Raw genomic sequence first — 288,358 nt, forward strand, 5'->3', positions numbered from 1 at the left:
AATTAACCTCATTGAAGACGATTTGGGGTAAAAAATGTCCCGTCAGTTTGAAATCACCTTTTTTTAAATAACTTAAAAACCACGCGTTCTTGTTTTGATGTAGAAATCAAAATAATCACAAACTTCAGCTCTATTAGTGTAAAATTGTTAGCGTGCACGTTTGACTGGAAGAGAATGACAGATTACATTCTACTTGCATTTTGATCTGGATCAGTGTGTTAATGACTTGTTTTCATTTTGCTCTCAAATCATACTATAAAATAGATTTCAATTGGAATATTTAATTAATTGAGATTTGGGGCATGCCATTTATTGTGTGTGTGTGTGTTTTCAATGGCACTGTGTGTACTCTTCTTTTCCACTGCATGTTTAAATAACAGGGCAGTGTCTCATCTTCCCAAAGGCAATGAGTTCAACATGATTTTTAAGAAAGAAAACTTTATTTGTGAATTGAAAACAAAACACATTACCACTGTTTCCATTTAGGTCAAATAAAAGGCAGAAAGGGAATGAAGGTAAATGAAATTCACTATTTCACGGTTACAATGGCAGGTGTACCCAAAAGGGGAAAAAAGGGGTGGGGAAGGGGGGTTAAAACAGATCTTGGCTGGTCCTCACTTGGACTGCACATTGCCACCAAAGTTCACCACCATACACTGGGAAAAAATGACAGCATGAAAGCTCACTAAATACAAGCATACACTACAGGTACATATACTTTTTCCCCACTGTTTTTTTTTTTTTTTGTATATTTTTTGCAAGAATGATAGGGAAGTGGTAACTCATCATAGGATCATACATATTTCACTTACAATATTACAGTGTTAGTTCATGTCAAAGCCGGACAGAATTTTTTTTTGTCTTTTTTCTTTGCTTGTTTTCAAAAGCATAACTCAAAATTTGGGGAAAATGCATTAAAACGTATATTTCACACTATAGCATTACAAATATTGAAAGAGGTTTAGTGGATGCCATAACACATCGGTAGAGCGTGACAATTGTAATACATTGATGTGTGGCATAGACAAGAGAAGTACATACAAATAGATCCTGTGTGAATAATGAAGAGAAAAAATGATAATACAAAAAAAATAAAATTGTTGCTATCTATTTATATATATATTTCTCTATATAGTATGTGTTTCCTTAGAGCAGTACATGCAGCAGCCACTTAATGGAGTGACATCATACTGAGCTGCAAAACCTTGGGGGAAGGTGGTAACGAGTTACAGGCAGGGGAGGGGGACCAACAGAAGCATGGAGGCAGGTTTCAGCCTCGTAATTATTGCCCCATCAGAGGACTGGTGGGATTTAGCTGTTATATTTCAGATGCCATTTTGTATTTTTAGCCGGTTCAATTACTAGTGTAGAGACAATCAATCAAACGCTACATTTACAGCGTACGTAAAAGATAGTATGCGACTCCATGATCATAAACAATCAATCAATCTTGCAAACTTGAGGGGGGGGGAGGGCCAGCCCAAGGCACCCGGGTCCTCGCTTCCTGTCCGGTCCTGTGCCCCTGCGATTTATCTCAATCCCACCCGATCCCGTCTCACAACAGCAGCAGTGAACATCATCGTGTACTATTCACATGTTAAAAGCACTGAACCGTTTTGCACTTTTCGAGACAAGAGTTCACGGTGTAGGGCCCCCCCCCGCTCCACTCCACCCCCTGATGGGCCACATCCACATTACTCCATGCTGTTCTCAGCACACCACAATGTTCAGAGCAGGCCGTTTTCACAGGAAGGGTCCTGAGCAGGGGGTGTGGGGTATCGTCTGAGGGTGTAGACATGCAAGAATTTGAGGAGGGTGGTGGTGGGGGCGCGGGTCTCTACATAAAATGGCAAAAACATGTACTGTGAATCTCTTCAGAGAATTAAGGAAAGTAGGTTTACTTCATCTTGACTCGGAGAGGCAGTCAGTGGGGTGGGGGGGGGGGACATAGTTTGTGGTAGCATGGGGGAGCGCAAGCAGGTGGAAAAGGTAAGGACTGCTTGCTACCAAACATTCAAAGCAGAAAGCTTTCAGCTTTTGCTGCAGCATGGGGACATAAGAAGGGGCGTTATCAAAATCTCAAGATTCTACGAATAATATTCTGCTTATTTTCTTCAGAGTCCACCAAGTGATAGACGGACTCTTCCTCCTTGGTGATCCTCAGGAGAGTGTGAGGGATCTTCGCATCTCCCCAACTTGCCGGTGCTCTTTGACTTGAGTTTCCGGCCGGAGCAGTAGCTCTCTTGGTCCGTTCAAAGCAGGAAGCAAATGCAGAGTGATAGCAAAAGGATGCTCCTTCCATCCTGAGAGTTGATACCCCATCGGTGACAGAAAGCTTGCTGTGTCGAATTTTCAGCACATTATTTTCTCCCTCTCGGTCTTTTTTAAACTTTTTTTTCGAGTGCTGCCGGTGTCCGCATCGCAAAGTTTGTGTTAGCATGTTGGACTGTGTGAGCATGCATGTAAGTATGTGGATTGTTTGAGATCACAGGAAACACTGTTGGTAGTAAGCACTCTGCAGCAGACTGTTGGCCTTTGTTTCGGTGACTCTCCCCAGTGCTATTTACAGGTTGCGTGGATATATGCGTGTGTGTTACATGTGTTTGTCCAGCCCCAGATTGTATACATCTGACTTCTTTTCCTTGGCTGGCACAAAGTTATTTGTCCACTCTCACGGAGCATGATTCATCATTGTTGGGGAGGGGGTAATACAGAGGTGCCAACATGCCCAATGGGTTAAACAATTAGGACTGATGTTGCGTTTTTGCTAACAACAGTATAGTTAAGTCGGGGTGTATAGGCACATGGGGGCATGGGTGAAAATCAATCGTTTTATTTTTTGTCAAGGCAAGAAAATTTACCTCAGTAAGGAACTGAAGGTAAAGGCCAGGTTACAAATAAACCCAGTGGACTTTGGTTGGTACCTCTGTTTTAGCAACACCCTTCTTTTTTCTTTGCCAATTTTCACCTCTCGCTTCTTTACTCGTCATCATCTTTTCCCTTATCCTTTTTGTCCTTCTTGTCCTTCTTCTTCTTTTTCTTCTTCTTGGCCTCCTCCTTCTTTCCAAAGGTGATGAAGTCGCTCTTGTCGTCATCTCCCTGGTTCTGCCTGATGGATATGATGGCGGGGGAGCCAGGGATGATGAACGCTTCTGGGGGAACCTCGCCGGGCTTCAGGTGCTGCGGGGGTGCACCGGGACCCCCGGGGCCGTAACGAAAGTGCCAGCTGTTACTGTCGACTCCGGCACCCATTGGGGGTGAGACCTCTCCCCCTTCAGCATCTGAAATGAGAAAAAAAGAACAAATGTCATTGTTTGCTATTCCTGTGACTCATGCGGAAAAATTGTGATTTGAAACTGGTGCCTTCATCACATTCAACGTCACTCAGTGGAAATGTCTGTTTTACTAAATGTGATTTTTTTCACTTTAAATGCACCCTTGACAGTCCTTAACATGCCATAAAGGGAAACACTGATTAGCTTGAGGCCTGTGGCAGGTCAAGGGGCGCAAAGTACATATTTAATGAACTGCAAGCAGACCTTCACAGGCGCTTGATACAAAGTTGGATCATAGGGAGTTGACAAATCTGTGAAGTGACCACTTGGAGACCTCCTTCCACCCGGATCATACATGTTTTTTGTGTTGGAGAAGGAGACCCTCCTCTTTTCTGCCAAATCTACCCCCGTGTTGTTAGCCCTTGTGATGTGGTATTTCGTGATGGTCTGAACCTATTACACTTGCACTCATCTGCACTGTCTACAAATATCAAGCCCTCTGTCTTCAATGTTAAAGTGCATGACGACTCGAATGCATTTCTTTTTGTCTTGATATTCTTGGTTGAATATCACACTTGCGCTCACTCAAAAGTCAGGTCTGCTTACTGGGCAAATGATTCTGAATCTAAATCTGTTCTTAACATGACATGTCCCACTGGACAAACAATCCTAATCTGTCAGAGGCACGCAAAGTCACTATTCAAAGCACACAATTGAGGATGCAGAAGCACTAGTTTATAAACGTCAAACTCTGCAGTTAAAAAATCTTTATTTGGGCCACACAAGATGATAAATGACTATTTACGTACCCTAAATGTAAGACAGACACTGACAACAAAAGACCAAATAAAAAAAAGCCACCAAACTGTTTTACAGGTTACGCTTCAACTCGGTTTAGCAACTAGATGATAAGAACAAGTTGAGACTTAATGATTATTGTCTTCATTGTCCAAGGGAAGAAAAACACTTCAAAATCCAAATCAATCGGAGGTCGACCAGCGTCCCGGAACGGATTATGTTCCGTGCGGTGACATCAGACTCGCCTCATTCAAAACTAATCCTGACACAGCCTTTGCAGCTTTGATAACTGCTGCAGAGCAAAACTCTCTCTTTGCCTCCCTCCAATCTCTCCTACCCATCCTTTCCCATCATGCAGCTGTTCTGACCTTTCATGCAGTCTACCGTGAAAACACAATAGTTGCACAGATAAAATTCTTAATCTATGCCATCATTGTTGATTGTCAGTGTGATTGAGTGGCGTTAACGCTTTGCATCACTTCATGATGTGCACATTGCAGATGAGGATAGCCACCTCATTACTCTTTCCCTCTGCACAAAAAATGACTGCCTGCGACGTCCACTGCCACCCAAGATTTTTACAGCTGCTTAAATCAGCCAAGCTCTATTTGGCCAAGTCTACTTAATATTTTTTCTTTGTCAGACTGCTGGACAGAAGAACAGCGCAGTGTTACATAAAGTGAGGATGAAGAAGGAGAATAATGACGAAGCGGGATTTTGATGAGCAGATATGAAACATGAATCACGAGGAAAGAAGGTCACTTCATCAATCCATTTTTGTATTGCTTAACTGCAATGGCTTGTGACTATGTGACAGAATGTAGAGTACACGGGGGGCCACACCCTGTTTTAAAATGGTGCCTGAGCAAACAAAACAATGATGCTGCTTACATCATGTCAATCGTGTGTGCCAGGCTGACTTTCACACGTGTTAAGCATGGTGATTTAGTCCTGTCACCCTTCATATCTGTCATCAGAAACAGCATACAGGTACAGCCAGACACAACTTATACGACCTTTTTGACCTAATTTTAACCTTTTAATATACAACCAAAAAAACACCCTTAAGGTTAAACCATTTGTGTCAAGATATGAGTGGAGCAGGGCAACCAAATGCAGCTTGAACCAGGGTTTATTGAAGGGAAAGGGAGTTGGAAGGGAGTCAGGTGGGGAAACGAAGACACATACGGGACAGAGACTTACGGCCAGCAAACAGACAGACAGAAGTCCACTTGGACACGGATAAAATTCTGACCGTGAGCTTCCAGACAAGACCGGGGGAAAATTAGACGACAGGACCACTGGGCGCGGACAGGGACAGACGACAACAGTAGACACCGACAGGGAGAAACACACGGGCAGAGCTTAAATACACAAGGTAACAAGAGGAAGCAGGTGACAGGCATTACGGTGAAGAAGGGGTGTGGCTGAAGAAAGTCGCCGGCCGAGCGTCTCTGGCACGAGCGTGACAATTTGTAACATGACAAACATTTTTTAGAAAAATATTAAGCCTCTAAAGTTGCACAACACTTCAGCGTTCGGACCACAGAGATACATGATGCACACAAATATCTTTCATTTTGTGCCAACTGTTATACCCTTACAAGACGGAGCAGTTTGAGAAAAAATGAAATTGCTGTAAACTGTGTGAGTGCTTAATGGTTATTATTTTATTTTTACACTTGTAATATGTCATCATATCACATCAGGCGGTTCTTGCACATGTTTTATGATGGCAACAGTTTCCACAAGTTTCAATGGGAGAATATTTTCCAAATGTGAACACTTGAGGGCAACCAGCCTCCCACAATGAATTGTGTTCAACCTTACCGGTCGTATTTCTGGATACCATCTCCCTGCATTTAATATTTTCTTTTAACAAAATTAATTTTCTTATATTGTTATGGTGTAGATTAGACATGAGTGCGTGACGGATGATAGAGAAAGCATCGAACATTCATCCAGGTCTGCAGCGTATTTCCTCCCTTGTGAATGTAGGTCATTTTCCTGCTATTTTCCTCCCTTTCCACTTCATACCTGCAGTACTTTCCCTCTGCAACATGCCCATTCTTCCCGTTCTCTCTGCAAACGCATTTCACCTCCCTTTGTCCTTCCACCCTCTTTCAGCATGCTTGGGCCAACACCATATGTTCACACCTCCCTCCATCTGACAGCTCCCTCTCCCTTCTCATCGATAATTGGGGCCCATGAATGGTTGCCATGGCAACAACATCCTCCGGTAAAGCAGCGGGACACTGGTAGGACTCACGGTGACAGTGGCTGATAGAGAATAATGCTGCAAGCGCTCGCTCACCCCTGCTTTCTTTCACCGTCTGTCCTTCACTGACACAGCAAGAGTCGCTGCATTCACCATCTCATTTCAGTCAGCTTGTCAAATCACCACATTTTGCATGAATATGTTCATTTTCTCACTGTCTTGGTCTCACCACCGGGCCTCGACTTGTTTCTCCTACCGAGGGTTGTGCACATCTTTCTGAATCCCTACATGCCCTTGTTACAGAACGAGATAGAGAGAGTCAGCACAACACTGATTCTATTTACGTGGATCTGTTAAGCTGGGCGTGGACCATGCTCCATCTGTCACACAGGCGCAGCATACGACGTAGGCAGCCCAAACCCTCTCAAGCCCCCACACGCATACAACATACACTAAAGCACACACACAACACTAATGCACTAATGAATATCAAAAAGTAAATCTAAATGTGATAAAATACTACGATTTAAGGTTTTGTTGGTCTTCGTGTCATCACACATATTGATTCAAGTGTATGGCTGGTCTCCACCTGAGGGTTGCTGCTCGCCTGACAAACAAGACAGCTTAGTTATAAATAGCAGCGCCGATGAATCATGCTGATGTGGCAGGCCACTTTCAATCAATATGTCATTCCCTCTCCTACCTGCAATACATTTGAGAGTGTTCTTTCTGCATACCATATCACGTTTTTTTTCTCCCTCAAGCAAGGCCACGCAAGGTCTGCTCTTTAAATCTTCTGCCATACTCAGCCTGAACGTTTTGTTCATCCAATCGTAAGCATATTTAACCCGAAGCTGGCTTTCGAGATAGCAATGATTAAAAAAACTAAAAACGATTTAAAGGCAAATCAAGGTGAGCGTGTGCACGATGAGTCATTCCAAAATGATGTAGGTATAAAACGTACAATTTTTATATGCAATTCTCGTTAGTGCGGCTAAACCTTATTGACATTGCAATAGTCTGATTTGCTGCTTCTGTTCAAAACCAAGTTTCTCTTCCTTCATGCGTTGAAGTGCAACCATGCTGCAGAAAAATCGGCATATGTGTGCATAGGAAGGACCGGTAGTTGGGCAGTGTCATTCCCCAACCAATTGCCTCTTCCACAGCACACCAGGTCACAGGGATGTAAGCACAAAAGTTTGCCTTTACATCATGACTGTTGAAGCGTATTAGCAATAAGCATTGCGTTCTCAAAATTGACAGACAAACTGAAGATTTCCCCCGCAATAATGCTATATTTGACCATGCTTTCGTTTAGGATTTCACAAGATTAGGATTTCCATTCATGAACTCGACCGTAGCCTCTGCAAAGGTTGATTAGGTGAAAATGGGCCGATTGATTCTCACCAGCAGCGCTTGATGCTGTGGGCCAGTTCTGAACCAGAACACCTTGGGCTCCTTGCATCACAGAGGACTCCTCCATATGTACTGAGCTAGAACACACAAATAAACATGTTCAATACATCACTACACAAATTATATAATAAAGTCAATGAACATTCACTGAATTCTTCATCAAAAACAAAAACATTGGGTGCATCTTTCAGACTGAGATTTCTGAATCACTCCTAAATTCACACATTATTTAGTGGATTATGGAATATTACACATAGCTCATGCAAGTTAACACGTTATTTTGGATTTTGTCACCATCCCCTCGATGAAAGCCGAACGCGAAAGAGAGGCATTTTACAGCATTCGCTTGTAGATAACTTTTAAAACTGTGCTAAAATTGTGTTGTCTAACTAATTATGTTTTTAATCGTTGGGAACTATTTAAAAAGTTACTGCGACCACGGATCTGGTCTTCTTAATTATAATACATACAAGTGCTACTTACAGTCGCTAGACCAGCCCCACACTAAACCTTTTCAAAGTCACCTACAACTAACTCATTGATTATCTCATTAACATTATCTCAACACTGACAACCAGAAAATCTACTAAAGTAGAACACTTTATTACTGTCAAATCTAAATGAATGATTTCAAATCTAAATCAGCACAGGGAAATTATGATTTAATATTCTAAATATAACGTAATGCATGGGATTACATGAAATAGGTCAGTGCCATCATGCAGCGATTGGGGTTATCCAAAATCTCAGTGCGACTCCATGACCATTCAGGGAGAAGTCGCTAAAATACATAATAAATGCAGAATACATTGATACGATTTACACAAGCAAATCCTTGCTGTAATTATGAGGAGATCTGCTTAATATTAATGATAACTGCTGTATGTAGGCTTCCTAGTTTTAATCTGACCCGGTAATTACAGTACACATTCAGAAATACAAAATATTTAAAAAAAATCTGCTTCATGCTGGAGTAGCAATATGCTCTAATTTATTATTCATTCATTTGAGTGAGGTTCATAGTATTATTGGGTAATGTGTTTGTTATTTTGTAAGCTTTTATAAGCTTCAAAACAGGCTCCTAGAAAAAATGATGATTCATGATTATGAAACAAAGAAAGAGCAAAAGGAAGGACAGCAAATGCTTGAGTGCTTACCTCTGCATTACACCACCTGCTCTCAGGGAGGCTGAATATCTCCAGTCAGAATTTGGCGCCTTTGGCTGTAAAGAGAGTGAGAGGAATTGAGTACAGAAGAAACCTAATACTGCCACATTAATAAGTCATGGCAGGAAGTCAGAACAGCTACTGTGGTCCTGTTGTTGGAGGAAAATGAGTGGTGAGCTTTTAGAAGGTGCATTCAACTTGGACTCCAACTATGACCTTTAAAAGTCATGGCAGGACAACGGTGACATCAGAATAACACAAGGTACATACACCTTTTTCCTCTTACACCAGCTCAACACGTTGACCGTCGTTTCTCTGCATAGATAAATACAGTACTTCAAAATGAATTCATTTTCTGCACAAATTCCCCTTATTTTTCATTATATTGAGTTTTTCATTTCTCCTCAATATTTTATCCGATTGCTGCAACCTTCACCGCTTAGGTCATTTCTCTCATCAAGACCACAGATTAGACAAGAACACCGCGGCAACTGCAGCAACAGAGCCACATTTAAGCCTCCACACACCACCTGCTTAAATTTACTGCTGTCAAAACAAAAAACAATACAACTGTAATTTTCAAGCAACGTACACCTAGTCATCATCAACAATAATACATACATACATCACACACTGAAATAACACTTTGGTTACTCAAACCATGATGTGGCCTCACCGAAATTAATTTTAATTCCATCTAACTGAGTCAGAGTCTTCAGATTGGGGACAATTATTAATTATTAATTATCAAGAATTTTGGGCCCATGTGAATAAGGTATCACTTCTCCAAGCAGTGAAGAGAAACCCAATTTCCTTTCAAACAGACAAGATATGCACTTGCTATTGAGGCTGCATCGACATTTGAGTCCGTGGTTGTTATATTTTGGTGATAATGAAAGAAGTCCGGTACCACTCCAAGTATTTTAAACGGAAAGATGACAACAGGGCCTGCTGTAGTGTATTTGCCAGAAGGGTGACTCATTTGGATAACAGTTATTGCATTTACTGATGCAAAAATATTATAAAAACGAAAGAACAAAAACAGCGGTGTTAAATTCCTAAAAGAGACAAAAATGAATTTTGAGGCCAGAATATTGACCAACATGAAAGAGCATGACTAAATGTTTGTCCTGCTGCAGCATCGACATCGCTGAGGGGAGACTGGTCTGTCTAGCTTTGCAGCGTGTTCAAATGTTTTGGAAGAACACACTCACACACACAATGACAAAAACACAGCCAATAAACATGCACATGCATTTTTTGAATATCACCACAAAATTCTATGAAGGGATGTAAAAGAGAGAACAAAAACAGTTCCAAGGAGCATGAGTGTATCAACTGTTATGAGGCGTATTGATTCTTCTTTGGGCATTCAAGTCTTATTCTGCCTTTTTTCCCCTCTAATCTTCCCTCTCCGGCGTATGAACGCTTCACGCATGGATACAAGGCTCACACCTCCGCCATCAACAACGCGTCCAATCACATTTCACCCCCCGCCTTAGCTGCTTGGAGCCAGCCAATCCGCTTTCATTACCTATTGCTATCAGTTAATAACAGATCTGGAGGAAACTTGACTGGCATTTAATGAGGAGCGACTGATAACCTTTATTTATTCTATTTGTTGTCCTTTGTCTTCTCCACAGACAACGAGAAGCTCGGAGGCTGCTATGTGGGTGCAACTGTCTCGAAATATATCGATGCAGGCTGCACTATTCCCCACATTATAGAAATGACCACTGAATTCCCTTTGGAGTGACACATTTGAGCACACTGGCACACAGCCCAGAGCAAACTAATAATGCTACTTGTGAGGGGTCAAAAGCTCAAATTGTTTCTTGTGTGTCACTGCGGCAAGAATAAGTAATAAACTTCAGATAGAGAGGCCAGCACACCTAATGGAATATATTTCTGCATGCAGGCACTTGGACGTATCACACTCGGAAAGATCATTAATAATTCAATCAATGTAAAAAAAAGGAGCAAACTTGAAAAACAAAATGCAAACTCTGCTCGAAGAAATAGGGTTCCCTGCCTGCCCAGAGAAAAGACACCTCAATATGGTCATATACGGTTAATGCTAATGTCAAAATATATATTTAACTTGATACAGACATTTTGAAGTTGCTCATTTTGCCAATTTTCGTGTCAATTTAGTTCAAAATTGGATGAAAAGCCCTGTGCAAGCTGAAGAATCACGATTTTGAATTGAAATGGCGTTGCCTTGCTATCATCTCCAAAAGCAAGCTGAGGTCAGAAGTCATTAATAAAAGTAAATAAAAAGTCTTTTAGAAGCAACCCCAAAACTGTCGGTTGAGTAGTTACAGTGCAATATTGCGTGAGAAGGTAAGTAACATTTCTAGTTTTCAAGTTTTCTATTCACAAGTGGCATATACTAATAAACTGAGAGATTGTACAACCATACAGAAAAAAATACGTATTTCTTTTAAACAAAAGCATGGCTTTTGCCTGACGACAACAATTCACTCTTGCATTTTAGCGGAGAAAATCCATAGCTATTGTTCGAAGTGTTGACTACAGGACTACTGTAAACAGTATTAAAGCAATTAAAACACTTACAAGGAAGTGTCTTGTTTTGTTTTTGTTTGAGACACAACACAACACACACGTCAAAACAGGCACACACCTGAATGGCAGTGGCATCTGGCATACTGAGACGGCGAACAATTATCTGGCTGTGTCCGCTGTGGCTGGTGACATAGCTGGAGCCCCAGGTGCCACTGTGGGGTCGTCCCGTGTTGTAGAACATAAACGTGTCGCTTCCGGAAGTTGCTGTCAGGCATGTTTTATAACAGTATGTTTTGGTCACGGACCCATTGCCCCGCACTTCAATGTAATGCGGTTCTACTTTAAGATCTCGGCGCAGGGCCACGTTGGCACCGGTCTGACCTCGCCCTGATGGGGGTCGTCCTCCGCCTCCACTGGCGGTTGCGGTGCTACCCTCGGGCCGACTCTCCTTGGATACACAGCAAGGGGAGCAGGAACCGGGCTGAGTACAGTAGGCATGGCAACGCACGATGGCCAGCACACAAACAGTGACCAAGAACACAAAGGTGGTGGCACACAGGGCGATGATGAGGTAGATAGTGACATGGGAAAACATCAAGGGGCTTTCGGGCCTGATGATGCGCTTTGGATCGGGGGTCAATTTAGGCATGAGCTCCATCACGTGCACATGGATGGTCGCGGTGGATGAGAGTGGTGGCAGGCCATTGTCACGCACCAGAACAGTCAGAGCAAAGGAGGTGGAGTTATCCTCAATGACTCGCCTTGTGGTGCGGATCTCGCCAGTGTGCTCGTGCAACTTGAAGAGGTCTAACTCCATGTGAGGCGGTTGAAAGGCATATAGCAGCCAAGCGTTCTGTCCTGCATCCCCATCCCACGCCACCACCTTTGTTACCAACACTCCAGCCTCTGCGTTCTTCAGCAGGGTCTCTGAGGTGCGGCTCCCGTTGGCAGGGGGGTACACGATCCTTGGCTTGTGGTCGTTCTGATCCATAATGTAAACATAGACAGTGGCCACGCGGCTTAGCGGTGGCATGCCATTGTCCTGTGCTTTAACCTGAAAGTGAAAGTCTCTCAGCTTTTCAAAGTCAAAGGTTCGCAGGGCATAGGCCTCACCTGTGTGGGACCTGACGCTGACATAGCTCGCCACAGGGATGCCGTGATTGTTGTCATTGAGGACAGTATAAGTAATGCGAGCATTTTCTCCCGCATCAGCATCCGTGGCTTTAACCGCACACAGTGGCGAACCTGGTGCATTGTTCTCCGTGATGTAAACAGTGTACGATGTTTGTTCGAATCGTGGCGGGTTGTCGTTTACATCTGCAACGCCGACTTCAAAGGTCATTTGGGATGACAGAGGGGGCGTTCCTCCATCTATGGCACGTATGGTGATGTTGTAGGATGAGATAGTTTCACGGTCCAGAAATGCAGAAGTGACGACGGTGTAGTGGGTACGGAAGGATTTGATTTTGAAGGGAGTTGGCGGCATGAGATCCAGCACGACTTGCTTGTTAGGTCCAGAATCTCGGTCGTTTGCGCTAACCAGAGCAACAACTGTGTCTGCGCGGGCGTCCTCGCGTACAGGAACGGAGAGAGATGACAGGACAATTTCAGGGACATTGTCATTAACGTCTATAACTTCTACCACTACTTTACAGTGCACTGCCACAGCGGCCGGCCCCTTGTCCATGGCCTGAATGTAGATTTCATACGAGCTCGTCTCCTCATAGTCTATATTGTTCGTCACTGTAATCTTCCCTGTGTCTGTATCCATGGAAAACATCTGTCTGACCCGTTCTGGAGTGTAACTGCTGAAGGAGTAAAAAACATCCCCGTTGGAGCCCTCGTCAAGGTCTGTAGCATTTAATTGAATCACAAGGGTTCCCTTTGGGGTGTTTTCATACACTTTGACTTTATACACCGAGCTGTCAAAAGCAGGCACATTGTCGTTTGCATCAAGGATGCGTACATTGATTTTGGCTGTGCCACTTCTCTGCGGGATGCCTCCATCCACTGCTGTCAGGATGAGCTGATCAGATGGCGTCTGTTCACGATCAAAAGGCTTTTTGAGAATAAGCTCAATGTGCTTGTTATTAGAGAAGGGCTTAACAGAGTCCAGCGTTAGATGCTGGTTGGGGCTGAGGCGGTACTGCTTTACAGAGTTGGAGCCATCATCTGGATCTTGAGCGGCCTCGATGTGGAACTTTGATCCAGTTAGAGCAGATTCAGACACTTCTAGCAGGTACTCCGAACGCGGGAAACTCGGTGGGTTATCGTTAACGTCCAGAATGTCCACCTCTACGTTGTGCACTTCCACGGGGTGGTCCAAAATCACCTCAAGCCTGAGCACACAGGTGTCACCCACTTTACAAAGGGTCTCCCGGTCTATACGGTCACTCACTATCAACTTGCCATTTTTGTGATTAACGGTGAAATATCTCTGTCCACTTTCAGGCGTCACACGGATGCGACGTGTGGTAAGTTTCCTCAGGTCCACACTCAAATCACGGGCAATATCACCCACCTGTGCGCCGTTCTCCAGCTCCTCCGGAATGGAGTAGTGAATCTGCCCCCTCGCACAGCCACCGTATATTAAAATAATCAAACATAATCCGTAAGGCGCCGTTGTTGCCATCATAGGGAGGCAGTATGTGGAGGAAAAAAATCGGGCTTTTTAAAATCAGATGCGTGTCTTCCACCACGCTGAGAGCAAGAAAATAGCCTGCATGACTACGTGCAGAACGCCGCCTGCTACCTTGCTGGTGCCCATTTCGCTTTCTTTCGTTCCTGTGTGTCCATGTTTGCGTTGTTATGGATGAAAATGTTTGCCCTCTGAGCCAGACTGATTTCTCTCCTCCTCTCTCTCCTCCCTGTGCAGTGTTGTTGCTCTGTGGGCAAAGGGAGGGTGGGAGGGGGATCGCTCGCTCAAACGATGCAGCTTTCATTTTGATTCTGAAAAAATTATCTAATAAAGAAAAATAAACCTAATTGTCGAGAGAGTTTGTTTTTAATGACATAGCTTTCGATCAAGGTCATTACTGGGCACCCAATTCCCATCTGCAACTGACTGTTGTGAAATGAATCCGACAAAATCTTTTCCCTCTCCTCGACTCTCTTTTTTTTTTGGCAGCGCCACCGCCCTTTCCAATGCATGCACCGGGAAACCAATTTATGAGCAAGTCAGGCGACCAGGCTTCTGCTGTTATTCAAGCACGCAATTACTGCCTGTATTTATAACCTACGGTAGCACATTAAGAAAACCGGAAAGACAAGGAAAAGAGAATACATAAACGTAAAAAAAAATCTGGGTGATAATGAATTAAAAAAACAAATATCAAATGACCCCCAAATCACGTTTTGGTTTCCTTTATCCTTTTACTAACCACCAATATGCCAACACAAATACACAGTAAAATGAATATCATTAGAAATCAAGATGGTCAGGCTTAAATCCATCATCGTACTGCAAATGAAAATATATCGAGTTTAAATTTACTAGTAACACACACTGGCCACACGTTAGCTATACTGCATACAAGAGATACATTAAGAAAATTTGGTTAACAATTTAGTTGTAATCATTGTTGTTGTTTGCAGAAAGTGCAGTGGTGTTGAACCCCACTGAATAGAACTGAAATGCGTCATATATGATTAAATCACCTAATAATAAAATACTTTTTTTTTTACACTCGTGACACTTACTAATCCAAATTATAAATCAATTATAAATGTATCAATTAAATTATATTGGACATTGAAGTAAAGCCAAAAACTGATCGAGGAACCGAAGTCGAGAAACAGCAGCAACAAAAACACATTCAAATGATACATATATCTAATATATAGTATTATTTATTTATTTATTTTTCTAAATTTTCCTGTGAATATCCACCTGTCTTAGTGCTCTGACCACAAAGCTATATGTGCTGCAGATATTGTTCTCCTTTTCTGGAGTGCCATTTTCTCCCACACACATGCAGACTGCCCACAGCAATAATAACACCCATCATTGGCGGGGATATGTGAGGGTGAAGACAGTGACTCACTCGGAAGCTGGGAGTGGACGAGTGTAAATATGGAGTGACTCAAGTCAGCAAGCAGGAAGAAGAGCAGGCGGAGGAGTAGGAGGAGGAGGTTGATGCTGCAGAAGCGGGATAAAATGTTTGGAGAAGGAATGCAAATAACATGCATAACAAGTGTGTTCTGCAGCCTCGACCTAATTAACTGCTTTGTGATATTGCTCATCATTAATACTTGAAAACAATCCAGTGCAGATGTTGTACTTGTTGGAATACATGATTCCATGTTTCTGCAGAACCAATAAATATACACAAAAAACACACACGCATTTGCTCTCTGCATGTACGCCACTGTGCATTGGGCATAAAAGTGTCCAACAATCTGGGATGGCTTTGCACGGACAATCAGTCACACGATCAGTGACATTTAGCAGATTTTCCCAGAGGGCCGTGTAGAACTGCTTGCTTGGCACAGGCACACAAAAATACAGAAAAAGGTTTCACGTACGAAGCTGGATTGACACACAACATTTTCCATCTTTCACTCTCCTTTTTATACCGCTTTGGGATGTTTTTCATCGTCATACATCACACGCAATTATTACATCTGCCCCATCTTTAATTGACCGCAACAGAGTGACAGTTTGTTTTACACCTGGGTGATGCATATCAAGTTATCAACATGTTGCTTCAAATGACAGATGCCTGATGCGCATCAACAAGCATAGAGATGCACAGGCTAATTGCTATTCCTTGTAAAATGCAGCTCATCTGAAGCAACCTGGAAAAACTCTTATCTTGAATCTTGATGCAAATCAGCCTTTATCTAATGCACAAAAAGAATTGTTCAAAACTAAAGCAAGAAACTTTTGAAGTTGTAAAGTGAGGCCTAAATGTTCATGCTAAAGAGAAATTATCTTTCACTCTGTCATAATATGAAAATCCCCCATTTCATTAATGATGCAAAAAAACCCGTGTATTAAGGACGTTTTCATTCCCCAAGACCCAACGTCATTAATACTGCAAGCGGTCATTATAAAAGCCATTTATATCATCTCTTCTCTGGCATATGGAGTTTGTTCATTTTTAGTGCTCTAATACATTATCTGCACAGAAGCAGGTCGGTATGATGCAAACCTCCTTACATGACAGCATCATATTTTATACAGCATATACACAAACTGAAAATACTACTTTCTCGGTCTATTGTCAGTTGGGCACTTTTCTCCCTTCACTACGCACTGGATGCTAGTGCACGATCCCCCCCAGCACACACACACACACACACACACACACACACACGCACACACACACACACACACACACACACACACACACACAAACACACACATATTGATGAACAGCCCTTTCCAACAGTCCGCATTTGACAATGCTCAAATCTGCATCTGATCTAGAGAACGTAAGTCATATCACATCCTGCCCACATCTTCAGTAGTCTATGTCATTTTATAAAAGGTCACCTTTGAATGGCAGCCTAGGCAGAGCAAAGGCACAGGAAACAGTGAAAGTGGGCCCTCTGTTGGAATAAATTGGTACCACAAGTGGTGGACACGTGATCATCACCCCACTCCCAATCCGCTGGGCTTTTTCATTAAGCCAAAGCTCTCTAAATCATAATCCCTGCTATGACTAGGAAGCAGTTGGAGCCAGAGAGCAAGAACTCATACGGTACATCTAGGGCAGTCATTTTAATTCATATTTCCATGTCAGTGACCCAAAACTGATCATGCATGCTGTAAGGCAAGAAGATAAGGGATATTTGCTGTAAAAGCAACAACACACGACACAAAATGCCAAATTTATCTGCGCTCAGTTCACACAGCATATCCTTTACGTTTACCTTAAAATACCTCCACACCAATGAACATCTCTTACTTCACTCTCTTATACTCTTATATGTCAGACTGGTAAAGTGTATCGGTGTTGTGGTATTGGGACTTTTTTTATGAGTACAGAAGTACAGTATTGGCACGGATATCAATACTGGTATCAGTAGAGGAATAATTGCAAAGACCAGTCTTAGTATAGATCAACACATGCACAGCATTGTAATGTAATTTATTGCACAATATAAAGTGGTGCGCACATTGCATCATTTTCTCCTGATTGCAAAATGTAACATTTTCAGTCTCATGGTAATCCCTTTACACAGGTGGACAAGAAACATTTCTCTGATTATGTTTGTGCTCATCCTCATCCCTTGTGGACGATGCTTTCAAAAATAAAGGTTAGGCAGAGAGAGAACTAAAAGGATCACAAATCCCTCCTTCTGGGGTTAAACGGTGCCTTCCTCCCAATTTAGCCATTGCATAAATCAAACAGACACTGAACAAAGCTATCAGGAAATGCAGGCAGGCTTTGGACATTTCCCTCTTTGGATGTCTTGGCTCTTTATCCTCACCATATGGGATGAGAGTGGAAGCTGAGGTTGTGAGCATGACAAGCTAATCTAATGACAAAAACAACATCCCGATGCCACTCCCAAGAGAGAAGGGAGCACATGCAAGGAGGACAAATGCAAGGAGGACAGGCTGGGGGAAACAAGTGGGATGAAAAATTGTCTCCTTTAGCTGTGACCAATCGGAAGATTTTCCCACTCAGCTACAAGGCATCTATTTAATGTGTTTTCCCCCATCTTGTGCTCAAAAGCCACTTTTCTTACAACAGACTCAAGCTGCGACTGCTGATCCTCCGCTCAAAAGACCCCATTTTTCTTTATGCTTTCACATTCTCCTTTTAATCCTTATAAAAAGTGATTTGGCATTTTTGCTCATGATGAAACTGCACCCTTGTATGTCTTTACAATGTTGACCTGTTTTCATTTGAGTTCACATATTCTGCACATGCTAAAAAAAAATGCCTGAGTGGAGGCGGGTGCATCCAGGCAGCTCCTAGGCAACAGAAGAGTACATGATTTCATTAAGGCTGAGAGTAGTCTCCATGGTAACCGCAGACAGCAGCGTCTGCCTCACTTGCGCAAAGGACACGCCCTTGTGAGAGTAGAAAAACAGGAAGTGCTCTAAAAGAGATCACTGACAAAAAAAAAATATATCACAGATGGATGCTGCTGCTTCATTTTACAGAACTCAATAACCTCTTCTATAGGACACACACATCAAATCAAATATCCACATCAACATCATGCTTTTTGTCAGTGAACCACTTTGCGGTGAGCTTCATGTAGTATGATGTATTGAAGAATAAATAATTGAATGCATTCTGCAGCATTAAGGGAGCTTTCATAAGGCACATGCTGATGTCATCCTTTTACGGACATCAGCATATTCATGTCACACTCTTGCACCTCTACTGACCGATAATAGACATTGTAGCATGAAAAAAAAATACTGAATATTCCGATGGCTGCATATATAAAAGCCTCTTCTCATTCGCATCAGCCTCACAGGCCACACACTTGCCCTGCCCTGACATTAGGTGCTGTCCACCTCGCCCCACCCTACCCATGCGCAAAGTAAGAAGGCTGAGCTGAACTGATAGCGTGGTCGGTGCTGAAGCTGCAGTAGCAGCAGCGGGGAGCGGAAAATTACCTACCCCTCCCCCCAGCCTCCTCCACTCATATTCACATAGAGCTGCGGCGTGCAGTACAGGCACTCAAGCACTTTTATGCAGGGAGGGGACCTCAGGCATTGTTTAGGGAAGCACAGCATAGGGAGGATATTGGAAGGGGAAAAAAGAACAAAACAGCCCACTGCAGGGCTCATGGAGCAAGCAGCCATCTTTATATCACAAGATGACCCACTTGTACTCTCACACACACACGCGCGCATACGAATCCTCTGCTGCGTGTAAGCACACAAAGCCTCGATCAAATCTCCCTCACACAGAAGCGAGGGAGATTCGGTAGTCACATTGGACAGCGCTTGTTTGTGCTGGACCACTCCCTGAAATGAGGTCATGTCGTCTGAGTGACTCACAGCATCACAGATTCGACGCGTCACAGTGCTGAACTGAACTTTACTGTCATAATTCAACCAATTTAGGAAATATAACATTTTCAATCCATAGAAATACAGCAGCAGCATTCCCACAGTGTAAAAGAAATATTGAATATTGAAATATGTTGTCTGTGCCTTGCTTGACTGTACAAGCTGTGTACACATCAGGAATCCTAATGAATATATGTATATTAAATCATGTTTGCAACGTTCCGGGGCTGATAGCACACATGTCTGCAGCGATGGACATTAACTCCCTGTTAGTTCCCTCAGCTGCTCCCCTCCTCAGAAACTGCCGGCGAAGGAGAGGGGGGGATGGTAAAGCATAACATGCACTGAGAGGGGGAGAGGAAGAAGCAAGCTTTAGGTGAATAATATATGCATGCTGAGCATCAGGAGGAATGGGGATGCGACCGGCAGGAGTGAGGAAATAAAGGTCAAACCTCATTAATGACAGAATTCCTTGTACTAATTGCACAACCTAATTTGGTGGAGCTTGCTGTTCAATAAACATGTTTGTGAGAGCCTGTAGTGAATAGCAAGCTCCAAAACACAAAATTCACCTATTTTGTCCATGCTGCATATACTGTTGGTACAAATAAACAAAACATGAATGGCAAACATTATGAGACAATTTGTGACGTTTACCTGCTCATCGCTTTGCCACAGTTGTGTATCAACATGATTTAAAATAAATAGTATATTATTTATAGCTGCTTCCAAGGAAGGTAATTTTATGAGATTTAATACAAACATTTCCCAAAATTGGATGGCTCCTAAGACATTAGCACATTGCAGGGCATATGTGGAAACATTTAATAATTTACTTCCAAGGTGAAAAGTAAATTCTCAGTCATTTCATTAGCTTATCACAAAACGGGTATGTAAAGTTAAAGTTCCAATGATTGTCACACACACAACTGGGTGCGGTGAAATTTGTCTCTGCATTTAACCCATCCCCGAAGGGAGCAGTGCACTACAACCAGTTTCCCGGCGAGACAATATTTTGCAGTGGCACAGCTGGGCCAAAATCACAACAGCCGTGTGTCAACTCAAGTTTCCCACTAAAGCTAAAATGAGCGATGAAAACAAAGCTGCTACAGTAACTCTGAAATTATATTTCATGTGTTTCTTTAAAAAGAGCACCTTGGGGAGGGAGGGGGTGGGGGTTTAAAAGAGTTATATGTCAAGAGGCAGATTATTTTCTTTATTTTTAATTTTTATTATTTGTTGACAAGGCAAAATATGTGTGTGTGTCTGTTTCATTTCAACAACAAAAAATAAGAATTAAACGATCAAATTTAGCAGATTTTTTTTTTTTAATATCAGTTGTGTTGCGTTCTAATTTTGGAGAATCATTAACAGGTATGAGTGAGGGGGTACACAAGCCAAGAAAGGTTGGGAACCACTGGACTAGAGGACCAGTAAAATGCATTTTATCATCTACTATTGAGATAGTATTATTCAAAAAAAGAACATTACTCGCTGTACAGCATTAACATGAAAACCTCCAAGTGAGTCACGATTGTGCCATCATGATAAACTAATATGATGCCCACCTGCAAAGAGCAGGTAGCAATGCAAACCAAAACTAGATCGTGGTGGCCCCACATCCAATGCTAAACTTAGAGTGATAACACAAATTGACTACTGAACTATTGACAAAATATCATCAGCCAAGCAGCCACACCTGAGTCTTCATCTGCGCAATCAAATGGGATAAAAAGCGAGAGCTAAATAATAAAGGCTATCTTTGAAAAAAAAGACAAGAATTGTCTTTTTGATTCAGATGTAGTTAGTAGTCAGACAACATCATTCTGGAAAGTGCAAATAGTCAATTCAGAGTGTTTTGTGAAACTCGCATATAGTTATTACAGACGAGTCATTACCTCAGAGTAGGAACAAAAAGAAGACTTACTCAAGAGCAAATAAAAGGCCATTTGGCCTTGAGCTCACGCATGCTAATGCTAACTGGTCAAGATATGGGACTGCATAGACACCTCTGGCCACAACTAGCCCAGACATTTTGATTATTGATATTTTAAAAGAGAAAAAAAGAAGCCAAATCTGGTTGGCTGAGGTGTTGCTGGAACATGTTCAACTGTTTTTGAAATGTTATTGTAGCTCAGTGAAGTGAAGCTACATTTATTGTAAAATAGCTTGAAGCTTAGTAGATTTGCCAACATTGGCAAAACAGAAATATTTTAAACTGCGCTGCTGCAGTCGATTTGTATGAGCCTGCTCTCGGTCAGCACCATGGACAGCGCTTCTGGCTCTTCAGAACAGACACTGGATGGAAATCTCAATTCAGGGGAAATATTATTGATTCCAGGTTGTTATAACTCACCTTCTCGCTGTTGGGAAGAGTTTGAGTCCTGGTAAAGGTGTCCCCTCCATTAATACTAATCAGTTCTGCCTCTACAGGCGGAAAGGGTGTGGGGAATACCACCATGTCACTCTTGAGTGTGTCTGAGCTGAAGCACACGTCGTACTGCTGAGTCGCTTTGGAATAAGACCAGCTGCCGTCAGGGTGGGTGGTGATCATCGGGGCGCCGTACCTGTCGAAATGTCCGTCTGTCTGTCTGTGGCATTTGAAGGCCACTAAAGTGACCAGACTGAGCAGGAAGACCAGCGACACGGCCACAATGGCGATGAGCAGGTACAAGTTCAAGTCAGAGAAGCTCTCCTCCTTGATGGGCACGTGTCTGAATTGAGTATGGATGTCAGCTGTGCTTTCAAGCACCACCACGTCAAGAGACACAGTCGCTGACAGGGAGGTTTCGCCGTTATCACACACCGACACCACCAAGGGGTGACTTTTCAGGTCATTGTCACTCATTCGCCTCTTGGTGCGAATCTCCCCGGTGCTGGTTCCGATCCGGAAGAGATTGTTGTTGCCTTTGGGCTCAGACAGGTGATAGGAGAGCAGTGCGTTGTAGCCAGAGTCTGCATCCACTGCCCTGATCTTGGCTACAAAGTATCCCACCTCAGCAGAATAGGGGATGCTCTCGCTGTTGACAGAGCCATGCTCAGAATAGGGAGCCAAAATGGCCGGACTGTTGTCATTCTCATCCAGGATAAAAATATTCACAGTCACGTTGCTGCTGAGTGGAGGAACACCAGAGTCTGTAGCCTGAACTTTAAATTGAAACATCTTTACCTTCTCATAGTCAAAAGATTGTAAAGCCACTATATCTCCACTCTTCGAGTTGATGTTAATGTTTGACATTACTGTGTCATCTTTGCGATTACTGATAACTGAAAAGGATATTTTTGCATTTTCACCCACATCTGGATCATCTGCATTCATAGTATGAATAACTGTACCAGCGGGACTGTTTTCTTTCACAAAAATCTGAATTACGGCTTCTCCAAAACGGGGTGCATTGTCATTGATATCAGAAACATGCACAGTTATTACAGTTGTACTGGACAGCGAAGGAACACCTTCATCAGACGCCTTAATTGTAATATTATATTTAGAAACCTGCTCTCTGTCCAGGGCACCGTCTACAACCAAAGAATAGTGATTTTTGTACGTGTTTTTTATTTTAAACGGGACATGCTCAATTATTCGTACATTAACGACACCGTTTTTGTCTGTGTCATTGTCTTTCACCGTTAAGAGTCCCACCATTGTGTCGAGCGGTGCATCTTCCCTCACCACGTCGACTAGTGACGTCACTGATATTTTGGGTGGGTTATCATTAATGTCAATGATTTCAACGAGTATTTTACAATGTGATGCTCTTGAGTTCATGCCTTTGTCTTTTGCTTGCACTCTGATTTCAACAGCATTGCCCTTTTCGTGATCCAATTCACCATTTACTGTAATTTCCCCTGTCACTGAATTAATCGCAAATTTGTCAACGTCATTATCACCGTCATGATTGATAAAAGAATACACAATTTCTCCATTATCGCCTTCATCTAAATCAATCGCATGCACTGATAGAACGCTTGCGCCTGGCGGAGAATTTTCAATCACAGTGGCTTTGTACAAAGCGTTGTCAAATATTGGAATATTGTCATTAACATCCTGCACAACAACTGTGACTTGTAACGTCCCCGATTTAGCAGGTTTTCCTCCATCCAGAGCTGTTAACGTGAGCTCGATCACCGACTGTTTCTCGCGGTCCAGAGCTTTTTGCAGCACCAATTCAGCAGACATAGATTGCTCGCCCGCATTCTGCACATCCAATGAGAAATGCTCATTTTGGCTCAGTTTATAGCTCTTTACTGAATTACTGCCAACATCTGCGTCGAAAGCTTTTGGTAAAGTAAATCGTTCTCCAGTAAAAGCCGACTCAGAGATATTCAGAACAATCTCAGGTAGTCGGAAAAATGGGACATTGTCGTTTATGTCCACAATTGCAACCTCAAAACGATAGAGATTCAGAGGCGCGTTTGCAATGGCTTCCACTTCCAAAGAGCACTTCACACGGCGAGAGCAGAGCTCCTCTCGGTCTATTCTGTCCTTTATCTGAAGTATTCCCGTTTTAGCATTGACTTCCAAATACCTGGCATTCGGTCCTGATATTTGCAAATCTCTCAATTCCAAATCCTGGCCATCGAGGTGTAAGTCCTTTGCCAAATTGCCCACAGTGGTTCCAGGGTTTGATTCTTCCGTGATTGAATAAACAATCTGTGCCGATGCCACGCTCCATAAGTAAAACAAAGGCAAGGAAAAATAGATCCAAAGACAAAAAACGTCGCCCAGTTTCATTCTTTTCCTGGCTCGTTAGACAGATGTCACTGAAATAATAGTCTGCATCGGTAACATTTTAACATGTCCGAGTCAGAGCACCAACGAGGACTATAACAGCGAACAAAGAATTACTATACACTTCTAAATATGGAGGAAAAGGAGGAGCGTTTTACGCTTGGCATCTGTGGGCCGATGCGGACATCTTGTGGTCAAAAATTATAACGTCAGAAAGTTACACTAAAATCCACATTCATCATTAAAAATAAGAATAGCGTAAACTTGCGTGAATACCATACCACCACTCAATTCAAGTCATGACCATAATTACTTTTTAGTTGATCACCAGTGCCGATGACCTAAGACAAATTAATTCATCGCTAAATTTCAATTCTTTCCCCCAGCCTTTATTGAGCCAAAAAAAATCTTATTTTGGGAAAAAAAACCTCCCAGCATACCAACAACAACGAAACAAAACGTATAAACACTAAATTAATGACATCGTCTGAATTTAATCGCAATTGGACTTAGAGGGAAATTTAGGCCTTTTTTTATTGAACATAAAACCAAATATAGTCAAGCACTTTGTCGTGTGAATCGCAAAAAAGGTTTAGTGAACATTCTGTCAACTAATGGGAGAGCATCTAAGATTGTTCTACCTGACCACAATACACCACTGGCATAGATAAGAATGAAAAACAAGTACAATGTGTGATTTATAAATAATTCTCTGACAAGCTCAGTGAAATTCAAATTTTGTCACCGTAACCCCTGATATCGTCTTTTCCTTGGTTGGGAGTCACTGCTCTACCCATCACCACAATTTATTATTTCATTAATGCATAAAGATTGATCCAGTACAGCCTTGCCTATGCATATGATTCCAAAGAAAATGGTAATGAAGCAAATTGGATTGTTCAATACCAAATAAAAACACGATAACATATACAACAAATCACAAACAAACACTACTATGTGTCGGTTAGGCCTGTCAGGTTTGTGCCATCTACATTACCTTCTCACTGTTAGGTAAAGTCTGAGTCCTGGTAAAAGTGTCTCCTCCATTAATACTGATCAGTTCTGCTTCTACAGGCGGAAAAGGCGTGGGAAAAACCACCATGTCACTCTTGAGCGTGTCTGAGCTGAAGCACACGTCGTACTGCTGAGTCGCTTTGGAGTAAGACCAGCTCCCGTCAGGGTGGGTGGTGATCATCGGGGCACCGTACCTGTCGAAATGTCCCTCCGTCTGTCTGTGGCACCTGAAGGCCACTAAAGTGACCAGACTGAGCAGGAAGACCAGCGACACGGCCACAATGGCGATGAGCAGGTACAAGTGTAAGTCAGAGAAGCTCTCCTCCTTGATGGGCACGTGTCTGAACTGAGTGTGGTGGATGTCAGCTGTGCTTTCAAGCACCACCACGTCAAGAGACACAGTCGCTGACAGGGAGGCTTCTCCGTTATCACACACCGACACTACCAAGGGGTGACTTTTCAGGTCATTGTCACTCATTCGCCTCTTGGTGCGAATCTCCCCGGTGCTGGTTCCGATCCGGAAGAGGTTGTTGTTGCCTTTGGGTTCAGACAGGTGATAGGAGAGCAGCGCATTGTAGCCAGAGTCTGCATCCACTGCCCTGATCTTGGCCACAAAGTATCCTGCCTCAGCAGAATAGGGGATGCTCTCGCTGTTGACGGAGCCATGCTCAGAATAGGGAGCCAAAATGGCCGGATTGTTGTCATTCTCATCCAGAATAAAAACGTTGACAGTCACGTTGCTGCTGAGCGGAGGAGCACCAGAGTCTGTGGCCTGAACTTTAAACTGAAATGTCTTTAACTTCTCATAGTCAAAGGACTGCAAACTGACTAGATCACCACTCTCTGAATTAATGTTCATCACTGATGTTATTGGAATGCCATTTGCATCTCCCAACAATGCATACGTTACTCTTGCGTTCACATTCATATCCAAATCTATTGCGGTTATTCTGTGGATACTTGCTCCCATAGGGCTGTTTTCTTTGACATAAATATTAATAATGGGTTCAGAGAAACGTGGCGCGTTGTCATTAACATCAGCCACTTGAATGGCAATAACGCTTGTGCTAGATAGAGGAGGACTCCCCTCATCATTTGCTACAAGAGTGACATTGTAAAATGAATACTCCTCCCTATCAAGTGAGCCATCCACAACGAGAGAATAATAGTTTTTATAATTGGAATTAAGCTTAAAAGGTGCAGAGCCACTTAGTTTACACTGAGTGTTGCCGTTTTTCCCCCCATCTTTATCAGTCACAGTCACTAAAGCCACGACACTTCCAATCTCAGCATTTTCTTTAATGGGGTTCATGAGAGACGTCACCACAATTTCTGGAGCATTGTCGTTCACGTCGAGGACTTCCACCAATAGCTTCGCATTTGCTCTCCGAGGCGACAAACCTTTATCAGTAGCCTGGACATGAATATCATATGCTGCTTGCGCCTCATAGTCCAAACGGCCCTTTACTGTGATCTCACCCGTGTCTGCATCTACTAAAAACACGTCCGCGGGGTCAAAATGTGCTCGTTTAACAAAAGCAAATCTTAGCCTCCCATTGTCTCCTTCGTCTAGATCTGTAGCACTTAACTGAATCACTAAAGACCCAGGCGGCGCATTTTCTTTCACGCGAGCCTTGTACAGCGCTTGACTAAATGAAGGCGTGTTATCATTAACATCCAGAACATTTACATGCAACAGTAACGTGCCCGTTTTGGAGGGTTTCCCTCCATCAACGGCAGTCAGTGTTAATTTTAGCGTGGCTTGTGTTTCTCTATCTAAAGCTTTTAGTAACACCAACTCAGCAGACACACTTTGTTCTCCACCGCCCTGCACATCTAAAGAAAAATATTCATTTGTGCTCAGCTTGTAAGTCTTTACAGAGTTTCCGGCAGTATCAGCGTCTAGCGCCAGTGGAAGTAAAAAATGCTCGCCTGCGGGTGATATTTCAGACACGTTAATTGAATGCGACTCCTCCACGAAACGAGGTGGGTTGTCGTTTAAATCATCTACCACCACTTCAATTCGATTAAGCGCCATGGGGTTCCTCAGTATGGCCTCTAAGTTGAGAGTACATTTGATCGCCTTTGGACACAACTCCTCGCGGTCTACTCTCTCGGCAACATAAAGCTCCCCCGTTCGAAAATTGGCCTTGAAATATTCCTTACTGTAAGAAGACACGACACTTAAATCCCGAGTTTGCAAGTCCCTCACGTTGACATTTAAATCCTTCGCAAGGTTGCCCACCACGGTTCCTTTGTCCACCTCTTCGTTAATTGAGTAGGAAATCTGAGCAGCGCAGCAGTGCCATAAAACGAGAAAAAAGAGCCAGCAGAGGCTTGCATGTTTGCGTCCAATGTCCATTGCCATTTCCACGGATTCCCAAGTAAAATCACAGCGTTTCATCCACAGAACACCGCCCGATCGTCCATAATGCCATCCATTCTCCTGCTCCTCCGAATATCTTTCGGGGTGCGCACGCAATACGATCAGTCTGATGACGTTAAAATGGACCGCGGAGACAGTGAGCAAAGTGGTGGTCTGATGCGACCCCAAGCGTTCACACTTGGTATAAACATGCGACCTCATACGAGGCAGACAGTACACGTATGAACTTGTTGAAGCGGTTATGTTGCTCTTATAAATTACGAAATTATCAGTTTTCATTCACATTTGATTAACTGCCTACTCCCAAAGAGTAATGGTAATTAAATAAATCTAAAAAATATTTTCTTGCAAATATAGGAATTAGATTATGGAATTGTGAAACAAACCGCAATCCTGTTCAAAATGCAAAACTCTAAAAGACCCGTAAAGTGTATCTTGAAACTGTATAAAGATATAAAGATCTTGAAACTATATAAAGGTAAATTAAGAAAAAAAATCTCATCAAAATAATAAAGTTCCACACAAATTACTTTGCATAGAAATGAAGACATGGTTATCCTAATTTCAGCAAAGGGATTAGGCACAGATTATAGCCAAAACGTTGCTATCTGATCAAAAAACCACTATCTGATTGGTAACTTGTGTCAATATTTTTATACACGTCAAGAGCATGTGATACAGTACTTGGGCATAGGACGAGTGATGTTTAAGTGGAAATCAAGAAAGCACTTTGCCCATTAAAAAAACATTCAGCACCAAGGACAGAGAAGTCCCTTTCCCTGATGGTTTATCTGGAGGCCTGTAGTCTATCCCTGCTGACTTGATGTAAAACGCAGATTAAAATGCAGACTCTACCCTTGACTGGTCACCAGATAATAGCAGGTTTTGAATTGCTCCCACAACAAGTGCATAAAAAAACAGCTATGTCAACCACTACACTACTATGGCGAAAGAAAGAGCCACATTTCTAGAACGAAACCATCAATGTGCATCACATACATTGGCATATATGGCTTCTGATTCAAATACAAAATATCTAGCCAACCTGTTTAGTCATTGCTAATTCTAAATAATGAATGCAGTTCAAAAGTTACGGATTGAGTGCAACCATAAAAAAGAAAATCACCAAATGTTAAAGCCTACCTTCTCAGTGGTAGGTAAGGTCTGAGTCCTGGTAAAAGTGTCTCCTCCGTTAATACTGATCAGTTCTGCCTCTACAGGCGGAAAAGGTGTGGGAAAAACCACCATGTCACTCTTGAGCGTGTCTGAGCTGAAGCACACGTCGTACTGCTGAGTCGCTTTGGAGTAAGACCAGCTCCCGTCGGGGTGAGTGGTGATCATCGGGGCGCCGTACCTGTCAAAATGTCCGTCCGTCTGTCTGTGGCATTTGAAGGCCACTAAAGTGACCAGGCTGAGCAGGAAGACCAGCGACACGGCCACAATGGCGATGAGCAGGTACAAGTGCAAGTCGGAGAAGCTCTCCTCCTTGATGGGCACGTGTCTGAACTGAGTGTGGTGGATGTCAGCTGTGCTTTCAAGCACCACCACGTCAAGAGACACAGTGGCTGACAGGGAGGCTTCGCCGTTATCACACACCGACACCACCAAGGGATGACTTTTCAGGTCATTGTCACTCATTCGCCTTTTGGTGCGAATCTCCCCAGTGCTGGTTCCGATTCGGAAGAGGTTGTTGCTGCCTTTGGGCTCAGACAGGTGATAGGAGAGCAATGCGTTGTAGCCAGAGTCTGCATCCACCGCCCTGATCTTGGCCACAAAGTATCCCGCCTCAGCAGAATACGGGATGCTCTCGCTGTTGACGGAACCATGCTCAGAATAGGGAGCCAAAATGGTCGGACTGTTGTCGTTCTCATCCAGGATAAAAACATTTACAGTCACGTTGCTGCTGAGTGGAGGAACACCAGAGTCTGTGGCCTGAACTTTGAACTGAAACATCTTTAACTTCTCATAGTCAAAAGATTGCAAACTGACAATGTCTCCACTCTCTGAGTTGATGTTAAGGAGTGACGAAATTGGAATATTTCTGTGAGCGTTATCTAACAACGCGTATGAAACTTTTGCATTTGCATTCAAATCAGGATCAACTGCATTTATGGAACAAAGCGAATATCCACTTGGGGTATTTTCTTTGACGTACAAATTAATAACAGGTTCCATAAAACGAGGTGCATTATCGTTAACATCAGAAACATGAACAGTAATGATTCTTCTAGTGGACAGAGGTGGACTTCCGTCATCTGTGGCTAAGATGGAGACATTATAAAGAAAGACGTTTTCTCTGTCTAGTGCTCCATCAACTACTAAAGAATAATCATTTTTGTAGTTAGATTTCAGTTTAAAGGGAACAGATCCAACAACCTTACATTCCGTTACACCGTTGTTCCCACCATCTTTATCACTCACTGTAACCAAAGCAACAATTGTGCCCAATTCTGCGTTTTCTTTTACAGGCGTCATCAGTGATGTCACTGTTATTTCAGGGGCATTGTCATTCACATCTACTATCTCTATGAGCAGTTTAGCATTTGCACTACGAGGAACAGGGCCTTGATCCATTGCTTGAATCCTGACTTCGTAAGCAGGAGTCTCTTCATAATTTAAAGGACCTTTTACAGTGATTTCTCCCGTTTCTGTATTTAGATTAAAAACATTTGATGGATCATTTTGGCTCATTTTTATGATCGAATATGTGATCTTACTGTTCATGCCTTCGTCCATATCTGTTGCATTTAATTTAATCACGACTGAGCCCTGCGCGGCATCTTCGCTCAGACGCACTTTATAAAGTGACTTACTAAACGTGGGCATATTGTCGTTGACATCGAGCACATTCACGCGTATCTGCAACGAGCCAGATTTGGGAGGTTTACCCCCGTCGACAGCGGTGAGCGTGAGTGTAATGAGTGATTGTTTTTCTCGATCTAAGGACTTTTGCAGTACCAATTCTGCAGACACACCATGGTCACCTCCGCTCTGCACATCCAGTGTAAAATGTTCATTGTTGCTTAGCTTATAGCTCCTCACTGAATTACTGCCAAAGTCTGCGTCCGCAGCCACCGGGAGAAAATATCGCTCCCCCGGTAAAGCAGATTCAAAAATGTCTAACGAGTATGCATTTTCTATAAAAGCTGGCGAATTGTCATTTATATCCAAAATAATGATCTCAATGCGGTGTGCCGTCATCGGGTTGTTTAACACAGCTTGTATCCTCAACATACATTTTGCCACGTTTGGACAGAGCTCCTCCCTGTCTATTCTTTCTTTCACAAATAAGTTACCGCTCTGTAAATTTACATTGAAATACTCTTTACTGTAGCTGGAAACCACACGCAGATCTCTGGTGTCCAATTCATGCACGTTGAGGTTTAAATCCTTGGCGATGTTGCCCACAACAAAGCCTTTGTTCGCTTCCTCGTTAACGGAATAAGACAATTGCGAAGAGGACGGGCCGTAAACACAAAAAAGCAAAGCAAAGTAAATCCAGAAATTGTATCTTTGTTGACGCATCCTCATTGTCGATGCAGCAAAAATAAATAGAATGCCGTCTATTATTCATCCACAGGGAGAAATTTTACTCCAATGCATTACTGAAGCTAGGTAACTGTGCGTCTTTGTGCCCCTCATGCGCATGAACTGTTGGCTGATGACGATTTCTTTTTGCCGGAGCAGGGCGGAGTAGAACTATTGAGTGGGTCACCAAATCACCACATTCGTATCTACGGTCTCGTGCGACCCCGTGTGGTGAATTTAAGGCAAGTCTCATGACAATCACTGAACATGCAAAATTGCCTACGACCAACAGCAACAACAAAAACCTTTTTAAGAAAAATTCAGATTTTTGGCCTGACATCTGATAACGCTAGGATATGCGGAATCCCGTTTTCCCTTTAAAAGGTATAATGCTATTCTTAGAGCGTTCGAAAACAACAACACTAATATTTTCTATAAATATGTTATGGTGGCTCTGACATGAATCAAGCCAACAAAACAGCAAACACCGAATAGTACACGTTATATAAACTCTACTATTAATACTAACAGTACAATGTGTAATAATGCTGAACGTGAAGTCGCCAATGGTTTGAATGTTCACTCGCCTAGCTTCCACACAGGCAGTGTGGAGTTCCCACTCAAGTGACAGTGTGAATGTGGCTGACTGCAAATAGTTGTCTGTTTCTCTGCCCTCGTGACTGACCAGTCCGGGACGTGGTCCACCTTTCGCCCGAAGATAGGCTCCAATGACATTCTACAGCCTGGAACCAGACAAGCAGTATACAAAATGGATCGATGGATACTTGAGCTAATAAATGATATGAGGACCCCCAAAAAGCGCATCTCCGTGGTTTTCAGCACAACGGACAGCGGCATTTAGAGTTGCTGTGTTCACCCCCAAACAGTACAGAAACGCAAAACTGCAAGTGTCGAGTAAACAAATGATTGTAAATACGTTTAAATGCATTTGCAACTTACGTTGCAGATATATTTGAACGTATTTACAAATGCGTTCAAACGTAAAGTTGTAGATTAAATGCCCAAAACTTCCCGTAATGCCACGGGGTATTGACTTGCGCATGCATTTTTAACAGGAAATACATTTTATCTCTTTTAGCCTAAATAAGACCAATTCATTCAAAAATTAGCTAAGTAGCCATTTTCTGTAATTTTTACGATGTATTATGTCCGAAGTTAATGATTTCAGTTCGGCATTCTTTCCCACCATGCCACGGGTTATTGATTTGCGCATGCGCCAATTTAGAAAAACGCTTTGTAAGCATCTGACCTATATTATACCAATACGTTCAAAAATTGGGTCAGTAAACATAGTTTATTTCTCATTTTTATAAATCTATAATTATGTCTGCAGTATTTCAACATATTTTTCCTGTCATAAATCAATGTTTACTCCACACTGGCAGTTGAACGCTTCTGTAAATGGGAAAGTAATCGACCTACCATGTGAAATAAATAATGCAAGTTTAGCAAGTGTCGCCAAAATTACTGGGAACACACAAAGTGTCAACTATTTAAACCAACGCTGGGGGTTCAGTACTACTGCACTATTAAATCCAACAAAGTGCAAACTATGTACAAAACCACACTGATCACTCCATCAACGGAGTGATTTACATTGTTTATGCTTTCCTTGCAAACTATTTCCCAAGCCCTTCCAGACATGTTCTACTTGACCAAGATATTATCACATTAATGTTAACGTATACATAATGTTTGTTTTTATTTGCTTTAGTATATAATCAGCTATAAACGTTCCTTGCAACAAACAGCCAGTCAACTTGAGAGCATAAAATAATTGTCAGCCTACCTTTTCAGTGTTAGGAAGAGTTTGAGTCCTGGTAAAGGTGTCTCCTCCGTTAATACTGATCAGTTCTGCTTCTACAGGCGGAAAGGGCGTGGGAAATACCACCATGTCACTCTTGAGCGTGTCTGAGCTGAAGCACACGTCATACTGCTGAGTCGCTTTGGAATAAGACCAGCTGCCGTCAGGGTGGGTGGTGATCATCGGGGCGCCGTACCTTTCGAAATGTCCGTCTGTCTGTCTGTGGCATCTGAAGACCACTAAAGTGACCAAGCTGAGCAGAAAGACCAGCGACACGGCCACAATGGCGATGAGCAGGTACAAGTGCAAGTCGGAGAAGCTCTCCTCCTTGATGGGCACGTGTCTGAACTGAGTGTGGTGGATGTCAGCTGTGCTTTCAAGCACCACCACGTCAAGAGACACAGTTGCTGACAGGGGGGCTTCTCCGTTATCACACACCGACACCAACAAGGGGTGACTTTTCAGGTCATTGTCACTCATTCTTCTCTTGGTGCGAATCTCCCCGGTGCTGGTTCCAATCCGGAAGAGGTTGTTGTTGCCTTTGGGCTCAGACAGGTGATAGGACAGCAGTGCGTTGTAGCCAGAGTCTGCATCCACTGCCCTGATCTTGGCCACAAAGTATCCCGCCTCAGCAGAATAGGGGATGGTCTCGCTGTTGACGGAACCATGCTCAGAATAGGGAGCCAAAATGGCTGGACTGTTGTCATTCTCATCCAAGATAAAAACATTGACAGTCACGTTGCTGCTGAGTGGAGGAACACCAGAGTCTGTGGCCTGAACTTTAAACTGAAACGTCTTTAACTGCTCATAGTCAAAAGATTGCAAACTGACAATGTCTCCACTCTCTGAGTTGATGTTAAGGAGTGATGGAATTGGAATATTCCTTGGAGCATTATCTAACAACATGTATGAAACTTTTGCATTTACGTCCAAATCAGGATCAACTGCATTTATGGAACAGAGCGAATATCCACTTGGGGTATTTTCTTTGACATACACATTCATAACAGGTTCCATAAAACGAGGTGCATTATCGTTAACATCAGAAACATGAACAGTAATGATCCTTTTAGTGGACAGAGGGGGACTTCCTTCATCTGTGGCTAGGATGGAGACATTATAAAGAGAGACGTTTTCTCTGTCTAGTGCTCCATCAACTACTAAAGAATAATCATTTTTGTAGTTAGATTTCAGTTTAAAGGGAACAGATCCAACAACCTCACAGTTGGTTACACCGTTGTTCCCACCATCCTTATCACTCACTGTGACCAAAGCAACAATTGTGCCCAATTCTGCGTTTTCTTTTACAGGCGTCATCAGTGACGTCACCGTTATTTCAGGGGCATTGTCATTCACATCTATTATTTCTATCAGCAATTTAGCATGTGCACTACGAGGAACAGGGCCTTGATCCATTGCTTGTATCCTGACTTCATAAGCAGGAGTCTCTTCATAATTTAAAGTGCCTTTCACAGTGATTTCCCCCGTTTCAGCATTTAGATTAAAAACATTTGATGGATCATTGTTGCCTCGTTTAATAAAGGAATACGTGATCTTACTGTTCATGCCGTCGTCTAAATCAGTTGCATTTAATTTAATCACGACTGAGCCCTGCGCGGCATCTTCGCTCAGACGCACTTTATAAAGCGACTTACTAAACGTGGGCACGTTGTCGTTAACATCGAGCACATTCACGCGTATTTGCAACGAGCCAGATTTCGGAGGTTTGCCCCCGTCGACAGCGGTGAGCGCGAGCGTAACAAATGATTGTTTTTCTCGATCTAAAGATTGGCGCAGTACCAATTCTGCAGACACACCATGGTCTCCTCCGCTCTGCACATCCAGCGTAAAATGTTCATTATTGTTTATCTTATAGCTACTCACGGAATTACTGCCTAAGTCTGCGTCCACAGCCACCGGGAGGAGGTACCGCTCCCCCGGTAAAGCTGATTCAGAAATGTTCAAAGTGTATGCGTTTTCTATAAACGCTGGCGAATTGTCATTTATATCTAAAATAATGATCTCAATGCGGTGTGCCGTCATCGGATTGTTTAACACAGCTTGTATCCTCAACATACATTTTGCCACGTTCGGACAGAGCTCCTCCCTGTCTATTCTTTCTTTCACAAATAAGTTACCGCTCTGTAAATTAACGTTGAAATACTCTTTACTGTAGCTGGAAACCACACGCAGATCTCTGGTGTCCAATTCATGCATATTGAGGTTTAAATCCTTGGCGATGTTGCCCACCACAAAGCCTTTGTTCGCCTCCTCGTTAACGGAGTAGGACAATTGCGAAGCGGACGAGCCATGAAAACAAAGCAAAGCAAAGAAAATCCAGTAACTGTGCCTTTGTTGACGCATCCTCATCGTCAATGCAGCAAAATTAACAGACCGCCGTCCATCATACATCCACATTGAGAAAATGTAATCCTTTTTAGCATTACTGTTGGGAGGTTGCCGTGTGTTCCCGTGCGCCTTCTGCGCATGACGATTTCTTTCTTCTTTTTTTTCCCGTACAGGGCAGCGTTGGATGGTTGAGGGGCCGTCTCGTCAAGGTATCAAATTTACGGTCTCCTACGACCCCGTGTGGTGAAATTAAGGTAAATCTATCATAGCTGACACCACGCAAAAACAATGTCCTATGAGCAAAAATTACCTTTAAAAAATCACATGAATAGGCCTGACACCTGATAACGCTAGAAAATGTAAAATCTCATAATTCACTGTAAAGTTATTGGAACATGCTTTTAAAACACTACACAGCAAGAGTATAAAGATAATTTTCTACCCTCATTAAATAGTTGCTGACATGAATCTGCCTGACTGTCATGCAGCCGGTGTGCAGTTGCCATTTAGTGACAGTATGAATGTGACTGACTGTGAATGGTGATCTGTTTCTACATATAACCTGTGAAAGATGGTGACCAATCCGGGGGTCGTGGTCCATCTTTCTCGCCAAATTTAACATAGGCCAACACTCTCCTCGGCTCTAAACTGGATAAGCAGTATATATACATATAATTGATGGCCGGTTTCTTAATCTGATGATACCCATGCATGAACGTGCATAACCATAAGGTTCAGAACCACGGATAGTGACATTTCAGACTTGCTTTTTTTTTTTTTAACAGCCAAATACAAAATGTGTGGCTATATGAAGTAGAGTAAAAGTTTAGCTTTTAGTTTCAGCTTTTAGTATTAGAGGGAACACACAAGGCCTTCGTCTTAAACCAACACCGGCAGGCCGTATAGCAGCACTACGGCCCAACATGAAGCGAAAACTGCAGGAGAAAACCACGGATTCGTCCACTTGGGAGTGGTCCTCATTACTTGCTATTTGTATAACATTTGCTTTAAAAACATATCTTTGTTTGAGTTGACCAAGAGACTGTGAGTATATGTTTGCCCCCCCGCCAAAAAATGATAATTCAGGCTTCACATCTCTTCAAAATTAAGAAACAAATAAATACAAACTGTCAGCCTACCTTCTCAGTGTTAGGAAGAGTTTGAGTCCTGGTAAAGGTGTCCCCTCCATTAATACTAATCAGTTCTGCTTCTACCGGCGGAAAGGGCGTGGGGAAAACTACCATGTCACTCTTGAGCGTGTCTGAGCTGAAGCACACGTCGTACTGCTGAGTCGCTTTGGAGTAAGACCAGCTCCCGTCAGGGTGGGTGGTGATCATCGGGGCGCCGTACCTGTCGAAATGTCCGTCTGTCTGTCTATGGCATCTGAAGACCACTAAAGTGACCAAGCTGAGCAGAAAGACCAGCGACACGGCCACAATGGCGATGAGCAGGTACAAGTGCAAGTCGGAGAAGCTCTCCTCCTTGATGGGCACGTGTCTGAACTGAGTGTGGTGGATCTCAGCTGTGCTTTCAAGCACCACCACATCAAGAGACACAGTTGCTGACAGGGGGGCTTCTCCGTTATCACACACCGACACCAACAAGGGGTGACTTTTTAGGTCATTGTCACTCATTCGTCTCTTGGTGCGAATCTCCCCGGTGCTGGTTCCGATCCGGAAGAGGTTGTTGTTGCCTTTGGGCTCAGACAGATGATAGGAGAGCAGCGCATTGTAGCCAGAGTCTGCATCCACTGCCCTGATCTTGGCCACAAAGTATCCCGCCTCAGCAGAATAGGGGATGCTCTCACTGTTGACGGAGCCATGCTCAGAATAGGGAGCCAAAATTGAAGGGCTGTTGTCATTCTCATCAAGAATAAAAACGTTGACAGTCACGTTGCTGCTGAGCGGAGGAACACCAGAGTCTGTGGCCTGAACTTTAAATTGAAACGTCTTTAACTGCTCATAGTCAAAAGATTGCAAACTGACAATGTCTCCACTCTCCGAGTTGATGTTAAGGAGTGACGGAATTGGAATATTCCTTGGAGCATTATCTAACAACGCATATGAAACTTTTGCATTTGCATCCAAATCAGGATCAACTGCATTTATGGAACAAAGCGAATATCCACTTGGGGTATTTTCTTTGACGTACACGTTCATAACAGGTTCAATAAAACGAGGTGCATTATCGTTAACATCAGAAACATGAACAGTAATGATCCTTTTAGTGGACAGAGGTGGACTTCCTTCATCTGTGGCTAAGATGGAGACATTATAAAGAGAGACGTTTTCTCTGTCTAGTGCTCCATCAACTACTAAAGAATAATCATTGTTGTAGTTAGATTTCAGTTTAAAGGGAACAGATCCAATAACCTTACAGTCGGTTACACCGTTGTTCCCACCATCCTTATCACTCACTGTAATCAAAGCGACAATTGTCCCCAATTCTGCGTTTTCTTTTACAGGCGTCATCAGTGACGTCACTGTTATTTCAGGGGCATTATCATTCACATCTACTATCTCTATGAGCAGTTTAGCATTTGCACTACGAGGAGAAAGGCCTTGATCAATTGCTTGAATCCTGACTTCATAAGCGGGAGTCTCTTCATAATTTAAAGTACCTTTTACTGTGATTTCTCCCGTTTCTGAATTTAGATTGAAAACATTTGAAGGATCATTGTTACCTCGTTTAATAAAGGAATACGTGATCTTACTGTTCATGCCGTCGTCTAAATCCGTTGCATTTAATTTAATCACGACTGAGCCCTGCGCGGCATCTTCGCTCAAACGCACTTTATAAAGCGACTTACTAAACGTGGGCACGTTGTCGTTAACATCGAGCACATTTACGCGTATTTGCAACGAGCCAGATTTGGAAGGTTTACCCCCGTCGACAGCGGTGAGCGTGAGCGTAACAAATGATTGTTTTTCTCGATCTAAAGATTTGTGCAGCACCAATTCTGCAGAAACACCGTGGTCACCTCCGCTCTGCACATCCAGCGTAAAATATTCATTGTAACTTATCTTATAGCTCCTCACTGAATTAGTGCCCAAGTCTGCGTCCACAGCCACTGGTAGGAAGTATCGCTCCCCCGGTAAAGCTGATTCAGAAATGTCCAAAGTGTATGCATTTTCTATAAAAGCTGGTGAATTGTCATTTACATCTAAAATAATGATCTCAATGCGGTGTGCCGTCATCGGATTGTTTAACACAGCTTGTATCCTCAACATGCATTTTGCCACGTTCGGACAGAGCTCCTCCCTGTCTATTCTTTCTTTCACAAATAAGTTACCGCTCTGTAAATTAACGTTGAAATACTCTTTACTGTAGCTGGAAACCACACGCAGATCTCTGGTGTCCAATTCATGCACGTTGAGGTTTAAATCCTTGGCAATGTTGCCCACCACGAAGCCTTTGTTCGCCTCCTCGTTAACGGAGTAGGACAATTGCGAAGCGGACGAGCCATGAAAACAAAGCAAAGCAAAGTAAATCCAGTAACTGTGTCTTTGTTGACGCATCCTCATCGTCAATGCAGCAAAATTAACAAGCCGCCGTGTATCATACGTCCACATTAAGAAAATGTAATCCTTTTCAGCATTACTGTTGTGAGGTTGTCGTGCGTTCCCGTGCGCCTTCTGCGCATGACGATTTCTTTTTCTTTTTTTTTCGGTACAGGGCAGAGTTATATAGTTGAGGGGGCCGTCTCGTCAAGGTATTCAAATTTACGGTCTCCTGCGACCCCTTGTGGTGAAATTAAGGTAAGTCTATCATGTTTGACACCGCGAAAAAAGAATGTCCTAAGAGTAAAAAATACCTTTAAAAAAATCACATAAATAGGCCTGACACCTAATAACGCTAGAAAATGTAAAATCTCATAATTTACTGTAAAGTTATTGTAACATGTTTTCAAGCACTATACAGCAAAAGTATAAATATTATTTTCTACCTTTCATTATATAGCTGACATGAATCCGGCCCACTTTCATGCACAGTGTGCAGTTCCCGTTTAGTGACAGCATGACTGTGACTGTTGATCTCAATGGTGATCTGTTTTTACATTCGACTTGTGATTATTGATGGCGACCAATCCGGGGGTCGTGTCTACCTTTATCACCAAAATTAGGATAGGCTAACACTCCCCTCAGCACCGGATAAGCAGTTTATATACACATAATTGATGGCTGGTTACTTAATCTGATACACGATGCCCATGGATGAACGTGCGTAACCATACTGTTCAGCACCACGGATAGTGACATTTTAGAGTTGCTGTTTTTTTTTTGGTTTTTTTTTTACAACCCAATACAAAATGGGTATCTATATGAAGTAAAGTTGTCAGCACCACATATACAACCACAATTGGTCAGTATTAGAGGGAACACAAAAGGACTTCGTCTTACACCAACACCAACAGGGCAAATAGCAGCACTATGGCCCAACATAGAGCGAAAACTACAGAAGTAAAACATGCATTCCTCCATTTGTGAGTGGTCCTCATTATTTGCTCATTGTATACCATTTGCTTTAACCACATATCTATGAGTTAAACAAGAGACTTTAAGTATGTTTGTCACCCCCCACTCCGGAAAACAAATGATAGTTCAGGCTTTAATCTCATTAAAAATTAAAGAACACAAAAATATAAACTGTCAGCCTACCTTCTCAGTGTTAGGAAGAGTTTGAGTCCTGGTAAAGGTGTCCCCTCCATTAATACTAATCAGTTCTGCTTCTACAGGCGGAAAGGGCGTGGGAAAAACCACCATGTCACTCTTGAGGGTGTCTGAGCTGAAGCACACGTCGTACTGCTGAGTTGCTTTGGAGTAAGACCAGCTCCCATCAGGGTGGGTGGTGATCATCGGGGCGCCGTACCTGTCGAAATGTCCGTCTGTCTGTCTGTGGCATTTGAAGACCACTAAAGTGACCAGGCTGAGCAAAAAGACCAGCGACACGGCCACAATGGCGATGAGCAAGTACAAGTGCAAGTCAGAGAAGTTCTCCTCCTTGATGGGCACGTGTCTGAACTGAGTGTGGTGGATGTCAGCTGTGCTTTCAAGCACCACCACATCAAGAGACACAGTCGCTGACAGGGAGGCTTCTCCGTTATCACACACCGACACCACCAAGGGGTGACTTTTCAGGTCATTGTCACTCATTCGCCTCTTGGTGCGAATCTCCCCGGTGCTGGTTCCGATCCGGAAGAGGTTGTTGTTGCCTTTGGGCTCAGACAAGTGATAGGAGAGCAACGCATTGTAGCCAGAGTCTGCATCCACTGCCCTGATCTTGGCCACAAAGTATCCCGCCTCAGCAGAATACGGGATGCTCTCGCTGTTGACGGAGCCATGCTCAGAATAGGGAGCCAAAATCGAAGGGCTGTTGTCGTTCTCATCAAGAATAAAAACGTTTACAGTCACGTTGCTGCTGAGCGGAGGAACACCAGAGTCTGTGGCCTGAACTTTAAAATGAAACGTCTTTAACTTCTCATAGTCAAAAGATTGTAAACTGACAATGTCTCCACTCTCTGGGTTGATGTTAAGGAGTGATGAAATTGGAATATTCTTTGGAGAATTATCTAACAACGCGTATGAAACTTTTGCATTTGCATCTAAATCAGGATCAACTGCACTTATTGAACAAAGCGAATATCCACTTGGGGTATTTTCTTTGACATACACATTCATAACAGGTTCCATAAAACGAGGTGCATTATCGTTAACATCAGAAACATGAACAGTAATGATCCTTTTAGTGGACAGAGGGGGACTTCCTTCATCTGTGGCTAAGATGGAGACATTATGAAGAGAGACGTTTTCTCTGTCTAGTGCTCCATCAACTACTAAAGAATAATCATTTTTATAATTAGACTTCAGTTTAAAGGGAACAGATCCAACCACCTTACAGATGGTTACACCGTTGTTTCCACCATCCTTATCACTCACTGTGACCAAAGCAACAATTGTGCCCAATTCTGCGTTTTCTTTTACAGGCGTCATCAGTGACGTCACCGTTATTTCAGGGGCATTGTCATTCACATCTATTATTTCTATCAGCAATTTAGCATGTGCACTACGAGGAACAGGGCCTTGATCCATTGCTTGAATCCTGACTTCATAAGCAGGAGTCTCTTCAAAATCTAATCTATCTTTTACGGCGATTTCTCCCGTTTCTGCATTTAAATCAAAAATGTTTTCATTATTGCCTCGTTTAATCAAGGAATACACAATCTTACTGTTCATTCCTTCGTCTAAATCAGTTGCATTTAATTTAATTACAACTGAGCCCTGCGCTGCGTTTTCACTCACACGAACTTTATAAAGTGACTTGCTAAAAACAGGAGTGTTATCATTTACATCCATGACTACTACTTTGATATGCAATACGCCCGATCTAATAGGCTTTCCTCCATCTAAAGCAGTAAGAGTGAGTTCATGAATAGGCTGTTTCTCTCGATCTAACGCTTTGTGCAGCACCAGCTCAGCAGACACGCCGTGTTCGCCACCATTCTGCACATCCAGCGTAAAATATTCACTTGGACTCAATGTGTACGTCTTTACTGAATTGCCTCCTGTATCTAAATCCACTGCTTCAGGGAGGAAATATCTTTCACCAGGTGCTACGGATTCAGATATCTTTAAGATGTGTAAATCTTCCTCAAATTTCGGCGAGTTGTCGTTCACATCCAAAACATGAACGTCAACGCGGTGCACACTCATCGGGTCGCTCAGCACTGCCTGTATTCTCACAAAGCATTGCGCCGCGCCGGGACAAAGCTCCTCCCTGTCTATTCTGTCGTTAACAAAGAGGTTCCCCGTCCGTAGATCGACCTCAATATATTTCTTACTGTGACTAGAAACAATACGCAGGTCTCTGTTGCGCAGCTCTTGCAAATTGAGGTTCAAATCCTTTGCGATATTCCCCACCACCGTGCCTTTGTTCATCTCCTCGGAAATGGAGTAAGAAAATTGTGAAGCAGAGCAATCACAAAAAAGAAGCATGGCAACGATGTAAATCCATAAATCCTCCGTCCCCATTGTTGTACAATAAACAGCAATCCAACTAGTAATGTAGTTCCAGTGTTTGCATATCCGACACCAACAAAAATCTCCGACGAATACAGCAGTTCTTCTCGGCAAATGAAACCCGAGTGACTGTCAAAACGGCAGCCAATGACAGTTTTACCTCGCCCGAGCGAGGAGCGATATGCATTTACTTATCTGTGGTCTTAGTGCGACATCGTGTGGCCAATTATTGCTGAACATTAAAACGGCAACATGTTTTGAACGACCAGTGTGTAAAACGTGTATACAGTATTGTTGGTTTATATCTATAGTGAAATGAATAAGTAAATATATGTTGCTATATTTTGCACCCAACCACAACTATATATGGTCCTGTTTGGATAATCTATTGCTGTGACCAGTGATGTCCGATTTGGAATATTTACCACTTAAAAACCTTTTATTGTTCTGAAGCTTTTAGAAATATAATATTTGGTGATGTATGTCTACCAATTGAAAATGTACTGTACAGCCAACCACCAGTGTTCAGATAGTATCATTTGTAAATACAACTGAGAATAATATACACACAAAAAAATTGTGCATCCAATGATCTCCCCAAACATTCACAGGCTTTATAAAGACACATTTTACTCTTTAAGTTCCATGGAAAGTGCTACTCTACACAGCTGGGAAATAACAGTACTTCAATCACCCATTCATACGAACGTAAACCACGACCAATGGCTCATCTGCCCCCTTCCACAAACAAGCAAAAAAAAAAAATCATAATGGGCAAGAGTTCCCTTCAACTTTTAAAACATCCGATAGAAGTCATAACTTTGAGCAATTAGGTAAGTTGATGGAAAATTAACGGTTTTCATTTCGATAGATATTTGTCGTCCTTGCTACTTGACCGCAATATCTTGCAAGAATTAGCATAAATGACAAAATCAAAATAATATGAATAGAAAAATAATAATCGCTATACTTAATCAACCTGCATATTCTCTAAGACATAAGCAACTTATACTTTTGGATTGAACGTTACCCGCTTCAAAACTGGGCTAACAACAACATTTTGGGGTTAAAAATTAACACAACTTCTTGTGTTGTTTTGTACAAAACAACCCAACGATTTTTTTTTTTTTTTTGTAAGAGTAACACAAAGTAGGGTCAAACTGACCCACCTTTCTGGGTCAGTCCAATTTTCAATCCGAGAAAGATTTACAAAAAAATAAGGGTTTTGAACAGGGGTGTGTAGACTATTTTTTATATGAAATGTTTAAATACGTAGAATACATTATAAATCTATAAGTACACAAATCTACATTAATAAATGTTCAGCCTACCTTCTCACTGTTAGGTAAAGTCTGAGTCCTGGTAAAGGTGTCTCCTCCATTGATACTGATCAGTTCTGCCTCTACAGGCGGAAAAGGCGTGGGAAAAACCACCATGTCACTCTTGAGCGTGTCTGAGCTGAAGCACACGTCGTACTGCTGAGTCGCTTTGGAGTAAGACCAGCTCCCGTCAGGGTGGGTGGTGATCATCGGGGCACCGTACCTGTCGAAATGTCCCTCCGTCTGTCTGTGGCACCTGAAGGCCACTAAAGTGACCAGACTGAGCAGGAAGACCAGTGACACGGCCACAATGGCGATGAGCAGGTACAAGTGCAAGTCGGAGAAGCTCTCCTCCTTGCTGGGCACGTGTCTGAATTGAGTGTGGATGTCGGCTGTGTTTTCAAGCACCACCACGTCAAGAGACACAGTCGCTGACAGGGAGGCTTCGCCGTTATCACACACCGACACCACCAAGGGGTGACTTTTCAGGTCATTGTCACTCATTCGCCTCTTGGTGCGAATCTCCCCGGTGCTGGTTCCGATCCGGAAGAGGTTGTTGTTGCCTTTGGGCTCAGACAGGTGATAGGAGAGCAGCGCGTTGTAGCCAGAGTCTGCATCCACTGCCCTGATCTTGGCCACAAAGTATCCCGCCTCAGCAGAATAGGGGATGCTCTCGCTGTTAACGGAGCCATGCTCAGAATAGGGAGCCAAAATGGCCGGACCATTGTCATTCTCATCCAGAATAAAAACGTTTACAGTCACGTTGCTGCTGAGTGGAGGAACTCCAGAATCTCTGGCCTGAACTTTAAACTGAAACGTTTTTAACTTCTCAAAGTCAAAAGACTGCAAATTGACTATATCTCCACTCTCCGAGTTGATGTTTATCAGTGAAGCTGTTTGTGTAGTTTTCAAAGGACTATCAATCAAGTGATAAGATGCTCTTCCATTTTCAAGTAAATCAGCATCTGTAGTTGTCAAAGTGTAAATAGTTGTTCCGACTGCACTATTCTCCTTTATGTACACATTAATTACAGGCTCCATGAATTGAGGTGGATTGTCATTGATATCAGAAACTAGAACGGTGATTACGTGTGTAGTGGACTGAGGTGGCGTTCCTTCATCAGTTGCTGTAAGCGCAACAAGATACTGTGAGATGGCCTCTCTATCAAGAGGCCCGTCAACTAACAATGAGTAGTAATTCTTATAATTGAATTTTAATATAAATGGCACATTGCCAACAATTTTACACTTTGTTTGGCCATTTTTGCCCCCATCCCGATCAGTAATCATCACCATGGCAACAGCAGTGCCGATCTCGGCGCCCTCTTTCACGGGACTCATGAGAGATGACACAGTGATTTCCGGGGCATTGTCATTCACGTCAATGACTTCCACTAAAACTTTGCTGTGCGCCAAGCGAGGAGGAACGCCTTTGTCCCGCACTTGAACGCGAATCTCATACGCTTGAGTTTCCTCATAATCAATATCACCTTTAACGGTGATTTCTCCTGTATTTTCATTTAGGGCAAATGTGTTATCAGGGTTAAAACGCCCTCTTTCTGCAAAAGAAAACGTGAGTTGTCCATTTACGCCATCGTCCAAATCAGTAGCAGACAATGTTAATAACGCAGTGCCAATATCTGCATTTTCAACAACTTGGACCTTGTAGAGAGATTTGCTAAACAACGGGGAATTGTCGTTGACATCCAGGACATTTATTTGGATTTGTACGGTCCCTGATTTTGGAGGCTTTCCTCCATCAATAGCAACAAGCGTGAGGTGAACTACAGCCTGCTTTTCTCGATCTAAAGCTTTCTGCAGTAATAACTCGGCAGACACGCTGTCGCCGTTATTTTGAACGTCCAAAACAAAGAATTCATTTGGGTTTAATCTATAGGTTTTAACGGTGTTGACGTCGACGTCTGCGTCATGTGCCAATGGAAGAGGATGTTTTTCTCCAAGAAAATAATTTTCGTACATATCTATTGTTGTCATTTCTTGATTAAACACGGGTGCGTTGTCATTAATATCGTTAATAACAACCTCTATTTGGTGGAGCCTGCGAGGGTTGCTCAATGCAGCCTCTATATTTAAAGAACATTTCAACACATTCGGACACAGCTCCTCTCTGTCTATCCTCTCGCTGACAAACAATACTCCAGATTCCAGATTAACGTCAAAATATCGCTTTTTGTATGCGGAGTTGATGTGAAGACCCGTTGACTGGAGTTGCTGCACGCTGAGGTTTAAATCCTTAGCGAGATTTCCCACCGCGGTCCCTTTGTCTACCTCCTCCGAGATGGAGTAGGAGATCTGAGCTGTGGTCCAGCCGCACAGACAAAGCAGAGTGAAAAACAGACCCCTGATGGTAACCCATTGGTCCCGAGAAGAAGCCATTCCTTTTCAAATACGCAGCATCAATCCCGTTTTGTCTTCGGTATATCCACAGGAAAATAAAAAAATACAAATCCGTTTATGTAGACCTATCTTTTGCCGCTTATACGTCCCCCTGGCGTGGCTGCTTATAATTGTGTTGACTCGACGCTGAACACTCCCCATTTATGACGTTTTTTTTTGTCAGACGAGTTTCTGCACACCAGACACATTTTTAGTACGGTCTCCAGCGTCATCTTGCGACCGTTGTGGTGAAATGCAGTTTTAGGTCACGTGGAAGATTTTTAAATATACATCCTTTCCTGATAAATTAAGGAAACTGGCCAGCAAACCAGCTTTGTACACGAGGAATGTATAACGAGTACAATAAATTAAGACAGTAGGCTGCATCGTGTGCTGTTGTTAAAGAAATCAATATTTAAATCTTATATTACACCCCTAAAATAATTATATTAATTTGACCCGAATTTTGCTTGCAAAAAGAAAAACAAAAAATTGGGGATCGTTTTTTATTTTTTTTACAAAAATAGAAGCTGGGTCAATTCGACCAATTGTTTAAATTTTAACCGAAATTGGGGCGTTTTAGACCCAGCAGTTTTAAGAGTGTAATGTACAGGATATCATGCACTTCAGAACCACGGAGAGCGATTCAACAGCCTTTCTAAACCTATTTTTAAAGCAGAGGTTTGAGAACCCAAAAATTCTAATCAGATGTCAGCACTTCAGTTTTGAGTCAATCAGTTGATTTAAATAGCAATTTTCATCCTCAAGTCTCCAATGCATTATGTAATACTTTATACTATAGGTGTCCAAAGGCGAATGACTCAAAGCTTGCCCTGTTTACAAACACAACATAAATGAACCAATTGAAGACCTTAATAATATCCTCCAAAAATATTATACATGTATCTAAATAACACATTGAGAGCTCACTATAACTTATATCCGTGATCTCCTGCAGGCCCCTCCCATACTTCTGACCACATTTACTGCTAACACAGTGTAGCAAAGCTAGCAACACAAAAGTGAAGCATACTGATGTTCCACTAAGGTTTTAACTGCTTGCAGATGCCTTGTTTTTATTGTTGGATATAGGTAAAAGCAACAGCATAAAACAAATGGGAGTCCCTAAAAGTAGACAAATGGCACAGCAACTTTAGCCGTAAATGTGAAAACGTGAGCTACAACAGAAAGCCATCAGCTATATCAGTACCTTGTTCACGTTCGAGCTAGGTGCCTACAAAGGTCTGCTGCATCGGACAGCAACAACATAAAACTGCTTGTCAATCAGTAACAGATCAAATCGGTGACCCTTTTTTTTTTAGAATGTGGAAGCCTCTCCCTATCGTCAAGTACTTCTTGTGGTTATGCACTTGAAAAACTACCACAAGAGCACTAAAATAAAAGCACGGGGCAGAAAAAGTATGAGTAAAAAAATAGAACATAGCGAGAACTGGATTTTACCATTAGAAAAGTTTGTCAGATTAAAAAAAATAGATGAACATTTTTCAATCCTACAAAAGCAAGGATCTTGATGATCTAAAACATACAAGCCAATACATATTGTACTACTAAATGTAGTTGCTCTTACTCGTGTATATTTAGGGTACCTTATTTTGTATCTTTAGATATTTTATCATTTTTAAAAAGGAACACCTAAATAATTGATATTTTAACGTAACAAAAAAGCTGTGAATATCCCTATTTATTTAAATTGGTGAAAATTTCTTACCTTCTCAGTATTAGGTAATGTTTGAGTCCTTGTAAAGGTGTCCCCTCCGTTAATACTAATCAGTTCTGCTTCTACAGGTGGAAAGGGCGTGGGAAAAACCACCATGTCACTCTTGAGCGTGTCTGAGCTGAAGCACACGTCGTACTGCTGGGTCGCTTTGGAGTAAGACCAGCTCCCGTCAGGGTGGGTGGTGATCATCGGGGCGCCGTACCTGTCGAAATGTCCCTCCGTCTGTCTGTGGCATTTGAAGGCCACTAAAGTGACCAGGCTGAGCAGGAAGACCAGTGACACAGCCACAATGGCGATGAGCAAGTACAAGTGCAAGTCAGAGAAGCTCTCTTCCTTGATGGGCACGTGTCTGAACTGAGTGTGATGGATGTCAGCTGTGCTTTCAAGCACCACCACGTCAAGAGATACAGTTGCTGACAGGGAGGCTTCTCCGTTATCACACACCGACACCACCAAGGGGTGACTTTTCAGGTCATTGTCACTCATTCGCTTCTTGGTGCGAATCTCCCCAGTGCTGGTTCCGATCCGGAAGAGGTTGTTGTTGCCTTTGGGCTCAGACAGGTGATAGGAGAGCAGCGCATTGTAGCCAGAGTCTGCATCCACTGCCCTGATCTTGGCCACAAAGTATCCTGCCTCAGCAGAATAGGGGATGCTCTCGCTGTTGACGGAGCCATGCTCAGAATAGGGAGCCAAAATGGTCGGACTGTTGTCATTCTCATCCAGGATAAAAACGTTGACAGTCACATTGCTGCTGAGCGGAGGAACACCAGAGTCTGTGGCCTGAACTTTGAACTGAAATGTCTTTATCTTTTCATAGTCAAAAGACTGCAAACTGACAATGTCTCCATTCTCTGAGTTGATATTTATCATTGTAGTTACTGGCACAGAGTGGGTCGTACTGGGCAAAAATGAGTAAGTCACATGACCATTTTGATCAACGTCATCATCCAATGCAGTCACTTTATGTATTACTGCCCCTGGTGAACTATTTTCTCTGATGTAAACATTAATGAGAGGCTCTGAGAAGTGAGGTGCATTGTCATTAACATCTGAGATGTGGACACTTATAAAATATGTGCTGGACAGAGGTGGAGAACCTTCATCTATCGCAATAATGCTGATATTGTAAACAGATACGCTCTCTCTGTCAAGAGGACCACCAACAACCAATGAATAATAATTTTTATAATTTGATTCAAGTTTGAAAGGCACATCATTAGTAATTTTACTTTGCACATGACCATTTTCCCCTCCATCTTTATCTAGGACTGAAACAAGAGCAACAGCAGTGCCAATTGTTGCGTCTTCTTTCACTGTGTGCAACAATGATGTAACTGAAATTTCAGGGGCATTGTCATTGACATCCAAAACCTCAATCAATAATTTGGCATGTGATGTTTTAGGAAAACCAGCCCCATCACTGGCTTGTACTCTTATCTCAAAATTGCTCCGCTCTTCAAAATTTAAATTCTTTATGTTGGTAACAGTCCCGCTTGTTTTATCTATTGCAAACAAAGCATTCTGATTTCCTCGGCCCACCTCACTGAAGGAGAAAAACACTTGTCCATTTTGTCCTGCATCTAAATCCGTTGCATTTAATGTTATTATTGACGTGCCGATCTCAATGTTCTCACGTACGCTAGCTTTGTAAAGGCTTTGACTAAAGACTGGAGCATTATCATTAATATCCAGCACATTCACCACAATAGCCATTGTACCCGATTTAGCTGGTGTTCCTCCATCAATAGCAGTCAATGTGAGTCTGATCACGGCCTGCTTTTCTCGGTCTAAAAGCTTCTGAAGCACTAATTCTGGCGTCACACTCTCACCTTTCTGTGCCTCAAGAGAGAAATGTTCATTTGGGCTTAATTTGTATGAATTGACCGTATTTTTACCAACATCTGCATCATGAGCTGGGTGAAGGGGAAACTTTGTGCTCAATTCGGTGTTTTCCGTAATATTTAATACCTGTGATCTGCTTAAGAATGTTGGATAATTGTCATTCACATCTAATATTGTTATTTCAATGCGATGTAATTTTAACGGATTATTAATGACGGCTTCTACACTGAGTGGACATTTGGCTTCATCTCCGCACAGTTCCTCTCGATCTATTCTCTCATTCACATAGAGAAGACCAGTCTTTAAATTTACCTCGAAATATTTCCTCTTAGCTCCCGCAACAATTTGAAACATGCGGGACTCCAAATCCTGGACATTCAAGCTCAAGTCCTTGGCAATATTTGCCACAACGGTCCCCACGTTCACCTCCTCCGCCACCGAGTAAGAAAGCTGGCCGCTCACGACTTCCCAGCAACAATCCAGCAACACGAAGAGCAAATACATCCGCAAAGCGCCCCATCTGCCAGGCGCGCGCATCTTTCCATACATCCTCTTAAGGTAAAAAAAAAAAAAAAAAAGAAATAGTGCAAAAAATGACAACACTCGCCACTCGGTATGACGAAAAAATCTTAACAGACGGAATTAATTTTACCGTCGCATCAGTCTCTTTCACCGCCTGAGCTTCTTTGTTCGAATGACGAAAAACAGCACGCACTTTTGGGAGGAGCCCGGCGCCAAGGATGTGCGTCAATGCCACGGTCCACTGTGTCCTCTAGCGGACATTTGGAGTAACTACAGTCAAAATCACACGACTATAATGCATAGACAGCTAATATTCAATAAATAACTAAACTATAAAATACCGTTTTTGAAATACAGTTTGACCACAGAGTATGATATAAATACCTGTCAGTTAAATATTGAAATCCAACTGAATAGGAAGGTGCAACAAAATCTCCTCCAACAATTTAGTCACTCAAATAGCGTTACTTTCTTAAAGACAAACAAATGATTGTCTGGAGTTTTCCGAATAGCCTCATGCCTTTTCCACCGCCATGTATCTATGAAATGACGTGTACTTAATTCTACAAAATGCAAATGTATATGTATAGTTCCCTGAATAAACGTATTCACATTTAACTCTGACAAAACGCTGTTTCATAATAATGCGTCGCGGCCGAAAAAACTGCGCAACACGCAGAATATAGTTAACGTTTTCACTGAACTTCCAGGCACACGTTCACACTGCACACTCTCTGTACAGGTTGTGGTTCCTCTTTTCGAACACGAATCGTGCATACGCCCTCTAGAGGTAAACTCCAAAAACAACATATAACACAGGCATCAGCACTAAGTGCATTCCTCTGAAAATCATATACACCTGAAAGATTTATATAGGATGCGAGTATACCACACATAAACACCAATGAAAACATTTTGTTCAGTACCATGGACAGCACATCTGAAAATACAAGACGAAGAAACTTGAGCACCAACTTATTTTTTTGTATTTCAAGAAGTAAAAAGTTCTCTCGATGGGCCAATGCTGATGAATAAAATAAACACCCTTCTAGTGCCCCAACAGACTCCAATGTCAATTCCTCAACAGATTGTTACGTTTACCTTATCAGCATATAAAATGTATATGTACAGCATACTCAAAGCACCACACGTTTTCCTTGTTTAAGACATTTCTTAATAATTTGGACTGCATAGTAAGACAACAAAAGTGTTTTTTTCTAGCAAACTCCCAGACTTCAGTTATTGCATCATTACACTTTAAGCTACACTTAGTGTTAAACCCTTACTAGTTGTTTTTGAAAAGACCATCATAACTTGAAAGTGTTGAGCTGTTTTTTTCATAAATGCACAAAACAGCTAGCAACTAATACAATAAAGTGGCCCTGAAGTACAAAGATATGTACAGCCTACCTTCTCAGAGGTTGGCAGTGTCTGAGTCCTGGTAAAGGTGTCTCCTCCATTAATACTGATCAGTTCTGCTTCTACAGGTGGAAAGGGCGTGGGGAAAACCACCATGTCACTCTTGAGCGTGTCTGAGCTGAAGCACACATCGTACTGCTGAGTCGCTTTGGAGTAAGACCAGCTCCCGTCGGGGTGGGTGGTGATCATCGGGGCGCCGTACCTGTCGAAATGTCCGTCCGCCTGTCTGTGGCATTTGAAGGCCACTAAAGTGACCAGGCTGACCAGGAAGACCAGTGACACGGCCACAATGGCGATGAGCAGGTACAAGTGCAAGTCGGAGAAGCTCTCCTCCTTGATGGGCACGTGTCTGAACTGAGTGTGGTGGATATCAGGTGTGCTTTCAAGCACCACCACGTCAAGAGACACAGTTGCTGACAGGGAGGCTTCGCCGTTATCACACACTGACACCACCAAGGGGTGACTTTTCAGGTCATTATCACTCATTCGCCTCTTGGTGCGAATCTCCCCAGTGCTGGTTCCGATCCGGAAGAGGTTGTTGTTCCCTTTGGGCTCAGACAGGTGATAGGAGAGCAGCGCATTGTAGCCAGAGTCTGCATCCACCGCCCTGATCTTGGCAACAAAGTATCCCGCCTCAGCAGAATAGGGGATGCTCTCGCTGTTTACGGAGCCATGCTCAGAATAGGGAGCCAAAATGGCCGGACTGTTGTCATTCTCATCCAGGATAAAAATGTTGACAGTCACGTTGCTGCTGAGCGGAGGAACACCAGAGTCCGTTGCCTGAACTTTAAACTGAAATGTCTTTAACTTCTCATAGTCAAAAGATTGCAAACTGACAATGTCTCCACTCTCTGAGTTAATGTTTATCATTGTAGTTACTGGCACAGAGTGAGTCGTACTGGGCAAAAATGAGTAAGTCACATGACCATTTTGATCAACGTCATCGTCCAATGCAGTCACTTTATGTATTACTGCTCCTGGTGGACTATTTTCTTTAATGTAAACATTAATGAGGGGCTCTGAGAAGCGAGGTGCATTGTCATTAACATCTGAAATGTGCACATTTATAAAAGTTGTGCTGGACAGAGGTGGGTTGCTTTCATCACTTGCCATAATGCTAATATTATAAACAGATATGCTTTCTCTGTCAAGAGAACCACCAATAACCAAAGAATATGAGTTCTTGTAATTTGACTCAAGTTTGAAAGGCACATCTGTTTCAATTTTACAGTGCACCAAACCATTTTTACCACTATCTTTGTCTAACACAGAGACAATAGCAATGGCCGTGCCAATCATTGCATCTTCTTTCACTGAGCTCAATAAAGATGTAACTGCAATTTCAGGGGCGTTGTCATTGACATCTAAAACTTCTATTAGCAATTTAGCATGAGAAGTTAAGGGAGAAGCCCCTCCATCGCTGGCTCGTATTCGAAGTTCAAATGCATTTGATTGTTCAAAATCAATGTTTTCCCTATTTGTTACTGTTCCTGTTTTTTCATCAATAGAGAACATATTTGTCTGTTCCTCTCTCCCTCCTGTATTGAAAGAATAAAACACCTTTCCATTCTGTCCATCATCGAAATCAGTCGCATTTAATGTTATTATTGATGTGCCAATTTTAATATTTTCATATATGCTAGCTTTGTAGAGACTTTGACTAAACACAGGCGCATTATCATTAATGTCTAGCACATTCACAACAATAGTCATTGTGCCTGATTTTGGTGGTGTTCCTCCATCAATAGCAGTCAATGTGAGCGTAATGACGGCCTGTTTTTCTCGGTCTAAAAGCCTCTGAAGCACTAACTCAGGAGTCACACTTTCTCCTCTTTGTACCTCAAGAGAAAAGTGTTCATTTGGGCTGAGCTTGTATGAATTGACATTATTTTTACCTACATCTGCATCATGAGCTGGATGCAGGGGGAATTTTGATCCTACAGCAGTTGTAGTCTCACTAATATTCAGCACCTCTTTATGACTAGAAAATACCGGGTAATTGTCATTTACATCTAATATGGTTATTTCAATGCGATGTAATTTTAACGGATTGTTAATGACGGCTTCTACACTGATTGAACACTTGGCTTGCTTTTTGCACAGTTCCTCTCGATCGATTCTCTCATTCACATAGAGAACGCCGGTCTTTAAATTTACCTCAAAATATTTCCTTCTAGTTCCTGCAACAATCTGAAACATGCGGGACTCCAAATCGTGAACATTAAGGCTCAAATCCTTGGCAATATTTCCGACAACGGTCCCCACGTTCACTTCCTCCGCCACCGAGTAAGAGAGCTGGCCGCTCACGGCTTCCCAGTAACACTCCAGCAACCCGAAGAGCAAATACATCCACAAAGAGCTCCTTCTGCTCGACGCGCGCATATTTCCTTATGTCCACGTAAGGCATAAAAGTAGAAATGGTGCAAAAACGTAGTAGATACGGATGGAAAATTGAAAGAAATTGAATGAATTCTTCCGTCTATTCACGCCGGGTGCATTAGTCCCATTCTCTGTCTGAGCTTCTTTGTTCCAATGACGAAATACAGCTTGTATATTTGGGAGGAGCGCCGGCCGCGGATGAAGATGCGTCAATTTCATGGTCCATTGCGTCCTCTAGTGGATATTTGCGTGAACTACAACTAACATCAGACGACTTTGATGCATATTGCCAAAAGTAAGTCCATTATCGAAACTACTGTATGTATAAAATCTCATTTTAAAAATCCAGGGCTCGACTGCAAAATGTGATATGAGGTTTCCATACGTCATATCAATCTGAAGAATATACCCGAATGGAATGATCATAACATAACAAATGATTTAATGGTTTACAACCCAACAGACATGTCACTCTGATAAATGTATTTTTTCAAGACAAAAGAAAATAGTGAAAGTATCATGCCAAAAGAATACCACATCCCCATTCCTGTCAACCCGAGATATATCAATGATACTGTGAGTATAGGCAAGATTAAAAATGAGTAACTTTGAATGGATATAGCTTACTCCAGAATTAATTTATCCATATTTAATTATGGCAAAATGCTAATTCATAACTATGGACAACACAACCCAAAATACAAGACTGTCAGGAGCTACTGCGAAACACTCCTAAATACTGTCATATTTTCACTTGTATTTCAACAAGTGCAAACTCTGACATGTGACAACACTGATGAATAAAATAAACCCCTCTCTATTGCTCAAGGTGACAACATCAGTTCCTCAACATTGCTATTAGTAACATTTACACTATCATTGATACACAAAATTAATGTACCGCATACTAGAAGCGACCCACCATACTCCTTTTCCTTGCTTGAAACATTATTTCAAAGAAGCTATGAAATCTAAATCTGAAATTAAGACATCAGAAATGCTTTTTCTAGCAAAACCCCAAGATTTCACTTAATGTGTATTCATATTATGGGTGCATTGACAAGTTGCATTTGAAAAGACCACCATAACCAAAAATAGTTGCCTACATGTATTTGTGGAGTTATTTTTTTTTTTTGAGTGAAGAGTAGAGTGACATAATAAAGCAGTCCGGAAAGTACAAACAAAAGTTTATCCTACCTTTTCAGTGTTAGGAAGAGTTTGAGTCCTGGTAAAGGTGTCCCCTCCATTAATACTAATCAGTTCTGCTTCTACAGGCGGAAAGGGCGTGGGAAAAACCACCATGTCACTCTTGAGCGTGTCTGAGCTGAAGCACACGTCGTACTGCTGAGTCGCTTTGGAGTATGACCAGCTCCCATCAGGGTGGGTGGTGATCATCGGGGCGCCGTACCTGTCGAAATGTCCGTCTGTCTGTCTGTGGCATTTGAAGACCACTAAAGTGACCAGACTGAGCAGGAAGACCAGCGACACAGCCACAATGGCGATGAGCAGGTACAAGTGCAAGTCGGAGAAACTCTCCTCCTTGATGGGCACGTGTCTGAACTGAGTGTGGTGGATGTCAGCTGTGCTTTCAAGCACCACCACGTCAAGAGACACAGTCGCTGACAGTGGCGTTTCTCCGTTATCACACACCGACACCACCAAAGGGTGACTTTTCAGGTCATTGTCACTCATTCGCCTCTTGGTGCGAATCTCCCCGGTGCTGGTTCCGAGCCGAAAGAGGTTGTTATTGCCTTTGGGCTCAGACAGGTGATAGGAGAGCAGCGCGTTGTAGCCAGAGTCTGCATCCACTGCCCTGATCTTGGCCACAAAGTATCCCGCCTCAGCAGAATAGGGGATGCTCTCACTGTTGACAGAGCCATGCTCAGAATAGGGAGCCAAAATGGTCGGACTGTTGTCATTCTCATCCAGGATAAAAACATTGACAGTCACGTTGCTGCTGAGTGGAGGAACACCAGAGTCTGTGGCCTGAACTTTAAACTGAAACGTCTTTAACTTCTCATAGTCAAAAGATTGCAAACTGACAATGTCTCCACTCTCTGCGTTGATGTTTATCATCGTAGTTATTGGCACAGACTGAGTCCTACTTGGTGAAAATGTGTAAGTCACATGCCCATTTTCATCAATGTCATTATCCAGTGCAGTCACTCGATGTATTACTGCCCCTGGTAGACTATTTTCTCTAATATAAACATTAATGAGAGGCTCTGAGAAGTGAGGTGCATTGTCATTAACATCTGAGATATGCACATTTATAACACTTGTGCTGGATAGAGGTGGAGAACCTTCATCTATCGCAATAATGCTAATATTGTAAACAGATATGCTCTCTCTGTCAAGAGGACCACCAACAACCAAAGAATATGAGTTCTTGTAATTTGACTCAAGTTTGAAAGGCACATCTGTATCAATTTTACAGTTCACCAAACCATTTTTACCAGAATCTGTGTCCAACACGGAGACAATGGCAATGGCCATGCCAATCGTTGCATCTTCTTTCACTGAGCTCAATAAAGATGTAACTGCAATTTCAGGGGCGTTGTCATTGACATCTAAAACTTCTATTAACAATTTGGCATGAGAAGTTAAGGGAGAAGCCCCTCCGTCACTGGCTCGTACTCGAAGTTCAAAGGCATTTGTTTGTTCAAAGTCAATGTTTTCCTTATTTGTTACTGTTCCTGTTTTTTCATCAATAGAGAACATATTTGTTTGCTTCTCTCTCCCCCCTGCATTAAAAGAGTAGAACACTAATCCATTTTGCCCTGCATCTAAATCTGTAGCGTTTAATGTTATTATTGATGTGCCAAGCTCAATGTTCTCGTGTAGACTAACTTTGTAGAGACTTTGACTAAATATTGGAATATTGTCATTATTATCTAACACCGTCACAACAATCGCCATTGTGCCTGATTTTGGTGGTGTTCCTCCATCTATAGCAGTCAACGTGAGCGTGATCGCGGCCTGTTTTTCTCGGTCTAAAAGCTTCTGAAGCACCAATTCAGGGGTTACACTCTCTCCTCTTTGTACGTCAAGAGAAAAGTGTTCATTTTGGCTGAGCTTGTATGAATTGACATTATTTTTACCTACATCTGCGTCGTAAGCTGGGTGCAGAGGAAATTTTGATCCTATTGGTGTAGTCTCACTTATGTTAAGAACCTCTACATGACTAGAAAACAATGGATAATTGTCATTTACATCTAATATTATAATTTCAATGCGGTGTAATTTTAATGGATTGTTAATGACAGCTTCTACACTGAGTGAACATTTGACTTCATCTCCACACAGTTCCTCTCGATCTATTCTCTCATTAACAAAGAGGGCGCCAGTCTGTAGGTTTACCTCAAAGTACTTTCTTTTCGTTCCCGCAACGATCTGAAACATGCGGGACTCCAAATCCTGAACATTCAAGCTTAAATCCTTGGCAATATTTCCCACAACGGTCCCCACATTCACCTCCTCCGCCACCGAGTAAGAGAGCTGGCCGCTCGCGGCTTCCCAGTAACACTCCAGCAGCACGAAAAACAAATACATCCGCACAGAGCTCCATCTGTCCAACGCGCGCATCTTTCCATGCATCCACATGAGGCATAAAGGAATAAACGGTGCAAAAATAGATTTCTGATTCGATAGGAAGAAGAATCCAAACAAAATGAATTATAATGCTTCCGCGGAACGATCCCCGCCTCTTTCAGAGTCTGAGCTTCTTTGTTCCAATGATAAAAAATGAAATCCGCACGTACAACTGGGTGGAGCCCCCGCTATGGACCAGGGTGCTCAAATGCCACGGTCCACTGTGTCCTCTAGTGGACAATTTCTTGAACTACAACCAAATTAACAACTACGATCAAACAATAAAACCATGAAAAAGTATAACATCTCTTACAAACAGATGACAATAAAAATCACTAACATTTAATAGTACTCTCTTAAACATAAATACCAGCAATACATTTAAGCATTTTTCCCCAAAACAAGCAAATATGCAACGAGCGGCATATCAGCAGCAAGACTGGAATGAAAATACAGAACATGTAAATATTTCCCTGCATGTATAATCCTGAAAATACGTCAAGAAAAAAAAACCCATTAACATCAGCACCATGGACAGCGAGAACCGCACTACTGTAAAAACTGTTTCAAAAATGCCAATGAAGCAGTCTTCAAACTATTTTCAATTCTTTGATCATAAAAAGTATAATGTTGGAAAACATTCTTCCCCTCTAGTAGTCAACAGACTACGATTTTAAACACTCAAGTTGCCTATTTACCAAGTAAACATTAACGTCAAATATACTGTATGTACTAAATACTTCTTTTGTTTGGATGAAACGTTTTGTGCAATTATGGACAAACATACTTGATTCGAACCAGTGAATATTTGGTATTTTTACTACAGTATTGACATTTCAAAAGACAGTTATAAAGCTATGTGAAGAAGTGCACAGCCTACCTTCTCAGTGTTAGGAAGAGTTTGAGTCCTTGTAAAGGTGTCTCCTCCATTAATACTGATCAGCTCCGCCTCTACAGGCGGAAAGGGTGTGGGGAAAACCACCATGTCACTCTTGAGCGTGTCTGAGCTGAAGCACACGTCGTACTGCTGAGTTGCTTTGGAGTAAGACCAGCTTCCGTCGGGATGGGTGGTGATCATCGGGGCGCCGTACCTGTCGAAATGTCCGTCCGCCTGTCTGTGGCATTTGAAGGCCACTAAAGTGACCAGGCTGACCAGGAAGACCAGCGACACGGCCACAATGGCGATGAGCAGGTACAAGTGCAACTCAGAGAAGCTCTCCTCCTTGATGGGCACGTGTCTGAACTGAGTGTGGTGGATGTCGGCTGTGCTTTCAAGCACCACCACATCAAGAGACACAGTTGCTGACAGAGAGGCTTCGCCGTTATCACACACCGACACCACCAAGGGGTGACTTTTCAGGTCATTGTCACTCATTCGCCTCTTGGTACGAATCTCCCCAGTGCTGGTTCCGATCCGGAAGAGGTTGTTGTTGCCTTTGGGCTCAGACAGGTGATAGGAGAGCAGCGCGTTGTAGCCAGAGTCTGCATCCACTGCCCTGATCTTGGCCACAAAGTATCCTGCCTCAGCAGAATAGGGGATACTCTCGCTGTTGACGGAGCCATGCTCAGAATAGGGAGCCAAAATGGTCGGACTGTTGTCATTTTCATCCAGAATGAAAACGTTGACAGTCACGTTGCTGCTGAGTGGAGGAACACCAGAGTCTGTAGCCTGAACTTTAAACTGAAAGGTCTTTACCTTCTCATAGTCAAAAGATTGCAAACTGACAATATCTCCACTCTCTGAATTAATGTTAATCATTGTCGTTATCGGAATCGAGACAGTTTTACTTTGCACAAAGGAGTATGTCACTTGCCCATTTTGATCAATGTCATCATCGACTGCAGTCACTCTATGAATGACTGCTCCCGGTGAGCTGTTTTCTTTGATATAAACATTAATGAAGGGTTCTGAGAAGCGAGGAGTGTTGTCATTTATATCAGAAATATGAACATAAACTACACTGGTGCTGGATAGAGGTGGGTTTCCTTCATCACTTGCCATAATGCTAATGTTGTAATGAGATATGCTCTCTCTGTCAAGAGGACCACAGACAACCAAAGAATATGAGTTTTTGTAATTTGACTCAAGTTTGAAAGGCACATCTGTATCAATTTTACAGTCCACCAAGCCATTTTTACCACCATCTTTATCTAACACAGAGACAATGGCAATGGCCGTGCCAATAGTTGCATCTTCTTTCACTGAGCTCAATAAAGATGTAACTGCAATTTCAGGGGCGTTGTCATTGACGTCTAAAACTTCTATTAGCAATTTGGCATGAGAAGTTAAGGGAGAAGTCCCTCCATCATTAGCTTGTATTCTGAGTTCAAATGCATTTGTTTGTTCAAAGTCAATGTTTTCCTTATTAGTTACTGTTCCTGTTAGTTCATCAATAGAGAACATATTTGTTTGCTTCTCTCTTCCTCCTGCATTAAAAGAATAGAATACTAGTCCATTTTGCCCGGCATCTAAATCAGTTGCATTTACTGTTATTATTGATGTGCCGATCCCAATATTCTCACGTACACTAGCTTTGTATAAATTTTGATTAAATACAGGAGCATTGTCATTATTGTCTAGCACATTTACAACAATAGTCATTGTGCCTGATTTTGGTGGTGTTCCTCCATCAATAGGAGTCAATGTGAGCGTGATGACAGCCTGTTTTTCTCTGTCTAAAAGCCTCTGAAGCACTAACTCAGGCGTCACACTTTCTCCTCTTTGTACCTCAAGAGAAAAGTGTTCATTTGGGCTGAGTTTGTATGAATTGACAGTATTTTTACCAACATCTGCGTCATGAGCTGGATGCAGAGGGAATTTTGATCCTACTGCTGTTGTCTCACTAATGTTAAGCATCTGTGTGTGACTAGAAAATAATGGATAATTGTCATTTATATCTAATATTGTTATTTCAATGCGATGTAATTTTAACGGATTGTTAATGACAGCTTCTACGCTGAGTGAACATTTGGCTTCATCTCCACACAGTTCTTCTCGATCTATTTTCTCATTCACATAGAGAAGACCAGTCTTTAAATTTACCTCGAAATATTTCCTCTTAGCTCCCGCAACAATTTGAAACATGCGAGACTCCAAATCCTGAACATTCAAGCTTAAATCCTTCGCAATATTCCCCACAACGGTCCCAACATTAACCTCCTCCGCCACCGAGTAAGAGAGCTGGCCGCTCACGGCTTCCCAGTAACACTCCAGCAGCATAAAGAACAAATATATCCGCACAGAGCTCCATCTGTCCAGCGCGCGCATCTTTCCATGCATCCACATGATGCATAAAAGAATAATTCCGAACAAATGGTGTAAGACTGGACTCGATATGAAGGGGCAATCCAAACAAACTGAACCTAACGATGCCCGGTGCACTTAGCTCTTTCACTGTCTGAGCTTCTTTGTTCAAATGACGCAAAACTGCACGTATTTGGGAGGAGCCCCACGCCGCGGACAAGTGTACTCAATATGCCACGGTCTATTGTGCTCTCTAGCGGATGTATTCTTGAACTACAACCAGCGTCACAGCCGGGCAAAGCAGAAAAGGACTGTACACTATGACTAGACAATCTAATTTTATTTTCAGACACGTCAATTCTATTAAGAAATAGTGAAACACAATAAAAATATAGTTGAGTGATTTTACTTCATTTGAACATACATGTACAGTGGCTGCACATAAATAATAAGTAAATTAAGCAACGGGGAGCAACAAGCACAGAAGCATGCAGCAAGCAGCCTCAAGATTGGATAGTTGCCGCAGCTATTGAGTAAAATAAAAAATCGGAATATAAATTGTATTTAAATAAGAATAAATGCTTTAGAAGCCTCAAATGACAACCGATTCTGGTGTTTAGTACTCAATTATCAAAGGCTCATGGTTCATCAACATGTACAACATTGTGCAAATAAACCACTTCAGTCTTTTGCCTTATAACCGAGGTAATGTTCCGTCAAGATTCGGAATCTTGAATTATTGGCTCCCAATAATGTAATTAGCTTTGTAAGAGGAAACATGTGCTAACCATCTTGGCTTAAAATCAGACCGTTTTTACAATAGTGGGTCTTTTCACTACTTAGAAGTTGCTTTTCAAGAGACCATTCCTTAAGTGATTGAGATTTTGGCTACATGGGAATGCATAATACAACAGCGTACTATTAAAGCAACCAGAAAAAAACATGTTCACCCTACCTTATCAGTGTTTGGTAAAGTCTGGGTCCTGGTAAAGGTGTCTGCTCCATTAATACTAATCAGTTCTGCTTCTACAGGTGGAAAAGGGGTGGGAAAAACCACCATGTCACTCTTGAGCGTGTCTGAGCTGAAGCACACGTCGTACTGCTGAGTCGCTTTGGAGTAAGACCAGGTCCCGTCGGGGTGGGTGGTGATCATTGGGGCGCCGTACCTGTCGAAATGTTCGTCCGTCTGTCTGTGGCATTTGAAGGCCACTAAAGTGACCAGACTAAGTAGGAAGACCAGCGACACGGCCACAATGGCGATGAGCAGGTACAAGTGCAAGTCGGAGAAGCTCTCTTCCTTGATGGGCACGTGTCTGAACTGAGTGTGATGGATGTCAGCTGTGCTTTCATGCACCACCACGTCAAGCGACACAGTTGCTGACAGGGAGGTGTCGCCGTTATCACACACCGACACCACCAAGGGATGACTTTTCAGGTCATTGTCACTCATTCGTCTCTTGGTGCGAATCTCCCCCGTACTGGTTCCAATCCGAAAGAGATTGTTGTTGTTACCTTTGGGCTCAGACAGGTGATAGGAGAGCAGCGCGTTGTAGCCAGAGTCTGCATCCACTGCCCTGATCTTGGCCACAAAGTATCCCGCCTCAGCAAAATAGGGGATGCTCTCACTGTTGACGGAGCCATGCTCAGAATAGGGAGCCAAAACGGTCGGACTGTTGTCATTCTCATCCAGGATATAAACATTTACAGTCACGTTGCTGCTGAGCGGAGGAACACCAGAGTCCGTGGCCTGAACTTTGAACTGAAATGTCTTTAACATCTCATAGTCAAACGACTGCAAACTGACTATATCTCCACTCTCTACGTTGATGTTTATCATCGTAGTTATTGACACAGAGTGATTACTACTCGGTAAAAATGAGTACGTCACGTGTCCATTTTGATCAATGTCATTATCCAGTGCAGTTACTCTATGTAATGCTGCTCCTGGTGGACTATTTTCTTTGACGTAAACATTAATGATGGACTTTGAGAAATGAGGTGCATTGTCATTAACATCTGAGATCTGAACAAAAACAACACTGGTGCTGGACATGGGCGGAGTTCCCTCATCAGACGCAATAATAGTGACGTTGTAGTGGTCTTTAGTCTCTCTGTCAAGCGGGCCATTTACTGTTAATGAATAATAGTTTTTATAATTTGTATTTAATTGAAATGGAGTCTTATTTGCAATTGCAACTTTGACAAATCCATTCTTTCCTCCATCCTTGTCCAGTACAGACACAAGAGCAATAGCAGTCCCGATCTCAGCATCCTCTTTCACTGTGTTTAGAAGTGACTTCACACGAATCTCAGGAGCATTGTCATTTATGTCTTCTACCTCAACAAGCACTTTACAGTGAGTCGACATAGGCGGATGGCCTTTGTCTATTGCCTGCGCATGAATTTCAAAGGCAGAATTTTCCTCATAGTCAATCTTTCCTTTGACAAAAATCACCCCAGTTTGAGGAACAATTTCAAATAAATCTAAAACATGATCCTGTCCTTTCTTTCTTAACGAGTATTGTATCTCACTGTTTAAGCCATCATCCGCGTCTGTTGCATTCAATGTGATCACAGCAGAGCCATTTGGTGCATTTTCTGGGATTTTGATTTTGTATAGTGATTTACTGAAAACAGGAGGATTGTCATTGCTATCCAACACATTAATATTAATTTGTGACGTCCCTGACCTGGGTGGGGTGCCTCCGTCGACTGCCGTCAGTGTCAGCAGTATGACAGAGTCACGCTCGCGATCTAATGCTTTCTGCAGCACCAACTCGGCAGACACGCTCTCCCCCCCTTTGTGAACGTCTAAAGAAAAATATTCGTTGGCACTGAGTTTGTATGTATTAATGCTGTTCTTTCCAACATCCAAATCCGTTGCCTCAATTAAGCCAAATTTGAGCCCCGTTAATGTACTTTCTGCAATGTCAAGTAACTGCACATCCTCAGTAAATACGGGAGAATTGTCATTTATATCTATTATATTTACTTCCAAGCGATAAAGATTTAAAGGGTTATTGAGCACAGCCTCCACATTTATGGTACATTTTAGAGCCTTTGCGCACAGCTCCTCCCTGTCTATTCTTTCACGGACAAAAAGAACACCAGTCCTTAGATTGGCGTCGAAATATTTTGTTTTAGAATTACTAACAACCTGAAACAAGCGAGATTCTAAAGTCTTCACGTCGAGATTGAGATCCCTGGCAATATTTCCGACGGAAGTCCCTGGGTTTACCTCCTCTGAGACCGAATAGGAAAGCTGTCCATTGGCCGCTTCACACAAACATTTCAGGAGCAGTATCACACAATGTATCCAGATACACGTAGTTTTGCTTGAGAAATACATCCTCGTGTCCATCCAATGAAGGGTACCATCCAATTCAAACGACGTCAAGTGAAACAAAAAAACAAATACATACATTCCTTGAGAATTTGATTAGAATAAACTGAGGCATCATTTGTTCACCAAAATATACATTTGTATTCCTTCTCCCACCGCGTCTCTTTGTCTCCAACAGCAGCGAGGCATAATCTGCCGATTTTTTTCTTTCCCTGGGAGGAGTCCTATATCGCTGTACGCTGAACCGACTCCACAATGTCATGGTCTATAGGGCCTCCGTGTGGCGAAATAATGTAACTCCAAACAGTTGTATGACTCTTTCACCCATTGCATTAAAAACGTTGCAAGTTTTGTGCAACGATCTGACAACATGAGATGGATACTGTAGATTAAACGCCTTCACAAAATAATTGCCAAGTGATTTTCTTTCTCGAAAAATGAGATAATAACAGAACCAAATGCTGAATAGGCTATATATACACAATGTATGGATAGATAGATAGATAGATAGATAGATAGATAGATAGATAGATAGATAGATAGATAGATAGATAGATAGATAGATAGATAGATAGATAGATAGATAGATAGATAGATAGATAGATAGATAGATAGATAGATAGATAGATAGATAGATAGATAGATAGATAGATAGATAGATAGATAGATAGATAGATAGATAGATAGATAGATAGATAGATAGATAGATAGATAGATAGATAGATAGATAGATGATTTGGGTGAATTTACATGAGCTGGTGAAGGAAACAAACAAAAAATGTCAAAAAATGACAACGGTGCATCGTTTTGGGAATGTGACAATATGTAAATTGTAATTGAATAACTTTCACAATGCAACAATTTTCATTAAATTAACGTATCGGTCCTTACGTTGTTTGAACCACATCATAATTACAGCCTTACTTCAGCACCAAGGACAGATACGTTCTGACCATTGCCTGCGGAATTGTTCTAAAGAAAAAAGCTTTCAGCTCCACCAGTACCATTGACCAGAAGCATAGAAACAGCCCACTTTTATACTATATGTTCTTACCTTCTCAGTCGTAGGTAAAGTCTGAGTCCTGGTGAAGGTGTCTCCTCCATTAATACTGATCAGTTCTGCCTCTACAGGCGGAAAGGGTGTGGGGAAAACCACCATGTCACTCTTGAGCGTGTCTGAGCTGAAGCACACATCGTACTGCTGAGTCGCTTTGGAGTAAGACCAGCTCCCATCAGGGTGGGTGGTGATCATCGGGGCGCCGTACCTGTCAAAATGTCCATCCGTCTGTCTGTGGCATTTGAAGGCCACTAAAGTGGCCAGGCTGAGCAGGAAGATCAGCGACACGGCCACAATGGCGATGAGCAGGTACAAGTGCAAATCGGAGAAGCTCTCCTCCTTGATGGGCACGTGTCTGAACTGAGTGTGGTGGATGTCGGCTGTGCTTTCAAGCACCACCACGTCAAGAGACACAGTCGCTGACAGAGAGGCTTCGCCGTTATCGCACACTGACACCACCAAAGGGTGACTTTTCAGGTCATTGTCACTCATTCGCCTCTTGGTGCGAATCTCGCCGGTGCTGGTTCCGATCCGAAAGAGGTTGTTGTTGCCTTTGGGCTCAGACAGGTGATAGGAGAGCAGCGCGTTGTAGCCAGAGTCTGCATCCACTGCCCTGATTTTGGCCACAAAGTATCCCGCCTCAGCAGAATAGGGGATGCTCTCACTGTTGACGGAGCCATGCTCAGAATAGGGAGCCAAAATGGCCGGACTGTTGTCATTCTCATCCAGGATAAAAACGTTGACAGTCACGTTGCTGCTGAGCGGAGGAACACCAGAGTCTGTGGCCTGAACTTTAAATTGAAACGTCTTTAACATCTCATAATCAAAAGACTGCAAACTGACAATGTCTCCACTCTCTGAGTTGATGTTAATCATTGTAGTTATCGGCATCGAGACAGTTTTACCTTGCACAAAGGAGTACGTCACTTGCCCATTTTGATCAACGTCATCATCAGCTGCAGTCACTCTATGAATGACTGCTCCCGGTGAGCTGTTTTCTTTGATATAAACATTAATAAGGGGTTCTGAGAAGCGAGGAGTGTTGTCATTTATATCAGAAATATGAACATAAACTACACTGGTGCTGGACATAGGTGAAGCGCCTTCATCAATTGCTATTATTGTAATGTTGTAGTTGGACTGAGTCTCTCTGTCAAGCTGACCATTTACAGTCAATGAATAATAGTTTTTATAATTTGTTTCCAATTTAAATGGAGTTCCATTTGCAATGGTAACTTTAACGACACCATTACTTCCTCCATCCTTGTCCAGTACAGATACAAGAGCAATAGCAGTGCCGAACTCAGCATCCTCCTTGACTGTGTTAAGCAGTGACGTCACAATAATCTCAGGAGCATTGTCATTTTCGTCCTCCACTTCAACGAGGACTTTACAGTCAGTAGACATTGGAGGATGGCCTTTGTCAGTGGCCTGAGCGTGAATCTCAAAGGCAGAATTTTCTTCATAGTCTATCTTTCCTTTAACGGAAATCACACCTGTTTTAGGATTAATTTCAAATAAATCCAAAACATGATCCTGCCCTTTACTCCTCAGTGAATATTCTATTTCACCATTCAGGCCATCATCTGCATCGGCTGCATTCAGTGCGATGACTGTTTTATTTAGTGGTGAGTTCTCTAAAATCCGCGTTTTATACAGAGAACTGCTAAAAAAAGGGGCATTGTCGTTGTTGTCTAAAACATTTATCAAAATTTGACATGTGCCAGATTTGGGTGGATTTCCGCCATCCACCGCAGTCACTGTAAGTGTAATAGAACGTTGTTTCTCCCGGTCTAAAGGCTTCTGGAGCACAAGCTTAGAAACCACACCTTCCCCTTTATGTGACTCAAGAGAAAAATAATCACTAGGACTAATCTTGTACACAGTCACGCTGTTTTTCCCGACGTCATGATCTGATGCCCCGATGAAACCAAAAGTCCCTCCGGGTAAAGTATTCTCAGCAATGTTAAGTGTCTGCAGCTTCTCGATAAAATAAGGTGCATTATCATTAATGTCGGCTATATTTATTTCTAGTCGTTGCAGCTTTAAAGGTTTGTTCATAACCGCTTCAACATTGATAGTGCATGCTGCAGCCTGAGCACAGAGCTCCTCTCTATCTATTCTCTCACTCACATAAAGAAAGCCAGTCTTTACGTTCACGTCGAAATATTTCCTTTTTGATCCACTCACGATTTGAAACATACGCTCCTCCAAGTCGTGCACATTTAAGTTTAAATCCTTGGCCACATTTCCAACAAAGGTGCCCACCTTTACCTCCTCCAAAACAGTGTAAGAGAGCTGTCCATATGCTGCCGTGCAACAACAATCAAACAGAACAAAGGCCAAATAAATCCTCAATGAGCTGCGTGTCCTCCTCATCAACATATTTGTATCTGCTGTGAATCGTTCAAAAAACGTAGCTTCCTCCACACCCCTGCGATGATTCTTCATGGAAGTAAGATAAGAGGATTGAATTTTAAAAGAAAACGAGAGACACGCTCCTCCATTTGCTCTTCCACCTCACGGTTCTGTGACAAAGCCTGAAAAACGCTCGAATCTCTGTCATTTGGGAGGAGTCCGAGGGCGTTAAACATGTAGTGGTCTCGACTGCCCCCGTGTGGCCATTTGAATTAACTGCAAGAGCTGCAAGGACGACCAAATATGGGTCAACCTCATTTCAAAGTTCACATACGTAGTTGCACGTCACCAATTATCTCAACCAGTCTATTTCATTTTTTTTCAAAGATAAAAATTAGGAAAAACAACCAAAACCAACTAGACATATAATTATACCGTATAGACTGCTGTTTTAAGAAAATGTCTGAAAAAATATAGACTACTTAGGAAGTTTGAGCAGGAACTATGCCAGGGTTCGCCAAGTCCTGTCCTCTAGGGCGCCAATCGAGCCTGTTTTAGATGGATCCCCACTGCAACACACCGGATTCAAATCATCAGGATCATTATCAGGCTCAATAGAGCTTTCTGATGAGCTGATCATTTGAATCAAGTGTGTTGAAGTAGGGCTGCACCTAAAACAGGCTGGATTGGCGCCCTTGAGGGCCGGACTTTGTGACCCCTTAACTACGGGCTTATTTCTGTTTTGGTCAATGCAACACAGACACGTTAGTTTCAGGACCATGGACAGGTACGTGCGTGCATGTACGTGCTTGGGATCTCGGAACGAGGTAACTGCTCCATTAGCAATATGATAGCACCTTTACCCAGTGTTTACCTTTACACACACAACCTCAGCAAACAAAACTATGTGTGAGTATCAGTTTCAGTTCTGTTTAAATTTTAAAGGTTAGATGTTGTATAGTTCTTGTCAAACGCTTATCTTAAAACACTGTGGACAGCTGTTGCTCATACCCTTTTGAAGATGGAGGTAGAATGTCCAAAATGGAGGCAAGCAGGCATGCAGGCAGAGGGGGAGAGGCAATGGCAGGTAGGCAAGAGTGTAGGTCAGGCAAGGGGGAGGGGGAATGGCAGGCAGGCAGGCAAGCAGGTGGCACACAGGTGCAAATCCAAACTGTTTGTAATCCAACTAAGGTTTCAAAATAAAGGGTTCCAAGAAGTAAACTAAAGTTTGTTTTCTAAGTTCAGTTTTCAAGTTCCAAAAAAGTACAAGCTTGGAACGAGCTTGAAGTAGTTTGAAGCGGCCTTTGAGCGGTAAAAAACTATATCACTCCTATTTTCTTTCTTTGTCTAACTGAGACTGGCTGAGACCGACTACCATGTGGGAGCAGCCAGCTTTACCTGATCAGGTGACTGGTCAGGTGACTAACCAGGTGACCAAAGGATTTGTCAAATGTCAAATAAAAGTCCATGGCTCAAGGCCGGCAAATCTTAAACAAAAATAAGAATTTAAGCCAAGGAAACTAAATTGGCTCCAACACTATGTATATGTAAAATGAAAAAGGCATTTTGTTTCAATTCCTTTCAAACTTAATTAATATATTTTTCTTACCTTCTCAGTGGGTAAAGTCTGAGTCCTGGTAAAAGTGTCTACTCCATTAATACTGATCAGTTCTGCTTCTACAGGCGGAAAAGGAGTGGGAAAAACCACCATGTCACTCTTGAGCGTGTCTGAGCTGAAGCACACGTCGTACTGCTGAGTCGCTTTGGAGTAAGACCAGCTCCCGTCGGGGTGGGTGGTGATCATCGGGGCGCCGTACCTGTCGAAATGTCCGTCCGTCTGTCTGTGGCATTTGAAGGCCACTAAAGTAACCAGGCTGAGCAGGAAGATCAGCGACACGGCGACAATGGCAATGAGCAGGTACAAGTGCAAGTCGGAGAAGCTCTCCTCCTTGATGGGCACGTGTCTGAACTGAGTGTGTTGGATGTCAGCTGTGCTTTCAAGCACCACCACGTCAAGAGACACAGTCGCTGACAGGGAGGCTTCTCCATTATCACACACTGACACCACCAAGGGGTGACTTTTCAGGTCATTGTCACTCATTCGCCTCTTGGTGCGAATCTCCCCGGTGCTGGTTCCAATCCGGAAGAGGTTGTTGTTGCCTTTGGGCTCAGACAGGTGATAGGAGAGCAATGCGTTGTAGCCAGAGTCTGCATCCACCGCCCTGATCTTGGCCACAAAGTATCCTGCCTCAGCAGAATAGGGGATGCTCTCGCTGTTGACGGAGCCATGCTCAGAATAGGGAGCCAAAATGGCCGGACTGTTGTCATTCTCATCCAGGATAAAAATGTTGACAGTCACATTGCTGCTGAGTGGAGGAACACCAGAGTCTGTGGCCTGAACTTTAAACTGAAACGTCTTTAACTTCTCATAGTCAAAAGATTGCAAACTCACTATATCTCCACTCTCTGTGTTGATGTTAATCATTGTAGTTATCGGCATGGAGTCGGTATTATTTTTCACAAATGAATATGTCACTATCCTATTTTCATTAGTGTCATGATCAATTGCAGTCACTCTATGAATGACTGCTCCCGGTTGACTATTTTCTTTGATGTAAACATTAATGAGGGGTTCTGAGAAGTGAGGCGCGTTGTCATTTACGTCCGATATGTGAACATGAACGACACTAGTGCTGGATAGAGGTGGACGACCGTTATCTTTGGCAACTATGGTGATGTTGTAGTGCGGTGCACTCTCTCTGTCTAACGGCTCATCAACTAAGAGAGAATAATAGTTTTTGTAATTTTCTTCTAGTTTAAATGGAACTTTATTTTGAATATCTACTGTAACATGACCGTTCTCACCACCATCTTTATCAAAAAGCGACACCAGTGCGACTGCGGTGCCTACAATGGCGTCTTCTGGCACGCCGTTGAGCAGTGACGTCACTGTGACCTCAGGAGAGTTGTCATTGACATCCAAAACCTCAACCAGCACTTTGCAATGAGCAGACATGGGAGGGTTTCCTTTATCAGTGGCCTCCACCCTTATCTCGTATGCTTTTTTTTCCTCATAGTCAATATGACCTTTCACCTTAATTACACCAGTTTGACCTTCAATTTCAAACACATCCAATACGTGATCTTGATCTTTGCTTCTTAATGAATACACAATTTCACTGTTTAAACCCTCATCAGCATCTGTGGCGTTCAATGTAATGATTCCAGTGCCTAATGGTGAATTTTCTCTTAGTGTTGTCTTATACAGAGATTCACTAAATGTCGGGATGTTGTCATTGTTGTCCAAAACATTAACTATAATTTGAGAGGTGCCTGATCTTGGTGGGCTTCCTCCATCTACAGCAGTCAGCGTCATGGTAATGAGAGGCTGCTTCTCTCGATCTAAACCTTTCTTCAGAACCAGCTCAGCAGACACGCCTCCGCCTGCTTTATGCACAGCTAATGAAAAATGCTCATTTGGATTTAATCTATATGTGCTGATGCTGTTTTTACCAACATCCGCATCACTGGCTTCAGACAATGCAAATTTAACCCCTGGCAATGTGCTCTCTGCGATGTATAAATTCTGCATTTTGGTAGTGAACAAAGGAGCGTTATCGTTGACATCTAAAATGTCTATATCAATGCGATACAGTTTTAAAGGGTTGTTTATGACAGCCTCCACACTGATGGAGCATTTCACCTCCTCTGTGCAGAGCTCCTCTCTGTCTATTCTCTCATTTACATAGAGTGTGCCAGTCTTTAGGTTTACCTCAAGGAATTTCCTCTTAGTGGTGGCAACAATTTGAAACGAACGAGATTCTAGGTCCTGTACGTTCAAATTTAAATCCTTGGCGATGTTTCCAATGACAGTGCTGGGGTTTAACTCCTCCGAGATGGAATAAGAAAGCTGTCCAGATGCTGTTGCCCAGTAATACTCCAGTAGAAGAAACCCCAAATAGATCCCCAAATAGCTCCGTCTGGAAGGCATGTTTATGTCCAATAAGAGCAAAACATGAATAAAAAAGAAAATCCTTATTTGAGTGTGAGCCCTGTGTTTGTTCCTCCGTCCTCTGCCTCTTTATAACAAAGACTGAATGGATCTCTCAGGCATCTGAAAGCGGGAGGGGCTTCAATGCATGGAAGAGTGGCTCTTCCTCTGATGGATAAAGAGCGACGCTTGGTGGTGAAAGTGGTTATGCGCAGGGGCGAGTGAACCCATCCTGATGCTCTCATACGCACCAGTAATAATAATCCATCCGTCAATAAATAATAATAATAATAATAATAATAATAATAATAACACCAAGCATAGGGAACTAATCATCTTTTCTGAGAAAGACAAACATTGAACATTTGTTTTCTGACACACAAAACAGAAAGTACTATTAAACAACACCCTTCTTTTTCTATGACAGTGTTGAAATATATATATTCTCCTCACTGGCCCCTCGTTAATCTTGAGGGTAATTAATTAGATGAATTGATTGAACACATGAGACGATTCCCCCCGGTGCTGTAGTGTGTTTTGGTGCTCCTCCACAATTTGTCATCAATTTGTATGAGCGTCCCCTGTTTGCTAATCCCAGGATTAATCTCCGGCTTCATAAACTCCCGTCCTATTTTCCCCCATGTGGAAAACATGATTTTATTTGGACAATATATTAATAATCATCACACACGCAGCCACAATCATCTCTCAGCAATATGCATTATTTATAATACCTCACTATGCAGAGTTTATAGATGACAACAGTCTAAGCATGGTCAAGTGAGGTGTCTTTTATTAGCAGCACATTGTGTGCGTATGTATCTATACTGGAAAAAAAAAGACCTTTCCCATCACTTGATGTTGATTCACATATTACAGTGAGGATTATCGAAACCAGCCCAGAATCCTGGATTATCTTCCTCATAAAATCTACATCACACATACTAATATTACTCAGCACAGTAAAGCCAGAATTTATCTTTTAAAAGCACATAGCTTATCACAGTTCTGCCCAGCAACCTGCTGACCTCTTGACCTTATTTGCTGTTGATTTTAGTTCAAAGCCCTTCCGCTTTCCAAGAAATTATAAGGCATGCCATAATTGTTCTTACACTGTGAATTCATGTAGGTTCTGGCTGTGATATTAAATCCAGCTGCAGAAACTAAAATTATAACCCACCTGCTTTGTTAATTTGACAGTAGCAATTAATCTAAGTAAATTTCTTGATGAAGTAAAACTGCCTTAGAAATTACTATAAATTGTATATGAACAAATAAAGGTTAAAAATATACTCAAAATTCCTTTATTGAATATCTTTTTTGTATTTAAATGAAGGAGAGTATTCATCTTACAGGAAGAGAAAAGCGTTAAAGGTGGCAGGACAAGGGCAGGGGGAGTGTGTTGTATTTTTAGTGTGCTCGCTTTATTATTAAAGAGTTAGCACCACATATAGTAGATGTGTTATGTGTGCGCGCTTGTGACAAGCACGTTAAAGGGTGCACACTCTCAGTGAGCGGTAGAGTGGGGGTACCATCTTAACCACATGCTCCAAGGCGAGCCAGCACTCCCCCTCCTCACTCTCTTCTCTCCCTTTTATGTTTCCATAGCAACGCCATTCCCGGCATACACGATGCATGTGTGCACACACACACACATTGAGAGCGCAAGCCCATGGGTGTATTTTACTAAATACGTACACTGGAGTTTTTGACCCACTTCTGAATATTCATCAACACACATTGATGGATTTTGCTCTCACTGAATGAATCAAAGCACATCAGGCTTTGAGTGCATACATAAATGTACACCAAAGCAAACAATGCGTACTCTGGAATGAATGAGTCTGTCAACAGTTGCATCTGGGTTGCTCATGCATTGCTAATGTCGCACTGCTCCAGCAGATTCATTATGACACTTCCACTGCAGCACCTTCTTCTCCTTTCCGACCTCCCTATCACACTGAAGAGATCCTGACCTTTTCAATCACCCCCTGCACAGCCCACAGTGCCCTTGCTGGCCCAAGGCTCTGGAGACCACCCCCACTCCTCCTTATAAGCTGCACACTTGCTTTGCATGTGATGCAACACTTATACCACGAGCAGCCTGTCTGCAGAACATCTCATCCTAGACATATATTCTTTTAATATTTAGCTGTGATGTGCCTGAAAAGACTTCAGTGTGCATTCATGAGACAAGAAAAACATACAGCAGAGGCCAAGATGTTTACATTGAGAATCATAGGGTGTGATGAAGGGTGACATAATGGCAAGGAAAATAAAAATGTGAATTGGGGGAAGAAAAAGAATAGCCTTTGGATCATTGAGAATCAATGTGTGTGTGTGTGAGAGAGTGTATGTGTATGTGTGCGTGTGTGTGGAGAGGTGGGTTATACAATATTTAACATTCTTTTTTTAGGTGGACGTTGATGACGTCGCAGACATGCTTGCAAGACAGCTTGACTCTCTGCACATAAAAAGCTACACATGCTAAAATACAATATGATGAATAGCTGAAAATAATCTACCTTAATCATTTATTTTCCAATTTCAATCTGCTCTCCCTCCATTGGTTGGAAAAATAGGACAGGGGAGCATCCAGCAAAAACATGAGCCAGGACATGGGAATATGGAGCATGCTCACGCACATGCGCATACACACGCACATGCCACTGAAATAGACTCCCAAACACATTGTTCACTCATTTGGAAAGCAATGGCACAATTTCCCCAAATTACTTAATTAGCTACTCTACTGTAAAAACAACGGGCAGGCTATTGTTGATAGGGATGTGTTCCTGACAGCATGTCTCATGAGAGGAGTATTTAAAAATAGCTCTTTCTCTCACTTTGTAGTTCTGCTTGCCCCGTGTCAAAGACAAGTGTGTATTAATGTGATGCTTTGGCAAAAGTACAAGTGCTGACAAAATATAAAGTTGTGAATGTGGCTTGAGTGTGTGTGAAAGATAATGTATATTCAGACATGTGAAGTGTGCACGGGATGCTTTAATTTAGTGCCTTTCATCAAAGTTCCAAACTAGCAAACAGATTTTGACAACAGTATTACACATATGGATTCATTTTACAACAACAGAGACATTTTTCAGTTTTGCTCATAAAAACAGACATACAATCTAAACTGTCGAGGGGGGAAAAAACACCATCCAATTGGTTTGGTCTAAGCGATGTAGCAGCACTGGACTTTGCTGATTGGTTCATTGCACGTAGCGACAAAGGCGGTGTCCGATAGCTCTGTTTCCACTGGGAGCAACCATAATTGATTCATTCACTCCTCTCCTGTTACCATAGCGACACAGATGCAAGCCTCCTTTAGCACCACTCCCTACTTCCTGCCCCTCCTTTGGACCTTTCTTTGTGAGGAAACAGGGAAAGAATAGACTGTCAAAATGTATATATTTATCTGTTATCCAAGATATATGTTATATACTACACATACAGACAATGTAAATATTCTCCCTATCCTTAGTGAATCCACACAGAGGGAAGAGAGATGCAGCCAGAATGTAACATTTTTTTTCTGGGATTAGGAGTAAATCTGGCTCTATAGTCAATCATGGATAACCTAGATTTGTCAATCAAATGGTTTGTCAAAGGCAGAGGGTGTGGAACAAACAGTTATGAGTGGCGGGAAATGGGACACCTACCCGTCGATCAATATTGACACATAAACTCAATCGTGAAACCACTGAATACACCACCACTTTTGGAGTGCAATGACCAGCTAAATAATTGACAGTATTGACGCACTGAGGACTTTATGTTCTACTTTTGTTGCCACAAGAGGGCGCCTCTTTTCTCCCCTTTCCACACGCTTAGACTTGATGCCTTCTGATAGATTAGCGATGTCACACTCAGAAAAAAAAAAAAAGTGTATCGTGTGACACAGATACTGTCGCAGGCTTGATGTCTGATTCCCATTCACTGTGTCTTCAGGAAATGAAAACGCCGCATGGGAAGGAACTGTATTAAACAAAGAGAGAAAGATGGGGCGATATACTTGAGGTGTAACTGGTTGGGAGAGAAGACTCCTTGCAAGTTATTAAATAACGCGACAATACTGTGCTGCAGCAAGGGAACCAGGAGAAAGGGATTCATATAACATTCAATGCATATGCTGTCCATTTATTGTAAAAAAAAAATCACATGTATTTTCTATATACATTTCTTCCACATTAGACACACGTTGCAATTTATTTTCAATACGCACATTAGACCGGTATAAGCGTTGTGTAATGTCTATTTTTACATTCTTATTAGTCATGCTGAAGTAAGTGTTCGCCCACCACTACAGCATGCATGTGATGAGGAGCTATGGAGGAGCGGACCTGCTGCATGCGCTCAAGCTTGGCCCACTTCCTCTCAAAAAAAAAAAAAAATGGAGGGAGTGAGTCTGAATAATAGAGGAGAGTGCTGGCCTGTAGAGAGCCTGATGTTGGAAGTGCAGGCTGGAATGGTTTTTGTGAGGTTGCTCCACTTTTCTTCCTAACATGACTACAATATTGTGATGTGACTATTGTGCTGTGTGTTTCATTCATTTTCATCAACTCTTAAATCCGCTACTAGCTACCAGCCTCCTGTCTCAATAGTATGAAAACTTAAATAGCTACAAGGACAGCAGATTCCCATGAGTGTATTGTACACAGTATGAATTTGCATGAGTAATGAAGAAGTCCTTGAGTCGACAGGGCAATGTTCCTAGATGCCAATTTATTAGATGCAACTAAAATGAATGTGCATACTACCACAAAACTATCCATAAGAAAATATCATTAAACACATCATTACAACAAGACACAAAATTGTGTGAGTGGCATGTTTAGTTTCACTTTCTGCTGCCTTCTTTAAGCTAGTCTTCGTGGCATGATTAAGATGATTCCACCTAATCGCATTAGAGGCGTAACGGGAGAATTATCACTTGACATTCTTTACAGAGGCCTTAATCCATGTAGTGCAAACTGGAATATTGACATTGGTAGTAGAATTGACAGAATGAGTTAAAACACAAGTTTGGTACCAAAAGTTAAGAATATCAGTAATTTGTGAAGTTCAGTTTTTTTCCCCCACGAAATATTCTAGTCTTGGACATTTATTTTGAAAGAGTCAAGGTATTTTAGATAAAGAAATATATTTATACTAACATTACTACAACTACTATTATTACATGCATATATTGCACTGCACAAGTATCCCAGACTTTGTCCTCTAAACTAGTGAGCACAATGCAAAACTGGTTTCCTCCCGATGATTGGTTAGACTGTACCCTAACCCTGTAAAAAAAAAAGAGAAAAAAAAAGATACTTTGGCAAATTTATTGTTGTAATCCATGCAATTTTATTGTACAGGGGTACCTAATGTTGTGGCCGGTGCAGAAGAAAACAAAGCAATTACATTTTGTAGGCTGCACTCCAGTGAACTTTAAATTCGACTCGATAAGTGCATCATCGTGGCAATTAATATGACAATATATTCCGTCTCATCCCTCTTGCTGCTTACTGCTGTTATATTTATTGTTACTCTTGATCTAAAAGGGTCTCCTTGTGCATACTGGTGCATACTGAATATTAATTGGAAAATTATGAAGAATAGTTGTAATGTTCATCAAGAACAAAAAAGAAATATCACTCATCGGTCTTTTTCAAAGAAAATCGAAAACTAAAAAAAATTGCTGTAAACAAGTCATACTTTCAGTTCGAAGATAGGACAAGCTAATAAATAATATTCTTTTTTTTTATATTATGAGTTTATTCTAATAAAATACTTTATTTGTTGATTTAGAATAGTTCCTGTTTTAAGAAAAAAATAATGTCAGACATGTAATACACACACAAAAGAGGGTTTCCTCTTCTAAAATATGAGAAAGAAAAAAATACTACGAGTCTTTCAGCAGTATTTGCTGTTGAGCTTCCTCCAAAACGAGGGCACAATGTACAGACGAGAGGCTGCCTGAGACTAGAAATAGCATTTGGGGGCATGGTGGATTTGCGAGAGGTCCCTTCATTGGACAATTCTCTGTTTTGAAACAATAGGACTAAGCAACATCAAATATTAACGAGCTGCTTACAAGGAAAAATATAGTGAATTTGGTGATAGCAAGCGTTTGCATCTGCTTGCATCCATACAGTCAGACAGGAGGGGGCACATGTGAGAGCATGAGCTATACGACAAGACGATGAGGAAAGAAGTCTATTCTCAGTGTGTGGATAAATGGATGGACAGGACGGGTGAGTAAAATAATCCAGTTTGAGGTGAAGACCAAATGGACGTATAACGAGGCTGGAAAAGAGTCGGGTCGACTGTCGAGAACAAAGCCTGCACTGGAAGACAGACGTGGGAGTAGGAGTGGGAGGAGAGGGAGGGATGTGCGTCAGGCGCATTAACATTTGCCTTACACACCCTAGCTCATTGTATTAGTCATACGCTGCACACACGACGGCAGGAATACATGTAGCATACCTTCATTACTAAAATAAACATAAATATGCAAAATACGTATGCATGACAACCAGCCATTATCACAAAATATGTCCTTGACATTTATTACTTAACAATCATAAGGGAAGAATCAACACGTCTCCACTTTTGTTTTTTCCTGACAGATGGTCTTCCTAAAAATAAACAGAGTTGAAAAATAAATAAATAAACATCCACATGTGGCACGAAGATGACTCATCACAGCTGCTTACTGCAGGTATACACACACAAAGATGCCCACGGAGTGGCATTCAAGTAATTTTTATCATAGTACTTCTTGAACTTATAACATCCGAATAAAATCAGACGATACATTCCGAACATCGTGCAGATTCTATTGTGTTTATTGAAATAGCGAATTATTCCTTGCCACTTTCTCGATGGATATTGTTGCAATAATAAACGAGAAAGAGGAAAAATTCTTTATTGTGGCTCAACTTTTCCATGAGGGCAATAAACCCATATTCAATTAGCGAAACTGTCAGAATTGGAGGAAATGCTGTAAGGGACATTATATGGTGCCAAGCAGAGGTCAGAGTCTGAATCCCTCTCACAGACGTCTGATCCCATTGATGCTCAGTCCAAAATAAATACAACATACGGTCCTCATCACAAGAGTGTGAGGACACAGTGGTCCTATGCCCAGCCCAAATAGCCAACAGTGAGCAGTGCAAGGATACTGTGCTAAGAAGGCAATCCTCTTACGAAAGGCGGCATCCTCTGTCTAAACAGCTGATTTACCTCTCTTAAACATTCACTGAATCAAACTTCACAACACCAAAAGTCATGCCTCTTGTTGTTTTCCCTATCTTGATTGCAACAAGGTAAAAGCCAGTTGCACTTTCTTTCGCCCTACTCCTTTACCACTATGAGGCTAAGTTGCAGGGAGCCTTACGCTTTCCTCAATCCTCCGGGCATGCAGCGGTGACCTGAGCACTGCAGCAGATGTTGTGGCTGTATGAACGCTGATGCCAAACAAGAGCAGTGCAGGCCATCTGTTCTGAACAGTTAATTCAAAAAAAAAAAAAAAAGTAAAAAAAGATAGAACAGGAATAACAGCAGTAGGCAAATAAAAAAAGCACCTGCATGTAGACTACAATTAATATTGCTACTATTAATAATAATTGTAATCATACATCGAATAATGTGTTGATATTATACACTTAGAAATAAAGCAAGCTTGTCACCTAGCGAGTGCCCTCGTTTTGAATGAGTGTGCAGTATGAGTGGCAAGGTTGAAATTATAGCCCTCTCCCACAGAGTCAATGAAGTGCGACACAATGAAAGTGAGGGCTTATATAACTACTGGAGTAGCGGAGGGGTGAAAGGGTCAGACACGCTCATGTAAATTTCCTCATAAAAAGCCCAGTTCTGAGACACAAAATGATGCATATGTTCAAAGAAATGGCACAGATACTACACATGTGTATCTATAGTATATGGAGGAATGAGCTTTGACCCAAATTTGTGACAAGCGTGGGGCCAACCTGCATGAAAGCCACTCATGGCTATAAACCAGCCTTGTCATGTAGCACAAATGATAGACGCAAAAGGAGCTGTGCCAGGGAGCCTTGGCCTAGAGCTGTAAGTGCTGCCCACCCACACTTTACACGCTTTGGCCTACTGACTCCCACTTTGCCTTAGTAACGCACAGGGACAGCAGGGAGAAAAAAAAATCATGCAATTGCACTATATATAGCCATCAACCTATGCACCCATCCATCAACTCAGCCAGACACCGAAACCAAAGTGTGAAGTGACTAGATAACTGGAGGAAACTATAACCAAATATTACGACAGAGGTCATTCTGTAATATCAGAAATAGTACACATGAGCCCAGAGCATCCTGGGCAACATCAACTGTATGCAATTGGTGACCATCAAGGTCATGGCATTCATTGTCACTGTTAATTGTCACATCCTGGCGTAATCCACTGAAATTAATAAACATTTCAATGGCATGCCAGTGCATTGAGATACACCTTTATATTGATATGCAATGAAAGAACACAAATTCTGCCTTTGCAAAGACATTATTGCTCGCTTTTGATTGACGCCATCAGAGTGTTGTTCATTTTCATTTCATTTCCGAGTCATTATAGTTTGCAGTGGTGTGGAAGAGCACTGCATCACAGTAGAACAAACACGCTGAATCAGATAGGTGCAAAATCTAATTGTCATTGAAAGAGAGAGCTTATCTATAGGTGAATGGCTGTTAATTACGTAGCAGTGAGCACTAAAGCATAGGTACACATTGTCAAACTTTTTTCATTGAGGTCTTAATGTCAGTGTGAATGACTGCTGTGTGTTTGTGAGAGAGAGATTGTGTGTGCATGTGTGTGTCAAAGACCTAAAGATAGTAGTTGGTGCGCATGTCATAACCTACTACTGTGTGTTTAAATTAGATTATCATCACTGTTGTTGCTGACCCCAATGTGAGTGGAGCCGTGCGGTCATCCTGGAACCACATAAGAGACAATGTGCCCCAGTGACACGCAACAGCACATGCAGCATCACACAGCCACAGCCCTAAAGGCATGATGCACAGTGACACACACACACACGGCTCTAGAGCGTGTGATAGAATTTGAAGATTCAGTAAAGAGAATAGACATGTCCGGGCAACAGAACACGCTGGCACACGGAAAGAGGTAGCCAAGGACATTCAGATATAAGCGGCAAAAGGAGGGCATGAGTAGACTGGGGGAGGGGGGAGAGGAATGAAACATGGAGGATGAGGAAGGAGAAGAGGGTGTAGCAGCAGAGTAGGAAGAAGCAAAATACACCAAGAAGGCAAATAAAACAATGTCTGGAAGGAATTGCAGTTAACAGTTTTCACTTTCCAACTGTCTGCATTTCATCAAAAGCATGCCTCCATACATCTATCTGCCACCTGACAGATCTGCTCTCCTTGTGACACCTGAGGTGCTTTTAATCAGGAAGAATCTCACAACCACTTGTGAAAGACAACAGACAAGTTGCAGTGCACTGGAAATAATGTCAGAGCAGACAGTTAGCATGCAAACACAATTGCACAGATGTGCTTGCATGGCCAGCCAAGCAGACAGACAAAGCCACTGGCACAAACAGCCACACCCCTACACAAAGCAGCAGATACAAATGTAAACACAGTACTGACTTGACTGTTTTGTAATCAGCTGCGATTGACCGACGAGAACTCATGCCAGTCGAATTGATCAACAGTCTAATCAGAATTTAGAATGATATTGGGAACAAAAGAGAGAAGTGCAATGTGTACACCAGCACTGGGGTCAACAACTTGGTGCCACATGGGTAGCACATGTATGTGATTGCTATGGCTGATAGGTGTAATTGTGATTTATCCACATTAGAGTCAAAAGTTGCCATTTCACGACAAGCCGTAATGACAAATGTGATCCACTGATATCACCACGCGCTTGCTCGCTGCATTCCTTTTGAATTGCATCAAGACATCTCATGGGGGCATTTGCTGTCCAGGCACAGCTTAGTAGTGCTGCTGCAGCCACTGCGGAACGCACACACGTGGAACATATTCATGCATGAACACAACAAGTATAAGGCAAGTTGGTCAAAACAACTGCAGAAAACCTTTGGCCTTATTTCAGGCTTAGTTTTTTGTGGCATAGGAATTTTAAGACTGACCTACTTCTTAGCTAGAAATGATAATCTCTATACAATAACATAGCTAATTATGAGCTCTGCCTTTGCTTTTGTTTATTTATTTGCACCATCTGCTGCTTAATTCTAAGGCGGAGAATTTCTTGACATGTACACGTTTGATTGAAACGGACGCATTTTCATGAAATATTGCGAGTCGCCTATGGAGGCTTCCACCACCCATCCCCCTCCTCCTCCTCCCTTCTCCTCATGCTCCATCCTACAGTGCCGGCTGCTTGTCTCTACCCCCTCCCTCCCTTGCCGTATTCCTCTGCTGTTGCTAAGACTGTTGATCGTTTGCTAGTCTCTTCCGATAGGTGGATTTCCATGCGCGTTGCTATGGGCAACCCACAATATTCCACACAGAGTGAGTCCAAAAGCAGAGCATGCAGATTGCACATGTGATAAACCATGACCTATTTAGGCAGATACAAAAACGCAAACATGGTCATTGTACTATTACATTTTGTAATGCCATTGTGAACTGTTACACAAATCAAAACTCCAAAAGGCAGAAACATAGTGTGAAAGGAAGAAATATAATTGTAATGAATGAACATCAAAGCTGATGTTCAAAAGGACAATCCCCAATTGACTCGGGATGACTTGTGAGTCACGGCACGCCAGCTGCAGGCACTCTGTCGCTTACCGCTTTACTTTCAGACATTCATGCTTCATTGAATCAGCTCAACTGCATTCACATTAGGCATGCTTACAAACACTAGTAAAAGCACACAGAACCTGTCGATAAACACGAAAAAGAAGGTGAAACTTTCCCTGCTGCTTCATTACGTTTCAAAATCAACAGCACAACCAGTTCCTGTTAGTCATTTGACAAATGTGTCACAATTAATAAGATGTTTTAGTCACAGAGGCAGCTGTCTATGAAAAACATCTCTTACACAACACAATCCAGTATTGTTTTTATCCATTATTCTTGCTTTTCATTTTCACTTTTCACTTTTGCTGGACCTCAGAAGCTAGAAGAGTCTCTTTGAGGCCCACAAGAGCCCTAAATGATGCAAAAAATGTGCCAGTAAACCATCCAACAAGAGGAATGAATACTGAACCGGTTTTACACTCATAAGGGACATATGAGGCCCATGCATCATAATAAAGGACATCAACATTATTCATTTTTTTTCTCCTCACCATATTTCTCGGAAGCGAATTCAGTTTGCACATTGGGAAGCTTCGACTTGTGATGCTTCAGGACCACAGACAGCGATTTTTCAGTATCCAGTGGTCAAACATACACTCGTGCTTGGATGTTTGACAATTTTCAAATTTCAATAGTGGTGGACACAATATCCCAAGCCCACACACCCATATGGAACATAACTGTTGAGTTACCATGTCTTACCTCCCCGGAAGTGTGTCTCCTGTCAGGGAGCACCAGAGTGTTGGCGTGGCTGCCTGGAACGATGGTGGAGCCAATACTCATTCTGGGTCCAACTAACATGTAGCGTTTGTCTCCTGATCTGTACTGGATGCTGTGACACAGTGTGCCATCATAATTGGTTTCTTGCAGATATTTGGAAGTGTACTCGGTGGATTTGGAGCACTGCATGGCGATCAGCACGATTATGCTGATGACAAAAAGGAGCGACACCGAGCCCAAAGTGATCATCAGGTAAAAAGTCACATTGTCCTCCTCGTCCACCGTGGCCGCACTTTTCACATCGGAAGCCGCAAAAGCCTCTTTGGGCTCCACGAGTTTGACCGTCACCGTAGCTGTCGCCGAGAGCGACACGTTGCCGTTGTCTTTGACCAGGATGAGCAGGCAATGCTCGGCCTCGTCCGTCTCTGTCAAGGAGCGAAGTGTTCTGATTTGGCCCGTGTAGCGGTCCAAAGAAAACAGACTGTGGTCGCTGACTCGCTGCAGCGAAAAGAGCAACCAGCCATTATAGCCGATGTCGGCGTCGTAGGCTCGGACTTTTGTCACCAAGTCTCCCGCTTTGATGTTGCGGGGAATCTCCTCCACACCTTGGGCAGAACCGTTGGAGCTGACCGGATACAGGATGACTGGAGCGTTGTCGTTCTGATCCAGAATGAACACCTTCACTGTCACGTTGCTGCTCAGGGGAGGATTCCCACCATCCCTGGCCACCACTTGGAACTGGAAACTTTTCAGCGTCTCAAAGTCAAAACTTTTCAGTGCTGAAATTTGTCCATTTTCAGAGTTAATGCTGAGAAACGATGTCATTGTTTTGTGTTCATCCCCATTTCTCACAACATCAAACGATATCACAGCATTAGAACCCTCATCACTATCGTGAGCGCTGACTGAAAACAAAAAGGCCCCTGCAACATTGTTCTCGTTGATGTAGAAAGTATAGACATTACTTGAAAACTTTGGACTGTTATCATTTACATCTGATACAGTCACACTTATTGTTTTGTGTGAGGAGAGAGGCGGCTCACCAGCATCCTCTGCAACTATTGTGACATCATACTTGGACTGATGTTCTCGATCCATATGAGATTTGGTGATAAGCGAGAACATATTATCTTGTAAGGAGGGTGTTAGCATGAAAGGTATGTGCCCCATGACATGACACGTGACCTTTCCATTGACACCTGAGTCCTTATCATTCACACTTATCAATGCGACAGTGGTCCCAGGTTTGGAGTCCTCTGCAATAGCGCTTGAAAATGAAGTTACTTCAATTTCAGGTCTGTTGTCATTTAAATCGACAATAGTTATTATGACACTTTTCTCTGTTTCTAGGGGCACTGGTCCTTGATCAGATGCTTTAATATCTATTTCATACTTGTCTTTTGCTTCAAAATCTATTGGACCTTTAACTGTAATTTCTCCAGTAATTGTATCAACATCAAAAACTTTGCGTAATTTACTATTAACATTATTACCAAAGGAGTACACCACCTCGCCATTGAGACCGTCATCTGAATCTGTTGCGTTTACTTGCAAAATAGTTGAGCCGATTGGCGCATTTTCCCTTAGCACTGCAGAATATGACTCTGAGGTAAACACTGGCATGTTGTCATTTACATCTAAGACATTAATTAAAATCTCCGTGCTTCCTGATCTCGCGGGTTTACCACCATCGAGTGCTGTCAGCAGCAGTTTATGACTCTCAGCACTTTCTTTGTCCAGCGCCTTATGCAAATACAAAACCGGGATTTTCCCGTCTTCCCCTCGGTCTTTAACCTCCAAACGAAAATGCTCATTTTGACTGATTTTGTACGAGTGAACCGAATACGCGTCGCTGTCTGGGTCGTGGGCGCTCTGCAGCTGAAAACGCGCACCAGGCAAAGCAGATTCCGATATCTCCAAACGCGTCTGATTGTTGGGGAAGGTGGGGGTGTGGTCATTTACGTCCAAAATCTCAATGGCGACGTAATGGACCTCCAATGGGTTTTCCACAACGATCTTAATGTTGACGACACACGGGCTGATTCGCTCACAAACCTCCTCTCTGTCTATTTTCCTCTTCACCCGTAACATGCCATTGTTTGTTAGTACAAACAGAGGCTCGGTGGTCCCGGAAACGACCCGGAAACCTCGAGCGTTTAGTCCACTCAAATCCAACCCCAAATCTTTTGCAACATTTCCAACAAGGGCGTTATCCATGCCTTCCTCGGGAATAGAGTACCGCAGCTGCGCCGTGGTGAAAATAAACGTGAAATCCAAACAAAAGATGACAACCAGCAAGCGCTGCGTCCATGGCGCGCGTGATCGTTGAGACATACTGGACCGGTTATTAACCCAAACTGGAGTCCAAGCGAAGGAAACAATAGGATAAATTGGGGATGAAGCAAAAGGCAAAAACCAAACACGCAATATTGACGATGCGAACTGGCAACGAGGTGAAAAAACGCCTCGAAGTGCAAGTGCACACTCACGCGCAAGCGCAGTAAACCAAACCGCTGACGCTTTACACCAAAACTTGACTCACCAGCAGTGACACCAAGCGACAGAACTCAACAATGCATATACACACATTTAAAAAAAAACAGTGAAAGAAATATTCCCAAAAAATAGGCGTGATATTTTTAAAGAGTCGAACCTGCTCGTTGCTGTCGATGTCAAAACACTTGTCACAGCTTCTGTTCCAAGAATAGAATAAAGGCATCTGTCCCGCCTTCACCTGGCGTCGCTCACTTGATTCAATTGTAAACATAGACATTCGCCGGCAACGCCACGTGACCCGAATTACCGAAAGTGTACGAATAAGAAACAAACCCCAAAACATGTTCTATAAACAAAACAAAACAAAATTCAAATTTAATATGCGCTTTCCTATATTGCTCAACTATATAATGTACCTAATTGAGTTCCGAACGGGATTAAGCACAACATATTTTCGGCTGATTGTAGATATAAATCGTTTTTTGGGGGTATCTTAAAAACTACCCAACCACTTTATAATCAAGCACTTATAGCACGATAATTGTGTTAGTCACAATCTAAGGACATGGTTGGAAGCATGGGACATATTTTCGCCGTAATCATGGTAATAATACAATATCAAATGAAGAAGCGAAATCTATAGCAGCTTTCATATGACAAACTTGGGGCGGGCTTCAGCACCACGAATAGCACCACCTCCGCTGAGTTTTCCAAAACACGACTTTAAATTCCACCACAACCTGAACAAGCTAACCAGGATAAAAGTGTCACAATTTTTGCATGCAATGTCAGAAAATATGTTGAACTGGTTGAAAATCAATTCAGCAAGTTTTGCATTTGATAGTGGCATATTTCTTCAAATTTATAATTAAATGTCATACGTTAATGAGCCTTACCTCGCCGGAAGTGTGTCTCCTGTCAGGGAGCACCAGCGTGTTGGCGTGGCTGCCTGGGACTATGGTAGAGCCGATACTCATTCGGGGTCCCACTAACATGTAGCGTTTGTCTCCCGATCTATACTGGATGCTGTGACACAGTGTGCCATCATAATTGGTTTCTTGCAGATATTTGGACGTGTACTCGGTGGATTTGGAGCACTGCATTGCGATCAGCACGATGATGCTGATGACGAAAAGGAGTGACACCGACCCCAAAGTGATCATGAGGTAAAAAGTCACATTGTCCTCCTCATCCACCGTGGCTGCACTTTTCACGTCGGAAGCCGCAAAAGCCTCTTTGGGCTCCACGAGTTTGACGGTCACGGTAGCCGTCGCAGAGAGTGACACGTTGCCATTGTCTTTGACCAGGACGAGCAGGCGATGCTCTGCCTCGTCTGTCTCCGTCAAGGAGCGAAGTGTTCTGATCTGGCCCGTGTAGCGGTCCAAAGAAAACAGGCTGTGGTCGCTGACTTGCTGCAGCGAAAAGAGCAACCAGCCGTTGTAGCCGATGTCGGCATCGTAGGCTCGAACTTTGGTCACCAAGTCTCCCGCTTTGATGTTGCGGGGAATCTCCTCCACACCTTGGGCAGAACCGTTGGAGCTGACTGGATACAGGATGACGGGAGCATTGTCGTTCTGATCCAGAATGAAAACCTTGACTGTCACGTTGCTGCTCAGTGGAGGACTCCCACCATCCCTGGCCACCACTTGGAACTGGAAACTTTTCAGCGTCTCAAAGTCAAAACTTTTTAAAGCTGAGATCTGTCCATTTTCACTATTTATACTTAAAAATGAAGACAGTGTGTGATCATTTCTGAGAATGTGATATGAAATGACAGCATTCTCATTGTCATCCGGATCAAAGGCTTTGACAGAAAAGATGGCGGCGCCTGCATCGTTGCCCTCAGTGACATAGAAAGTGTAAGGACTGGATGAAAACTCAGGACTGTTATCGTTCACGTCTGAAATGAAAACACTGATTGTCTTTTGAGACGAGAGTGCAGGTTGACCGGCATCTCTTGCAGCTACTGTTATATCATAGTGGGACCTTTTCTCCCTGTCTAAAGGTGATTTGGTCACTAAAGAAAACATTTTGTCTTGTAATGATGGTGACAAAGTAAAAGGAACATCCTCATTTATGGAGCAAAGAACTTTTCCATTTAGACCAGAGTCCAAGTCATTCACATTGATTAGAGCAACTGTAGTCCCAGGCCTGGAATCTTCAGGAATGGAACTGGAAAATGACGTGACTTCAATCTCAGGTGCATTGTCATTGACATCAATTACCTTGATGAGGACACTTTTTTCTGTTGTTAATTGGAGGGAACCTTTATCTGATGCTTGGATTTCAATCTCATATTTATCTTTTTCTTCAAAGTCAATAATTCCTTTCACCGTTATTGCACCTGTCAAATGATTAATTTCAAAAAGATTTAATAATCTGTGACTCACACTGTTGCTAAATGCATAAACAATCTCACCATTTGGACCTTCGTCTAAATCAGTTGCATTTACTTGAACAACAGTTGTGCCTACAGGAGCATTTTCATAGAGTGTCACGGAATATCCATCTGACGAGAAAACAGGCGAGTTATCATTACTGTCTAATATATTTATTAAAATATTAACATCGCCTGTTTTGGGAGGTTTTCCACCATCGAGTGCAGTTAACACTAATGAATGACTTCCGGCTTCCTCCCTGTCCAAATGTTTTTGCACAATCAATATTGGAATTTTTTCATTGTCTCCTTTATCTTTAATTTCTAAACGGAAATGATCATTTGCGCTAAGTTTATACTGCTGGACAGAGAAAGGACCGCTGTCTGCATCTCGTGCCGCTTTGAGTGGAATTCGCATTCCAGGTTGCACGGACTCATGAATGTCCAACGTCTTTATTTCCACGGAGAAACTGGGGGAATGGTCATTTATATCCACGACTTCCACGGCAACATAATGCACCTCCAGGGGGTGTTCTAGCACCGTTTTCAAATTAATTACACATGCAGTGCTTCGCTCGCATACCTCCTCCCGGTCAATTTTCTTGCTTACGTACAAGATACCGTCATTCTCCCCGAGGTGGAAAAGAGGCTCCGTCGCGCTCGAAACAATCCGATATTTGCGTTCTTTCAAAGTGCCCTTGTCTAATCCCAAATCCTTTGCAACATTTCCGACAATAGTTCCTTCTTTGATTTCCTCGGGGACTGAATATCTCAACTGAGCCGAGGTGACACGCCACAAAAGCACAGCAACCAGGCAGCAGACCCACTGCATTTGCGCGCTCCTCGCCGCGCATCCTCTTTGTTCCATGATGAAACACAACTACGTTACGGGCCGCGTGTTGCTGATACACTACTGCATTGTAGTGAGGCAAGAGTCCTTCAAAAATATTACAAGATGCCAAAAAATGCAGGTCAAACGCAGCAGCGATCGAATCAGTCAGCTCACACAACTGCGACTACAATGACGAGGAGGAACCTGAAGGCAGCAGACTAACCACCACTTTTATCATCACAGCGACACCCTGTGTTGACATTACTTCCTACAAGTATATAATTGTTTCAATGAATAGACGTAGTACAAAAGTCCATCTAAATGTAAACCAAATATATTGAGGAAATACCGCACAGTCTAGCCCGGTTTGGCTGTTATCAGGCAGACAGAAGAACAATATCATTAAGTTCAAAACTATAAAGACTATAGAAATGTCTGATGGAATGTGGCGTCTATCTAATAAAGTGATGTACGTAGGTGCATTCCGAAAATAAATCGTCCGTCTGTATTTCTCTGTATAAATGTGCGGCAGCAAGTGCCTCTACGGATCCAGAACCATGGACAGCGGACGGGACGTGTAGCACAAGTGGGCACAACTGCAGGAGGGCATTGAGGTTCTCTCATTTCTTTTTTAGTTCCACCCTCGGAAAGTAAGGAGACCCAGTTAGTCAATGTACGTAGTAAATAAATGATCTGCCAAATGTTTAGTTTTCATTTTCATTTGAAAGGTTTAGTATTATTTTGCATTATAACGACTTGCTAATATCATACATGCAGGCAATCTGCAAACAACTGGCCAAAATGAGGAGCATGCCCTTACATCAGCCATACCACCATCCATTATCTAGACCGCCAATTCTGTTCAGGGTCAAAAAGACCTACTACTACCCATCCCAGCTGCCTTGAGGCAAAAGTCAAACTCAACACTGGACTGGTCAACATTCAGTCGCAGGACATATATAGAGACAGACAATAAATCACGCAATCACTGAGAGGGAGTTAAACCTACGCTACCTGTTTAAAGTCAGGGAACTACACTAAATCAATCAGTGACTCCACTTGAACAATTTTGAATTACTGAATCACATTTAAGGGAATAAGGCACCCGTCACTGAAACAAAGCCCTGAAAACGACTGCTGTAAATGAACAAAAAAAAAAAAAGGTGTGTGACCTTGGGCATATATTAAGATAATGAATGGGAAATTAGGTTATTAAACTTTGCAGATGGTCATTAAGTAGCATCGTCAGGTGGAATATGAGACAACACATTGCAAAAAAGGTACAACACAAGCACAAGTTAGCATGGATCTCAAATAATGCTCTTATTAAAAAGAGACTAAGTGCAATCAATTTAAAAATGCAGACAAAATGCACACAATGTGTGTGTCTTAAAACAGATAGGCTATCAAACAGGACACATTCAACATCAATATCAGCAACAATAAAATGAAACGACAATTGTTCTACAGACAATTTAAAATAATTTGTGTATGCTGCTCGTGCAGAAAAGCCACAATCATTTAAAAAATTGTCTTACCCCACCAGAAGTGTTTCTCCTGTCAGGGAGCACCAGCGTGTTGGCGTGGCTGCCCGGGACTATGGTAGAGCCGATACTCATTCGGGGTCCAACTAACATGTAGCGTTTGTCTCCCGATCTGTACTGGATGCTGTGACACAGTGTGCCATCATAATTGGCTTCCTGCAGATATTTGGAAGTGTACTCAGTGGATTTGGAGCACTGCATAGCAATCAGCACCACGATGCTGATGACAAAAAGGAGCGAGACCGAGCCCAAAGTGATCATCAGGTAAAAAGTCACATTGTCCTCCTCGTCCACCGTGGCTACACTTTTCACGTCGGAAGCCGCAAAAGCCTCTTTGGGCTCCACGAGTTTGACGGTCACGGTAGCCGTCGCCGAGAGCGATACGTTGCCATTGTCTTTGACCAGGACGAGCAGACGGTGCTCAGCCTCGTCCGTCTCTGTCAAGGAGCGAAGTGTTCTGACCTGGCCCGTATAACGGTCCAAAGAAAACAGACTGTGGTCGCTGACTTGCTGCAGCGAAAAGAGCAACCAGCCGTTATAGCCAATGTCGGCGTCGTAGGCTCGGACTTTGGTCACCAAGTCTCCCGCTTTGATGTTGCGGGGAATCTCCTCCACACCTTGGGCAGAACCGTTGGAGTTGACCGGATACAGGATGACGGGAGCATTGTCGTTTTGATCCAGAATGAACACCTTCACTGTCACATTGCTGCTCAGTGGAGGACTCCCACCATCCGTGGCCACCACTTGAAACTGGAAACTTTTCAACGTTTCAAAGTCAAAGCTTTTGAGGGCTGAGATCTGTCCATTTTCACTATTTATACTTAAAAATGAAGACAGCGTGTGATCATTTCTGAGAATGTGATATGAAATGACAGCATTCTCATTGTCATCCTGATCAAAGGCTTTGACAGAAAAGATGGCGGCGCCTGCATCGTTGCCCTCGGTGACATAGAAAGTGTAAGGACTGGATGAAAACTCGGGACTGTTATCGTTCACATCTGAAATGAAAACACTGATTGTCTTTTGGGACGAGAGTGCAGGTTGACCGGCATCTCTTGCAACTATTGTTATATCATAGTGGGACCTTTTCTCCCTGTCTAAAGGTGATTTGGTCACTAAAGAAAACATTTTGTCTTGTAATGACGGTGACAAAGTAAAAGGAACATCCTCATTTAAGGAGCAAATTACTTTTCCATTGAGGCCAGAATCAAAATCGTTCACACTAATGAGAGCAACTGTTGTTCCAGGTCTGGAATCTTCAGGAATGGAACTGGAAAATGACGTCACCTCAATTTCAGGTGCATTGTCATTGACATCAATTATCTTGATGAGGACACTTTTTTCTGTTGTTAATGGGGGGGAACCTTTATCTGAAGCTTGAATTTCAATTTCATATGTCTCCCTCTCTTCGTAGTCTATCAGACCAGTGACAATTATCTCCCCCGTTGAGCGGTTAATGTCAAAGATTTTAAACAAAGTATTACTCACACTGTCACCAAAAGAGTAAATAACATCTCCGTTTTGACCATCATCCAAATCAGTTGCATTTACTTGTACCACTGTGGTGCCCACTGGAGCATTTTCCTGGAGCATCACAGAATATGTATCATGGGAAAAAACAGGAGTATTATCATTAACATCTAACACGGTTATTGAAATATTCATATGTCCAGATTTCGGGGGGTTTCCTCCATCAATAGCAGTCAGCACCAGGGAGTGGCTTCTTGCCGCTTCCCTATCCAATGATTTTTGCAACACTAATACAGGTATTTTACCATCTTGTCCTTTGTCTTTGACATCCAAACGAAAATGATCGTTTTCACTCAGTTTATAATTTTGCACGGAAAACGGGCCACTATCAAGATCACGTGACGGTTTCAGCTGAAAGCGAGCTCCGGGCAAGACAGACTCAGAAATGTCCATTTTTCTCTCCTTCTCTTGGAAACTCGGAGCGTGGTCATTTACATCCAGCACGTCCACTCCCACGTAGTGGACCTCGAGTGGGTTTTCCAGCACAGTTTTCAAATTAATCAAACACGTCGTGCTCTGTGCACACACCTCCTCTCTGTCAATTAGTCGGCTTACATATAGGTTGCCATCATCCGGATTCACGTGAAAAAGAGGCACAGCGTCGCTAGAAACGACGCGATATTTCCTTTCTTTCAGCGTGACTTTATCCAGTCCAAGATCTTTGGCTATATTTCCGACCATTGTTCCTTCAATGAGCCCCTCAGAAATGGAATATCTCAAATTTGCAGAGGCCAAGCCGCACAAAATCGCAGAGGCCACATAGCGGGCTAAAAAGCATCGCCCGCTCCCCGACACGCACCTCCTTTGTCCCATGACTACTCACAAAAATACTCGCAAGAAAAACACAGCAAGGCGGCTGTAGAACACACTGCTTCGATGAACGGCAATGTTCATTCTCTTCCTGCAACTGCAGATGTGAAAGCAAGTTGAATATTTCCAGAATGAGCCGCAAGCTGCCGAGATGAACCCGACGGAATGAGACAACGAGGGGTTGATAAAATTGATGACGAAACGCCCATGCGCGCAGAATTGTAGTTACACTGACGCCACGCGACCGAAAATTTCCCTACACTGTACGGGAATATTGGTTAGAGGCTTTTTTTTTTTTTTTTTTTTTAAATCAAAATACAGCACGCACATAAAAACTCCAGGTGCAAAAGCCCAAAACAACGTGGATTATAGTCCACACTGTGCTGATTTGAAATTACGGAGCAAAACATTCGAGAAGGCCAAACAAAAACGTTCATAAAATAATTACCACCGCCTGTGAATCCGATTGTCCATCCCTATCATATAATCGACATATATAGGCTATGAAATGACTTTCAACTTTTCACTGCCTCTCGGGTAGCATATACCGTAATTTTCATTGCCTAAAAAAGATTATTAGGCCTCATGATAACGCTTGTTAACAAGATTCAAGTACATCATATACAACAATTATTTCTCACTTGTTCTCAGTACCCACATGTCCTCGTGGTCTTTAAATTATGTCAAAGTAAATTAAAATACAATTTTTTCTAATGAATGATAAAATAAACTTTTATATAATATAACGTATTTCTATTTTGCCATTTGATGTACCTCTTACAATGAATTCTGAAAGCAGTCACCATGAAGAAACTGGGAATAAAAAAAGTTCTATAAAAAATGTCAAAATCGCGCATAATACATAACCGGACTCAAACTAAGTGCATGTGCATGCACAGAGGGAAAAAGAATAACAAGACATGAGATTTTTAAAAGTGCAATCGACACTTTTACTGCCAAGGTGCATGCTAATGTGCACACTGCATGTGCGTCTATGTAAATAAAGGTGTATTCCTCAAATAAATTGTACACTGTACAAAGATCCACATTTTTAAACACCCGAGTTGTATTTAGGCCCCGCCGGGATGGTTCTGAATTGCAAACTCATGTGATGATGGTAAACTGCAGGACATTTCCGGTGCAGGCTGTCAGGATCCTGAACTCTCTTCCCCCTTCTGCATAGCATCCTGTACTTATTTCTTGTTTTATTTGTTTATTTATTATTTATTCATCACTCTTATTTATTCATTGATTGTGCCTTCTTGTTTTATTTTTCTTGTGTTGTTTACTTGTATGTACATTGTGAACTATGTCTTATCACCGTGGGATAGTGGGAACATAATTTCGATCTCTTTGTGTGTCTTGGCATGTGAAGAAATTGACAATAAAGCAGACTTTGATTTTGACATATCTTTCAAAATAAAGGTGTTAGGGTTTTTCAGATTATCCTTATCATATGATTATGTTGGAATGCAACCGGTAATGAATAAGATCCTACACAAGGTCGTAAAACACCCCCTGATATGTTTTGACTAGAGCACAAGGGCTTCTTATTCAGCCTACTCTTACCCCCACTCTGTTTCTCTTAATAAATATGCCCTTGCAGGAGGGAGAGTTTTAGACTTCACTCCTTCAACGTGTGAGCTCTCCACCTGCAGGTGTCTAAAAGGACTTATTTGTCTCCCGTGTGGTTCTTGCAAAATAAGTTGGAGTGAGCGAATCTCTAACAAAAGTTTTTTTTTTTTCAAATTAAAGGCTCTGAGACGGAAAATCCATGTACGTAATCACCATACTCGACTCTACCGCAAGATAGTCAAACACTTAAAGCACCGACAACACAAATCTGTCTGACTGTGTTAATCACAACATATGATGACAGGGTTTCAAACTATATTCTCACCATAATATAAAAAATCAGGGGAATAATACAATATCAAATGAAGACACGCAACCTATAGCAGCTTTCAAATTGTTGTCCTTGCTCCCAAGGCACATGTTGTGTTTCGTAAGTTAACACATACACACAGGCAAGCATTCTCACAAAACAACTGAGTTATTATGCTGTACCTCGGCAGAAGTAAAGTCAGTATTTTTCAATGCATACAAATACGAAATCACTGAGCTCCAGCAGGACGACACGAGGGGAAGGGGTGGGGGTCAGGACCACGGATAGCACCACTCCCGCTGAGTTTAACCAAAACACAACTTCAAATTCGACCACAACCTAAAGATGCTAACCAGGATCAAAGTGTCACAATTTTTGCATGCAATGTCAGAAAATATGCCGAATTGGATAATCAGTAATCAATTCAGCAATTTTTGCATTTGATAGTGGCATATATCCTCATATTCATAATAAAAAGTCAGACATTAATGAGCCTTACCTCCCCGGAAGTGTGTCTCTTGTCAGGGAGCACCAGCGTGTTGGCGTGGCTGCCTGGGACTATGGTAGAGCCGATACTCATTCGGGGTCCAACTAACATGTAACGTTTGTCCCCAGATCTGTACTGGATGCTGTGACACAGCGTGCCATCATAATTGGTTTCTTGCAGATATTTGGAAGTGTACTCGGTGGATTTGGAGCACTGCATGGCGATCAGCACGATGATGCTGATGACGAAAAGGAGCGACACCGAACCCAAAGTGATCATGAGGTAAAAAGTCACATTGTCCTCCTCGTCCACCGTGGCCGCACTTTTCACGTCGGAAGCCGCAAAAGCCTCTTTTGGCTCCACGAGTTTGACGGTCACGGTAGCCGTCGCCGAGAGCGACACGTTGCCATTGTCTTTGACCAGGACGAGCAGGCGATGCTCGGCCTCGTCCGTCTCCGTCAAGGAGCGAAGTGTTCTGATCTGGCCCGTGTAGCGGTCCAAAGAAAACAGACTGTGGTCGCTGACTCGCTGCAGCGAAAAGAGCAACCAGCCATTATAGCCGATGTCAGCATCGTAGGCTCGGACTTTGGTCACCAAGTCTCCCGCTTTGATGTTGCGGGGAATCTCCTCCACACCTTGGGCAGAACCGTTGGAGCTGACTGGATACAGGATGACTGGAGCGTTGTCATTCTGATCCAGAATGAACACCTTGACTGTCACGTTGCTGCTCAGTGGAGGACTCCCACCATCCGTGGCCACCACTTGAAACTGGAAACTTTTCAACGTTTCAAAGTCAAAGCTTTTGAGGGCTGAGATCTGTCCATTTTCACTATTTATACTTAAAAATGAAGACAGCGTGTGATCATTTCTGAGAATGTGATATGAAATGACAGCATTCTCATTGTCATCCTGATCAAAGGCTTTGACAGAAAAGATGGCGGCGCCTGCATTGTTGCCCTCTGTGACATAGAAAGTGTAAGGACTGGATGAAAACTCAGGACTGTTATCGTTCACGTCTGAAATGAAAACACTGATTGTCTTTTGAGACGAGAGTGCAGGTTGACCGGCATCTCTTGCAACTACTGTTATATCATAGTGGGACCTTTTCTCCCTGTCTAAAGGTGATTTGGTCACTAAAGAAAACATTTTGTCTTGTAATGACGGTGACAAAGTAAAAAGAACATCCTCATTTATGGAGCAAAGAACTTTCCCATTAAGGCCAGAATCTAAGTCAGTCACACTTATTAGAGCAACTGTAGTCCCAGGCCTGGAATCTTCAGGGATAGAACTGGAAAATGACGTCACTTCAATCTCAGGTGCATTGTCATTGATGTCAAGTACTTTGATGATAATGCTTTTTTCGGTCGTCAGTGGGACAAAACCTTTATCTGATGCTTGGATTTCAATTTGAAACATGTCATTCTCCTCATAGTCTATAGGACCTTTCACAACAATTTCACCTGTTTGTGTGATATCAAATAAATCCATACTATTTTGACTCATACTATTGCTGAAAGAATAAATTACTTCTCCATTTGATCCTTCATCTAAATCAGTTGCATTCACTTGTATGACAGTTGTTCCTATTGGAGCATTTTCATTGAGCATTACAGAATAAACATCTTTAGAGAAAACGGGTGCATTATCATTAACGTCTAACACATTAATTAAAACATTCATTTCACCCGTTTGAGGAGGTTTTCCCCCATCTATTGCCATTAACACTAGCGTAAGGTACCCAGTTGTCTCCCTATCTAATGTTTTTTTAACCACCAATATGGGGATTTTGCCATCTTTCCCTCGATCTTTAACTTCTAAACCAAAATAATTATTCTCACTGAGTTTATAATGCTGAACAGAAAACTGACCACTGTCTCCATCCTGAGAAGCTTTCATCTGAAACCTTGCTCCTGGCAACACCGATTCATAAATATCTAGCTTTGTTTCTTCTTCGGGAAAACTGGGAGAATGGTCGTTTACATCCAAAACTTCCACCCCAACATAGTGGACCTCAAGTGGGTTTTCGAGCACGGTTTTTAAGTTGATCAAACACGTACTGCTTTGCGGGCACTCCTTTTCCCTGTCGATCTTCCTGCTGACGTAAAGGACGCCGTCGGTCTGACTCACGTGGAAAAGAGGCTCCCCAGTACTTGAAACAATCCGAAATTTGCGCTCTTTCAGTGCATTTCTATCCAATCCGAGGTCTTTTGCAACATTCCCAACCACGGTTCCTCCATTGACCTCCTCGGAGATGGAGTATCGTAATTGCGCCGAAGTCACGCTGCACAAAAGCACCGCAGCGGCGTACCAGAGAAAACAGCGGCTCACCCAATCCTGCGCGCCCCTTTGTTCCATGCTGATGCGAAAAAATATCACTGCAGGTCCATTCTAAGAAAATCCGTTGCCCTTAAGTAAACTAAAAAATTTTAGCGCATCAAATTCGTCTTCCACTAAGCCAACTGCCTGAGAAATGAGGACAGCAAGACAATTGACACCGTTGAGGCAGCCACAGTGATCATGTCAGCGCGAATGTTACCAAGAGGTGGTGGGCAGAACAACCACTCACCATAAGTCACGTGAACATGCAATGTGTACGTGTCCTCACACTGACACCCAGAGGCCAAATTTTATATTACGGAACAGGCGAGGCAGGTGATCTGTTTCCATTTACGGCATGCAAAACAAAGCTTCAAGTTAAACCAAAGCTGTCCAAATACAAGCTTTGTTTCCCGTTATACGGTCCTCGAAGGAAGCAAAGACATCCTTGACTTCAGTAGCAAACAAAACCGGTCCATCCTACATTGCACTCGTGTGGCCTATATAGGTTGAAATTCATCTTTGCCTTCCTCCGTGATGCAGATAAAAAAAACATATGCTGGCAAAACCACGTGACTTTTATTGTCTGACATCCGTGATGGGAAAAGTTACCCAACTATATGAAGAAGAAGTATATGAGGACAAATAGCACAACCATAGCAGTATTTTAACATTTATTTGCTATAAACTGTTTTCATATTTTATTCCCAATATTTATTTTTTTGATAAGAACTAACATTTTCATGTTTCAGCACCAACGACAGCGACATTTCGAATTATTTGGACAGACATTATCACCTGTTTTGTCCATCCATCCATCCATCCATCCATCCATCCATCCATCCATCCATCCATCCATCCATCCATCCATCCATCCATCCATCCATCCATCCATTATCTGTACCACTTGCGCCCACGGGGGTCGTGGGTGAGCTGGAGCCTATATGTGAGTTATAAGGTTATAAATTTGAAATGGTAGGAACCATTTTTTATGGAAAGCAAATCTTCTGGACAAGAGTTACCATATCAGCAAACTACAATGTAGATAACTGAGTTGCAGACCAAGTCTGTATTATTGCTCTTTTCACACAAATAGAATCACTGACCACTGGCATAACATCAGCACCACGGATAGCGCCCAACTCTCAGACAGTTTAAGGGAAACAACACCCCAGTTAAACAAAGGCTATCTATACTTCCATCAAAACCCAAACATGACCACCAGGATCAGAAAAATCACAACTTTGGCAGTGTCAGAATGTGCCAAATTAGTTACAATTCAATAAAGCAACTTGCATTTAAACGTGGGATCGATTTTCACATTTGTAATAAAATGTAATATGTTAATGAGCCTTACCTCGCCAGAAGTGTGTCTCCTGTCAGGGAGCACCAGAGTGTTGGCGTGGCTGCCCGGTACTACGGTGGAGCCGATACTCATTCGGGGTCCAACTAACATGTAGCGTTTGTCTCCCGATCTGTACTGGATGCTGTGACACAGTGTGCCATCATAATTGGTTTCTTGCAGATATTTGGAAGTGTACTCGGTGGATTTGGAGCACTGCATGGCAATCAGCACGATGATGCTGATGACAAAAAGGAGCGACACCGCGCCCAAAGTGATCATCAGGTAAAAAGTCACATTGTCCTCCTCGTCCACCGTGGCCGCACTTTTCACGTCGGAAGCCGCAAAAGCCTCTTTGGGCTCCACGAGTTTAACGGTCACCGTAGCCGTCGCAGAGAGCGATACGTTGCCATTGTCTTTGACCAGGATGAGCAAGTGGTGCTCAGCCTCGTCCGTCTCCGTCAAGGAGCGAAGTGTTCTGATCTGGCCCGTGTAGCGGTCCAAAGAAAACACACTGTGGTCGCTGACTTGCTGCAGCGAAAAGAGCAACCAGCCATTATAGCCGATGTCGGCGTCGTAGGCTCGGACTTTGGTCACCAAGTCTCCCGCTTTGATGTTGCGGGGAATCTCCTCCACACCTTGGGCAGAACCGTTGGAGCTGACTGGATAAAGGATGACTGGAGCGTTGTCGTTCTGATCCAGAATGAACACCTTCACTGTAACGTTGCTGCTCAGGGGAGGACTCCCACCATCCGTGGCCACCACTTGGAACTGGAAACTTTTCAATGTCTCAAAGTCAAAACTTTTCAGTGCCATTACTTCCCCGGTTTCTGGGTTGATGTTCAGAAATGAAAACAATTTAGAGTCTGCACTTCCCTCTCTGACAATATGATAAGAAATGAGAGCATTGTCAGCTTCATCCTTATCAGAAGCTTTCACTGAAAACACAGAGCCTCCTGGTGTGTTGTTTTCAGTAATATAAAATGTATAAGGGCTGGATGAAAATTCTGGACTGTTGTCATTTACATCTGACACGACAACAGTTATGGTCTTTTCGGTTGAGAACACTGGCTCGTTTGTGTCCTTTGCGGTGATGGTGACCTCATATCGAGAAATATGCTCCCGATCCAGTTGGGATTTTGTGACTACAGAGTACATGTTTTCTTGTAAAGATGGCGATAAAGTAAAAGGAACGTCTTGTTTGATGGCACACAGCACTTTGCCATTAATTCCAGAGTCTAAGTCACTGACACTAATCAGAGCTACAGTGGTTCCTATCTTTGCATCCTCTTTTATGGAATTAGAAAAAGACGTCACCTCTATTTCGGGCGCATTATCATTTACATCATTGACAGTTATCAAGACACTCTTATCAGCTGTCAAAGGAACTGTTCCTTTATCAGATGCATGTATATCAATCTCATAGCTTTTGCTGTCCTCAAAATCAAGGTGGCCTATCACTTTAATTTCACCTGTGCTTGAGTCAATACTGAAAAGCTCCATCACTTTTAAATCCACCTCCTTACCAAATGAATAGACTATTTCACCATTCGCGCCTTGGTCCATATCTGTCGCATTTACTTGAATCACGACAGTGCCAACTGGCACGTTTTCATTCAGGGAGGCAGAATAAACCTCCTTGTCAAACACAGGAGAGTTATCATTCACATCGAGGACATCTACCGTTAATTCTATGGAGCCTGATTTGGGGGGCTTCCCCCCGTCTACTGCTGTCAGACGCAGACGTTGTCTCCCTGTTGTCTCTCTGTCCAACTGCTTGAGCAGGACTAGAAATGGCACTTTACGGTCCTCGCCTCTGTCTTTTACCTCAATGCGAAAATATTCATTTTGACTGAGTTTGTATTGCTGAATGGAAAACTGGCCCACATCGGGGTCTCGTGCCGCTTGGAGCTGGAACCGAGCTCCAGGCATAGCTGACTCATATATTTCAAACTGTTTTTCTTTTTCCAGAAAAACAGGCGAGTGGTCGTTGATGTCTAATATTTCCACGGAAACATAGTGCACCTCTAGTGGATTTTCAAGCACTGTTTTCAGGTTGATCACACACGGGCTGATGCGTTCACACGCCTCCTCTCTGTCTATCCTCCTCGCCACATACAAGATGCCATCGTCCTGGTTCACCTCCACAAAGGGCTCAGCTGTTCCGGCCACGATGCGGTATCCTCGCCCTTTAAGCGCGCCCTTATCCAGCCCCAAATCCTTCGCTATGTTCCCGACCACAGTTCCCTGTTGAACCTCCTCTGATATGGAATATCTGAGCTGTGCACTTGCTCCATTGCACAGAATAAGCACCAAAGACAGCCACCAGCGTCGCTCCCTCCTACCTCCGCATCGTCTTTGTTCCATGCCGTGCAGATGACAAATTATTATCCTTCTGATTTGCTATGTCCAACAAAAGACACGTGCGTGCTTATTCTAAATAAGCCACAAAAATATAACTAAGCAGTTCCAGTAAAAGGCTTTGAGAATAAAAATTGCAATCGGTAATTTCGACACTGCACCGCACAGGAAGCATTCGAGAAATAACACAAACGAGGTGGTTGGCTCTGAAAAGGGACCGTGACGTAAAGTAGTTCAAGACGCTAAATTGTATTGGGCTCGGCTGACCCCTACTGTCGAATAAACGTAACATGCTATCATACTATCATGAATAACGCGTCTCAAGCAAAAAGCTTTAAATGCAGTTTTCTGCAGGAGTACACACAGCACTTCCGCTCAAAATGAACGAGTCAATTTGGAAACTACACAAACAGACAGAGGGAGACAAACGATAAGACAGCAAATGAAACCGCATTCAATTTTTCCTAATCGGGTGGTAGCAGCAAAACACTAATGTACCCACGCATGCAATATAAGAGGCCAACAAGGAAATACTGTAGTTGAGGGGAAACGAGTCTGTTCTTTTTGTGTAAATCCGCAAAAGGAAAAACACATTTTCATTTACAATCAACTTGCATGTAAACTTTTGAACCATTTCTCATTAGGCTGCAAGTACTGCTTATCAAACAAGTTATATCCTCCACATTCTTCCATCTAGAGATTCTACATCTCTGATTACAACAAAAAATATATGTATATAATAGAGTTCAGCACTATATGCAAATCAGGAGTCAACTCATTGAGGAAACACATTTGCATTTATGCCACTGTCTAATCATGTTAATTTTACCAACAGGCATCCATAACTCTATGAAGAGCATGACCGAGCGGATTTATAGCTATCCAAAAAGCAATGAAGCAATGCCATAAAAAACGCTGCAAGTGAAAAAAAACTTACCTCGCCAGAAGTATGTCTCCTGTCAGGGAGCACCAGCGTGTTGGCGTGGCTGCCCGGTACTATGGTGGAGCCGATACTCATTCGGGGTCCAACTAACATGTAGCGTTTGTCTCCCGATCTGTACTGGATGCTGTGACACAGCGTGCCATCATAATTGGTTTCTTGCAGATATTTGGAAGTGTACTCGGTGGATTTGGAGCACTGCATGGCGATCAGCACCACAATGCTGATGACAAAAAGGAGCGACACCGAGCCCAAAGTGATCATGAGGTAAAAAGTCACATTGTCCTCCTCGTCCACCGTGGCCGTACTTTTTACGTCAGAAGCTGCAAAAGCCTCTTTGGGTTCCACGAGTTTGACGGTCACAGTAGCCGTCGCCGAGAGCGACACGTTGCCGTTGTCTTTGACCAGGACGACCAGGCGATGCTCGGCCTCGTCCGTCTCCGTCAAGGAGCGAAGTGTTCTTATCTGGCCCGTGTAGCGGTCCAAAGAAAACAGACTGTGGTCACTGACTTGCTGCAGCGAAAAGAGCAACCAGCCGTTATAGCCGATGTCGGCGTCGTAGGCTCGAACTTTGGTCACCAAGTCTCCCGCTTTGATGTTGCGGGGAATCTCCTCCACACCTTGGGCAGAACCGTTGGAGCTGACTGGATACAGGATGACTGGAGCGTTATCGTTCTGATCCAAAATGAACACCTTGACTGTCACGTTGCTGCTCAGTGGAGGACTTCCACCATCTCGGGCCACCACTTGGAACTGGAAACTTTTCAGCGTTTCAAAGTCAAAACTTTTTAGGGCCGAGATCTGTCCATTTTCACTATTTATACTTAAAAATGAAGACAGCATGTTATCATTTCTGAGAATGTGATATGAAACGACAGCATTCTCATTGTCATCTTGATCAAAGGCTTTTACAGAAAAGATGGCGGTGCCTGCATTGTTGCCCTCAGTGACATAGAAAGTGTAAGGATTGAATGAAAACTCGGGACTGTTATCGTTCACATCTGAAATGAAAACACTGATTGTCTTTTGAGACGAGAGTGCAGGTTGACCGGCATCTCTTGCAACGACTGTTATATCATAGTGGGACCTTTTCTCCCTGTCTAAAAGTGATTTGGTCACCAAAGAAAACATTTTGTCTTGTAATGACGGTGACAAACTAAAAGGAACATCCTCATTTATGGAGCAAATTACTTTCCCATTAAGGCCAGAATCCAAGTCATTCACACTGATTAGAGCCACTGTAGTCCCAGGTCTGGAATCTTCAGGAATGGAACTGGAAAATGACGTCACTTCAATCTCAGGTGCATTGTCATTGACATCAACTATCTTGACGATAACACTTTTTTCTGTAGTTAGAGGAACAGGGCCTTTATCTGATGCTTGTATTTCAATTTCAAACATGTCATTCTCCTCATAGTCTATAGGACCTTTTACAACAATCTCACCAGTATTTACCACAATTTCAAATAAATGTATTATATTTTGATTGTTCTTGCTAAAAGAATAAACCACTTCTCCATTTGGGCCTTCATCTAAATCAGTTGCATTCACTTTTATAACTGCTGTTCCTATTGGGGCATTTTCATTGAGCATTACAGAATAAACATCTTTAGAGAAAATCGGTGCATTATCATTAACGTCCAACACGTTTATTGAAATATTCATTTCACCTGTTTTTGGAGGTTTACCTCCATCCACCGCAGTTAATATTAATGAATGATATCCTGTTGTTTCACTGTCTAGAGATTTTTTAACAACCAGTATGGGAATTTTTCCATCTTTTCCTTTGTCTTTAACTTCCAAACGAAAATGATCATTGTCACTCAGTTTATATTGCTGAACAGAAAACTGACCAGTGTCTCCATCCTTAGAAGCCGGCAGTTGGAATCTTGCACCAGGCAACACTGACTCTGAAATATCTAGCTTTGTTTCTTCTTCGGGAAAACTGGGAGAATGGTCGTTTACATCCAAAACTTCCACTCCAACATAGTGGACCTCAAGTGGATTTTCGAGCACGGTTTTTAAGTTGATCAAACATGTACTGCTTTGCGGGCACTCCTTTTCCCTGTCGATCTTCCTGCTGACGTAAAGGACGCCGTCGGTCTGATTCGCATGAAAAAGAGGCTCCGTAGTACTTGAAACAATCCGATACCTGCGCTCTTTCAGCGTATTTCTATCCAATCCGAGGTCTTTTGCCACATTCCCAACCACAGTTCCTCCATCGACCTCCTCGGAGATGGAGTATCGTAATTGCGCCGAAGTCACGCTGCACAAAAGCACCGCAGCCACGCACCAGAGAAAACAGCGTCTCACCCAATCCTGCGCGCCTCTTTGTTCCATGCTGATGCAAAAAAACATCACTGCAGGTCCATTCTAAGAAAATCAGTTGCCCTTGAGTAAGTAAACTACAAATTTGTAGTGCATAAAAATATTCTTCCACTAAGCCAACTGCCTGAGAAATAAGGACAGCGAGGCAATTGACACTGAATAGGCAGACACAGAGATCAGCCAGCGCGAATGTTATCAAGAGGTGGTGGGCAGAACAGCAGTTTCCTACGTGAAGTCACGTGATCAACAAAATCGTACGTGTCCTCACACTGACACCTGGCGACTCAATACCACACTGCAGAACAGGAGGCCAAACGAGAATATTAAAGATGCAGCAAAGTTCTGATACACTACAACGATGCAAAACATTCTGCAGTGTACACACGTGACTTCAAAATTAAAAAATGTCAGTTCCTTCCTCCATCCTATTTTCATGTATTCTTAATTTAACGTGACAATATTTATCTGATTTGTCGCTTTATTGTATTCATAATGCATGAGAAACATATGGCAGTGCTGATTTAAAATGACATAATACAAAATACTTAGACAAATCTTACATATTCAACCTGTGAATCATTCAAAATCAAGAGTAGAACTAAACTTTTTTTTTAAAATTCCTTCCCTCGCCATATGAGATGTGATTTTAACATCTATTCTGCTGGATCCTGTTAGCAAGAAAATAAACCTAATTATTTGTCCCTTAATTTTTTATCAAAAATGTTACGGCTCATTTCAATGTTAAGTATACACAATAGTGAACATGTGAAGCAAGTACTAGAACTGTAAATAAAAGACTCACACCACAAGTCAAGTCAATATTGTACTTTGCAAACAAATTGAAAATCACTAAGCACAAGCAGGACTTCAGCACTGGTATGGCTTCAGCACCACGGTTAGCACCACTCCCTCTGAGCGTTTAACCAACACTACTTACTACTTATGTCCTTTGAACGCCACCACAACTTGAACATGCTAATCGGGATAAAAATGACACAACTTTGGCATGCAATGTCCATCCATCCATCTTCTATACTGCTTGACCCCACGGCAGTCACCGGCAGGCTGGAGCCTTTCCCAGCAGTCATCGAGTGTTAGGCGGGGACACCCTGAAGCAGTTGCCAACCAATCACAGGGCACACAGAGACAAACAAATATTCGCACACACACTCGCACCTATGGGCAATTTGGAGTGATCAAACAGCTTATCAAGCATGTTTTTGGGATGTAGAAGGAAACCAGAAAAGACACGGAGGCCCGGGGAGAACATGCAATGTCCATACAGAAAGGGCCGGAGGTGAAATCAAACTCGCAACCTCTGAACTGTGAGGTGGATGCGCTCACCAGTGCACCACCCAGCCGCATGCAATGTCAGAAAATGTTATTTGGGTTACATTTCAATCAACCAACTTTTGCATTTTAATGTGGCATATTCGCTCATAGTCATAATAAAATGTAATACGTTAATGATTCTTACCTCCCCGGAAGTGTTTCTCCTGTCAGGGAGCACCAGCGTGTTGGCGTGGCTGCCCGGTACTATGGTGGAGCCGATACTCATTCGGGGTCCAACTAACATATAGCGTTTGTCTCCCGATCTGTACTGGATGCTGTGACACAGCGTGCCATCATAATTGGTTTCTTGTAGATATTTGGAAGTGTACTCAGTGGATTTGGAGCACTGCATGGCGATCAGCACAATGATGCTGATGGCGAAAAGGAGCGACACCGCCCCCAAAGTGATCATCAGGTAAAAAGTCACATTGTCCTCCTCGTCCACCGTGGCCACACTTTTCACGTCGGAAGCCGCAAAAGCCTCTTTGGGCTCCACGAGTTTGACGGTCACGGTAGCTGTCGCCGAGAGCGACACGTTGCCATTGTCTTTGACCAGGATGAGCAGGCCGTGCTCTGCCTCGTCCGTCTCCGTCAGGGAGCGAAGTGTTCTGATCTGGCCCGTGTAGCGGTCCAAAGAAAACAGACTGTGGTCGCTGACTCGCTGAAGCGAAAAGAGCAACCAGCCGTTATAGCCGATGTCGGCGTCGTAGGCCCGGACTTTGGTCACCAAGTCTCCCGCTTTGATGTTGCGAGGAATCTCCTCCACACCTTGGGCAGAACCATTGGAGCTGACCGGATACAGGATGACTGGGGCATTGTCATTCTGATCCAGAATGAACACCTTGACTGTCACGTTGCTGCTCAGTGGAGGACTTCCACCATCCGTGGCCACAACTTGGAACTGGAAACTTTTCAGCGTCTCAAAGTCAAAACTTTTCAGTGCCAGAATTTCTCCCGTTTCAGAATTAATATTCAGAAATGATGTGTGCCCATTTTCCTTTGCTATGTTTCTCAGAATGTGATAAGATATATGGGCGTTTTCCCCTTCGTCACGATCAAACGCTTTTACAGAAAATACTGAATCCCCTGGTTTGTTATTTTCACTAATGTAGAAAGTGTATGGACTCAACAAAAATTCTGGGCTGTTATCATTAGTGTCTGAAACAAAAACACTAATAATCTGTTTGGAGGTTAGAGCTGGTTCACCCGAGTCTTTAGCAGTTATTGTTATATCATATGCCTGTTTTTGTTCCCTGTCAAGCTGGGACTTAGTAACAACAGCATACATGTTATCCTGCATCGATGCAGTCAACATAAAAGGAGACTCTTCCGAAACATGACTTATTATTTTGCCGTTAAGGCCGGAGTCTAAATCTGTAACACTTATGAGAGCTACAGTTGTCCCGGGTCGAGAGTCCTCAGAAACTGCACGAGACAAAGACGTCACTTCTATCTCTGGACGATTATCATTCACGTCAATAATTTTAATAATTACACTTTTATCCGTTTTGAATGGAATACTTCCTTTATCTGATGCCTGGATGTCAATATCATAACTGTCTTGCTCCTCAAAATCAACGTTACCTTTCACAATAATCTCCCCAGTGACAGGATCAATGTTAAATAATTGCCTAATTTTATCTTTGACGTCACTTCCGAACGAATAAACAACTTCCCCGTTGGAGCCGAAATCAGAGTCTGTAGCGTTAACTTGAATGACAGTCGTACCCAGGGGAGCGTTTTCTTGCAGCGTTACAGAATAAGTCTCTTTAGTGAACACCGGCATGTTGTCATTCACGTCCAGAACATCGATGAGGATTTCAACCGAGCCTGTTTTGGGGGGTGTACCACCATCAATGGCTGTCAGCACCAGTTTATGGTTGCGTTTGCTCTCTCTGTCAAGCTGCCTCTGCAACTGCAAAATTGGCGTTTTGCCGTCTCGCCCTCGATCTTTTACCTCCAAGCGGAAGTGATCGTTTTGGCTGATTTTGTACTGCTGCACGGAGTTTACACCGCCGTCCGGGTCATATGCATTTTGCAGCTGATATTTAGCACCCGGTAAAGCGGACTCGCTTATTTCCAGTCGTTTTGTCTTCTCCGGGAACGTGGGGGAGTGGTCGTTTATGTCTATTATTTCCACTGTGATATAATGCACCTCCATTGGGTTGTCAAGTACGGTTTTAATATTAATCAGGCACGCACTGCTCTCCTTACAAACCTCCTCACGATCAATTATACGGTTTGCATAAAGGGCCCCGTCGTTCTCATTTACCTTAAAAAGGCGTTCACTCGAGCTGGACATAATGCGGAATCCCCTCTGCTTTATTGAAGCCAGCTCTATTCCTAAATCCTTTGCAACATTCCCAACAAAAGTCCCCTCATTGAGCTCCTCGGATATGGAATATCTGAGCTGTGCGGAAGCAGAATGGACGAATAAAAACAGCGCCAAGACTCCGAGCAAAGGCCGACGCTCCCGTCCTCTTTGTTCCATGTTGTACGGCCAAACTAGAAATCCAAACATGTCCAAAATGTCCCCGTTTTTCTAGAATATCTTCGTCATTACAGCCCGAAAATATAATGGCATTATCAGGGCCCTTCTTTCGTTTTTAAATTGAAAAGGAATGCAGGGATATTAACAATCGTAATATGATCTCCGTGGGTTAGTCCAAACGTGTCAGCTGAATACTGTATAAGCACCAAACTGAATAGTGAATGGGCGGACTGAATCTGCGCGCATCAACGTTAAATGCCTTATATGGTAACATACTGCCTCCTAGTGAATGTGTGGGAAAACACTTTTAATTTACCTCCGAAAACGCTAAACTCTTGCAAATGCTGACAAACGTTTGGAGCATTGAGCTCCACAAATTTATATAAAAAATAAACTGTTATCAAACTACTATGACTAAATATATGGATTAACTTGCAATCTGATGGAATACCAAGACAGCAAGAGAAATATTTTGTATTTTGTTGAAGGAAAATTAACGTCCTTTTGATAGTTTACAAATATAACTGCTTATTCACTCATATCCCTCCTTGAAGAATTTGTGATCAGTAGCTATTCCACGAATATCCACAACCTTGCAGGCCATGCACGAGGTACAACAGAGAATAAACCACTAGCCATCACAGCATAGCACACCAGGTGTAGAAACCACGCTTTAACATTTAGAATAATTCAACAAATATGCACGCAAAATATTCTGATCCACACGTGATCCTCGACAGCACACAAACATACGACACTGCATCATTTTAAGTGAAAATATACGAGCAGGTGTGATGCAATTAACAATACTGAATTATTGCACAATACTTAATTATTGCACTGTAACCTTATGCCAATATGAGATGTTCTCTTATTTGTACCGCATAAAATCTGTGGATATAAGACGAGATGTTTCCAGCACCATGGACAGCAACACTGCAGTGGAAGTGGGCTTGATCGACAGTAACCACTTTTTGTTGCCTCATCTTTGTGTTTTCTGCATTCTTGTAATGTGGTGACCCAATAATGTTAAATCTACTTCATTACAGATGGTATAATGTATGTCCAGTACTTAGCCATCCCAATCGTTTACCTCTGTAAACGATCTGCAAAATGCAGCAGCAAAATGTAATTCTTACTGCCTCGCGTTTTTTAAGCATACTTCAAACCACAACAATAACACAATTTGCTAGACATTTAGATACTATTATTATCTTGAAATTACATATAATGTGTGAGACTTCGTGTTGGGGGATAACATACTTCCAGGTAAGTTTAAATAGTGGCATGGTCAATGAACCTATTAGCAGTGATGTTCCTAGTATTGCTTTCTTGCTTTCACTACTATCCATTTTACATTCCTATTAACAAGAGACAAGCTTTATCAATTGTAATAAAATAAAGGTCAAAAGATAGAAAAAAGATAAAAAGACAGATAGAAAGATAGAAAGGTCATGTATCCCATCTCCCAAACAACACTTGTGACAATCACTGTGTTGAACCAGTCTAAACTACAACGATTCAACAGATGAACTAACCACAGCAGTATATGTTGCCGGAGACAACAATTCTTAGAAAAACTGTCTTACCTCGCCGGACGTGTGTCTCCTGTCAGGGAGCACCAGCGTGTTGGCGTGGCTGCCTGGTACTATGGTGGAGCCGATACTCATTCTAGGTCCAACTAACATGTAGCGTTTGTCTCCCGATCTGTACTGGATGCTGTGACACAGCGTGCCATCATAATTGGTTTCTTGCAGATATTTGGAAGTGTACTCGGTGGATTTGGAGCACTGCATAGCAATCAGCACGATGATGCTGATGACAAAGAGGAGCGACACCGAGCCCAAAGTGATCATCAGGTAAAAAGTCACATTGTCCTCCTCGTCCACCGTGGCCGCACTTTTCACGTCGGAAGCCGCAAAAGCCTCTTTGGGCTCCACGAGTTTGATGGTCACGGTAGCCGTCGCAGAGAGCGACACGTTGCCATTGTCTTTGACCAGTACGAGCAGGCGATGCTCGGCCTCGTCCGTCTCCGTCAAGGAGCGAAGCGTTCTGATCTGGCCCGTGTAGCGGTCCAAAGAAAACAGACTGTGGTCGCTGACTCGCTGCAGCGAAAAGAGCAACCAGCCGTTATAGCCGATGTCGGCGTCGTAGGCTCGGACCTTGGTCACCAAGTCTCCCGCTTTGATGTTGCGGGGAATCTCCTCCACACCTTGGGCGGAACCGTTGGAGCTGACCGGATACAGGATGACTGGAGCGTTGTCGTTCTGATCCAGAATGAACACCTTGACTGTCACGTTGCTGCTCAGAGGAGGACTCCCACCATCGGTGGCCACCACTTGGAACTGGAAACTTTTCAGTGTCTCAAAGTCAAAACTTTTTAAAGCTGATATTTGTCCATTTTCTGAATTGATATTCAGACTGTGCAAGTAAACGTGTTCCTTATCTCTTCCCTCTCTTAAAATATGATATGAAATGAGGGCATTATCGCCTTCGTCGTGGTCATATGCGCTCACAGAAAACACTGATTGGCCTGGAGGATTGTTTTCAGTAACATAAAATGTGTAAGGGTGCAAGGAAAACTCTGGACTGTTGTCATTCACATCTGACACAACAATAGTTATGCTTTTGTCAGACGACAAAGACGGCACACCTGCATCCCTTGCAACTACTGTAACCTCATATATGGACTGCTGTTCTCTATCCAATGTCAATTTTGTAATTATAGAGTACATGTTGTCTTGAGTAGAAGGTGACAATGTAAAGGGAACGTTTTTACTGAGTGAGCAAGTGACTTTTCCATTCAGACCAGAGTCTTTATCAAGAACACTAATTAATGCTACGGTGGTTCCCGGTCTTGAATCTTCTGCTATTGCTCTGGAAAATGATGTCACCTCTATCTGTGGAGTATTGTCATTCAAATCAATTATTTTTACTACGACGCTTTTTTCTGTTCGGAAAGGAGCTAATCCTTTATCAGAAGCCTGTATGTCAATCTCATAGTTCTCTTCTGATTCAGAATCAATCAGATCTTGTACAGTAATTACACCTGTGTGAGGATCTACACGGAACAGTTCACGTATTCTGCTATTTACATTATTACCTAATGTATAGATAATTTCACTATTAATGCCCTCATCTAAATCAGTGGCATTTACTTGTATAACAGTTGTGCCAATTGGAGAATTTTCATTAAGAAGCACTGAATAATTGTCTTCAGTGAAAACAGGCATATTATCATTAACATCCAAAACATGCACCCATATTTCAGCAGTTCCGGATCTACTCGGTTTTCCTCCGTCAACGGCTGACAGGAGCAATTTGTGTTTGCTCTTTGTTTCTCTGTCGAGCGACTTGAACAGCACTAAAATTGGTATTTTACCATCTTTTCCTCGTTCTTTAACTTCCAAACGAAAATGGTCATTAGCACTGAGTTTATACTCCTGGATGGAAAAAGCCCCAACGTCGGGGTCGTGCGCAGCTAGCAACTGGAGGCGCAATCCTGGCAAAGCAGATTCTGAAATTTCCAGACGTGACGCGTTCACGGAGAAGCTCGGAGAGTGGTCGTTAATGTCCAGCACCTCTACGCTCACGTAGTGGATTTCCAGCGGGTTTTCCAACAATGTTTTGAGTTGGATCACACACACGCTGCTCCGCTCGCACACCTTCTCCCTGTCGATGACTCGGTCAACATACAGCAGCCCGTCTCCATTGTTGAAGCTAAAAAACGGCTCTGATGAGCCCTCCGCGATGCGGTATCCTCTCTCTTTTAGCGTGGCCTTGTCGAGCCCCAAATCCTTTGCGATGTTCCCCACAACACTTCCTTCTTTCACCTCTTCCGCAATGGAATATCTGATCTGGGCGTAACCTCTGCCCCACGCCAAAATGAAGGAAGCAATAAAAGCAAATAGTCGCCTTTGTCCTCCAGTTAAGCCGCGTCCTTTACATGTCATCATGGTGAAGCGATGGTAACCGTGTGGACAAAAATATACATTTGCCGAATCGAAATATATTCTAACTATATAAGTCTTCAAACTGCACTGACTATAGCCACCGTGTGCGCCCAGAATGCGCCAAGCACTATTGTGTAAAAATCCACTCGACAAAGGGGAGGATCATTTCTGACAAAGAGATTCTCACGGCGCACATTTGTGCGCGCATACTGACACCAAGTGATCGCCTCCAGAAAGTGGGATCAATAAATTTCAGTAGTCATCTACATCAAACACAAAGCCGCCAAAAGTCGGAAATTAAACAAGATTTCGAACGAATGAATGAATGAATAAATAACTCTTAATTATTCTTAAAAAGAAATAAATACCGCACGTAGGCCTACAGATGTGGGTCGCATTATTTTTCGCCACAATTCTTCCTAATGTCTCTTCTATTCTTCGATTTTTGAGTTGACTGATTGTTAAGCCTCTGCTTCCATACACACTTGAATGGAAATTGTTTTATTTGGGAACGCACAGGAAACGCGTGGGATGATTTTTTTTTTTTTTTTTTTTTTGCAGTGAACATGCGACGTCTTGACGCTGTGTGCTGAGGTTTGGAGGACTGATCGCAAAGTGTAAAAGTGGGTCAATGTGGATTTTTTCACACTTAAAAACATGAGAAATTGATATTTTGCTGTTTTGTTATTAAATACAGACACTGTAAGTGGAACTGTTCATCTATAGAAGTGCGTTTTTTTAGTAGGCCTGATCACAAAATGTAAAAGTGGGTTCAATGTGGATTTTTTTTCCACACATAAAAACATGAGAAACTGATATTTTGCTGTTTTGGTATTGAATACAGATATTGTAAGTGGAATTATTTATGAATAGAAGTGCGTTTTTTTAGTACAAAACTGGAAAAAAATACAAATCACTTAGTTGTGCCTGAGCCCATAAAAGTGTGACCTGTTGGGAAGCCTGATTACTGGGAACTAAAATAGAGGCAAACTTCATATAGCTTATTTCCTCCTAGCTTTAAGGATCAAATTCCTCAATCAAATTTATAAGAGCAATAAATGTATAAATAACGAGCAGCAAACTGAAACAACATGTAAGTCCAATATACAAACTCCTTTTTATAACAATATTCAAATCTCAAAATTCTTACCAAGGTCTCTTGGTATTCAGCATTTTAAAATACTCTCGAGAATGACATCGCTTATTGTAAACAATCAGCAGGTAAAAAATTATATCTATCTTACCTCGCCAGAAGTGTGTCTCCTGTCAGGAAGGAAGACACACTTGCATTTATGCCACTGTCTAATCATGTTAATTTTACCAACACGCATCCATAACTCTATGAAGAGCATGACCAAGTGGATTTATAGCTATCCAAAAAGCAATGAAGCAATGCCATGAAAAACGCTGCAAGTGAAAAAAACCTTACCTCGCCAGAAGTATGTCTCCTGTCAGGGAGCACCAGCGTGTTGGCATGGCTGCCCGGTACTATGGTGGAGCCGATACTCATTCGGGGTCCAACTAACATATAGCGTTTGTCTCCCGATCTGTACTGGATGCTGTGACACAGCGTGCCATCGTAATTGGTTTCTTGCAGATATTTGGAAGTGTACTCGGTGGATTTGGAGCACTGCATGGCGATCAGCACGATGATGCTGATGACAAAAAGGAGCGACACCGAGCCCAAAGTGATCATGAGGTAAAAAGTCACATTGTCCTCCTCGTCCACCGTGGCCGCACTCTTCACGTCGGAAGCAGCAAAAGCCTCTTTGGGTTCCACGAGTTTGACGGTCACAGTAGCCGTCGCCGAGAGTGACACGTTGCCGTTGTCTTTGACCAGGACGAGCAGGCGATGCTCGGCCTCGTCCGTTTCCGTCAAGGAGCGAAGGGTTCTGATCTGGCCCGTGTAACGGTCCAAAGAAAACAGACTGTGGTCGCTGACTTGCTGCAGCGAAAAGAGCAACCAGCCGTTATAGCCGATGTCAGCGTCGTAGGCTCGCACTTTGGTCACCAAGTCTCCCGCTTTGATGTTGCGGGGAATCTCCTCCACACCTTGGGCAGAACCGTTGGAGCTGACCGGATACAGGATGACTGGAGTGTTGTCGTTCTGATCCAGAATGAACACCTTCACTGTCACGTTGCTGCTTAGGGGAGGACTCCCACCATCGGTGGCCACCACTTGGAACTGGAAACTTTTCAGTGTCTCAAAGTCAAAACTTTTCAAAGCTGTGACGTCTCCATTTTCAGAATTTATATTCATAAAAGATGATACTGGCTTATCCTTCTCGGCTCGAGCTATTTTGTATTGAATAACTGCATTTTCATCCACATCATTATCAGTTGCCCTTAAGGAGAATATTGATGCTCCGGCAATGTTGTTTTCTATCAGGTAAAAGTTTAACAGGCTTTGTTCAAAACGTGGACTGTTGTCATTCACATCCGATAACTCTATGTCAAATGTTCTAAAACTAGAAAGAGGGGGATCTCCACAATCTGTAGCTTTAATTGTTATTTCATAATGAGAAACCTCCTCACGATCCAACAATCCCTTAGTAACAACTGAATAGGTGTTTTCCTTATAGGAAGGTTTCAATTCAAACGGTACGTTGTTGGTGATGTGCAAAATGATTTTGCCATTCACACCAGAGTCTTTATCCATAACACTAATGAGGGAAATAACTGTACCAGGCTTTGAATCCTCTGACACTTTATTTGAGAATGATGTCACTTCTATTATAGGGGGATTATCATTGACATCTTTTATTTTTACAACCACACGACACCTGCTTGTCAGTGGAGGTGTTCCTTTGTCAGAGGCCTCAATTTCTATTTTATAAATCTCTGATTCCTCGTAGTTCACAGGGCCTTTCAACTTAATTTGGCCACTCAAATGATCCATTTCAAAAATATCAGACATTTTGCTTGCCAAAGTCTTGCTGAGGCTGTATTCTATTTCACCATTTGTACCTTCATCTGGGTCTGTTGCATTGACTCGTGCAACAATTGTACCACTTGACACGTTTTCATATATTTCAACATTGTACGTGTCTTGACTAAACATGGGTCGATTATCATTAATATCAACCACAATAATGGAAACATTGAGCGTGCCAGACTTTGTAGGTTTGCCCCCATCCACTGCAGCAACAAATAGGAAGTGCTTATTTTTCTGTTCTCTGTCTAATGACCGTTTCAGGACTAAAAACGGTATTTTTTCATCATCACTCTGAACAATATCCAGTTCAAAGTATTCATTAGACGTTAGCGTGTATGCGCGCACAGAGTTCATTCCAGCATCTGGATCTCGGGCTGCATGTAGCTGGAATCGTGTTCCTGGAGACGAATGTTCAGCTATTTCAAAAATCTGTTTCTTTTGAGAAAAAGTGGGACTGTTATCATTTACATCGGTTATTTCTACCACTACATAATGCACCTCGAGAGGATTCTCAACCAGGACCTTGAGTTCAATTGAGCAGGCGCCGCTCCCCTGACAAAGCTCCTCCCGGTCAATTTTGCGTCGGACCTGCAGGTCACCATTGTCTGCGTTTACCTCAAAATATGCGTCCGTGGCTCCTGACACCACCCTGAAACGCCTGTCACTCAGTGAGCTTCTGTCCAATCCGAGATCTTTTGCAACATTGCCCACAACAGTTCCAGTCGCCATTTCCTCTGGAATAGAGTAGCGTAGCTCTGCCAAAGCCCGCTCCCCGAAAAACAGCAGCAGAGTCGAATGTAGAAAAAATACAAATAAAAAGCTCCTCGTTTTACATCCTCGTTTTCCTTTCATTGTTGTTCAAGAACGATGAAAGCTAAATAAGACAACAACAAAAATCGTACAGCTCCACCGCTGTGTTTTATGATTACGGAACCAAACTGCACTGCCCAGAATGCCGGAACAAATGAATGCTCTCTTCCAATTGCAGACAAAGCCAACAGGACGGCCTGGTTTCTCATAACGTTATTGGTGTCAAAGCGACATCTACAGGACATGATAAGTATTCGCATAATAAATGATCATGCCCTGTATCATGTGACTTCATTCATCAAGCAATTGAAAATTCAGAAAAAAAATATGACACATATGGCAAGAAGCAATGGGCAAGTAAAACGTATTAATGCTATTTAGGGGATGGCACTGATTTGCTACTAAAGCAACAACATTCCTTTCATTTATACTCGTGAAGTGTAAAATGGTCAACAAAATGAATGACACGGTTCCCTTTCGTTTTGCGAAAGAGGCACGTTGAAATTTCAGCACCATGGAGAGCAGCACAGTCAAATCCCCATTTTGTGTTTCATCCCGTCTTTGTATAAAGCAATACTTTTGGGCATCCAGAAAACAATTATAATAAAGCTCATGGCTACATTGGTTACAATGGGGGGAGGGGGGTATGAGACACGGAGTCCTGGGAGATTCATTTACAGAGATTTCAAATGCATCAATCCACGCATGTGTCAGATACAGAAAAAACACATTCATCTGCAATGTGAATGTATCGCATAGCGCATCAACAGTAAAGTGCAAAACTGTACACGCATGAGCAATATTACTTACCTCACCAGAAGTGTTTCTCCTGTCAGGGAGCACCAGAGTGTTTGCATGGCTTCCCGGGACTATGGTGGAGCCGATACTCATTCGGGGTCCAACTAACATGTAGCGTTTGTCTCCCGATCTGTACTGGATGCTGTGACACAGCGTGCCATCGTAATTGGTTTCTTGCAGATATTTGGAAGTGTACTCGGTGGATTTGGAGCACTGCATGGCGATCAGCACGATGATGCTGATGACAAAAAGGAGCGACACCGAGCCCAAAGTGATCATGAGATAAAAAGTCACATTGTCCTCCTCGTCCACCGTGACCGCACTTTTCACGTCTGAAGCCGCAAAAGCCTCTTTGGGCTCCACTAGTTTGACGGTCACGGTAGCCGTCGCCGAGAGAGACACATTGCCGTTGTCTTTGACCAGGACGAGCAGGTGATGCTCGGCTTCGTCCGTCTCGGTCAAGGAGCGAAGTGTTCTGATCTGGCCCGTGTAACGGTCCAAAGAAAACAGACTGTGGTCGCTGACTCGCTGCAGTGAAAAAAGCAACCAGCCGTTATAGCCGATGTCAGCGTCGTAGGCTCGGACTTTGGTCACCAAGTCTCCCGCTTTGATGTTGCGGGGAATCTCCTCCACACCTTGGGCAGAACCGTTGGAGCTGACCGGATGCAGGATGACTGGAGCGTTGTCGTTCTGATCCAGAATAAACACTTTCACTGTCACGTTGCTGCTCAGTGGAGGACTCCCACCATCGGTGGCCACCACTTGGAACTGGAAACTTTTCAGAGTCTCAAAGTCAAAACTTTTTAATGCAGAGATTTGCCCATTCTCTGAATTGATGTTTAGAAAAGATGTGACATCATTTTCAATCCCTGCTCTAACAATACTGTAAGAAATAGCCGCATTTTCATTCACATCATTATCTGTTGCGCTGACAGAAAATATTGATTGCCCAGCAAGATTATTTTCCAAGAGGTAAAAGTTAAGTGGATACTGGGGGAAATGTGGCCTATTGTCATTCACATCTGATATTTGAATATTCAAAGTTTGTAAGGTAGACAATGGAGGGTCACCACAGTCCGTAGATGTGATGGTTATTTTATAGAATGACACTTGCTCTCTATCTAAATATTCCTTGGTGACAACTGAGTAAATGTTTTCTTTGTAGGAAGGTTTTAATTCAAATGGGACATCATTGCTAATCTGTGAAATAATTTTACCGTTCACACCTGAGTCTTTATCAGTCACACTAATCAGGGATATGACTGTACCGGGTTTGGAGTCTTCAGACACTTTATTTGACAGGGATGTGACTTCTATTTCAGGACGGTTATCATTGACATCTTTAATTTTAACAATGACTCGACACCTCCCAGTTAAAGGAGGCTGCCCTTTATCAGATGCATGAATATCAAGTTTATAAATCTCAGAGTCCTCAAAATCAACAGGACCTTTCAACTTAATGAGTCCACTTAGCTTATCAAGTTCAAAAATGTCGTGAGCCTTGTTTAATGTTTTTCCAAAGCTGTATTCTATGTCACCATTTGTACCTTCATCGGGATCTGTGGCATTTACCTTTGCAATACTTACACCAACTGGAATGTTTTCTTTTATTTCCACAGTATAAGTATCTTGACTAAAAGTTGGGCGGTTATCATTAATGTCAAGGACAATAATTGTCACATTAAGTATGCTTGATTTTTGTGGCTTCCCTCCATCGACAGCAGTAACCAACAGCACATGCCTCTTATTCTGTTCTCGGTCTAATGGTCTTTTCAGTACTAAAAAGGGTATTTTCTCCTCGTCATTTTGGCTTACATCCAGTTCAAAATGTTCATTAGCCATTAAAGTGTATGTGCGCACAGAGTTCGTTCCAGCATCTGGATCACGGGCTGCTTGCAGCTGGAAACGCGTTCCAGGGGACGAATGTTCGGCTATTTCAAATACCTGCTCTTTGTCAGAGAAGCTCGGGGAGTGATCGTTCACGTCAGTAATTTCCACGACAACGTGATGCATTTCCAGCGGGTTTTCAACGAGAATTTTCAGCTCCATGACGCACGCACCGCTGCCCTCACAAAGAGCCTCTCTGTCGATTTTCCTGCGGACCTCCAACGCACCATTTTCCGGCCTGACGCGGAAAAACGTCTCTTTCGATCCAGTTACTACACGAAACTGTCGAGCCACCAAAGAAGATTTTTCCAAGCCAAGATCCTTTGCAACATTTCCAACAACGGTTCCCTCTTTCACCTCCTCTGGAACGGAGTAACGAAGTTCGGCCCAGGCCTGTTTTCCCAAATATAAATGCAGGGACAAAACAAAAGCCAGCCAGTACGTGCAGTCTTTTCCGCTCCTCATCGTTCAGATAGCCTGTTAAAATCCTTATAATTAAAAAAAATCTGCGATGTAAGTCTCGCGAAAAGCACAGGCAGACCCTCCCAGCCGGTTCACATACCGATTCTAAATGCTGAGTTGTATCAAACAAAGGATGTTCCAAGGGTGGTACAGCGTCCTTTTCGCCTTTGCTGATATTACAGTGACACCAAGAGGGAGGGAATATGAATGGCGTGATTCGTAGGCACAACCCGTTAAAATATTATTTCCAGCCGTCAACCAAAACTAAGCTCAAATGTTAATGCAAGAGACAGCAGACACCACGCATATCCACAAAGTACTGTATTTTCTCAAGACGCGGTAGGCCTACAAACAGCTGCAGTTCCTATTTGGAATTGTCTGACAAAATTGTGAGGTTGGTATCAAGGATCATCTTTAAATGACGTTTGAAACAAAGTTGCTTCATTTTTCCAATGATAAATTATTGTTGTATGTTTTTCCACTTTTACTTTTACTTAAGTGTCTGAACAATTACAATTCTTGTCATAAGTAAAATAAAAAAGTAATAATAATAATAATAAAATGCACCCCATTTTACCTACTTTGCATTATTCAATGCATGATAAGGAAATACAATAGACTTTACTCTTAATGGACCAACATACCCACAAATGAGCCGAAAGGTACCAAGTGATGTAAGCACTATAATGTTGAGTTAAAAGCTGAAGTTGCAAGTTACAAAAACAGACAAAATACACTCATGAGAAGTTTCATTAAATTTGCTTTGACACAGCCAAAACGTTTCTATTTTTTTTTGTTTTTTATAAAGTATAAAAAGAAAAAAGGAAGTGAGGTTTACACAAATGACCAGCATGGGCCCAAAGTGTGATATGTAATAGTTAATGCAGAAGACCAGCAAAAGGTTGCTCCTTTTGCTTTAGCACTTGTCTCCAAAAGTCACACGTGCAGTTAGATGTCAAACAAGAAAGAAAGCAAATAATCAATACTCTTACCTCGCCAGAAATGTGCCTCCTGTCAGGGAGCACCAGCGTGTTGGCATGGCTGCCCGGTACTATGGTGGAGCCGATACTCATTCTGGGTCCAACTAACATGTAGCGTTTGTCTCCCGATCTGTACTGGATACTGTGACACAGCGTGCCATCATAATTGGTTTCTTGCAGATATTTGGAAGTGTATTCGGTGGATTTGGAGCACTGCATTGCGATCAGCACGATGATGCTGATGACAAAAAGGAGCGACACCGAGCCCAAAGTGATCATCAGGTAAAAAGTCACATTGTCCTCCTCGTCCACCGTGGCCACACTTTTCACGTCGGAAGCCGCAAAAGCCTCTTTGGGCTCCACTAGTTTGACGGTCACGGTAGCCGTCGCCGAGAGCGACACATTGCCGTTGTCTTTGACCAGGATGAGCAGGCCGTGCTCGGCCTCGTCCGTCTCCGTCAAGGAGCGAAGTGTTCTGATCTGGCCCGTGTAGCGGTCCAAAGAAAACAGACTGTGGTCGCTGACTCGCTGCAGTGAAAATAGCAACCAGCCATTATAGCCGATGTCGGCGTCGTAGGCTCGGACTTTGGTCACCAAGTCTCCCGCTTTGATGTTGCGGGGAATCTCCTCCACACCTTGGGCAGAACCGTTGGAGCTGACTGGATAAAGGATGACTGGAGTGTTGTCGTTCTGATCCAGAATGAACACCTTCACTGTAACGTTGCTGCTCAGGGGAGGACTCCCACCATCCGTGGCCACCACTTGGAACTGGAATCTTTTCAATGTCTCAAAGTCAAAACTTTTTAAAGCAGAAATTTGTCCATTCTCAGAATTAATGTTCAGGAAAGATGCAATGTCATTGGTTTTCCCATATCTCATTATTTGATATGAAATGGCAGCATTTTCATCCATGTCTTTGTCTGTTGCAGTTACGGAGAATACAGATGTTCCCGCAATGTTGTTTTCTAAAAGATAAAATTCTAGTGGTGTTTGTTCAAATTGTGGGCTATTATCATTTACGTCAGCCACTTGAATGTTTAGCGTTTTAAACGCAGATAAAGGAGGCTGACCACAATCTATAGCTTTAATTGTTAACTCATAATGTGAGACATCCTCTCGATCTAAAAATGTTTTCGTGACAACCGAGTAAGTGTTCTCCTTGTAAGATGGCTTTAATTCAAATGGTACGTTATTTGTTATTTGTGAAATAATTTTAGCATTCACGCCTGAGTCTTTATCTGTGAGACTGATGAGGGATATAACTGTACCGGGTTTGGAATCTTCAGGCACTTTATTTGACAGTGAAGTCACCTCAATTTGTGGAGCATTATCATTGACATCTTTTATCTTTATTATAATTCTGCATTCACCTGTCAGCGGAGGTGTCCCTTTATCTGATGCATCAACATCCAGCTCATAAATGTCATTTTCTTCATAATCAATTTTTCCTTTCACACGAATCTCTCCAGTTCCTTTATCCAGTTCAAACATGCTATAGACGTCTCTATTTAACGTTTTTGAAAAAATGTATTCAATTTCTCCATTAGTTCCTTCATCCGGATCTGTTGCATTCATTTGAAATATGGCTGTGCCAATTTTAATATTTTCTGCTATTGTAACTTCATAAATATCCTGGGTAAAAATGGGTCTATTATCATTGATGTCAAGGACAACAATGGAAACATTTAGAGTGCCTGAAAGTGGAGGTTTACCTCCATCCACCGCTGTGACCAGCAACCAATGTTTGTCCTTCTGCTCCCTGTCCAGAGATTTCTTCAGCACCAAAAATGGAACCTTCCCCGCATCGCTTTGCCGGATATTGACTTCAAAATGATCATTTTGCGTCAATGTATACGTTCGGATGGAGTTGACGCCCGCGTCTGGATCCCGGGCCGTGTGCAATTGAAACCTCCTCCCTGGCAAAGTGTGTTCTGCTATTTCGAATGTCTGCTCGGCTTCAGGGAAGCTCGGAGAATGGTCGTTCACGTCGGCGATTTCCACCAACACATAGTGGATTTCAAGTGGGTTTTCCACAAGGATTTTGAGCTCCATGAGACAAGCAGCACCGCCCTGGCACAGCTCCTCTCTGTCAATATGTTTGTTCACGTACAGAGCTCCATTGTTCTGATTTACCTCAAAAATAGCCTCCTTGGATCCAGACACCACGCGGAACCGTCGATCAGTCAAGCTGCTGATGTCCAACCCGAGATCCTTGGCAATGTTTCCCACCACCGTTCCGTCTTTAACCTCCTCAGGAACAGAATACCTAATCTGAGCCCAAACATGCTCTCCAAACAAAAGCAGCAGAGCCACATAAAAGCCAAACCAGGGGCTTCCCTTTTCCCAGTTAGTACCATTCCCCATCATTATCCAAAACAAAAGAGAACACTGTTACAGGACCAGACACGTTCGATCGGACACACTGCAGCATTTGATCTGCTCTGCTTCCTTTGCCATCCAGACAAAAGACACGCAAGAGGAGCACCAAAGCTGTTTGTGGTATCATGATGTCATAGCGACACCAAGAGGTAGCAAATATGAACTGATTTTACTACGTCTTCAGTATTTCCACAAATATCACCTGATCGCACTACACAGTTTTCTGCAGTGAGGAGAAGAGAAAATAAGCCCCATTCTCTCAAAACAATAAAAGCTAAAACTACATTCATTTCATAAAATGAGGCCAAGTCTCTCAATAACATAAAATCATGAAATGATTCAGAACTCATACAAAAAAATATAATTTTGCTAAACGGCAAGATTGGTGGTAGTTTATTGCACAACATGCACACAAATATCGCAATGTCAATACACATAAAATTCTATGCACACACAATGTTTTTTTGTAATGCAGTGTTGCTAAAATCATAATAATACTTCAATAATATACAACTCACTATTTTTGTTAAAAAAAAAATCGGAAACATGAAAGTTACACCATATAAAGTACAATATAATGCCCCGGATCAGACAGACTGTAGCACAATTAAGTATGGTATATACTTTGGGAGCTAGAGCCTTGCTTTAAAAATTAACCAAACTAAATTAACTGGCAGGCAGTCAGGAACTTGAAAAGGTAGGTTGGTAGGTTTTCTAATCCGTAAATAAATAAAAAAAAAAGAACGTGAACTGTCGAAGCCACAACTCCAGTGCTATCCAAACAACTCTGACAAAATGCTTCTCAAATTGCAGACCCCTATTTCCATTTCTCTACAGATGCACACAAAACTACTACAGCGTCCTAAACACTACAAATTCTACGCACACAATGACTTTTGTATTCTAAGGCCACACAAATGATATTTGAGAAGCATGTGTATGACACTCCCTCAATACGTTTATTAAAAAAATCCAAAAACAAAAGTACACCTGTTTTAATTACAAAATACTATGTCTTGGATTCCATATAGTAATTGCACAAAATTGGTCTTATGCAGTCAAAAAGATACAACCTCTGTATTTCATGAAATTGACTTATCACTAGAGTGGGTGTGCCAAGCCCCCAACGGCTGAACTAGTACAAGTGTTTGTTATCTCGGACTGATTAGGGATGCTTTGGAATATGTAAGGGTTAAGAGCAAGAGAATAAAGTGCCAAAAAAATAACTCAACTGAGATCCAAGCATTTCAGATCATGTTGTTTGAGGAAAGGTGAGGTCAAACATCAGACCACCAATTGTATGACAATGAGAGCAAGTGCCATAGTGCATCCAGCAAAGTCAGCAAAAAGAATAGATCAAGGTAGATATTGACAGGAAAAATGTCTTTCAGAAAGCACATGAAATAAAATAAAAAACAAAAGTAGAAAGAAAGAAATTTTTTTGTTGTCTTACCTCGCCAGAAGTGTGTCTCCTGTCAGGGAGCACCAGCGTGTTGGCGTGGCTGCCCGGGACTATGGTGGAGCCGATACTCATTCGGGGTCCAACTAACATGTAGCGTTTGTCTCCCGATCTGTACTGGATGCTGTGACACAGCGTGCCATCATAATTGGTTTCTTGCAGATATTTGGAAGTGTACTCGCTGGATTTGGAGCATTGCATGGCGATCAGCACGATGATGCTGATGACAAAAAGGAGCGACACCGAGCCCAAAGTGATCATTAGGTAAAAAGTCACATTGTCCTCCTCGTCCACCGTGGCTGCACTCTTCACGTCAGAAGCCGCAAAAGCCTCTTTGGGCTCCACCAGTTTGACGGTCACGGTAGCCGTCGCCGAGAGCGACACGTTGCCGTTGTCTTTGACCAGGATGAGCAGGCGGTGCTCGGCCTCGTCCGTCTCCGTCAAGGAGCGAAGAGTTCTGATCTGGCCCGTGTAGCGGTCCAAAGAAAACATACTGTGGTCACTGACTCGCTGCAGCGAAAAGAGTAACCAGCCGTTATAGCCGATGTCGGCGTCATAGGCTCGCACTTTGGTCACCAAGTCTCCTGCTTTCATGTTGCGTGGAATCTCCTCCACACCTTGGGCAGAACCGTTGGAGCTGACTGGATACAGGATGACTGGAGCGTTGTCGTTCTGATCCAGAATGAACACCTTGACTGTCACGTTGCTGCTCAGGGGAAGACTCCCACCATCTGTGGCCACCACATGGAACTGGAAATTTTTCACCTTCTCAAAGTCAAAACTTTTCAGAGCTGAAATTTGTCCATTTTCAGAGTTAATGCTTAGAAAAGATGTGATGTCAGTATGGCCGCCCTGTCTCACCATATGATAAGACACCGCAGCATTATCGTCTAAGTCTTTATCGAAGGCACTGACTGAAAAGATAGAAGCGCCCGGTTCGTTGTTTTCCGTCAGATATAACTCCAAAGGATTTTGTGGGAATTCAGGGATGTTATCATTTACATCTTTGACTTGGATGCTTACAGTTTTGAGTGTGGAAAGGGGGGGTTCACCACAGTCCGTGGCTGTGATTGAAATGTGATACTTTGATTGTGTTTCTCTGTCTAAACTGTCTTTTGTTACTAAGGAATACATATTTTCCTTGAATGACGGCTTTAATTCAAGCGGGACATTTTCTGTCAGACTGCAGATAACTTTACCATTCAGGCCGGAATCAATATCAGTGATACTGATGAGCGCAATCACAGTCCCGTGGTTTGCATCCTCAGGGACCATGCTAGTAATTGATGTCACTTCGATCTCAGGTTTATTATCGTTGACATCTTGAATCTTTATGATGACTCTGCAATCTGTTGTCATGGGAGGCTGACCTTTGTCAGAGGCCTGCACATCCAACTTGAAAACATTGTTTGTCTCAAAGTCAATTTGCCCATCAACCCGAATTTCACCCGACTTTTTATCCAGACTGAAAAGACGCCCCACCTCTGTATTCATGTCCCCCCGAAATTCGTATTCCACCTCCCCATTTGCTCCCTCATCCAGGTCAGTGGCTTGCACTTTTATTACAGTGGTACCTAAGACAGCATTTTCTTGCAATTCAACAGAATAAACCTCTTTAGAGAAAATTGGTCGATTATCATTATTGTCAAGCACCTGAATGGTCACATTTATGTTTGCAGATTTTAACGGTGTCCCTCCATCAATAGCAGACAAAACTAGGCTATGGTTAATTTTCTGTTCCCTGTCGAGCTGCCTTTGTAACACTAAAAAGGGGATTTTATCTTCACCCCTATCCCGAATTTCAAGTTGAAAGTAGTCATTCTGACTTAGTTTATATCGTTGGATTGAATTAATTCCAACATCTGGGTCTCTTGCACCCGGTAATTGAATCCTTGCACCAGATAAAGTATTTTCTGCAATTTCTATCATTTGTTCCTTTTCTGCAAAGCTGGGTGCGTGGTCGTTGGCATCAGTCACCTCCACGGAGACATAGTGGATCTCCAGTGGGTTCTCAACCACAATTTTGAGATCCATCACACAGACAGCGTTCCTGTCGCACAGCTGCTCGCGATCGAGGCGTTTGTGCACCAAAAGAAGCCCATTGTTCGGGTTTACCTCAAACAGTGCGTCCTGTGCGCCGGACACAATACGAAACCTCCTGCTCGTCAAAGTGCCGACATCGAGGCCCAAATCTTTTGCAACATTCCCAACAACAGATCCCACCTTAAGCTCTTCTAGAGTGGAGTATTTCAGCTGGGCCGAAACCAGCTCCCCGTAACAAAGCAGCAGGGAAAAAAGCACAGGGCACGTCCAATGCATATTTATCCGTCTTCTTCCTTTATCTTCGGTCGAGTAAATCAATTAAAATACCATGTTTAAATAGCAATGGATATTTACTGAATGCATCCCGAGGTTAGAAACAAAGGAACACGCTCGGTCAGACAGCGAAAGCTCCACGTCCAAACCCGAGCGATTGAATTTTGAGTCCAGCAATGACGCTATTTTAATAAAAAGAAATCTTGACGCACCATCCACGTTTTAACACTGACGCCTAGTGGACACTCATGCGCAGCAATTTAAAAGCATATAAGTGCAGACAATCATATGGAACCACACTGAGTCATATTGAGAGGTGTTTCTCTTACCTTGGCCCTTTGTCACGTAGCTCTAAAAAATAAGGTGACCAAAAAATTGTACTATGTCTCGTTGCAGCCCACTCCACTTCAAATGTCACGAAATAAATAATTAATACCTCAATAAGAGTGACCAGCAAAGTAGAAGATGATTGTCTTTTATAAGGAAAATAGCATTATATATTTTTTGATAATCAGTCTAACACTATCAATAATGGGCAAAGATACCAAATCCACATTTGCTTTGCATATAAAAACAACAACAAAGTAGTGTATGAACCAGCTGTGTTGGTCTTTTTTGTCACACAGCAAGTGAGCAATGCGAACCGATCACTGAAATTCACTAGAAAATTGTATGTTCAGCACCACAGACAGCGCAAGACATTGCATGAGTGACGAAGTAGAATCCAACAGCATTCACACAATTCACACAAAGACCATGCACACTGTAACATATTCAGAGGAGTTTCTATTATCGTGACTCTCTGTCACGCTTAGCTATAGTATTAATAAGAAAAATAAGGTGAACAAATATATCTCAGTTTAAGCCCACTCCACTGCAATCCAAACCTGACGTCACTAAATGAATACTTCTACAAAGGTGACCATCAAAGTAGAAGAGAGTTGTCTTTTTAAAAGGTAGATTGCAAAACATGGCTTTAGTGGGTAGAAGGAATAAAGATGCCAAATCCACATTTGCTTTGAATATGGAAATAACAACTACAACAACAACAACAACAACAGCCACAACAACAAAGTAGTGTACAAACCAGCTACTGTGTTTGTTACAGAGCCATTGAGGAATGCACACTTTTCGGTAATATAGATCATACGTTCAAGACCACAGACAGGCCCTGGCTTTGCATTACTGATGAAGAACACAATCATTCACATAATTGATTTAATAATAACATAGCTGGCTTAACGTCAGTACGGTTTGTCTGTGCATGATAAGTAGAAACAGATTAAAAGAAAAAAAAATGACAAAAGTGACAACAAAAAAACCCATCAAAAATCGGTCTTACCTCGCCAGAAGTGTGTCGCCTGTCAGGAAGCACTAGAGTGTTTGCGTGGCTGCCCGGGACTATGGTGGAGCCGATACTCATTCGGGGTCCAACTAACATGTAGCGTTTGTCTCCCGATCTGTACTGGATGCTGTGACACAGCGTGCCATCATAATTGGTTTCTTGCAGATATTTGGAAGTGTACTCGGTGGATTTGGAGCACTGCATGGCGATCAGCACCACGATACTGATGACAAAAAGTAGTGACACCGACCCCAAAGTGATCATGAGGTAAAAAGTCACATTGTCCTCCTCGTCCACTGTGGCTGCACTTTTCACGTCGGAAGCTGCAAAAGCCTCTTTGGGTTCCACGAGTTTGACGGTCACGGTAGCCGTCGCCGAGAGCGACACGTTGCCGTTGTCTTTGACCAGGATGAGCAGGCGGTGCTCGGCCTCGTCCGTCTCCGTCAAGGAGCGAAGTGTTCTGATCTGGCCCGTGTAGCGGTCCAAAGAAAACAGACTGTGGTCGCTGACTCGCTGCAGCGAAAAGAGCAACCAGCCATTATAGCCGATGTCGGCGTCGTAGGCTCGGACTTTGGTCACCAAGTCTCCCGCTTTGATGTTGCGGGGAATCTCCTCCACACCTTGGGCAGAACCGTTGGAGCTGACTGGATACAGGATGACTGGAGCGTTGTCGTTCTGATCCAGAATGAACACCTTGACTGTCACGTTGCTGCTCAGGGGAAGACTCCCACCATCTGTGGCCACCACATGGAACTGGAAACTTTTCACCGTCTCAAAGTCAAAACTTTTCAAAGCTGAAATTTGTCCATTTTCAGAGTTAATGCTTAGAAAAGATGTGATGTCAGTATGGCCACCCTGTCTTACCATATGATAAGACACCGCAGCATTATCGTCTAAGTCCTTATCAAAGGCACTGACTGAAAAGACAGAAGCGCCCGGTTCGTTGTTTTCCGTCAGATATAACTCCAAAGGATTTTGTGGGAATTCTGGGATGTTATCGTTTACATCTTTGACTAGGATACTTACAGTTTTGATTGTGGAAAGTGGGGGTTCACCACAGTCCATGGCTGTGATTGAAATATCATATTTTGATTTTGTTTCTCTGTCTAAACTGTCTTTTGTTACTAAGGAATACATATTTTCCTTGAATGACGGCTTTAATTCAAGCGGGACATTTTCTGTCAGACTGCAGATAACTTTACCATTCGGGCCGGAATCAATATCAATGATACTGACGAGCGCAATCACAGTCCCGTGTTTTGCATCCTCAGGGACCATGCTAGTAATTGATGTCACTTCGATCTCAGGTTTATTATCGTTGACATCTTGAATCTTTATGATGACTCGGCAGTCTGTTGTCATTGGAGGCTGACCTTTGTCAGAGGCCTGCACATCCAACTTGAAAACATTGTTTGTCTCAAAGTCAATTTGCCCATCAACTCGAATTTCACCCGACTTTTTATCTAGACTGAAAAGACGCCTCACCTCTGTATTCATGTCCCCCCGAAATTCGTATTCCACCTCCCCATTAGCTCCCTCATCCAGGTCAGTGGCTTGCACTTTTATTACACTGGTGCCCAATGGAACATTTTCTTGCAACATAACAGAATATCCTTCCGTTGAAAAAATGGGTCGATTATCATTGATATCAAGAACACGTATAGTCACATTAAGGTGCGCAGATTTAGATGGTGTCCCTCCATCTATAGCAGACAAAATTAGTCTATGGTTAAATTTCTCTTCCCTGTCTAACAGTTTTTGCAGCACTAAAAATGGAATTTTATCATCATCTCTATCTCGAATTTCAATTTGAAAATGTTCATTCTGACTTAGTTTATAACGTTGGATTGAATTAATTCCAACATCTGGGTCTCTTGCGCCCGGTAATTGAATCCTTGCACCAGATAAAGTATTTTCTGCAATTTCTATCATTTGTTCCTTTTCTGCAAAGCTGGGTGCATGGTCGTTGGCATCAGTCACCTCCACGGAGACGTAGTGGATCTCCAGTGGGTTCTCAACCACAATTTTGAGATCCATCACACAGACAGCGTTCCTGTCGCACAGCTGCTCGCGATCGAGGCGTTTGTGCACCAAAAGAAGCCCATTGTTCGGGTTTACCTCAAACAGTGCGTCCTGTGCGCCGGACACAATGCGAAACCTCCTGCTTGTTAAAGTGCCGACGTCGAGGCCCAAATCTTTTGCAACATTCCCAACAACAGATCCCACCTTAAGCTCTTCTAGAGTGGAGTATTTCAGCTGGGCCGAAACCAGCTCCCCGTAACAAAGCAGCAGGGAAAAAAGCACAGGGCGCGTCCAATGCATATTTATCCGTCTTCTTCCTTTATCTTCGTTGGAGTAAAACAATCAAAATACCATGTATAAATAGCAATGGATATTTTCTGAATGCATCCCGTGGTTAGAAACAAAGCAACACGCTCGGTCAGACAGCGAAAGCTCCACGTCCAAACCCGAGCGATTGAATTTAGAGTCCAGCAATGACGCTCTTTTAATAAGAAGAAATCTTGACGCACCATCCACGTTTTAACACTGACGCCTAGTGGACACTCATGCGCAGCAATTTAAAAGCATATAATTGCAGACAAGCATATGGAACCACACTGTGTCATATTGAGAGGTATTTTTGCTAACTTGGCCCGCTGTCACGTCGCTCTAAAAAATATGATGGCCAAAAAATAAAAGATGCCAAATCCACATTTGCTTTGCATATGAAAACAACGACAAAGTAGTGTATGAACCAGCTGGGTTAGGCTTTTTTGTCACACAGCAAGTAAAGAATGCTTACCGATCGCTGAGATTTGCTGGAAAATGTTATGTTCAGCACCACAGACAGCGTCAGACGTTGCATGAGTAGACTCCATCACCATTCACACAATTCACACAGACCTTGCACACTGCAGCATATTCAGAGGAGTTTATATTATCGTGACTCTCTGTCACACTTAGGTAAAGCATTAACAAAAAAATAAGGTGAAAAAATCAATTTAATCCCACTCCACTGCAATCTAAGCCAGACGTCACTAAATGAATACCTCTACAAGAGTGAGCATCAAAGCAGAAGAGAATTGTTTTTTTAAAAGGTAGGTTGCAAAACATGGCTTTAGTGGGTAGAAGGGATAAAGACGCCAAATCCACATTTGCTTTGCATATGGAAATAACAACAACAGCAACAACAACAAAGTAGTGTAGAAACCTTCTACTGTGTTTGTTACAGAGCCAGTGAGGAATGCGTACTTCTCGGTCATATAGGTGTATACACGTGCCACTGACATACGTTCAAGACCACAGACAAGCCCTGGCTTTGCATTACCGATGAAGAAAAAAACGTAATTGGTTTAACTGGCTAAACATCAATACAGTTTGTCCATACATGATAACTGGAAACAGATGAAAAGAAAAAAAATGACAAAAGTGACAAAAAAAGAATAGAAAGAAAATCATCAAAAATAGGTCTTACCTCCCCAGAAGTATTTCTCCTGTCAGGGAGCACCAGAGTGTTTGCGTGGCTGCCGGAGACTATGGTGGAGCCGATACTCATTCGGGGTCCAACTAACATGTAGCGTTTGTCTCCCGATCTGTACTGAATGCTGTGACACAGCGTGCCATCATAATTGGTTTCTTGCAGATATTTGGAAGTGTATTCGGTGGATTTGGAGCACTGCAGGGCGATCAGCACCACGATGCTGATGACAAAAAGGAGCGACACCGACCCCAAAGTGATCATCAGGTAAAAAGTCACGTTGTCCTCCTCATCCACCGTGGCTGCATTTTTCACGTCGGAAGCCGCAAAAGCCTCTTTGGGCTCCACGAGTTTGACGGTCACGGTAGCTGTCGCCGAGAGCGACACGTTGCCGTTGTCTTTGACCAGGATGAGCAAGCGGTGCTCGGCCTCGTCCGTCTCAGTCAGGGAGCGAAGTGTTCTGATCTGGCCCGTGTAGCGGTCCAAAGAAAACAGACTGTGGTCGCTGACTCGCAGCAGCGAAAAGAGCAACCAGCCGTTATAGCCGATGTCGGCGTCGTAGGCTCGGACTTTGGTCACCAAGTCTCCTGCTTTGATGTTGCGGGGAATCTCCTCCACACCTTGTGCGGAACCGTTGGAGCTAACCGGATACAGGATGACTGGAGTGTTGTCATTCTGATCCAGAATGAACACCTTGATTGTCACGTTGCTGCTCAGGGGAGGACTCCCACCATCGGTGACCCCCACTTGGAACTGGAAACTTTTCAGCGTCTCAAAGTCAAAACTTTTTAGAGCTGATATTTCACCATTCTCAGGGTTGATGTTTAGAAATGTTGACATTTGAACTTGGCTTCCTTGTCCTCTGTTAATGTGATAAGTCAGCGCCGCGTTGTCATTCAGGTCTTTATCAAATGCAGTGACAGAAAAAATGGATTTCCCTGGCTCGTTATTTTCCAGCAAATAAAGCTGGATTGGACTGTGCAAGAATGTCGGAATATTATCATTAACGTCTGACACGTCGACATGCAGATTTTTAAAAGTGGACAGAGGAGGCTGACCACAGTCTGTAGCTGTGATTGTGATGTGATATTCCGCCACTAATTCACGATCCAGTCTGTCTTTCAGAATCAGCGAATACATGTTGTCTTGAAATGATGGTTTTAATTCAAATGGGACATTTTCTGAGAGACTACATTTGACTTTTCCGTTCAAGCCGACGTCTTTGTCGGCAATGCTAATAAGGGAAATGACAGTCCCAGGTTTTGAATCCTCTGCTACTGTTTTGGAAAGAGATGTCACGTCTATTTCAGGTTGGTTGTCATTTTCGTCAAGTATTTTTATGATCACTCGGCAATAGGTGCTCAATGGTGGGTGTCCTTTGTCTGTGGCGTGGACATCTAATTTGTAAACATCTACCTTCTCAAAATCAATTTGGCCCTTCACCCTTATTTCTCCAGTGTTTTTATCCAAACTGAACATTTCATACATTTTGGAATCTAGTTGTCCTCCAAAGTAATATTCAATTTCCTTGTTTAATCCATCATCTAAATCGGTTGCTTCGACCTGAATGATGCTTGTGTCAGGCTTCACGTTTTCAGATAAAGTTACAGAATAGACATCTTGCGAAAATGTGGGATGGTTATCATTTGAATCCAGCACTTTCACTGTGACGTTGAGAGTTCCTGATCTTGGTGGATTTCCACCGTCAACTGCACTGAGAACAAGTCTGTGCTTAGAATGTTTTTCTCGGTCCAGAGACTTTTGTAATACCAAAAATGGCACCTTGTCCTCGCCTATTTCTCTAATTTGTGCACTAAAATATTCATTGATATTTAATTTATACACACGCACTGTATTTGTGACAACATCGGGGTCGCGTGCATTTGGTAACTGAAAGCGTCTACCCGGAAGTGTGGACTCGGCTATTTCCAAAATGAATTCTTCGTCTTGAAAAGTGGGTGAATTGTCATTAATATCTATAATTTCTACGATGACGTGATGTATTTCCATGGGGTTCTCAGCGACTAATTTCAGATTAACTAAGCACGGTGAGACGCCCTCACATAGCTCCTCTCTGTTGATGGTTTTACTCACAAAGAGGACGCCATTGTTCACATTTACCTCAAACTGAGCCCCCTCTGTGCCTGATACAATGCGAAAATGTCTCTCCACCAAGGTGGTGATGTCCAATCCCAGATCCTTGGCGACATTCCCCACCATCGTTCCCACTTTGACTTCCTCGGCGATGGAATATTTGATCTGCGCTGCAACCTGCTCCAGACAAACCAATACGATGCAGAGAAAGAGACCTCGCCTTTGTCCTACTGCTCCCATCGTCTCAGCTTGGATTATAGCATCTAAATCCTGATTCCACTCCAAAAAAGTGAGGACTCCAAATAATAAAATTATTTCTCTTCAAAGTATTCCAAAATAAAAATGGATCCAGGACTCATCTGACAACAACAACCACCTCTGTTGAAGGTTCCATCTCCTCTGATGCCTTGGACAAAACGGTTCTTGAAGGGGAAGGACCAGCTAACACTTATCACTGTATGATGATATGACACTGCCACCTAGTGGTTGTTATTTTTTATGAGCACAAGATTAACAGCCCTATAAAATGTGCACCAGTGTGCACGTGAGTTGCTGTTCTGTAGTTCTTGTCCCACACAAAGACAAACTTTCTCTGCAATTATTATGGCAGAACTCACTGAGGTTTGTCTATCATGGTCAATTTGAAGAATTTATTGGATGCTCTACAATAAATACTGCACAATCCCCTATTAATGCATTGGTTTTGATTTAAAAGGAGAACCATTAAGTTCTTAGGTCTCTCAAATACGAACAATACAACAGACGGCAGCCTTCGGAACGGTACATTGTGTGCGACATATACGTAAATAGAGAATGAACTTGAAAAATACACTTAGTTTTAATGTTACACTCCAGCAAACACCACTCATAAACACAACACGCAACAGTCCAATCACACTACTATGCAGCCGCAGTGAGATAGACACGCAGAAACCATGAAATATTGCTGCTATAAATAAACCATACCTGTTAAAAATAAATTGAAAAAGTCAATAGAAAAAAACCATCATAAAATGTGCCATTTACCTCCTTTTATGTAGAATGGCATTCGTGGACTATTTGGAGTTTAAGATCAGGGGATGTTTGACAATATTTGCCATTTTTCACATGTCGTGAGTGTTGTTGTTAGTCACCTAAATGTTGAACAGAGGCTGTGATTTATCGAAGTCAAATTCCTTGTTTGGCACGCTCAAACATGGCGAATAAAAACTCTTGAATCTTGAATTGTAGAATGCTCAAAGCTTGTATACCGCTCTTCTCAAAGTGAACTTTAACGATGCTCAAAAATCACAGCAGCTGAAAGCTTGATAAAGACATGATTGCGGATCTTAAATAGCATCAGGATAACCATCAGGATTCAGAAACTACAGAATTCCAACATCTAAAACAACTTACTGTCAGTCCAAAAATCCTTTAGTCAATGTATACAGAACAACATTCATTGATGCTGTTACCAGGCAACAATTGTAATATGCATAAAGATGCGCATACAGAACTTAGTAATTAGGGCAAACATCACATCTATTGTAATAAGTATTCACCAAGGTAAAAAAAAATGTCTTTCTTACCTCACCAGAAGCATGTCTCCTGTCAGGGAGCACCAGCGTGTTTGCGTGGCTGCCCGGGACAACGGTGGAGCCGATACTCATTCGGGGTCCAACTAACATGTAGCGTTTGTCTCCTGATCTGTACTGGATGCTGTGACACAGCGTGCCATCATAATTGGTTTCTTGCAGATATTTGGAAGTGTACTCACTGGATTTGGAGCACTGCATGGCGATCAGCACGATGATGCTGATGACAAAAAGGAGCGACACCGCACCCAAAGTGACCATCAGGTAAAAAGTCACACTGTCCTCCTCGTCCACCGTGGCCGCACTTTTCACGTCGGAAGCCGCAAAAGCCTCTTTGGGTTCCACGAGTTTGACGGTCACCGTGGCCGTCGCAGAGAGCGACACGTTGCCGTTGTCTTTGACCAGGACCAGCAGGCGATGCTCGGCCTCATCCGTCTCCGTCAAGGAGCGAAGTGTTCTGATCTGGCCCGTGTAGCGGTCCAAAGAAAACAGACTGTGGTCGCTGACTCGCTGCAGCGAAAAGAGCAACCAGCCGTTATAGCCGATGTCGGCGTCGTAGGCTCGCACTTTGGTCACCAAGTCTCCCCCTTTGATGTTGCGGGGAATCTCCTCCACACCTTGGGCAGAACCGTTGGAGCTGACTGGATACAGGATGACTGGAGCATTGTCGTTCTGATCCAGGATGAACACCTTTACTGTCACGTTGCTGCTCAGAGGAGGACTCCCTCCATCGGTGGCCACCACTTGGAACTGGAAACTTTTCAGCGTCTCAAAGTCAAAACTTTTTAGGGCTGATATATGTCCATTCTCTGAATTGATGTTTAGGAATGACATAATGTCATTCCGGTTTCCCTCTCTCACAATATGATATGAAATAGCTGCATTGTTATTTATGTCTTTGTCTGTTGCACTGACTTGGAAAATGGAATTCCCAGCTGCATTGTTCTCTGTTAAATAAAACTCAATTGGGTTCTGTTCAAAGTGTGGACTGTTATCATTCACATCTGATATCTGAATCTTGAGAGATTTTACAGCTGATAAAGGAGGCTCACCGGAGTCAGTGGCTTTTATTGTGATTTCATAATGAGACACCTTCTCTCTGTCCAAAAATTCTTTAGTCACCACTGAAAAGATGTTTTCTTTGTAGGATGGCTTTAATTCAAAAGGAACACCATTCGTTATGGTGGAGATAATTTTGCCATTAATACCCGAGTCTTTATCCTTCACACTAATGAGGGAAATAACTGTACCAGGTTTGGAATCTTCAGGCACAGTATTTGAAAGTGACGTCACTTCTATTTCTGGAACATTATCATTCATGTCTCTTATCTTTATAATGACTCTGCACTCACCTGTCAGAGGTGGTGTTGCCCTGTCCGATGCTTCAATGTCTAGTTTATAAATGTCATTTTCTTCATAGTCTATTTTACCTTTTACTCTAATCACCCCTGTTGACTTTTCCACTTCAAAAACACTGTAAACGTTTTTCTTTAATGTCTTTGCAAGGCTATATTCAATTTCCCCATTAATACCTTCATCCGGGTCTGTACCGTTTATTTTAAATATTGAAGTACCAATCGGGATATTTTCTGCTATTGTAATTTCATAAATATCCTGGCTAAAAATTGGTCTATTGTCATTGATGTCAAGGACATGTATGGACACATTTAGAGTTCCCGACCGTGGAGGTTTCCCTCCATCCACCGCGGTGAGTACCAGCGAGTGTTTTGCCTTTTTTTCACGGTCCAGAGATTTCTTCAGGACCAAAAATGGAATTTTATCTTCATCACTCTGGCGGACATCCACTTCAAAATGTTCATTTAACGTCAAAGTGTACGCTCGGATGGAGTTGATCCCTGCGTCAGGATCATGCGCAGCATGCAGCTGGAATCGTTTACCAGGCAACGTGTGCTCGGCTATTTCAAACGTTTGCTCTTTTTCAATAAAAACGGGGGAGTGGTCGTTCACATCGGTAATTTCTACAACGACATAATGTATTTCCAAAGGGTTTTCCACGATGACTTTAAGCTCAAATAGGCAGGCGCCGCTGCCCTGACACGAGTCATCTCTGTCTATTCTCTTGTTCACGTACAACACCCCATTGTGCTGATTTACCTCAAAGAAGGCCTCCTTCGATTCGGATACCACTCGGAACCGCCGACCAACCAGTGAGCTTATATCAAGGCCCAGATCCTTTGCAATATTCCCAACAATAGTTCCGTCTTTAACCTCCTCGGCAATGGAGTAGCGAATTTCTCCCAAAGCCCGTCGTCCAAGCAACAGAAGCAAAGCAAATGGAAAAAGCGCACTGGCCTCCATCTCCCGACAGCAAAATGTACCTTCTTAAAATTGCGATGAAAAATTATTTAAATCCAAGTCATTTCTGTACCAATTATGACGCCGCTCCAGCACACTGTAAGTGGACCGTAGTTGAAATGCCGCCCGGATTTTGTCAGGCTCAAACAAAAGATATCCAGGGGAGGGACGTTGTCCATGATTTTTAATGTGATACTGACACCAAGAGGACAGACTGGCAGGCTGCTTGGGAGCCATTAACAATTTTATCATAAAAAAAAAAAAACGGCTTTACACCTGCGTTTCAACCAAATACAGTAGAAAATAAATCGTCAGACAGTTACAAATCTGCACCCGCTCAAGGTATGTGAATAATTCGATTCAAAGGGTAGGCTATTTATAAACAACATGATTCAGGTAAAACGGAACATATACACGCCACCTACCGTGACGATAAACTACAAGCCCCACGATGCACCGCTATGCACTGCGCTTAGACGACATCCGTCACGCTTGTGACAATTGTTTCAAGCCGTTTATTTGAGTATGTAACAATTACGGTGAAACCCAAAATAAGCAGAAAACGGGGGAAAAAATATGTTGCAGACACCCTTGAAAATGCCTAGTTAAATTTTGAACCAACCTAGGAAGTTGGGTCAATATTAATAATAAATATCGCAATACAAACAAATGTTCTATTTAGTTTTTCTTTTCAACTTAAACGTTCAGTTAATACAAAATTAAATTTGTATGAAGAAAAACGGGATGTGGCAAGTTATGAAGAGTCGACATGGATAATAGGCTACTTTCATTTGTTACATGCGCATGTATTATGCCGCTGTGTTTTGGGGGTAAAATAAAGCCCCATCTGACAACTAGCACGCCTCTTCAGCCCTTTTCCACCACGCCGACAAACCGAATACTTGCAGGACCGAGACGTGCAACCAGCAAGGATGAGCCATGTTCAAATGCGGTCAGGTCGCTCTTAAAAATAATGATCCAATACTACATACAATAGCTTCTTCCTTCTCCTTTTTTGAACATGTTGATTTATGTGCCTCATTTGGCATAACATGAAATTATGTGAAAATGTGAAAAAATGATTTTGTGTTTGGTCGATCTCATGTTCAAAAATAAATTTCACTTCACTTCACATCACATTCAAAAAGAATGTGTACATAATGTGTACATAATGCCTACACACTTTTCTGACTTAGCTCAAAGCAATCTCCAAAGCTTATGTTGTGAGAAATCAAAGCTGAAAGTTACCCCACCTTTACTAAAATAAAACATTTTGACAAGCAAAATTGAGCAACACGGAAAGCAATGAAAACAAAGTGTTCTCAACTTCTTCTAAAAGAACTTATCTTTTTAAAGACAACGTGTTATTAAAAAAATTTTTGATGGACACACCACATTATTTTTTGTTCGTAATAGACGCACAAAAAGACAAAAACGAATACTTCATCACTTTTGTAAACGGCTCTAGGGTATAAAAGAGGAAATGGTCTTTCTTACCTCGCCAGAAGTGTGTCTCCTGTCAGGGAGCACCAGCGTGTTGGCGTGGCTGCCCGGTACTATGGTGGAGCCGATACTCATTCGGGGTCCAACTAACATGTAGCGTTTGTCTCCCGATCTGTACTGAATGCTGTGACACAGCGTGCCATCATAATTGGTTTCTTGCAGATATTTGGAAGTGTACTCGGTGGATTTGGAGCACTGCATGGCGATCAGCACGATGATGCTGACGACAAAAAGGAGCGACACTGAGCCCAAAGTGATCATAAGGTAAAAAGTCACATTGTCGTCCTCGTCCACCGTGGCCACACTTTTCACGTCGGAAGCCGCAAAAGCCTCTTTGGGCTCCACTAGTTTGACGGTCATGGTAGCTGTCGCCGAGAGCGACACGTTGCCGTTGTCTTTGACCAGGATGAGCAGGCGATGCTCGGCCTCGTCCGTCTCCGTCAAGGAGCGAAGTGTTCTGATCTGGCCCGTGTAGCGGTCCAAAGAAAACAGACTGTGGTCGCTGACTTGCTGCAGCGAAAAGAGCAACCAGCCATTATAGCCGATGTCGGCGTCGTAGGCTCGAACTTTGGTCACCAAGTCTCCCGCTTTGATGTTGCGGGGAATCTCTTCCACACCTTGGGCAGAACCGTTAGAGCTGACTGGATACAGGATGACTGGAGCGTTGTCGTTCTGATCTAGAATGAACACCTTCACTGTCACGTTGCTTCTCAGTGGAGGACTCCCACCATCCGTGGCCACCACTTGGAACTGGAAACTTTTCAGCGTCTCAAAGTCAAAACTTTTTAGAGCTGATATTTCACCATTCTCAGGGTTGATGTTTAAAAATGTTGACATTTTAACCTGGCTTCCTTCTCCTCTGTTAATGTGATAAGTCAGCGCTGCGTTTTCATTCAAGTCTTTGTCGAATGCAGTGACAGAGATAATGGACTTCCCTGGCACGTTATTTTCCAGCAAATAAAGTTGGATTGGACTATGCAAGAATGTCGGAATATTATCATTAACGTCTGACACGTCGACATGCAGATTTTTAAAAGTGGACAGAGGAGGCTGACCACAGTCTGTAGCTGTGATTGTGATGTCATAATCTGCCACTAATTCGCGATCCAGTCTGTCTTTCAGAATCAGCGAATACATGTTGTCTTGAAATGACGGTTTTAATTCAAATGGGACGTTTTCTGAGAGACTACATATGACTTTACCATTCAATCCGACGTCTTTGTCGGTGATGCTAATAAGAGAAATGACAGTCCCAGGTTTTGAATCTTCTGCTACCGTTTTCGACAGAGATGTCACGTCTATTTCAGGTTGGTTGTCGTTTTCGTCCACTATTCTAATTATCACTCGGCAGTCGGTGCTCATTGGAGGTTGTCCTTTGTCTGTGGCGTGGACATCTAATTTGTAAACATCTACCTTCTCAAAATCAATTTGTCCCTGCACACTTATTTCACCTGTGTTTTTATCCAAACCAAATGTTTGATATATTTTAGATTCGAGTTTTGCACCAAAATAATATTCAACTTCTCCATTTAATCCTTCATCCAAGTCAGTTGCTTCCACCTTGATAACACTTGCCCCTATTTCCACATTTTCAGATAAAGTCACGGAATGTACTTCTTGCTTAAATATTGGGTGGTTATCATTTGAGTCAAGCACTACAACTGTGACATTAAGACTTCCAGATCTTGATGGATTTCCACCATCAATTGCGGTAAGGAAAAGTCTGTGTTCACTATCCTTTTCTCTGTCCAGGGACTTTTGTAATACGAAGAAGGGAATTTTATCATCTCCTCTCTCTCTAATTTGGATATTGAAATATTCATTCGGATTTAACTTGTATGCACGCACCGTATTAATGGCAACATCTGGATCATATGCACTTGGTAATTGGAAGCGTTTTCCCGGAAGTGTGGACTCGGCTATTTCCAAAATGAATTCTTCCTCTTGAAAAGTGGGTGAATTGTCATTAATATCCATAATTTCTATGATGACGTGATGTATTTCCATGGGGTTCTCAGCGACTAATTTCAGATTAACTAAGCACGGTGAGACACCCTCACATAGCTCCTCTCTGTTGATGGTTTTACTCACAAAGAGGACGCCATTGTTCACATTTACCTCAAACTGAGCCCCCTCCGTGCCTGAAACAATGCGAAAATGTCTCTCCACCAAAGTGCTGATGTCCAATCCCAGATCCTTGGCGACATTTCCCACCACCATTCCCACTTTGACTTCCTCGGCGATGGAATATTTGATTTGTGCTGCAACCTGCTCCAGACAAACCAATGCGATGCAGAGAAAGAGACCTCGCCTTTGTCCTACTGCTCCCATCCTCCCAGCTTGGATGACAGCATCTAAATCCAAATTCCACCAAAGAAGCAAACCTTCTCAATGGCAAAATATGTAGCTTGAATGTATCCCCAAAATGTAAGGAAATATAGCAGTGAAACGACAGCAACATCCGTCTCTTCTGGAAGTAACGTCTCCTCCGATAGCTGGAACAAAACGGTTCCAGGAGGGGCAGGACGCTTCATGGTCATTGTATACTGATAAGACACTGCCACCTAGTGGTCACAGTTCACGATGGAGCTGGAGCGAAGTAAATGACTATCAAATGTGCATCAGCGTGATTTAGAGTTGCTGTCACGCCGTTTTTGTAACACTGGACAACATAAAAAAAAAAAATCTCTATAAAATTCATTTATTTAAAAGAACCCATAAGTCGTTAATCTCACTCTGTCAAAACTCTTATCCATAGATTCCTGCCCTCAAAACAATATAAACAATTCAAATCCAAACATTATTGTGTTGAATACATTCAGTTATCTATACATGTTTAAATGTATCTAATATCGACAACACAGCCGTTGGCCATTAAATTATAAATTCAACAGCAGTGGGGTTCCCGCAGTTTCAGGACCATGGACAGTGGCGAACTTGTGCCCTTCAGAGATCGTCTAAGTTTAGGGAAGTAAATGTTAGAACGTTACATGTGTACGTTCTTTGTTGCTAATGAGAGCTTATTCATTCACATATATAGGGATATAAAAAACGTTTATGGTAAACGGATGACAATTCATATATATTTGTAATGTTCCCTCTTTTATTTTATAGAACGTTGCTCATGTCCTCAACATTTCTGATTTCTGTTTGTTTGTCAGGCCTGTTCTGTTTCCCAGGGGTGGGGTTTGTGTTTACCCCCATCTATTTTTTAGCTAGTTATTTTCCAGCCCTGTTTGTTGTTAATTACAAACTCGTATTTTGTTGTCATTATTTTAATGGGCGTCCTGGGTTGTTGTTTTGTACTTTGTTTTGTTGTTGACTTCATTTGCTTAAAATTTCACAACATTCACAACAAAGCACTCGAGTCACACAACATAATGATACGTATGCACGCACAATATGTGAATGAATGAAAGAATGAATGAATCAATAAATAAATACATAAATAAATGTGGGTAAAAACATCTAATATTCTATATGTAGAGATATGGCATGGCTTTCATTGACTATTGTATTGGGCTTGTTGGCAGAAATTGCTCTAATAAATGTGAACCTTATTCACAAGGAAACATAGATGTCAAGAGCTTGATAATGAAAGAATTTTGGAAGAATTATCAAGCTACTCCCCAGAATTCAGCACCACCAACAATTGTGGATTTACTTTGTTTTCCTCAGCTACACAGCCTAAAAAAGGGACCAACGTGGTGGACGTTGGCACCAGCGAGCTCCTAGGGACCACATGAGTAGGGACTGTTGTCATCCCTCATCAGTGATGGGACAATGTGATTTTCAAAAATGTTCATTTGAAATGATCATTTGAAAATGTCATGATTGAAAATTTCACAAGTGTTGTGAGAAATAATCAATTATCAGTGACTTCACACAAATTATTGAAATAAATTATTGCTAATGACAATATTACAGGTCATTTAAGCAAAAAGGTTGGTGACACCTGGTCTAAAACATACTATTACTTCAAAGGAATGACATGATTCAGTCCCTGTTAAGATAAAAAGATCACTGCTGTTAACAGACATAAAAGTTAAATGCGGATCAAATTGCACCAACACATCAAAAGCTTTAGTGTGCACATCATGACCATATCAACACTTCACCAGAGTAAAAAATATTTTTTTCTTACCTCGCCAGAAGTGTGTCTCCTGTCAGGGAGCACCAGCGTGTTGGTGTGGCTGCCCGGTACAATGGTGGAGCCGATACTCATTCGGGGTCCAACTAACATGTAGCGTTTGTCTCCCGATCTGTACTGGATGCTGTGACACAGCGTGCCATCATAATTGGTTTCTTGCAGATATTTGGAAGTGTACTCAGTGGATTTGGAGCACTGCATGGCGATCAGCACGATGATGCTGATGACAAAAAGGAGTGATACTGATCCCAAAGTGATCATCAGGTAAAAAGTCACGTTGTCCTCCTCGTCCACCGTGGCCGCACTTTTCACATCGGAAGCCGCAAAAGCCTCTTTGGGCTCCACAAGTTTGACGGTCACGGTAGCCGTCGCTGAGAGCGACACATTGCCGTTGTCTTTGACCAGGATGAGCAAGCGGTGCTCGGCCTCGTCCGTCTCCGTCAAGGAGCGTAGTGTTCTGATCTGGCCTGTGTAGCGGTCCAAAGAAAACAGACTGTGGTCGCTGACTCGCTGCAGCGAAAAGAGCAACCAGCCGTTATAGCCGATGTCAGCGTCGTAGGCTCGGACTTTGGTCACCAAGTCTCCCGCTTTGATGTTGCGGGGAATCTCCTCCACACCTTGGGCAGAACCGTTGGAGCTGACCGGATACAGGATGACTGGAGCGTTGTCGTTCTGATCCAGAATGAACACTTTCACGGTCACGTTGCTGCTCAGAGGAGGACTCCCACCATCGGTGGCCACCACTTGAAACCGGAAACTTTTTAACGTCTCAAAGTCAAAACTTTTTAAAGCTGAAATTGTACCAGTGCCCTCATGAATGTTCAAAAATGATGTCACACTTTCACTTTTCCGTTGGAGTGAGTATGTCACAGCTGCATTAGCTTCCCCATCTGCATCGTTGGCGCTTACAGAAAACAAAGACACTCCTGCATTGTTGTTTTCCAGCACATAAAAAGTATATGGGCTTTCAGTGAATAAAGGCCTATTATCATTCACATCCAGCACATCTACACAAATGACCTGAGTCGAGGACATAGGGGGTGTCCCTAAATCTTTTGCTGTTATCGTTATATCATACACATGCTCCCTCTCTTTGTCTAAATAGTCCTTTGTGACGAGAGAGTATGATTGTCCATCTGGAGATGACTTGAGGGCAAAGGGCAAGTTTTCTGGCAGGCTGCAGACCACCTGTCCATTCACACCTGCATCCATATCGTGAACGCCCACCAGCGCCACCACTGTACCAAGGGGGGCGTCCTCTGCAATACGACTCACCAATGAGGTGATGTCTATTTTGGGCCGGTTGTCGTTCACATCCTCCACTCGGACTACCACGTTGCATTGTGTGGACAGCGACACCGCGCCTTTGTCCGCAGCAAGTACCTTTATCTCATAGACTTGTCTCTCTTCAAAATCGAGATCTTCTTTTACTGTTAGTTCTCCAGTTTTTTTATTCAACTCAAATGGCATGCTGGTTAGTCCTCTTAATTTGCTCCGTAAAGAATATTCAATCTCACCGTTCAATCCCTCATCTGAGTCTGACGCTTTCACTGTCAGCAAATATGTCCCCACTGGTGCATTTTCCTTCACACTGATGGAGTATTTCTGATATTCACATACTGGCGCGTTATCATTTATGTCAGATATGATAACGGTGATGTTAACCGTACCTGTTTTAGGTGGTTTGCCCCCATCTGCAGCTGTTAACAATAATTGGTGCTGTGCTGCGTTTTCTCTATCCAAAGGTCGCTGTAGCACAAGAAAAGGCACCTTCCCCTCCTCACCAAAGTCTTCAGTTTCGAGGTGAAAAAATGGGTTGTGGTTTAGCCTGTACATCTGGACAGAATTCAAGCCAACGTCCAAGTCTTGGGCTCCCTCCACTTGGAGTTTGGATCCAACCACAGTCGACTCCAGCACCTCTAAAGTGCAGTTATCGTCAAGGAATCTTGGCGAGTTATCATTCACATCCAGGACCTCAACAAGGATTTGATGCATCTCCAGAGGGTTTTCTACGACAATTTTGAGATTAGCGATGCATGGCACGCTGTTCCCACACAGGTCCTCCCGGTCTAATCTCTGGTGGACAGATAGAACACCATCTTTCTGGTTTACCTTGAATTGCTCCTGCTTTGTTCCTGACACCACACGGAGGTTTCTCTCCAGCAGCCTCCCGATTTCCAGTCCTAGGTCCTTGGCGACATTTCCAACTACTGTTCCCGCTTTTACTTCCTCTTGGATTGAATATCTTACTTGAGCAGAGATTCCTTCTGGGTAAATAACTACCAGCAGTGGCAAACACAAAGAAATCCACGTCTCCGGCCATTGTCCTCCGATGCCGCATCTTGCCATTGTTAATCAGGGATGATTGCTAACCACAGCTATAAAATTTCCCTTGTAGGCTATATTCCCAGTATTTCATAACTGATTACAAGCAAAAACTCAGGAGCATAATCATTCTTTGCGGAACAACGATCGCTGTCTCGTCCACTCGTCCACCTCTGTCGGTCGACGGTGAAGTGAGAATAATGACGCTCCTCACGCCCATTCCCGTTATATAGTCAAACAGCGCGGCCTACTGTCAACAATATGAAATTGCGGCGTGCGAAAATAATGTATTCAACTATTTCATGTTGCCTAACACTCCATGTTCTTAAGGTCAAGTTTGTATATAAACATGAAGCCGTGGTAGTAAAAAATTAAATTGAGCCCATCCCATTTTGACTCTATTCAAATCCTACAGTTCTTTGATGAACATGTTTATACACGTCCTTTGAATGCACTTTTATTCATGATTCACATCATTTGTGTCTATGTTTTTGACATCTAACTGGTCCTATTTATATAGTGTGAAACAGGATTGAAGCCCTTATAAGTAATTCTTGACCAATCTTGACAAAGAATGTTGACGTTGCAGTGCAATAACTTGGGCCGAATGACAGCTATTCACGTTATTAGGTAGATAATAAGTTTGAGCTTCGGGAACTTGGATTTGTTAAGCACCTAAAAAAAAGGGTCTAATAGAATTTACATTATGTTTACTTAACAGGGTGAATTTGTAATTTTACATCTGGTCAGAAAAAAACGACCTCAATAGATAAAGGGTTAGTGTCATGATTTATGCTTTATCTACAGTGTATTTCTTGTGATTTGTTTTCTTGTCCTGTCTTGCTTGTTTGATCTTGGATTTCTACTTTTATGTAATGTTTTATTTCCTGGTCTTTTGTTTTTTTCAGAACATTCGATGTGTTTTTGATTACGCGTTTTCCACAGTACTGCCAGTTTTCTTGGAAGTAAATTATTTTGTTGAATACATTCAGTCCTTAATTACCTCACCAACCATGACACAATAGAGAGTTGCAGTTAAGTTAAGACCCCAAGTTTTACAAAACAAACAAAAACAAAACAGCTAAGATGACAGATGTTTTCATAATGGGTGTTTTATTCACTTTGAGTAAAAAAAACAAAAAATGTTTTCATGATGACAGAAAAGGCACTTGAAACCATGGAAATCTACTTTTATGTAACCATTATTTATCACGGTAAAGCAATTGAGAGCAGATTCGCAATTGTACTGCCCCCTGGCAACAATGAAAATCTTGCCAACCGAGATGAGGTTGTCAATATGTTGTGAGGTTGTGTATGACATACAGTTAAATATTTCGAATTTGTCACTCCTATTTCTATCAATGGTGTTATATAAGTATTATTTTACCCACACATTTATTCCCAAACCTGGGACCTTGATAAGGAGAATAGGGACCCAAAATTGATGGATGGATCTACTCCTAATAAGAGTGTCAGGACAGACCGACCGACAGAAGTCCACTTGGAAAAGGTTAAAATTCTGACCGTGAGCCTCCAGACAGACCGGGGGGAAACCAGATAACAGGAACAGGAACACAACAGTAGACACCGACAAGGAGGAACACACGGGCAAGGTTTAAATACATCAGGTAACAGGTGCAGGTGACAGAGATGACGATAACAAAAGGGTGTGGCTGAGGGAAGTTGACGGCCGAGCGTGCTCTTGCATGGGTGTGACATACCTTGGAAAAACTGTTCCCCCCTTTTATCCGTTCTTCTTCTTTTTTTCTGAAAAATTCAAAGCCTCCCTTCAAATGATGTAGAGAATATTCTAATATACAGGACCAGATATGGCATGTAGTACATGATTATTTCTCAGTGTGCTCCATCCAGTACCCTCCCACCATCATCCTCATACAGAGTGGACAACAGGGACCTCTTGTGGAGAATATCTGAACCTGCCACTGTTCCACGTCCATTCACTTCTGCTCGATTTCTCTAAAAACAGTGTCTCCACAATAATTATTAAATTCGGCGTGCGTACAACATTTTATTTACATAGATAAATCGATATCGTATGTGCAAACGTAAAAAAGAAAGAAAGAAAAGAAAACAACAAACATTTGACACACCCCTCTCCACAACTGCGTCATACTTCTGGATATAGGCCAAATTAAGCTGCGCATGTCCAAGCGCTGCTGCATATTGTAACGTAAAACCTCGCCCATCCATCCCTCTCCCCTTCCCTCCCTCCCTCCCTCCCTCTCCACTGCACCAATTTGAACAAACTCTATACGATTGCAACTGATTGCCATTAACACTCAAGAGAAAGGATGTGTTGTCTGCACGAGCATGCTCGCGTGCGTGCGCGTGCGCGAGCATTGTGTGTATGATTGAATATCAAATGGCAGGCTGCGTCAGAGCACCAGGCACAACGCCCTTCAGGGAGCAGACAGCTCGTAGTCATGGCAACGCAGCTCCTTTCCGCAGGTCACCGCTGAGGAAGGAGATGGGGGAGGGATGCTGTGAATGCTGCAATCAAAGCAAATCGTGATGCACGCCAATTTTTTTTTTAATGTGGACGGTGTGTTCATATGAATTCTTATGTACTGAGTTTTTATAAATCTCACTAACATTTAGAGATGAAAATGGTATGTAACATCCCGACTTACGTGGCAAAATGACAAAGCCTTTCTTCCTAAATGTGCCTCTCCATATTAGAGCTCATCTCCCTGGAGACCAAGCAGGAGGCAACACTGAGGCAGGCATGAATTCTGGACCTTTAGTCTAATTTGCTGCTTGGTCAGGCCTAATAATGACGTGATGTAAGCATTCACTGACAAAAATGTGTCTGGTGATGAAGTGCATCACTGTATCAACACAAACAGTTGACATAAATCGAATAGAATTGTTCACTTAACATCACATAACAACCCATTAGTTCCTGTTGTGTTTTTATTCAGTCTGTTATACAATAAGATCACATTACACAGACACTCAACTATATATTTCACTGTCAAAGCACCACTGTACAAATGCACTTTTTTAATGTACTTGCTTGTAAAACATCACAACTTTGAACATGTAAGCTGCAGCCACTCGTGTTTGCCCAGACTAGATTATATTATTTACTGGATGTGTTAATGTGATTGGCACTGAAAGGATGAATATGACATCATTTTTGGGGCCACAATATTCAGGTCGAAGGCGTTTTATGACATTGTATAGTCTTCTGAGTTGATTAACTCGTTTATGGCTCCATTAAGTCCGATGTATTTTTCTTAAAATTGTGTGCACTCTTGAATATAAACATTTATCCTCAGGACAGAAGTGGGAAAAGTCCAAGAATTGCATTTCAAGTTGTGGTTTTCTGTACAGAACTTTTGTGTTGTATTGCAGGTCAAGTAGTCAGTAAACACCTGAGCACAGGTTTTATTTGGTGACAAATACACAATTCCGGTACTGTAAACATTTTGAAATGTATAATTAACCATGTTACACAACTTTAGACAAGCTTGATATTGAGGGACAACCACAGTTTTCCTTCTTAAATGCAAAAGTAAACAATATGATGTATATTTTGTGATATATACAAGGAGGGTATTTATGGTCCTCAGCTCAGTAAATCAGAAGAACACTTGTATTTATTGTATTCATAATTATAATCAATAACACTTGTATTTATTGTATTATTGAAGGAAAATTCATGATACTGTACACAACTGTCCTGTTCCTCAGTTTTGTTCTGAGAGGATGATTATTGTTGATACAGAAAATGGGTTGTACACTATCTAAAACTATGACGGTTATTCCATGCAATAAAAAAAATTAAAGTGGGTGAACACTGACAAAAGGCCTCTCATTTCTGCGTTTGTTGACCTAACAACCCAACTTGTTTACATGAGATCATTTTGTAGCAAAGGTTAGGCACCACATTACAGTGGCTAATTTTTACCATTGGAATGTACAGTACATGTGCTGAATATACTTATTTTTCTATAGTTGACCATCATTTCAAGACAATTTGAACTAAGTAGCAATGGGCCCGGTTTGTTTTCTTAAACCACGTTTGAAATATTACAAACGAATCATTATTCCTTCAACAACTTTCGGGAAATTCTCGAGACGGTAGGTTTGTTAAGTCACCCAAATCATTCTTCACACTCATTCAAAACTGGGGGCTTTGCTCATGATGCCATTTACAAAAACCGAATGTCACTAAGTATAAAGTTCCAATCTCATTCTTGCAAACCACATTGTTGCTTTTTTAACATACTGTGCCATTTCCATTGATGATAATGGACAAACCAGAAAGACAGCGTGGATAAAAATGTAAAACACTGTACACATTATGTATGGTTGGTCCTAAGAGGCAATACAGTCTCATTTAGGCAATTCCACATCCAATTGTCCACTCACATTGTTCCTGTTTTGGCTTTTTGGACTTCTCATGGTCCAGTCTGTTTCTTGGCAAATGATGTCTCTTATACATTAACATATTTTTGGGATGAAGTGTGGTTGAAGCCATGCGGTCATGCCGTGCACACTGAAAACTTTTAAAAAGGCTTAGATTGGCTTTTCATGTGCTTAAAGAATAGAGGACATTGTAAGAAGGGTTGGGAGTCCTTCACCACAGCATTCAGTAGATGTCAAGTATTCGGAACCAGGCTGAGCATGACGGGAATGAGAGTGATGTCAATTCCGGGTTATCTCTTTTCCTCTGGAGGTCTCCGCTCATGACTGGTCCTAATTTGCAAATGGGGCAGTTCTGGCCTTCATGTGGATCGAATGCTGCTGGTTGTAGATGCCTGTCAATCAGACCAAAATATAGTTTGAAAAATTAGTGATAATTAATTGACTGCTTACTTGAAGCTGAGATGCATTCTGAGATAAGAAGGGGAGGTTGCAGGCTGAAGACACAAATGATGGGCCAGATCATTGAATGGAAATACTATGACAAACACCATGCTTGGGAAATATGAGAAGGAGCATAGTTGCTAGGAAACTGGGTAACTGGGCTCATTTTGCACATTCCTACATACACAAAAAATAGGTCAAACATGCAAAGTGTGAAACATTTGAGTCTGTTTACAACTGTAACCAAAGCAATGTGGGAGAAGCAGCACAAAGTCCAATAACAAAGTTTTATAATGAGAAATATTAGTTCAGAATGATGTTATTGGAGCTGTCGAGGGAAAAACATGCATATTGTTGTAGTTTTTGCAGTTATGTCAGCAAGTACACTGAAAATATAAATGCAACATGTTCCTGCTCCCATTTTCGTTTTTTTTTTTTTAAATATACACAAATGGCCTAATTCACATTTGTACAGTAATTCGTCTACCTATATGAGAGTGAGCACTTCTTTGCCAATAGGTGCTATTACCCATCAAGATTATTGCACTGGTGTGCCATAGGTTGGCCCAAATAATAGGCCACTTTGAAATGTTACTCTATTGTGCTTCAGAAAAACAGACGGCGTCTGGTGCGACCCTCATTTGCATGATTTCCATGATGCAGTGCAAAGCAGTAATTGCACCTGAGGCTACCTACAATAAAATGTCTCTAAAATAGATGAGCACTAATGTGTTGCATTTATAGTTGTGTCCAGTAGTAGAATGTAAGAAGTATGGTATACGTTAACAGGTGCATTCAAGGACTGGCTGCAGTTGACCCACAAATTTGTGCACATGCTGTATAATATCAAGCATGCGTCACTTATGTTGTAAATAATCTAATTGTGTCACTCTCGACAACAAATTGTCAAACGAGCCACCACTGCTTGTGGGTATTGTAGCCAAGATTAGATGATAAACGGATTCCTTTTTTTTTAGCATGCATTTGGGGTGATGGTATCGATGTGATCAAGTGCAGACAAAATATGGACATGAACAGGTGAACAATGTGACTTTGTGAGGAAAGAGAAATTCAACAGAAATAACAAACACCAAATGAGAAAAAGCACAAAAAAACACAGGAACAAACAAAAGAAGAGAAGACATCTTTTCTTGAAAGTGAATCCGCTGAGAGTGACGCCTGCATACCTGCAAGCTGTGGAGTGGCCTTCCCTCATTTCGGGTACTTTAGAGAAGGAAGAAAAAGAAAAAAGTAAGGTGGGGTCATTACAGAGCTCATAAAAACAATTGTTAATGTTATACTGTGGTGAGCGTTTCAATCCAGAGACAATATGAACATAGTTGCCGGATTCAGCAGCTGAGGCCCTGAATGATAGACATATTTCATAAAAAAAAAAAATATACATTTAACATTGTTTCTGCTAGATCTTATACTTACTGGGATGTGAATAACAAAGAGTGTAATAAAAGATAGGACGTGTCAGGAATGAATTGAGCCAGGGCGACCAAATGCAGCTTGAACCAGGATTTATTGAAGAGAAAGGGAGATGGAAGGTAGGTAGGTGGGGAACCGACGACACAGACGGGATAGAGACTCACGGCCAGCAAAAAGACAGACCGACCGACCGACCGAAGTCCACTTGGACAAGGGTAAAATTCTGACTGTGAGCCTCCAGACAGACCGAGGGAAAACCAGACGACAAGAAGAGGAACACTGGGCACAGGAATGGAAACAACAGTAGACACCGACAAGGAGGAACACACGTGCAGGGTTTAAATACATCAGGTGACAGACATGACGATGACGAAGGGGTGTGGCGAGGGAAGTTAACGGCCGAGCGTACTCTGCCATGGGCATGACAGAACGTCTGCAAAGCAGTTTTAATTGATTTAGTTTTGGTTTAGTTTCAGCCTAGTTTTGTTTAGTTTGGGGACTTTTGCTTTGTAAAACTCAGAAAAAACATGTTTGATGAATTTAAGCATAATGGAAACATCAGTTGTTGCCATCAACTTATATTGAATCTTTATTAATTTGTGGTGATATTACAAAAAAGATCAGTAAGTGGTTTTGTACATGATTTTATGTTTGTATTTTCATTCATGAACTTTTAGAATGTAAACCTGTATAAATACCCACCATGTCCACTCTTGTAATTAATTATATTGTAGGATAATGACCAAATCAGTTTTAACATCAACAGAAGTAGCTGCGACACAATTTGAAGGCTGTTTCTAAAACCATTTCATGTTTTGTTTTGATTGTTTTAGGCATAGCACAAGATCCAGTCACACATAGAAACCACACATGCACGAATGTATCCAAGAAAATATCTCAAAGCATTATAGATAGTGTGCACGGAATAACGCAACAGCATAATCGGAACATTTGTAAAAAACGCACATTTATAAAAAGTCCACAAATCCAGAGCCTTAAAAACTAGAACATTAAAATTTTTATTCAATTAAGTTGACAAATTGGGAAACTTAAATATTAGAACATTAAATGTTTTATTCAATTAATCTCCTAGTGTCTAACCTGTAGTTTGTCATAGTTTTTAAAATAAAAAAATGCTACACAGTGACTGCATTACTTTTCATTATTCATCGCTGCAGTGACATCTGCAAATAATTTTACCTGCAAGGTGGAAGGAGCAGAGTCGCTGGTCTCAGACACACCCGTGCTCCTGGGAATACTGGACACAATGTACCTGGAGCCCTTCGGCATAGGCTGCCTGACCACCAGCTTTCCTTTCCTGGTCTCGGCCAGAAAGAGACTATACCAGTAGGCATCGTTGGACACCAGAGTGGAATCTGCGATGGTGGAGTTCCTCTCGCTGATCACGCTGTTCCTGCAGGGAGGAGCCGCTTTGCTGGGCTTGACCTTCTGACACTTGAGCACGATGGTGACCAAGATGGTGATGAGCAGCAGGAAGGACACCGAGCCCAGACCGATGACCAGATACAAGTTGAGGTCGGAGAAAATGTCGTATTCCATAGGCACCTCGGTCATGTCTGAGTAGGCCTTGATGGCTGTCTCCATCGTGGACAGCTTGATGGTGACTGTCGCCGAGAGAGCTGGCTCCCCGTTGTCCTTGGCGACCACAACCAGTCTCTGGTGCCGAGAATCCTTGTAGCTGAACATCCTCATGGTGCGGATCTCTCCGTTGTACTGGTCCAGACTGAACAAGGAGGCGTCCGTCACCTGAAGGAACTGGTAGGTGACGCGAGAGTTGTGCACGGAATCCACATCCAAGGCGATCACCTTGGCCACCAGAGAGCCTTTGTCGGTGGATCTAGGGATCTTCTCCTCCACCACCGAGCCGTGTGCGCGCCACGGAGAGACGATCACGGGGGCGTTATCGTTCTGATCCACAATGATGATGTGGACCGTCACGTTGCTGCTGAGCGGAGGAGAACCTGAGTCTCGGGCCTCGATGTGGAAGAGGAACTCCTTCTCCATCTCATAGTCAAAGGTCTTGAGAGCGTAAAGGTTGCCGTTCTCCGGGTTGATGGAGAACAGCATGGACATGGAGGTGTTGGCAATCTCCTTCTCTAGGATGAAGTAAACCAAGTACTGGTTCTCGTGCAGGTCAGGGTCAAACGCGCTGAGGGAACTGAGCAAGGCGCCGGGAGCGTTATTCTCCATCACGCGGATGGTGTAAAAGGACTGAGGGAAGTGTGGGACGTTGTCATTGACATCCAGTAGCTGCAAAGTCATGGTTTCATTGTCACTTAAAGGAGGGGAGCCCCTGTCGGTGACAGTGAAGGTGATTTCGTATTCCGGAACCTTCTCGCGGTCCAATGGCTCAGAAACCACTAGCTTATAATAGTTATCCGGAGACTCCCTCAGTTTGAAAGGCATATTTTGTGGAATATGAAGGTCCACCACGCCATTATTTCCAGAGTCCTTATCACTCACACTGACCACTGCTATCACTGTGTCAACACCTATGTTTTCTTTAACTGGGCTTTGAAAGGACTTGATGGAAATTTCTGGATGGTTGTCATTCATATCTATCACCTGTATATTCACTTTACACTGGCCAGACAAGGGGTTTAGTCCCTTATCACTAGCAATGACTTCCATTTCATAAGATTTCAAATCTTCATAATTAATCATCTCCTTCACTCTGATTTCACCATTTTCTTGATTTAAACTAAACACATTTTGTGTTCTTTCTGACGTGTATAAACTATACGAATAAAAGACGTCAGAATTAGAGGCTTCATCTAAATCGGTGGCATTTATTTGAATCACCAGGCTACCGATAGGGGAGTTCTCCATCACATCTACCAAATATGTGTCTTTGTCAAAAGATGGGGCGTTGTCATTGACATCCAGGACTCGAACAATTATGCTGGCCGTGCCCGTGCGGGCCGGAACGCCTCCGTCCACAGCAGTGAGGATGAGATGATGAACAGCCTGCTGCTCTCTATCCAGCACCTTTTTTAGAATTAAATCTGCAAACTTGGAGCCATCCCTCCCGGTCTGAATTTCGATGTTAAAATGTTGGCTGGAGCTCAGGTGGTAGTTTTGCACAGAATTGTCTCCAACATCTGGATCCACTGCATTATTCAGGGAGAATCTCTCTCCAACCGGGCTGGATTCGGATATGTCCAAATGCATTGTCCCTCGTCGAAAATGAGGGGCATTATCATTAATGTCCATTATTTCCACTTCAATGTTGAACATGCGTATGGGATTTTCAATCGTTGCGTCCAATTTCAGAAAGCAATATGCTTTGGAGTTACACAGGAATTCTCTGTCAATTCTCTCCAAAATGAAAAGCTCTCCCGTGTCTTTGTTAATGTCTAGATATTTTTTATTTGCGACCACATCGATGCGCATTTTCCTCTTGCTCAGCGTCCTCACGTCTAAGCCCAAATCGGACGCCAAATTAGCAACCACTGAACCTTCCTCCATCTCTTCAGGAATCGAGTAGTGGGTGACAGACAACACCATGTCCACCAGTGTGCACAAAAAGAGAAGCAAGACAAGTGGGCGCGTCTCGACTAACTTACAGAAGCGGTGCATCATGTTGATGTTAGAATCCTTTAAGCGCTGCGAAAGGTTGAGGAGACGATCTCCTATTAAACGACTAAGCACAACGAGGATGTTAAAACAATTCTATTTTCTTACCGCTGATGTCTCTTGTGACGTCACTGCTGAACGTCTCACTAGTCCTCCTCCAATGAGAATTCGCGAGACCGAAAACGTCACCAGTGGGAAATTTTGTGGACAGCAGCGACGAAATTCGTTTTTAAGAATCCTTACATTTTAAAAACAACTGATATTCCAACGTTTGATTATTAATAAAAAAAAGCTAATTTGTTTCGTGACAAAATAACAGCCAATGTTTTCAGACCCACACCGACATATATCCTAACTTAAGTTATTTAACAAATACAAACTTCAGCACAATAAGTGTTTACATTGTTTAAAAAATAATAATACAAGGTATAGGTATCCATTTGCAAGTCTTTTTTAAAAATCTATTTGTTCTGAATAAATTATCAAACATTTTTATTATGAACTGTAAAGTTATTAATCAGTTTGTTGTGTTGGTATAATAAACTTAATGTATAAAACTAATGTGTGATACGTCCTAAAATGTTTTATTCTATTTTATGGAATCCTTTTTTTTAGAACATAATGCAATACTTTTTCAGAACAATGAGTCGCATTTTCAGTCGTGGTTGTAAATGGTAGGCACAAACCCAATCACACTCATTCTCGTGACACTGATTTATTTCTCTTAAAGCCTACTGATAACGTCATTTATCTTTCTCTGTAAGTCATCCATCCACCAATCTAGTAATTGATTTGTAAACACAGCGCTCGAGGTGAAGGGCATTTATGTTCCCCCGTTATCTTATATCCTAAATCCGAGATGCACGATAAACTTCAACATGCAAGTGTATAAAATGTGTCAAATTTAAAGCATTATGGTGTACTACCTCAAATACGTTGATTTCTTTTAAATCAAATAATAGGCCTAACTCAAATAAAAGAATGCAAAGTATCAGCAAATAGTGAGAGCAAAACATTTGTAAGCCAACGAGCAGATATAATGCAATAGTTCATATAATTTAGGCTAATCTTGATGCAAATCTCATGGCAGCATGTAAATAACAGCAACAACATTGTGAATGACTTGTCATTTAAAAAGTTCAAAAACCAGTACACCTAAAAAGCTTCAGTTGTGTTAGCGCCAACATGGTCAGGGTGCCAAACCACTTAACATTGCAATGTGTCAAACAGGGATTTAAATACAAACATGCAACAACATAATAAAACTGAAAATATGTAAAAGTCTTGATTTTGAGTCTTACCTTCATGTTTCAAAACTTTTGGCCAATACTATGCAATTGCTTGTTTGTTATATGTAAAACTGTGATTCTTAGCCAGGGAGCCACAGGAAAAGATATAAAACCACTTAATTTTTCACTTAATTACAATGTATAAATTACAGATTTGTTCATTTATCTATGCTAGTTATTATTACAGTGACAAACAGAACAGAAATGCTCAACCACAAGAGAAGAAGATGCGAAGTCCTTGTATGCAGTTGTTGCCATTCATGAAACAAAATAAGTCCTATGAGTATATCATCTTTGACTTGCCCAGATAAAACACGTACTCTAATTTTTCTGATGCATTCAGACGAGATCATTTTTTTCAATTCACCTAGTTTTGTGAATAATTGTTAGGCAGTGTGAAGTGTATTATCTATTAGGTGCCTTCATACAATAAGAGTTTGGAAACATTGCTGTAGATCATTTTGTTATTTTCAAATCTTATATGTACATGAATAACATATTTTGAATCATTTTCATCTTTATGTAAATGTACATCATTTTAATATCAACTTTCTACCTCGTGTACTCTTCTTACAATATGTTTCTATAATGTAATAAATAAACAATAAAACACATCATTTAGTTCCCTTTCCATAGGAGATTTATTATTTGAGTTTAGGGCAGAATGTTGACAGAAAGGACACAAGTTTACAGTATTTGGTCTATATCATACTTATACTTAACTTTCAGATGCATATGATTAAAATGTTGTTCATTGATGTATTTTTTTACGATAATATCCTAATGATTCATGTTAATTGAACAAATTTTAATCCTGTGCAACTGATATGTATATTTCGTTTAAGATTAAATGCTATCAAAAATATATTGTAATTAAACAACTATCATAACACAGCAAGGCAGTGCTGCTCTGGTTAGAAAGGCATAGATAGGCTGGTTAGATGACATAGAATCACTGAGGCTCTTAGAACACTGCAGATGTTTGACGGATGTGTCGTCATACCTGCAAGGTGGAAGGAGCGGAGTCGCTGGTCTCAGACATGCCAGTGCTCCTGGGAATACTAGACACGATGTACCTGGAGCCCTTCGGCATGGGCTGCCTGACCACCAGCTTTCCTTTTCTGGTCTCAGCGAGGAAGAGACTGTACCAGTAGGCATCATTGGACACCAGAGTGGAATCTGCGATGGTGGAGTTCCTCTCGCTGATCACGCTGTTCCTGCAGGGAGGAGCCGATTTGCTGGGCTTGACTTTTTGACACTTGAGCACGATGGTGACCAAGATGGTGATGAGCAGCAGGAAGGACACAGAGCCCAGACCGATGACCAGATACAGGTTGAGGTCGGAGAAAATGTCATATTCCAGAGGCACCTCGGTCATGTCCGAGTAGGCCTTGACGGCCGTCTCCACCGTGGACAGCTTGATGGTGACTGTCGCCGAAAGAGCCGGCTCCCCGTTGTCCTTGGCGACCACGACCAGTCTCTGGTGGCGCGAATCCTTGTAGCTGAACATCCTCATGGTGCGAATCTCTCCGTTGTACTGGTCCAGACTGAACAAGGAGGCGTCCGTCACCTGCAGAAACTGGTAGGTGACGCGAGAGTTGTGCACGGAATCCACGTCCAAGGCGATCACCTTGGCCACCAGAGAACCTTTGTCGGTGGATCTGGGGATCTTCTCCTCCACCACCGAGCCGTGGGCTCGCCACGGAGATACGATTACTGGGGCGTTGTCGTTTTGATCCACAATGATGATGTGGACCGTCACGTTGCTGCTGAGCGGAGGAGAGCCCGAGTCTCGAGCCTCGATGTGGAAGAGGAACTCCTTCTCCATCTCATAGTCAAAAGTCTTGAGTGCGTAAAGGTTGCCGTTCTCTGGGCTGATGGAGAACAGCATGGACATGGAGGTGTTGGCGATCTCCTTCTCCAGGATGAAGTAAACCAGGTACTGGTTCTCGTGGAGGTCAGGGTCAAACGCGCTGAGGGAACTGAGCAAGGCACCGGGAGCGTTATTCTCCATTACGCGGATGGTGTAAAAGGACTGAGGGAAGTGTGGGACATTGTCATTGACGTCCAGCAGTTGCAAAGTCATAGTTTCATTGTCACTTAAAGGAGGGGAGCCCCTGTCGGTGACAGTGAAGGTGATTTCGTATTCCGGAACTTTCTCACGGTCTAATGGCTCGGAAACCACTAACTTATAATAGTTATCCGGAGACTCCCTCAGTTTGAAAGGCATATTTTGAGGAATGTGAAGGTCCACCACTCCGTTATTTCCTGAGTCCTTATCACTCACGCTGACCACTGCTATCACTGTGTCGACAGCTATGTTTTCTTTAACTGGGCTTTGAAAGGATTTGATAGAAATTTCAGGGTGGTTGTCATTCATATCGATCACCTGTATATTCACTTTACACTGGCCAGACAAGGGGTTTAGTCCCTTATCACTAGCAATAACTTCCATTTCATAAGATTTCAAATCTTCATAATTAATCATCTCCTTCACTCTGATTTCACCATTTTCATGATTTAAACTAAACACATTCTGTGTTCTTTCTGATGTGTATAAACTATACGAATAAAAGACGTCAGAATTAGAGCCTTCATCTAAATCGGTGGCATTTAATTGAATCACCAGGCTACCAATAGGGGAGTTCTCCATCATATCTACCAAATATTTGTCTTTGTCAAAAGATGGGGCATTGTCATTGACATCCAGGACTCGAACAATGATACTGGCCGTGCCCGTGCGGGCCGGAACTCCTCCATCCACAGCAGTGAGGATGAGATGATGAACAGCCTGCTGCTCTCTGTCCAGCACCTTTGTGAGAATCAAATCTGCAAACTTAGTGCCATCTCTCCCCGTCTGAATTTCGACGTTAAAATGTTGGCTGGAGCTCAGGCGATAGTTTTGCACGGAATTGTCTCCAACATCTGGATCCACTGCATTATTCAGGGAGAATCGCTCTCCAACCGGGCTGGACTCGGAAATGTCCAAATGCATGGTGCCTCGCCGAAAATGAGGAGCGTTATCATTAATGTCCGTGATTTCCACTTCAATGTTAAACATGCGAATTGGATTCTCAATGGCAGCGTCTAATTTAAGAAAACAGGACGTGGTCGTTTTCAAGGGACACAATAACTCCCTGTCTATTCTCTCCTGAACAAAGAGCTCTCCCGTGTCCTTGTTGATCTCAAGGTATTTTTTATTTCCGACAACATCGATGCGCATTTTCCTCTTGCTCAGCGTCCTCACGTCTAAGCCCAAATCCGATGCCAAATTAGCAACCACAGAGCCTTCCTCCATCTCTTCGGGAACAGAATAATGTGTGACGGTCCACACAGTGTCCATTATGGCACAAATACAAATATATAAGCCAACATACCGTTCCCACGAATGCCTGAGAGACGCACGCGCCATAGTGAGTTTGAAGATCCTTAGTGTAAAATGATCGAATATGACGTTTAGTGCAAATTCGTCTTTTCTGCATCAGAGAAAAATCATATTCCTGGTAGTATCATTCTTCTCTTCGCTGATACGGAAAAAAAAACGCCCCTCGTCCTGAACCAATAGAATACGTTTTTAGAAATGACTTCATCACTAATCGAGGATTTTTTATTTGTGGGGAGCAGCGACCTGAACAGCCCTTTGTTAACACCTGCAATTTGTGGACTATATAAGTCCAATATATTCTTTTAAAATATTATTACTGTATTTGTGACAAATGTATCCTGTTCATTTAAAAAGGTGCGCTTTAATTTTATAGTCATTATTTTTGTGAGTCCTTATCTTGACGCGAAGCTTTTTTTCTTGCTTGTATGTGTTTTATTTTCCTGGAATGTGTTTTAACTATCTTACAATTTTCAGTTCAAAATATGTACCCTAGCATTGACTTTTTAATTCTGTTTTGCTTCGAACTTTAAGCAACTACGTACTCAGTGTCTTTATAGACCCCACATTTTTCACATTTCCAAGAGTTTCTCTGTAGGACCCAGAGGGCACTTAAAGTGATTGTGAGCCGCCGGACAGAGCTTGAGGCTTGTTGGACAAAGTACCTGATTTGCATATGCTCGTTAGCAGCAACAGTTGCACGGCATGGTCATAAAAACATGAATTTTGACAACAAAGAATTAGGAATGATAACTCCATTTCACAGAATGAAACAAAACACGTTTTACATGTCGTTCCTACCCTTAGGTTTTGCAACCAAGCCCACTACACAGTCTACTTAATGAAAAAAAAAAAGAAACAATGATAACATTCTCAATCACGTATAATAATGTTAAAACAAATCCTACCCGTGTGTGCAAACAATAACAGATTATAAATGACTGCAAAGATCACAGTCAGGTAACCTCCAAATGCAGTACAGTGACACTGCAGTTGCTACTGTAAGGTCAAAAGAAATGAAACTATGTTGTAGGGAGAGCTTATCTACATCATCGACAACATTTTATAAGAACTGTATATAACTTTAACAAAGTTCTATTGTGCCAAAGTTGGATGATTGTTTTTTTTCTGATGGCAGCTGATGAGCATGTGGAGCATGTCTTGTGATAAGATTTTGTTCCATGGGAAGTTTGATGATATATATCTAATATATATAATTCCTGCAGTGTTGATACAAATATAATAACGAGTAAAGGTTGTAGATTTAATTGTTCATATACTGTTGGATCACTGCTGTTCGCTGCTTGTGCAGAATTTGTGCAAACAAACAAAAATGATTTATGTGCTTTACAGGCCTAAGCTGTTTGAATCTAAGCACTATATATTGTCAGGATACAGGACAAGTTACTGATTAATTTGCTCATCTTCATACCTGCAAGGTGGAAGGGGCCGAGTCGCTGGTCTCAGACATGCCAGTGCTCCTGGGAATACTGGACACAATGTACCTGGAGCCCTTCGGCATAGGCTGCCTGACCACCAGCTTTCCTTTCCTGGTCTCGGCCAGAAAGAGACTGTACCAGTAGGCATCGTTGGACACCAGAGTGGAATCTGCGATGGTGGAGTTTCGCTCGCTGATCACGCTGTTCCTGCAGGGAGGAGCCGATTTGCTGGGCTTGACCTTTTGACACTTGAGCACGATGGTGACCAATATGGTGATGAGCAGCAGGAAGGACACCGAGCCCAGACCGATGACCAGATACAGGTTGAGGTCGGAGAAAATGTCATATTCCAGAGGCACCTCGGTCATGTCCGAGTAGGCCTTGACGGCCGTCTCCACCGTGGACAGCTTGATGGTGACTGTCGCCGAAAGAGCCGGCTCCCCGTTGTCCTTGGCGACCACGACCAGTCTCTGGTGGCGCGAATCCTTGTAGCTGAACATCCTCATGGTGCGAATCTCTCCGTTGTACTGGTCCAGACTGAACAAGGAGGCGTCCGTCACCTGCAGAAACTGGTAGGTGACGCGAGAGTTGTGCACGGAATCCACGTCCAAGGCGATCACCTTGGCCACCAGAGAGCCTTTATCGGTGGATCTGGGGATCTTCTCCTCCACCACCGAGCCGTGCGCTCGCCAGGGAGAGACTATCACGGGGGCGTTGTCGTTCTGATCCACGATGATGATGTGGACCGTCACGTTGCTGCTGAGTGGAGGAGAGCCCGAGTCTCGGGCCTCGATGTGGAAGAGGAACTCCTTCTCCATCTCATAGTCAAAAGTCTTGAGTGCGTAAAGGTTCCCGTTCTCTGGGTTGATGGAGAACAGCATGGACATGGAGGTGTTGGCGATCTCCTTCTCCAGGATGAAGTAAACCAGGTACTGGTTCTCGTGGAGGTCAGGGTCAAACGCGCTGAGGGAACTGAGCAAGGCGCCAGGAGCGTTATTCTCCATCACACGGATGGTGTAAAAGGACTGAGGGAAGTGTGGGACATTGTCATTGACATCCAGCAGCTGCAAAGTCATGGTTTCATTGTCACTTAAAGGAGGGGAGCCCCTGTCGGTGACAGTGAAGGTGATTTCGTATTCCGGAACCTTCTCGCGGTCCAATGGCTCAGAAACTACTAACTTATAATAGTTATCTGGAGATTCCTTCAGTGTGAAAGGCATATTATGTGGAATGTGAAGGTCCACCACTCCGTTATTTCCTGAGTCCTTATCACTCACGCTGACCACCGCTATCACTGTGTCAACGTCAATGTTTTCGCTCACGGGAGTATGAAAAGATTTGATGGATATTTCTGGATGGTTGTCATTCATGTCCTCAATTTGAATTTTGATTGTACATTGTCCTGATAAACTAGTGACACCTCTGTCTGCTACTATAACTTCCATATCATAAATCCTAAAATCTTCATAATTCAGCATTCCTTTAACAGTAATCTCACCAGTAGAAGGATTTAAATTAAAAGTGTCTTGTGTTTTCTCTGGTGTGTATAAACTGTACATATATGTTAAATCAGAATTTGATCCCTCATCCAAATCAGTAGCATTTAGATCAATAACAAGGCTTCCAATTGGGGAATTTTCCATTATTTTAACATTATAAGTAGACTTGTCAAACAGAGGGGCGTTATCGTTATTGTCTAAAACGTGAACAATAATACTCGCTGTGCCAGAACGTGGAGGTGTACCGCCATCTACTGCCGTTAGTATTAAATTGTGGACGGCCTGCTGCTCACGGTCTAAAACCTTATTCAGTATTAAATCTGCAATTTTTCTTCCCTCCCTCCCTGTCTGAACTTCAATATTAAAATGCTCACTTTCACTAAGATGATATGTTTTAACTGTGTTACTGCCAACATCCGGGTCGACTGCATTGCTGAGAGAAAATCTCTCTCCTTTTGATGTCGATTCAGAAATATCCAAATGAAAGGCATTTCTCCGAAATTGTGGGGCGTTGTCGTTCATATCCACTATTTCCACCTCGATGTTAAAAATCCTTAACGGGTTTTCCAGGATCATCTCTAGTCCGAGATAACAAGAACCTAGCGATTTTGTTGAGCAGACGTGTTCCCTGTCTATCTTCTCAACAATATACAGCTCCCCGGTGTCTTTGTTCACGTCCAAATATTTTTTGTTTGAAATTATGTCCAGGCGCATCTTCCTCTGATTCAGTGTTTTTACATCCAATCCCAGATCGGTGGCAAGATTGGCAACGACGGATCCCTCTTTCATTTCCTCGGGTATGGAATAATGGGTCACCGAAGTGGATATTTGATTAACGCAACAGAGAAGAATAAAAATGACGCACAATGCGTACCTTTGTCGTGGCTGCGAAACTGAAACGGACCTCATTGTTCTTGTGAGCGTTCACTGTACCTCAGTATAGGTCCAAATGCGCGTTTGTCAGGTCCGCTTTCAGGATACAAATATATCCACAACGCGTAATTGCAAATGTATTCCGGATTGTCCACATTGGCGGACGGTTATTTCAGCACTGCAAATCGTCCAGTTTATTTCATCACCGCCCCATGACTGGATGACGATGCGAATGAGCTGTCATTTAAATACAACAAACAGCGCCACCATACTATTTTTAATCCCATGACAACTCATGGAGTCTATTTGTTTATTTATATATATATATCGATTGAGCGCGCTCAAAACAAAAAATATATTTATTACTACATTTCTACCACACGTTGTAAGCAATGTGGCCTAAACTAAAAGGTACCAACGGCCTGGCTCAAATCCGTAAAGAGCCCTTGAGCAGGGCACTAAACTCCCCAATACTTTCCACAGGTAAGAGAATACTCTTCACTATTGGGGTTTCATTCAGACACTAAAAAGGAGTTACATAAAAAAGGAAGTGTTGGTGGCACACATTAAAATCATGTTTCATTAATAGTGTAGAAAATATAATCATATTCATGTTGGTGAAAAATGATTTGAATGTTTGCAACCAATGTCCATATTTTTCAGTTTAATTTTTTTCACTCGTACAGAGTGTAATATAATTATTTTTAATGTGGTCAGTGATCAAGTGTGCATGCAGACAAATCAAAAACTAAGTACAAATCGGTAAATTCTTTTGAAAAAGTGTGTATGATAATAATCTTGGAGTGATAGTTGATGCAAAACTACGCTGGAAATCACACTCTTAATACTGATGGGTCAAAAACAATCCAATTATTAAATTGACCCAACTTCCTGGATTGATTTGCACAAACAATCCCATTTTTTTGGACAAATCGAGCCGACAATTTGGGTCAAATTTACCCAATTTCCTAGATTGCTCCAATTTTTAATCCAGCAGTGTTGAAGGTGCACATGATATGAAAAGCAAGAATTTAAGTATTTACTAATTTCCAATAAAACTAAATATGCTGTGACTGACATTATTTATTTTTTTAGATAAAACAAAACATGCACAGCTACAATACTAAATACTCTGACTATAAAAAAATCAAGCAATACCTTATCAATTTAAATACTCAAATTGCATGACTTTAATTAAAAATAGAACAGATGACATACAAAATACACTATCATTTACTTTACTACAGTATTCAGAAACTATTTTAACAATGAGCCTTATGATCTGTGGAAACAGATGTTTAGAAAAAGCAAAAAAATAAATAATTGTTTGATATTTGGGTGTGCCTCTTAATCGCCGTTAGAAGTGTTGATTTACAGAATAATTATAAAATTAGCTTAAAATGTTTGGCTCGCTTCGTTTAAAAATATGTTTATAAATATTATATATAGAAAACAGGTAAAAGAAAATTGAAAATGGAACTTTTGGCTACGTTAGCTTAACTGATGTCTGTTCATGGTTGTATGGTCAAATAAAACATCATCATTTAAATGACACCAACGAGGTAAAACTCTTCAAGTGTAAGGATAACCAACATGGCCTGCGATTTTCTGGCGACCAGTTCAGGGTGTACCCCGCCGACCACTCAAAGGTGGCTAGGATAGGCTCTGGGACGCCCATGACCCTTATGAAGATAGTTGGTTTGAGAGATGCATGAATGAATAAACCAGCATCGTGACACACTGCAATAAACTCAGAAATCCTGATCACATTTGAAATCAAAAGGGTCCACTGACCACTCATACCTGCAAGGTAGATGGGGCAGAGTCACTGGTCTCAGACACGCCGGTACTCCTGGGAATACTGGACACGATGTACCTGGAGCCTTTTGGCATAGGCTGCCTGACCACCAGCTTTCCTTTCCTGGTCTCAGCCAGAAAGAGACTGTACCAGTAGGCATCGTTGGACACCAGAGTGGAATCTGCGATAGTGGAGTTCCTCTCGCTGATAACGCTGTTCCTGCAGGGAGGAGCCGCTTTGCTGGGCTTGACCTTCTGACACTTGAGCACGATGGTGACCAAAATGGTGATGAGCAGCAGGAAGGACACCGAGCCCAGACCAATGACCAGATACAAGTTGAGGTCGGAGAAAATGTCGTATTCCATAGGCACCTCAGTCATGTCTGAGTAGGCCTTGACGGCCGTCTCCACCGTGGACAGCTTGATGGTGACTGTTGCAGAGAGAGCCGGTTCCCCATTGTCCTTGGCTACCACAACTAGTCTCTGGTGGCGTGAATCCTTGTAGCTGAACATCCTCATTGTGCGGATCTCTCCGTTGTACTGGTCCAGACTGAACAAGGAGGCGTCTGTCACCTGCAGAAACTGGTAGGTGACGCGAGAATTGTGCACAGAATCCACGTCCAAGGCGATCACCTTGGCCACCAGAGAGCCTTTGTCGGTGGATCTGGGGATCTTCTCCTCCACCACTGAGCCGTGCGCTCGCCACGGAGAGACAATCACGGGGGCGTTGTCGTTCTGATCCACAATGATAATGTGGACCGTCACGTTGCTGCTGAGCGGAGGAGAGCCCGAGTCTCGGGCCTCGATGTGGAAGAGGAACTCCTTCTCCATCTCATAGTCAAAAGTCTTGAGTGCGTAAAGGTTCCCATTCTCCGGGTTGATGGAGAACAGCATGGACATGGAGGTGTTGGCGATCTCCTTCTCCACGATGAAGTAAACCAGGTACTGGTTCTCGTGGAGGTCAGGGTCAAACGCGCTGAGGGAACTGAGCAAGGCGCCGGGAGCGTTATTCTCCATCACGCGGATGGTGCAAAAGGACTGAGGGAAGTGTGGGACATTGTCATTGACATCCAGCAGCTGCAAAGTCATGGTTTCATTGTCACTTAAGGGAGGGGACCCCCTGTCGGTGACAGTGAAGGTGATTTCGTATTCCGGAACCTTCTCGCGGTCCAGTGGCTCAGAAACTACTAACTTATAATAGTTATCCGGAGACTCCTTCAGTGTGAAAGGCATATTACGTGGAATGTGAAGGTCCACCACTCCATTATTTCCCGAATCCTTATCACTCACGCTGACCACCGCTATCACTGTGTCAACGTCAATGTTTTCACTCACAGGAGTATGAAAAGATTTGATGGATATTTCTGGATGGTTGTCATTCATGTCCTCAATTTGAATTTTGATCGTACATTGCCCTGATAAACTGGTGACACCTTTATCTGCTGCTATAACTTCCATATCATAAATCCTAAAATCTTCATAATTCAGCATTCCTTTAACAGTAATCTCGCCAGTAGAAGGATTCAAATTAAAAGTGTTTTGTGTTTTCTCTGGCGTATACAAACTGTATGAATATGTTAAATCAGAATTTGATCCCTCATCCAAGTCAGTAGCATTTAGATCAATAACAAGGCTTCCAATAGGAGAATTTTCCATTATTTTAACATTGTAAACAGATTTGTCAAACAGAGGAGCATTATCATTTGTGTCTAACACTTGAACAATAATTCTGGCTGTCCCAGAACGTGGAGGTTTGCCACCATCTACTGCCGTCAACATTAAATTGTGCACAGCCTGCTTCTCTCGGTCTAACATCTCTTTCAGTATTAATTCAGCAAATTTGGACCCATCCCTTCCAGTCTGAACTTCAATGTCAAAATGCTCACTTTCACTTAGACTATACGTTTTTACTGTATTACTTCCAACATCCGGATCAACCGCATTGCTGAGAGAGAATCTATCTCCTTTCGGTGTTGATTCGGATATGTCCAAATGAATGACGTCTCTCCTAAATTGAGGGGCGTTGTCATTCATATCCATTACTTCCACCTCGATGTTAAAGATTCGCACGGGATTTTCTAAAATCACCTCTAGTTTTAGATAACAAGACGCTGATGACTTTGACGGACAAAGAATTTCCCTGTCAATTTTCTCCACAATATACAGTTCACCAGTGTCCCTTTTCACGTCCAAATATCGCTTGTTTGCAATTATATCCAGCCGCATTTTCCTCTTGTTTAGTGTTTTAACATCCAAGCTCAGATCGTTGGCAATGTTGGCAACTATTGATCCTTCCTTCATTTCTTCAGGAATTGAATAATGTGTGACTGAAGCAGGTGCTCGATGAACAAAGGAAAAAAACACAAAGAGCAGCACGTACCTCTTAAAAGAACACATCAGTAAAACGAACCCCATTGTTGTGTGCGGATCCGTTCAATTTCAGCTCGGATAAAAATATTAGTAATCCAAATGATAGTTTGATTCCTCTAACTATCTTGTTCTCCAATATCCGCTCGTGCGTTTCACCCCGATAAGCTGCAGAACGGTAACTGGTTATGGATCTAATTCAGGTGGCCGTAGTATCGGCCTGAACCATTGTGGTGTGTGTTGTTTTTTTCGTCTGCCAGAACAGCAACGTTACACTAATCACTGCGTCACGCACGGACTATTTTATTGGTCAAACAGCGCCTCCCTCTGGTTTCTTACCGCTAAACATAGAGCAAAAGTCAAATGGGTTGTGATTTACTGTATTTTGAGTCATCATTGTTTCAATACGCTGAAAATACTCCATGTTATGTGATTTGTGAGGTTGTTTGTGATTTAATTGAAAACTGCGATCAGAAATATATTTTCACTATATGAATTAGTAGGTTTTAAGTAAATTACTCATACCTGCAAGGTGGAAGGAGCGGAGTCGCTGGTCTCAGACACACCCGTGCTCCTGGGAATACTGGACACGATGTACCTGGAACCCTTCGGCATAGGCTGCCTGACCACCAGCTTTCCTTTCCTGGTCTCAGCCAGAAAGAGACTGTACCAGTAGGCATCATTGGACACCAGAGTGGAATCTGCGATGGTGGAGTTCCGCTCGCTGATCACGCTGTTCCTGCAGGGAGGAGCCGCTTTGCTGGGCTTGACGTTCTGACACTTGAGCACGATGGTGACCAAGATGGTGATGAGCAGCAGGAAGGACACCGAGCCCAGGCCGATGACCAGATACAGGTTGAGGTCAGAGAAAATGTCGTATTCCATAGGCACCTCGGTCATGTCCGAGTAGGCCTTGATGGCCGTCTCCACCGTGGACAGCTTGATGGTGACTGTCGCCGAGAGAGCCGGCTCCCCGTTGTCCTTGGCGACCACAACCAGTCTCTGGTGGCGCGAATCCTTGTAGCTGAACATCCTCATGGTGCGAATCTCTCCATTGTACTGGTCCAGACTGAACAAGGAGGCGTCCGTTACCTGCAGGAACTGATAGGTGACGCGAGAGTTGTGCACGGAATCCACGTCCAATGCAATCACCTTGGCCACCAGAGAGCCTTTATCGGTGGATCTGGGGATCTTCTCCTCTACCACCGAGCCGTGCGCACGCCATGGAGAGACAATCACGGGGGCGTTGTCGTTCTGATCCACGATGATGATGTGGACCGTCACGTTGCTGCTGAGCGGAGGAGAACCCGAGTCTCGGGCCTCGATGTGGAAGAGGAACTCCTTCTCCATTTCATAGTCAAAGGTCTTGAGAGCGTAAAGGTTGCCGTTCTCTGGGTTGATGGAGAACAACATGGACATGGAGGTGTTGGCGATCTCCTTCTCTAGGATGAAGTAAACCAGGTACTGGTTCTCGTGGAGGTCAGGGTCAAACGCGCTGAGGGAACTGAGCAAGGCGCCGGGAGCGTTATTCTCCATCACGCGGATGGTGTAAAAGGACTGAGGGAAGTGTGGGACATTGTCATTGACATCCAGCAGCTGCAAGGTCATGGTTTCATTGTCACTTAAAGGAGGGGAGCCCCTGTCGGTGACAGTGAAGGTGATTTCGTATTCCGGAACCTTCTCGCGGTCCAATGGCTCGGAAACCACTAACTTGTAATAGTTATCCGGAGACTCCTTCAGTGTGAAAGGCATATTATGTGGAATGTGAAGGTCCACCACTCCGTTATTTCCCGAGTCCTTATCACTCACACTGACCACCGCTATCACTGTGTCTACATTAATGTTTTCACTAACAGGAGTATGAAAAGATTTGATGGATATTTCTGGATGGTTGTCATTCATGTCCTCAATTTGAATTTTGATCGTACATTGCCCTGATAAACTAGTGACACCTCTGTCTGCTGCTATAACTTCCATATCATAAATCTTAAAATCTTCATAATTCAGCATTCCTTTAACAGTAATCTCGCCAGTAGAAGGATTCAAATTAAAAGTGTTTTGTGTTTTCTCCGGTGTATATAAACTATATGTGTATGTTAAATCAGAATTTGATCCCTCATCCAAGTCAGTAGCATTTAGATCAATAACAAGGCTTCCAATAGGAGAATTTTCCATTATTTTAACATTGTAAATAGACTTATCAAACAGAGGGGCATTATCATTATTGTCTAAAACGTGAACAATAATGCTGACGGTTCCAGAACGTGGAGGTGTACCGCCATCTACTGCTGTTAGTATTAAATTGTGCAACGCTTGCTGCTCTCGGTCTAACGTCTTTTTCAATATCAAATCTGCCAATTTGGATCCATCTCTACCTGTCTGAACCTCAATATTAAAATGCTCACTTTCACTCAGACGATACGTGCTCACTGAATTGCTCCCCACATCAGGATCGACTGCATTGCTTAAAGAGAATCTCTCCCCTGCTGGAGTGGACTCAGATAAATCCAAATGAATGGCCTCTCGTCTGAACTGAGGGGCGTTGTCATTCATGTCTAGTATTTCTAATTCTATGTTAAAAATTCGTAGTGGGTTTTCCAGCGTTACTTCCAGCTTGAGATAGCATGATGACGTACCTTTTGTGTTGCAAATATGTTCCCTGTCAATCTTTTCCACAATATAGAGTTCCCCAGTCTCTTTGTTCACATCCAGATATTTTTTGTTGGCAATAATGTCGACACGCATTTTTCGTCTAACCAGACTTGCAACATCCAAGCTGAGATCATTAGCAAGGTTGGCAACAACGGATCCTTCTTTGAGCTCCTCGGGGATGGAATAATGAGTCACGGAAGCCAAAACGTGGACCGTGTACAGCAACACAAAGAGGTGCACGTACCTTTTGTTTGGCCTCATTGTCTCTGAGAAGTCCATTATTTCCAAATCGCGGCACGCTATACTGAAGGTGATGAAACGGGCTTGCCTTTACTGCCAAAGATGTACCCACAAACACTATGTAAACAAGTTTAATCCGACCGAGACTCCAAAAGACGCGTGACCGTTTCCCGTGTTGATTTCAGGACCAGGGAGCTGTCCCTTTCTTCCCCTTCCCTCTTTACGATGAAAAAAATAAATCCGCCGCTGTCATCGTATTTCCGATCAGTAGGTCATGTTATAAAAACAAGGCTAGATAGCGCCACCCTCGGTCTTAATGTGCAGTATGCTGTATAACATGAAGCAGTGTTTGAATTACTGTATTGTGTTCCATAATTCTAGTAGGTTAAAGTTTTTATCCGATTCTTTTTTTTTTTTATAATTTCGAGTCAAGAGTTCCTTGGTTATTCTTACATTACATTTTATTGACTTTGATCGATGGCCTCATAAAAGACATCACAATTACAATTATATTCGTGCAGAAAATCTACATTATTATTATTATTATTATTATCCACCAGTTTTCTTAACTTCTTGTCAAGGTTATGGGAAAGCTGGAGCCTCTTCCAGTTGACATGCAGCAAAAGGCAGACTTCACTCTGGATTGGTCACAATTCAAGCTACAGTGCATATAGAGAGACAGACAACCGTTTTCACTCACATTCACACCATCAGTGAGTGGAAACTGAACCCGTGCCTTTAGAGAGGTCAGAAGAAACGCCCACTACACAGTGGACAACTGCTGAGTCATAGTAGGCTACTACGACTTGTGGTAGGAACATTACAGTGCTGTGTGTTGTTTGTGTTGCTGGTAATAGTTAGTGTTATATATTTTCATTTTTATGAAAGAGAAATTCTGTATCTGTATTTAAAGAATACAGGACTTTGTTTTTTACCCAATAAGAATCTTGATCATTTTAAACAACATTTAACAAGATAAAAATTAATTTACCTGCAAGGTGGAAGGAGCGGAATCACTGGTCTCAGACACGCCGGTGCTCCTGGGAATACTGGACACGATGTACCTGGAGCCCTTTGGCATAGGCTGCCTGACCACCAGCTTTCCTTTCCTGGTCTCAGCTAGAAAGAGACTGTACCAGTAGGCATCGTTGGAAACCAGAGTGGAATCTGCGATGGTGGAGTTCCGCTCGCTGATCACGCTGTTCCTGCAGGGAGGAGCCGTTTTGCTGGGATTGACCTTTTGACACTTGAGCACGATGGTGACCAAAATGGTGATGAGCAGCAGGAAGGACACCGAGCCTAGACCGATGACCAGATACAGGTTGAGGTCGGAGAAGATGTCGTATTCCATAGGCACCTCGGTCATGTCTGAGTAGGCCTTGACGGCTGTCTCCACTGTGGACAGCTTGATGGTGACTGTCGCCGAGAGAGCCGGCTCCCCGTTGTCCTTGGCGACCACCACCAGTCTCTGGTGGCGCGAATCCTTGTAGCTGAACATCCTCATGGTGCGGATCTCTCCGTTGTATTGGTCCAGACTGAACAAGGAGGCGTCTGTCACCTGCAGGAACTGGTAGGTGACGCGAGAGTTGTGCACAGAATCAACGTCCAAAGCGATCACCTTGGCCACCAGAGAGCCTTTGTCGGTGGATCTAGGGATCTTCTCCTCCACCACCGAGCCGTGCGCTCGCCACGGAGAGACGATTACAGGGGCGTTGTCATTTTGATCCACGATGATGATGTGGACCGTTACGTTGCTGCTGAGTGGAGGAGAACCCGAGTCTCGGGCCTCGATGTGGAAGAGGAACTCCTTCTCCATCTCATAGTCAAAAGTCTTGAGTGCGTAAAGGTTCCCGTTCTCCGGGTTGATGGAGAACAGCATGGACATCGAGGTGTTGGCGATCTCCTTCTCCAGGATGAAGTAAACCAGGTACTGGTTCTCGTGGAGGTCAGGGTCAAACGCGCTGAGGGAACTGAGCAAGGCACCGGGAGCGTTATTCTCCATCACACGGATGGTGTAAAAAGACTGAGGGAAGTGTGGCGCGTTATCGTTGACATCCAGCAGATGCAAGGTAATTGTTTCATTATCAGATAATGGCGGCCTTCCTGAATCTTTGACTATTAGTGTGATTTCATAATCAGGGACTAATTCACGATCCAAAGGTTTGGACACAACAAGCTTATAATGCAACGGTCTGTCTGATGACTTATTTAAAACAAAAGGGATTGAGTCATGAATGAATAAATGGACTTTGCCATTATCACCCATGTCTCTGTCTCTAATATCTACCAGGGCAATTACAGTTCCAACAGGGACATCCTCGTTTACTGTGGTTTTAACAGACTGGAGGGTGATTTCAGGATAATTGTCATTCATGTCCGTTACATGGACGACCACTTTACACTGGCCCAGAAGTGGGTATATGCCTTTATCCCTCGCCTCAATGTGCATCTCATAAAACTTCATGTCTTCATAGTCAATGGTCCCCTTCACTGTTATTTCCCCAGTGTTGGGGTTGATTGCAAACACGTCTTGGGTTTTTTCTGATGTGTAAAGTGTGAATGAGTACACAAGCTCTGAATTTTGCCCCTCGTCGAGATCTGTAGCATTTAGCTTGATCACGGTGGTTCCGATGGGGGAATTCTCTGTCATGTTAACTGTATAAATCTGCTTGTCAAATCGAGGCGGATTGTCATTTGTATCTTGCACTTTCACAATAATATTAGCAGTGCCGGAGCGCACTGGATTCCCACCGTCAACTGCTGTTAGTATTAAATTATGAACTGCAGTCTCCTCTCGGTCCAAAGACCTGGTCAAAACTAAATCCACATACTGTGTCCCATCAGTACCTGTCTGGATTTCAATGACAAAATGCTGACTGGGGCTGAGCTTGTATGTTTTAATTGTATTAATACCCACATCGGGATCCACTGCATTGGGAAGGGAGAATCTCTCCCCTGGCGTCGCAGACTCAGACACATCCAATTCTACCCTATCTCGTCTAAAATATGGTGCGTTGTCATTGATATCAGTTATGCCAAGCTCAATATTAAATATGCGCAATGGGCTTTCTATTATTACATCAAGTTTAAGCAGACAAGAGGCTGGTTTGGAGGGGCAAAGATATTCTCTGTCCATTGTCTCCACGATGAGCAGTTCACCCGTCTTCTTATTCACATCCAGATATTTTTTGTTGTGAAAAATATCAAGTTTTACCTCTCTTTGTGCCAAGCCTCCAGGTTCCAGTCCCAGATCGGCCGCAAGATTGGCCACCACGGAGCCCCTCTCCATCTCCTCGGGGATGGAGTAACGTGTCACGGACAAAGCAGCCGGCCATGCTGCAAGCAACACAAAGAGCCCCATCCAAAAATCCATCCTTTGTCCATCATGGCACATGACTGGCATGTTTTGGGGAAGGCAAAACACCATTTATATAAAAAATGTTTTAAAGAATTCCTCAAGGCATGTCTCAGAGAAGCAAACTGTTTCAAATAGCAACATCGGATGGGAAAGAAAGATGTCTCCACCCTTCACGACGGGTGTGTCGAGATTTAAATGTGGATCAGATGAATTATGCAACACAGTAAAGGGTAATAGCGACACCATGTGGCCAAAAAGGCACACTGTAGCGTTACAAATGACTGGGCAGGTAAACATTCCCATTGCATTTATTAGCCATAAATCTATTTACTGACAAAATTAAAAAACAAACGGGGAGATATGAGAACCTAGATTCATTGATCGCAAAAACAACCCAAAATTTAAGTTTTTAGATATAATTCCAAAAGGTTGCACACCAAACATCTCATCAACAAAAATAACATCATACCTCGTGAAGCTTCATGGTGCCAGAATCTTGATTGAGGGCAGTGTTTTTTTTTTTCCCCAGCCAGAACTCAGGTCTTAGACAAGGAGTCTGGAATTACAAATAGTTTGTGATAGTGTCAAGTGTTACCAAGAAGATTTTGCTTCAGGATTCTGCTAGAAAATAAATTGTCAACAAAAGCCAACAAGAACATTTAAACTTCATCGGGGCTTAATCTGAGGCACTTCAATTGGTGACAGGCGTGTGCCGACTCCCATTTAACCTGAGTTTGGAGGTGAATGGCTAATACTGATGGTATGCAAATCCCAGCTTTCTTTACATCTGAATTTATTTATGTATTTACTTCCTCCCTCCCAAATATTACAACAATAATTTAATTGTGTTGTTATAGGTTGTGGTAATAGGAATAAAACGTTTTGATATTTTTTTTCAACATCAGAAAAACCCGAAATTTGAACAGGGGTGTGTAGACTTTTTATATCCACTATATGCCACTGTCCCTGTTTGTCCATGGCCTTTCTTTTCATTTTTATATAAGTTATGGTTGTTTTCATGCAGTTTTATCATTGGCTTAGTAAATTCATGCTTTGATAAATTGTTGTTGTTATTGTTTTATGTTTTTTTACGAACTACAAATTAAAATAAAAAAATGTATTACACACAACCCTGCTGACTATCCATCCATCCATTTTCCGACCCGCTTAGTCCCCACGGGGGTCGCAGGCACGCTGGAGCCTATCCCAGCCGTCATCGGGCAGTAGGCAGGGGACACCCTGAACCGGTTGCCAGCCAATCACAGGGCACACAGAGACAGACAACCATTCGCACTCACACTCAGGGACAATTTGAAGTCTTCAATCGGCTTACCAAGCATGTTTTTGGAATGTGGGAGGAAACCGGAGTGCCCGGAGAAAACCTACGCGGGCCCGGGGAGAACATGCAAACTCCACACAGGGAGGGCCGGAGGTGGAACCGAACCCGCACCCTCCTAACTGTGAGGCGGACGTGCTACCCAGTGCGCCACCGAGCCGCCTACCTTGCTGACTATTTGCTGTTAATTCTGTTATTAATTTATGTTGTTATTAATGGTGATTTTGTTATAGATGCCCCCCCCCCCCCCCTTCAGTTTACTATTTCCAAGTATGGTACAAAAGTTGATTTAGCAGCCAAAATTATGGATTGAATCGCTGATGACTGACCTGTGTGTGGGCAGCATGGGTTGAATTATTGCAATAGTTGAAATAGTTGTTCATTTTTATAGGTGCCTGTGCCTGGCTGGCAGTTCAGGTTATAGTCTACTTTTGTCAACTGGGATATGCTCCAGAACCCCACACGACCCTAAACTGGATAAACGGTGTGGAAAATGGATGAATAAAAATCAGGACTGCATGAAAGTAATCCTTGATTTTTTTTTTTTTTTTTTTTTTTTTACAATAAATTGATACTACGGGATAAATGTGTGACATTTTTTAGAATTGCGTCAATGGAAAAACAACACACACACACGCGCGCGCGCGCACACACACACACACACACACACACACACACACACACACACACACACTCATGTGGTATGTTTAAACTATCCCATTAACCCCATTAAATCCCCATTTATTAATTCACATAAATATAACTATTTGCACTTTATCTGTTAATTTCTCATGATTTCTTGTGAAAGGTGAAACTGTTATACAGTAATGTGAGAATCTTGCTCTACTGCGCCATCTGCTGTCTGTATTGTAGGCTACCTTTTGATGTTGTGTTTTGTGTACTGTACAAGTACAAGTGCATTTACCAACGTGAAAATAATGTAAAGCAACTTTGTCCTCTAATCCTGTCCTCCCCAAGTTTATACTTTCATATCTAAAATATATATTTTAGATATAATATTATACCTCTTGGATTTACACTGACAGTGAACACTTACAGTTAAAAGTGCTGCACATATGTGGATTCTACATGATTTCTATCTTAACAAATTTCATTTCTGACACGTTTTAATTATCTTAATGTGTGTTTGATAGGTGAACTCGCTTGTCAGTTCGTCTCACTTGCACTTCATTGAATGTTGAACACATTTGCCCTCTGGTGGTTGAGCTGAGGCACAGCGTGTCAAGAAAAAAACGACCACTGGGTCAAACTTCAGCACCACAGCAATGGACAGCTTTCTTGACCAATAGGATAAAGACCAGGAAGTGGGTTTTAGAATTTAGAGTACAAAACAATTAATGCATACGTAATTGTTTTACTTTTCATAATTCCTGTAATATTTCGTTAAAAAGAAGATATGCTATTCAAGAAATAGATCAAGTAGAACAACAACTTGCAAGATAAAAGTCATTTCTTGATGCCTAAACTCTACTGGAGCTCAATGTATTTCACTTCATCCTATCTGACCTATAAACGGTGCCCCTTCTGGATCACCTTACCCCAGAGAAGGTGGCCCTGCTCCCTCCACTGTTCTCTACGGACCCCCTTTTCCTTATTAATGAGATTATTCTCAGTCTGAGCCAAACAACGACCTAATTAAACCATCTTTGTTCCTGGCCAGTAGCCATCTGTAATCTGCTGAACAATTTCCCAAAGAATTAACAAGTAAAAGGGCATGGCGAAGGAAGAGAAAGAAGCTCTGGGCCCCCGAGCTCCCATCCAGGTGTGGCATTTGGAGCAGTCGAGTCGACCCGCTCCCCCGACACTCGTACGTGTGTGGTCGTGCTCTTAATTAAAGTGATATTTTCGAGAGAGGAGTTTTTGTTTGTTCAGTAAATGAACTCGCACCATCCTCTACGGGCAAATGGAAATGCAAGCGCTCCAATTAGCATATGTTAGCATTTTACTGTGTTTATTCATTTTGGTGGAAAATGGCTTGCAAGGCAAAAAAGATTGTATGAGCTGTACCCTTCTCACCCTGAAAATAATTGACTCAAGCAAATTAAACCTGGATGAAGAAAACTTACATCTGTATGCATGTACCACATACTTAGTATTTGCCAACTTGAGTCTGGGTAACAACGATGCACTCTCTTTGTTTTATAGACACTTGGTAAAGAAATGTAATGCAAAAAATACTTTATTTCCAATAATGTATTTACAATACATGTGTGAGGAGTGTTCCCCATCTTTTTTGCCTGCGTATACAGTACGGCATGACGTTTTTCACGTTAGCAGACGAACAAAAAAAACACGCACTTTCTATATTCTAACCCAACAATATGATTTCATACTTAAAGATGTGCAAAACAATTGCCTACTGATGCTTATCATAGAGTTTGAAAGTCACATCTCCACCTCTGGTTTGATTGTCTAAAAATTAATAGCAATAATAATTGTAATAAAAAAATACATTGAGAAATGTTGTCACATAAATAATCACAAAAATTCCCTTCCCTCCAGGTTTCATTATTTCTCCTTGTACTGACCTCCCATTTAGCTCACGTATTAAGCTACTCACAAGCCAAGTGTTCATTAATTTATGTAACAAATGATCCTCATCTCAGGTTATCCATCACTCAAACCATCCACTCAGGCAGTCAGTGGGACGTCAGTCATTGTACAGATCGTTATTGATCATGGCAGCCTCTCCCTGGGGGGACATCTGGAGGCGCCGCTTCTTGCCAAAGGTGGAGAAGGAGTTATGGACGTCCAAGTCGCTACGCTGTGCCACGGGCCTCAGGGTGCAAAAGCCTGACGGTGTCCCAGGAATGTACACGTTGTGATGGTAGTCAGGCGGCGGGTGAGGGTGTGGGTGAGGGTGTGGGGGGTTGGTAGGTTGCTGCTGCTGGGGCGGAGGGGTGCACCGAGGAGTCCAGGGCCGGGAGGTAACGCCGCTGGGTGATGGAGACATTTTATAGTCTGCGGCAGAAGATATGAGGGAAGGGATTATGAACCATTCTTTAGTTAATTTGCATAAATCAGGATGCACTACAGTATCTAGTTTAATACACACACTCAGGAGATACAATACAAGAGTTGCAGCAATGAGTTACAAAAATAATGCTCAATTCAGCTTGAGAAATTAATTAAAATGTTCTCATTTAGCAATACAGTATAAAAACATTTTTAGAACCAGGTGTCATCCTAGATTTTGAGAGAGGTACCTAATAATGTGAATTAAAAATGTGCACAATGAGATTTTATTCCCCTCACGTTCAGGTTGTCTTGTCGTACCCTTTGTGCCTCTCATATGAGTGCCCCAAGTCCAGTACTGTCCAGGAGCCATGGACGTGACGTAGTTTTCTGGGTCGGCATGCATGGCCTTACGCATTAGAGTTCCATCCATGTTAATGGAATTGTAACTAGAGAGAAAATGGAAATCCGGTCACTGTTGGCTTGTTGATCTTGTACATGGCCAGACACATCACCAGATGAAGTTTTCTGGTCAGAAGTGTTACCTTTTGATGGAGGAGTTCTGGTTCTTTGTTAGAGTCCAGTCTGTGTTTGGCTGCTTCAGCTGGAAAAACAAATAAGATACCGTGTTGTCATGTCAATTATGAATCTCATTTACATAGTTTGTTTTTTTAACTTTGGAGTATATGATGAAAATTGTATGAAATTAAATTAAATGTATAACCTCTCTGACTATTTCAATCAAAACTGAACTTCATTATTTCGTAAGGGCAGATGCCTTGAACTCATTCGAGCAGGTGTGTGATACAGTATGGATGAATTACAAAGAGACATTTTAGATTTGCATTAGTTAACATGATTCGGGTAGCAGTAGGTATAGTATGCTTAGATTACATACCAGGGTATGCTTTCTTTCTTTTTCTTCTGCTTGTTTTTTTCGAGTATCATGGCATCTTCCCATTTTAAAATAATGCATGAATTCAAAATTTTCTGTAGTGTAGGTGCAAAGTGGCCATGTGAACAGGTTGTCTTTATATGTCTTGATTGGATCGCAACCGGTCCTCAGTGCACCACATATATATATGCTGCCCTCCTGTGGCTATCTGGTAGAAATTGCTTTTTTTCTGAACTGAGGTTGCATTTTTCTTTCATATATATACATGTATACACACACACACACACACACACACACACACACACACACACACACACACACACACACATCTTGCTGTCGAGACAATAATAATTACATACTATTATTATCTGTATTCTAAGCGTAGAAACAGAACTCAATAGAAATAATTAAAGAGAAAGCTCCCTAATGACAAAATGAAGAAAATTGTCATTCTTTTTCTTCATTATTTCTGCATGCACTTTAAATGAATATTTGACAGCCTGAGTAACTTGAGGTCGTTACACAAAGCTCATGCACGCCATCCATCTGCCTAATTCGCTTTGCTCCACGCAAGACTTCAACGTGTGCGCGTCTCATCCTGTCAGTAGAGTTTGTCATTGGATGATGTGTACTCTGACCTCTCTCTCTCTCTCTCTCTCTCTCTCTCTCTCTCTCTCTCTCTCTCTCTCTCTCTCTTGGGGTTGTGTGTCTGTGGGTGCCAGAGCATGTGTGTGATGGGTGAATTCAGGGCCCAATTAACGATTAAAGAGGGACACACTCTCCTAAAGGACCTGCGTAATAACCCCCCATGACCTCATCGACCCAACCCTCTTTCCCCACCACCACCCTTTCCTGTGGCCAAAAGTAGTGTGCCCGTGACCGAAATGACATTTGTCTGTCTGCCTGGTGGAGTCTGGTGTCTCTCACACACACACACACACACACACACACACACACACACACACACACACACACGCACACACACACACACACACGCACACACACACACACACACACACACACACACACACACACACACACACACACACACACACATACGCTCGCACGCATGCACGTACATTAACGGTCTATTGCCCCGTCTGCTAGAATTAGAAAACACTCCTACCTCCTTTAATTCCCCCTCTCCTTGTGCACCCCCGCCTCCCCACCAAACCGCCCTCCAACCCACAGGCTTATCCTCTCCCTCCCCCGCTGATAAATATGACTTCACATCTTAGTCTCTCCTTGCACCCAGAGGACATCGCAGGGACCCATCTACAGGCGGGCCACGTCTCAGTCCAGTCGTCCTTGCGCACCCCCCAAACCACCCCACCCCACCCCACCGCACCCTCCCATCCTTCCCTCGTGTCCTCTCAAAAAACCAGAACATTTGCCATTTTTCATCAATAATGGACAGCCGTCCCATCGCGAATACGCCACATTGTGTTGAGTATAATGGTTCTGTCCATGGTGCCCTTGAGGGATGGCCAGAGGGGAAATTTGTCCTATATAAATTGTTAGACGTCAACGCCTTGCCTGCACCAAAATGAACGGAACCTTGGACAAATGAGTCTAAACTGTCATTCACCTTGTCCATTACCCTTGACTTGTTGTTCACACTCTGTTGTGCAGGGAGCAATTTAGTCTGCCCACCTCCCTCCTCCCTTATAGCTACTCCAGAGCAGTGGCGCTGATGGAGGAGGCATTAAGATGATTTATATGTTTTCGTGAAATTAATCATGATTTCATGCCCCGAGCCTATGTGCAAATGTCGACTTCCTTCCACATTTCACTTAATTCTCCATGTGCACACACAGCATAATTATGCTTCATGGAGCATTAACATGTCAATTAAAAGCTAATCTGCAGGCATCTTTCCATTTCAATTCCGCGTGCAAATCATCACAGAGCCGTACAATGTGTTACAACAACTACATACATACAATCGTGCAACAATCCATGATAAAAGGGATGAATGTGACCTTTGTGATTTAACCTTTGAATGTGTATTTTCTGCATACCTCATTAGGGGTGGTCGCTCCGTTGTTGACAGACGCGCCCCACGAATGTTCCGCGCTCTTGGCCTCGTTGTTGCGCGGCGTGCTGGTCGGGCTGCACGGCTTCAAAAACATGAAGTCACTTTTGGACGATTCTGGGCTCAAGCACACTTTATAACAATAAGGCTGTGTCAGGCTGCTGCTTCCGTTCACTTCCATGCAGTTGGTGGGCACCTTATTCGCTGTGGAGGAAATCTGCAGGTTGAGGTTGGATTTTTTGAACACCTCCGGGGGAGGCTCGGGCTGAAAGCCGCCGCAGCAGCAGCATGCGAAGGGGGGCAGATTGTAGCCACTCAGGGTCTCCCGGTCTTTGTAGCACTTGACCGCAGCCAGGACGATGATGGCCACGAGGAAGATAAAAGATATGGTACTGAGTGAGACGATCAAGTAGAGGGCGAGGTTAGAGGGGGGCTGGGGGCTGAGCGTGAGGTCTCCGTGGTCGGATAAGGACTCGGGGATGCCGTCCACCACCGTCAGGACAACGGAGACGGTGGCGGAGAGAGGAGGCTGCCCGTTGTCTTTCACCAGTATAACCAGTCTGTGTCTGGAAGCGTCTTTGTCCACCAGTCGACGAATGCTCCTAATTTCTCCCGTGTACAGCGCCACGCTGAACAGCCCCGGGTCTGTCGCTTGCATCACCTGATAGGACAGCCGCGAGTTTTGCCCCGCGTCTGCGTCCAGCGCTGTTACTTTGGTGACCAGATAACCGGCATCAACAGAGCGGGGCACCACCTCCGTGGCAACAGTGCCGTTTTTGGGCAGTGGGGACACAATAATCGGCGCGTTGTCATTCTGGTCCAAAACAAAAACATTAACAGTCACGTTGTTGGCCAGCGGTGGAAAACCTGCGTCCTGCGCTTGCACGAGAATATGAAAGTTTCGAAGTTGCTCGTAATCGAAGGAGCGCAGTGCGTAAATGTTGCCATTATCTGAGTTAATGGACACGTACGTGGACACGGGCATACCCTGAATTTGACCCTCGAGAATAGAATAAGACAGATAGGCGTTCTGGTTGGAATCGGGGTCGAAGGCAGTCACGGTGCAAATGGAAGCGCCCGGGGCGTTATTCTCGGTCACATAGACAGTATATGACGGCTGTGAAAATCGTGGGGGGTTGTCATTAATGTCAGATACTTGTACCACGATAGTTTTCCTCGTGGAAAGCGACGGGGAGCCCAAATCACGCGCCGTGAGTGTGATGTTGTACTCGGACACCACTTCCCTGTCCAAAACCTCACTTGTCACCAGTGTGTAATAGTTTTTAAAAGAGGAGTGCAGCTGAAAGGGGACGTTGTTGGGGATTTGACAGTCCACGTTGCCGTTTTCCCCCGAGTCCCGATCCATGACACTGATAACGGCGATAACGGTGCCCGGCGGTGCGTCCTCCTGCACGGGCGTGGACACGGACGTGAGGATTACTTCGGGGGTGTTGTCGTTCACATCCACGATGTCGATCAGCACTTTGCTGTGTACGGCCACGGCCGAGGGTCCCCTGTCCCTCGCTTGCACGTACAGCTCGTACACGTTCGCTTTCTCGTAGTCCACGACACCCTTTACGCGGATCTCTCCCGTGTACGGATCCACGCTGAACAACTCGCGCACTTTGAGAGGCGCGTGTCCGCTAAAGGCGTACGTCACCTCCCCGTTCGAGCCCTCGTCCAAATCGGTGGCGTTCAGCTTCAGCACGAGCGTCCCCCTCGGTGCATTTTCCACTAGTCGAGCCCGGTACACGGAGCGGTCGAACACGGGGACGTTGTCGTTCGCGTCGAGCACCGTGATGGTGATCAAAGCGGTTCCGGAGCGTTCGGGCGACCCCCCGTCAAAGGCTGTCAGAACCATTTCGTGCTTTTTCTGCCGCTCCCGATCCAAAGGGTTGTCCAGCACCAGCTCCGCAAACTTGCTTCCGTCGTTGCGCGTCTGGATGTTGAGAATGAAGTGTTCGTTTGCGCCAAGTTGGTAGGAGCGCAGAGAATTAGTGCCCACGTCCAAGTCTTGCGCGCTCTCTAACGGAAAGCAGGAGCCGGGCGCAGCCGACTCCGTAATGTCTATGTTAAATTCGCTCCAAGGGAAACTGGGGGAGTTGTCATTCACGTCTAAAATCTCCACTTCCACTCTGTAGAGCTCTAAAGGATTTTCGATGACAACTTGCAAATGTAAAAAACAGCTGGGGCTGCGCTCACAAAGCTCCTCTCTGTCTATTTTTTCATTCACAAACAAAATTCCGTTCTCCAAGTTCACCTCTAAATATTGCTTCTTGGCCCCTGACACGATTCGGAAGCGACGCGCGGACAACTTGGCCACATCCAAGCCCAGGTCCTCCGCAATGTTGCCTACGAAGGCTCCGTGCTCCAGCTCCTCGGGGATGGAGTAGCGAATTTGAGCCAGCACCAAGTCCACCACACAGGCGCACAGAAGCAGAGAGATAACAAGCCCTGTCACCGGCACCCAGCTGCATCTGGAGAGCCTTTGATCCATTTTAGAGCCTTGCGTAAAAGTCACCTCTGCCGGACATAATAGAAAATACGCATATTCACTATTTAGAAAAAATAGCCCAAAAAATCCAGCGTGGTCATCGTATGCAACTCTGTGTCATATTTACAAGTGACTAGATTGGGTGAGGAAAGATAGACCACCTGTCTCTCCTTCCACTGTGCTCCATGCGCGACTCAGGAGGTGTGCGAACTGGGAAAGCTCGCACTTTGATTTTCCACTGTATTAGACACCCGGAGGAGCCGGCTGGGAGGTGTGCGCGACAGAGAGGGAAAAAGAGAGAGAGAGAGAGAGTGAGAGAGAGGCGGTGAGCACTGAGCGAGAGAGAAAGCGGGTGGAGGTGCTTGGAGCTCCTCAGTGCTCCGTATTGGCGGGCGCAGAGGATACGACTATAATTACTGTCGACGTTTAACCATTTCCCACCCTCGTGTCACTTCCACTGGCCTATTAAAGAGACGAGAAGGCGTAAATCTGACACCAGACGTCAGAGCCAGATTTGGATTAAGGAGGGCAAATTGTGTTGTGGGTGTCGTGGTGTGTTTTTCAGGCTATTTGCGAGAAGGAAATTGTCCAAGAATGACACTTGACGCATTGAATGGACGAGGACCCCATTCCTGATATCACATAATTCCTTCAACACTCTCTTTCATCAATGAAGGCCTTTCCAGCCCAAACACGCCAAACGATTACAAAGGATATCGGCCCTTAATCATAATTATGTCTACATGTCTGAGCTTCGTTTTGGATGTAATGAAAGTGACAGTGAGGAGGAGGTGGGCTATAATACTCCATGCGCTACAAATGCGCATTACAAGATTTTAATTCACATAAGCAGGCATGGACATGTATCAACATAATCAACATAAAAGCCACACCATGAAGATGTAATCATATTTATGTCCCTAATCAGGTATTATTGTTGGGATTAGATAATTCATTAGTGATGTGTTTATACTTTGTACATGAGGTTAATGTTGTTCAGAACAGTACAAAGAAGAAGAAGAAAACTGGAGTACACATTTGCAGGGATCCGATAATGCTGGTCAGTTCGGGAAGCACTGAAGCACAGAGACCAAGTGAGGGGCAAAGCAAAAGGACGCCTTTGTGAATCAACACAGACACGAGTGGCATCCTAATGTAAATGCGTGGTCGGCTTAAAATCTCTTGAAGTCTCTTCTCGAGACTGACGACACAGGCTTGGGCCCTGCAGGCAGCTCGAAGCTCGTTAGTCGCTAAAAAGAAGAAGAGGGAGATGGTGGATATTAATTGGCAGGAAATAAACAACACTTTGTTCTTGGGGAAGATACGTAGATGTCTGTCAACATGTACCCAAAGTGCTTAACAGAATAACTCGAGTTGCTTTCAAACAAATGACAACAGAAGATATCCTGGAACTAACCTCCCCCCAGCCCTCACACCCACCGTTTTATGAAAATCTCCAATCCCCAGGTTTAAATAAGCAGAAAACACAATCTGCTTGCAGATTTAACCTCAAGCAGATGGTTAAGCTTCTCCAGAAATGATTACATTTCTGGAAAAAGAGGAGAGGGAGAAAGCGGGGAAAGCACCAGTTCCATTGCTTTGCCTTCTTTTTTTAATTAACGGAGTGAAGGATTAGTGTGTAGCTATCCGGGATCAACGGTTCTCCGACGGAAGAATACAAATGTTTTGGGATAAATAATCCCGAAGCGCTGTGACCGGCGCTCCCCCGGTGCCGCGTACATTAACATGCATTACACGTACGGAGCATTAAGACGGTTTCACCCGCCCCTATTGCCTCGCAAAGCCCCCCATTGTGAGACTGAAAGACGAGTATTACTTTCTCTTATCCATGTAGCCACCTGACCGAGACCCTGAGCGCTATACGCTGGAAGTAGTATCATACCTTCATAAAGTGGCCAAACACAATCGTGCGTCATACCCGAAACATTTCACATTACATAAAATTTGTCTGATAATTAAGGTTGATTTTTGCAATTGTCTTCATAAAGTTATCCCCTACTTACTTCATAATTTTGACAAGCGCACTAGTAAGAGAAACTTAGTTATCCTATGGCGCTCTCTAGTGGCAAGTACTATGAATTACAAGCACATAACGCTCGTATGTACTGTCGCTATTTGAACGGTCATTTGCAAATAAAACACTCATTGTTGTACTTGCCAACCAAAATTTCGATATGCTACTTACAGCATGGTGGTCCAACTTTGCACAAACTGTACACATATTACTGTGGACAATACTATATTCCTGAGCCATTACTTACAATAAACCTCCTTTTGGCCGTCATTTATTGTCCTCAGAGCAATGCTTTTTTACATCTTTGGTCTAAGACCGCCATCTCTTGGCAAAAAAAGGGTATGGCAACCTCTTACACAATGACGTCATGTAATTGTTTATTATATCCTCGAAAGCATAAATCTTTGTTCTCGTGGCTCACGTGCTCCACGGTAACCACGTTCGTTTGTCAGATCCAAGGCAAGAGCTGCATAACAACTAAAATGAGCAATTTTAACTGTCGATGTCAAATGTTTTTGCTTTAAAAAAAATGTTGCATTGAACTGTGTTATAAACCATTGTGTACAGATGAGTGTCAGTATTAAATTAAATTATTGTTGTTTTTTGGGGGAATGATTTTAGTGAGTAAAAACAACAAAACAATATAATACGAGAGAAATTGATGTTGTACTCGTCAACCTTTTAGAAACAGATTCAGAGATTGGTTGTCATTATTTATCAAAGAAAAAACAGATGTTTGAAAATGTCTGAATTTTTAATTGAACAAAAAACAACCAGTCTGGTTCTGTTAAAGACTACAGAAACCAAAGAATGATTTCTGTTTAGAGACTGCAATCAGGGAATTTGTGCAATTTCCAAGAAAATGGCTCTAAATGATTATTCAAATCCAAAAATCTGTTTGCATTAGTTTAGAATAATTTTGCCACCTCTAAATTGTAGAGCTCATGATTTGCATACATGAGTGGAGTATTTATTTGCAGCAATGTTTATATGCACCCATGGGATAACTACCGTGTGCAGTGACTTTATTGTCACCATAAGAAATGCACATGAACCTCATGTTAATGCAGAAACAGTGATGAAAAAGTTTGTTTTCAAAAGATACTTCATGTAACATGAAGTCTTACAACACTGACACACTTAAGTCCAGCGATAGTCTCTTTAACACCTTTCTCTCGTTAAAAAAAATTTGCAATTCATTTTATCCTAAAATCTAGATGAATGAACCCTGAACTTTCTTCCAATGAAATGTGGGTTTTTGCGCTGACGCCAGAATTACGCTAGAGGGAGCTAAATACTAGGAGAAGAAAGTCTGGGACCGTCACTTTGAGGACTGACTGGGTTTCACATATGGTTAACAGACATTGCTATCTTGTCAGTGTTTTTGTATAGTACATAAAAGGTTGTGGGTGTCACTCACAGACTATTTTGATGACCTTGGCAGACATGACTATGAGATAGACGGTCTGACTTGCAAATCAATCCTCCCTGCAGTTTCTTAATAAACATCTGCAATCTGTCTTAACCTGAAGAGAAAACAGGCCCATATATTGCGAAGACTGTTGCGGAAAGAAGACAAGCAGAAAACAGGAGTGAACAGAACCTTGTGAAGGAGTCAGTAGCAGAGCAAGTAGCAGAGTGATAGGAAAATGAAGCGCAAGGATCGGGTAAAAGGAGAGGGAAGAAAAGACGGGAAAATGGAGAGAATGGAGGGTTTGGTCCACATGCACCTCAGCTGTGTAAACTGAAGGTCTCCGCCGCTTCTCGGATTCCCTCGAAGAAGGGGGGATATTAATAGGAGGCTGGCAGTGGCAGTGAATGGACCCTCGCTCTGTCACACCCACTAATATTATTATTATACTTTATATGCGCAAAAATGGAAAATGTCAGCAACCCGAGAGGCCTACAGAGACAGTGTGTGCATGTAGTGTGTTTTTTTGCTTCTGCTAAGTATGTCTGCCATATGTGAGAAACCGTCTGTCGCTGAGCTGGCATAACACTTCTGGGCAAAAGAAAAGAGGCGCAGGATGGAATTGGGGAAAGAGGAGACAAACAGGAAGCAGTTGGCATGTTCGGAGGGGCGTACGATCCGCCGCACTTATTGGATCTGTCAGAGAGTGAGAACACAGAAGGCGGGGGGGAGCAATCAGACACAGACATGAGCACATATTCAGTTCCAGATTATAAAAAAAATTCCCGCAAGTTGCAGACGTGTTGAAACAGACTGCACACACACACACGCACACACACACACACACACACACACACACACACACCGACACACCGACACACACACACACACACACACCGACACACCGACACACACACACACACACACACGCACACACACATACATACACACACACAGAAATACATATACACAGGTTTCTCCTCCACCGGGCAACAGATGCAAAAGCCGGGCACACATGCAGAAACCTAAACACTCTGATAGACATAACAGTCGTGCACACGCATGCACGCACACTCTGGCGAGAGGAGCGCATTCCTGAGGAAACAGGTGGGAGTGGTGATGGCAATCTATCAGGATGACTTTGATCCTCCTCATTGGCTCCATCATAACCAGATCAGGATGTTCCCCACTTCATCACAATCTGCACCTAGAAAGACGTAATAGCAACAGCACAACACATTCAGGAAAGATTTTGCATATTTCAACGTGCGTTCCTGAGTTATGCAACGATGACTGTTGACCCCAGCGTTCTTTCCAAAGTCGGGATTGATGATGCCTGTTGTGGATTTTGGAGGAAATTACCTAATGGGGGGCAGTATTGAGAGAATTTCTACTGTATAAGAGCTGGGTTCATCTCATTTGACTCAGAGTGTGGGGCCAGGCACACCTTGCGGAGACAGACAACTCATGATGTTTAGGGTCTCAAAGTCATGTCCAGTGCAAGAAGCGCAACGCGTCCATGGCTGGCATTTTCTTCTGGCATTTTTTGGAGCTGTAGACGCCGTTTTGGGAGTGAACACAGTCGTCTTGATTTCAGGCCAATCACAACGGCTCCACTCATTAAATTCTGCACAGATGAGGAAGCATAAAGGACTCTCTCGCTGGAGTCCACGCAGGAGATCGCCATGTGCAAAGTACGTTTAGAAGCGGCAAGAATATGTCCACAGTTGGCCACTATAAAGTTGGCTGCCCATTTTCTTGCTGAGCATATGAGTATATGAAATTAGATCTTTCACAAGTTAGCACAGTGGTTCTCAAAATTTCAATGCCACCATACAATGACCAACTTTAGGTCCATGTGTCCATCTAAAACACGACAAATGTTTTAATCCTAAATTTATTTAACATGATTGTAAGCCACGATAACATGATGCAGTCTGAACATACACATTGTACCTAAATATAGCAACATTAACATAATTAACATCATCATTCAATTAAAGCGTACTGCATGTATAGGCCACGTTTGTGCAAAAAAAGTTAAACACAACTGAACTCGACTTAGGTAGTGATTCTTTTTTGTGCCACTAGAGGGATCCTTCAGATCAATAACAGTATTCATTACACACTGACTGATTTAGAGGTAAAGTCAGTAAATATGACTTTATTTTTAACTTTATTATTGCAAAGCGCTATTAATATGAGCTAAAAGTGCGAGCGCCAAGGCGGACAACCCCTGCCTTAGGGGACACAACACACTTGAGTGACACGTTACATGAACATGAATGTGCCTGTTTAACACCCTCTCATCAAATTCTCCTCCTGCTCCTTGCTCATCACAGCTTCCTTTTCCCCTCTCTTCCTGCCCACAACAAATTCTCTCCATCTCTTAATGTCTCTCCACCTAATTACTTTCTTTATAGCCCCAAAAGTCATGAATGGGGTTGTGCCCATGAACAGGTTTTCCAATAAACACATTGGTCAGCTCACAGAATGTGTGCTGAGGCCAAAACATGAGCAAGAAAAGAGAGGGGCGGTGGGAGTAAATTGTGACGGAAACCATCAAATTATTCATTTCCCTCCTTTTTTATGTTTTCCTTGTGCTGACTGTATTCCCCTCCCTCTCCCGTCTCCGTCTCTCTCTCTCTCACTCTTTCCTCTCACACATTCCACTCAGTTTTACATATCTATGAACCCCCCCAACACTATACCTCACCACTTAAAAAAAACGCCACTCTTTTTCCCTTTTTCTCCCCTCCTCATTGCCACCCCCTCACTACCTGACATTGTGGCTCCATGCCCAATGAGTCACACCTCTGCTAAAATCTTCAGAGATGGCGAAAGGAGGGCGGAGGGAGCAAAAAAAAGAAAGGAGTCGAGAGAGAGAGAGAGAAAAAGTAGGAGGGTATGACAGAGAGAAAAATATAGAAAATAAAATGGGAAGAGGGGAAACATCAAGAGAGTGAGAGCAAGCGTGAGAGCGCCTCAGGGGAGTGAAAGGAGCATAGAGTACATTTAACTTTTTGACTCCAGTAGTCAGCGTGTGCTTGTCAGCAACAGTTAGCCTGTTGACAACAACATTTTCCACACATTGCTTGGGTGTTTGATACTCACACACGCACACCTGCATGCACACACACACACACACACACACACACACACACACACACACACACACACACACACACACACACACACACACACACACACACACACACACACACACACATACACACACACACACACACACACACACACACACACTCATGCAACAATCAAGCATGCAAACAAATCAGAGGAGAAAGTGTGTGGCTGCAGCCTTGCCTCCCCACATCAGCCTACCCCACCCTCGCTTGCCATTGTCCTTGGATACGGTAAAAACACTCCCTGTTGGGCAAGCCCTGGAGTCAGGAGAGGACGTACGTGGGTCACACACACAACACCTCCCTCGACGCAAGTTTGAAAGGATGTTGTCAGTGCAAACGTGTCTGTGCAGTTTATTGGACATGAGTGACAGTTCTGTCATGTTTTTGTGGAACTGCAGGGGGAAAAACAGAGGATGATAGAATTACGCCCTTAATGAAATAAACAGGGCAATAAAGTGCAGCAGAATCTCAAAGGTCAAATGATGGTTAGCCTTTTTTTAGTTCAGATTTTGCTGCCGTCAATTTCCCAGTTGGTAAGAATGAAAATACAAACGATCATTTCCATGTAGAGTCAAACTGTTGCCATCATAAAACTTTTATTTGTTGCACAGGTAATGGTTTAAGAAGCCTCATGTCATAAGAATAAGATGCAGGGCTTAATATCAAGTAAGACATATTGTGCAGTAGTGGTACGCTGCCTTACAATTCTAATTCATCCCATGACTGAGTTTGTAACTGAATTTTCTATCATATTGTTTTTCCCCATTAATATGAATTGAAATGCTGTTAATGCGTTCCAGCCTCTACGTTTTTGTTAAATGTTTTCAAAACAAGTAAATAGCAACCTTCCATGAGTTTTGCTTATCCCGTTGAAGGGCATAGTGAGTTGGAGCCTTCCCCAGCTGACATCAGGCAAGTTCCGGGCGACACTCACAGAGACAGACAACCACTCACAATGTTTTCATTTTATGTGTGATTGTTTCTCCCTTTTAGTCAAATGCTTCGAGTGCTTTGGTGACTGTTGCTGGTAACTGAAGCTCACGTGTAATTAAAAATTTGCCTTCTAAGTTGGGGCACTCTTATGTCCAAGGGACCACTGTATTTTGCAATTCAAAAGTGTTTCTAAATTTTTCCATTTTTCTCTGTTGTCACATATTTCATCTCACCAAAGCATTTCTGTTTCTTTTTGGAATGAGTAAAAAAAATACATACGTATATATCTCCAAAGAAAAACAAAACAAGCTTGCACAGAGTTAATCCCTTGATGTTTGCTGAACTGAGGGTGCACTGTGTGATATGTTGACATGTTGGTTGACATCATAAGTGGAAGTGGTCCATCTTTTTGAGTGATTGAGACTGAAAATACAAATAAAAGCCGCAATCCTAATGAGAACGAGAGAAAATAAATCACCGCTGGAAGTTTAATCGTTGAGAGGACAGCTCTTGCGTTTCTCTTCTCTTCTAATGACACCTTATCTTTGAACTTTGACCTCATCTTGCTCCTCTGGCGATCAGACCTTTACCAGCTTTTGTGATTTATGACCCTTGAGGGTGCCACATGCCGCTTGATGTCTGCCAGACCAACGTTGTCTTCCTTGTGTTGACCCCCTAAGTCATTATTGTGGTTGTTTTTTGTAAAGATCCTCAGGTTAAAAAGGAAGGTGTTAGTTTCATGTAAGCGTTATCTTAGATTTTGCATGGAAGGATTTGTCGCGATTTTAGGTAAACCAAAAGTCTACAGCTGGAATATTCTTGAGTAGCTCACAGCTTTGATGGGGTCAATCCTCGTCAAAGCTGTGGGTTTAGGAAGTGCAACAGTCCTCTGCCCACAGAGCTCATGTTTTTAAAGCCATACCAGTCAGCCACAAAGCTCCTTTTTGCCCTTTGTAGAGATCTCACCAGACAAAACCTTGGAAGGCATCCACAGCAGAGCACATTCCCAAACTATTTCTGTTTTTTTCTTTTTTAAACAAGTGTGGGATGGGGTCGAACAACAATTACGGTAAAATGTGACTAATATGTCACAGACACGCTGCTTGGTGTTTTTTTCTGACCTCCTCTGTTTTTTCCCCTCCCTTTTCCATCCATCATCTTCTCTCTTCTTGAAAATTCTTCACTTCAAACCTCTGTAATTGCAAACAAAAGCGCTGACTCCTCTCCAGCTGAAAGAATGATAATGATGGAGAGTAGTGAGTGTGCGCGTGTTGTGTGCACGTCTTCATCAAAGTAGCGATGACGTTGATGGGCGTAGAGAAAAATGTGCATAGGACAGAGAAGAGGAACACAATCTGGGCATTAAGCCTCACAGTGAATTGGGAGCGCGTGTGTGTGCAGGCGTGCATGCGTTTGTACACACGTTGCCCCTGTTCTTGATGTCAACGATGCAACCCGAGCTGCTCTCCGAACTTAATGGCCAGATTCAGGAGCAGCAACGAGCATGCACCGGCCCGAGTGCAAGCGCCACTAGAGAGCGTGTGTTGCTGCAGTATCCAGGCTACATGTATGCATGCTTGCGAGGTAAGAGAGAGTGTACGGCCTGGTTGTGTTTGGAGCGCGCCCAGGCCAGAGGAGCTCAAAGCACTGAATGTCATCATCAGAGCTGTCGGGGAGCCAAGCAGTAATCACACCCAGATCACCTACACACTCACGCCAACTTACAGCACCAGTCACCCCAGAGCGCGCGTGTGTGTGTACGTGTGTGAAAAAGAGTCTGATTGAGAGAGAAAATGAAAGACAAGAAGTATATGTGCATGCAGCAACTATGCAACATGTGTGTGTGTGTGTGTGTGCGTACGTGCGTGGTGTGCATGCGTGCGCACGCATGCAGACGTTACATGCGGTCATAGTGTGAGTAGTGAGTGAGTGAAATGTGTGTGCTGGAGAAGAGGGTTTATTTTTTTCTTTCTCCTCCTCCCCTCGCTCCATGTCATATCCCACCCCTCTATTTTCCATTTTTACATGCAGCTCCAGATGTGAAGGCAGCAAAATATTAAATTACAGAAATGGGCTTGTTTCTGCACTTTGGTCATATCAAAAACAAGCCAGCAGCCTGTGCTCTCTCCTGATGTGACATACACAGCTTTGCCATATGTGGAAATTACAGTGCAGGTGATTGCCTCTTTATGGACAATCTCAATGTACTTGCTTTAGTTTTGAAGGTTGCTGGCCTGTCACTCACTGCGCTGCTGTCAGCTTATTATAGTTAACAAATACCCCGCAAAAAACTGAAAAACTAAAACTGAAAATAAAAGTGAACAAAATGATCTATTTTCTTCCTCTCTGTTATTGTCGTTTTTGCCGTGTCCATTGTTATATTGTCTATCTGTTTATTTCTGTATTTAACTGCTGGCAACTGAATTTCCCCCGTAGGGATCAATAAAGTTTCTATTTATCTGTCCATCTATCTATCTCTAAGAACTAATTACAGCTAAGTGAAATAAAAAAAAAAAACCATCAAAAAGAAATGAATGGCAAGTCACAAACTATTATAATCCTGTACTGTCAAACTCGTTATTTTTAAATATAAAGCAACATTTATTTCGAACCACCAGATCTGTACTCGTGTTCTGCACAGCTGGGCGTTCTTGCGTAAGTGCTGTAAGGCCACTCTTGCCTGAAATAAAAAAATGTAGCGCTACCGAGGCAACAGATCCTAACAGTAAATTCAAAGTGAGCATAAAATTAAATCTCATTTCAATGAATGTGTTCTTAGTTTCCATTGTATTACGTAAAAGTCAAATACAAAAATAAAATATCAAATAGTGCCGCTTAAAGTTTAATGTTGTTGTAAAATCAAATAGCCTTATGAGTGTTGTGGTAAATGCAGTACAACCGTCATGTTTCTTTTTTATTACCTCCAGCCAATGAGAAAGCACAAAAGGCAAGCGGTGTTGCTGTTATTGCCGTTTGTTTGGTTGCAGGACTACACAAAATGTACACTAATGCCAAACAAATTGTGGAGGGGAAGCTCATGTAGTAAACAAACAAAAACATAACCGGTGACAATTTAAGCTGCGTACCTAACCAAAAAATCAGTATACCTAAACAGAAGTGCGCATGTGTTGGTCTCACAAAAACACAGATTTCTAACCAAAAGATGGAGAAAATGAAACACGTGGTGCAAAACTGTGACCATGATGCTAATATTTTTTGGGTTTATGCAACTTTGAATTATAGAACAATAAAAACCAGCCTGAGAAAGGGCTTGTGATGGTAAAATAACAGTTTATTTACAGATATGAAACAATGAAATACTCTGACTTACTACATGGCTCAAGTTGAACATCAACGTCATCCCCTCCATGAACTATTTTTATGATTTTGACACACACTTTCTACAACCTGTTTATACCATACATGTACATCTGCTGTTCACCCGAGGTGCCACATTCATCCAACTTCACCCCAAATCCTTTTCTTCAAACAAGCTGGACGAGATACCCAGTGAAAAACGTACTTACATATACATGGGTGGCAAAAAAAAAAAAAAAACGGTTGGATTAAGAATGAATGAGTTAAACGATATTGCCCTACAAATGATTTCAATACTTCCTGCTACTTTCACACAGTCACCTGGCCACAAAACAAGGGGTCAACTAAGAAGCAATTTAATGTCTTACGTCAGATGACTAAGAAATAACACAAGACAATGTTTTTCCGTAAATAACATGCTTTATAACTTGACGTCATGTTTATATATGTAACTATGTGAGTTAATCTTGTGCTGTTGTGAACTATTCTGTTAAATAACACAAGCTAACATCCAATAATGTAATGTGAAACAGTTGTAGCTGCTTGGCATCTAAAGACGATATTTATGTTTAGTGGATAATTAAAAGGTTCACTACAGGTTCACTAATGTTGGAAACATTCTGGAATGTAAGTGCAGCATTAAACGCGTTTTGTCCCTTTTCATTTTTTTGTTGTTAACATGTTCATCCCAGTCTTAGATGTAAGTACAAGTGAAGGGCATACGGACTCATTCACCAGCAGCTGCACAGATGAGACAACTTTAGAGCAGCGTGACAAACTTCTGACAGAACCATAAACATATATCCCAATTTTAATATATTGCTCTCTGGAGCCAAACTCTTCATTTTAGTGTCATCTACACACACTAGATTCCACTGGGTAGAGCACACAAAGGCTACAACAACAGCAATAATGAACGTACGATAGTTAAAATGTCATTTAATAGGGAACAGATCTCTGCCAAGGCCCCGCGATGAACAAAATGTGGCATACTTTATTTTGACTCTGATTTTCCATCTTTGTTGATTGGTTGCATCATAGTTAATAGAGAATGATGTCATTTGATGACATTTATGAATGGATGATTGATGTCTATTTGATTTTGAGGTGGACCTCCTCCTCTGATACATTTCTGGATCACACCAAAATGGAACTCAGTAAAATAGTTTTGGATATTTTTCCTAATTAACCGACCATCCACCAATCAGATTCATACACAACATTCAGCTTCACTCGTGGCAAAGGAAACATTAGTATTAATTCACACAGTATGATTTATAACTGTTGGTTGGGTTATAAAATTACCTGTTAAATGTCAGAGATGTATTATTATTATTAGTGGTATATGTATAACCAGGGATGGGCAGGTAGAGAATATGATGGGAAATACCGCAGCTGTCGAGATCTATTGCAGCATAATTAGGGATGATCCTGGACAAGCCCAAGCCAGCCCCAATTATTGTAGGAACTTAATCAAATGGGGTTTTTTCAGCCCTTCACATGTTTAACAATACTAGAACAGTGGTTCAGTTTGATTGCTTACTCCCAGGGGTGTGATGCCAATTGGGAAATTTGGGACAAAAACCACAATGGCCCTTGCATTCCAAGCTGACATGGCCTAGCAATTTATTATTATCATTATTATTATTATTATTATTTAAACAGGCCCTAATTGCTGTATAATTTCAAATACACTCAGCCATCTTTTGACAAAACATAATTACAGACTACTGTTCAACAATTCCGGGATGACTAATAAAGTAGCTTGCATGCTCAGGCGGCCGCACGTTCATTGGCTACGCGGGCACACTAAGACTGGCTTGTGGTCGGGGTGCCCTCGACCAGAGTAGAACTCTATCAGAGATGACAAAGAAGTAAATCTACAGGTTGTAACATTTTTATGCTTCATTATATTGTTGCATGTAGTTGTGCAACCAACTTGGCAGCAAGCCCTGGAGTTACCATGGAGTTACTCCCATTTTTGCACCAAGCGCACGGCCACAAAATAGGGCCTCGGGTCTTCTTTAACAGACAATCATTTTTGTTGACTGGCTTTCAGTTCAAAGGGATTGCTTTTGGATGAACCTTGGAAAAAAATCCTTGGTGAAGTTAAAAGAAAGTCACACTTTGACAGCTAAATGTGTGCATGTCAACACACCAATGTACATCAAGGTGTCTTTTTAAGCTTCTCCTTTAAACATCGGCAAGCATAAAGACGTTACAGCAACTCCCAAATCTATCTGTGTGTCCTGCTGTCCTGGGAGCCCATTCACACTTTCTTAAAAAAAAAAACTTAGGGATACACACTGGCCGAGTGCCGACAAGCTGATCGCAGTTTAGAATCACAGCAGAGTTAACACACTGTCAAATGCCCTGCAATGAGCATTTCAACCGGGAATGGATGGATGTGTCACATGTACTGTATGATTGTACGTCTGCAAACTGTGTGTAAGAGTGTCAAATAAGAGAGAGAGAGAGGGAGAGAGAGAGAGAGAGAGAGAGAGAGAGAGAGAGAGAGAGAGAGAGAGAGAGAGAGAGAGAGAGAGAGAGAGAGAGAGAGAGAGAGAGAGAGAGAGAGAGAGAGAGAGAGAGGGCTACCCTGCTCAGGGCATTGACCGAATTGTTTCCACATGTGTCTTATAACGCAGCAGAGTTCTGGGCGGGTTTGGAGGACAAGAAGAGAGGAGCGGGGGCTGCCATAGTTGATGCTGAAGGGAAAAGAGGGGTGGGGGGGTCGGGTTTCATTGTACCGTGTTGCACATCTGTTCCCGCAACTGAAAACACACAGCACACAAGATTGTCCGCACATTGATAAACCACATTGTGTGTACAAACAGTTGCAAACATGGTTCACACGGGACTTCGTTTTGGATTGAAGCTATGCGAGTGCCGCTAACTGTATTCGACTTCTTAACTGTGCTCTGTTTCATCATTGTAAAAACAGATACACATACGCACACTCAACACTTCTCTGGCACAGCTGCCTTGAATGCTGCAGGCATACGGGCATTTCATTGGCAGAACACGTGGAAGGAAAATCTGAATGTTTTCTTGTTAATCATTTCCCTGTTTCACTCAGAAAGGGAGGAAGATAGCAAAATGGTGACCTCCAGCAGGTGTTGAAGGGTGAACACAGCAGCAGGTAATGTGAGCGTCAAAGCTAGAAGGGTGGAGGAGAAAGCGATAAAGGCAGGTGAGAGGCTAACGGACATGAGAGAATGTGTGGGAGAGAGTGAGAAAGAGACTTCAGAGAGTGATGGGATAAACGGGGGTATGCCAGCACCATAAATGTTTAATTGCCAGCAGGTTTATTCATGTCGAGAGCGAGACAGCGAACTCAAAATGTGCCTTAAACTCTAATTTACACAACAAATAGAGGCGAGAAAAGAAAGGACAAAATGAAAGAGAAGAAAGGGCAAAAAAATGCTAATTGGCCACAGTTGGGCATGTCTGGCCCGAGAAGAAAGAAGAAAAAAGAGAGGACATAGAATTAAGTAGAGGGAGCGAGAGATGAGAAAGAACGCCTCCCCGGGGAGGATGGATGGCAACACTTTGTGCACCGCACAAACTTTACTATTATGGAGGCTTTTGTTCGCCAAGTTAAATGAGGAAAAAAAACCGATGTGCTGACATTTGCTCCGTATGACTACACTACTATTGAAGGGCAAGCCCGCACTTCAGTAGAAATGGTAACACATTTGAAAATAGAATGAGAAAAAAAGTGTGACCAACCCTACTTGACCTTAAACTTACCCTTACAACTCTATGCAAAGCCTCCAAGGCAGCTACTGTATCTGCTTTCTGGAAAACTAAACATAAAGCAAAGCGCAATACACATTGTGTATTCAAAGCAAACACCAGGTAACGATGTGATGAAATGCGGCTGACTTAACGCTAAACAAATCAAAACACCATAGACAGGTTAGCAAAACGAGGAAAGATGTTGCTGTGTTCTAACCCTTTTGACATCAGTTATTTGAACAAAAAAGGTGCAGCAACACATGTAGACAGACAATATAACAATACTCATATTCTGTATCTTTTACAAAAAAAAAAACTATCAGTGATGTTGCTGTGTTCGAACCGTTTTAATATCAGTTATTTGAACAGGTGCAGCAACACATGTAGACAGACAATAACAATACGCATATTCTGCATCTTTTACAAAAAAACTATTACTGTAGCTTACTGCAGTGGCTCTCTTCTTTGAGTCTATACAAGAAGGCACCGCACAATGATCGCATGAAATCATAATGCACAAATTCTTTAATTCTTTACATTATATCTAATGAAGTTGTTACTGTATGTTTTTCTCAAGTGTAAAGATGTTTTAAAAAAAACTGTTGTCTGCAACGTATTAAAGGCTTTTCCATTCATTTAAATAGGAAAAGGTGATTTGAGAAATAAGAGTTTTGACTGTTGTCCGAGAAGGGAATGATTACAATGCAAAAAAAATTTCATCCTAAAGTGCAATGCACATCCCCAAATCATACCTCAACATGCTTGCAATTGAAATTTGTAGGCAAACATTTAAATTTAACCTGAGCTGGACTCCCTTTGCCTAAAAAAAAATCACAATGAAAATTAGTAGTTGTTCCTCAACGCAATGTGTAAACACACTTCAACAATTTGCTGATTGCAAAACTGAGTCTTAAACATTATACGGTACTGACTTTAGATGTTCCACTGAAACGGCTCGTTACAGTGTATTCCGAATGCTAAATGGCAGTGAAATCCCCACTCGACTCTATAATTTTAAGTAGCCAGCACTAAACAACTGGCCAGACATTTTAAGTGTGAGAGGAGGTCCTGATGATGTGTGTTTTATGCACATTTGTGAATCCAACTTAGTCTTGAATCTAACAACCTACCTTTAGTTCCCTATGCAATTCCAGAACTCTCTTTGGCTTTAGATGTTGCTCTTTCTCCCAACTCAGGATTTTGCATAAGTATTTTTGTCTATGTCTGCAGCTTAGTGCCACTTGAGCCTTGTGACTAAATTGTGGAAAGTTATGTCTTTTATGTCTAGAATAAAAGTTGTTCTTTTCTACCTTGTCATAACTCTGTTCCATAAAGTACTTTTTTTTTTCAACTCTAAAAAGGAAAACCTTGTAACATAAATCATGTGATGTGAGAGTACGTGACCATCATATTGGATGAGAGAAGTTGGCCTGCGCATTTGCAGTCGTATTTACACCGAAGCACTATTTCTCCTTCTGTGGACTTTGAAATGAGTCAGATTGGACTTTCCCAGCTGTGCTGAGGTTTGGCATTGTTTGCTCTACTGGTGCACTTACATTGGAATTTTTATCTCTTGAGAGTCTGTCTTTTATTGAAATAACACGTAACTGTAACTAATGCCCAATGGGCTCACAAGTCTACTAAGCCCTGTTTCCACCATGCACTGCACTTTGGTATGTCATGCATTTGTTTTTAGTTTTTTTTTTTCAATGTCAAAAGATGTGAAGGGAACAAAGTATCGAATCTAAAAAATATTTTTGGGCACCTCTGTTTGAGGCACTGACTGTTTGGATGGGCAGAGATAGAAGAGTCATTGCATCCTCCATTGAATGGTCAACAAAAACTTGTTAGTTTTAACCATAGCTGCCTTTTTAGAGTTGAGCTCCTTCTTTCTGTTGACTCATTTGCATGGTTAAACTGTTACACATCTGTTCCGATATTGTTCAGGATCTTAGTCAAGGAAACAGGCTAGAAATTAAAATTGCATGTTTTATTAGCTGGGGGGAAACCAGAGCAAACTGGTACCCACGCATGCATCAGGAGAACACGCGTACTCCACAGAGAAATGCCTCAATGTTGAGTATTCAGAGTCAAACTGGGAACATTTTGCTGTGCAGGAGCCAAACCTTAAAATCCCTGTGAAGTGAAAATAAATATTTTTTTCTACATCTGACACACCACAGTGAAGAGTGTTGTTAACAACTCTGCAAAAATGTGAATGATTAATAAAGCTGCCAAGTAGGTGCAGTAAAATGATACTTCAAAACTGCAAAAAATCAGTCTATTCCCTCCGCTCTCAAACGCTGGGACGAGTCCACCGAAGTTGCTGAAAACACCCCCTACTCACCTGGAAAATTTGAAGCAAGCGTCTTTCTTATTTTTGAGCGGGATGGATATCCCAGCGTCAACTCCAAGCTTTTCCACTCTGCGACAACAAGGCACTCTAAAGCTATTATAAAGCTGCTGTGATGTATTTAAACATATATGAATTCACTTTACAAGGCAAAAAGTGTACTACAACTTGAACTCATCACCACTAGTCAGCCAAACTGTCTGTCATTCACCCTTTATGAATTGGCAGGAATCGATCCCAGGCTAGCTGCACACACATCTGCTACGTGAACCACTACGGAACCACTGGCTCTATCGCAATGTATCCCTTTCATTTGTCTTTCTTCATCTTGTATCATGCACACAGTTGACACGCCGCCATGAAAACTTGATACTGACTCAATAGAATAGAGAAAGGTTAGTGTTTCTTGGCTGTGAGCAGTCTTTGGCACCGGCTAGATGAGGACATGTGCATGAGCAGCACAAAGTAGTGATGGGACATTCTTTAAAAGTCTTTCCCTCTTTTCTTTCCCTCTGTAAGTCAGACCTACAGTATGTCTTCAGGCTGACGTAGCATCTGTGCTCTGTTAGCTGTCCGGGGAAGAGGACAACAACACTTGCTAGATTGTTTATTGAAGTTAAAAGTGCAGTGGATTATGTTGCTTGTGAGCAAGTCATCCATTCTTCGTGGAAACAAAGAAGCATTGGAAAGACAAATGAAGCCAAACAGGCCACCGGTGGGTGGCGCGCTTGCCTTTGGTGCTTACCTGACTGCTCACCTGATTGAGTTTGGATTCTGGCCAGAACGTCGTCAGGAAAGCAGGTCATCGGTACTGTTTTGAGGAGGATCGGTTTAGAGTCTTCTCTGTGTGTGTTTTGGGGTTTAGCATAGTTAAGTCAGTCTCCGATTTGCAAACATTTAAGGCCCCGTGCTGTTTCATTTTTCATTTAGTCGCAGCCCAAGGCCATGTCCCGGCTCACACTGCCTCGCTCGCCTCGACGCTCCCCTCCTTTTCGTCTGGTCTGGTCTGTGGAGATGAGGACCTGCTGGTGACCCCGCAGCTTGCAAATCTCTCACACACACACACGCACGCACGCACGCACACACGCACACACGCACACACACACACACACACACACACACACACACACACACGCGCACACACATTCTTGTAACTTTCTATATGCACCCTCAGACACGCACACCCGCCAAGAAAACACAGACAGGCAGACCGAACCCACACATGCAGACAGCATGCGGAACAGGCCATCTAAATCCATTAATGCAAAAAAATCTCCAGAGGCAGAAAGGTATGACACAGCAGCCACAACAAACACAAATGCAGACGTCGCACGCTCAACAGGGCAAAAGTTCCATGTTTCCAAGCACGCCACACACGCACGGTGTGATAACCATACACACACTTGTGCCACAGTCCCCATAAAAGTGGTCACACCAAAAGAGAAATGTGCCCAAAGTAGACAGACGTCAACACACACCTGTGGCTTGGGGCCACAAAACAGCAAAGTCTTTGGTCTTGGAGCTGTCTGTCTCACTTAAAGTGAGCTCGGCTTGTGAAGAGGAGCCGACAAAAAACACACACGCGCACACACGCATAGCCTACTGTGATGAGCACACTCTTGGAGCAGAAGACCTGACTAAGCTGAATTCCCCCTGATCCCCTTTCCTATTTTCCATCTGCCTCAGCGTAGGAGAACCTGCACTGGGGAGAACTAATGCCCACCATGCACATGTCACACTTTCACAGCTCAAACTTGGACACGCAGTTTAAACACACGATAACACACTCACTCAACCACTTCATTTTCACTTCACTTTAAAAACAGATTTCTTTTTCATTTTGCACCCTTGTGCCTCCACTTCCCCAGCTAGACTTGAAGCCTTATCTGCTTTTTTAATACACCCACTCCCCTCCATCTTTTTGTCATGTCTGCGATGCTGTGTGGTTGACCAACAGCCAGTCTGAGACAAGTGCAGCGAGTGTGCGGCCAGAATTTCCTGCCACTCCACCTAAATTACATGGGACAGTCCCAATTACCCTGTGGCCAACCAAAGCATTTCCTGGGTTATAGTGCTCTAGTGACGCGTGCACCCCCCACCCCAACACACCCTCCCTTTCCCTTCTTTTGCTGTGGTTACAGGGGGTGTCATTAGACGCTTGTTTTACTGTAACCCCAAGAACGTAGCCGCCGGCCGCATCCACACCACAGGAAGTGCCACTGTAACGTTCCAATAACTGGGATGCATGACAATTGGGAGTGTTAGGGCTAACAGCGCTCGTAGTAAATTCCAGCCGGGTCCAGAGGGAGATGGGAAGGCAACGTTGCAGGGAAACTCTAGACAAGCTGCTGTGGGAGACAGATAAGCATTAGCTGTAACATTTTATGGGGTTTTACGCATGAGGAGAACGTTTTGGACTGAACAAGGTGTAAAGTGCAGATATGGATATGGATAGCTGATTTATGGCGACAAGTCTAACAGTTGGGAATATGAGTTTACAGTAAAACTTTCACCCACAACAAATAAAAATATTTGGAAGACATAAGAGATTTGACGAAAAAAAAAATGGCCGTTTATGAGCTGACTCCCGTGCAACAATGACATGTTTTATCCTGCATTTTTATTTAATAAGCCCCTAAACGTCTTCTCCGCTAACCTTTTCACATTTTATTCGCTTTATGTGACAGCTGTGCAAACGTCTGGCCTTTGTGCTTTTGCAAATATGCAATAATTTTGGTGATAATGTCACAGCGGGGTGTCCACTGCATTGAAGCGTTCCAACAGTAAAAGTTACTTCTGTCAACACTGCTTGTGACACAAGGCAGACACTCTGCAGTCTGTCATGGACCCAATTTCCATGCTTTTTTTTAACTGAGGGGGCGGGGGGTATAAATGAGAAGAAAACAAGGGAGTAACTAACAACGTGGGAGAAATATGACTGGAGCTTGAGTGACGTAATGGATGACAAAAAAGCGGGATTAGCTGTGAATAAAGAGATGCGCTCTGGTGTCACCTGTCTTCACTCTGACAAATCACTTTTCAGTTGCATGTGTGTAGGGTGTGTGATGCTACAAGTGTGTGCAATCAATTTGTTTGGATTATTTCAAAGTGTGTTTATTCACAAAAGGAGATCATACAAATGAACATTTCCTCTGTCAAAATAGATGTCCGCCAAGCACTCTGCCAAACTGGTGTCTTTTGCTTGCTGCAACTCTCTCAAAGCAAACGTCATTGTTTTCTAATCCAAGTCTAAATCTTTTGAATTAAATAAATCTTTCAACTTGTAATGATCAAAAATGCTGTTAGACCAAAGAACAGACACACCAGAGTGTACACACTGCAGCATGACTATACGCAAACCTTCACCCACCTGCCTCTCTTGCTGTTATTCTTCTTTTGACAGAACGAAGCTGGAAAATGACCATTTACTCTACTTTGAGCTCACTGGCTTACAGCCTCCTTACACTGTCTTTGGGGGGAGGTGGTGGGGGTAAAGAAGTACAATAGCAGGAGTGAGAGAGCAAAAGGTAAGAATACCAAGATGAAGATGAGCGAGCCAGAGCGTGACTGGTTGAGTTTCTCAAGTAGCAAGTTGTGGTTTGGTCCACTGCTGCATTTTGCTTTTGCTTTATGTGGCCTCGGAAGAAATGACCAAGGAGACAAACCTGATGAGGAGATAAAAAAAAAAGTAGATGAGTTCACTCAGAACACTTGAAATCATGTTAAAGTGCTTAATAAACTTATCTTCCAAGGGATTTTGTCAATGTTGAGGTTGTGTAAGCATCTCATGAGATGAATTAAGGTTCACCGCAAGTATTTGAAATATTCCGAGCCATATTTATGTTTGTCCATGTCTGCTTGACGGAGCGCTCTGCCCTGCCCAGTCTGATTCTGGCCCGGGCTGCCGGGGCTTGGTTCAGGAGCAGAGTGTCTTTCCAGCCAGTGGGACCACACTGGGTCCAGTTCCAACAAACTTATTTACATTTAGGGGAAAATGTGCTTTTTCAAATATGCCCTACAAGACCCTTTTAGCCAATGAAATATTTCTACACATGTAAACAGGACAAATTGTCAAGCTAACTTTGGCGTGATTCCTCTGGATGTGGTGGATTACACTCTGATTCGAGCCCAGGTTGTTCCAGTTTATCCAACAAAACAGGCCTCTCTTCAACAAGATGTTTATTTGAACCCGCTTGGGAAAAGCCAGGTGTTGCCAGTGTACACAGGACTAATGTGGTTTGAGGGAGTTTACCTCAGAGTGCAGGTGCTTGTAGGAGTGTGCCACAGTGTTCACAAGATAAGACCTTGCAGTAGAGAAGTGTGCAGGCGATGACCTTTTGACCCTTCATCCATGACAAGTTTCCAAAGTGACCAGGCTGGTTTCTTTATTATTGGAAAAAAAATATTTGATAATTCAGTTCATCCTGCGGATTAATTTAACATTTTCTTTTATTTTTCAATTTTTGACAATGTCATTATCATTCAAACGCGTCCTCATGCTTTTTTTCCATGTATGGCTGAGTGTATCAATGACAAATCCAAATATCTTGTTTTTGTTGAGAATAAACCATTTGCATGACCAAATGTAGCTTGAACCAGGGTTTATTGGGGGAAAAGGTAGTTGGAAGGGAGGATAAGGGGACAAACCAACAGAACCGGCAAACTAACATAACTTCCTAACAAAACCAACAACAGGACCGACCGACAGACCGGATAATAGAAACGGAACTGACCGACAAACACGTGAGACAAAAAGACATCAACGATGTGACGGGAGTGAGGGGCAGACAGGACTTAAATACAAGACAGGTAACAAGAGGCAGGTGACTGTGATTACATTGAGTGAGGTAACACAGGAGGGGAGGGGCAACGCGAACAGAAACCATGGTAACATATAGACATAATAAAGCAACCAGGGACGAGTCGTGACAATAATATTTAGTTTGTTGTTTACTATGTTCTTGTCCTTCTCTCTCTCTCTCTCTCTCTCTCTCTCTCTCTCTCTCTCTCTCTCTCTCTCTCTCTCTCTCTCTCTATATATATATATATATATATATATATATATATATATATATATATATATATATATACATATATATATATCTGATAATGTACTATCACTGAAGCGAGATAATCCGTAATTGGGGCGCTTTTGCATGAGGCAGATGATAAGTGCCTGTCCCTGTGTAGCTATATACAGCAGTTCTTTGCGGAAGAAGAAATACCGGTAGGTAGACTCTTCTTAGAAAGCAGCCATCAGATTGGGTTTACAGTTTTTCACTCAACAGTTAAATGGAATAAAATGGAAAGCAATTCAATGCATCGGATTATGGTACTATAATTTAGAAAATTTAGATAAAACTTAGATAAACTTAGATAACTTCAGTACAACGTTTTGCACTTTTCTTGCTATGCTGTTGCCCTCCTGAGCAACACGCATGATGCCAACAGTCAGAAGACGAAACAAGACATGATCTAACAGTGACTCAGCAACACAACTTCATCACACCACACCCACCATTATACGACTGGTGTGAACAATGCATGCTGGCTATTCATGGCCACATATGAAGAGGTGGATGGAGGACAAGCCCAAACTCCAAAAGCAAATTATGGAAGCAATGGGAAGATGTGGGTTAAAAAAAAAACATAACCACCACCCAGGCAAAAACAGACATCAGACAGCAGGGTCAAAATAAGAGGATGAGGAATGAGGCAAGTCAGACAAATTGTATTCCCAGAGCACCAGGACTTGTAATTTGTGATCTAGTGATGTGTTGAGTTGTATTTTATTGAATTCTTCTTTGGTCACCAATTTACACTGGTTACACTGTAGATACAGTTCAATTCAAGTACTGAGGTGTCATCAGCAAAAAGTGATGTGAATATTTTATTTGATCTTTTCATGACACTTGGCTATAATGTACTAAAGTTGTCAGTGGACAACTCTTATGACAATAACATTACTGTCCACTCCAAATAACTCATGACATTGGGCTTTATTTTCGTAGACAGCACGTCTGCTCTTTGGCGCAAATGCCAGCGGATCCTGATTTTTACATCAGCGCAATACTTGCTTCTCGTTTGCCAATTCGGCAGACTAATATCCGCCAAGCTGAAAGGAGAAAGTTGATCTAAACCTTACGCCTGCTCAGACCACGTCGAACAGTGGCACAGGGTGGACAGTTGCTCTAACGCAACATCTTTCATAAAGAATATGTCAACAGTAGGCATCAAACCCTTAGAAACTTTATAGAATCCTTTCTTGCCAATTTCTGCCTCTCGCAGATCTGCTGGGCTGTGCTTGTCTGCGTAATGACCAAATGAAGCCCATAGCCATTAATGTCTCAAATGCCGATAACAAAAGTAAAACATGCCCAAAGTGAAAATGTCCAAATTGGACTTTTCATCTGATCAAAGTGTCATCAAATATACTAAATCCATTTCAAAAGAGAGGAGACATTAAGAAGTAAACTTATGTTGTGAATTTGAAGTGCTGTGCTCATGTTGTGTATCAAAGACTAAACTTGAATACAACAAAGAACCAGATTGACTAACCGGATGACATAAAGGTCGCCGCAGCTACTTGCTTTCCATTCATTTCTTGTTCCATCTTCATCTCCTTTTAATACCTCTCTGTTCCTCCATGTGCCCTGCTAATCTAATCCAGAGCATTGTGATGGCATGGAAAAAAACAAGGATACGCATTTTCCTGTTAACTATAATTGAAACACACACACATGCACACACACAGGGGGTAGGAGGTAGGAGGAGAAGCCGAAGGGAGGGAAAAAAAATGAAATAAACTGTTTATTCAAAGACAGCGCTGAGCCCTTTTTGTTGTGGTGGGGACCTGTCTTTTATTAGCAGCCTAAAAAGCCTTCAAAGGCTGGGAAGACAGAGGACATGCCAGCAGACCAGCGTGTACAAGACAGTGGATGGAGAGAGAGGAGGGGTGTTGTGCTGCTGCGGACAGGGATGGATGAGGAAAAGAGCTTTGGAAATGGGGCAGGGTGAGAAAGATTTAAGGAGAGGTGGTTTAGAAAGAGGTAAAATAGAAGCAATGGTGCAATGAGGACTTCATAGTTTAGTCTCTCTTGGCAATCAGCATGTAATCTTAAAGGTCTTAAAGAGATGAAAAGTGAACAAAGGATACTTTTTCATTGTGTCAAAGCAGCCTTTTTGAGAAGTTCCAAGAAAGCTTAATACTCTTTATAAAGACCTTTTAAAACGACTGAAAATGCTGGAATATTCATGCCAGTTCAGGGTTAGGTGTTTATTTCTCTTTTCGAACGACTTTTAAAAACTACCGAATATAATGTATTATGAAGGCACTTGGGAAGTTGCTGATGTCACAGACTCATTGGTCCCTATTTCCGTTGTAGTGCAAAGTGCAGTGAGTTTTCTTTCTTTAGGTGTTTTCGTACACAGGCAAATCTAGAAAAGGACGTCTGCGCCATTGTGAGAATGGACGCAATCTACTGTCAGTTTGCAGGACTGGCAGGAAATTGATGAGAAATATGCAAAAGATAATAATACTAAAAATTACTTCAATTAATTGATTGATACAATGGTTTAGAGGGAAGATGCATGCTGTTGTCATAATTATGAATGACCACAAACATTCACAAAGCTCAGAATCTGTCTGTCAGAGCCACAATCAAATCCACCAAAATCGCGTCACACCACCTGTGCCACAACTTAGATCTGCTTTTATCTGGTCTAATGTCTGGTCCAGGGGTGCCCGTTATGTCGACTGGTTGAATGAAAAGGGAGTCAGTTAATCCCATGGCATTAACTAATTGAAAAGCCCTCCCAGTTTTATGCTAGTGACATACAAAGTACACTACACAGTAGCTGCCTGTCAATAGCAATGAATGAGTTAAGAAAATAAAAAGCAGATGGGCTATCTTCATAGATGTCAACCAACAATCATCCATTATGAAATGTGTCATTTGATTGAAATTGTTACAAGAAATTGTCAAGAAACACCAGAACCCCTCAGACCGATTCACCGAACCCCTAGGGTTCGATCGAACCCAGCTTAAGAACCACTGTGCTGGATGATGGTGTGAGAGAGATTTATGTACCGTATTTTCCGGACTATAAGTCGCTCCAGAGTATAAGTCGCACCAGCCATAAAATGCCCCAAAAAGTGAAAGAAAACGTATATAAGTCGCTTCGGAGTATAAGTCGCATTTTGGGGGCAATTTATTCGACAAAATCCCACACCAAAAACAGTCATGAACGAGCAACAACAGGCTAAACGATAGCAACAACAGGCTAAACGATAGGTATGCTAACGTGACAAACACAAACAAAGAGCTGAGAACGGGCCTGACGTAACATATAGAGTGATTAAGGACAACTATTACATGAATAACATGTTTATAAAACCATCGGTGTCACTCCAATTCATTAAATCCATCGATCGTTCTTTGTCAACCATGGGTGCGCACGGCTGAGGGCGCTTGCACTTCAAAATATTCCACAGGCTCATACAACAATAGATAAACTATATTTCAAATAACTATAATACAAGTTAATAATATTATCAAACCACCCGTGCACTTTAAATCCATTAAATCCATCGATCAAATTCCTCGTGCTTTGTCAACATCGCCGCGCGTGCGCCCTGACGTCAGCCTCGTCTTTATTCCACAGATCTACTATATAACTATATTGTAGCGTTAACAAAGTACAAGGATAGACATGGGTTTGGTAAACGGCTCTTTATTAAACAAAACAAACTTCCAAGCGTGTGGCGGCGTGGACTTCCAGACACGAGAGCTCCATGGCATAGGACCGGGCGTGCGTAATGGCCATGTCCGAGCCCCACGCACCGTTCGTGGACAGCCACTCGGCCAAGCGCCGGCCCCCGACTCAGTAGAGTAGGACCGGGCGTGCGTAAAAGCCATAATAGTTTTTCAAACCTTCTATGTCACTCCAAATCCTTAATTCCTTCAAACTCTTTGTCCTCCGTGTCACTTAGAAATGATCACCGCGAATGATGCCGGTAGTCCTTATGTGGGTACGTGCCGTGCCACTGACATCACTTGAAATAGTAATCCATTGGTACATCACGGCTCTCCAAACTTTCTTTCTGCTGCTCGATTACTGTTTTCAGCTGCATATTTTACAACTTGAAGTTTGTAACCTGCAAAATATGAGTTTCTTTTTGGTGCCATTTTTCTTAAGCCCACCCAGTTGATGAGTCACGGCCAACGGTGAAATTTAGAGCGCCCTCATCCAGTTTCGTCTGAAAATATAATTTTTTGGGGTTGTTTTATCAAAGTCAAAGTCTGCTTTAGCGTCGATTTTTTTTCCATGTACTAAGACACACAAAGAGATTGAAATTACGTTCCCACTATCCCTCGGTGAGATAGTACACATATGCATACAAGCAACACAAAAAAAACAAGAAGGCACAAACAATGAATAAATAAGAGTGTTGAATAAATGATAAATAAACAAATAATAATAAATAATAATAATAAATATAAGAGGAGCAAAAATGGAGCAAGTGTACATACAGCAGACAGTGGACTTGGATATGGTGCTTTAAAGTGTTAATTGCTTTATTTGATGTTTTCTCTATTTTTTATGTTTTGAATATGTTCAAGATAAAGATATAAAAGCATGTGAAGTGATTAACTATACTAAAAAGAAGTGGTCAACTATACTTGTAAGTAAGTGATGTCTTAATGATCAAGTAAAATTTGTGAAAAAAAACATATATAAGTCGCTCCTGAGTATAAGTCGCCCCCCCACCCAAACTATGAAAAAAACCGCGACTTATAGTCCGGAAATTACGGTAATTGGAAATAGCTTGTAGAGGCAATGAAGACATTAGTTTGCCTGATTTAATCGCTTTTTTGTCTCTCTGAAGCAAACTCTCAGAGCTGGGTTCCCAGCTATCTCTCATCTCTTCTTCATATTCAATATGTTTGTTGCCATGGTCTTGGTGATCCAGCCTTGTAGCATGCTGCTCATACTGCATTTATGAGTGTCTACAAAATATGCTGATGTTAGGAGCGATGTGCACTCAATGCATTCACTCCATTCTCAAGTTGTGTGAGCATGTGTGTGTGTGTACTTATGCGCACAGTTGCGCACGCTGACTCACTCTGGAAGGCAAATCAAAGTGCTCTGCTTTCAATAAGAGTCACAATCAGCAAAGTGGCAGCAAGAAATGACATCACCGCAGCTGGGTCCCCAGCTGGAACACAGAAAAGACCTTGGCACGTGTGTGTGTGTGTGTGTGTGTGCGTGTGTGTGTGTGTGTGTGTGTGTGTGCGTGTGCGTGTGTGTGCGTTCGTGCGTGTGTAAGGATGTGTTTGTGTAATAGTGTCAAAGACCAGCAAATGCACAGTTTATTTGTGCGTGCGTGCATGCATGCGTGTGTAAGGATGTATTTGTGTAATAGTTTCAAAAACCAGCAAATGCACAGTTTATTTGTAATCAGCATATTTTATGCAATTCGTAAATCCTGTGGCAGAATAACATAAGAGCAGGTCCACTCCAAATGTCCAACCTTTTCTTGAAGCATCTGGAGGTGTGTGTTGGTGTGCATATGAAGTGTGTGTATTACAGCTAAGAGCACAAGTGAGATTTCCAACCTCAGTCATCCCGTCAGTCTCGTTGCACATTCTGTGCCTTGTTTCTATTGGAGCAGACAGTGCTGCGGTGAGAAAAACAACAAGAATTTCATCTGTCACTGATTAAGTCCATTAATGTGTTGGTGTCTGATGTCTTTCACACTCCTTCCATACACACCGACACGCAGCTGCACTGACAAACAGACACGACATACACCCATGAGCCCACCACACCACACTGCGCTGCTACCAAGACTACAACACAGACACGGACACACCATGGAATCTCCTCCGTTGTTGTATGCGAGTGTGTGTGTGTGTGTGTGTGTGTGTGTGTGTGTGTGTGTGTGTGTGTGTGTGTGTGTGTGTGTGTGTGCGCGCGTGTGTGTGCGTGCGTGTGTGTGTGTGTGTGTGCGTGCGTGTGTGTGTGTGTGTGTGTGTGTCTGTGCGTGTGTGTAAGTGCACATGTGAGTTTATGTTGGGTGTGAATAGATTTTCACACGCTAAGTCATGCAAGCCGGAAAATACTGATCATAAACTGCCGACCAACACCAGCAACCGACGGGCCCACGACAAGCCAATCTAAACACGCGGACAAACACACACTGCGCCACTGCATACACAAGCTGGCAATGCGGTTTACTCACACACACTCACACACAAGTGCAAACCATCGCTTTCGAATGCACGCATGCATCACCCAGCCGCTGAAAACACATACTGCTACCGAGCAAACCACGCAACCAGACAGAAACGTCTGATGTTGTCGCTGTGGTATGTAACGCTCCACCACTGTCATTTTAGGAGCCAACCTCGTTGCTTTGAATATGTGCAAGTGTTGGGATTGGTGCTTAAGCGCGCAAACTGCATTGTTTCCAAACTTGGAATACACGCTGCATAATGGTTGATTTCTAAACATTCTGGAAATGTGTGAGCAATCTTTCTATTATTCTCAGTCAATTGCTCTTTTATTCACCAGTGACCTCAATGAGCAACAAGTGGCCCCTTTTTTAAATCAATACAGCTGTCTTTTCATTGTAATTTATTTCCATCATCAGATTAAATAAAATGGTTTTCTATAATTACATGTTTACTTTGCTTGCGTTTTCTCCAGCTTCCTTTGTTCATCCTTTGTTGTTGCTTTATTTTTTCCATCCACTCATCTTTCCTCATCGTCCCCTTCAAAAGATGATGACATCACTAATGATGACCGTTGAACCGAAAAAAGAATAAACTTTTTTTAAGTAGTGCAATTCAATGTTTGAATGGTGTTTGAAATGTGTGAAAATATTGAATAAATTATGATAGATAATTAAATTAAACTTCGTGGTAATTTATACAAATTGTCATATTAATAAATCTTACCATTTGTTTGTCATAACCGCATACAAAGGATCCAATCATCCATGCATCCTTTTTCTGTGAAATGTTAACGTTTTCAACATTTTCAGATGACTAGACAATAAGGACGTGTTACATTTACATACGGAGCTTCCAAGTAGAATGATTTAGTCTAAACTCAATGTTCCACTGCTAGGAGGAAGAAGGGCATAGTTTTGATGTTTAAAACATCAACTGTATTATGTTTAACCAAAGCTGTAACAAGTCTAGTGTATCTTGTTTGCAAAATTGATCCAGAGGTGATAACGTTGCTTGGCATTTTAGCAGACCAAGGGTGTTTTCTATTACTTCTTCAGCGCACTTGCCAATTAGGCAAGGAAAGGCAGTCCAAATTTTAGACAAACTAAAAGCAGGTCTAAATGGTGGCGCAGGAAGTGTAATGCGATTTTGATTGAGGCACAAGTTGACAGATTTGGCACTCTGCAGATATTTATGGTAGATATAATTCATTCAGAAATATGACAACGGTGTGTGTCAATCCTGTGGATCCTTGTAGAAATCAATTCAATGAATTATAACAATTACCATCCTAAAAATATTTCAATAGCAGTCCTCTGACGATGCAGCACAACTATTGGGAGGCGGTGCTCACAAACATACACATGGGGGCAGCATGGCAAAGTGGTAGCATGGTCATCTCCCAACCCAGAGGTTCGGGGCTCGATCCCCAGCCATTATGACAATTTCAAAGTAACCTTGATACTGAAACCCCAGTTGTGCCTGATGCTGTGTCATCAGTAGGTGAATCCAAATGAAGTGTGAAACACTTTGAGGGCCTTAACAGGTGGAAAAGCACTATACAAGTAAAAGACCATTTGTCTCCAATTGCCCACATCACCCTGATTTTAATGTAAATGAGTAGAGCCACTAAGGCTGGCCGTGAGTCGGCTACATTCCATTCCACAACAGTGCACAATGGTACAAACGCCCCTTATGCCCATTTCTACTTGTGCAAACAACATGTTCAGAATTCCCTTGCAACAAGAGAAGTACAGGCGAATGTCTGGCGACTGTTTGGCGGACATTTGTGACCTTGAACAAACCCTGTAGAGAACGCAACGTTCACTGCCCTCGTAAGCACTCACAATTGTTCTCTCCAGAATGGGATAGGGGCTTAGTGCTAGTGATTTGATGAATTTCCGTGACCAATTTAAAGGCGTTTGATAATAAGAAGTCATGCTGTTTGAACTTTATGACTGCTTTTGGTCATGGACGGTTTGGTTATGGGCCCCATTTTTTTTTTTCATCGTAAATACATTTTGAAGTCATTTTAAATGGATGATATAAGTACCATACGAAGCTAAATGACTAGCGCATAAACCTTAGGGCTATTGATCTGATGAATTTCCGTGACCAATTTAAAGGCGTTTGATAATAAGAAGTCAGGCTGTTTGATCTTTATGACTGCTTTATCAGAGTGTTTCGGATAGCTCGGATTGTTTGTGATTCGGAAAGGGGGAAGTTCGCAAGAGCACCTCATCCACACAGTTACTCAGAAGTCAAAGAGCGTGGTCCGACACAGTAGTAGAATAAGTGGTCACAAAGCATCAAAATGACTGACTCAATCCACTTGATATTGTCATCTGCGTATTGCTTCTCTTTCAATAAAATGTCAAGAGACTTCGATGTGTTCAGGCCAGCCCACTAACCCATAGACCCCCAGAGTCCAATGACCGTCTAATTTCAGCCACTTTTTTTCAGGGGGCGGGGCTTTTAGTGGACGCTGAACATCCCTTGCAGTCTCTGAGCAATCGCCACTATTTATTTTCGATTAACTCTGCAGCCAAGTACTAAATGGCAACTGGTGGTTGAGGACTACTGATTTAGTCTTCCATAAACTTAACATATATTGCACATTTTTGGGCTGTAGGAAGATGCCAGAAAAACCAGGACAAAAGATGAACTAGGGTGGGGCATCTTGTTCTCACAATATTTTTTTCATTCTTTCACCAACTACAGTGAAATCTCTTTCATATGAAAGTCTCGTGAGAAAAGATTCCACATTAATGTGTATGTGGCAAGTGCGAGCTATGAATTACATTCCATTGAGGCACAGTGGTGTTATGTTATGCAATTGACATCTTGACTCATTTACATCTATTTTTGTGATCACTTGCATGTGTGCATTTGTGATTATATTGTAGAGTCACTAATTCTGAAATCCTACAACTCTCCAAAAGCTAATCAATCACAGTAAAGTCTTTCAAAGTTAATTTTATTTTCAAAAAGAATTGAAAACACTCAATGACGTCAAGTGATGACTGTCGGGTCATGAATAAATCTAAGATGAATCGTTTCCATTCTCGTCATTATTGTATATATTCGAGTTTGAATGAAAACTCAGTTGAGTTGAAGTCGATTCATTGATGATGTCACTTATACCTACCTTATTCAATACAGTACAGTGGCCGCTAAGGTTTTTTGTGCCGCGGTCTGATTTCACATAAAGACATATTTCCACAGACCAAATCAGATAAAAACAACTGATCATATAAAATTAGGACATAATATTTGGCGACGCAACGCTGCACTTGTTCGTTTCCACCATGCCTGTCGTCTCACTATGTGCCTTATACTAAAATGTGTCAAAACAAAAATGCTGAAAAACACCGTCATGCTATCTCAATAATTCAGGACTACATAGTTCTCTGTCTTGTTACATTCTCAGAAGTTATCTTTAAATGTGTTGGAAAGCTAAAATTTGAAAGCTCATATCACTGATTGGACTGTGTCCAATTTTAGAGGTTCCACTTGTCCGTGACGCTGCTTTCTCATTGCCTCATGTTTATTCTTAAATGACAGTGGCGCCATGTCGTAGTGGGCGGGAATCATAATATGCAACCTATAGATGGACATCAACAGGATCTAGAGTTTAATCGGTGGCTACGACCCAGAGGCCAAACAACAGCCTTCACATTGGAAGAATCAGTGATCTCCAAGTATAACGAAGGTACGACAGCTCAGAGGTGAGATCTTTCAACCTTTTTTTTTTCAACCATTATTTATTCGGGAAGGAATCTATGCTTCTACAAAGGCACCTTAGTGGCGACATGAAGGAAAGTGGGACTGAACCCATGACCTCCCGTCACCACCTTGTTTATGCTCAGATTTATGCCCACTTTTCTTCAAATTCATAATTCATGGGGATGTGCGATGTTGAATTGCAGATATTTACATAGTCAAACAGAATCGAATCACAGCTGCGGGAGGAATGCCAACAGCAGAGCCCTGAGGGAGAAGAGCAGCAATGAGGGACAGCTACCAGCACCCGACAACTCACATTGTGATGTGCACTGCGAACCATATACATTACACAGCATGGACCATAAAAAGGCCACATGCTTGCAAAGACGCAAAAGGTCAGAGAAGCATGAACAGACGTTGCTCACATGTAGGAATTCAATGTTTTCCTCCTTGAGGAGGAATTTGGAGTTTGCTCTCATTTGCAACTCGTCTCTCTCCTGACTCTCTTCCTGTCCTGTCACATTCCGCTGATCCACCACATGTCTTATTCCTACCACAGGAAACTTACCCAAGACCCTGCCACTCTTCCACAAATCCGACGCCCCTATACAACACAACAACCTGAATCCAAAATCCTGTCATGTGCTAAAAAGTAACGCTGCACTTTCCACAACCTTTGCTTTCCCTAAAACTGTCACGTCTTGTATATTACTGTCAATCATTTCATCTGCACCAGACCCGGCCGGGAGTGAGCGTGCCGAAGTGTCATCCATAATTCGAGCTGAAACTTCCTTGCGGCCCTCACCTGGACATGAATGACTGCGGGCAGACTAGAGTGCCAAAAGATTAGAAATGAAAACCTCTGCATAGGGCAAAAAGAAGTTTAAAGGACATGAGAGAAAGCAAAAGAATGCAGAAAATAATAAAGGCATTGTAAAGTGAATTCAGAGAAAAGTTTCTGAATACAGTATCTATCTTTCATGATAAATGCTGAAAACATAAAAAAACTGACAGCTGTGCTGCAGAGGTGTCAAATCCAGGTCCAGAAAGTGAAAAACCATGCTACGGTTTCGCTTTAGCCATAAGTGCTTCCAATCAACTGAGCTGGCAGGTAAATGAAAGCTAGCTTGTTTACCTGTGATGGTCTTGGGCAAACAGCATGAGTCCCCGCAATGTTATAATAGTTTTTCATTGTTTGTTAGTTTTAAATTTCATTTTGCTTTAGTTTTTTACGTTTTTGTTTTATTTTGGGTTTTTTCTTTCATTTTAATTTGAGGTATTTCCTTAGTTTTCATCAACTTTAAAGACTTTGTCCACACCTCCACAATTATATTAGATTTTGAGCTTTCATTCGTCTTTGATGGTTATTCAGTGCAATTGTGGGTTATTTAGTTGGCTTTGCTCCGCCACTACAGCAGTTATCTTAGTAACAATACCAACAACCTGAAAATGCATTTTCCATGGATACCAAATTTTATAACACATCTTGGTGTCGTTATTTCAATTACCAAGTCAGTTCCCCATTCACAAGCCTGCCGCCTGTCTGCAGGCCAAGAGGAGCCCCAGAAGCCTGTTACCGTTTGACTAGCGCTTCTGCAAGTATTGGTTTTGCATATTCAGTGGACACACTAACAACGAAAGGAAACAGTGGCTTGATTTTTCAACATTTAAAGGCCTTAATTTATATATTTGTCTATTTTTTTATAATTGTTCCAATTCGACAATGTTCTTAACTATTTGCTGAGGTGTGTCAAAATTAGAAGACAAAGAAAAGAAGCGAGAGGGAGAGAGCCTCCCAAGAACAGAATAAAAGGTTACATCATGATGGGAGAAGGTGTCAAGTGATGAGGTGTTATTTTATTTATTTATCTATTCATTTATTTAACTTGGGGGGGGGGCGGATCTTTGGCCTTTCTGAAACGTGAGTCTGGGGCAAACCATGGTTACCAAGTTGGGCCACGCAAGACTCGGCTGAGGATGCAGGGTAGCAGGGGGCTACCCTGCAGGCCTCCCCATATGGAAAGTGTTAGACTAGCAATTTCTAATGAAATGCAGGCTGACGTCAGTCAGGCACCCACCCATTGTTTTGCTGCTTAATTTGTTATAATATTTGTCTTACAAATGAGGATTCAGCCAGGGCAGAGGAAGAAAGGGACTGTAGCAATGACCTGTACTGTAAAAGGTCCAAATGACTATCGCACAGCATTAAGAAGGCCTCTTTGCATTCTGAGTGGGCCGTAGAGTGACCAGATAAGTAACCTCTGTGGGTGCACTTCTGTTAATTGCTCATGTATATAGTATATTTTGCACTTCTTTGAGAAACGCACCACTGAGCCTGTAGTTTACTGTTTCATGTATCCTTCTTTACTCACACTAAAGTGTTATTTTTCAATCACTTTCTCTCTTCCTTCAAGCATGTTCATTTAGCAAAGGCGAAGGAGGTGATGCTGAGGAAGGACCTGTACATGGAAAAAATGAAAGAAGAAGCAAAAGATGAGCTAAGGTAGATGGGGAAAACACGAGGAACGAGTGGAGAGATTAATGGCAGGGGGTGTGTAGCCTCTTGCTCTCCCACTCTGACATGTCAACTCCAAGGTGCTTTATTGGCGTGAGTAATGATGGGAGTTCCTGCCAGGGTAATTACATAGCACATTAAAGGTTTTTTTTTCATAAACATTACACTTCCTCCTTTGCCCAGTGGCAAAGCTAAAGGGCAGCGAGAAGAGGAAAAACCTGAATGAGACATGTTGAATGAGACCTTGACAGTGGAAGAATTAAGCAGGTAGAGATGAGGGAGGAAAAGAAACACGAAGGGTGCAGGGAAAAGAAATATTAATGGGAATGAAGAAGATTGTTCAAGGTAAAGATGTCAATAAAGAGAGTCAAGATTGGAATCACTGAGTAATTCCCAAGATAATCTAATTACCATATATTGTCAATGATACGAGTAGAATTAAAAGGTTAAAAAATATAAATTTTTCAAAACGTTTTCAGCTCAAGAGCCAAGTGTGTGAAAAATAATTGACCAAAGAAAATCATTTAAAAATAATCCATCATTATTATGGTCTATAACTTGTACAACACGATTGAAAAGAGTAATAATCTTTTTGGGGGGATGAATGAAAATGAATAACTGGAATAATGGTGAGCAGGTGGCCCACACTAGGTTTTGAATCAAAATCTCCAAGACGGACAACTGTACAAAGAGGTCAGATGAAGAACTATAGGTTTTGAACCCTCGTCTCTCATACCACAGACACTAACCAGCCATTCAAAGCCTCTGTTGGACCAGTTTAGAACCTTGTGAGGAAGGGAACCCTCATTTGCCACAAATGTAATCCAACTAATATGAGACGGTGTGCAAATGAGTTGGGGGCATTTGTCTGCTAAAGATCTTGCATGATTTTGTTATAATTTCCAATTCGTGATGTACAAAACCAAAGAGTACAGTGCAAATAAACGTGGTCGCAAATGCTGGGAAAATCATATCATGAACCTTCAATCTACAAAACAGGGATGCCACCATATTAGTTTTGGTACTAGTGTTGCAGACCTCAAACAGAAATTAAAAAAATATTCAGGTAAAGCTGTCTAGAACATTTGGATTCACTTTAAATGGTGGCAGGTGCGTGCTGTGAATAGGGCTAATTCTGACCTCCAGCCAATTATGAGAGTGTATGCAAAACTTGTGCAACCGTATTATTTCAGTTGTTTATTTTTACGTCCCCACTCAAAAGTTGTTGGCGCTTTGCCAAGTAGTTAACACACTCTACTATGAAAATTAACCAATTATTAGTTGTGTTAAAGTGTTTGGAGAAAACGTTTTTTATTGAACTGTGGCATAATCAATATTGATTACTGATTGATAGTTTATTGTAATAATGATGAAACATCTTGTCCCCTCCCTGAAAGTGCAGAAAGAATAGGGAAGAATCAAATGAGATGATTTAATTGTTGGACACTTAAACATAAAAATAAGGTTAAAAAATTCAAAAACAAGTTGTGATGTCCAACACATTGCACAGCTGCATAGAGGGCGTTGATGGATTCTGAACAACACAAATAAAATCCAGCAACTCATATGCACGCACGCACACAGACACACACACACACACGCACACCCACACACACAGTTCATAGCACACACCCTTGTTGAACCAGTCGGCATACGCTTATGTCAGTTGACACAATAGCAGCACACGCCACACAGCTGAACATTGCATATTCATACACAAGCTCATTGGTCAAAAGTAATTAACTCGTACATCATTCGCGAGTGTGCAATCCAACGCGTGTTAATCAAGGTCAGACAGCACACAGCTGCCTTTGTTCCACAAAAATCTCGGTTGTATTTTTCGTCAATTTGGAGCTTAGGCACTGTCAGCAAGAAGGTTCTGGTTTTAAAATCTCAGTCCGTACCTCTCTGTGTGGAGTTTGCACGTTCCCCTTGTGCTCAGATGGGTTGAAATATCTTTAAATATCTTTGGATGTCTGTGAGCGTACACTGGCAAAATGACAATCAAGTGTCTCCACAGCATTGTCAATCTAAGTGTCTTTAATTTCTGTAATATGAATGCCACACCAGTAATTGGAATAATATATCATAAACCAACCAATATTCACCCATGCATACACCCAGATTTTATTCAAAGGCATATTTTGAATAACCTTGCCAAAGTAATGGAACTCCGTAGTAACAGTGCAGTCTTAATATAACCCTAATTACATTTTTTATTGCATATGTGTGAAATAGAAAGTTAAACACGAATATACGCTCACATTCTCTGTCTTCACAGTTGATGAATTTAGTTTAAATGGAGAAATAATGCACCAGCTACATAAGAAGTATGACATCATAGCAGCATGATAACTTGTGTATGTTGGATGTAAAAAGTCTACACACCCCTGTTCAAGTGCCAGGTTTCTGTGTTTTTTAAAAATAAGATCATGATAAATCATTGGAAAAAAATTCCACTAATGTGACCTATAACCTCTGCAACTCCACTGAAAAAAATACACATTTTGAGATTAAAACAAAAAGCAGACGTAATGTTTTGCAAAAATGCGCAGACCTTCTTAAAATTGGGTCTGTGGTTGTGTTCAGCATTAACAAATCACATTCCTAATTCATGTTTAATCTGCGTCAGTGCACATCTGCCAGCATTTCAAGTGCATTTGATTAAATAAATTTGAGCTGTTCTAATCGGATTTTCCTGACGCATATTTGTTTTCCAGTAAAAGCCTGATCTTGACAAAATATTGCAGATCAAAAAAACCTGAAGTTGAAAGTAGGCTATTTGCATCTACTGCTACTTGATGGATAAAAGAAAGCTCTATCATTTACACCAGTACCCCAAAAACATGAAATTGGAAAGACCCAGGATATTTTGGTACTGTTTAAAATGCAAAAGCTGCAAACTGAACACACTGAACCATTCCGCTTGGAAGACAACTTTCAAATGTGGGCATTTTCAGGCTCCAAAAACTGCATCCTAAATTTTCATCTAAATTTCTGAGAACGATCTGATGAACGATACAAGAAGGGGGGGGCTCTTATTTTGATAAATACCACCCCGTAATACTGACTTCTCCAGCGTCAATTTCAAATCAGGCCTGTGTCTTAAACGTGGCTTATCGACGTATTATTTCAGCAGATGTTTTGTATGAGCATATGTTTTGGCAAACGTCAGCCACATCTATAAATGAACAACTATAAATCTGATCATTTTTCAGTCTTACTGTGGCTCAAGTGAAAGAGAACCTGAGTGAAAACCATCGCTGCGACGGCAGGTGTAACCTGATGAACGATGATGAGTGTTGTGGTTTCACTCTGCGCTTTCAAACCAGCGCTTGAAATGGAAAAGATAACATGAAGCGTCCCCAAGAGAATCAAATCCCTCCACTTGAAAATGTCAAATCAATGTTACTCTGGAGCCCGGAGTTAGGCTATGAATAGCGACAACAGCTGCAATGGATTTCAGGACAGAACTGAGAGCGAACGGTATTAATCAGATTCATCTTGCTACGGCAGAGAGAAGAACTGGCGGTGCACCACCAACATAACAGCTAATAAAAACAATATTTTGCCTTTCTCTTTATCTCAACCGCTCCTCTCGATCACACAAGCGTCTCTCTGCTAATCACTGTAACTCCTGCTCTCCATTAGCTGTATCATCTCGCACGTGCAAAAGAGTGGCAAACAGGTTCTCGTTTCAAAGCGCGCCACATTGTAGTCATTCCTCCACTTTGCAGTGGGGCCCCAAATTTCAAAGGGTCTTTATAAGTGTCTCGTACATTTACACATTGGGGAATGGTTTAAACTTGGCCAGTATTTTAACAGAGCAGCAATATCAATCCCAGAAACCAATATTGGGCTAACAGCTCAACGTATGATGTTGAGATGTTAGCCCAAGACGTATAAGGGTCTGCAGGTATTAATCAAAGCCACAAGCCAGGCTTTCCTCCTCATCAAAATACGTAGAGGACATACTATATTATAGGCCATAGGAGTCGTTCCAGATGATGAATGACACATCATCAAATTCTCTTTGATAAACGACAGCTTATCCAAACTTAACTTACTCTTTACTCATCTTTGAGTGTCAACAGCCAGCTTGCAGCCTCAAGTCCAGCACAACTCATTCCTTCTCCGTCACGACCTTGGGGTCAAGCCAGAAAGCCCTCATATAATGAGAGTGCCGTTTGGGGAAATGCTTGACTGTGATAAAGAAAGGGCACGCACACACAATGCATCCCAGCCCTTTGTCTGGGTGCTAACGGTATTGACGAGCGCTGATCGATGTTAATTGCGAGACAGAATGGCCATATTGACCAGGCTCCCTGGATGAAGAAGCCTGAAAAGAGCGCCACGTACAGACATAGTATAGCAGTTACTGACCCAATACATCTCTCGCACTCTCTCTCACACACATTTACTTTAATGAGACCGGAGAGTCCCACAAAGGGATAATGTCCATCAATGCCAAGTCTATTGAGGCCAAAATGTATGCTCTCATCACTGTCGTTTTTTTTGTCACTTGTGTGTGTGTGTGTGTGTGTGTGCGTGCGTGCGTGCGTGCGTGCGTGCGTGCGTGCGTGCGTGCGTGCGTGCGTGCGTGCGTGCGTGCGTGCGTGCGTGCGTACGTGTGATATGTGTGAGGGTTTGGGGGCAAAAAGCATGGCAAATGACAACTGGTCCTCCATGGACATTATGGCGAGTGTGAATACATGATGGTGTCTGCGTGTGTCACCAAAGATCGATAGGAAGTAGCTGCACAGGCAAAGACATGAGCAATCAATAATCAGGCTGCAAACAGAGAAGCAAGCACAGAAAGACCAGATAAAATGGCAGGTCAGATTAAAGGGACAGATAGTGAAGGCAAAAAAGAGAGGGAACGAGATATATGACAGAGAAGGGAACACAGAATTGGCTTCCGATCTGTCTTATCGCTGAATTTAAGATTACTTTTTGGGATCGGGTGTGTACTAGAAAGTAAGCCAATATCTACTGAATAGGCGGCATTTACTGAGTGCATTTCTGCTGAAAGGTTGAAATGTAAACAAATGTTTTCAAAATAAAAGGAGAGGTGAATTTTCATTCCCACCACATTACAACAAGCAGCATGCTTCTGAAGAGAATGAGGCAGAAGAGGGCAATAAAGTCAGATACAAACACACAACAACCGCATTGGTAACGATGACAACCTAAATTTCGTCATATTTTGCTTATGCACCAAATTACATTTTGAGTTTGCTCAAAAGTGGTTCAAAATGGTTCCTCCCATTCCCTTTGAAAGAGCAGCAGTCAACCATGTGCTGGCCCTTAGCCCGATCAACTTTCTGCCACTAGATTTTCACTTGACCAGACACATTTCAAATGACACTCCATCTGCTGCGCCGGCACACCCACCATGGCAGAGACCAGTCTGCTATATTGGTCAACACGACCAGCGACCCAAAACCAGGCCACACCGGCATTTGTGCCCAGCTGCAGATGCGCTCTCGATGAAAAAAAGAGACCAATTTGATTTTATGGCTCTGCTAGCAGTTGCAGAAGTTATAGAAATGACTAATCTGCAAGACACATTTCCATTGTGATGGAGTAAAAGAGTGTTTATGAGTGTTTTAGCGAATGTCTTTTGAACAGTTGTCTGCTTCACTCCATTATAAATCATTTGGATTTTGGAAAGGTTGCCGTGTTGATTTGTTCCTTGTTTTAACTGTGTTTAGTTGACTGCATATGGGGTTTGCTGTTTTTCCACTTTTTACTTAAGTCATTCGCTACTTTAGATGCAGCTATCATAATTTGGCCTAAATATTTGCAGTCCAAGTAGATAACGGTTCATTGTTAGAGACTGTAACGTGATGATCTGAAGCGAAAAGTAGCACTTGATGGAATTCAGTCATCTAATTAAACCAATCAACTGTACTTCTGCAACCTTCTAATTATCATTATTTAGTGCTTTTTCTTGAATCCTTCCATCTGGTCTTAACCGTACCAGACGGACTCATACCTCATCACCACAATGTGGTTCAAATCCCTCTCCACAACATTTACACTCATGTCCCTTGCAGCGGTGTGGCGAGCAGGCGAGAAAGCACCCAAACACAGGTGCAAAGACACAGAGCGAGCCAGTGGTAAGAAAGGAGGCCAGAGGCTTTTCCGCGGAGCATGACTGGAAAGGCATTCGACCGCAGCACCCCAGTGCCCGTCCGTCCCAGCTGAAGCCTGTCCTCTAGCACAAACCAGTGTGCATGTGTGTATGATTTAAAAGTACAATGATGAAAAGAATGGGCCTTCATTGAGCCAACATAACTGTCCCTAGTGTGTGAGGCTAACCCCCTTCCCACCATACACTCGCTCTAATTCTAGTCTGTGTGCGTGTGTGCGTGCATGCATGTGCTTGCGCGTGTGCGTGCGCGTGTGTCATTGAAAGGTATGGCAGGAGTGTTGTGTTGGCTTGGCTGACTGTCTGCGGTTCTGCAGCGGTGAGAGGGAGTTTTTTTCGGGGGAGCGCAGAGCGGGCGTTTCTGCAGAAATCCCTGAGAAATGTTCCTTTTGGATCCATGTCCTTGCTTACATACCGCCCTCCCGACTGTCTTTCATTGTCCGTTTCATTTCCCCTCTTAAGGTTTCACTTAAAAGTTAAGAAAAGGGGAGTCACAATGCATCATTTGAATGCACATTGACGGGCTGGGGCGGCGGCTACGGGTGGGGGACTGACAACTGGGGGATCGTGGCATATGCGGGCAATGTGGGCCAAGCAGTTGATTTTAAAACAGATGTTTACTGACTGTTCAAGACAGTGTCCTTCAGTCCAATTTTCCACTTTGTTTAGGTCAGAAAGAATTGCTGTACATAGTCCTTACAAGTCAGTCACTCATCCAACCACCCATGCATCATATTTGCATTCGTTCGTACAGTTAGAAATTCACCCACCCAATTTATATTCACCAAGGCCAAACAATACTAATTTGGGCCATTATATTGCTAGATTCACCAAATTCTTCTTCCTTGGGCCACTCTCCAACATTCCACAGTTTTATGGATTCTTTTCCGTGATCTGTTCAAACAACAATGGAAACAGCAGAGGTCATAAAGTTCCCCTTGTGTTCTCACCTGTTGAGAATGTCATTTCTTGTCCTGCAGTACAGTCAGCATGGCGTTGCGAGTGACACATTTCAATTTGAACCAAATGTGTAATGTGCTAGAGAGAGAGAGAGAGAGAGAGAGAGAGAGAGAGAGAGAGAGAGAGAGAGAGAGAGAGAGAGAGAGAGAGAGAGAGAGAGAGAGAGAGAGAGAGAGAGAGAGAGAGAGAGAGGAGGGGGCGAGAGGGCGAGAGGAGAGGCGAGGAGGGAGGAAGGGAGGATTGATCCGCGTCTGTTAAAATCTTGTTCTGGTTTTCTTAGAGTGAGGTCTGTGCCTGCCGACGTGCCTCTACCGTGCAGCCCCCTGAACGAGAGCTGTTTATGCAAAGAGTCTGGCGTTTTTTAAAAGCGAGAAACATCTGCATAATAGCAGCAAAGTGGATCAAACCACACAACTGGGCTCATTTTTGCCTTTTGAATGAAAGAGAGGGGCAGTAAAAGAAGGAAAAGAAGAAGAAAAAGAAGAGAGGCGCTGCAGGTTTTGGACGGCGAGTGGATCTGTCAGTGTGATTTTGGGTAAACCTTTGCAGTGTTCAACTTTTTATTTCTCCACTAACCTGGCGAGCTCGACCCCTCTCTTGCAACGCGGAGCTGTTTTTTCTCTCTCTCGGAGCGGAGAGACTCGTGCTCCCCCCCACCCCCCCTCCCGTCTCCGCTCTTCGTAGGAACAGCTTTAACTTTCTAGGTTTAAAAAAATAAATAAAACGATCGAATTGCATTTTCCCCTTCAAACATTTTGGAGGTGATGTCATCGAGCTGTGTTTTGGCTGGTATTGTGTCGAGGAGGCGCAGGGAGAAGTACTGCAGCCAGGCGGCAACCAGCGGCTGAGGGCGGCGGGCAAGTCGGGAAAATCAGGTGCAAAGTGCGGCTGTCATTTCCTCCCTGAGTCCGCCACCCAGTCACAGCTGCTCCCATCCTGTCCAGTTACCCCCTCCCTCGTCTCGTCCCGTCTGCACACTACTCGGAGCTGGACCGCTCCAGGACATTATCGACATTTGTGACGGACACTGTTGTGTTACTGGAGCGTCAGACGAGCGGAGGCATCGCGAGGGAGCCGACATGACCGAAGGCGCCTTGCATCACCCTGCGCCCGCAGAGCCTCCGTCCCCCACCTGCTGTGTGCGCGAGCATCCTTCTCACGTAGCTAGGAACCCCCAACAGTTACTGGACCTACTCAGCCGGGACTGAAGTTCATTTGCTGTTGTCATCTCGGAACGAATCCACCGTCTACCGCCTTCTCCTGCGTACTGCACATTTCCTCTTACGCGCCGGTCGGTTGGATTACGCCTAAGATTACGCGCGCGCATCGTGGCCCGGGGCTGCTGCAGGGTCACCGGTTTTTCGGAGTTTGACAGTCCCTAAATCGATCGCGCGATTTCACCTGTTCTGTCCTTCGTCGGGAGCGCAATTTATCTTTGGCTCACCACTTTGCGCCCCCGCCCACTATCCCCCGGCGTGGACAGCTGTTCGAGGTTGCCCTGCGGTCACAGTGGCACGACTCCTCCAGCCTCAAACACCAGTTTACCCACGGCCGCAGATTTATTATCCACGCTGTGGGAACCGGGCCACGCCATCGCCGATGCCAACTGGAGTGGCCGCTCACTCTTTGACTCTGCCTAACATCCACCGGATTTCAACCACTGAGGGAAACTCTCCGGGCTGTCGGACTGGCTCAGGCCGAGCGAGGAGTCTGACTCTGGGCCAAGTTCCATAGTGGAGGGGGGAAGCGATGTGGTCCCTTCTTTCCACGCTGACCGTCTTGTAAGTCTCCCTTTTGAATGTTTTTATCTTGCAGTAATCAGACCTCTCCGGTCAGTCTCCCCCTTGTTTTTAAACTACTTTCAAATGAGTCAAGTAACGCATGAAGATGATGGAGGGATTGCAGTGTCAAATGATTACATCACTCCTCATCAGTCCCCGTGGAAAACATGCAAGGAAAGTCCTGTTTTGATTGGCTGACAGTTCGGGGGCACTAGGTCACACTCGGGGCTGTGTTCCTCATAAAAGCTGCCATAAACATCTCCATCACCATCTACACTTACTTCAGGGATGGTCGAAATTGGCTCGGAAGGCCGTTTTCCCATCTCCAATTTTTTTCCGACTGAAAATATTTTCGAGTCAAGTAACACTGACTTTATCTAGTGGGATAGGAACATGATAAAGTGCCAAAAGCAAATGTGAGGGAGGATGCATACTCGGGGGGCTGTTGCTTGCCCATTCGAGGTGTGTCTTGTTAAAAGCCGAGAGGGATTTATTTTTCTTTTCTTGCATCGGCTCTCCTTCTCCCACATGGCAGCCATCGTCAGATACTTCTCATTCCTCGCGCAACCTGGACGGGGCGTGTTTCGGCGCCGCTGCCCAATTTTCTCCTCCCTGCCTGCATCCCCCGCTGTCTGCGTTTTACCCACCTAACTGCCTACATCTGTCTCCTCATCTTGCATGTTCACCATTTTTTCCAGAGATGCTTGTTAAGATAAAACTTTGAATTAATAACTGACGAATGAAGGCGCCCCTGGCAGTATCTGAGGACGAGCAGACCAACTGTTTAGTCTGCTGGTTTTAGTTAAGGTCGACCAAAGCCAATCATCAAGCCGTTCATTTCCTTCTTGCCTATCGCTTTACCGCAGACATTTATGGATTTATTCCCTCCGCCCAGAAAATGCAGTTTCTCCCATTGTATCAAAGTCTGGCATGCAAAGGGAAAAAGTCCTAACCGCAGCAACCTGTTGCTACTCTCTTAAAAGCCGCAGCTCCACTTTGAGGCTTTCTCTAACTATTGTTCCGCAGTTGGGCCTGTTCCTGCTGATACCACTCACACACCCACTTGCCTCACCACCGCCGCAGAGGCCCACAGACTAACATCCAACGTGCCGAGGCCCGCTGATGCAGCGTCGGCCTACCGCTCTAACCACGACTACACACAGCTAAAACCGCCGTTCTGTATGCTGAGTCCCAGCAGGCTCATCGCGCCCTCTTTGCACCCGTGCTTGCTCGGTCGCGCTGAGGTTCGTTCGTCCGACCGCAGTGTTATCCTGGTGCATCTGTGAGGACGCAGGTTTATGATGTCAGAGCTTTTGCTTGTTTTGGCAGACAGCCACTGCGCACCGGGCTTTCCCTCTCCCCCCCATACCTCCGCTCTGCCTCTGCTCTGCCCGACCTTTTTTTTTTTTTGCTCCTATTCTGTCCTTTTCTCATCCCTCCCCCACCCCCGACCGGTCCCCTCTTTCCTCTCGCGTTCGCTCTGTGGCTGGCACAACACGGAGTGTCTGTGGTTTTTGTGGGAGCGGGGAATCCAGTGTCGAGGCACTTTTCCTCCAGTGTCCTCAACGGCAGTGCGGCCGTGGTGTTTTAACAGCTGAGAGTCCTCACAAGGCACAGGGGCTCAGGTTTTTTGGCGGTGTAGGTAAAATGTGAGGGCCAACACAGCATTGCCCTGGACGTCTGCGTCTATTAGAATGACTGAAGAGTCAACACAGCAAAGTATGCGCTGTCAGAAATGGGGATACAATATGTCTGTGTAATTTCTCAGCCATCCAGGTCATGGTAATCCACAAAGGGTGAGCTGAAGGCAAGTGGGTTTAGAAAGCCAGAGCCCTTTGGATTCAACGTGAAACATCTTCTACAACCAAAACAAATTAAATTTGTCTTGGATTCATTGATGAGGTCTGCTGTCCTTCATGTGCTATCTATCCTAACAAACTCTAAAGTGCCAATAAATGGGCTCTAAGATAAAATTTTGCACTTTTTCCAAGGCCACAAGTATTTTACGTTGACCTGGCTAAAGTCACGTTGCTCTTTCTAAGACCACAAATTGAGCCGGTGGTTATTGCCAAGTAGTCCATTTCAGAATATTACCAATCAATTAATCTGTTAATCGAATATTATGTCCATCACTAGAGCCAACGAGTTACGGTGGCCCTTAAGCAGCCATGTGTTTCAAAAAAACAAAAAAAAAAAAAGGAGGGGAATGAGGCAAGAGTATGCGATGAGGTACATTTGCCAGAGTCAGGAGCTGGTGGTGACTTGTGTTATGATGTGCATGACTTGTAACCTCTTCCCCTTTCTTTCCCATTATTTATCTTTTTGTCTCATTCGCACGCCAGACCAGACCACACTCTGTGGTTATACTGTCTCTTCAGTTTTTATTCCTCCTGAGAGATGCAACCTTTTATGATCCCATGCTTGGCCCGCGCACACAAACATCTGATTTTATCCCTCACCTTTTTGTATTCCTTGCCAGCAACATTCCCTGGCAATTTATTCTTGCATCACCTTCTCTCGACCCCTTTGTGTCCAATTGAGCCGGTCTCTCCATCTCAATCTCCCAGTCTCAGAAATAGCGCACATGTCTTTGCTTCAGCCCAGCTGTCAGCTGCTTGCTCCTCCTGTATACACACATCTGTGTGCATGCCCATGACAGTGCGGAGGAGTCACCTCACTAACCCCAAACATAAACCGTGAGGCAGGAAAATGATAGGCGGGAGAGAAAGAGGTGCAGGAGCGATAGGGAGGGCAACAAGTCAGACACAGAGTGGAATCGAGACGCTAGAGGCTTGCAGAGATGAAGTGGAGAAAGACGAGATTGCTCGAATTGCTTTTCACCTTCCATGCTTGGTTCTGAAAGTCATCAAGTCACTAATGCAGAGTAGCTCAAGGACTGATTTTGCACAATCCCAATCTCGAGCTTGACATAACAAACGATAGCTCCAAGGTTTGTGGTTTAATATTAGATAGAGCTAGAGGATATTTTAATTGGAAAAAGAGAACCAGCTGCTTCTGTTTGGACTCTCTAATAATCCAAACTTCAAGTGCATGCTCAGTAGTAACATAAATAACTAGTGTGATGACACACACGACTTGTCCATCACCATAATTATTCCTCTAGAAATGATTTTTCCGCACATTTGGTAGCTCATGTTCTCACTTAGTCATAGCATCTCTAATTGGTGCCACAATCCACTTCTGGCCAAAACCACATCACAGGCCGGTGTGCACCTGTATTCCAGCCCAGCTGTCTACATATCCACCTCAGCCAAATAAACCGACTCATTCCCTCAGATGTCCCATGCAAAACATATTCTATTTGTCTCGGTATGTTTGTACGGTCCAGTCGGGTCATTTGGAGGCCAGACTTTGACATGGCCCCGTCGGAACTTTGGGATTGCTCGGAAAGAAGTCGGGTAGCGTAACTATAAACAGGGCCATGGGTGTTGCCCGTCTACTGATGCCTGGACATCTGTCTGTCTGTGTGTCAAGCTACTGTGCCAGCTAGCAATGTGAGCAATTGGCCAATAAGGCAAAGAGCTGTTGGAACTGCGGGGCAAGGGCGAGGGGAATGGGAATGACTGACGGCGTCATGCTTGACTCTGCCAGCTGTCAATGTTTTTTTTGTTTTTTTTAACGATTGCTTTGTTTCAACGATTTCCAGATGTATCCAGATGTTGCTGGTGATGTGCAATCCATTACAGGTGAGATGCATGACAATGAGGAATTTTTACACCAATGAAGACGAGTTGTATTTTGATGGAGGGGCACTTTTTCAAACTTTTCTGCATGGGCACATGTTTCCAACAGGTGCTCGGTGTGGATGGGGTCAACTTCAGTGTGCATGTAGAGAACCAGACACAGGTGCGAGACACCATGAGTCGACGACACCACCGGGTTTACCAGCTCTACAGTCGCACCAGCGGCAAACATGTCCAAGTGCTGGGGCGCCGAATCAGCGCCAGGGGAGAAGATGGAGACAAATATGGTAAGACGCACACACACACACGTGGTGGTTAAACAAGTGAATGCACAAACAGATGTAGGCGGCAGCTGTGCAAGCCTCCCCAGGCTTTGGCACAGGGGCATCACACGATGTCTTTTAGACCTCACCGACTGATTGCTGACTCAATGACTCACAAATGGACAGAAGGACAGAAAAAGAATGGGAGAAGGAAGGTGTTTGAGTAAAAAAAAAAAAGGTGTTGAGTTGGTGAGAGGAGAAGGCTGGTAGGCTGTGTCAAATCTGATGTTAGAAACTCATCTTCTTCATCGATCTGCGCATTGATTTCTCATCCTAGCTGTTGTCTCCTCTGGATTTAAAACAGCAGGCGTCTTCTCACTGCCTCCCCCCTTTTCTTTCCACTTCCATGCTTTAACGCTCCCGGTGTCCATCCCCCATTCCATCTTCCTCTCCACCTTGAATGTAATTATGGCTAAACCAATTCTTAAACTATACGCAGAATCGATGGGCAATAGGAAGCCAGGAGGTCATGTCTCTTTATTTGCTCCTTTGGTGGCTTGTATTGAATCGCAATTCACAAACAAGTTACTCACGTTCCACCCCGAGCAAAACATTGCCTTCTGTAAATGTTTCCAAGAGCATTCCAAAGACGAAGAAATCGCTGTCTTGTGTCTGATTCATGCACAGCGATGCAAGAGAGCTGAAGGGATATTGGGGGGGGGGTTTAAGAGGGAAGGCTTTATTGATTTCTCATGACCCCTTTGTTGACTAAGGTCATGTAGGAACCATTTTAGGGCTTTATTTTTAACCAGGCTCAAGCACTCTTTGAGGATGGGAAGTGATATTGCCCGCAAGGATGAACATACGTATGTATTGTATGTCTACAAGTACTACAAGAGAGACCAAATCTTCTATTGCTTTTCTCTCCATGCTCAAAAGCACCAGTGTTATCTGTTTGGATTTTTATGAGGCCAGTTTGTGGGCAGCAGCATCTCAACTACATGAACCGCTTATCTTAAAACCATTTGTTCGTCTAGAGACATAGAAGACACGGAAGGTTCCATTGATGCCATAGAAAAATTGTGTGGGCGATCAACTAGGTCTCAGTACGGATCACTCATTTTGGTTATATCTTTTGATCACGGAAGCACAGACAAAAATGGATTGAACTGTATGTGTGTGCCAGAAGGAATTGTCCAGCATCAGCGACACAAAAAAATTAAAGGATGTAGTCAGCCATTAGAAAGCAGCTGTGTGGATGGAAGTGGCTTTTTATCCTGTATGATTTTACAATAAATTGAATGAAATGGCAGATAAAGAGATTCTGTTGACACCAAAGCATTGGTCTTTGGTCCTTGGTCTTTATTTGGCTCTAACGTCTGTCTTTCCTTCTGTCTGTCCCTTCACAAGCCCAGCTCGTAGTGGAGGCAGACACCTTTGGTAGCCAGGTGAGAATCCGGGGAAAAGAAACCAACTTTTACCTGTGCATGAACCGCCGGGGCAAGCTGGTAGGAAAGGTAAGAATGAATTTCGGGCACATCAACATGCCAAGAAGAAAATGATTCTGATCCACTGTCCTGACCAGCTTCTCTTTGTTTCTCTTTTCTGCACACGTGGGTGCTTGTGCTTCCTCTTCCTCAGAAGGCCAGTAACAGAAGTGCCGACTGTGTCTTCGTGGAAAAGGTTCTGGAAAACCACTACACGGCTCTGATGTCAGCACGCTACACGGGCTGGTATGTGGGTTTCACAAAAAGAGGGCGCCCTCGCCGCGGTCCCCACACGCTCCCCAACCAGCAGGATGTTCACTTCATGAAGCGTTTCCCGCCTGGGGAGCAACCTGACCTCACCACACCATTTCGATTCACCACCATCAGCAAGAGAGGCAAGAGGGTGCGTGCTACTGGACCCCGCTAATGGCAGCTAACACCCAAACTCGAGTTGCTTGCCCAAAAACCTTGACCTGAGCCTGCCAATGGCTGAACCGGTCAATCAAAAACCATTCGCATTCCACTGAACAACTTGCTTTGTTGGGACAAACATTGACTAGGAAATTTGATGAATCATTAATGGGGTTTATCTTTACACCAACCTTTTTGCCACTACAGCCCCATAGTTTTAGATCATTCCTTTTTTCCCCCTTTCTGGGACCAACTGGATCCTCGGTGGTCCATCACTGGAAGCGATATAGCCTGGTCTACTTCCCTTCACAGACCAGAACTATTGACAGAATACCTGAAGGGCAGCCAAAAGAGTCCAAAGTCCATGGCTCCACAAAGGCCTTTATTCCAAAACCACAAAAAAAAAAACACATGGCCTTTTAACATCCCCTGCTGTGGACCAGCTGGACAATATCTAGAATGGAATTACAACTGGCCCATACAGAGAGAGGACAAGGGTGAGTGGGTGCTCAGTCTAAAGGGAAAAGACTGCAATGTGGACAAAGGGATGGAATGATCTGCACAGATCAAGGACCAGTAATGGACTGTTGACATGTGACGCACTTCTTCCTCTCACTGCAAGCTTGGTGGGAACCTGTGAGAGTGATTGATGGATGTATTGATTAGTGAGGAAACGGGGTGACAGACTCACGTCATACATGCATGCATGTCTGTAAGAGGAAAAATGAAGAAATGAATGCGCGTTTCTGTGAGTGCATCAACAAGCATGAGGAAAGCTAGTTCGCGCGGGGACTCTGGAGACTCCAACGGCATGGAGCAACTGGAATGTATAGAACAAATGTACTCAAAACAACCAGCCAACCACAGAACACCAAACCAGTGAGCAACCAAAGACAACCGAGGGCCTTCTTCAGGACTCCACCCTTTTTACCATGACCACAGAGGACGCAGCACCCTCTGCTCGGAGGTGCAGAGGGGCGATGAAGAACACAGAGGGGGAGCACATGAGGGGAGGTGCCTTCTCTTTAAGCATCACTATAGAAACGACCCTCAGGGGATGATGCTCCTGTGCGATACCGTGGATACAGAATGCTGCTACCAGGACATTCAATGGAATAAACCAAAGTCTCATGCATACGCCCAGGAGAACAAAATATTAAAGGGAACAATTTATTGAAAGCTATATATATATTATATATATATAAAAAGAAAACAGAAACACTAAATAAGCAATCATTCTACGATGGTTAGTATAATTATGATAAAATTATTTCATTTATTTATTTCAGCTATGTGTGCAGCAGTCTTTCTTGACTCAGTAAACCTTACAGAACCATTTAATGCGTCTCTGAAATGATTTGTTCCCACATGACACTGACACGCCACAAAGGGCAATTACATAGAGAATATATTGATGTGTCCTTGCCATTAAAAATCCCACATGAGAACAACGAAACATTGTTGAAGAGAAAGAAGCATGAATGCACACATACGCAGGGTCTGTGGCCTCAATAACCCCTGCACTTAATTAGTGTGCTGTGTCCTTGGAACTAGGAGATCCAAATGAATGTACATGAAATCTGAATGGAAAGGCCAAACTAAAAAGAATTATGTAAGAATACTCAGAGAATGAAGTCAAAATACTATGAGACTAAAGTTGTGATTCCCCCAAAGAAACAAATATCTGCATACTCATAGGACAGCTTTGGCATACTCATTTACATCTGCACATTGTAGTTTAGTCCCGTAATACTAGTGAGGCCCTGGCTGTAAAGTAGTGAAATTTGTCAATGGTAGTCAATACTAGTTCTACTACTAGCAGGACAGCTGTCAACAAGCGCATATATTCCCCTCAACTTGTGACATGTAGTTAATTGTTTTACTAGTATGACAGTTTTCCTACGAATGAGGGCAAAAAGTATTCTAGTAAATGGCTCTTAAGACGGATATCGAGGATATCTAATAAATGCTCAAACAGTTATAATAATAATAGCATTACCATTATTATAAACATTAATGCTATTAATATTAGCATTATTGTTATATTCGGCAATTTTTCTGTTTTCGTCCGATGATCTCTATCTTATTCGGAAACCATATTGCTCACTCAGTCACGTGTTGGGTTTCTTCCTGCAGTGTGAAGCACCCAGTAAGGAAAACACGCCCTATTGTGTTGCTTCTCTTCTCAACTATCTCTCATTACCCTCCCCTTCCTTCCATATCATAGCGGGAGGTCATTGAAGAGATGCTGCTGCCAAATGACCCAATCATGCTGGCAGACACAAACAGCTGACTCAGGGGGGAAAGGGGTCGTGCCAGAGGATTCCTATTTGCAAAGCAACAGGAATTGGTGTTGAGGCGGGAGGGCAATGAGGGTGTGGGATAAAGAAGAGCAAGTTAGGGGTGCCGGTGGGCCGATTTGTTCATTACTGGAACATTGTTCCAGCTGCACGCGGGGAATGATGGAAATATTTTGCGTAGCCAAACCCAAGAGTGGAAGGTGTATGGTAATCGCGTCGAGGAAGGAATGTCAAATATGTGTGTGAGAACGGAGCAGTGACCTGAGAGCTGCAGGAATTATGGGCCAAAATCCCACAGACCCAGCGGAAGCACACACACCCATAGACGGGCATCATATACCAAGCACATGATAGCCTCCACGTAATGTAGTTTCCACAATATGAAACATTCTTCAGTATAAACAAAGAAGTAAACTACGCTCCACAACAAACCGCACCCTCCATCATACGATAACGCAGCCACTTTCTTACGGAGTAGTCTTGCTTCACGCGCACTCTTGTATTTATTCAAACATGCATTCTTCTCTAAGTTATACAAGATGGTGTGTGTGTGGCCTACTGTAACAGGTTGTTTCTGGCCTCACTGTGGGAATTAAGTGATCCAATATTGCCATCTAGTGGACATTTTCTTGACATTCTAATTAGCCCCGTGTCTTTTGTGCAACAACATGGAATATATAGGTAGCGTTGGCATGAAAATGAAAGATATCGCAGCTCACTCCTTCCTGCAATCCCGGAATTATATATTTATCAAACTGTTCAAATGGAATATAACTGCCAATACTGGCATCAAGCTATGAGAATCTTTGCTATGAGATTCGTGTACAGTAATCCCTCGTTTATCGCGGATAATCGGTTCCAAAAACCACCCGCGATAAGTGAAATCCGCTAAGTACGGTCACCAACAAGAAGTACTGGACAGGCTAACCAGAGAGCGGAAAGATGCTTATTCGCGATCGTGCTAATACGCGAAAACGGACTTCGAAAGGAATGTAAATGATCATTTGGAACAATACTACATTATCCTAAAGGTTAAACACATGGTTCCTCAATTTAGAAGTTTTATTTCGACTTTTAAATGTTTTTTTAATTTGAGAAAAAAAAAGATAATAATCCGCGAAGTAGTGAAGCCGCGGTAAACGAAACGCAAAGTAGCGAGGGATCACTGTATATTCAATTTTTTAAAAACCTTCTCAATGCCATTTTTTAACTTCGGGTTGTTCCTTTTAGTTATCTTAAATTATGATAGCTGCATACTGGATTTACCCCCGTGTGGGACGATTAAAGGAATTATTCACTTGAAATTTGAAAAACACAGGATTGTGACATAAGCTCATAAAAAGGTTGTGCTACAAATACAAATCAATCAGATTTGCCGTGTGTATATTTAAAAAGTGTTTCGCTCTAATTCAGTATTAACTGAAAGCATTCTAAATAAATCATTTAGAACAATAAGATATGCCTGCATTGTCACACATCATAGACATCGACTGATGTATTTAGTTATTTCCAACACAAGTACCAAACACTGTATTTCCCAAATGAAAAAGTTGCCGGAATACAAATACTTCTTGGCCTGAAAAACATGAAAATATCCATCCATCCATTTTCTGTACCGCTTGTCCCCACGGGGGTCAGAGGTGTGCTGGAGCCTATCCCAGCAGTCATCGGGCAGTATGATTGAAAAATTCCCGTCTTTTTTTTTTTACACCATTTTAACAGTGACTTGTAAAAATGCACTCATCAGATTGCACAAGTATTGACAGAGGTCCAAATATAAAATATTGTGGCAGCGCATCAGCATGTTCAGATACATCTCACACAACAGAACCGGCGCTTTTACTCGTACATTTCCAAAATACTATTCCCACAACAACTCCAGTGTTACCCGGAAGTTCCTCAGATTGTCCAGTGGTTATTTGACCAATTGGGCCACTACCTTGTTGCTCAATTAATTTAAGTTCATGATTTAAACGGAAACCTTTTCACCTCAGCTTCAGCATAATTTCGGAAATCTGCAAGATGAAAAAATGTATTCATCTTCTCTCAGCTAGAAAAGAAATAAATTTTTATTTAGTCCTGTATGTGCAAATGGAGAGGTGGCAAAGAGCAAATCCGCCCACACTTTCCCACACAAACACACAACATAATAGACCCTCATCCATGTTACAGTTGGCTCAACACTCACTGTCAAGTACTTTATTCACAATAAGGTCTTTTTCTTCTTTAAAAAATCATTTTAATATACAACACAATTTTTAACAAGACACGTCTGTTTACAACTAAATTTGAATGAATTCCAGCTTCTCTCGTAACCAAAGCAAGCTCAAACATGGAGTGAGAGGAAGAGACAAAAAAACCATGTGAGGTTAGAAGAAAGACAAAAGACAGCAAAAAAAGGGTAGAGGACTAGTATGAATTTTGTACTAAGAACCAAAACATACTGAAATAAAATTAGAAAATAACATTTATAAAAAAAAAAAAACAGTAAGAAAATAAGAGTTAGAGAGAAAAACAATTGCTGAGGTGTGCCAGGATGCTGCATCCGCGGTAACCTCACATGCATGTCTGACGCCTTTGCTCTGTTCTGCCAAGTCCACATACGGAAGCGTGCACACTCGCTTCTGCGTGTGCCGCCATATTCCAAGCTAGTGTGCATTTCTGGGGGATTGGAGGGGTGGGATCACGAAGCAGGAAGGGATGGATAAAGTCGAGCGAGAAACTCTGAGGAGCGAGTGAGAGGGGAAGGGTGAATGCACGCGCGCGCACGCCTCACCCTAAAGCACTCCCTCCATCTTTTTCCCATCCTTCCCTCCTTTTCCTGGAGCTGAGTAAAGAGTCTTTTTCTCCTGCATCACAGCTCCAGCCATCCTCTGCCCAGCTGTGCCACTCTGTGTGCATTTGCATGTACGTATATGTAATATATAAATAGAACTATAAGCAATTCCTTATCTGTAGAGCCTCTTTTGGCAGGGCGTGGAAACTGAGGAGCAGAAAATTCATAGATTTTGGGAGAGAAGGGAACTTGTGACTCATAACGTCTGTTAATACTGTCATTAGTTTACAAAAGATAAATTAGTAGAAGGTGAGCTTCCTGGAGAAAGTGGCGTTGGTTCTATTGCCCGGCATCCTCAGTGCCGCTGGTAGAAAATGGGCACACGTTTAGATGTCCGTTCAAAGCTGGGCGGAACGGACGGGAAGGAGGTGCGAGCAGGCTAGGAGGTGGACAGAGAGATGACGAAGAGGAAGGAGAAGAGATGGGCTCCGTTCCATGATTGATGTACCCATCAGCTGAATCAGCCCGGGGCTCCAACAAGACAGGGTGCGGTAGATGGAGCCACCTGGGGGAAAGAAAAACACAGCTACGGTCTACTTGGTGGGCATAAACACCTGCTGAGTTCACAAACAATGTGTACAAATGGCTATCATCTGCAGGATGTGAAGCCGCAATTTTCTGTTTTTACAGGCAATGCATTAAGGAGTAATTCCTGAACTGATTTTCCGTGAATACCAACAAAAAGATCTGACTTAAGTTTCTTGGAGGAAAATAGGAATACAGTGAAGCCACATATTTTTGCGCTTTGAGATTCACAGCTGCCATTTTTTTTAGAAGCTAGATTCAATTATTACCAGGAAGTAGAGTCATTTTCACATTTTCTTCCTATTCAGGAAATGTTGCTTTGGCACCAAGACATCATTTGAAGTGCATTAAGAAGCTTCATTAAGACAAAAGTAGTCCTTTGCCGACATTTTGTGGCATCTATAAGCAATTACAATTCGATGTTGTACAGGGTGGGGGTGTTGTTAGTTACTCGTCCATTTTCGCTATTTGCAGCAGTTATGGACATAGTTGCGCCAAATCCTCGCTGTCCCTTGGCTGTGCTGCATTCTATCCTGCGGTCGGTGACAAAAAAAAACAAGTGCAGTGTGTAAGCACTCGCTGCTGTCCGGTTAAGTTATCTTCCCACAATGTCATGTTCTTAAGACCACAAACTAGTTAGCGCCTTTGCTTGTTGCCACCAGGAAGTGCATTCCATTTTGTCTCAAATTCACAGAATTCTTAACAGTAGAGTAAACCAGTTATTAATATAAATGGACGCATGTGACGACAGAAAGTCACCTGACATCCCAACAGATGTGTGAACATTCCCATATTGCTCCTGATTTCTAACAGTGAGCACGGATGGAAAAAGCTGCTCACGCCCGGGAGGACCAGATGCGCGGAGAGTGAAGCGCACACTGTGGAATCATTCATTGACGGGCACAATTGTATGGAAACATGGAACATTTGAGACACTTGAAAGGAATCAGCATTTAAGTTGGCAGTAACTCTACACAGCTGAAAAAAAAATCATATTTACTAGAAGTCGCGCGGGGAGCTCTTCTGAGGCCAGAAACTTAAAGCTGAGCACACAGTGTTGAAGGCACATTTACGCATGTTTTCCCAAAATCAGCATAAAAACACATCTTGAAGACAGACTGGAATACAGGACTTCTTTGAGACCAGACTCAGTCATTCGTTAGCACGTGTGCTTGCGTACCTGCTATCTAGAAATGTAAGTGTAGGTGCGGGAAGGAGATCGTCCCTCTGACTGGCCATTGGTCGAGACGTTCAAAAAGTCCCAGATCAGAATGGTGTCGTCGTGTGAGCTGCTGATAATCTGGAACTCATCAAACTGCAGACGGAACACGCGGCCAGAATGCTCCTACAAATAGAAATTAGAAGTACCCTTGAAAAAACTGTCACAATTTGGTTGCATCGGTATGCATACCAGCAACGGTAACTTGCAACGTCCGCAAAGCATGTGTGGAGATCCTTTAAGGACACAGACACATTGTTTTTGGCAACTGCAAATTATGCTCTGATAGCAACGAAGGCTACTGCCACGCAAGTTGTCGTTACAATCAGTGTCATTGGGGCTGGTTCATTCAATGACACGTATTATTGGGCATGGAAGGCAACCTATAAAAGATCATTTCTGGGTTCTCCCTATGGCAAGCTTCGCTAAGTAGCTTGTCGTTCCTTATAAATGTACTTTGTGCACCTCAACCTGCTGGCAGGGCTCAAAGCAGAGGTTAAAAAAAAAATCACAATAGTATGTTTGTTGCGCCCCCACCAGTCTAAATATGGTATTCTGATTGATATCCTGTTTGTGAAAGATGAATTAAGGAGAATAATCCACCTGTTTTATTCAATTTCAGAGGTCTGACATTTCTCCTAGTGCTACACTTGCTGTCAATTGAAAATGACACCATGCTGCCTAAAGGCTCGGGTGGTGAGGTCACAGCTCACCTGTTTCCTGGGCTTGGTCATGCGAAGCTCGCAAGCGGAGCCCTTAGGCACCGTAAATTCATTTTCAGTCAACAGCAAGTGTCAGTACAAGGCATAATGACAGCCCCATGAGATGGATGAAAATGAGTGGCCTTTTTTTGCTTAATTTAATTTCCAAAAATGCAATATTAATCAGAAAAAGACGGCGAGAGCGAGTCGGCTGTGTTCACGCCCACAACGGTGCAAAGAGCCCTATTTTAAATGTGCCGCTGCACCAGCTCTCAATGGTGAGCAAAAAATACCACAACAACAAAACAAGAAATGATCGGATTGGTTTGACACAATTTTTTCCCCATTCTCAAGAATGAAAATGGCCCGAATATCCTATGGTTTAAAGTTATCCCATAAAATTATCCTTATATCTGAGATGTATGTGAGTCAGGGCCAACCATCGTAATTATTATACCTAACCAAAAATCTTCGTGTGTGTGTGTGCGTATGTGTGTGGGGGGAAAGCTGACTACCCTCAAGCCATTTCACTCTGAGAGCTGAATTGCAATCATCAGACTGACTGTCTGTGGCTTTGACATAATGTTTCAAGGGAACACTCTAAAGATCTTTAACAGAAACCAAACAATATAGTTATTTACATGCCTCAGGTGCGAACACTCACCACTAGAGTACGCAGGCATAGTGTGCTTGCAGGGGCTCGTGGGTCCAAGGCTGCTTGCAAGTCCCATACTTTGATTTTACTACAGAGCGAAACATGCCACAACATAAGACACAATTAGTGGGATCTACATAGGAAAGCATAAGCAGAGTGCTTGTTGAAGTGGAGTCTTACCCATCATAGGCGCCACTGACAATCCTCTTGTTATCAAAGCGTATGCAACGAACCAGTTCTTCATGACCTTCCAGCACTCGCAAACATGCCCCACATTCAATGTCCCATAACCTGCAACAGGGATTATACACTTTTATACGGCAAAACAGGATCTCAGCACTACCATAGTTTTAAAGAGAAGTCACTTCTGTCAAATGCTATTATACGTATATTATTTATGAAAAAAATCCCCCAGAGATTTTAATTTTTTATTGTCTGTACGAAACAGCCTTTGTGAAAGATTTATTGAGATCGGAGATGGCCGAGGAGAACTTTTTCAAACTTTGTCTTCAACCAAATTGAAAGTATTAAAATATTCTAAACATCTTTTGTGAAAAACCCTATCATACTATAAAACATCTGCATCAATTCAAGATGCATCAACAACCAGTGATCGAATTATATTGCTCTTAATTGTAATTAAATTGAATTATGAGATGATATTACCATCCCTATCGTGTATGTTATCCTGAAAGATCACAAAACTGCTTTATCACTTTCAACGGTAATGAGCCAGCAGGATTACATGTGTCTTTGTTTTGCGCAAAACGTTACATCTAATTTGTTCAACTGCTATTCAAATTGTCTGCTAACATTTAATCCAGGATGGGCAGGTGAAGTCATCATATCATCAAAGCACATCATTCTTTATGGAGGAAATACACCTGTTGTAGTCTGACAGTATCAAATGTACCTAATTGTGTTATCCGATGAGCCGCTGACAACCAGTCGATCCCGGTACTGTAGACAGGCAATGCCCCGCTTGTGGCCGTTAAGCGTGCGAACAAATTCACAGGTGCTGGTGCTCCATACCTGCACAAGTCAAGAGATGATTAATGTAAAATATATTGAATGGATGACATTTTTCAGTGTTTGTTTTCAGTCAAGCAATTAGCACAAGTCAAGAGATGATTAATGTAAAATATATTGAATGGATGACATTTTTCAGTTTTTGTTTTCAGTCAAGCAATTCTACAACAATGTTGTGAGTGTATTTCTGGTTTGACTTTTAATGAAAGAGCCAGCTTTGGCAGACGAATGTCAAGCTAAAAAGGACGTCTGCTCTAATGTTATTAGGTAAATAGCATTCAATTAACACTACCCTGAGGCAACGCTGTAAATAAAAATTCCATATATTCACATCAGTACCTTGATGGTGCGGTCCCCTGAGGCTGATACAATATATTTGTCGTCAAAGTCGACCACGTTGACGGCCGCCCGATGTCCAACGAGGACGCGCCGTAAGCTAATGTCGGTTGGCGAGGCCATGTCCCACACAGCGATCGAGCGGTCTTTGGAACAAGTGACCATGAGGCCGTTGGCGAAGCGTAAATGAAGCACGGCCTCGTTGTGGTGGATCAGCGTGTTGAGTACCTCGCCCGTCGTCACCTCCCACACCCTGCCAAGCAAAGGAGATGGACATAGTGAAATGGGAGCAAACAGAAGGAAAACACACTCAAAGAATGCAAAACATTGTTGCTTGTTAAGAAATGAGTACAATAGTCCCGTTCTCCCTGGACACTATACAGGGAATACAGAATAGATGGGCAGCCAGAAGAGAAAAGACAGCATTGGACTCTTATTTTGAAAATGTCACCATGTCAAAATGTGAGTGGTGTCTTGATTCATGAGTGTAATTTGTTCCATGTCCAAGGTGGTAACTCAGTTTACTCTTACATTAAATTCCCAGTGAAATGAATTGAAACGCCATTAAGCTGTACCGGTACTCCCAAAGAGAAAAAAAAATAAAATTATAAAAGGAAAACAGCACTGTACTGTAAAATATAAACATACAAACAGAGAATGTAAAGAAATGTGTGTTCGCTTTAAGGGGTGTGGCCAAGTTAGTGACATCAGGAGTGCAATCAGTCGAGTTGGCCGAGCGGCTCGTTGAGTGTTAGCATATGCGCCGTCTGCTATCCCATCTATATTGACCATGGTATTGATTAGGAAAAGGCACAGCTATACTTTTGTCTAAAATTTGAGCGGTTTGGTACGAAAATGGCAAAACATGGCATTGATTGTGACGTTCATAGATCAGATCAGAAACTCAAGAGAATAATTGCTCTTCTTTTTTTAACTCCCGAGAAAATATCGTGCAAATGACATTTTTCGAAAACACAAGTTTCCTACCTAACAGTTGAGTCCGATGACCCAGTGACGATGACCCTCTCGTCATACTGGAGGCATAACACTGAACCTGTGTGACCAGTCAGAATCTTCAGACACTCCAGCGACTGTTTATCCCATATCTGCAGGTAGAAATAACACACAAGGACATACAAGGAGCAGAATAAATGTGTGATTTTAGAATGGGCGCAGATTTAGGTCATGCAAAGAAAGGCCATTTGTCATTGTGATGCTCATGTTCTGTTCACGCCCCATTTCCCCACTGCTGAGGCGAGCAGAACGTGTCCGCTTGGAGAATAATTTAGAGCGTCCCTGGGTCCACGCTAGCCTCCTGTACAACAATAAGATGACAAAGCTGCTTCTCTCACACTATCGCGCTCCTGCTCTTCATCATCTTCTCTTCCTCTCCTCACGAGCCAGACAGATGGGTTGTGGGACACACAACTGCATGGAGTTAAGTCCTGTTAGCCTATAATTCACCGGTTTACTGTCTCACTGTCTGCAGGTTTAGGCCAAATGTAGGAAGATGATGAATGTGCAGATTGAGTAAAACTAAAGGTTACTTTCTTGAAAATTGCAGGTGTAGTAGGAAAAAAACCCACAAATGTACGTTGACTACACTTGAAACAGAAGGAAATCGGTGTACGTATTATAAAGCTTATCGTCCGATGTACCAAAGTGACATTACATTCTGTCAATAATAAGGACGTTCCTCTCATACCCGGATCAGAAGTTTTGGTTTTACTGACACGGTTTGGCTTCAGTGAGGCAGATGCTCACTGTTTTTTTAATTAAAAAAAAAAAAGGTTCTCATCCTGAAAAATAAAATAGACTACGTGGTTTGTGTCATTTCAGGGTGTATTCAGACCTGACTGTTTGGTCCACTTTAAAAGGACCGGGGTTTGATTCTAACGCTGGTCCGGACCTCTTATGCAGGTGTGAATACACGCAAACGCATCCTGGTGCGAATTAAAGAACCGGACCCACTTTAAGAGTGGTCTCGGTTCGCTTCCAAACAAACTCTGGTGCGCTTCGCTTCATGTGTGAATACAAACAGTGTAGATCATCCGAACCAAAAGCACAAATATGCAGAGCAGGGATGCAGCACGTAGAACTTGTATGTTTTCCTCCATTTCCGGGTCTGTGCTCTGTGCGCCGCCCTGGCCATTGCTTTCCAATGGGAGCACAGATCGTCACAAGCATGGATGTGTTTACAAAATATACTTCACTTGCAAAATTTACAGTCTGTATAGGAACCGCACCAAAGAAAAAAAATTAAGTCCGCTTTTGGTCTGGACCAAACAAGCGGACTAAAGGACTTTTCTGGTCTGAATACACCCTAAGTCATACAACTACCATATTCGCAGTTCGGGAGTCGCAGACTCATTTCGGGAAACCAGTCCTTATTCTCTGAAAGTCTCATATATTTGCTGTTTTTGAGTTTGGGCCAAAGCAATGAAAAAAATAATACTTTGGAGCCATCTGGTGGAATGGTTGTGTTGTGAAGTTTCATTCATAGGTGTTTTCTATCTGCAGCAGGAATGCCCATTTGTCCCATCCCAAAGTTAAAGCATGTTCCTACTCTCCCACTGCAGCGACCGTTGTAGTCGACTTCGCTACAATAATTGGTCCGTATTCTCCAACATTTATTATTGTGTGTAAATGCCAAAGTTTTATGAAAAACACAACTTGCTTGTGCTGATATTTGTTTGCCTGTGTGTTAATGTTAATGTCAACGTATTTATTATATTAGCTCATATTACTGAGTCAGGTGATTTGCATGTGCAGAACTGATTCTACATGAGTTCAAGTCCATAGTGAGACAATCTAGTTTACTTAGAAACAAGATAAGTTCTCTATACTGAAATGCAGGTTTCTTAAGTCCCTATCCCACTGACCAGTGAGCAACTGCAAATGTTTTAGAACGCAGCGAAGGTTGCGTTCTTAACAGGATCGTTCAAGGTCAGAAATGATCACTAACCGGTAGGCAGTTGTTCGGCAGGCATTCTCCTGTACTGTTTTGGTTGCAAGGGAATTTTGAACATGTTCAAAATATCCTTGAGACAAGCAAAAACACCGAATCTGTTGGCAAATGTCTGGCGGACGTTTGGTGAACATTTGCGACCTCGAACGAACCCTGACGCAAACGCAACATTCGCTGGCTTCAAAAACACTTGCAATTGTTCGCTGCTCAGTCCGATAGGGGCTTGGAATACAGTGCTGTGCAATACATTATTAGATCTTATTAGCTGATTTTTTTTTTTTTTTTTTTTTTTTTAAATTCACGACTGATGCAACAGTCATGCCGTGACAGAGAAACTCAACTCTGTACATCAAAACATTATGAGTTAAATCTAAACCTGCAGATTTAAAAGCAAATCCACAGCAAATAACATTAAAATCCTTCATACAAGCATGCACACAAACCTTGATGGAATTGTCCCTAAGGCCACTGATGATCTTGTCGTCATCATACTGGAGACAATAAACCCCTTTACTATTTTCTGAGCGGCATTGAATCCTTTGCAAATTGTGTCTTCCACACCGCCAGTTAGCCTCAATTGTCTGGAGGAAAAAAAGACAATGAGAAAAATATTTCTCAAGGATAAAAGTGGAACGAAAACCAGCAAAACTGACAAAAGAAAAGCCCTTTTGGTTAGAGCAAGTACAAAGAGTAACATGCTATATCGAGAACAACACAATATGGAACAAACAGAAAGACTTGTATCAAGTGTACCATATAACACATTGACCTTTGTGGATTGTCCTTTGCTTTTGAATTCACTTACCTCTATGTCTTGGATGATTTTGGGATAAAGGGAGTGATAATAAGAGTTGGGCGGGACTTCAGATGTGCGATTTTTGAACAGATATTTCTCCCTGTGAGAAAATGAATAGTTATTATTTCATGCAATCATAATAATAACAATAATACAACAGTAATATAGTCTACCCCTCTATTAATGTAAATAACAAATGCTACAAGACAAAAAATCTAGTTTTATTTTAAGTATTTGTGGTAATGTTAACTGCGGTACATTACGAAGGGGCCCATTCTCACCACTGATGTCTTTCGGACAGCCCTTTCCATAGTGGATCAGTGCGGACCATACGTTCTATCAGCTTCTTCCACAGCATCCCCTCAGAAATGACCCTCTGCCATTCTTTACACACCAGCTCTGCTGCACAAAGCGAACGTGCATCCAGGAAAGACAGGATGTTTTCTGCTATGTGATCTAAGCCTTGGGCTGAAGAAGAAGGCAGAAAAGGGATTACATACATATATTATTATATACTGGAAAGTGAGAGAGAAATATTTTTGCATCATTTCAACTTGCAACTACGGTTGGGCTGAAAATGTATCACAGTTTAAGTATTTAATTCCAGTCAATAGCGGTAATTATTTGTTTTTCCCCCATTTTCTTTTTTATTTAACTGTTCAATAAGGACCTGGGGAAAAGGATTCATTTACAAAAAAAATGTTTAACTCCGTGAACCAGTTGCCAGCCAATATTGCTATTGTTACTATTATTATTATCATCATTATTAACAAAACCTGATACGTTGAATAAAAAACAAGGGAAATTTTGTTATCTACAAAAAATATTTGCATCTCTGATTTAAAAAATGTATAGATTTGTTTTGTTTGTTGACCAGTGTAATTCGTACCTGGTAGTGCTGTGATAAAGTCTCTCTGTAGCATGGGTTTGAGGTAGGAGTTAATGTGGCCATGTTGGTAGTGGCACATTCGGGAGATGAGACGCTCAACAAACTCCACCTGGTCAGCCTCTGACCACTGGTCAAACAGGGCGATGCAGTGTTCCTTCTCTTTCTCGTAGTTCCCCTCTGACGGGCGCTTGCGGGACCCCACAACAGGACCATTACTAAGCTGTGGAGGAAAGAAGAAATTTGAGTGATATTGGTTCAGAATAGCCCATATCATTCAATATTCAATAACTGTGTACATTAGAAATTCTGAAGTCATGTCTGCCCAATACCTCCCTTCCAAAGAAAATCTGCTAAGGCCCAATTTTTGGATGGCTCTAAAGATTATCCTAACCTTAATTATTCTGCGGTGTGTTGAGTATGATTTATCTAACTTCTTGGAAAATCGCCAAGGCTGACAATCGTAATTGCTACATGTCTTAAATATTTCCATGATGTGGAATACATTAGTAGTCGAACAAGAAACCAACTGGAGCTTTCACTTATCAGAATTAGAGGATCAACGAGTTTTGAAATGACTGCATAACATGTACCAAGTCATTCACCATAATACAAGATGTTATCATGAGAAATTACAAACAAAATGTGATTACCAGATAGGTTTACAGCTAAAGCTAGCACAGAATATTTTCCTACAATTAGTGTCGGGGATGCCGTGTAGCACCATGGTTCCTGTCATAGTCCAATTGTATCGTGGTTCACTTCATGCTACTTCACTGGATCACTGTTTTTATATTGCAGATTATTCGCTATATTGCAAATTATTCGCTATATTGTGGTTTTTTTTTTTTTTTTTTTTACATCTATTTTTTCCAGAAAAACAGACTATACAGCGATTAGTGCATAAAAGACAGTAGGTCCAAAGGTTGGAATCAATTTACACATAAAAGAAGCTAGCGTGCAATCTTGCCTATGGCAAAGAACAACTGTCCCAGTTACACAACTGTTGAAAAATTGTAACAAAATAAACAAGCACATATTCACACAGAACCTGCCATTTGCCACAATTGATGCCTTGTCACTCAACACACAGAGCGGTTAACGATTTAGCCAGTTAAAAGCCAGTAGAATGTACAGTGTCATTCACTGAATCCCACACCCCTCAACAGGTCAGACCACGCCTTTTAAAGCCACACACAATCAGGCCCGGATAGGCACAGATGTGCCCTCGTCCACTCCTACATTCCATCCAATTCACTCCGTTCTTCTTCCTCCAGGCTCACCTTACAGGAAGCCTGTTTCTCCACTTGGGCCCAGAGTTATCCGCCGTGTTGCCTCTCATCTATGAAAGGCACTTTTACAATAACTCTGAAACAGCGAATCTCTACAGTTTTGAGTCATGTCTGAAAACTCCCTGATTTTTAGGAACTCATTAAAAAAAGAAAAATACTCACAAATCACCTTTTACTTGTAGGTATCTGTCCCTCAAGGTCATCTTACAACACATGGAAATAAAACGACATCTAGTCGCAGACATTAGGACCAGGCCTCTCGTCCAGCAGGCATGCATTGGGCGTGGGTTCATACGTATGGTCTTTGTTGCGTAATATTGTCTTTGTTCACTTGTGTATTGACTCATTTGGTGGCAGTTGTGTATTGACTCACTTGGTGGCAGTCAGACAAAAAAAATGTGCTTCTTCTGCCACAATCCCACATTTCAAAAATAGGTTTACATGTCGATTGAAATAAAATATTTGTGGATGCATCAGGCTTTAAATGGAAGATTCTCACCTTCCAAACACATATATTGATTACAAATTGCGTCAGCAAAGCTAAAGGTGAGTATATGCATGAATGAACGAACAAATGAAGAAATGTTTTCTGAGTTGTACTGTCTGAATTATGTTTCAAAGAGAGGAATCATTTTTCTAATGTAAGCTCATTCATTATACAGCAGATTGTTTTTACTATACTTTAATGCAAGATCTTGAACAATTAACCTCAGTTTTAGGGACATTTAATGCTGAAATGACTAATTCTGCATTAGTTGGTATTGGAAATGCCAATGGTCAACATTAGAGGTACCATTCTATGTTTGAACTCAGTTACTTGTTTTGGATAAGACAAAAAATATATGGTTCTTCTAGTCAATAGAAAAACATCCATCATGTGAACTGCTTATAGTACATATTTAAAAGATGGGTTTAAATTGTGACAGTGGTAGTAAAGAACATTTTCTAATGTTAACTACACCACACTAGTCAATTTGTGTCTTGCTGTTCATGTTTTGAAATGGACAAAAAGTTTGAAGAAGAGAAAGATAACATTGTGACTGCTAGAGAGTATGAACGTGACTGCGTCGTTTCAAATTTAACGCACACAACACATACGGATCATGGCACTGAGAGATACCTTGAGAACTGTGTTCTTCTTTGGCGACAGGTCATCCACTAGATTCTGTGACTCCATCCCCGACGTATTCTGTTGGTGACAAAATTGATTAAATGTATGTAAGTGCATTATTTTCTCAGTCATCAGTTTGCTAAGAGCAGTGTGTTGAGCCAGGATAGCGGTGTGGACAAAGAAATGCCACAAAAACAGCCAAGGGGGGTAGCCATCAATTACTGAGACTTGGGTGCACATAGTATGTACATACATACACATACGCACGCACACACGCACGCATGCACAGAGCGGAGATCCCAAAAACCACAACAAACACACTTTTTTTGAAACGGGTATCAGCCACAAAGGACCACAACAGTACATTAAACATAATTTTGGCTGTTACCGTCTTCTGCACTATGTTAGAGAAATTAAAATCAGATGGTGATATACATTTTTGGAAAACCCTCATCTACATTAGGCACAACTTGGTCTTCTACTGTATTTAGATCTATTTACGTAACTATACAATACCCATAAAAAACAAAAAGGTCAACAAAATATGACATTATAATGACTGGTTTAGTGTTTTATATAATCAATAGTTATTACTTCTCAAAATCAAACTGTTCAGAGCTGAAAACTGTATTTTCTTACCGAGAAACATGGGACGATTTCAGACACATTCATTTTACTTTTACTGCTTATGAATAGTTTCTATGGTCTTTTAGCAAAGCTAAAATTGTTTAAAAAAAAAAAAAAAAAGATCCACTCATAGTCATTTTGAAACTTGTGCGAACTCCAGAAGTCCAAATCAAAATCTAAGACAATTGTGGAAACAGACATATACGAACCTTACTGATATTTAATATCCTTTATGTGTTTAAGCTTATAGGCCACTCCTCCCTGATGATGTGATGTAAAGTAAGATAACTTATTTCTAGTTTTCAGTTTCGGCATGTTTAACTGTGTAATGTAGTGAATAAGTCAATTACTTGCAAAGTTGCATTTTCCATGCTTTAACGCTGTTCGGTTTCGATTTTTGTGGAAAGTGTACTTGATCAGGGCTCAATGAAAATATTGAATTTCATTTTTTTATGCAATATCAAAATTTTCTGGACACCTCCCATTAATATTCAAAATGTTAAAAAATTACCAAATAATGGGCATACATGTTTTTCATGCGACGATTCACAAATGAAGAGAAACTCACATCCATCATTCTACTATCTAAACGACTCATCCTCACAAGGGTTGCAGGAATGCTGAAGCCTCTCCCTGCTGCATATCATCAAAACAATTAATGCTACACTGCCCTCCATAATTACTGGCAGCCCTGGTTAAGATGGGTTCTTTATTGTCCAATAAATTCATGTACTAAAATTAAAATACAAAGAGGAAATATTCAACCTTTCATTCAAGTCCATTTATTCAGTGGGAGGAAAAAAATCCACATGAAGAAATAATTCTTTTACATCAAATCATGTGTGCCACAATTATCATCACCCATGACGGTAATAGTTTGTACAACGTCCTTTTGCCAACAAAACTGCAACTAATCTTCTTCTATCATGTTTCACAAGGGGAATACAGAAAGACATCTCTGACCATTCATCTTTGCACAATCTCTCGAAACCATCTAAAGACCTGGATCATCTCCTCTGCATGCACCTCTTAAGCTCACTCCACTTGTTTTCAATGGCGTTGAGGTCTGGGGACTGAGCTAGCCACGGGAGGAGTTTGATTCTGTGTCGACCGAATCAATTCTACAAGGGATGCACGGTAATGTTTTGGACAGATAACCACTAGACCAATATTGGGGGAAAAATGTCATCACATTCATTGGTCCTGATATCAAGACTGAATTGATAACAGGACACTTCAAATACACCAACATTGATCTGGTTTCGGTCACTTAAAGAATGCCAAACGCCAAGCTTTTGCATGCATGACAAAAGCATATAAACAGCGCAACCATAACACCAATGATTTTTTTGTTTGGATTTTTTTTTTTTTTTTTAACTAAAATTTGAAGACTCAGAATTTAGGGTTGTCACAAGAACCGATACTTCCAGTACCAATTCGGCACCAACACACACAAAAAAACATTGATACCTGTTTTATTGTGGTACCGTCAGAACCGAATATTTAACTTTTCACTGGGCAAGCTGTGTCGATCCTTGCTGGAACTGATGGGGGCAGTTTACGCATGCGAGCAGCACGGAGCAGCAGTCAGCGGCGCTGAAGAAGAAGAAAACTTTGGCCTTTCAGAACAATGGCGTCAGCAAGTGGGAGTGGAAGTCCAACATGCCGCGCCAGGGCGCTCAAAGAGTCGTGTGGAATTATTTTGTTTGAGACGGATGCAACCGGAGCAATTATTGATAATTCGAAAAAGCCAATGTGTTTTAATAGATGTGTGACTTAAAGGCTCCATGCCACTGCTGCTCTTTTTTACTGTATATAGTTTACTATACGGTTTAAGCAGTTTTAAATAAATTTGTGATTTTAATAGTAAGTGGATTCTGTTGTTTTGTTGTTTTTTACTGTGGTACCGAATTAGTATCGAGAATTGTGGAAAATCACAGGTATTGGTACCAACTACTGAAATTCTGGTATCTGGTATCAGAAATTAAGAAACCAAGATGTTCAACATTTTTTCATAGCCGTATTGATTATACATAAATATAAGATCCTATGTAACTCTTGTTTCATTAGATTGTCATTAGATTACAAAGAGAAATTACTGGTTTCCCTACGAGTGATTAACGGAGATTAAGCACACAAATTGGGTTAAATATTATTTGACCCAACAATCACTATAATTTCATCAAAACAAAAGAAGCTGAGTGATATTCACCATCTTGCAACTGTCCGCTTCACACCTTCAAACCCCTCAATCATACACTGATTATTCTTTGAAAGAATGCGCTCTTTGATTCAATCACAATTGAAGGAGGCACCTTCACTGTTGAAGCAAAGGCCAAGTGATAAAATTGTGCACACTAACATGCTTGTTTGAATGTGGAAAAAATAAAAGCTCCTCTTGACACTTTTAAAAAACTTTTAAATTCCAATCTTGAAAAGTAGTCTAATTCCTTGATCCAAATCAATATTTCTTACGGAAACCCAGATTATCCCTGGCCAAATATGCCGCGTGTTCATTACAGGTATGGGCATGAGACAAAAGTGTACTTAATCGAGTTCGACAAACAGGTAAATAATCCATTAACAGTTGAGTGACTAAAGATTTTTGTTGCTGTTGTCGACACTTAGGTGATGACTAAACAGTCAACGTCAATTAGCCAATGATGTCATTGATTTTTTTCCCAGTTGTCATCTCGCTGCGTTTTCTTAAAAACAAGTTCGCACACTCACTTACTCCGCCTCTGATTTATTAATCCAATTACAATCATATCCAATCATATTCAAGGCCTCATGGCCTTGCAGACAAGTTGGAACTAATAATTCACATATTGACAAAACTGAATGGTCAGTACTTGCTACAGATTACAAATGTAGCTTTTTTTTCTGACAAGGAAATGTCCAGAAATATTGTACAGTTACAACTTCGCAGTTGCTTTATGGTGTGTTGCTAGACTTTTCTACAATCAAACTGTCTGTGAGACCATGAAGGTGTCCGAGTGTGATGTTTAATTGAATGGGTCAATTGTGAGGTGGGCGACCAGAAGGAAGAAGATGAGCTTGCTGTGTGTCAATTGTTACAGGAGTGTCGTTTCTTGTCAGCTTGCGTAAGCACAATTATTTTCAGATGAGCGTTCACAGCACTTGTGGTTTTATTTAAAAATACACTTGCATGTTTTACAAGTGAACGGGCAACCGGTATCATTTATTTAGTAAAATACCTCAATAGGCTTGAGGCACTGCTGTTGGTTTGTCAGGGCGACCATCCACCTGTCAATTTCAGCGGGGCATCTGTCTTGTTCCTGCTAAAATACACGATTGGCGATTCATCGACTTCTAGCTATAATCGTCATTGTGCAGTGGTAAAGTGAACACATTAGTCAGTGTAAACCTCAGTATTGATTACTGTTGTTGTTAAATATCATTTTAAAGGGAAGAGAGTTCATCTCTCTGAATTATATTAACTCCTGACAATATCGGGTTGAAAAGAATAAAAGCTCCCAAAAGAATTGTGTCATAGGTCCGTGCGAATGTAGATGAACTTTCCATAGCTAACATGTTCTTTAAACCGCAAACTGGATAACGTGAAAATTACAGCGTCTCTTATGGTTTCATCCAATTAGTACACTCTATGTTGCCTCAACTGCTTAAAGACGCGACTAATCATCAATCGATTCCACATAATCAACATAAATCTGACCAAATAATAATAATGATGGCCTTTCCTTATTTACATAAAAGAAAAATGTCCAGTCCCAAGACCCAAGCGAAAGGGTTAGAGAAGCCAAGATGGGCTTGCTGGTGTTGATGATCATGCAGAGCAGAACAGAAGGAAGAAAAGACAAGCTACATTTGACCAGGCAGGCAGGCAGGCAAGCAAGCATTAAATAGTCTCTCAGGGCTTGAAAGAAGACCCTCCCCACCTTGGCCCTCACACCTCCAGGCAGAAGAATGAAGGTGTCTGTTTCTTTTCACTTGAATGCGCAATAAGGAAATGGCCAATCGAAGACGGCCTGATGCTAATGTCTTAATCACAGAGGACAGTGACTGTGACCAGCTCTGCTTGATTATATTTGTGGTCAATTACACTTTGGGATGCTATATGCTAGTTTCCGGCAGAGAGAGGCAAGCAGTGCACCGGGGGAGGGACCTGAGAGTGATGTGCTTCAAATGTGGCGAAAAGTATAACAAACGTTAGGTAAGGAGGTTGGCAGGTGACATGAGGTTTACATGGATGCTTAGAAGTCATGTTGAAAGAAAAGTAAAAGGAGATGGCAAGGGGGGGTGGGCTTTAGGTAGAAGAAGAGCAGCAGAATTAAGAGGAGAGAGGCAGAACCTGGTTGTGAGCCCGGGTGGAGGGGATGCTCTGCAGGCACCTGAGTGCACACAAACTCTCAGCCACCGAGGAGCAGCCCAGCCAGAGAGAGCGAGGCACAGAGCACTGTGTGAGAAAGAGAGAGGGAGGGAAGGGGGGAGGAGAAGACCCAAGTGGACAGAGGGTGAAGGAGAAAGACCAAGAGAGAAATAGATGTGAAGTAAAGGAAAAGAGAAGGGAGGAAAGGATGTTGAGGGAAGATGAAAGGCGGAAACCGAGGATGTGAGTGAACGGAAGGGTGGATGGATGGATGGGTGGTTGGATCAATCAATCGACGCGTGGATGCATTTGGTCAGGGGTTCGTGTGGAACAGATGTGTCAAAATGCAACAAAAATGAATGAATAAATAAATTGTGTTAAGTTGGGAATCAAGAGGTTGTGAGTGTGTGTCCATCAAAGGTGAGGAAAAGAGTAGAGAGGGAATTGGGGGAAATAGTGAGGGGGGGAAACCAGTATTAGAGCGACACACACATTGCACAGTGAGCACAAGAACGCACACCCATACTGACAGATACTCACAAAAGCAATATTAGATGTGAACTGGGAGTGGGCGTGTAGAAGAGAGGGAGGGGCATTGTGATTAGCTGGCCAATTATTGTCATTCCCACCAATTGTCCTGCCATAAGTGGCTACCAATGCCGTGACAACAAGTACAAGAAAATATATTAAACAAATACAAAACACCTAACCCTGAAGGAAGCACACAATGGTCAAAGTCCTGGTCCTGTTCGACTGAAAATATGTACAGTAACATAATAAAATGGTCCAATAGCGCAAGGTTACCAAATGTGAACTGTAGCCAGGTCTTAGGTTCTAACTGTACTTTAAACTTTTAGATAAATACCATACTAGTTCAGCACCACTTTTAAACAGTACTTACATTTTAGTATTGAGCAGCACTTTTAAACTTTGAGATAAACAACATTCTAGTTCAGCATCAGTTTTGTATAATCTAACTGTAAATGTGCCCATTAGCATGTTCGTTTCTCAAAAATGTTAACAGTTTGTGTTGGTTGAACCTGTTGCTACTCACCAACACTTTTAGGGGGTAGTCCACCCACTGCCCTGACCAGTAATTCGTCATATCAGCAATGATATTCGTGCACAGGCAAAGGCAGTGTAAAGATGCTGTAGCGCTGACCCTTAAAGTACATTACATGTGACTTCATAGTAAATATTACTTTCTGTTATGATGTCTGGCTGGAACCTCCATGAACAGATCATCTATTAGACTTTTAGTCTCCCGTTTCAACTCCACGCAGCTAAACAAACCAGTGAAACAAATGGAACTTAGATACACCGACTATGTAGTGACAGTCAAAAAGAGGTATCATAACTTTAGCAATCCTTTCGTTTCAATCAATACAGTTGTAGCAATAGCTTTGTTGGGCTAACGCTACCCTAGCAGCCTAGCTTCTAAAGACAGGCAATCGTCTAGCATAAATAAAAATACACAAGCTAAACAAATAGTAAATAAGCCGCATTACAGGAAACTACATTTAGAATGGTAGTTGATTGTCTCTGTTTACTAAGCCAAACGGCTACTCCTGTCTCAACCGAATGTCTATTTTGATATGGGAAGGAATGTCAAGTAGACCTAGCTAGCTAGTTACATAGCAACTTGGAGCCTCGCTAACCGTAATGCTAGATGAATGAAAAAGCAGTGCACTTCCTTCTACGCACTTCACAAATATAAACAGCCATGCTCCACTTTAGGATCATTTTATCAATATTCCCACACGCCTGGGAAACTACTGGACACGTCCACATATCTTTTGCCGGGAGGGCTTCCAACACACGACAAATATGTAAACAGAAGCGTACATTTTAGTGGTATCCAGTGCTAGCTGGATTGCTAATGCCCAGACAGGGCCCAGTTATAGTGGCGCAGCGTCACCGCAGTGAACACTACCCCGAGAAACCTCAGCTGTCTTCGGCCGACGGCTGCGCGAAAACGTCGGAAAAAAACACCAATTGCCAACCGGTGATCGAATCTCTATGTTGTTCACAACCACCCGACAACTAGTACAAATTATAGAAATAGTAACCCTAGTAAACTGCAATAATAGTAAAAATGTATCGCAAATTTCAGGCCCTCCCTTAGATTCCCGGTCCCCACTTTTCTCCTCAACCTCTCTAGACAAACACCTTCGGTTTGTTCTTCTTTTCAAATCGGCGAGTAACGCTTCTCCAATACGACTCGGACAACACCTCGTGTGTCCGCGATGCCTCATTGAAACACATCTTACCATCAGATCCAACGTTTTGTCCTCCATCTCCGGATCCATGTTGACGATCCCCCCCGAAACTCGCTCTGAAAATGGAAACCCAACCCTGCGTCGGCGGCCCGCAAATGCAGAGACGTCATTCGCTTTGCTCGAGCCCACAGCATTGGCTCCGGAGCTCTGAAAGGGGGGGGGGGTGGGGAGGGAACGCCCATGCGTCGAGCCAAAGCGCCGATAGGACCATTTCTTCCTAGCGGGGCGTGGTAACACCAATTTACCGGTTGATTATTGGCTTAGCGCGCTACTAAGGCTTTCCCCGGTGACTCCCCCAAAACAAAAGGGCATTTGCTCAAGATGCTGTTGCTATCCTGAAGAGGAACCGGCTAATGCAAAATCAATCATCCACATTGCTTATTGTGAGGATGCTGGGTCATTTAATGACTTCTACTTCAGTCTTTTACTATGTGGGTGATCAATATAAAAACGCTTACATTAATATTTCTCTCAATTCCATTGTGCCATTTTCAGATGACTGTAAAGGCCTAGATGTGTATCAGTCAAGTATATTGGTAGGTGCATATTTTCCCTCAGCATTTAAAAATTAGGATGTTTTTTTCCACTTTGACATTTTTGCTACACCGTTGCTCAAAAATATTAGATCTTTGACAATTTAAGAGGAATTACAACATTTTAAAATTGGTACAAAATTGCATAAGCCACTTGAAATACAAACACCGTACTGGTGGAATATATGTTGGGATTGATAGTCAAAAATAGGAGGGATTTAATGTTGGTGTAGTAAAGCAAGTAAAACAAGAAACATTTCCAAAACTTTGATTTCTGCTGTTGGAATTTTGGAAACACTGATTCACTTTCAACAGAGTTGGATAATGATGACGAAACGGAGTAACTGTGCACTCATACGTACATACAACACATCTGGCAACTGGGAAACAGAAATCTTCAGGCTTCTCCGAAGAGATGGTCAGGCAAAGAGAAGAGGTTTGAGAGCACAGGAGATGAGGAGGTAGCGATGGTTTTCAGCAGTTCAAATTTTAATACGTTGTCCCCCTTTCTCTACAGAACCCCAGGTTAAAAAAAATCCCCCACTCTCATAAAATACAACAGCAGCAGTTGCCAGTACAAAATGAAAAGAAAAAAATGATTAAGCATAGAGGGGAGGACAGAGGGATGGGAGAAAAGGAAAATACTTTTTTTTTTACATTTATATGTATATCGTATCAGAGTCAAATGTTCACCTTCCAAATGGGTTGAGGGCAGCAAACACTGGGAACTTGCTGTTGTGTTCATTCAAAATGGAGGGAAACGGGGCAAAAAGGAACAAAAATGAGTTGCGTCCAATCCAACTAGGGGAAGGAACCAGCACTCTATAAGGCAGGGATTTATTCAGGGAAGGCTTTTTCCCTCTCTGGATGAAAGACAATTTCACTCCTCTTCAGCCTGTGTGATGTACTTGGATGTGTGTACAGATGAAATGTATGTGCAAGGTTGTGTATTCAACAAGTAAATTGTAAGTTGGCTGTCATTACGTGGTCAACACAGTTGAGCCCCTCACTTGCTGCAAGAGAGGTGGCATTTTTCTTTCCTTGATTCTTCATTCCTTTGTTTTTTCTCTCCCAATATATCAGTCCCCGACTACCTAGTAGTCATCCAAATCAAAGAACTCGTCGTCCTCTCCTTGGTACTCCATGCCCTGGAAGTCCACCCTGTACCGCAAGATACCTGGGAGGGTCACAAAGATGACATCGCATCACCCACTAATGTGAGAGTTGTCCAGTGTGTCATTGCCATACCATTTAAATAACACAAGTACTGTTAATTAAATGACAATGCCAGTTTACAACTGGCTTTTTGTTCATGATATACGTTTTTGCATACGTCTACATTTGGTGTACACATAATTTTTTAATGTATCGGGAGATTTGACTGCTCTGCTGTGACTCGAAAGTGCTCACCCCCAATGCCTCCAAAGCCCTTGACAAACTGAGATCCTTCTTGGCTCTTGTCTGTGACTATTTCCAGCGTGGCTCCAAATTTCTTGTAATTGTTGGCAAACCACTCTAACAGTGGCATGCTCTCGATCAGTTCGTGCTCTTGCCCCGTCTGTCAACGTCAAATCAGAAGGATTGAGCAGTTTAACTCAACGCTACTTACTTCAGCGTGTGCAGTCCTCACCTCTTTGTCTGTGAAATGAGATTTGTCTTTCTCTTGCTCTGGCGTTAAGTACAAAGTCTTCTCATCTGAAAATCACAGAAACCACATTGAGCGTGAGGCTGCGCGGTTCACATTCAGGTGACTTCTGGCGCATGTGGTCTATGTGTACCATTCTCAGCGCCGTTGCTCTCGGCCCCATGCACACGTAAAATGTAACGCATGGTGTCTAAGTTCTCGTAGACTATGAGGATCTCCACCGCTCCCATCTCCAAGGCTTTCAGTGTGTCCTCCACACCAAAGCAGTACTTCCCAGTGTCCTGACTGATCTCATCAAAGTAACGTCCTGGAGCACCACAAATGAGACGTAATGCTTTTTGAGAATGAGGAGGATCAGGCAAATTTTACAGGCACTTCTCTTGATGAACACTCTGAAAGTTGTGCCACCATGCTAATAAAACAACCTACCTATTAGTTTCTTTTCTTGGATGAACTTGACATTGGAGAGAACTTCTGCTGAGAGCTCAATGGCCTGGTTGAAGCCATTTTCTCCACCGTAGGAGATATCCACTAACTTCAGAACTTTGGCCTGTAACCTCTAAAACAGAAATGTCCAGTGGTTAAAAACAGAGCGACAATGTCAAACTCAATTCATTAAATCAATCAATTTATCACTTGTGTATATTGCTACTTATGCAACAGTTAGTTTGGATCAAGCAATTTGATTGGATAAGGGTTAGGTGTGCTCATCTCATTAAACGACATATTTAAGCTTATAGATATTCTCATTCATCAAGTGCATTTTGTTCTAAGAGTATTTGAAAAAGAAAAAAAAAAAAGACAAAATAAATCAATTGTAACTGGACTGGACTTAATGACATGTTAAGCGTACAAACTGAAGCGGATATTCAGCTAACATGCTAAAGCAACGAATGACTGCATAGTAACGAAGTCAATTGGTTTTGATTTGTTTTAGTTTGCATTTTCAAACTACTTAACGTAAATTTTGATCATCATGGAGCGCCAACTAAATCGCATGATAGCATTACATGACCTGCAGTGAAGTGGACAAATCCAATCATTCAACATGCTCCCTCGGAGTTTGCTTTCTTTTGCTGCTGAAATCAATTTTCGTGGCTCATTTATTAACTAATAAATAGCGCTGCTATAACTGTTGTAGACAAGCAATATCACACTTGAAGTTGTGATGTAATGTACTGGTATATCAATATGACTGTGATTATCTTGGGCAATCAGACAAACAACAACACTCCCGCTCTTTTGATAGTGCTTAAGACACCAAACATAAGTGATTAACTAAAATAGGGAAACATGTATGAGCATGCGTCTACATGGGAAATTAAACAACATTCTGATGTTAAAGTAATTGAAGCATTATGTCCACCCTCCCCAGACATCTTATTATCAAGTGACCTATAACAAACTGTGTCAACATCCCTCAACTGAAGAAAATCACGCAAGCAAAACGCAACATACTTCAGATGATTAGAGCACATACTTACTGGGTCAAACATGTCAGACTGGCTGAGCTCAGTCTTGAAGTCCGCAGAACCAGCCAAAACCATTCCTGCCACATTGACTTTGTCGTTGGACACAAAGAGCTGGACAGCCGTTTCGGCCACTTTCCTCACATAGTTGTGCCTCTTCTCCATTCTAAGACGGGCAAAACGCAAAGCTGACTGTCCTCCTCTGCCTAAAACAAAGATGAAGAGAAAGGTTTAGGCTATATTTTAGCTTCATTCATGAAATGACTACAACTAATGAAGCCCTTGATGGGTTTTAATAAATCTAAAAATTGGGTGTGCGAGTATTGTGGTATAATACCGTGCTTCTTAGGTAGATCCACAGTGAACTTGTGCAGCACCTCCCTGGTGTTTCCCTGCAGTGTGCCAAACAGCGCCCCACTACCGTCAATCACAATAAAGCCAAACTTACTGTCATCTGAGAGCAGGGCTGTCAATGCCTATGTTAAAAAGGAAAAGATGTAGAGCATGAGATAAAATGGAATGATCAGAGGTGGACATCGTCCTCCGTCCCTGAGTTTTCCGTCCCTGTTTCAGCTTCCCATGAGCCTGTCCAAGTCAGGCAAACGCTGGTACCACCTCATGCGCAAGTGCTACACACCTGACATGAAGCCAAGTAAAGAAAAATTAAAACTAAATTGTTTCCATTTTTCTTAACAGAGCACAATGGCATGTGTCCCATATTGTTTTTCACCACGTTGTGCACGTGTGTCTGTTGTTCCTTTTTTATCTGGCTACGCATCTGCTTGAGCGGTGCCTGTATGCGACATGGAAATTATGTTCTCAACTCCAAATGGCACTCGCTGAAGAGGGACGGGCCAGGCCCATGTGGGTCAGGGACAGAAAGGCAGGGCTGGGTGGACGACACCCACTTCTGGGAATGTGCACAAATTCAAACTTATGTAAATCCACTCTACACAAAAGTAAAAATACCCACCTCAGTATGGAACTTGTTGTCACAGAGGTACAGGGAGGTGTTGATTGGCTTAAAAGGCTCAAAGTCAATATTAACTTTTTTCTCCTTTCCTTCATCCGTAACAATGGTGCCGCAATACACTACTAAGCCATTTGGTGGCACTGAGAAGAACAATAAAACAAAAAAAACGTGCAGTTTTCAGATGATTATACATCGTAACATTCTCTACTGTTCAGCAATACAATCATTTCACCCAATAAATACTGGGATATTTTTATTTTAAAAAGGTGTTTCCCATTGGGTTAAACAACCCATTTTTGATTTTGAAATCCCTTTTATTTTAGAACATTGTAAATGTATTTCTATTAGATGTGTTTGACCTACCCTTGTTATAGAGCTTTAGTCTTTGCTGTACAGAGGTGATGGCCCCAAGTACGGAGAGTCTGTTGACTCGACTCTTGATGTTGGAAGCGGTGCCAAACTCATCTGCCAACATCTTGGCCACTCTGGAAATCTGGTCCTTGGGTGGGATGATCAGCGAGATCATACTGGTGCCATTACTAAAAAAAAAAAAAAATTAAAAAAAAAAAAAGAGGAGGTCATGACTGTTTTTATACCATCGTACCGTGATTTATGAGTGACCTGACTGTTTTTTCCACATATGAGGAACTGTTTTTTTTGTCTTGTGTTGTCTTAGGCTGGTAACAAAAATTTAGTATTTTGGCAGACACCAAACAATTAAAAGCAGCCCAAATTCTTGCTTTAAGATGTTTGTCAATCCCAGTTCAGGTTTACTGGGGGAAAAAAAAACCATAAGCCTTAATTGTTGTGTATTTAACCAAATGCAACATACCTATCTGATATTGCTTATGCACAATGCAAAACACCATAGCAAAAGGAGCATCGATGTTGCTGTGCTATATAATGCATGCTTTTATAGCCACCGGAGAGGTGGTCTTCAAAGGCCAGGCAGTCTTATTGCTTATTGCTCAATGACTACAGTGGTAAGGGAATTTTGGGCTCAATTCCCACAGCCCACTTCCACTTAGTTCAGCGGGCCACTGGCGCATTTAACGCTAGTCCAGGTGAACTGTGAGCAGCCTCGGCAGAGTGACAAGGATCTTAGTATTGCCTTTTTTTCTTCTCAGCTTAACTACAGTGATGGAATTAAAGTTTTTTGCTTGTGTCATCAAAACATTGTTAAGCGCTGATGTTTCTGTGGCAAAGGTCAAAAGAGAAAATTCGGTTACTGAATTTTCGGTTCATCCTTAGTTTTAGGCTTTGCAAGTTATTCATGTAATACTGTATGTTTTAAAAAGTGCTGGAGACATGATGGAGAGTGCATTTTTCTTCTTGAAAAGATGAAAAACAAAGTTTTATTGGAGCGGGCTGCTAAAGAATAATAGCATTCCCATTCATTTCAGTGAAGAAAGATCATTTGAGATTTAAAGTGTTCACATTATCTAAGGCACCACAGTACACAATTTGAACAACACGGTTAGGGTGCTCAACTGTACCACACTATGAATATAATTCTAATTTGTGTTATTAGGCAATACAATAGACAGGCACTTCTACAGTGCATCGTAGTAAAAAGCAGCATGGGGTCGAGATTTTAGGCGCACAGGGGTGAGTACTACTAGTTCTAGCTCTGCCACATTATGATCGCTCCATGAACTGGCCTCACAAGAGGGACAAGAGCAGGCTGACACAGCACTCAGTGGCAGGTGGCAACAAGCAGGGTTACTAAAGGGGAAAACGGCCACTGGTTGAGGTGAAGGACGGAACACCTTCGATTATAAATTGTCAAAAGTTCAACCATTACAAGAGCGATTCGGTCAACTTCAACCATGTTGAAACAATTAGATTACATTGAAACTACTGCCATATAATGAGGCAGGTTTTTAGGGCAGTTCCCCGCTTGAAGTCACTCGATGAAAAATAAATCAAGTAGTTCGGGTGACTAATAGACTGACTGGAAGATTGCCGACCTCTCAATTTCAGCAACTAGCCATCTCGCTAAAGACACCCATGGCGGCCTCACTCCAGAGATGACGTTTATAACGGATGTCTTTCGCATCACGATTTAGTCTGTCTACCGGGTTGGACGCGCTTTATTTACCCAATGTGTGTGAAAATGGGCAAAGCAAGACGTTGCAGTGGCCACGTAGTCACAATCGTCTTTTTATTTTTTTTAATCAGGCCGGCAAAACGCGACGACGGCACCCATTCAGTAGCAGGCTAGCAGCCACAGCGACAGAAAGCTAGATATGCTAAGCTAACCACTCCCAAAGTCGGCCCTTCTTCGCTGATGTCCAGCAGTATCGACCGGTTACGCTTACAACAATAACCTCAGCCGGGTGGCGCCGTATTAAGTCACTGTCAACGGCCCACGTACGGACAGAACACACGACATCGCATCCTTACCCACGGGCAGCTTCCAAACTTTTGATCAGCTTCTTGATTTTCCATATCTCCACGTTTCTATCCGCCGCGCTGGGGTCGTCCGCCATCTTTCTGCTGTAGTTGTTCAGCACCTAGAATTCAAGGAAAGGGATGTAAATATGATGGAATAGCAGCCAAAAAGGTTGGCACACAATTACAGTTGGGTACCTCGCCAAATGAATGGTGGGGTGTCCTTTAAGGCACTTGGCCAGTATTGACGCTCCGACAGACCGCAGACGAGAGCTTCTACTCGGGCTGTCTCTCTCAGTAAAGTGCGCGGAGAGCTAACAGGCCTACAGTCTGCCAGGCCCTAAAGTCCACCCGATTCTTACCTAATTCGACCTACTTTCGCCCCGTTCTTCTCGACACCAACTGCGGTCTTGCGATTAAAACATCAGAAATGACAATGAATACCGTACCTGCCTCGGACAACGCCGCTCCGCTTGCTGTTTTCTACTCTACGTCGAGTCGGTGGTCCGAGGGATGACGTTGCCTTTCCGCCGGTTTCTCTCCTCCGCACGCTGCGCGTGGTGCCGCCGACTGAGCTCACATGTAGGAGGTGGTTCCAAGTGGCGGCGTTCACTTCCTGGAAACCGCATAGAAACCAATGGTAGCATGTGACCTGTGCGTCAATCATCACACTCGACGCAACCATTGGATGACTCGTGGTCATTGGCGTCATAGAGAGGAAAGCGTATTTCGCAGTTGTTTATGGGATATGTAGTCAAAGTTTTGGTGCGTTTGAAATGGGAGATCTTAAACTTTTTCTTACAAGGACCACGTACAGAAAAATCAAAAGATGCAGAGGCCACTTTGATATTTCGCACCTTCAGAATAGAATAGAATAGAATAGAATAGAATAGAATAGAATAGAATAGAATAGAATAGAATAGAATAGAATAGAATAGAATAGAATAGAATAGAATATCATTGTACAACAGGTATACAACAAAATCTCTTTGATTTGTCAAACCAAGCTATCAATGTAAGAAAAGACATTTAAAAAAATATATTGTTGTATGAGTTGTGAGAAGAGGTTCTTGAATAGTATTTGAGAACGTTGAAGCCACATTAATTAATTTTCATGGAAAACACAAAATTGTTTGGGTGACCCCAAACTTTTGAATGGTAGTGTAAATTTTTTAGATATTTGACCAGTTTTTACTCGTATGATTTGAAAACGAGTTATTTGTCAGTTTGTTTTGTAGCTTTTACTGTATATAATATGAGGTGCGAATACATTTATTTGGGTTGACAGTCATAATGGCCCTCCGAAAGAAGCTATGACTACAATGCGGCCCGTGAAAAAAAATTGTTTGACACCCCTGGTTTACACAAAGTCTCAACTTTTGTCCATCTGTCAATTTATTTTCTGTACCACTTATCCCCACTAGGATCAAGTGTGGGTCTGGGTCTGCTTGTTAATGTAATACTTGTGTTGCTTAAACCACCAGGCACAAAATCCTTGATTGTTTTTCCATACTTGGCCAATAAAGATTTATCTGATGAAAATGTAAGGCATTTTCTAAATTTAATCCAGCAGCTCTTTATGTACCACTAGAAGGGGCCTGCATACCACCAGTGTTACTTGGACCAAGCTTTGAACTCCCTACCGTTAATGTCGCAAAAGTACTCCGACCCTGAGCCCAAGTAAAAGTAGATACTAAACATTCCGGTAAAAGGATAAGTACTGATCCACATCTTTTATTAAAATCGAGTAATCAAGAATGTGTGCTTGCTTCCTACCACTAATGAGAAGGTATGTCCAAACAGTACAGTAATAATGGAGTATTTTTAAATGTCATTACAAATTTTTTAGATTTTCTCGCATTTGTTAAGAACAAAAACTCCACGAAGCATATTTTGATGTCCCCAATACGTTTAAACCCTAGTTTGAAACCCTAACCCTAGTTTGAAGCCCTAACCCTAGTTTGAAACCCTAGTTTGAAGCCGTAACTCTAGTTTGAAACCCTAGTTTGAAACCCTGACCCTAGTTTTAAAAAGAGATTGTTCTTTTCTTTATTCTGGGGGAATCTTTCACCAAGTTCTTTTATCTTTAATGCTTACGATGTTAATAGTAACTATCAGAGGACTGCATGTTCCCAGTTGAACTATTTAATCGATGCCACAAAGGTCGAGACACGGCCGTGGAGCCTTTTCTGTGAGATCGCCGACGAAGGTCGAGACCCTTCTCCAGGATTCCTCCTCTTGGCCGCCCATCCACAAGGGAGGCAACTCCGCCTCGCCCATGTGACTATGTATAGCTCTAAGGCCTCAACTAAAATCAACTAATAAGTGTGCCAAGACTGTCATAAATAAGAGGATGCCAAGCCAGGAGGAAAGGTCACAGACACATAATGGACAAACTCAAGTCACCTATCTAATTATCAAGGGGACTAATCCAACAAACTATTTTGAGGATGTGTTGAGTGCAATATTTTGAGCCAAAAGGGTTTGTTAGCCAATGAAGAGTAGAGCAAACAATCAGTAACCTAAGCTAGACTATCCGTGAACTAAATTCTGGCACTGGTGCAAATTGCCAGTACACCACTAGATGTCAGCATCATTCAACGGATTAACGTGTCTGACAAAATTATTCATAACGGCACCTAATGAAAGCAGATCTATTTACTCAATTGCACAAGCTTGTCAAGGCATATGACAATCAAATTGTTTACTTTTCAGACTGTAGTTGACATTTTTGGTCCTCTGGTGAAAGGAGACTTTGAATCGCTCCTCTTTTAGCTATATAACCGCTTCAAAAACAAGGCATATGGAGGGTAGTTGTTATGGTTGTATTATTGCCAGTGCTTTATGTGATATTTGCTGTTGTATTGTTATTTTATGTTATATGTTCTTGTAAAGTGCTTTGTTACAGCGAAAACTGTTCTGAATTGTATTATTTTTTATGATACATTGAATAACAATCACGTATCATGTATCACGTTGCCATGTATAAAGTAACATTCTCAAATTTGCCTGTCATGTTCTCAAATCTCATGAAACGAGAGAGCATATTGAATTTGGGTCAGAATTTGCGAGGTTTGCTACTTCATGAGTGCAATGTTAGAAAATATTTTGTGAAAATGACTCCCTGCAACATTTTGTAGCATTAGTATTGTAGCAAATTTATCACCATCTGTCGGCCATTAGAGCTGTGATAATCTGTCGCTTGGAAATGATGGCACATGCTCGATTGCAGAGGGCTGTCCTAAGAGAATGCTTTTTGCTAACAGCAAGGATGTCACAACGTCGGAGGCTGCGGTTGTTTCAACACCCACAATTTTCTTGTTGAAGGTCTCAACACCCACGTTTTTGTCACATCTACGGACTTTGGGGTGATTCAACACAGACCCTTTTCCCAGTGAAACTCATGTTCCTCGTGTGTGTGTGTGTGTGCGTGTGTGTGCGTGCGTGTGCATGCGCGCGCGCGTGTGTGTGTGTCAATGCACATGGAAGCGTTATCGAGCATGTGACTGGAAGCAGCTGCCTCCAGGTTCATTCAGTTCTATTTTTCCCACCTCTGGCCATCTGCTTAAGTAGTCCTCAGCAGAGAGAGGGGAGAGTGAAGGTTGGACTCGGAACTGATTGGGGTATTCAAGGACACACTCATGCTTGTATAGATGAATTGGAGTGAAATATATAAAACACAGAATTGATAAAGTGAATAACCCTCACTTTCACTGATAGATTGTATACATTGATACATTGTATGTGCATATCACTGTACGACATTCAGTAATTATTATTATTATTATTATTATTATTATTAGTAAGTATTCATTTTTTCTTTCAAAAGTACGTATCTATATTTTTTGCAATCATGTTTACATTCTAGAACAGTGGTTCTAAACCTTTTTGGAGGTACCGAACCCCATCAGGTTCATATGTGCATTCACCGAACCCCTCTTTGGGTGGGTGCTACCAGTGTGTTCGGCCATCCGCGGAAGGTGTGGGGGGGTGCTACCAGTGTGTTCGGCCATCCGCGGACGGGGGCGGGGGGGTGCTACCGGTGTGTTCGGCCATCCGCGGGGTCGGGGCACGGGCGGGGCAATGACGTACCAGCTCTGCCGAACCCCTGAAGCCGACTCACCGAACCCCTGGGGTTAAGAGTTAAGAACCACTGTTCTAGAAGGTCCTCTTTGATTAAAATGCTTTGCCACCATCTTGTGGCATCTATATGGTATTACAAACCCCTTTTATTTGTGGCTTTTCGCTTCTCTGCAAGTCTAGGTCTCTTTGCCTCGGCGTACAGCCTTGTATAGTACCCCATAGTGGGTAGGAATGACACAAACACACTAAACCTTGTCAACACGTATTTGACAAGACACCACTTTCATCATTTTGTTGATTGTGCAATGTCCCAACACAAGCAGCTCTTCATGTCAAGCAGTGCAACTCTCAACAAGGATGAAGAAACCTTTCAGATCCTCCAAGGGAATTAGGCAGCATTTACTCTCTGCTGACTTGCTAATCTGTGACTCACTGTGTCTGTCTCTCATAGTAAAAAAGAGGATAATCATCATCAGTACTTCAAAGGCATGCTTAGGACCTAAAGCAGTCATATTGGGATGTGCTTGAAGATATGATTGAAGGTGTAGGGCAGTTATGTGCTCGTTATCCAAGAGGCAAGTGAGACGACGTGTGATTCGGAGTAGGAGAGCTCTTTAGGTACACGCTTTTCACTTTGGAAATCACAGAGTTTGCATTCAGACCACATACTCGCTCTACACTACACTGTCCCAAGGCTCGGAGGAGATTTACGGATGTGCATTCTAATATTAAGTGGATTAATCAGGAATGGAGACTCAAGACTGTCATAAATATAAATGAGGTCTTTTTGAGGGCTCGGGCAGCTATGCTTCATGTCCACACAATTATGCACACTTGTAGTTCATCAACAAGTTGAATTAAGACCGTACGTAACTTCAACTCAGAAGCTGGAGAATTTTGTCACTACTTTTCCCAAACATGTAAGAATGTAAAGCTATAAGTGCACAGAATAAAAGAATGTGAAACGTTCAATATGTGTTGATCAGATCCCTACTGATGCTTTTCAATTGATTCATGTCTACATGAAACTTGATGAGGAAAATATAAGAGTAGTCAAATATCAGTAGCCATAACAACTGTTAATTGAACGCCTTATGTTTTATTTGGGGGGGTATCAATGATTTATTAATGAAAACAATGCATTGTTGATGAGTATCCCTTCATTCAAAGTATTGTTTTTTCTGGGGCAGAAGTCTTACAGTACATGTCATTCTTCAGGGAAATAAAGATTTTACACTGATTAGTTTGGGCTATGCGGTAATCCACGGCATCACCCCGACTGCACAGCTTCAAGACAGATTAGATCAGAGTCACCACCATGACAACCGTGAAGATAGATGGATAGGCCAAGTAAGATGAGGAAAAGAGATGAAACAGCGGAGAAAGATGGTGGAAAATTGATTTTCTTGGAGTTGCATTAATCAAATCTACTACTGAAAGGGCATTATCAGTTCAGTGGATTTAATACAGCGTGTTAAAGGAAGACAGAGGCGTATCTGGTGAGTCGAGCCCAATTTGAAGGATGATGGGAGTGATCAGTGGTCGACAGTACTTAGATGGCCCTCGAGTGGAATGTCTCAAGAATGACATTTATTTGGAAAATAAACATCTAATACTAAAAGAAAACTGAATGATTGATTTATGGGTTTTAAATGTACTCTGCTCATCTTTGTTTTTGTAAAAATCCACAGACATCTATGACTGGCTGCCACGCGTGAAAGCACCACTGAGTCACACCAGGCCCGATATAACTTTGGGGGCCTTTGATATACCAAAGGAACCCAGGATGTCAAAAGAGCTGCTGGCCTCCCTTGTCTCAGTTAATGTCATTGTTCATGAAGCAACAATGACAAAGAGACTGAGCAAAAATGACATCCATGACCGAGTTCCAAGGCAGAAATCACTGACGACAAAGAAGAACATCATAAAGGCACATCTGAATAATTCCAAGACTTTTGGGAGAACATTCTATGGATTTACAAAATGAAAGTTGAACATTTTTGGAAAGTATGTGTCTCGGTACATTTGGCCTAAATGTAACATGTTGATTCATAGACAGAGCATCATACCATCAGTCAAACATGATGGTGGCAGTGTGATGGTCTGGGGCTGCTTTTCTACTTCAGGAACTGATTGACTTACTGTCATTAGTGGAACTGTGCATTCTCCTTGTTTTTTTTTTTTGTTTTTTTTACCAGAAAATACCAAGAGAGCATTGTTTGTTGATCAGTTTGTGACTCTAAGCCACCTCGCATTTGGGTTCCTCATCACAATAACCATCAAAAACAGCAGCAAGTCTACTTCTGAGTGGCTTAAAAAAAAAGAAAATATTGAAGTGACCCGGTCGAAGTACAGACTTGAATCTGATTGAAATGCAGTGGCATACATTTTAAAAGGCGTTACATGCTTGAAAACCCCCCCTGTGGTGCTGAATTAAAGCAATTCTGCAAGGAAGAGTGGGTCAAATTATGCCCACAGAGATATGAAAGACTCATTGCCAGTAAAAGGAAATGGCTGATTTCGGTCTGCTCGGGTCGACAAACCAGTTATTAGTTTTCAGGGACAGTCACTTCTTCCCACAGGACCATGTTTGGAAATTTTCCTCCTCGTATGAATGAAAATCTTCATTTAGAAACTGCATTTTGTGTTTACATGTCTTGACTTTGACTATTTAAACTTTTTTGATGATGGAAAACATTATGGATGATAATGAAATGTTTTGTTGATGTCATTGTTGTTGTTTTACCAGTTAACTTTTATTGCGCCTCAGTGTAATCTATGAGATCACTTTTGGGAAATGAGTAAAAATGATGAAAATGTTAACGTTTCATGAAATATCGTATAGTTATATAACGGATAATGGTCAGTCAGAATCCCCTTTATTTCATTGGACTGGGCAATAAAGTCTGTCTAGAAAGCGGGCGAAAGTAAAATAAGTGTGGAAAGCTATGAATTGAAGTAAGCGCCTGACTGAGCGACAAAAATGTGAAGAGAAGATAGACGTAATGATGCTGACAAGAGGATAGAGGATGACTGGAAAGGTTGGGAAAGCTGTATGAGAGGCGATGCGAAAAGACTCTCTACAGAATGACAACTAAGAGTGAGAAAAGCTACTGTTAGATGGGAAAAGTCGATACATTTCAAACAAGTGTGGTCACAATGAAGAGATCATTCAGACTTTCTTCACAGTCTTTTCTCACACTGTTTTGAACTTTGTGTTCTCTTTGAAATATCACAGTATTATACCAAATACTGGTAGATTACATTGTATGGGTTTTGATTTTCAGAATGATAGACATGAATGTCACAAAGATGAATTACAGCATTACCGTCAATTAACCCAGACAAACAGCTACAAGAACATCATCCATCTTGTTCTATACCACTTACCCTCATTAGGCACACAGGTGAGATGGAGTCTCTCCCAGCTGACTTTGGGTAAGAGGCGGCTTGCACACTGGACTCACACTCATTTTTACACCATGGACTTCAATTAATCCGTTCCTTGACTTCGTATGAAGCCGGAGAAAACCTGCAGAAAGACCATACAAGCGTTGGGAGAGCATGAAAACACAGGAATGCCGTGTGTGAACGAGGAGCAAATAAGAACAATTGAAAGAATATTGAGTCCAGTGTAAGAAGCAAGATGAAAAGGAGTGCCAAATAAACCAAGACTGCTGTGTGACCCCTGTGGGATGCGTCTTGTTGGGCCGCTGGGCTTCCCCTGTTGACGACGTGCGACAACCGCGAGCAGGAGCAGATAACATCAGTGAATGTGAAGATTTGTAAAGCTCTGGCAGCCACTGGATACTATCTGATTTGTGCACTTCAGCTTTTGAATCAAAATGGATTTATCATTTGTTGGAATATGACTCATCTTTTTTTGATTCGGGCCCTTTTCAAATGATGAGGTCGGATGATAAATGAATGAATGAATGAATGAATGAATGAATGAATGAATGAATGAATGAATGAATTTATTTATTTCTAACATGTAAACTATACATCAATCAATCAAATGAAGAAAAATAAAATCAAAAACAAGGTCAAAATCATTTAAATTATGACTGTATAAATGCTAGGTACAAACAGAATACGATATACTGCACAACATGGGCAGAGTTTACTTGTCTGAAAAGTGGGAAGAAGTAGGATTTATTTAATCCCACCCCTATCCAATTTAAGACAAAAATATATAAATACAATTTTTAGTTACCTGTAACAGAGTTGTTACTTGACCTATTATTGTTCGTGACTTTCACATGAATAGAAAGGAAGAAAAAAAATGCAATTAAATTATGCCATTTCCAAGTGTTCGTAGCTTATAAGTGTCAATTCTTAAGATTTCTGTATAAACATCACCATACTTGAGCATTGTTTTAGGTTTTGACTCATATTGTTCCAGAGTTGAACCTGCACCTGCATTGGAGATACAAGAGCTTTTCCTTGTTAATTTGTGTTTGGGTAGAGTAAATTTGCTGTCATTATCCCTTAGTTTGTAATCACTGTTTTGTAGGTGAAAATGCTTTTGAATATTTTTATGCAAACACTTTTGGTTCACTTTGAGCATTGATGTAAAGTTTGGGGCTCAAACCCAATCCCTGGGGGACACCACAGGGAATATTTAAACATGAAGATGTGTATTGACCTATTTTCACAAACTGCTGTTTGTTACTTATGTAACTTTTGACCCAGTTCAAAGCAATTCCTCTAATACCATAATGTTCCAGTTTATTGGCTAAAACATTGGGATCTATGGTGTCAAAAACTTTTTTTTAAATCAATGAATATTCCGGCAGTGTGTTTGGTACTGTCAGTGGAGCTTGTTATCTCCTCTATTGTGTCAATTATTGCCGTGGAAGTCAAATGATTATTCCTGAAAACATATTGGCTGTCTGTTAATATGTTGTATTTTTGTACGAATGACTCAAGTGTGGTATCAAATAATTTTTGGAGTATTTTTGAAAATTGTGACATGATAGAGATGGGTCGGTAGTTTGTGAAAAGATGCAAATCTAAGTTTTTGTAAAGTGGAATTACTTTTGCTTTTTCATCTCATGAGGGAATTTGCCAGACATAAATGGTAAATTAAAGATGTATGTTGAAGGTTTGGCAATACCCTCTATCACCCATTTTACAGTTTTCATATCAATTTCATCACAATCAGTAGACAGTTTTGGCTTATATTTGATAACAATGTTGATAACTCCCTTCTCATTTACATCTGAAAGAAACATAGAGTTGCTTTTCCTATCTATTAAAGAATAGTCAGGACTTTTAGTACCAGTGATTTCTCCAGCTAATTTTTGAACAATGTCCACAAAGTACTTGTTAAACTTATTCGCGATTTCATTAATCGGAGGTACGATTATACTATTAATAAGGCTGGACGGACGAGGATGGAAATGAAAAACTGGTAAAGTGCCCACCTCTTCAAATCTGTAAATACAAAGTCAACACCTGTATAGTGAACATCAGTAAAGTATAATGTAAAAAGATACATACAATGGTTGACAAGGGGTTTAACTAACAATTAGGCTTCAAAATATAGTATATATTTCTTTCTTTGTTGGACAATATTTCTCTTCAATTACTTCATTTGACGAGTAACTTCCTAATTTTGTGGAGCATTTTTTTTTCCAGGCAAATTAAACTTATTAAACACAAATGTAGATTATATTTTTTTCTTAATTAAAGCACAACAGCTTGACTGGATGCCAATTTGGCCTCAGGCTAGTTTTTTTCTCCAGGGACCATAAAGGGCTTTGAGGCTTGCCTCAGAACACACCACAGAAGCTGAACGAAAATCCCCCGATGCCTTTACACTTGCTGTCAGTTAATTCCTCTGTGGGTTGCCCATGTTGCTGACGTGTGTGACTGAGAGATTAGATGTGGATGAACTTTTACACCAGCCCTTGTTTTGAGCACTAATAGATGACTGGCTTGCTCAAGGCCTCGGAATATATAGTATTCCTTGCTTACCATAGAGGCTACATTCCCGAACCCCCTGGATAGACAAAAATATGCAAAGTAGGGACCATATTTTATTATTTATAAATAATTCAAAGCTTTTTATATGTATAATACCAATATAAAATATGCATGTGAGGTGCAGGTAAAAAACAGAGACGAAACTACTTCCTCTGATTTTTGGTTTGAACTTGTTCTGCAGACAGTGTCTTTAACGCGCCTTACGCAGAAATGAAATCATTTCCTGCAAAGGCTAAATATAACAAACTGACCTTTCAAAATGTTCAAATCAGACAGGCAAGTAAACTTTTCCAGATGACTATTTTGCTCTGATTCTGAATCAGTCATAAAAAAAAAAAAATCTCTAGCACATACCTATAATTTAAATAAATATACGTATGCATATATAATGTATGATATATACATGTTGAAATAGAATTTATGGCAAAAACCATATTGCGCAAGGTTTTATAGCTCTCATAGCTCTTATAAAAATGAAAATATCTCCAAAACCCGATGTGCTAGAAAAAATGCAAATACAGTTTGTAGTTCAGTATCAAATGACATTTAGGCATACGTAAAGCCATCACTAATTAAAATTTGTTGTTGACCGATGTAATGCATCAAAGCAACATCAGATGAAGTGCATTCCTTTGTGCTTTACCTTATGTCTAGTATAAGCTCTAAATAAATCAACAAATCAAGCAACATCAATTTGCTATGGAAATGATGTCATCAAACTGATTTGCAATTAGTCTGTAATATTTTGTGGTTTCTCTGCTCACAGCAAAATTGACAGGTGATAAAATCTGATACCTGGATGCCAACTAAAACTATTTCGCCCGAGTCCAATACAAACCCTTGGCTGATTGATGACCCAAGTCAACACAGTGTAGCTCAGCAATTACCAATGACAGACAATTACATCATTTAGAGGAGCATTTCCATCAGTTGATTACCAGCCTAAATGCCTGTGCCAGTTTGACTCTCCTCTGGACTGGCTGAGATAGTGGGAATATGTCTGTGGTTTCCAGATAATGCATTAAAAACACAACGCCATAAATCTGCAAGGCGGAAAATCATACAAGAACCCGTTTGCTGAAATGTTCCTACTTGACAGCACAGCTGTTATCTGCTACTCAAAACGCTGTCAGGCTCCTTTGAGGCTGGCCAGAAAATAATGCAGATTATGAAACAGCAAAAGAGTAATCACAAAACGATTTAATCATCCATTCTGAATTGGAAGATTGGATAACATGTCATGAAACTTTATGATGGACACAATAAAATTAAACTATGCAGGGTTTCAAGGCTTAAAAGTCCCTAAAGCTTAATTTAACCTTCTTTTGTGACCCACCATAAAACAAGACACCCCAAGAGTTGAGCCTGCCTGAAACACATTTTACAGGCCTGGATTTCTAAACCTTTTTACAGATCACTATTCTGTCAGAGGATGCAAATGGTGAATGTCTGGATTGTAGAAATGGTTTGTGAATTTTCACACTTGACACCCCCCTTTGCTTGCGTTGTGATTTCATAATACACCTAAATCTCGATTTAAGTGGACTTAAGGTCCAGAATTTGGGAATCGCATTAACCCCGAATGCGTGTTGTATACAAAGTTTTTTTTTTTTTTTTTTTTAGAAAGGCATGTTTATCAAACACATTTAAATTGGTCACGAAAATTCATCAGATCACTAGTGCTATGATTCATGCGCTAGTCATTTAGCTTTGTATGGTTTTTATATCATCCATTTGAAATACTACTTGAAAATGTATTTAATGTCCATGACCAAACCGCGTTAGACAGAAAGTCATATGGAATTGAAGCGTGTAAAATTGAGATTCACGGGTAGTATGATTCCAGAATGCCGCTTCGCTGTACACAGAGTTCAGTAGTCCACCTTTCTAGGGTCTTATCGGAAGGTGGCTTATTGAGTATTTGTTATGGCTCAGATAATTTGACGGATCCCTTTGTTAAACATGCTTATGTTAGAATCAACAATTTTTGATCCTGCTTTAAAAGATAGGCATCACGAATGCCAATTTTCCACTGCACAGTACAGACTAGTCTCAGCTCAACTTGGTTGGTGTTGGTTGATGTCAGTGCTCCGCTTCAAATTACTGTAGTATCATGAGCACCTTGGTAAACCAGATTGGACAAAAGACGCAAGCTAACAAACAACAACGCACTGAGCCTCATGCAGCGAAAAGGGGACATTTTAAGATTCACACCTGCTGAAAAGTCGCTTTATTGCGTCCTTGCATGTGACATTGTTTAAAAGACAGTCAATTTTTCACCTTGCTCTTAATAGAAAGTGAAGTAAATATTGATACACGGTTGACATTTTCATGGCAGCTATGGCAGCCTTCGGCAATCACAGATTGCTACAGTCTGTCATACCTGGCAGGCACGGCACAAGGACAGCCATGTGTGTGACACATGGAGTTTATAGTTCATACCTTGTTGCGTGTAGAGCAAAGAAATTATGACCAGGACGTCGTGTCTTGGAACATGAAAATGTATGTATGTGATAAATCTGACAATATGAATCTGCAAAAAAAAAAAAAAAAGTTTTCATCCTGTCAAAAAGCCTTCTGCCATACTTGTTTATGGGCTTCACTTTTTGTGGTAGTGATTTGAAACGTTTAGCATAAATGAGACACTTGCAGACTTTATCTAAAATAATTTTGTCTCAACAAATACGCTTTGGGAAAAGGGCTAATATTATGTTATGTTTAAAGGAACGCATCAAATACTCAAATTAAATATTCTAATAATGCAAAGATTGCTCGATTGCCACTGTGAACTCATGAATAGAAGTGATTTAAACTGCGGAAAATCAAACTGACCAGAAAGTCATAACTTGGAACCTTAACTTTAAACCTCAACACTAATTTGATATCATATTTCAAACATTTACCAAGACCTCATTTGCTTCCCCGTAGCCAACTTGCACGACCAAATTATGTGTGTTTATTGGAGCAAAATGAATAAAACTCAACACATTAATCTTTTTGCACTCTAACGACCTATTATACATCCACGTTGCAACTCTACATACAAAACAAACAAAAACAAGTCAGTCACAATCTAAATATTTCGGGATCTGTGATGATTATTTTATGGCATAGCATCTTAAAATAAGTTTTATCGTTCCAACACTAGTGTGAGATTTTGTTCACATCTCAATAATGTTACATTCTTGCCATTGGCTCATTCAGCCAGTCTAAGATGTGACCTTTCCTTCACTAAAACTCCATCAATATTTAAGTGTGCTCATCTCAAAAACATGTCCAAGACTTTGACACAATCATTCAAACCCTTTGTAATAATTACAAGGAAATAAAACTGTCAAGTTTCTTTTTTTTTTCATGTCCTTGCTTTATTGCTCCTTGCTGTTTCCCCTCTCAAAACAAATAAATTACAGTTGTATCTGTATTTCATGCTGCTACGTTTAAAGCCTAGCCTGGGAAGAGTGTAATTTAGGATTACATTTTAGGATGTCATCAAAATGAATGATGCATTTGCCATCCATGGATACGAGCACAGTGAAGGGAATGACCTAAATAAACCAAGGAACAGAGGAAAAACTCTGCTCTGCTGCTCTCAAAAATTCAGAATATTAAATATGGTTTCTCAAGTTAAACTTTGAAAAAATGTGGATGTAAAACGAAACTTAACTCCATTTCAAATTCTGCACTTTTAATGCTGATCCTATAGTACACTATATCCTGACAGTTTTAACACTGCAAACTTGCCCTTCTAACAGAAAATAATTGAGAATCCCTGGCTTCATGTGACAGACCGACTTGTAAACATGACCATAGTGTACCAAATGCAGTTGTCAAAGGACAATTCATGTCTGCTGGTTGGTGTTTTTCACAGCAGATTCTTTTATGTAATATCAATATAGCAGTCCGAAATACAATATTTATGTTCAAGCACAAGAGTGTAATGAATGTCACATTGCATAGACCAAATTTGTAATCTGCAGTTGCACAACACGTAACCCGTCAAGTCCGAGTTATGGTTCAGCGTAACGACCGCCTAGTGAGCGCCCCTTTACCTTAAGGAGAGAATTCGGGTGCGCCAGTGTGTGTGTTATTGTGTGTAGCTCTGCGGTAATGACTGCATTAAATATTGAAGCTTCGACAATGCAACTCAGAGATTTTTTTGTTCTGTTTTCCACAAGCACATCTACAGAGACAAACAACAACAAAACTGTACTGCTGATGGATTCACATTGATGCACATGTATTTTTAGTTCTTTTTTATCGATAAATGGTTTTATTGGATGCTGCACAGTGAAGCACTGGTTAGCATGTCCGCCTAACAGTTCAGAGGGTGCTGGTTCGATTCCACCTCAGGCCCTCCTTGTGTGGAGTTTGCATGTTCTCCCCCTGCCTGCGTGGGTTTTCTCTGGGCACTCCGGTTTCCTCCCACTTCCCAATAACATGCATGGGAGGCTGATTGAACACTCCAAATTGCCCGTAGGTCTGGTAAACTAAAACAAAAGTAAAAAATCTGACAATCAACCATCGTGTTTCTCTCTCCTGCTGAAAATCTCATTTTTATTCTCCTCCACTTTCCTGTCTGCTCGATAATGTCAAGAGTTGAAGGCTGCAAGTATTTCATGTTTTTATGATTTTTTTTTTATGAAATACCAAGGCAAAATTTGAAGACAAACTTGCACTACACTACAGAGAATTTAAACTTTACATAATCCCGTAACGATCGTATGCCCAGAATGTCGAACCCCAAGCAGAGCCAGAACACAATAAGAACAAGCAGTACATTTTTATTAAAACAAGGGAGCACTTGTGTGTGTGCGCTGGAGGCCCTGCCCATCCACCTGGCTCAGGTACTAAAACTGGACAGTCAGTAACAGAACAAAGAATCATAACATGATCCATCTGGTTGGACTTCTTTCTAAATGTCTAGTCCAACAGAAAATGCTTTTTTCTGGCTAACCACTGCTCTCTACCAATGACTTAATAGCAACAAGAGGATGATGATGTTAGCACCAGAATCTTCTCTGTGAGCAGGTTTTCAACTTGCTAAGTTAATTTACTGCAATGCTTCATAATCTTTCACTAATGTGCATCAAAAATACAGCTGTCATCTCCCCATCTGTCTGTCTCTGCTCCCCAAAGCATTTGATTTAGCTAATTTAGTTCATTTTAGGCGCATCCCTACTCAAATCTGCAACTGACAGATGCCCTTTTAGCGTCACTTGTGTTCAAAACATGAATCTTTGGATTTCATAGGATCTTAATTGGAATGCTTTTTTCCTAGTGTATGAGGAATGTAAAAAAAAATATTCACCAACTATAAATAGTGAGATTCTACTGTCATTGTCAGAGAACATCTCTTTCATTGTACATCTCTGTGACACTGTGTTAATTGAGAGTGACAATTCTCAGCATGAACTATGATAGTTTCCTTATTTGAATTTGAATATTTGAATTCTTTATTGCAAAATGTGTGTATTTTAATAACCGGGATTGAAAATAATACTATATTTCAATCTACAATGTTTAGCAATGAAAGAATAATGCAACAGCTGCAATGTTATGACTGACAATATCAAAAATGATCTATCTCATCTATTTTCCGTCGCACGTATCAGGCTCATGAGAAAGCTCTCGCCTGTCTCGCCTGACTTTGGGTGTCCATAAATTGCAACATATTGGAATGCTCGTTGAGTTGCAGCATCTCTTCACAGCTGACACGTTGGTACCATAAGTTATGTGACTTACAAAAGTCTAATATTTCAGTTAATGCTATTGTAAATCCGTTTTCACAACAGTAGTGTACTGCTGTATATGCCTAATCAGAATAGAAACGGCTGTCCTTTCTGTTACTCAGGGGAATGTGTCTTATATGTGTGTCCTTGTCAAAAGATAAAGCATTCATCAATATGACAGAAAGCAACTTGGACCACTTCTGCCCATCAATCAAGTCTCTGTCCGGCTGTCCAATGGAAAGCAGAGTGACACTGATGATCCCACCCACTTGGTTAACTAGGCGACCTTCAACTTGACATGACAAGGTGATAGAAAGCATGTGATTGACTAATGACCACAAAAAGAAGATCAGCCTTTGCTGCGAGTGTTTTTCTCTTGTCCAAAAACATGAATGGTACCTTGAGTTTCCAGCACTCAATTTTTTTGTGTGTGTTGCAAGCTGTCATTTGGTTGACTTATTTGTAGATCTTGAGCTGCTACGTATGTCTCCCAATTTCCACAGATCTAGATGGAATGTACAACTGGGAGTGCTTTGTTGCAAAGTTGAAGGAGGCGCTGTAGAGGCCTTTTTTGAAACTCGTACATAAAAAAATATTGCTTTTTACAGCAGGTCTGGTGTGATTCGTGAGTTTTTGCGCCACACACACACACACACACACACACACACACACACACACACACACACACACACACACACGCACACACACACACACACACACACACACACACACACACACACACACACACACACACACACACACACACAAACAACTGCTGAAAGATTCTGGACATTCATTTCAGACCCATGTTGAGAGAAATATTCAAATAAAATGAATCTTTTTTTTGTTCATTTTCCTCACTGGAGATTGGAGTGAAAAACGATACCACTCTAACTGCACTGGCCATCAGTCTCATCTGATTTTTACCAAGAAGAAAATAAATGAATTTCATTCCCATATGAAATATGAAAGTGCTCACAGTGAGTTACATCACGTGGGTAAGAAAGTCATCCTTCAGGTTATATTCTTTGGTGTGGTGAAAATTAAGGGGCGCTTAAGAGTGCCCTTTGTTGACGCTAAGTTATGAATAATGCATGCAGTTGTGACCTTGGCATAGACTGATGATTTCTGCCCATTTTACACATTTAGTGGAACCGCCAAAGTCAGTTGTCTCAATGGTCAAAAGTTATTCATTCATTCATCATTCGAACCATTTATCCTCTCCAGAACACCCGGAGGAAAACGGGGAGAACATGCAAACTCCACAAAGGATGGCTGGAGCCAGAATGAAACCCTGCACCATGCCACCCTTTGTCACAAATGATTAATTGGGAAATTATGTATCAAAACTAGGAAAGCACTGTTACCGAGTTATGATTTTCAATAATGGCATGTGATTCAAATGGGCTTTATTTTAACCTCGAGTTCAAAACCTTTCTCGAAGATGGTATACACTTCACTCACTTTCCAGCTGATTATAGACATTTTCAAATCCAGCTTGACATTTTTCTCAATTATACACAATTCACCTAAACGTAATAGGTAATTTTCGGAACTGGGTCAAATCCAATGCACAGTATCTAAATTACTGGGTATAGGTCTTTCGGACTGAGTGTTGGGTTGAAATTCAAACTCAAAGAGCCAAATTGGTAGTTCGCCAAAAGTGTTGTGAGCCACACTTACATGAAACTTTTCTCCACATGGCTTCCCAAAAGGTTTATTTCACCTTGGTGAACTTGTATCTATGTGTAGTGTAAAAGTACTATACGGACGTACCGATACTGTTATCAGTGCATCTCTACTCGGCATCTCTACTGTCAGCATCACAGCAGGGCATTTTCAAGATGCTGCGATTCCCCCGTCTTGGCTTCTGCCCCTGCACCTGTGTAACTGGCGAAAACCTGTGCAGACACGAAAGAAATCAAGTTGGAATATATTTCAGACTTTAAATGTGAACTGAAATGGAATGTATAGTCTGATTGTCCCCAGTGACCATGTGGCTCATCTCATGGGCTACTTTGAAGATACAGTATACTTTGCATTCCATATTTAATAATTACAATTAAAGTAATTTAATCAGAGGACTTTGCTCATGACTGAATGTATATTTGAAGCTGTTCCATCAATTGAAATGTGTTTAAGCGTTGCCTAGCAATGCTTCCCACTGCACAAGCGGCACTTTTGTGGATTTCACGACAGGCATATGAAATAAAGACAAATGACTCAAAATCTAACTCGCCATTGTAATTACAATGAAACCAGTTGTTGTGAGCGCTTTCAGGCAAACTCCAAGCACGAGTCAGCAGCTGCTCAACCATTTCCCGGCTGAGCATAGGAGTTAGTCGAATCAAAACACGCAATATGATGTTTTACCTTCTAGAGGCGCTAATTCTTAGAGTAGGCCCCTAAATGCGCATGTCCTAGTATTAAGTGTCTAAAACTAAAATCCATGGCGGATACTGTTTCAGTTTATCACGTGTATAGAACCCTATTACATAGTCTGCCTTAAAACTCAGTCTCAAGTCAAAAGCCAAATTCATTTATTTGCTCAGCAGGCAGTCTAGTCAGAAAACAATTTCTTGAAAAGAGGAACTGCAAAAATTCTTAATTAGTGCATCGGTGGAAATAAAACTACATGGATTCTGAGAAGTTGTCAACAAACTAATTTATTCAACTATATTTTCACTAATTTACACATCCTCTCTACTCGACTCCACACATTTATCCCCCATTCCGTTAAAGTTTGAATGCTTTCTGTAATTGGTACATTTATAGGCTTGCCTCGAGCTACTGTTGAGGGTTAGGGTTAGTGAAAATAGTGTAATTTGAGCCACCTGGGTGTTAGTATGAATAAATTGTGGGGACATATTGAACCCAAATCCAATTTGCACCCCTAGTCCACATGCTGTAACACACATTTTCAGACACACCCTTTAAAATGTTGGGTTAAGAACAATCCAATTTGGATTGAAATTGGACAAAACAACCCGTTTTTTCTTTTGCAAAAACAAAAGTTGGGCGAAATATACACAATTTCCTGAGTGGGTCCAATTTTCAACTAAGCAGATTTAAGCGTAAACATTGGAATGTGAAGTCTATGAAGCATAATTTTATTGATATACTTTTGTAAAACTCACCTCCTGAGCATTTTGTATCAGCCTAAGCCAGGTATTTAACTTACCCAATGCCCACCAAAGTTAAAATGTGTAATGCGCAAGTATTACTCTTTCAATTGGGATATGACAGGACTTATAATTTATATCTCTGACACCTCACATTTGAACAAGCCTTATGTAGACTTTATAAATCCACCGTAAATGTGCACTCATTTTTTATTTACTTGTTTCCTATTACTTTCTATAGTGTACCTAGAGTACAAATATACATGCAGTTGTATATATACAGTATTACACACAATTGTCCATATTTGCGTCTCAATATATTTTCTACCAATAGATCATCCCGATGATAGACCTGCACTGTGTACCAGTGGCAGTTCATCAATAGAGGGCGATAGATTTTATATCTAGACAATTTACTTGTCCTAGATGGGGAAATTCCAAGCGGAAATCACCCAAATGGAGTCACCTTTCAAGAGTCACCTTGAAAGTGGCAAACAAATAAAAATAAAAATGAAATATAATCATGAAAAAATTGACTCCTTCAGCTGTCACATTACCGTGGTTTTCTTGTCCAGTGATCCAAGGAGCTCAGTTGTCTGGGGCTTTATGCCCATGGCAGGGTCACCTGCAGCAAAACCAATGCTCATTGACACCTTTAAAATTGAGTTTAAAGAAACATTCAAATGTCAGAATGTGTAACCTTAACATTAAAAATAAAATTTGAAACTTGGGTTTAACAGGTGAGTTTGGCTCCGAAGCAGCGTCCCCATTTTTACACGTGGTTACGAATTTGAAATAAAAGATCAGGTCTGATAATGTCCTTCAATCCCTGAGGGCCCATGCCACAAGCCAATAATGTAAACCACTGTGCCGCAGAGACAGCTGTCATAGCATCACAGTCAAGGTTTCAAAGGCGCGTGTCAGGTTTCAAAAGTGATCTTCATGAGCTAGTGTGAAAGGCAGAGAAGTTCCAACTATACATAGGCACACTCACCTCCAAACACAGCTTGGACTTTATTACCTGGCCTCCCGAGAAGGCTTGGGCTCTCCTCCACTCTGGAGTTGCCCACGGGGAGAGGTGCGGAGCAGGTGTGGGCATATTTATTGGATGTCATCTCTCAGCGGATGAGAGGGTAGCATTTATCTGCCTTTGGTGGTGTCCGTGGGGGGGGGGGGGGGGGGGGGGGGGCAATGTTGATTGCGCATATACATCAAACAGGAGTTTAGAGTGCCCACCATTTCTGGAGTCCTCCTCATTCTAGAAGACTTCAACACTGACATGGACAATGACTATGAGACATGGAAGAACGTGGTTGAGAACAGGCCCTCTGATCAACCAGGACACCACAGGTCAGATTGATGATTGACTTTGTGGTTGTGTTATGTGTTGGACACTTGGGTGAAGACATGTCAACCGACAACCTCCTAATGATGTGTGGGCTCCAGCAGTTTTGAGGGTGTGCTAGGAACACGTAGCAAGGAGTTTAAACCGCCAGCTGCTACAGAACTTCACTCACGTCCCAAGAGAGGCTGGCCATGTTCCTTCTGTGCCTGCATTATTGAGTCGGCCGACCGGAGCTGTGGGACTCCGGGTGCAGCTGTTGGGCACCTGCAGGCCGAGCAGAACGCAGCTTTTGTAGTTACCGAGACAAAAACTTTGGCATTGCAGGTGGAAGCAATGCACCGTCAACACTGTGTATATGTGGAAGAATACATTATTTTAAATACATGATTTGAAAAGAAGAGAGACTAATAGATGGCCTGAGAATGTTTGGATATGAGACAAATCTTTTAACTTGACGAATATATAGTAACAGCATTTAATTTAAAACGGCTATGCATGTGCTATTTAAGTACGAATACAGCCATTTAAAAAATTGGGAGGAAATCTTAGATTGTACTTAAACAGCACAAATGTGCAAAGATATGCAAAGAAAATGGGTGTTTGTGTTTCCACAAATCCACAAGCCCATGTGAAAGGCTGCGGTGAAGTCTGGAAGCAGCATCATCTTCCTGCACAGACAGGTTGACATTTCTTCTGAGACGCCGCAGTATTTTTGTGTGCGTAACAGCCCCCACGGCGAGCGTGGACGTATAACATTTGAGAGCCTTCTTTATATCTGTGGGTCTGACACACACGCACACAGAAAAAGAGCAGCATCCCACCAGCACAACATTATCTTCCCTTGCCTCCTGAATATGATTCTACCCCAGGCTCAAGTGGCTCCATGGCTAGTTTGGACTTTTACAAATACAAACCTGAATAAATCTGGGCCTCAGTTTCCTCTGTTGACTCATCTACTCGACCCTCTTGTCAAACCATTTCAGCTTGTCTCTGTTTTTGCCATTTTCCATTGCTGTGTTATTACTTCCCACGTTGGTCTAATCCCAGTTTCTCACCTTTTGCTGTCAGTCAGATGCTCGTCAATAATAACAGAGCAGTTCACTCGATCTTAAGCCGTTATTATTCATTCTCTCTCTCTTTCTTACATGTGTGGTTGCATTTCTCTTTCTCCTTCTTCTCATTGCATTTGATCCCCAGGGGAGAAAACATACCTGGTAAAACTGCCTGAAACAGTTGACTCCTTTTGAAACTCGTTATTTTTTTCATAATCTTATCCTCACTTCAAATTTGCATGCTTACTTTAAACAAAGCCATTCTAATGCCTTTTCGAATCTACAGCCCCCTAATGTTTTTACAATTAACGGCCCAGCCATGCGATCTCACCTGTTGTGAGACTGTGTGACTGGACACATCGCTGTGCATATTTAGAGGCTGTTAATTGAAAGAAAAAAAAAAGGATCCTTGAAAAGATTTGGTGGGAAATGAGAGGGAAAAGGCAAACCAATTGAAAACATAAAAATATGCTGATGTCAAGGTTGTGATGAATGTTGTTGCTAGATTTGGAAATGGAAAGGAAACATTTGAGGATTTGCTTTTAAACACAAAGCAGGATTCCAACCATGAGGAGGGAAATGTGGTTGAAAACCAAGCAATTCGAATTTAGGTGAGCACTTTCAATAAAATTATGCAAGTCCCACAAGACTTCTGTCAAGATCACTATAAAGTGGCCGAATTAGGTACACAGATCAGAAACACTCAGTCATTATAAAACTGTAGCAGAATCATTCAACTTTGAGGCCCTTTTTTTATTGGAAGTGGTCAAACAGTTGCACACCCAGTACAATGATAATACTGGTAAATTTTCCTTCCCTCGTTTTACATAGTATTTATTAGTTTCCCATCTCACGCACGCACGCACACACACACACACCTAGACACACACCAATTCAACTTTAATTTTAACTATTTGTCACAAAAAAAATTTTTGCATTGCATACCCTTACATTTTGAGACCATCGAGGAGAAATAAATCTCTGGTGTGCATAGCGACAGGTTGAAAATGTAAACCCAGGAAACCTACAGCCGTTGACGACAAACATTTTGAGAGCTGCAGCAACAACCTGAAAGACATGAGTGACAGTTGTGAACATAAGCAAAAGTGCAGATGCCCCACTATAAAATGTAAACTGCCAAAGAAGTAGGAAATATAATATTTGCAGAAAAAAACTATTGGCAAGGCTAAAAAAGAAAAAAAGGTTTTATGAACAAAGATGAACCAGAGTGATGACATAGTTAAGTTTGGAAAAGGAAGGATCTTCTCAGTGACCTTAAAAAGGAAGCTATTTTTTTAACTGACTAATTTGCATTCACGTCACTTTACCAGGTGCCACACGCTGCCAGGCAGTATTTCAGTTGCCGCTTGGCATTTGTCAGTCAGGAATCTGACATCAACAATGTTCTTTTGCCTCAGGTATAAATCATATAAAAGTATAGAATATAGAACATTTTCAACCCAGCCCTCTCTCCATCCGCCTATCTACAAGAAAACACTACTGTGTTAGTAAAAGTAGTAGCAGCTTTAAAGACAGTTCTGAATGAAAGTGCATGTCTATGCATTAGCAAGGACTTAATCGTGGGAATGAATTCGAGGGAATGAATGTTGAAATTAATTTGTGCCGATGTTATGACTAAAGTCTGTATGTTTAAGTCAGAATGTAGGAAAGACAAATGAAACAACTTGTGTTGCATAAAGGATGATGTATAAAACTTTTTTGAAAACTGTCAAGGGAAGAATTTTAAAACACTTTGAGAAAACGAAAGCTACGACTTAATGAACATGCGTACAAGTAGTTACAAAATACAACCTAACGGCTGATTTCTATGAAGTGTCTGACTATAGCTATAGTGTGTAAAATGCACTTGCCGTCTCGTGGTGAACCAATAGAATACAACGACGTAAGTTGGAAGCCTGTGCATTTTGAAGCACATGCACGACAGTGCCTCAGAAAAAACACACTGCATGCCTACCACAAAGTAAGTCATTGCACACTTTCCTTATGCTGTAGTCATTGCCTGTTGAGGAAATACGATTACTAAGTTTGTCTCCTTTAGCTATCCATAGCCAAGAGATGGCAGCAGCTTTCTGCCACGAGGCACGACACATGTAATAAATAAGTAATAGAACTACGATTATATTAAAAAAAGGTACGCGGATGTGAACCTCATTGAATTTAATAGTGGGTTTAAAAATAAATGAACATTGAAAAATAATGACTGAAATGAAATGAAAGGTCAAATACACACACATAAAAAGGCACTTATTTTCTGACTTGCGCCCCCAACCACAAATATCTTGCTTTGTCGTACAATACAATGGGTGAGTGAGAGAGAGAGAAAGAGAGACAGGAATGAGATAGAGAAAAAAGGTCTGCCTTATCCTTGAAATAAAACAAAATATTAGAATATTTTAAACCTGATGAGTTTCTTCCTTTACTATTAGAATCCCAAAATGGAGCTGTCAGGCCTGATGTGCCTATTAACCCCTGATATACAGATTTGACCTTTTAATTCACATACTAAGGCCATCTTGTGCTATATTAAATGCAGTGAAGAGAGATCATGCTCTAACGTGGAACAATAAAGTAGAAGACTTTTATGTGAGGAGTTTGACCGCTACCTGAAAAGAACCCCCAGAAATGCGGTGGATGGGGTCCAAACGACTACATTCCCCTGACAACTCGCCCTATTTTATAGCAGTCCCCTGATGCCAACTCAAGCCAGGTGCTTTCAATCTTGTACAATGTTTTCAAAGAACACAAACAAACTGCCTCAATTTGCTATTTTTAGTGCTGGCACCAACGGTATCGCTAACAATGTACAACGACTCTTAAACCAACACTGTTTTCCCCTCTTTGGGTGAATGTGCAACAAAGCAAATTGAACTACAAATTGCAATTTTATAGCTTCACTCTAAAGCGACATGAGCATGTTGTAAGATTGCTTGGTGTGGAAAAAAAGTAATCCAATTTGTCTTTTCTTTCCAGAATGGTTGTGTAAACAAATCCTCCAAAGCGTTGAGGACGAGCGATGTTGTAGTGACGAGACTATTCTCGCCTTTCTTTCACCTCTGAGATTTATTTTCTCACATTTGGATTCACATCACTTCCCTTCCTGTCACCTCCACTAATCTTTCTAAGTAAAACTCTGGAGAGAACCACCAGCATTGACGAGCATAGTGAATTAATGCATTTCTCTAAGGATGAGGGAGGGGGGGCACCCGGGACTTGGATATCCTCTTCCACTAACTGGCATGTCATGCTTTTCATGATACTTTGTCACTGGTGTGTGCCAGAATGCACCGTGAGGGGAAAGTAATAAATGGGCTTTCGACTAAAAACAGCTGCATGGTGAAATCAGTTGCATGGTGAAATAAATCCTAAGGTAACATTTAGGCATTGGTTGTGTGTCTCTTTGGGTTAATATGTGTTTGACACAACGTTTTAATGCAACATTCACAATAAATTGGAAAGAGGCTGAGCAGGAGATGACAGCAGCTGAGGGGCTCTAACTAGAGCCGCTCCACTTAACTGGAGGATGAACAGATGAGGAGAGACGATCGTTTGAGAGCACCGAGGAGCAATGAGCTCCATTTAATGGGGGCGCAGTCTCTTCAGTGTGGAGAACAAGATCT

At 42.3% G+C, this 288,358-nt stretch overlaps 7 protein-coding genes, 2 long non-coding RNA genes and 1 pseudogene across 50 annotated transcripts; 1 reads left to right on the forward strand and 9 right to left on the reverse strand.

Moving 5' to 3' along the window:
• Window positions 1-418: 418 nt before the first annotated feature.
• On the reverse strand, window positions 419-136,097 carry LOC148404390 (protocadherin alpha-C2-like). Of its 32 annotated transcripts, XM_088380668.1 has the most exons (5): window positions 65,293-67,941; window positions 65,082-65,208; window positions 8,865-8,929; window positions 7,699-7,784; window positions 419-3,281 (listed from the first exon to the last, which is right to left on the reverse strand). In XM_088380668.1, the coding sequence occupies exons 1-5, from the start codon at window positions 67,533-67,535 to the stop codon at window positions 2,980-2,982; spliced, it is 2,823 nt and encodes a 940-aa protein (XP_088236794.1). In that variant the 5' UTR covers window positions 67,536-67,941; the 3' UTR covers window positions 419-2,979. The 32 variants fall into 32 exon arrangements, with proteins under 32 accessions (XP_088236794.1, XP_088236917.1, XP_088236876.1 ...); XM_088380791.1 differs by lacking the exons at window positions 65,082-65,208; window positions 65,293-67,941 and adding an exon at window positions 134,500-136,097; XM_088380750.1 differs by lacking the exons at window positions 65,082-65,208; window positions 65,293-67,941 and adding an exon at window positions 130,835-133,310.
• Window positions 136,098-138,285: 2,188 nt separating this feature from the next.
• Window positions 138,286-140,781, reverse strand: LOC148404391 (protocadherin alpha-8 pseudogene; annotated as a pseudogene).
• Window positions 140,782-142,344: 1,563 nt separating this feature from the next.
• LOC148404392 (protocadherin alpha-8-like) lies at window positions 142,345-144,972 on the reverse strand. The gene is made up of 2 exons (XM_088395924.1): window positions 142,469-144,972; window positions 142,345-142,350 (listed from the first exon to the last, which is right to left on the reverse strand). Exons 1-2 carry the CDS (start codon window positions 144,821-144,823, stop codon window positions 142,345-142,347), a joined length of 2,361 nt encoding a protein of 786 aa, XP_088252050.1. The 5' UTR covers window positions 144,824-144,972.
• A 2,743-nt stretch (window positions 144,973-147,715) lies between these two features.
• Window positions 147,716-173,734, reverse strand: LOC148404393 (protocadherin alpha-C2-like). 7 transcript variants are annotated; one of them, XR_015859515.1, is made up of 3 exons: window positions 154,657-156,951; window positions 150,823-150,859; window positions 147,716-149,586 (listed from the first exon to the last, which is right to left on the reverse strand). XR_015859515.1 is itself a non-coding variant. In XM_088381261.1 (3 exons), the coding sequence occupies exons 1-2, from the start codon at window positions 173,629-173,631 to the stop codon at window positions 150,848-150,850; spliced, it is 2,448 nt and encodes an 815-aa protein (XP_088237387.1). In that variant the 5' UTR covers window positions 173,632-173,734; the 3' UTR covers window positions 147,716-149,586; window positions 150,823-150,847. The 7 variants fall into 7 exon arrangements, 6 of the variants coding, with proteins under 6 accessions (XP_088237387.1, XP_088237398.1, XP_088237422.1 ...); XM_088381261.1 differs by lacking the exon at window positions 154,657-156,951 and adding an exon at window positions 171,196-173,734; XM_088381272.1 differs by lacking the exon at window positions 154,657-156,951 and adding an exon at window positions 167,838-170,971.
• Window positions 173,735-177,080: 3,346 nt separating this feature from the next.
• Window positions 177,081-183,552, reverse strand: LOC148404394 (protocadherin-10). 2 transcript variants are annotated; one of them, XM_088393350.1, is made up of 4 exons: window positions 180,791-183,552; window positions 178,420-178,478; window positions 178,196-178,323; window positions 177,081-177,880 (listed from the first exon to the last, which is right to left on the reverse strand). In XM_088393350.1, the coding sequence occupies exons 1-4, from the start codon at window positions 183,299-183,301 to the stop codon at window positions 177,570-177,572; spliced, it is 3,009 nt and encodes a 1,002-aa protein (XP_088249476.1). In that variant the 5' UTR covers window positions 183,302-183,552; the 3' UTR covers window positions 177,081-177,569. The 2 variants fall into 2 exon arrangements, with proteins under 2 accessions (XP_088249476.1, XP_088249466.1); XM_088393340.1 differs by having other exon boundaries at window positions 178,175-178,323.
• Window positions 183,553-203,307: 19,755 nt separating this feature from the next.
• LOC148404395 (uncharacterized) lies at window positions 203,308-207,007 on the reverse strand. The gene is made up of 3 exons (XR_015861407.1): window positions 206,794-207,007; window positions 204,488-204,618; window positions 203,308-203,900 (listed from the first exon to the last, which is right to left on the reverse strand). It is a non-coding gene; the product is annotated as an uncharacterized LOC148404395 (long non-coding RNA).
• Window positions 207,008-225,084: 18,077 nt separating this feature from the next.
• fgf18a (fibroblast growth factor 18a) lies at window positions 225,085-233,808 on the forward strand. The gene is made up of 5 exons (XM_088389748.1): window positions 225,085-226,608; window positions 230,276-230,315; window positions 230,422-230,599; window positions 231,986-232,092; window positions 232,217-233,808. The coding sequence occupies exons 1-5, from the start codon at window positions 226,577-226,579 to the stop codon at window positions 232,487-232,489; spliced, it is 630 nt and encodes a 209-aa protein (XP_088245874.1). The 5' UTR covers window positions 225,085-226,576; the 3' UTR covers window positions 232,490-233,808.
• A 3,131-nt stretch (window positions 233,809-236,939) lies between these two features.
• On the reverse strand, window positions 236,940-256,532 carry fbxw11a (F-box and WD repeat domain containing 11a). Of its 3 annotated transcripts, none has more exons than XM_088384403.1 (14): window positions 256,376-256,513; window positions 252,973-253,056; window positions 249,137-249,205; window positions 246,728-246,947; window positions 246,120-246,306; window positions 245,848-245,938; window positions 245,486-245,623; window positions 243,062-243,180; window positions 242,078-242,327; window positions 241,623-241,741; window positions 240,890-241,000; window positions 240,719-240,797; window positions 239,315-239,479; window positions 236,940-238,114 (listed from the first exon to the last, which is right to left on the reverse strand). In XM_088384403.1, exons 1-13 carry the CDS (start codon window positions 256,412-256,414, stop codon window positions 239,318-239,320), a joined length of 1,668 nt encoding a protein of 555 aa, XP_088240529.1. In that variant the 5' UTR covers window positions 256,415-256,513; the 3' UTR covers window positions 236,940-238,114; window positions 239,315-239,317. The 3 variants fall into 3 exon arrangements, with proteins under 3 accessions (XP_088240529.1, XP_088240519.1, XP_088240539.1); XM_088384393.1 differs by lacking the exon at window positions 256,376-256,513 and adding an exon at window positions 255,160-255,225; XM_088384413.1 differs by lacking the exon at window positions 252,973-253,056 and having other exon boundaries at window positions 256,376-256,532.
• A 569-nt stretch (window positions 256,533-257,101) lies between these two features.
• LOC148404398 (eukaryotic peptide chain release factor subunit 1) lies at window positions 257,102-264,014 on the reverse strand. Of its 2 annotated transcripts, none has more exons than XM_088387371.1 (11): window positions 263,848-264,014; window positions 263,411-263,520; window positions 261,368-261,543; window positions 261,005-261,144; window positions 260,480-260,507; window positions 260,047-260,237; window positions 258,992-259,121; window positions 258,696-258,869; window positions 258,548-258,612; window positions 258,328-258,475; window positions 257,102-258,094 (listed from the first exon to the last, which is right to left on the reverse strand). In XM_088387371.1, the coding sequence occupies exons 2-11, from the start codon at window positions 263,494-263,496 to the stop codon at window positions 258,012-258,014; spliced, it is 1,221 nt and encodes a 406-aa protein (XP_088243497.1). In that variant the 5' UTR covers window positions 263,497-263,520; window positions 263,848-264,014; the 3' UTR covers window positions 257,102-258,011. The 2 variants fall into 2 exon arrangements, with proteins under 2 accessions (XP_088243497.1, XP_088243489.1); XM_088387363.1 differs by having other exon boundaries at window positions 260,369-260,507.
• A 17,019-nt stretch (window positions 264,015-281,033) lies between these two features.
• On the reverse strand, window positions 281,034-283,413 carry LOC148404399 (uncharacterized). Its single transcript, XR_015857244.1, has 3 exons — window positions 283,318-283,413; window positions 282,881-282,948; window positions 281,034-281,102 (listed from the first exon to the last, which is right to left on the reverse strand). It is a non-coding gene; the product is annotated as an uncharacterized LOC148404399 (long non-coding RNA).
• Window positions 283,414-288,358: the final 4,945 nt, after the last annotated feature.

Source organism: Syngnathus floridae, chromosome 1 (assembly GCF_059516105.1).
Source record: "Syngnathus floridae isolate MCC-2025c chromosome 1, RoL_Sflo_1.0, whole genome shotgun sequence".
NCBI lineage: Eukaryota > Metazoa > Chordata > Actinopteri > Syngnathiformes > Syngnathidae > Syngnathus > Syngnathus floridae.

Bases quoted from the DNA above. Each gene is read 5' to 3' on its own strand.
- LOC148404390 (XM_088380560.1), bottom strand. From the start codon at position 27,716: ATGAGGTCGCATGTTTATACCAAGTGTGAACGCTTGGGGTCGCATCAG. The intron at 7,785-8,864 runs GTAAGCACTCAA...TGTGTGTTCTAG, and splicing joins GCAGGTGGTGTAATGCAGAG to CTCAGTACATATGGAGGAGT. The intron at 3,282-7,698 runs GTGAGAATCAAT...TTCTCATTTCAG, and splicing joins CACAGCATCAAGCGCTGCTG to ATGCTGAAGGGGGAGAGGTC.
- LOC148404392 (XM_088395924.1), bottom strand. From the start codon at position 144,823: ATGGCAAGATGCGGCATCGGAGGACAATGGCCGGAGACGTGGATTTCT.
- LOC148404393 (XM_088381261.1), bottom strand. From the start codon at position 173,631: ATGGTGTTTTGCCTTCCCCAAAACATGCCAGTCATGTGCCATGATGGA.
- LOC148404394 (XM_088393340.1), bottom strand. From the start codon at position 183,301: ATGGATCAAAGGCTCTCCAGATGCAGCTGGGTGCCGGTGACAGGGCTT. The intron at 178,479-180,790 runs GTATGCAGAAAA...TTGTTTTTCCAG, and splicing joins GAGCGACCACCCCTAATGAG to CTGAAGCAGCCAAACACAGA. The intron at 177,881-178,174 runs GTGAGGGGAATA...CTTCTGCCGCAG, and splicing joins TACGACAAGACAACCTGAAC to ACTATAAAATGTCTCCATCA.
- fgf18a (XM_088389748.1), top strand. From the start codon at position 226,577: ATGTGGTCCCTTCTTTCCACGCTGACCGTCTT. The intron at 226,609-230,275 runs GTAAGTCTCCCT...AACGATTTCCAG, and splicing joins CTTTCCACGCTGACCGTCTT to ATGTATCCAGATGTTGCTGG. The intron at 230,316-230,421 runs GTGAGATGCATG...TGTTTCCAACAG, and splicing joins TGATGTGCAATCCATTACAG to GTGCTCGGTGTGGATGGGGT.
- fbxw11a (XM_088384393.1), bottom strand. From the start codon at position 255,210: ATGACGAATTACTGGTCAGGGCAGTGGGTGGACTACCCCCTAAAAGTG. The intron at 249,206-252,972 runs GTATTTTACTAA...TGTCACCAACAG, and splicing joins AGTGCCTCAAGCCTATTGAG to AATACGTCGGGGATGGAGTC. The intron at 246,307-246,727 runs GTACGAATTACA...CTTCTTCTTCAG, and splicing joins CTTTATCACAGCACTACCAG to CCCAAGGCTTAGATCACATA.
- LOC148404398 (XM_088387363.1), bottom strand. From the start codon at position 263,496: ATGGCGGACGACCCCAGCGCGGCGGATAGAAACGTGGAGATATGGAAA. The intron at 259,122-260,046 runs GTAAGTATGTGC...TTTCTGTTTTAG, and splicing joins AGTCTGACATGTTTGACCCA to AGGTTACAGGCCAAAGTTCT. The intron at 258,613-258,695 runs GTACACATAGAC...TGTGATTTTCAG, and splicing joins GAGCAACGGCGCTGAGAATG to ATGAGAAGACTTTGTACTTA.